Source organism: Acipenser ruthenus, chromosome 20 (assembly GCF_902713425.1).
Source record: "Acipenser ruthenus chromosome 20, fAciRut3.2 maternal haplotype, whole genome shotgun sequence".
Classification (NCBI taxonomy): Eukaryota; Metazoa; Chordata; class Actinopteri; order Acipenseriformes; family Acipenseridae; genus Acipenser; species Acipenser ruthenus.
This window is the reverse complement of record NC_081208.1, coordinates 21,421,963-21,627,412: the sequence shown is the minus strand read 5'-3', so window position 1 is coordinate 21,627,412 and position 205,450 is coordinate 21,421,963. Positions and strand designations below refer to the sequence as shown.

Sequence of the window (205,450 nt, the reverse complement as noted above, 5' to 3'; positions counted from 1 at the left end):
GAAACCACATATATTTTACTGAGACGTATTTACATACATTAGACTGAACTGAATTAAATGGTGTTAACTGAGTGTCAGCTTCTCTCTTATTCCCTTCCAGGAGACCCAGGAGCTGCAGAAGAAGCAGCAGTGGTACCAACAGAACTAGATGCTCAGATACTATGTTCTGCATACACATCCTGGAACCGCGCCTCAACAGGTAGGACAGGAACACAACAGTGTGGAGATCTTATCAACAAGCCCTCTGATACCTGCTGTAGAAAACAGACATTATGAGGACACATGGAGGCTCCTTGGGCATATTGGTTAATAATCTATGTTTACATATGACAATTCTGACTCCATACTGGTTCCAGGCACAAGGAGCAGGCCCCTCAAAAGTACCTGGCTTTGGAGGAGAAACTGAGGAGAGACCCCCGGCTGATTGAGCACCTCCAGATCTGGTGATCAGCTGAGCCCTAATGAAGATCTGTGACATCCACCCCCAAACTAATTCTGTCCAGCTCACGATTGCAGGATTCATTTTCTTTTATACAAATGTATTTTTATTACGTTGGGATTTCCATTACTTTTAGGGTTTACACAACCTCCAAGCTTCAGTTCATTACAGAGTGATACATATAAACGGGAAAGGGGATAGCTGGGGCGTCTGGCTTCGCTCTCTTCATTTTGTGGAGGCACTCACTCCCGTGGAGCACATTATTGGGACATTTACACTGCATCTGTCAGGAGCCTATTTTAAAGACTGGGGACTTACAAACAAAATGCAGTGAAAGAAATAAGAACAGCAATGAAAACAATAAAATGTGTTCTTATATTTATTTTAAATGTAAATATATACTAATTATACATATATTTGGTCTTTTGCATATATATATATATATATATATATATATATATATATATATATATATATATATATACAGATTTTTAAAAAAAAAAATATATAAGACAGTAAGAAATGTCCTCAGATATGAAACTTTACTGTTATGTATCCGATTTTTTTTTAAATAGGAAGAACAAGGGACCTATAATTGAGCATGTTTTTTTTTCTCTTCATATTTATGTTTCCAGCTCTGTAATCAATGCTTCATTGAGCCTGGGAATCAATAAGATGAGACAAATGTGTCTAACTGGTTTTTCCATTGTCAGTAAAATAAAGTGTGTATTCTTTTTTTTATTTTTCTTAATATTGCATGTCATTCTTTTGAAGTCTTTGTACACTATGGGGAACCTATTCACAAATCTTTAATACAGGATTTAGCCTGAATATATGTTTGATATTCATGAAATCTGATTTACACAGCTGTTGACTTCTTTAAAAGATCAAAATGGTGTTCCACATGACCAGAAAAAAGGAAGTAGTGATGCTATGTTCCTGAGAGCTTTGTTATACTATACATCTTTTTGCTCATAACACACAGCATTATTTAAAATCCCACTCCAGGATAAAACCAGGTAAGTCTCAGGGAAATGACTCCACACGCACAGTATCATCATTACCAGTGGCTTTTACTAGCTGGGACTCCCTTTGAATTGACATGGCTGTCCCATGACTCTTCTGTACAAAAGTCATTGCTAATAATTATAATTAAAATACGTCTGGATATATACAATTTTAGTATTCCTATTACGCTTTCTAGAAAAGATGTGCAGCAATTTACTGTAGTTATTACATTTACAGAATTAGGTTTTCTTGCATGAGCCCCACTTTGAAAACACTTTGGTAAAGACTGTAACATTGGTTTTGGTATTTAAAATAATGCAGGGAATCAGAAAAAAAAGGCAATACTTTTTAAAGTAATTTGCTGTTTACATGCATGGATATATAATGGGGTTCCTGCAACACAGCTACCTGTATGCAAAACAGAGTCCTACCAAGTTAAGATAAATACATAAGGAGTGGAGATATACAGAGTTTCCACTCCACTCCAAACTTTAGTCTGCTCTAGTCATATAGGGAAGTTAAAACAACAGAGTACTGAACAAATCCAATGTACTAGTATGTGTATTACTTTCCCTTCTATCTTCAAAGTACAGGGTTATGTGAATGCAAAAATGTTACAAAAACATCCTTAGGGAAACATTGATGGCTAACTTATTCAGGAGACAAACAACAGCCTACACACCTGAACGAGCTTGTATATGGAGTTTTATATTAGAAGATACTAATATGTTTGTTTGCTGTAGTTCTATACATACTGATGCTACAAAATACTGACACCTCTCTTTGGGACATTATGGAGAACAGCACTGCTGTAGCTCCACACCCTCAGCTGTAATCAACCATTTAAACAACTTGTAGAATGGTTGTGGCAGATGTTTCACATTGTGTGGCCATTCCTTAAAAGAGAATAACTACAGTGAATCTGCCTTACAACGATTGTTCATAATATCATCTGTATATGTAATGCATTTTTAACGTAATGAACTTATTTAATTTATATTTTGCTTCCTGATTTAGAATACATCTTGAAGGTGCCCTTATTATTCAACAACTGCTGGCAGATAGTAGCAGGAGCGTATTTTTTGGCATTACTCTGCAGTGCTAAGTAGATGAAATGTTCTTACAACTAATATGTACAAACTATGTTAAGAGATTATAAATAAACTGGACTGTGAATAAGATTGAACTATATATACATGTAGTTTGAATATGGATACACGTAGACACCAATAAATAACATTTTTGTTTAAAACCAACACTTTTATACTTTACTTTTTGGCATTGATGACAATTTAGATGAAATCCCAGCTTCCAAATGCTGAAGTGCTACAAAAACATCCTTGCGGTGCTCTTTTAGATACTTACTGGTACTTTGATGTCAAAATTGACTATTTGACAGCTTGTGATGTTAATTGGTAGGTTGCAGCTGTGTGCCTCCATCGAGTTGATTGTAAAATGATTTGCAGGTTTAAAACCAGAGTTGGAGCAATCTGCCACCGAGGTTGATTTTGTCCAGCGGTTTCTGCAGAGATGGTGCTGGTCGATAGAGTATGTCAGAGGAACACGAAACCAGCGTCTTAAATATTTCTGCAGAGCTCAGTATTGTAAGTAACATGTTTATTAACGTTTAATGGTGTTTGCACGTATTTTGTTTCGAAATAATAACGTATTCCTTTTGCATTGTATTTTAGATACCGATGTTTTAATTAATGCTTGGTTACCAGGAGACGAAAGTAAAATAAACAATTAATGAAGTCCGAATTTTGAGGCTCCATGTGAAGTTTGGGTCTAAACCTAGGATTAGGTTTAATTTGTAATGCACCTGCAGGCTTTATTTTTTAAAAACCGTGCGTTTTTTGTTTTTTTTCTTAAACAATCCATGCGTGTTATAGATTTTTTTTTTTTTTTTTTTTAAAGTTTTGGGCGAATTACCCATGTACTACATAGGCAACATTTTGTTATGACTGCAAATCATATCGGGACATGTTTTCTTATATTGAACAATCGGTTCGGAATAGAAAAAGTGCTTCACGTTATACTTGGATACAATTGCGAAGGATGTAGACAGTGTACAAACAGAATCAACTCGAAGCTCGTAGACGCATACTTCAGAAGAGTAAGCTTTTAAAAAACGTCTTGAGCGAATGCATTTCTCGGGTATACAGCGATGGACGCACCATTTTTTTTAAAAAAAAATTTAGTCGTTGCTAATTAGTTTTTATTATTTTCTCCCCAATTTGAAATGCCCAATTATTTTTAGGCTACTCTGGGCAGCTTATAGGCAAGCCCGCAGGCGCCCGGCCAGACTACAGGGGTCGCTGGTGCGCGGTGAGCCGAGGACACCCTGGCCGACCTAACCCTCCCTCCCCCCGGACGACGCTCGGCCAATTGAGCGCCGCCCCCCTGGGAGCTCCCGTCCACGGTCGGCTGTGGAATAGCCTGGACTCAAACCGACAACATCCATGCTGTAGAGCGCATCCTGCACTCTGAGTGCTTCTACTGGATGTGCCACTCGGGAGCCCCCTAGAAAAACATTTTTTAACATGTATTTATTTACTTGTGTACCTGTCAGTTGACTTTAGACAAGATGACTGAACAATGCATTGAGGAGGAAGCTCGGCACCCACGGAAGAGACCAAGAGTATCGCAGTCTGACAGTGAAGATGACATTCTGAACGAGGCACTGTCCGGTGAGTAACATACAGCACTTGCATGATTTCATCGGGCTGTATTGCTAGGCCATTTCACCTCCACTCTGCTGTTGCTTTGCCTCTTGTGTTGATGCAGAGTTGGGGGACTCTTCAAAGAGGTGTTTTGAGGTAAAGGAGGATGAGAACCAGAATTTGGAAGCCAGTGAACAGATTAAGCCTCCACCCAAACGCTGCCTTCACAAAATGAAGAGAGCGAAGCCAGACACCCCGGCTATCCCCTCTGTCATAAAGCGTGTCCTCCAGATGGTCACGCGGAGACAGAAGCAGTGCGACTTGAAAGGTACATGGGACAACCATTTACATGGTTCCCTGTAATTGAGCTAAATATGGTTAGTACAGTGAGTTCTAAGTCTAGATTGGTTCTGGATATGAAGTGTGTGTTGCTTGTAGATAAGAGGATGGGGTTAACCTAGTCAACCGGAGAAGCAGTTGCAGATTAGTGCTTGACAATATTGATTGTGTGGTGGTTTTTTGTTTCAAAGCATTCTCTCCCCTATAGGAAAATAACAATGCAAACATGTTGAATGCTTATGAGAGGTTCTTTGCTGTGGGTGTTCCATCTCTTCTCCTTTTTTCAGATGACCGTAATGATGCAGACTGCCCCCACCCTGTACAGTGCTCCACCCCTTTGGCCCAGCATGTGAATTCTGGTTCTATACCTGGTGTCTCCCAGGACTGGCAGGCTGACTTGGACTCGGCCCAAGAACTGATCTTCAGCACCCCATCAGCTGAGTGCATTGCTGGAAAGGGCCAGTTGGTGGAGAGAGTGCTGCAGCCTGGGTTGGAGATACCCTCCAAACATGAAGGGGGTGAGGTGAGGTCCTCCTGACAAATGACGTGTTGGTTTCAATCTGGCGCTCGAGCAGAATGGGTTTAGTGGTTTTTGTTCGCATCATACCGTCGCACCAATTTCCACAGGCTTGGCAGGTCAAAGTCTTAATGTCGGGGGGGGGTACGTGGGTCAGGCTTGTGGTACGCTAGCAAAAATGAGCGAACTAGGACTTGTTTCACTTTCATAAGCTCAATTCCTAATAAATTCTCTAACATTAAGTTGTATGATTTAATAACCAAGACGCATGGTACAACTAGAACTCCTTCTGGGTTGTTTCCTGCTACTTTGTGGGTTCGGGTTGCAGTGAGTTTCTCTCTGCTTGTAGGATACAGGAGAAGTTCCAGGTGCCCCTGACTCTGCAGTGGAACTCGGACCTGTAGGGACAGGTGAGAGCTGCTGTTGAATGTCTTTTCCCTGCCAGAGTGAATGTTGATCCAAGTCAGGTTTTAAATCTATTCTGTTAAGCCTCTTTGTGCAGAGGAGATGTCTGTGGTTGGAAAGATTATGACTTTATTTATTTTTTTGATCAATATAAATCCACTTCTCCATACTCAATGTCAGATGACCTAAAATTTCTTGCTCAACGTAAGCTAAAGACAAGGGCTTGGCCTTAGGACCAGTAGTGATGACTGAAGTAAAGTGGGACAAACTCTCCCCAATTAACTTTCTTCCCTAAGCTTCCAGGAGAGGAAAAACCAATACCTGTTCAGTCAATTGCAATGTATTTTCTTATAACTTGGTGCTTTGATTGCAGCATACCATCAGCTGGGACAACTGCTGCCCTAAACTGTTATTGGCATTCTGTCCCTCAGGCTGCTTTTCATTCCGCTCTGTGCTGGAGAAGTTCGAGTTCAGGTCTGAACCGGATACGCCCTCGTCTTGCTCCTTTAGACCCTGTTCCCTTTTCACCTCAACCCGGGCAATCCAGGAGAAACTGCTCAACAACACTTTCCCCAGCACGTTCAAGGAGGGCCTCCTTCGCAAGGTCAGAAACAGAAATCAATTGGGTGCTCCCTGTATTGCACTGCTCAAGCAATTACAGAGGTGGTTATGGGGCTGTTGGGTAATTAACAGTGAACTAGTCCAGAACACCTGGTGTGGAGGGTGGCTTATTTAATTAACTTTAATAGTGTGAACCCTAAAGAGAATTGCCCAGCCTTCAGTAGTGGTTGGTGAATTTGTGTTTTGATTCATGTGGAACCAAGATCCAAGTTAACTTCTGGCTGTCTCTGTCCAGGAGCGGGGGGAGGAGCTCTCTTTGCTGAGGACACAATACAAAAAGGACAATCTCTGGCTCCGAGAGAATGGGGCTGGGTCTGGCTTTTGGGAGACTTCTTGGGTAAGAGGCTGCTACTGGGTACTGACGCAGTGCAACTGATTTTTATTTTTTAGTTTGGTTTGTGAGAACTAGCTGCAGGAGTAGGGCAGGGATGTTTGGGTGGAAAAAATATTGGTACCCTGTTTTAAAATTTCACTAGCTGCCCCCAACAGGTTGTGGAAATGCTAAAAACAGCTTGTTTTCAGGTTATCCCACGGGCAAATCGGGTGACAAAACGGATCAAGAGAAACCTGTGGCCACCTAGTCCCAAAGAAGCTGTGGCAGAGGCAAGTTTATTGCCCTGAATAGGATTCTGTGTTTACGCAGAGCACATTGTTGTGCACCTTTCTCTGATTCTGTAGGTTGGTAATCAAGTGTGTGGGGAGGTTGTATTGCTTTAATTACCTTACCCTCCTGCTCCTTCAGTGGTGAGCTTTTCTCAGTAACATTTATTCAAACTAAATTGATCTCCATGATTTCTGGTAAGTGGTGATCATAAAAGCAACTATTTTGGGGGGGGGGGGGGTTGGTGTGGGGTGTGGTTTCTTTTTTTTTTTTTTTTTTTTTTTTTTTTTTTTTTTTTTAAAAAGCCTTGGTTATTCTGGCTGATATCCCAAATGTTCCTTTTGTAGTCAGATTCTGGGATTGGACAAGAGGAGCAAGAGATGCAGTCCAGCCTGACCTGAGGTGCAGCGTGATGTACCATACAGGTGAGCACATGGTTTAGGCAGTTTTACTGCAACAAGTATTGAGGCAGCACAATGATTTGATTTGGGCATTTGCCTGGTTTACCCCCTGATAACTTTTGGTATCCCTTTTTCAATAGCAAAGTGGTTGCAAAAGATTAGTGTCCCATAACTTCAGTGATGATCTAAATTATTAATTTACTGCCCCCCTCAAAAATAACTGAACAAATGTTGGTCTGCAATATGATTCTGGACCAGTTCTTCTGTAAACTGATCTTTGGAATTGTTTTATGGATTGCCACACTCTGTCTTGAAAGATGAATTTGGAATGGGTACTTGTACAGTGGCATCCTGTCCCTCAGGCTGCTTTTTCATTTCGCTCTGTGCTGGAGAAGTTCAGAGTTCAGGTCTGAACCGGATACGCCCCCATCTTGCTTAGACCCTGTTCCCTTTTCACCTCAACCCGGGCAGTCCAGGACAAACTGCTCAACACTTTCCTCCAGTACATTTCAAGGAGGGGAGGGTTAGGGAGGCAAAATCAGCAAGTATTGTTTCCCCTTATCGTACTACAGCGGGCCCTACTGACTAGGGGTCTTGTGAGCTCAAGCAGACACCTGCAGGGCTGGCCTTTGTTCTCCAGAGGCCGGTAGCAATTGGCTTGGTTGTGGGATCAGACGATGTCCACTAACCTTCAGTTCTCCTGAGCTGTGCTGAGGGGAAAGTAGTTGAATCGGTGGTAAACCATTTGGGTACTCCCTCTTTTTTAATTTTTAAATAAGCAATTGTTTAACCATAAGGGGATACTATTTGATCCTCTAATCAAATCTCTGAAATCTAAATTTCAGAATGTGGTGTTTTGGAATTTTATAATCCTAACATTAAGCCTTGTAACCCAAAGGACTGTTTTCTACTTTCTGGTTCCAGGCACACCGGAGGCAGAGGATAAAATTGGGAAGAACACCTGGCTGTCTGATTACCTCGATTTCAATATAGAGCACTTTTGATATATAGGAGTATTTGTGACTAGATATTGTTAATTTTGTGATCATATCACAATCAATTTCCTGAAATGTTTGTCTATTGGATTTGCTTACTGCGATGTAAATGAACAGTGGTGCACAGTTGTGGAAAATTGACAGAATATGAAAGATTCCCACACTTTTTTTTTTTTTTTTTTTTTTTTTTTCCCCCCCCTGAGTGCAGTGAAACAGAAACAAACAATAAACACCAATTCTAACTTCACTTGTTTTATTGAGTCCAGGTATAATTTGAATTGTCTTGGTGCACTGTGTTCTTAGATCTCTATTTACTACTCCTTGGTACACCATTGCACAAACTCATGCTGGGGGTGGGAGAGACAGATGTGGCTTACAGACAATCCTACTCCTAACACAGCAACAGGCACGTGCTGTTTGTTTCTCTGCTGGACAGTAGGAAACATCAAAGTGCTGCCTTGCATGACTTTAAACTCGGTTATGCATTCCTGGATTATGAGTAAAACTGAGACTTTAACACAGCAGTCAAAGACCTCCGAGCAGCTGCCTGAAAAAGTATTGCATGAAGTGTGTAATGGCTTTTTTTTTTTTTTTTAATTGCATTATGTTTTGGAACATATTCGATTAATTATGAATGAGAAAAGGCCCATTCCTGCCTTGACGATTATCCCTGTCTAGATGAGCAGGGGCCTCAACCCTACAGTACCCTGTTTTATATGGTGCCAATTTGAACAGGGTTAGGCTGATCCTCTTCAGGTATTAAGTGAGTAAGTGCTTTAAGACCTGTCCAGGTGTTTAGTTCATTCAATATAAGGGAACAAAGACCTTGACTGGAAGTGTTATTGCCCAGAACTAGAAGTTACTCCTCTTACAAATTATGTATCTTGGGGCATGTGATACCTTGAATTCTGATTTGTCAGTGAAGTGATCTGCAATGTTTGAGATGCACTGTAATCACAATTGTCCTTCCAAACACAAGAACTTAATTTTGTACGCATCTAACGTTATAGATCATGTCATGAGGATATTCAGACTTTACTTTTCATCCATGTTTCAGGGATAGAATCCTAGCCTTATTGACACCAATCTTGTTGGATTCAATCAACAAACATAGCACCACTTTATTTCCCAGTTCTATGCTGCATCCCAGACTCTGCTCTAACCACTAGTTCACACTGCCTCATTAGGCCACTCTGTCACCTACAGTGAGATGTTTGATTCAGGATTCAAGCTTACTCGCATATTGAATATTTGCCACTTCCCAGCTGTGAAGAAAACATATGGCAAGAATAGAGGGAGCAATCTCATTGTCTAACAAGTGTTCCAACCTGTGCAGATACATCACCACACAAGCACAGCTTGGAGCTGTTCGAACCATTCCATGATTCACTTAACCAATTAACTTTGGGTGGAAGGTGCTGTTTTAAACATGATGGTATAATCAACATAGAGTCTTGTAATAATGCTAGTTAATTTCAGATGTTTGCAGCTGCATTGCTTTGAAGTCGCCTGGATTTTTTTTATTTTTTTTAAGTGTTTTTTGAGGATTTAGTCAGGTTTATAAAAACTATTTTCAAAACCTGACAGCTAGTGTGTTGTTAATCTATTTGTTATAGTCCCTGTAAAGAACCCCCATTTTTAAAACAGAAAATGGCAATACAAACCTCCAATAATTATGAATAAATAATACAGAACGAATAGTCATTGTTTGCCGTTTTTAAAACGCTTTCTAGCCAGCAGGTTGGAGCGTGTACCGTGCGCGTAACTCTCCTGCTTAAAGTGGTGATTTGTCCGCTGCGCAGGAGTAGGTTCGCGCATGCGCGGGGAAGACGCGCAGAATTTAAAATCTCCAGAAAAGTGTTTAGTTAGAGAAGAGGGTCGCGTTGCTTGGTAGGGCGGTTTAATACCTTAAATATTGAGAGGTAAATACTGTATTTTGGTATCCTTTTTAATAAATAGACACTAAACGGAGGATTAGATCAGTGTTGGTTTATTTAGAACAAAATACAATTACGAAAGCTATTTTTTTCGCACTGCAATGGACCCCTTTGTTGAGGTAAGGAATTTTTGTTTGCTGTTTTCAAATGTTTGCGGCTTACTTGTCACCCGAATTAGTTGTAAACAATGTATTCTATGTACTTTTTTGAGGTCTAAGTGGTAAATTACTTCCTCAAAATCAATTCTTAAAAAAAAAATAGAGAGAGATTGAGAGAGTGCCTTATGAATGTTTGTTTTTTCTTTCGTGAAAGAAAAAGCCTTTTTTTATTGACAATGGTATTTTATTTTATTTTTAAATACTGGTTAATTCACTTTCTTAAAATTAAGACAGACAGTTTATTAATTACAATTTAAACTAGACAATGCTCTATAAAATGTAGTGTCATGAAGATAAAACAAACACGTTTACTGCTTGGGTAGCATACATTACGTACTGTACCGTGTATGAAGTTAAAGTTACTTTGTCTGTTGTAATTGGGGGCAAGTTGGCCACACTAACTTTTTAAAAATAAAAACATGTGATAAAAGATTTGAATTTTTGTACCGCCCCCTTTGGGATTTCGAACTGTCACGTTTTACGAGTTTCCCTGTAGCCGCTTCATATCGGCGGTTTCAACTGTTCCACATTCCACAAGAAGACTTCATATTTGAACAGGGGGAGACAATCATGCTTTGTATTGTTTACGCATATTTTGTTATTTAAAAAATACAAATAGTAGGATCCTGCTTTATTAATATGAGTATCCCAAATGCAGTATACACAAAAAAAAGTATTGCATGCCATACAATTATACATTTGTTACACTTGAAGTCATTGATGTTTGTTAGAATAATAGTGAGCCCCCAATATGTGTCAGTCTTGGGCTTTGCTACAAGACTGATGTTGGTGACTTGGCCAATGTAAGAAATATTACATTTTGACTGAATGGCCCAGTATTTAAGACCAGTAGTTTTAAGACCAATGCATATGCTTGACTGCAAGGGTTTTTCATGGAGGGTTTATAATGTGAATGCCATATACCCTATTAAATGCAAGTTCACCAATCCAGAAATGTACAAGTAACATTCATAGTAACACATGCTTCTTTTCTTCCAGAAAATTGTGGAGCGCACACATGCCAGACAGTTGGCTTTAGACAAGAAGATTGTAGAGCAAATTGGACAAGAGAAGATGGGAATGATCCGGCAGCCAATGAAGAGACTGAGAGACCCGCTGTCAGAGAGTGGGGACAGTAAAGAGGAGGTACACTCTGGTGAGTTACAGATACCGGTAGTAGTTTAGCAGTTTGTCTCTAATGACAATATCAGTATATTTGTGGTCAGCAAATGATTGTTATGACTTTAATACTAATGCAGAGTTGGGTAATGGATAATGTTTAATATTTAATATTGTTACATATAACTGGATCTCTGTTAATTTAAGCTAGGTAAGTTGTAAAATAGTCATTAATGCATTACTTATTTTTCCTGTGAGTATCTTACCAGATGTGTTTTTAAGTTCCTACTGTTATCTTTTGGGGGTCCTTCCTTCTAAATGACATACTGGAAGTACTACTACTACTGTATTTCAGACTGCTGTTCTGCATTTTCTTTGTTTTCCTGTTGTGGTATCCCAAGACTCCTCAAAGAGGTGCTGTTGTGAAGTTTTGGGAGATGAGAACCTGAGCCCCAAGGAGAAGATGCTGTCACCCTCCAAGTCCTGTCGCCGCTTTGCAGAGATGGAAGTGAAACCAGACACCCCGGCCTTAACCTCTGTTAAGACACGCATCAACAAACTGGCCACTCAGCGCAGGCAGTGGGACTCTCAAGGTAACTGACCTTTTCAGCCACTGGCTGTTTTCTAGAACAGCTTGCAAAGCCACTGCCAACAAACTGTTAACCCAGCAAGAAGGCAACAAAGGATTTCCTCAAGGAATAACTGGAAGTAAATCCGCTTATAGGGATAGGGATACATCCGTACCAACTTCAATTGTGCTCTTAACTTCTAGAAGCGAAGCTGTTTGTGCTCACATGGGTACCCTTAAAGTAATACCCGGTGGTGGTTTGCTGGGAGTATTGTGCCCTGGCAAAACTAAATGCCAGGGCACATGATGGAAACTTCCAGTACCTTACTAAGGTCAATGCAGCTACTAAGTAATACAATAATTGGAAATTGTCATTTATAACAAAGGTAACCAGACTCTCTAATTCAGATTTAGTGCTTTAATTTAGAATCTCGGTTGACTTAGAATTCAATAATATAAATAAGTAGCCAATCTGAAAAAAGCACAACCCTAATAATGGCATGCAGTAACTTCCTACGTTTTCCAAAACTTCTCAATCACAGATGACTGTCTGGATTTTTCCATTCATAGCTCAATTGTTCTGTTTGTTTCAGATGATGATGATTATGCAGATTACCCCTCCCCTGTATACTCCTCGAGTCACACCCCTGTGGCACTGGAGGTGAAGTTGGTTTCTAAGCCTGGAGTCTCCAAGGGACGAACGGGCCGGCTGGCTGACCTGGCCTCTGCTATTAGCTCATGGGAGGATGACTTTAGCATCCCATCAAAGTGCAGCACTGAAAAGGAACTCCTGGTGGAAAGTGTGGTGCAACCAGTGCTGGAGACTCCCTCCAAACATGAAGTTAGTGACATCTTCACACTAGGAACATTTGTTGTGAGAATCTGGTACTAAGACCTGGAATAAACTAGTCTGAAACATTTTTTTTAAACACCTGGGTTGCTATGGATTTTTAACTAGAACTAGTGTTTTTTTTTTTTTTTTTTTTTCTCTCTCTTAAACGGTACTACCCTTAACCAATGTTTTCTCACGTCTATTATGCGATGTGGTGTCTACTTTTTGGTCATTCAGTGTTTGTTTCTCTTTTGAATGTAAGGATTGTGAGGATATTCAAAGCCTCCCTGATGAGGAGGGAAATGAGGATTCTGAACTCCAACTCGGACATAGTGTGACAGGTGGGCTCTACTATTGGGTTGGACCAGTGTGTCATCTTGCATGTCTTATCAGAGTACATATGTGAATAAGTCTTTGAATGATTTGAGAACGTTTCAATGTAGACCTAAGTGTTGCTATTTGTCTTTTGTTCTTTTAGATAGCAATGCATTTAGTACGGTGCTTGAAAAGTTTGAGTCGTATCCGAGGCAGGGGGAGCCTTCGCCTGCGTTCCACAGACGTCGTTCGCTCTCCTCCTCGACCCGTGCAATCCAAGAGAGACTGCTCAATGACACTACTCCCAGCCTATTCATGGCAAGCCTCCTCCGCAAGGTCAGATGCAGAAATCATGTCTCTGTATAAATATTTTAAGTGTTTCCCGATTGCAGCCTGTGCATTCTGTGTTGTATTAATTGCTTTTTTTTTTTTTTTAATCAAAGTATGTATTTTCTTTAATCCTAACCAATTTGAAATTTCAAACTCCAACCTAAGTTGCTGAAAGTTTCTGGCTTCCCTATTCCGGCAAGCGGCGTATAAGACTTTCTCCAGAGCCACTGTACTGTATAATTGCACAAATAGCTGCATATGCGCTTATATAGTGGGCTTTAATACAGTCTTTTGTCAATGTTACTATTACAATGCACATTTAAACATATGCTGACACAAGCGCTTGAGCTACTATACTGAATGAAACCAAGCTATTTTTATAACCTGAAAACTGCATATACCCAAGTGCACCTGTTAATGTCACTATAAAGCAGGGGTCTCCAACCCTATCCAGCAGGTTTTATCGGTGTCTTTACATCATCAGTGGCTGAAGATCTGGAACACCTGTTAGTCTTGACTAATTAAGCCAATAATTGGTTCAATTAAGTAACAGATTGGTTGAAATGAAAACCAGTAGCCACAGTAGCTCTCCAGGACCAGGGTTGGAGACCACTGCTATAAAGCAGTACTTTAGACTTTGTTTTTCTGGTAGCCATGGTCTTGTGCCATTAACCACAAAGAAATGACAACTCCAAGCTGGAAATTTCAAAACAACCTGTCACAAACAAAACATCAATAAAGACAATAGTGCCAAAATGTAATGTTTATTTTTTGCAAACTGATCTGTAGGGTACTATGAGACTTCACTGAATGTTTTTTTTTTTTTTTTTTTAAGAAAGAATATTCCTTTGAAAAATTAGTTACAAAACATTCACACCATTTGCCTGTCTATGTCCAGGAGCGGGAAGAGGAGCTCTCTTTGGTGAGGATGCAGCCTAACAATGAAAATCTCTGGCTCAGAAAGAATGGTGCTGGGTCTGGCTTCAGGGAGACTATTGGGGTAAGCTTTGAGAGTATGGGCAAAATAATTGACGTCACGATTTAATTGGCAAAAGGAAATAACAGTGGGTGATATGGTACAGTAGTCTCTGGCTAAGAGAGCACCCCTCGGGGAAACAAGCGATAAATAAATATGTGTTTACTTTCATGACACATGCATCAACATATAAAATGAACTGAAGTAAAAGAAAAGCAATAGGCAAGTGTGTGTTAATAAAGTAACAGCCCAACTAACTTTAATAAACTGTCAAACTAAATTAACACTGCACCCCTACACATGTTAAAATGCAGCAGCTCTAGATTAATTATGAATACATGTACAGGAGCAATATTCACTTTATTTAACCGAATGCCGAAGCAACTCTCCAGAATTGAAGATGGGCACAATGTTGTCCCCATAAGATTTGGGGATTGCTAAGAAGAGCTTGTTTCAGGTTGTCTCTGGTGTAACTCGGCTGATAAAACGGATCAAGAGAAACCAATGGCCACCTAATATTCCCTTATATCCAGTCACTGAAGTAAGTTTCACACTGAATGGGAGTCTGTTTAATTAGGAAGGGCAGGTTTAGTGGTTTCCATTCCTTGCCTGTAAGCTAATTGTCCCCAAAATACCAGTTTCACCTTTTCCTCTCTAGACCTTTCCATTCTTTTCTTTCATATTTCACAGGGGGGCACAATTTCACACGCTCCTCTGCTCAGGGAGAATGCTTTCTTCACTTTAACTTGTTGTACTGTACACAGTTATGTTTGACCCAAAAATGAGCTTTTGGTTGCATTTTTGCAATACACATCAATATTGTACAATGGGGGGGGGAGCATCTCTGGAATAAAATTACTAAAGATGGAAAACCTCCTGACAGTGTATTTAAAAAAGCAACAGCTGGAATGTTAAGGGTTGCAAGAATGAAGCATTACAAAGCATTGTACAGATGATTTATGGCACCAAGATTTGCATGGTTTAAGCTAATATAAACCTTAAATGCATGCATACATACTTGCTGAATTAAGGATATTAAATTAATGCTTTCCATGTAACATTGTGGAAAGGTGGTTCTGTGGCATTTTAACATCAACTTTTTGCAGACTGAAGAATCTGAGGTTGGAAAAATGGAAACTCTGGATAGCAGCAGCAAGTACCACTTGAACCAGTCTGTGGACAAGGTGGAGGTGTCCTCCATCGAGGTGAAACTCCGCTCGTTTTCCAGTGAAAGTCTCCTAATTTCAGAAGATGGAGGTAAAATAACTGAGATGGAAAGCAGCTTACATGGAGTTGAAATTAAATGATGCAGACTAGGAAATGTAGTTTCAGCAAGATGCAACTGACACAGCTGGTCATTTGCTTTAGATGTGGCCTTTTAAGCAGTCCATTTTTTATGCTTTCTCATAAATTGCTTGGTTGAAATGGAACAACATTCAATCTGGTGTTCTTTTTAATTCAAAGTATTGGATAATTGCATATGATTAGTCGATGTGGTTTGTATAATAAAGCCATTGACTTTTATTGAAGATTGACATGCTGTTGGTGTTTTTAAATGTTCTGTTTCCGCCCCCTTTATTAAATGTATACCTGTTGTACAAGTTGACTCTGCAGGCGAGGCAGAAAAAGAGGAACTGACTGAAAATGGATCTCGGTCACTCAAGAAAGTGACCTTCGCCCCGGAAACGGTTATACACTTGCCATGTGTTGAGTTGGATTCTCGGGAGAGCGAGATGGAAGAAGTTGACAGAGGTAGGACTTTGCAGGATACAGCAAGAAACATTTTAAGAGCAGCCACCTTTTGCTGTGGATTGTAGCCATCTCTGAGGAGTACAGACCTTGATGAGGGTGAGGAGATTGTGGCATGTCAGATTTGTGGGAAGGATTGTACTGTAGAAAACAAGAGCAAAAAAGACTAAAATAACTTTGTCTGCTTAGTTTCAGGAGCAGAATTATCTTCCCAGGAGGAGGAGATGAACAGTTCTGAGGTGATCGATCAGATTTTTGAGGGACTGTTGGATGACAGCGAGGAAGTGGAGGAAACGGATAAGGATGTTGAGGTGAAGATGAACGAAGTCCCGGAGATTGAGAGTAAAGAGGGCAGCATGGAAACTCCTCCAGAAAGTAAGAAGGAAAGTCTGGAAACAGAGAAGATTGTGATATCCGAGCAAGACGGGAGCATGGTAACAGCAATGAAGGACAGTGAAGAATGGAATAATGTGGATGAGAAAGATGAGCTAACTATTCCTACCTCCATTCTTTCTCCTCTTGCTAAATCTGTGGCGGCTGTAGTCACACCAATGGTAATATTTCAAGTGGCACCACCCACACACCTCCAAATAACTGCACATTATATTCTTTTAGATTATATTAACAATTTGTGTGAAACACTAAGATTTTACTAGATGTAAATGCCGTTTTCTAATGTGGTTCAAGTTTTCATGTATTAGTCCTGTGTTGATCAACAGAAATGTGAAGGGCATGAATTTTCAGTATCAATCCTAAATTCGAAAGCAACTAAGGTTCGTGGGGGTGTAAAGTAATTCCAGGTTTACTTGATCACATTGCACTCAACACCCACATTGTTGGACAGAAATTGAGACAAACTTGTTGTGGTTGACTCAAATGATCAATTCCAGATTTCAGTCCGTGGAAAATCAGAGCCAAGATAAAAAATGCTGCTCCTCCTCCTCCTAAGCTGTTGGTTTGTCTCCCTACCCATCAGAGGCTGGTGCTGCATGACCTGGCTGAACCCATACCATTCTTCCAGGACCTTGGCCAAGAAAGTGATGCCCAGCCAGCAGAGGAGACTGCACCCCTGTACAGGTAAGATCCATCCAGAATGGAAACTGGTACATAGAATATGTGGGCTGGTTCTGAATGAACACTTTAGATACCGTGAAGGTACTTGCATGTAAGTTGCATGCCTGTGCTTGAGTTTGGCCAGTGAAAGTTACATCTCCATCCAGAAATGCTTGCTTGAATTGGATGCAAATGTTCTTGTAGGATCATTTTGTATACAATAAAGCTTGCATGTGTTATGTATACAAATGCATGCCTCCAAGTTGTTTAAATACCTGTGTTTTGAGAGCAACATGGCTTGGTGTCACTATGCTGTTTGAATGTCTAAAACCACAGCTGAAAATGAGATTATACTATTTTTACATGAAAGTATTGATGCCTACCGAACCTTGCGGCGCAGTGCTGCGTACCAGAGCGTGACCCCTGTGAACCGGAGGAAGGCCGCCGAACGGGCCTTGGGCAGTCGGTCTTTGAATGTGAAGGAGAAGATTAAGGTAATGGAATAATCTAATCCAAACTATTCTACTTTCATTGACATGTTGTATGTCAATGACTCTGAATGATCTTCTCCTTGTAGATGCTGAATGGAGAGATTGGCACCCTCCAGACCATCATCCAGCAGGCAAGCCAGGCCCTGAACTGCTGCACTGATGAGGAGCATGGGAAGGGCTCTCTGGAGGAGGCTGAAGCTGAGAAACTGCTGCTGGTGTCCTGTGAGTTGCTGTTCATGTATTTTATATTTAATTGCAAAATATGCTAATTGTAAAAGTTTGATGGCTGGGACATTTTTGGTAATTGGTGCTAAACTGTTTTGAAAGTTTAGCACCAGAGAGCCTACTGGTGCTAAATTATCAACCCCCAGTCTTCAATTATTTGTTCATGTTTTGTGTTGCAGTATATATTTAACAATGTACCCCATCTCTAATCACACCCGTATTTGTAAACATGTTTACCTGTTTTATATTTTAAGGAAATTCTGCCACATCTCTCTCATCCCACAGCAAGACTCATAGCAGCCTGTAATATTTTAATTTAGAAGTAAAATAATTTGTAAACAAACACCCTTAAAAAGAGGGTATTGTAGTTTTAATTGTCATTATTAGTCTATTCAGAATATATATGTTTTGTTAATATGTCGAACGTTTGGGCTACTCGGGTGTGCCGTCTTGGGTTTCTTAACATAGCAATTTTGGTGTAAAATGAATTGTATATAAAATTCACTTTACACCAAAATTGCTATGTTAAGAAACCTAAGACGGCACACCTGAGTAGCCCAAACGTTCGACATATTAGCGAAATAGCTCATGAATTCAGCTAGAAAGAATTATTAATGGATTAGATTTACATTTGCTGCAACATCTGATCTGGGTTTAACATAGATCTGTGATTTATATGCATCTAACCAAAGCATGAGGGTGTGGTGTTTTGTGTGTGGGTTTTTTTTTTTAAATCGACAATGTGTTTTAAACCTAGGTAAGCTTAACTTTCGTGGTAAAGTGAAGAGGCTTGCAAACACTAAACATTCTTTTACAATCTTATCTAAGTCTACTATTGCCCACATACATTTTACTTGCTGAACAAATATTTAATTGATAACTGTAAAAGTGTGATGCAACCATGTTTGCTACCACTTTCCCACACGACACAAACCTTCTCTTCTGTGGATGTGTGGGTGGGTCATGCAAGTAGTCAAGACCCAATGAGAAACTATCATCATCTATGGTTGCTAAGGAATTAAAAAAATCAACTTGTCTACTGGTGCCAGAATTTAATGTTGCTGGCTCTATGAGGTACCCTGGTGCTAGAATATAGTGCCAAAATTGCACCTCCTGAGTTATTTCTACCAACTCTGCTCCAAAGAGCATTCATGATGGGGTTCTTATCAGATTTCAGCACCTATAATTTTACACCAAATATATATATTTGTACTAAACAAAACTTTGAGAAGTCCTTCATCTTCAGTAGATATATAGAAATGCATTTCTTTAGTATGCATGTTGGCCGAGTGTGGAGAGGTCTCAAAACTCAGGAATGTACAGTAACATTCTACGTAGAACATCGAATCGTTTTCTCTTGGAAACTGATGACACACCATTGTATATGTCAGGTGTTTCATGAATTGGCCCTCACTCTCTCTCCTCTCTTTCCACAGCGGAGAAGCGCCTGTCCCTTCTGTCTGAGCTGAGCCGTCTGAAGGGCATGGGCTCGCAGCAGCAAGGGACAGAGCCCAGCACCAAGATGCCCTGCAGAGGAACCCTCTCCATCTCTAACCTGCGTCTGCCCCTGAAGGTGGAGTTTGTCTGCTCTGCACTCGCCAAGACAGGTGCGCTTATTTATAGATTTCCATTTTATCTGACTGGCTACAGTTCAGATGCTACAGGTTGACAACTTATTCCGAACTTCACGTTGAAAAAATGTGATGGTCCAAATTACTTTCTGAACTACAGAACTCATCTGACTAATACTGCATGTAGAAATCAGATAGTACAACCTAAATACTATGGCTTGTAGTCGCTTGATTAATGGGCAATGTGTTGGGTGGCTTTTTTCATTTTTTTTTTTTTTTTGTGTGTGTGTGAACCATGTAAGTGGTTTTCATCTGATATTTTTGTGTATACACAATTGTTTCCTTGCATGCGGCTTTTAATGAAAGAGGAAGTGATGAGCCATTTTAAGCTTTTGTTGCTTGTGACACCTGTTTTAATCCCCATAGACCACTAGCAGATTTATCTATAATGACCCTCACTCTTAACCTGTTTGTTTGCACAGGAAAGCCAAGCCACTATTTCTTTGTTCTGATCCGTTATGGGTCCAGTAACATAGTCTCCACCCCTCTGGCCACAGCTGTTGATGCACAGAAGGGCGACACCATTGCCTTTCCCACTTCCATCACTTTGTGAGTAGAAATGTATCCCTTTCACCAGTTTATTGCCTTTTTTTGCAAGCATATTATCTGTCTGGTATAGTCAGTGTGCCCCCTGCTTCTGATACTATTTGGTATTTAACTTTATCACAAAGGCCATATACAAGTAAACTATAGATCCCAGTTCATGGTCACACAATATCAAGTAGTGATGAACTTGGTACAACATATCTGAGACCACAACTCCTCTGCATGTATATATGCATTTTTAGGTTCAGTAAACATGTTGACATGCCATTTGATTTACCAGTGTTATGCTAAATTCACATCAATACATTGCCTATGAAAATGCATACAGTAAGTAAAATGTGTTGGTTAAAACTGCAAATGCACGTACATTTTAAATTTGAACAGTTTGCATAAAAGATTATTAAAATAAGGGAAATTGCTGAATTGTATCAAGCATGATTTGATAGTGCACGCTATGATGTACAACATCTCTGCATCCCTTTTGAAAACAGGCTTATGGTGCATGAGCTTCCCATCCCGTTTTCAACCATTCTATTTCCAACCTGTTGGATGCAATTACAATTGATATTGGGTTGAAATTTTGTAGTCACATCAACCTTGTTTCTTATTCCTTCCCCCTCCCCATCCAGACAAGACATTCGCTCCAACTTTGAAATTGATGTAGAGGTCTACAGCCTGGTGAGTAAAAAGGTGTTACTTTTTTTTGCATTGCATTCTTGGTATTTTGATCTCTACAGATTGCTTTGCTACTTCAGTTCTGCATGTTTATTGGCATCATACTTGCGTGAACAGACCACTGGTCACATAGTAGGATTGATTTGGGGAATTGGATCTTGCACAAGACCCATTTCATATTGTTTTTCATTTTCTTTTGGGCTTTCAGGCCAAGATGGGCCATTCCCTTACAATTGAAAAAAGACGACCTTCAAGATCCAAGGTGGGCTTCATATTGGTCATCTTGCTGCCAAGCTTCACTCGTTTTGTGAACTTTGATAGGTGGAATTCTACTGTGGCCCCCATAAGGGAGTTGTGGAAGATCCGTTGCGAGTTTACAAATCTGACTTTATAACATCCCTCCTACCTATAAAGAGAAATACATGTCTTTCCCACCCCCAGGTTACCCCCAAGAAGCTGCTCACATCTATGACTGTAAGTTAATTAATTGGTTTTGTTCATCTTTGATTTGTCATTTTGTGTGTGTTTTTTTTTTTAAATGAGATTAACTTTCTTCACCATTTCTTTTACAGAAATCCAGTAATAACTCACCAGGTAAATTGACATTGTTTTTGCAACTTGGAGGGGTGGAAAAGATGACAAAACAGAAGCAGGTTTATTTTTACACATTTTATATAATTTTATAAATGAATGCAGCCTAGTTTGAAGTGTGAGTGATGGGTAAATGTGTCATAGGATTTGTAAACGGGTTGACTTTTGCTGGTTTAAACAGTTTTTTTATTTTATTTATCTGAATCCTGTCAACAAAAGATTATCCTTGATTCTCACCGCTCTCTTTTAATCTCTAGCAGTCAACATCCCTGTGATGACAAACACTGTTCGGACCAGTACCTTCTCATTAGTGGGATCGCACAAAATCACACTGGCCTCCCTGGGCAGGAACAAGTTTCCCCTGGATAAGGTAGGGCTACTCCAGTTTTGTTTTGGGTTGTGTGATCAAAAGGTTGCTTTTGAAGTGGTTTTGTTGGTAATAAAAAAAAAAAAAAAAAGATCCCTGTAAATAAGTGACATTTCTAGCATAGGTAGAGCCCCGTGATTTTATAATTTTTCGTGTTCACAAATTGTTTTTAGACACACATTGGTAAAACAATTCAAACAGATGTATATCAATAATAGTATAGTATACATGTTTTAACTATACATATTAAACTTTTTTTTTTTTTTTTGCCAAACAGACCTCACACAGTTACCACCATAATTTTTCATTAGCAGCAGTAACAGTAACGTACATTCCCCCACTCTTTTCAATGAACTGCCTATTTACAGTAAATACTGCCCATGCCCTCTATAAAAATACAATAAGATAAAATATATATTTACACTGCCCTACTATTGTGAGGCTGTTGTAATACTTGCACATACAATATACCCATTAAAGAATTACAACAAGCTTGCGGTTTCATTGGCAATGGGGTATAGATAAAAGTCAGATAAAGGGAAGGCATACATTTCGACCTGTTGATTGTACAAGCAGATATCTTGCCACATATTGGCATACGAGTGGTTATATCATTAAGATTTAAAGAATAGATTTAAATTTTCTGGAACCCTGCCCTGTGGCTGGGAATGGGTCATACTTGTGAGGGTCTAAATGTTTCTGGTGGTCTAACCTCTATGCGCTCTCTCTCTCTCTCACTCTCTCTCTCTCTCTCTGTCCTTGATGAAGATAAAGTTTGATGGAAAAGTCAGGCAGTTGCTGGGAGATGAGTTTCAAGAAAAGGTTACTAGAGTTTCCAGACATTGCATACTAACCTCTTGTAGAGGATAACCCACACAGCTTTTGTGTTGAAATAGTTACAGGAATAACAGCTGGCTTCCATATTCCTGGCAGGATATTTTTGTAGAAATCAACAAGCCTGTGGATTATTCTTTTTATACCACATGTTTTGTAAATGCATCATTTTACCAGTTCCCATATCGGAACTGGTAAAATGATGCATTTAAGTTAAGAATCGACTCCCATCAATTTGATCCAGCTAAAGCTCAATTGGTTCTCCACATGTGGCATAAAATGGTTAGTTCTTTTAAGCTTGGGACTATGGACTGAGACTAAACTGAAAATTGAATGGGAAATCTCTCAATACTGAATTAGTCAACAGTCTTTAGTCTCATTTCTGCTCTTGTAGTGTAGTCGCTTAAGAATTAGTTCTGTCTGCCCCTTTATGAGCATGGCAATTGGTCTCTTAGAAATCCCTTTGCTTCTTGCTTATTTGTCTGTGTGGGTGCGTGTCCTTTTAGTTAATCTGTCATACTTCTCCAGTGAGCTGTAACTTTGTCTTCTCAGGTTCCATTTCTGTCACCACTCGAAGGAAACATCCACCTGCGTCTGGAATGCCGAATCCACTCAACCAATGAGCACAAGGGCTTCCTGGTGAGAATAGGGACTTGGGAAGGGTGGTTAGTGTTTTACTGGAGAGAGGAGTTAGAGCTGAACTGTACAAAGTAATCCGCTTACCAGAAGCTATGGAATGTATCTGTTTCAGGCAAAGGTTCACAAAAAAAACAGGAGAGCAATAGTTTGTTCCCCTGTAAGGAATCAATCTGTGTTTCTTGGTGATTTCAGAATCCTTTTAGAATGCAGCAACTTGTTTCCTGGGGTTGTAAGTCAGTGAACAAACTGCTGTTCATTTTTTGAATGAAAGGATGCTACTGTGACTCTGCCATCTCTCTCCTAGACCATGTTCGAAGATGTCCATGGATTTGGAGCATGGCACCGCCGCTGGTTCTCTTTCAATGGGAAATGCATTTCCTACTGGAATTACCCTGACGATGAAGGTAGCAAGGTAATGTTGCTGTATACTTCATATTCATTCCTATTTCACACTAAATGCTCTGTGGACAGTAACATTGCATTTTATCTGCTATATTTCACTTTTATTTGTGTCTTAACTCTCACTGGAGAATTAAGCCATGAGTTCCACCCCTTCAAAGATACTACCAAATGTCAAATATGAATGATGGCTATAAATTAATGTCTGTTTTTTCCATTATCGGTTGCAATAATGTCTTTAATAGGAACACCTTTTTCTGTCTCTCTTGAATCTAGGAGGCAAAAGGGTGTATTAACCTGACCAACTGCACCAGCAAGGAGGTGGTGTCTGTGAAAAGAGATTCTTGTGCCAGACCAAATACTTTTGAGCTGATCACAGCAAGACCGCAGCAGAAGGACAACCAAAAGATGGTCAGCCAAGTTCACAACACGGTTTTCTTCAAGTAAGGACTAAGTTGCTTTTTTGATTTTTCGGGAATAATCTTACACACTGGATTGTACTTATTGAGTTTCTATCTATTTATTTATTTATTTATTTACTTATATGTGTAAAGGATTATTCTGAATGTGTTTCATTTTTATCTGGTTAAGTTTTTCATATGATGGTCAAAAATTGCTGTTAAACATATGTTTGTCCTTTTTTGGCTTATGTTTCAGGAGCTGGTTTTCTGCTGACACCAAGGAAGAGCGTGCAGAGTGGATGGAGAAGCTAAACCAAGCCCTGTTGGACCTGAGGACATGGCAACCTATTCTATCAGATCAATGCCCCCAACAACAGGGAGGACAAGACAGCTCCTCCTTAAGCAGCAGCCGGGAGAGTGTTTTATAGGACTAAGGAGGGGCATTATGACATTTGTAAAGATTTATATTCCCCCTTTACTTCAGTGAAGGAGAAAGTTGGTAAAATCCTTGCTTCTATTAAATCTCTTCCCTGCTGTTGCAACAAACCATTTTTTCCCCAACCTATAGACAGGTTTTTATAACTGCAAAGCTGTTTGTTTTAGTGCTCAGGTTTTAATTGCACATTGAGTTTTAAAAGTTGTTCCTGTGGTGGTGTCAAACACTGAAGTATGGAGATGGCTTTCATTCCAAAGCACACTCAGTAGACTTGGGGAAGTAAGTAGTACAATACTAGGAAGTAATAGTGTTAACTAATTGTTTTAATCAAAATTCTCCAAGTAGTTTTAGGTGCTGATTTAAATATAAAATGTACTGTGTGTTTGAAAGAATGTAAACACAAATTTTGGTATTCCACTATTCATAGTTATGTTTAAAATAGCTGTTTGCAGTATATAGCTAATAACTAGTGAGTTAATATTTATATGTTCACACGATTTGTTTACTGGTTTTAAAACTATGCATAAGGAGTCTGGTATAGAAAGACACTGAAATTGATCAGTGTTCCTGTATCATGAGATTATATTGATGCAGCAATTTGTACAAAAAACAGCTTGTTCACTTAGATTCCTAGACCCTAAGGCACTTTAGCATGCTACAACAGTGCTACCTGGGATGTGTCTAATGTCGTAGATACTGAAGATTTGGGTGCAATATAGGCAGGTCTTTTTGGGGCGGGTGGTGGGGCACATCTGCCTGTAATGTGTATTAACATGGACAAGGGGGTATAATAAATGCACTTTCTTGGAGATGAGGGATGATCAGATCTCTCGCAAGATCTATCTCAATTTTCTGTATTTTGGTTGGAAGGTCATTTTATTGGCTATTGTACCTTCCTGTCTTTTAAGGAACACTGAACAGCAGCTGGCATGACTGGCACACAAACAATTAGTGTTTTTATTGTGATAACACTACATTCAAGACAAGGTGAAACAGTTCAGAAATTGGACAACCAAGTGCTCCACAACATCAAATTATAGGATGTAGTGTCGTTTTTGCACAGTCTAGCTGCTTCTAAAGTATACCATCTCGGTGGTCTTGGAGTTGACTGGTTCTAGATCGGTACAGAACACTATGATATTGCTGCACATCTTAACTGTTTGTATATATATTAATGTGTCTTTCTGTTGTATGTCTTGCTCTATAATGATATATGTTCTATATAAAGGTGATATGAACTATTTTTAAAAAAAAATAAATTCACTGTATTTGACAGCATGCTTGCTTCCTTGTGTTGCTTCCCATTTTCCTTCACCTTGGAATGTTTTGCAATAAATCGCATATTATTATTATTATTATTATTTGTGTGTGTGTTCATGGAAAGTAAAGAGGAACGAGGACATGGGTTGAACAGATTGTTGTGTGATAATTCTAAAACATTTATATTAGACATGGTTTTATGAGTTAGTTACCACATTGTAATGATGTTAAATCAATCGGTATTTACGGTCTTTTAAACTATTTTTCACGTCCTAAACAGTTACACTGCTCTCCACGTGTGTTCCATATGAAAGTTTAGCATTTTATTTGTTTTAATCTGGGATCTGGATCCAACTATTAAGCGTTGCACCTACACCCCTCATCCATTTGCACTGCAAATCACTGATGGCTATTAAATTGATATACATAAGACAGCAATCGAGCATTGCAAACACCGAGCCAAACAAACAAAAACACAATCGAAGGACTCGCATGCACTGTTCAGTTGGATTCCAGAGTGGTCTCACTAGCTGTATGGTTGTCGGTGTAACTGATATCGCTTTCACAGTTCTAGAAAAATTGTCTAAATGGGACGGGAGAAAACAGACATAAGCGTCGGTTATTTATGAAGGGGTGGTTACCTGTGCAAGTGTGTAATTTGAAACCTCTATGGTGTAACGTTGTACCTGGAAGTTCAGATGTCAGAGCTGGGAATAGGTGTCAAGATGGAAGGAGCCGTTGTCAAACTCGAGTGACGTCTTAATTAATTTTGGGGGTTGTCATCAGAACGCTGACTGTCTTTTTTTGGTATAGTCAGAAAAACACCTTTTATTGTCCGGATTTTACAAAGAATATAAAACCCTTGGAAATTATGTATTAAAGAAGACCGCTGCTGCATTGGATTATTTTTGCATTGTTTATTTTCTTCCACATTCTAAACCTCTGCAGGATTGGTAAGTGGATTCTGTGAGTTTTAGCACTGACAGTTCGTTATATGTGTGTGTGTGTGTGTTTTAAACATAATTTCGGAGTCTGTTCATGTTTTCATTTAAGACTTTTTTTATATATAAAAAAAAAAAATGGAAAAATTAAATTTCCGTTTACTTTGTGAATTTGCCTGCCTATGTAATATTTGTTAACCATAAATTATAATAATACATAAACCTCAACAACAGTAGTAATATTAATACTAAATAATTAAATTATAATAATATAGATTAATAAACCCCTTCGGCGTACGACTACATGTACATGGTGACTGGATGAATCTAATCTTAAACAGTCCAATGTCCAATGTCTGGTTCACAGTACCTGTAACCTACTACTTCACTGATTTTCTCCCCCCAAGCCCCCCCCCCCAAAGAAAAAAAAAACTGTGCTCTGTGCTGTTGGCATGGACCTAAGTATATGGCACATACGGTGTTCAACTGGCATGGTATAGCCTATGGCTGCATCTCCTTGTTGTCCTTGGTTTCAGTAGCAATGGCCAAGAGGCAGATTTGCCAGAATTGTAGAGGGCTTGCACAAATGACTGATCAGATTACTGATGTTCTAAATACTGTTACGTTAGAGGTAATGGTAACACTATTCTGACAATTCAACAAAGATTGGTTTGTAACTACCATGCACTTTAGCAGTGGAGCCATAAACCAACCAATGTTGCGTGTTTCTCAAAAGCAACACATGACCATACAGTATAGGGTTAAGACAAATAAAAAGGTGTGATGTGTAGGCAATGATAAAGTAGGGTCATCTTCTGCTGCTTTTGAGATTAAATGAGATGTTTGTGTTTAGTTAATACACAATGATTTCAGGTTTTAAGTTTACAAAATAATTAGGTCCTGAGTTAGTAGGAGTTGATACAGAGGAGACATTACCTACCTATATTCCAATTAGTAATTGTTTGTGCTTGTATTTGGGGATTTAGTAGTCTCACTTCTTTGGCAAATCATAAAAATGTGATTTACATTTCAGTTTTTATTTGAAAATGCTGCTGTCTCATGCATCATATTCCTTTTTCTTTAATATATTTCCCTTAAACGCATACCAATAATGTAAAACAACCTTATTACAGGTGTGTTTTCTTGTTGAATGTGACATCTATGGTAAGGAAAAATTGTTTATGGTCAGAATGTGATGAAATGATCACAGCTTGTCAATGACACCTTAACCTCGAAAATCCTAATGGTGCTAAATATGTTTCTTCACAGTTAACTGCAGGTAATCATTGAAAAAGGCTGAATTATGCAATGCTGAACACCATTGCGATTTCATGAGGCAATTGTGGTGAGATGGTGTACAGGGATTGTTCATGCAAGTTCAGTGTAATTATTATCATTGTCATTTTATATCCACGATACAGACCACATGCATGTCTTCACATCTGCAACACAGTTCTGTGACAGTCAAGTTCTGTTACTGATGTCCATTCCAAATACATGTTACAGATCACACATTTCACATACATTTGACTTCATGTATACAAGTGATTCAATGACTGTATGCCCATGGTTGCTTTATTATTTTAGTTTAAACATATGGTAGGATTATATTTAGTTGCTGATTGAGCCCATAACACATTATGGGCTGGCAGATGCTGTCATTTTCACTTTTCTATAGCCTATATCAGTTGATTATGGCATAAAAGCTGCATAAAAGTCAATGTAAGGTGGGCTTTAGGGAGTCTCAGCAGATGAAAGAAATTCTCCACAAATTCAGCTACAAAACCGATGAACTTCATTGCACCATTTGCACTAAGTGAAACTACAAATATAAAGAGGAATGCACACATAGTAGCAGTAATAAGTTAGTAAGAAAAAAAAAAGGCTAGCATAACGTCAGGCTTGCTGTGGCTTATATATCTGACATATGAGTGTTAAATGTTGGTACTGGCACAGACCAAGCAAGGAGGAAACAGTGATGTAAACACCCCCCACCTCCAGTACTAATATCTTCCTTCTGCTCCCAGACGAAAAGCTGAAGGATGGCGAACACAACGCTGTATGCAGGCAGGAAGAGAAGTCGGCCTGTAAGAGGGTGAGTACAGATGCTCATAGAAACTAATGACAGACAACATGAAGGATATCGTGGAAGTGCCTGTCCACACATATCTAGAGAGCCGATTGTGATCAAACTTGGTCTTAAACACAACAATGGTCCTGTCTGCCCACACCAGGCTGTCATAGTAGTATAGTGGCAGGGGATGTGTGACAATTTTGTGCTTATCTGTGCGTGTGATATATAAAACTGTGCTATGTGTTATTGTATGTAAAGTACAGGTAAAGCCAAAAGTTTTGCATCACCTAGAATTTTAGGATTGAGACATTATATATATATATATACAGACGTGCTCAAATTTGTTGGTAACCCTCCACAAAAAATGAAGAATGCACAATTTTCTCTGAAATAACTTGAAACTGACAAAAGTAATTGGCATCCACTATTGTTTATTCCATATTTAATAGAAATCAGACTTTGCTTTTGATTTTTTATTCAACATAATATTGTAAATAATAAAACAAATGAAAATGGCATGGACAAAAATGATGGGACCGCTAACCTAATATTTTGTTGCACAACCTTTAGAGGCGATCACTGCAATCAAATGTTTTCTGTAGCTCTCAATGAGACTTCTGCACCTGTTAACAGGTAGTTTGGCCCACTCTTCCTGAGCAAACTGCTCCAGCTGTCTCAGGTTTGATGGGTGCCTTCTCCAGACTGCAAGTTTCAGCTCTTTCCATAGATGTTCGATAGGATTCAGATTAGGACTCATAGAAGGCCACTTCAAATAGTCCAATGTTTTGTTCTTATCCATTCTTGGGTGCTTTTAGCTGTGTGTTTTGGGTCATTATCCTGTTGGAGGACCCATGACCTGCGACTGAGACAGAGCTTTCTGACACTGGGCAGTACGTTTCGCTCCAGAATGCCTTGATAGTCTTGAGATTTCATTGTGATTTGCACAGATTCAAGGCACCCTGTGCCAGGCGCAGCAAAGCAGCCCCAAAACATAACCGAGCCTCCTCCATGTTTCACTGTAGGTATGGTGTTCTTTTCTTTGAAAGCTTCATTTTTTTGTCTGTGAACATAAAGCTGATGTGACTTGCCATATAGCTCCAGTTGGACTCATCTGTCCAAAGGACATTCTCCCAGAAGGATTGTGGCTTGTCAATATGCATTTTAGCAAATTCCAGTCTGGCTTTTTTATGTTTTTCTGTCAAAAGTGGAGTCCTCCTGGGTCTTCTTCCATGGAGCCCACTTTCGCTCAAAAAGCGACGGATGGTGCGATCAGAAACTGACGTACCTTCACCTTGGAGTTCAGCTTGTATCTCTTTGGCAGTTATCCTTGGTTCTTTTTCTACCATTCGCACTATCCTTTTGTTCAATCTGGGGTCGATTTTCCTCTTGCGGCCGCGCCCAGGGAGGTTGGCTACAGTTCCATGGACCTTAAACTTCTTAATAATATTTGCAACTGTTGTCACAGGAACATCAAGCTGCTTGGAGATGGTCTTGTAGCCTTTACCTTTGCCATGCTTGTCTATTATTTTCTTTCTGATCTCCTCAGACAACTCTCTCCTTTGCTTTCTCTAGTCCATGTTCAGTGTGGTGCACACAATGATACCAAACAGTACAGTGACTACTTTTCTCCATTTAAATAGGCTGAATGACTGATTACAAGATTGGAGACATGTGTGATACTAATTAAAGAAACTAATTAGTTTGAAATATCACTATAATCCAGTTATTTATTATCTTTTCTAAGGGGTACCAACAAATGTGTCCAGGCCATTTTAGAATATCTTTGTAGAATAAGCAATAATTCATCTCTTTTCACAGCTTCTTTGCTTTATTCTATGACATACCAAAGGCATGCAAGTATACATGATAAAATAGCTTTTAATTTCATCACTTTTCAGGAGGAATGAAGCATTATTTCAATGAGCTGTAAGGGTACCAACAAATTTGAGCATGTCTGTATATATATATATATATATATATATATATATATATATATATATATATACAATTTTAAGTACATCAACATGATTTGATCAAAGAAACTACAAAATGATATTACAAAAGTCTACCGGAAGCCATAATAGTAGTATTTCATGTTGATTTAGAAATGTTTTGTACATTTTTGTCAGTTTTTCGTTAAGTATATGGAAAACAACAAAGCAGTATTTAATTCTATATGTTGACGTAACATTATTGAGCAGGGTGATGCAAAACTTTTGTCTAGAGCTGTATTTGTTAATGGTTGACCACCTCCGACCAGCAGTAAGCCGTTGCCTCTAGATAGAGTGAAGATGAACCCTTCAAAGAGACACAGGGACCGGCTAAACACTGAACTGGAGCGCCTGGCCTCGCTGCTGCCTTTCCCAGAGCACATCACCAACAAACTGGACAAACTCTCCATCATGAGGCTTGCTGTCAGCTTCCTGCGAGCCAAGACCTTCTTTGGCAGTAAGACCACCTACCTACCCTGTTTAAATACACTTATGTGTTACTGCCCTTTTTATAAAAATCATAAAACCAGCCAAAGCAGTTCAGTATTCTAAAGTTGCAAAAAACAGGATCGGTGTTGGTAAAACACTATGGTTGCCAGCAATATATAAACAGTTTGCAAGCCACTCAGCACATCCTGTTTTTGGCCCCTGACTGCACTTTTAACCTGCTTTTAGACTAAACTGCTTGCAAAGGGAGGACAATCATTGAAACATCGTTCTCATCAAAAATTATGTCCAGAACAGGGTTTGTGGCTTTGGAAGCATAGCTATATATTTCTCTGTGTCACTCTACCAAATGCAGTTTGCAATTATGGCAGGATATTGTGTGTGTGTGTGTGTGTGTGTGTGTGTGTGTGTGTGTGTGTGTGTGTGTGTGTCTGTGTGTGAACCAGTAAGTATACATCCCTCCCCCAGCACTCCCACTAACCCCTGTCACTACCCCAGGCCATCACGACCAGATCTCGCACAGTCCCTCTCGCGGGGGTTGGTATAGATGAGCAGGTTGAGTGCCCGCTCTCTCAGAAAGCAGAAATTCTAGTTGAGCTGTACAGCCGAGCTGGGCACCTCTTGCACCGGCAAAAGGGCAGGGCTTAGAGTTTCAAACAGGATCTTAATCGGTGGTGAAGTATCTCTCTGCCTTCCAGAGGGCGTTGTGCTGCCAGGAGATGTTTGCACGCACATCTGCCTTGTAATAAGACACAGGGGCGGAGTTCATTCTTGCACAACCAGCTCTTAAGCAGCCTGGGCTGACTTTCTATATTACAAAAACAGTGTAACAGGTTGTGTAATGATAACATTATACAGTACAATAGAGACTGAGCTATTGCAGAAGTGCATGTGCAGGGGTATATGGAGGCTGCCTGTCACACTTGCATTTTTATAGAACATACAATGAACTGCATGTCCAGTTCTGTTGAAACTTTCAAAGGATATTCTTCAGCACCAGTTATATGGGGGTTTTATTCTAATGGTTTGCACAGGTTGAATTATTCTAGCCAGGCGTGTGTTAATTTGGTTAGGCTGGTTTAGATTGTTATTAAGTGGATCTTGTTAGAAATTGCTCCTTAGCCCAGGGCGGTTGGACTTGGGTTTTCTCACAGGTGCTGTTGTGAAGCTGTGTTTAGCTTGGACTGAAATATTGTTTAATGCAGCTGATTTCTCACCTTTCACAGTCATACAAGTGGTAAGGCTATCTGAGTTCTAGATGGTGAGGTATGTCATGTCCGGAAGGTAGAGAATATCATTGTGCGTGTGTGCGTGTGTGAGTGTGCGTGTGTGTGTGTGTGCGTGTGTGTGTGTGTGTGTTGTTGATTATTTTGACAAAGAATAGAATGTGAGCCTCAAGCTCATTGGCTCTGTAAAGTCACGTATCTACTCTCCAACCTTATTACAAACATTATAATATTGTTATAAAAGTGAGGAATAAAGAAACATTTAGAAAAATAAATAGATTTTTTATATATTCAAATGATAGCGTGAGAACTACAAACACACTTTCATATTTTAGTGTGACTACTGGAGAGAACTTGCAGCTACTGATATTTGTTGTATTTTCAAGGTATGTGCATGCATCTATTTACATAGTACATATTTATTCAAGTGTCTGTCTATAGAAATCACAGCGGGATTAAAGGGTCTGAGAGAATGTGATATGTGAGTAGATACTGTAGGGAGAACAAAAGAGACAAGGGGGGGGGGGGGGGGAAATTGTGATTGAATCGGTGCAGAGCGAGACTAGCCTGTCTGGGTTTTCCCCTAAACTGTGCCCCCATGATTACCAAAACTCGCATCTTGAGAGTAGAGAGTGAGGTCCGCTCAATCATCAAGTGGTCTGAATCAGGGTAATCAAGTGAACAGAGTACGCCTGGATACTGTTCAGGTTTCATTCTCCTGTCATGGCTAAACACAACTTCACATCACAGCTATGCAAGTTCTTTAACAGACAGAAATGAAGAATTCAAAGTATGAATCGATTAATAATATGTTGTAAAGAGGCACAAAGTGATGCCTCTTCTGGAACAGCCTATCTGTATGTTCCACGTTGAAGTGTGGTAGTGTCCTGCAATACAGCTTCCTGATTGGTGGATAAACATTCTGAGGTTTCTAATCCAGATATTAAACTACTCTAACTGCAGATTGCATTGCAGACAGGGTAATCCATTCCAATTCAGATATAAGTATTTGACAATGCTGTTAAACGGTGAAGGGGGTGTTTTTATCACTGAAAAATATAATATGCTTTTGTTAAAGGGAACACGTTAAAATAATTCACTTATGTCTTCTTATTATAAAAATTAAACAAAAATACAATCCCTTGCTTTTTCTTATTGTTGTCTTAGCAGAAATAAAGACACAACATGGATTTTCAACTTTACAATTCTTTTAAATAAATGTTTTTGAAGTTCATTGTACTGGAACAAGAAATACTTGAGTGATGAAAAACTTTTGAAGGTCTTTTGTAAGCTCGCAGGCAGTTGCGTGACAAATGTGACCTCCGGGTCAGTCAGTATGCTTTCATAAATTGAGCAACCTGTAAATCAGTTTACCTGTCAGACTGTGTGTCTAGGGGGCGGGCGTGGGTGTGCTTTGCAGAATGGATGGGTGGCGTCTATATGGTTTTATGTAGTCTGAGGATGGGAGGGTGTGTGACCTAGTGGTGGCTTTGGCATTGTTCCATATGTCCCATGTGGTACAAAGCATTCAGGTGTTGTAAGGATATCCGCTGCAGACTCCTTAATCGTTTTCAAAAGAAACAAAGACTTAACAAGTTTAAGAAGTAGAAAACACAAATCATTTATCATCAGCTTTCATGATAGAAGAGCCTTGACACATATTTAAATAAGACAAATTGATGGTGTGTTTGCATTTGTACGATGATAAAGAGTTGAGCATTTAAACAGAAAGGTAATTACTTTTAAGAAGAACTTCAGTGGTTCACAGTGAACCAATCATCCAATTGTAATGAAACTTTTTATGGACATTCAATGTTCCTGAGTTCTGGACTGTGAATGTTTCGACTAAAAGAAAGTTAAAAGGGAAAACAACAATATGCTTTTGTTAAAGGGAACACATAAAACAACAATAGAAATGCGGCATAAACCTTTTTTTTCTGAAACTTTGCATGCATATTTGTTACTCAACAAAGTTGTTCAACATATAGATCTTCTGATTGGAAAACTGGCAACAACCATGCTATGAAACAGCAGCAGGGTAAATTGATTGTCTTACTTTCCTTCTGGGTCCACAAAACCCTTTACCTCTATTTAGGACAGTTACTGGACAGACTCATTTTGGGTAAAAGTGTACACTTGTAAAATGGAATATATGTACAGACAGTAGTGTACACAAAATGACATAACAGCAGTACCCCGATCTAAGAAATACAAAAAGAAAATAAGAACAAAAAGAAAAGTTACATTAACTAGGGCCCTAAACTGCAAAAAAAAAAAAAAAAAAAAGGACACCATTTTTCAGTAAAAACAAACTCATTATGTAAAATAAAATTAGGAAATAAAGCTTACGTAAAAATGGTTCCGATCACAGTTGGAGTAATGTCTTGCTCTTTTCATGCCAAAACAAAATACACATACAGTATCTTGATAAATCCTGCCAATAGTAGTTAGAAGTTTATGGGCCTAGGATCATAAGAGCCTGAAGAGTAACTACATCTGGAAGTTCCTCTTCAGAACCAGTGCTCAGGGACCAAGCCGATAACTTGGTGAAATTCAGCAGCTGGGGTCTGTGTCCTGCAGCTATGGGACAAAACATCAAATCCCTCAATGAAGCCCACCTGTAATCCAAAGGCACTGCAGCTGAAACATCAGGGCACCTAATCCATAATAAACTGAAACATGAGTCAGCACTAGCTGTGGTTCGTCCATAAGGGCAACTGTTCCCCTGAGGACAAGACAACACTCTCATTCCCACTCTGCATGCCCTTCTTTCGGAATGTAAGAACCTGCAAGTTTATTTAATGCAAATTCCTGTCACTTGGCCCAAGCACACCCATTGGAAGAGAACAGGTATTTGGAATACGTACAGACAATGGTAGTTGTTTTCTTTTTGCTATATATATATATATATATATATATATATACACATTTTTAAAAAAGGTGTTCACTTATTCAGCAGACGTGACAGTCAGTTTGGTAAACCATTTAATTCCTTCTATTTTAAGCAATTGCTTTTCATTGTTTGCATCCTGACAACTTTTTACGCATATAACTTTAAAGTCTGTTTCAAAGCTCTTTTCAAAATGTCAGCTCTAGTGCACTGGGGTTTGAGATCTGTTCTCTAAATCGCTGCAGGAAGTGCGAAAAAAACCAAAACATAACAAGTGCTCTGGCTTTTCTGTTCCGTACCACATCGTGGATCGTTATTGCTGTGTTACATGTTTGACAGTGTGCGCCATAATCCTTACACTATCAGTGCACTAGAGCGGACATTTTGAAAAGAGCTTTGAAACAGACTTTAAAGTTATACGTGTAAGAAGTTGTCAGGATGTTAACAATGAAAAGAAAAACTACAGGTTATTTAAACAGATGTGACGCTATATTTTTCAGAACCCTGCTACTCACTCTATGACAACAGCCATTTCTATTGTTTTGCCTCGCCTAAAATTGTACATGCTCAAATAAATCAATAGCTTTAATACAGAACTATTATAGAACTACTGTTAATTACCTTTATTTAACCAGATGAGTCAATTGAGAACAGATTCTCATTTTCAATAACGACCTGGCCAAGAGGCTCACACTATAGCAGCAAAAATACACAACACAATACAATTCATACAAACAAACATACAAAAAAACATAGAGGTATAGAGGTATGTGTGCATACAGCTTGTGCCCACAATTCTTGGTTCTTGTCATACACAGCAGTCAGGGCTGCTGTCAGAAGATGCCGCCCTGAGAGCGCACCTCAGTCCTGACTTGAGCACCCAGTGTTGACCCTTTATTAAGCTGCCAGTTTTGCCGTGTTGGGTGGTGGTTTTGTAATTTGCAGTATGTTTCATTTGATGAATTTCTTTAAAGGTTTCTTTCTTTTGCTATTTTTTTAAATTTTTTTACAGTTAGTTTGGAATGTATTCTCATGTTTCAAAGCTTATAAATAAGTATCTACTGTATATGACAAACAAAAAAAAATCTAGCTATGTTTTTATCAGCACTCATGTGGAAGTATACTGTTTTTGTTTAGAAATCTCTGTCTTTACATCTACAGTATATTTATCTTACAATCGCCTTAGACATTTATCTGCCTCTCTAAAGTCACGTATCTACCTTCCAACCTTATTACAAATAACACCCACCAGCCACCTACCTCCCTACTGGCACAATGGTGCATTCCTCCCTCACATACTCTGTCTTGTAACATGGTTGAGGACTCTCCATAGACATCACCACTGCTATGCATGTTTCCAGAAGGCAGTTTTGTGCCTGCAAATTTGACATTAGCCTAGTTTACAATACCTTACATTTTGTAATATGCTGTTTATAATTGTTTTGTACTAAGGTAATACAAATAGTATAAAACAAAACAAAAAAAACTGCTCACAATTTTGTATTAGGTATGTTAACAACTTTGCAGTTAAGTTCCACAGCCTTGACAAGGTGCAGTAGTAAGATGATTTGCGAGGAAACAATAGGGTTTGCTTGTAGCCCATTTCAAAGACAGCGATAGGGTTACCACCTGTGCCATTCACAGTTTGAATGTAAGCTGTCTTGATATTAACAACCCAAAGGAAAGTGTTTGTGAAACAATTTAAGCATGAAATCCATTGATTCAGTGAAATGTGCAAGGATATGCTTTTCTCCAATGCATTTGGATATCCTGTAATCTGATATATCGTTGGCATGTAGTATCTGCAAGCTTACTGAATGGTTGGTGCGTCTTTTGTTTTCGTTGAAGTTGGAATGAATGAGTAGAGTTTGATTGTTAATGACTAGTATTTTCAAACCCAATTGTACAGGTTTATAATATTGTATAAACATTAAGTACAGTATCTGTTTTGGATTACCAGGTTGAAAAGGCACAGACATGAAGCAATTGTAAAGTGTAGTTTCAAACCTAGTTGCCATGTGGCTAAAAGAACAGCACCACTAGGTAGAACTAGCTGTGATATCTTGTATTGCATAAATTCCATTTTGGTTTGCATTTAGGTTTTGCTGATTTTTAAACTGTAATTCCCTGTTTAGTGCTGCTTGTCTGTGTAAACATAGATCTACCCTGTCTCTTATCTTCTCAGACTCTTTGCAGAAAAAATACCAGGTTCCTGCCCTCACTCCACCGCTGACAGTCAACCAAGCAAGCATAAATAAACAGGAGGTGCCATCCCCTGGTTTCATGGTGCCAGAGGGAGACCTGCTGCTCCAGGTAAATGAGAAGGAGAGGATTTTGACCACATTTAACACCTAACGTTTTAAAAAATAATGAGCTTGAAAGGAGAAAGTCCTGCATTCCTTACCAGTTGTAAGATTAGGTACTTTAAAGGTAATGGATTCATATGATTGTAGTTTTTAAGAAAACCTTAAAAGCATAATGCTTACGAGGAATTAAGAACTAGGAAAATGTTTGTGTCTCTGTTTCTTAAACAATGACCATGGCTTTGTACAACTATTTTCTCACTGTTCTGAGGATGTACTGTGAGGAACCTGTTGGTCCATCAAACGGATTGCATGCAAATTCATACAAATTAATGAATTAGTTTGATTAGTTTGTGTGTTCAGCTTACTGCTTATGTAAAACTATAAGAAATAAAGCAGATAACTATTTAGGCTAATGCCTTCATCTGTGTTACAAGTCTGTAGCTTCTTAGCTTGAACAAATAAATGTATATCCTCTGATTCTGAATATGCATATATCTTTTTTTTTTAAGTATTTGTTATTAAGTTATATGTATTCTTGATCATCATTTATTACTGTTTCAGCGCTCATGAATATTCAGCATGTTTAATAGTCACCAGCCTTTTTGACATCTGGGCAATCTCTGAGAAAGCCTGAGCAAGGTGATATTTCTGTAAATATCTCCTGAAAAAGGGACACCTTGCTCAGGTTTGCTCAGAGACCGAATTGAAAATGTTGCTGATGTTTAATTGAACGTGCTTGTAATAATAGCAGTAATACATGATGAGTAAGAAGACATACAAACAGGTACAATAAATATTACGCAAATTCAGAAACACTGGTAATTCATGACATTCCATCACTCTATGAGATAAAGCATTTTGTCATGTAAATCTTGTCATGTAATTTTGACCTGTATATAGAAATCAGTTTAAGTACAGAGAAGAGACAGGCCTTTGGATTTTCATTCACGTTCCTCAGAGTTACAATTAGTTGACATAACAAATTGTTTATTTAAAGAGAAAACAGTACACACCTCTGTCACTCCTGTAAGATTTATGTCTGTTTCAACCAAGCGCCCCCAGCAATGCCTCTCAATAATGTTTCTTAGCAACAATGTTTCATCCTGTTTCACTTACATTCTTCAGTTTTATACCACCTCCCCCCCCCCCCCCCCCCCCCCACCTCCCCCCTGTGTCACACCTCTAGGATGTAGTACCAGGAGCACCAGCATATCCAGATCCTGTAAAGGAGACACATTTTAGTTCTGTGTAAAATAACAACCCCAGATGTAATCTTGTATTTATTTATCAGAATTGTATCCAAGCCAAGATGATCCAGTAACATTCACTCCACCGTGCCAACTTTGTAGCTGCATGTCCCTACATAACTAACAAAACAATTCATATTGTATTTTAGTAGTATAATTTTGCACTTACTGTAAACTATACTGTATTTAGATATTGATTTTGCATTGTAACCCTGTATTGCCCTGTAACACCTGTAAGTTGCCTTGGATAAAAGGGTCTGCCAAATGAATGAATGAATGAATAAATAATAATAATAATAATAATAATAATAATAATAATAATAATAATAATAATAATAATAATTCAAAGCTGCTGATTTCTGTGATATAACTTGTCATTTATTATTCTTGTGTTACCAGGAGCTAGAAATATTACAGAGAAGAGATACAATATCAGAACATTAACAGCTTCACGTATTTCGATTTCTTTTTTTAAATATATAATTCTCAAATACAAATAACTAATTAGTTATGAAGATCTTAGACTTGTGTGTTGTCCTGTAGCATTCAGTTGAGTTCAGTTTACCAGCTGTCACTCATCATCGCCAACAAGCTGAACCTTCTGTGAGAAAGCTACAGTACAGTGCAAACTGGATCTCCCTGATTCTGGATGTTCACTTGTTTATATATAATGAATGCATTGCAATATATTTTTCTTTCCCCCTTGTCTCACCCTCTGTTTCCCATACTCCCCACCTCCAGGCATTGAATGGTTTTGTGCTGGTCGTGACGGGAGAAGGGACTATCTTCTACACCTCACACACCATTCAGGACCACCTCGGCTTCCACCAGGTAACCATCCCCTCGTGTTCCTATGCAGTTTCATAGCTTGTGTAACGAGCAGGGTTGTGTGAGGCATTGCCGTTCTGGATTCTGGTCAGTGAGATAAGGTTAAAACCTCTATAACCACGAATGCAGACAAGCCTCTTTTGCATAGCATTTAAGACTCCCTGTTACACTTTCATGGGGATAAGGCAGTGATCACTGACTGAATAGACTGAAATCTCACAACACATTAAAGGGTGAATCATTGTTCAACAGCTGGCTTATTCCTTGAGCTGTATGTATAAGTGATGTGTCTCCACCTCAGCATTATCCACAAATCCATTTGTCATCACATTTATTGCCTTTGGTACATATTATTATTATTATTTAGCAGACGCCTTTATCCAAGGCGACTTACAGAGACTAGGGTGTGTGAACTATGCATCAGCTGCAGAGTCACTTACAATTACATCTCACCCGAGAGACGGAGCATAAAGAGGTTAAGTGACTTGCTCAGGGTCACACAATGAGTTAGTGGCTGAGGAGGGATTTGAACTGGGGACCTCCTGGTTACAAGCCCTTTTCTTTAACCACTAGACTACACAGCCTCCTACATACAGTCTCATTGCTTTTTTTTACAGTATAGGGATAGGAGGGGGGCTGCTCTCTTTAAAATGGCCAGTTGATTACTATACTGAGGGTTGTTATTCTCTTGGAGCCTGTGTCTGTCTTCCTGGCTGTCTGATTATCTTGTCTGTCCCCTCCTGTTTTCAGAGTGATGTGATCAATCAGAGTGTCGATGAGCTGATCCACACGGAGGACAGAGAGGAGTTCAACAGGCAGCTGCACTGGGCACTCGACCCACCCAAGAAAGCAGGTACAGTTCAGCTTTCTGACTACACGAAAATACCCATAGAACTTGATTGCAGATAAACAGAATAAATAATGCAACTGCAGTAAGTAAGTGTTGCTCTTTTAAAAAGATATACCCATAATCCTGATTAGTTTAAATCATTTGTGTGCCAACTCTGCTCATCAATTACTGGAAAAACAACTTGACAACAAAAAACAGAAGCACAAAAGAAAACTTACTAATAAGATCAGGCCCTTTTCCATCAATGCTCATCCGGTTCCTAGTAGCTCTCTCAGAACTTTGTCTGCTTGGTTCTTAAAGAGTATGTAGTGAGGTTCCCAAAAATATAGCATTATACATTCCCACATGTTGCTACAACTGTTTAAATAACGTACCTGTCATTTTTCTTTTCATTGTTAACATCCTGGTAACATTTTCCACTTCTAACTTTAAAATCTGTTTCAAAGCTCTTTTCAAAATGGTTGCTCTAGTGCACTGAGGTTTGAGATCAGCCCTCTAAATCACTGCAGGAAGAGCGATTAAAAAAAACAAAACAACAACAAGTGCTGGCACGGATAGTTATTGCTGTGTTACCTGTTTGACAAAGTGGGCAATAATCCTTAAACTATCAGTGCACTAGAATGGACATTTTGAAAAGAGCTTTGAAACATATTTTCAAGTTATAAGTGTAAAAAGTTGTCAGGATGTTGATAATAAAAAGAGAAATGACAGGTACGTTATTTCAACAGTTGTAGCAACACGTGGGCATAACGCTATATTTATCGGAACCCCACTACTTACTCTTTAAAGGATCCCAATGATTAAGCATTGGTGAAATGGCTTAGTAACCGATTCCATACACTGACCACTATGTGTAAAAGTACCTCCTTCTCTCTGTCTGTCTCCACATCATTTCCATATTGAAATATCAGCTAATGTATTCTTCTGCTTGCTGTGTAACCACTAACCTTTCAGCCTGTAATACTGCATTTGTTCTATTTGATATTTCTTACTGATGTATTTTTTATGTCCTCTTAAGTTAATGGTCATTTTCTGGTGTACCAGCTGTACTTGTCTCTGTAGAGGTGACGGGAGTACTTGTAAACTTGATTTAAAAAGCCACCAGGATGTGATGATTCAAAGAGAAAATAATTTACATAATGAAACAAAAACAACAATAATTAAAATAGCTGTTGTGTTTCTTTTACCCTTTCAGTCCTTATCTCTTGTTAACATACTGTATGTCTTTGGAAATCACATTGGAACCTCACAGGACTCCTAGGTCCTAGTCTAGAAATATGTGAAAACATTTTTTTTTGTTCTCTTCACTGTTTTTTATAGATAATTATAATTGTGTTAATCAGTTAAGATTCAGATGTTTAGGGGTTTGAAATATCAACACTTTTAGGGCTTAGACCTCTGATCTGAAACCACAGCTGTCCAGGTTTCATTCATCATAAATATTTCAACAAGTTGATTCTCAAGCAGTTTTACAGGAAAGACCAGTTGGCAGCAGTACAGTTACACAATACATACATTAGTGCTGGGACAACTGTAGGATTATTTGAACCAACATTGCTTGAAATGTTTTTGGGGGCAAAAAAAAAACATGTTTATACAGAGTTTGTATCAAAAACCGAATGCATTAGATTAGAACATTGAAAGAACATATACAAAATAGGTATGTACAGTATGAAGAAACCAATTCAGAAATTGTTTCAGGTCTTGCAATAATAACATAAACAAAACTGTTCACAAGATTCCAGCAGCCGGATGAATGAGACACAAGAGATTGTTCTTTCTCGCATTGTGTTTTTTAATGAAAGAAGATAAACACGCCTACGGAATGCAAGGCCTGGAATTCTGAGAATTTCAAGTCTGGCACATTCCACGATTCTCAAAGTAATCATAAGTTACGTTTTAACTGAAATTTGATAAGAGTAGTATTTTAATGTTCTAAAATAATTTTCAGGCCACTAATACATAAAGAGAATATCATTTTAAGAACCCTGGAGTGTTTATGCCAGTGTCTGTATTTATTTATTTATTTATTTATTTATTTATTTAGCAAGTGATGATTAAATACATATACAGACACTTGCTGTCCTATAAATCTATTCTACCAAGGCACCTCTCAGAATTCCATTTAACTAAAAAAAAGTCCATTCAAAACGGTGACATCACAATCGGCCACGTACCTCAGCCACTTAACAGTATTCTCTTAATCAGCCTTTTCCCTGTTATCAATGAAAATGACAATGGGCTAAAGGATAGAAAACAAATATAGCTGCATTTTTTTTTTTTTTACTTGTATAGTAATAATACCGCAGTATATCAGAGTTATGGGACTGCAAGCATCTGTTTGGGTTCTATCAGCATAAACATTGACTTTTACCCACATACACAGATGTTCGCTGTCCTATAACACTATAATCGTCAGTCATGGCAGTTACTCCTTTCTTGTTTGTCCTGTTAAATGACGGTGGATCTTGTAGAGTTTGAGACAAACTAGGAAAGGCAATGCACTAAATGATTTTAATAATAATAACAGTTACCACCATGGCCACTAAGGGATTGGGATCAAATTAGTCACACAATCCAAGTCTAGTTTAAAACAAACAAAAAAAAGGAAGTCGTGGCTTAGTGGTAACTTTTATAAGTTAGCCCATTTTGTAGCTACGTCATCTTTATGACTGATCCCTTTTTTGTTATGTGGCTATTTTTGTACATATAAAATGTTTTTAGTCATGAATCCTGCAGCAGTTTGCTGGTTAAAGTGGCAGGTTTGTTTCTGGAATGTGAACGATATTCTGGGTGAATGACAGGTCCTTTTTTCCGAATGAGAGTTTGTGTTTCTCTTTGATTGAAGGTTTGCAATTACCTCTCCCTGAGCCCTGGGGCTGAGTTATATAAACTGGAGAGAGAGCGTGCAGAGCTAGTCTTTTCAGAGCAGGTTTCTGTCATGAAGTTTTGACAAGGCAGGTACTGTATAATAAACACTTCTACCACACTAGATGACAAACAAAATTTTTAAACAATGGTTTTGCCATCACAATACAAACAAAAGGCTGATCCATGGCCCTGGTATACTATTTTGATTTATTTTTATTCAGTGATGGTTAAACGAGTGTGATGCATATCTGATTATTTCATTTTGGCCCGTTCAACCCTTGTCCATTTTTCAGGGAACACAAAAAAGATACAATGTCAAAAATACATAGCTGAAAGGACTGTGTATGAAAATAAGTAGGTTTCCATTTAGATGTACTGTAGTTGGTTTTGTTGGTACAGTACTATATTTTCAACAGAATAAGTATTTTAATTCAGAATAATATGATTCTGAAAATATCACTTGCCAAAAGAGACGACATGTGGACTGTAATACAGTACATACTTTTAAATCCGGTACATATTGTAGCAGTATTTAAAATTCCCCATTAACGACCCAACAGCAAAATGAAATCACAATGTTACCCATTCACATGTAGTGTGCGAGTTATATATATATATATATATTTGGACTAGTTTAAGTTGTAATTATATAATACCTTATTTGAATTCAAAATCATGTAGGATCAACCTATATTGAAATAATCAGACTGGACACCGCTTCCCGTGAATACAAAGAAACAGTTTTATTGGAAATAAAACTAAATAAAGAAAAATAAAGGTGCAACAACTAAACTAAAGTAATACTGAAAGGAAAAATTAACTAAACTAAACAAAACAGTACAGAAAGGAAAATTTAAACAACAACACCGTACTCCCAATAGCTGATTAGCGATCCAGAGCAATCTATGGCAGATTCCTTTAAAGGATATAACCACTGAAAGAGCAAATCCTCCACACGATGTGCACTGTTTGTCCGGTTATGTCTGGGATATTCCACTGCAGACTCCGGCACTGCTAGCTTAATAACAGACTGAATATATTTCAATCTCTGCCAACTTCAGATGATATGTCCAACTATCTTCCACCGGTGATCAGTCAGGGCTAAGTTAGAGATTTGATTCCAAGTACTTTTAGGATTTAGACGTCTTACGCGGCGGACTCCCACACCAAGGCAAACACTGGGGTTGTTATCCCGTATCAGAAAACGGTATCTATGTTCAAGCCGATTGCAGGCTGCGGGTCTTCGAATTGTCAAAATTCAGAGCCTTGTTCTGCTTGTCAGGGAGCCCCGATTGAAAGTTGCGCTCGTCCTTTTCGAATCCTCTTTTCATCCCGGTGATTGGATAGTTTGTTTATTTGGGGTTGTGCCCAAGTCCAAGTGGAGTGTTTTCCCATTGGCTGTTCTTGTTCCGAGATGGCCCAATGTTCTCAATTGGTCCGCTGATTTGCCCCTGTCGGCTGGATTTATGAGGTGGACTGCTCGCTGTCCGTGGTGTCAAAGCATTCAAAACCATCTGGTTTTTACCTTTTGGAAGACACCCCTGGCGCCACAGGATTTATTCAACGACGGTGAAGATAAACCACTGGTCCAGTATTTAGTTTACCACTTTTTTAAAAAGCATTCTTTGTCAGTGTTCGTGACAAGAAACCAAGAAGACACAGAGAATGGCTTAGGACCCCCCCCCCCTCCCCCCCCGTATATTCAATTTCTGTTGATTTCATAAACAGAATGATATTATGACCCAACCTGATGCTACACACAGAACTGCGTAAAACGTAAAAGGCAATGTCATTTAGCAAAAGATTTTTAAAAAAAATGACAACACAGTTTCCAGAATTAAAACAATATTCAGTCAGTATTCAAAATTTTAGAATATAGTGCTCAATAAGGCTTTTTTTGCTGCATTTCTGTCAGGTGAAACTGGAGGAAGCGCTGTGTAACTGCACAAATAAAGACAGACTGATTTGCGCATGTGAGAAGAAAAAAATAAAATAAAAGTGGGCTGTGATGGATAATCAAATAAATTGTAACATTGAAGAGATGACTTTGTATCAGCAAACTGGTGACGGAGTCGGAAATATTGCGTGTGACGGGCAAGTGCATTCATTTGTTACATATATATATAAATGGGAATTGATTTGTTTCTTAATACAAGGACAGTAAAATGTGACTGACGTGTATCTGAGTGTCGTATATCCGAGTGCTGACTGTATTAGATCTTTAAGATCTATTAGGTCTTCAGATGATAAGATATATTCTTTAATACATGCTGCTATCCTGCTACACCTACTGTTACCCTTTAAGAGGTAAATTCAAGGCCATAATACAAACCCAAGGTTTGTGGGTAATGCACCACACATTATTTGTATTTTGTCAACATGCCCACAACTCCTTAAAGTGGCTAAACAGAGATGTTGACGTCCTGACACCAACTCTTCCAACCACTGCTTATAGTTCATCTTTCATCTGTATCATCTTATTCATCCAGATCTACTTGTATCCTTTAAAATCAGTGCTTGTAACAAATACTAAGGGATCTAGTTTGATAACATCTTGCATTGAGAAACTAGCCTTAAAAAAGTGCCTTCCTTTTTAAAATAAAATAAGTAGCTGCTATAATGTTCTAACCACCAGGTCTCCATGTCTAAAGCCAAGGTATTATGTAACTCAAGGTTCTGGCAAATTTCTATTAGATTGACTGTCTGTTGTTTGCTAGACTGGGTTGGATATCATTAATAATACAGTAGTAAGAGTCTACAAGCTTAGTTGTCCCTAAAATTTGCTCACAGATTGGACAAACTGAAGACCGCCTGATGTTCCCCAGGGTCCATTTTGTAAGTTGGCAGCTGTGAGAGGGGGTGTGGCGAGAGGAGTCATATGACCACCCTTCAAGGATGGATTGTTTAATTTATTGTTACTGCTCCAAGGCTTTTTCGTGGTCACACACCTTGCGTGAGTGTGATAAATCCAAATTCAGTGCTGGCACGTTAGCTCAGGGCTTGCAGAGAAAGGAAAGGAAAAAACATTTCGAGAGTTGTTTTCAGCTCCTGGAAATAGTAAGCCTGTGTGGTGCATTTCTATTTTCAAAAATAGAATTTTACAAAAAAAAGCTTTTTGGGGGGGGTTTATATCATGTACTTGTCATCATGTACTAATCAACATCCTACTGACATTCATGGAGGGCTTCAGGTCTGGCCCATCCCTAACATAATAAAAAAGGAAGGGATCAGAGCTATACTAAAGGGGTCAGGCTCCATGTGCAGAGCAGACAGATCACTATACTGAGTCAGCTTATTATGAGTCAAGTGGTGCCAGAAATGGTTCACTTACAGTAATTCAAGTAACTATGACTGACATCCCTGTACAGTATATTGTGTATTAAACCTTACCTCAACCTTTCCTTGCAAGTTTTATAAAAAAAATCCATACAAAATAGATTTGGTTCATACAGTTATTTCATATGTATATACAATCAACCGAGTGTAATGAATTACATGAAATATCCTTCATACAAAGGCCCTACACTAGACATTGCTCGCATTAAAGTGAATGTCGATAACAAAATATTTCTATAAATCTTATCTGTTGTGCACTCCTATTTGCAGGTACTGTATGAAAGAAACATAAGTTATAGCAACATCAGTTGTCATTAGGTTAAAGAAAGGGCTCATTTTGCTTGCCTTATTTCTTAGGAAGTCTGCTTCTGTTTCACTTCCTCGATCTTTTCACCTCTACATTGTCTTTGGGGTCAAGCCACTAGTTGGTTAAAGTGACATTAAAGGGGTGGTGAAATGACAGTGGAAGGGCAACACTACCTGATAGCATAACTTGCAAACAGACATTTCTTTAACCAAGTGTCTTTCCAGATTATGTTTATTAAATGAAAACATTGTTTGTGCTATAGTTGCACATTTCATTTTTTTGTCAGTTAAAATAACTTTACAGTCTCTTTACCAGTTGCATCCTCAGTATGCATTGTATAATGTAGTAAGCTCCTGGGCTGTAGCTCTCATGCGTGCCCCCTTGTGGTTTGTGTGCTGCAGGAGGAGAGGGGTACACCAGTGACCCAGCGATGCTGTACCAGCCCGCCCAGCTGCCCCCAAAGAACTCGCCCTTCCTTGACAGGAGCTTTGTCTGCCGAATGCGCTGCCTGCTTGACTCCAGCTCCGGTTTCTTGGTGAGTCATTTTGTCATCATCATTGTAAACTCCACTTGTGGGGAAGAGCAGTGAAAGCCTATATAAACTCAGAGTTAGCTACTGTCTCCAGTTAAACAAATGGAGCCAAACAGCTCTGGAGACAGGTATGACGGCATTGTATTCATAGTCACCCAGCTGAGCTCTTCAGATCTGTTTGAGTCAAGAGCCATTCAGTCTCTGCATTTTAAAAGTCTACTGGACTACAGGTTCAAAGAGATATGAAGAGCTCAGATTGGTGACTGTGAATACAGTGCGGGATGCCTGTCTCCAGAGCTGTTTGGCTCAATCTGTTTAACTGGAGACAGAGTAGCTAACTCTGAGTTTACTTATAAATTGCAAGTATATACACCGATTAGTCTACAAGTTTTACACTCAATTGTTACCACAGGTAATTTTATTCATAAAATATATATATTTTTAAATGTTCATATGAAAGAGCCCTCTAGGCTGCATCCCAGTATTTAAGCCACTGAGATATTTGAATTTGCAGTATTATTATTTTTGTCTCATTTTAACAAGAAAAGCCAAATGATGGACCTGCAAGTATCCAATGCTCATTACAGTTCCCTGCTACCTCCAAGCAAACCCAACCCACAGGAGCCAGGGCCTGACTGAACAATTCAAACTAATTCCCTCAAAGTCTAGTGATATAAATGCTAATAACTAAACTTATTGGTATGTCATGTGGATCACAAAATTCTCCATAAATAGTGGGAAGGGGTCCCTTCAGTGCAGATTAAACCATATTGGTTGGTGTACTTTATCTTTTTTATTGATCTTTTAAGTTTATGCAGGACTGTTTGCTGTCTTTCCCATCAGACCCTGCAATGTCATGGGAAGCTGAAGTTCCTCAACGGTATGAACAGGAAGTCCCAGAGTGTGGACAAGGCCCCATCCAAGCTGGCCCTCTTTGCCATCGCAGTTCCAGTTCAGCCACCTGTCATCATGGAGATCCGGACCAGGAGCCTGGCCTTCCGCAGCAAACACCAGCTGGACTTCTCTCCCATTAGCATTGATGCAAAGTGAGTGCTGTGGACTGGTTCATAGACCAGTAGTGTAACATTGTCCAATCTTAGAAGTCTAAGCTTGAGAGTTTTTCAGACCCACTGACTTCCGCTCATTAATATTATTTGTTTTTTGGACCCACTGCATTTATTCTTGCACCACTGAGCTACGCAAAGCAACCAAACTGACTCCTAACACTTTAACTGTTGTGCTATTCAAATACAATGCAACCTGATGAGAGAATTCCAAAATTTGCGAACAGCAGAAGGCCATTCAGCCCATCAGTGCTTCTCTAGTTCGTAGTATTTGACTGATTCCAAAACTTTGTTATGTCAGTTCTTAAACAATCCCAGTTTTTGCATCAAAATGGCTTGGCCATCCATTCCATCTTCAATCGAGACTCCCCTAACCTTTTATTGTTTGAAACTAAATAGATTAATTTCCGTCATCATATCTTCAGAACTCCTTTAGCCCTGGGAATAGTCTAGTTGCTCCTCACTGGACTTGCACAAAGGCCACAACGTCCTTCTTTTCTGTAGTGCAGGGACCAGGACCTGTCCCCTTAGATAGCAGAGCTATTTGGCTCCATCTTTTTAACTGAAGACAGAGTAGCTAACTCTGAGTTTATATAGACTTGCACTGCTCTTCCCACAAGTGGAGTTTACAATGATGATGACAAAATGACTCACCAAGAAGCTGGAGCTGGAGTCAAGCAGGCACTGCATTCGGCAGACAAAGCTCCTGTCAAGGAAGGGCGAGTTCTCTGGGGGCAGCTGTGTGGGCTGGTACAGCATCGCTGGGTCACTGGTGTACCCCTCTCCTCCTGCAGCACACAAGCCACAAGGGGGCACACATGAGAAGGGAGGGATAGACAGCTACATTATACAGTACATGCTAAGGAAGCAACTGGTAAAGGGATTTTAAAGCTATTTTAGCTGACAAAATAAGCCACTACACAGCTGAATGATCTAATCCCTGAAGTACTCAAATTTGTTTTTCAGGGGGAAACTGCTCCTTGGCTGGACAGAGGCTGAGCTGAAGACTCATTCTGGATATCATTTCATACACTTTGAGGACATTTTGTACTGCGCTGAGAACCACATGAAGAGTGAGTTTGGGGGTGTGGCATTAAATGGTTTATTATGGGGGGGGGGGGGGGGGGATCTGTAGATGTTAATCTAAAAATGTCCCCTGGTATCCTGTCAACTGAAACCTCCTGCACAATCTGTGTGTCGGCTTTAGTAGTTTCAACAGGGTCTGTGTGCAGTATTGCATGATTTCTGATGCAGGCCGTGGTGAATTTCCATTACTGATTACAGTTTACTATACTTGTATTCTATACTGGCATGGTCAACCACATTGTTTTATTTTTTGTTTATTTTTATTTATTTACACTGCTTTTATCATATTTTTATGGGCTTTTATCAAGCTAGACTTTGCTTTGCTGATACCAGTTTATGGTGGTATACCACTGCAGCAGGGCAGGGAGAGAACCCTGCACGCTATAAAAGTGGGCAGGGCAAAGCCCTACTGTAAAGTATATGTTTTGTATTATTATTATTATTATTATTATTATTATTATTATTATTATTATTATTATTATTATTATTATTATTATTATTGTTATTGTTATTATTTGTTTGATTTGAATGTATTTTATATTTATTTAAAATGCAATGTTTTGTTATTGTTTGGCAGCGTGGATGGGAAGCCCCATCCACACAAAGCCCTGTGTGAAGGTGACCATCTCCCGAGTTAATTAATTGATTAATTTGTTGCTAATCGGGAGATGGTCACCAGTATAAAAGCCTGCAGTTTTCTGTGCTCTGGGTGGGTGTTCGAGAGGAGGAACGGGAGCGAGAGAGGAGAAAGAGAAACTCAAAGTAAAACTAAAAACAACTGCTACGAGTGCTGGAAGCCCCAGCACCGTGTTTGTTTCGTTGAGTTTTTGTGTTCGTGATTTGTTTTTATGAAACCTTATTATTTCGCTCTGCGAGCAGTGTTTTTTTTGTGTTTAAATTTTTTTATTTTTTTTGTTTAAAAATAAGAATAGCACCACAGTGCGCTTTGCACCCGAGTGTGTGTTCACTTCCTGCTTCTGACCTGATGTCACTACTGCTCAGCCGTCCTGTCACAAGCACTTTTAAAAGTCGTTGTGGGACTGGGGTATTAGAATTCCTGCACACCCTTCTTCTCTTCTCACAGGCACTGAATCCCACCCTGTGCTGTATTTGCTGCTTATTCCTCAAGTACTAATAATCAAAATGAAAAACAACAGCTGCCCCTTGCAGCTGCCCTTGTTTGTTGGGAAGTGACTGCCCATTACCCTGGAGTGATCCCTGTAAGAATGTCTGGCACAGAACTGACAGGAAATGATCCTGTTGACAGGATCCAAAAATATATTTCCTGTTACCAGCAACCTTCTCTCTGTGTCTGTGGCGGGAGTGGGTGGGATTTCCTTGGGTTGATTGAACAGATAATGACAACAATAGCCCAGGGTACCAACAGAGTTACTGTGGCATCCTCATATGGGATTCTCTACTTAACCCCATAAGAACGAATGATATTGTACAAAAACACGCATCTGACAGTTTCTAGACTGCTACAGTCAACTCTAAATGCTAAACTCACACATAAGACATGTAAGACCCATACCAGGTGTGGGCTAATCAGACTCACTATAGAAGCTTCCCAACATGTGCAACTTCCCCAAATTTAGCAACAGCATCTACCCATACTTAACGTATAACAGCCTCTCAACAGACAATATATTGAAATATTTCTCATGTTAAAATTAAGAAAACACTGCTAAAATCTATTACCATCCTGCCATTGTAATGATCAGTTTTATTTTTAATAGCCATAGGGCTTTTAGCACCCTGACAGTCTAATGTCTAATCTAGTCCAGCAGAGCAGCTTTTTCCTTCCTGTCACTAGGTCAGATTAGGGGTTAAATAATTGAATTCACAAGGGCATTGTTCCTGTTGGAACACTGTACATGTAGTGTGGGGTTAGAGTTGCTGTGATTGCTATATAATCTTCCACAGCAGCTCCTGTAAGTACTGCATGTGCTGATCAGGCACCTGGATTGGTTTTTTATTTTAATTTGAACCCTGGCATGCTCATGTTTTACAGTGATGAAGACAGGGGATAGTGGGGTGACAGTTTTCCGTCTTCTCACAAAGAAGCATACGTGGATCTGGATCACTTCTATCGCCAGAGTGACTTATAAAGATGACAAACCCGACTGCATCATTGCGACTCAGCGGCCGCTGACGTGAGTGTATTATCAGAACTTCAACACTGGACTTTGTTATACTACATAATACATGAATTTGTATTAATTACAGCCCTGTCATTAAAGAGAATTGATAAGCATTTGAAAACCTTTTTTTGTTTTATGAGAAATTCCAATCTGCCTTGATGAAAAGCCATAGCACAGGGTCGTCACTCAAATCTAGCAAAACACCAGGTTCTTAGACCTCTACCAAATCACCTGCTTTCCAAAATTCCAAGATTTCAAATTGTGATAACGCAGGGGTTTTTGGCTATTCTTTCAGACTAACTGCAGTGGAACATTCCAGTAAAATAGTGTACTGACCTGGTTGTGTGTGTGTTTTATTAACAGTATGAGAGGATTAAATCATTTTTAATATTATTGTTGTTCAATGTTAGGAAGTTGCAGTCTTCCAATGTATTTATTATTCTGTTTAGAATGGTCCGCTCCCTAGCCTTGTGACGTAGTCTTTGTTAGAGCTATAATTAGTTCTGATTCTAGTTCAGAGTTCAGTTGTGTGTAAGCAGCTAGTGTTACATGAAAGAATCCAGGAAGACAAGACAGTCATTTTTGGAAAGCAATAAAGCCAGTCAGTATAATCACGATATGTATTTCCAAAGAAAGGGAACCTGCACAGAGAAGCTGTATGTCTGTGGGCCTAGGGTTTATATGTACTCCAATATTAAAGCCAATTGTTGTCAACTTGTATTGGATCAAATGTATTGGATTTTGACGAGTGAGTAAATAAAGCTTGTTTGCTTTGTAAAACAATGAATCCATGTCTATCTGTCATTGAAAATCCCCTCCAATCAGTAAAACCACCTAAAATGTTAATGTACAGTAACAATATTGTATTTACACTAGGTGAATGTGCAGTTTCTGCCATCCATTGGTTCCTTTTGTGATAGGTAATAATTCTGGTTGCCTCTCCCCACAGAGATGCTGAAGGAGAGGAGCACCTCCTGAAGAGAACCAAGCATGACAAGTTCTTGCTGGACAAGCAGTCTGTGCTGTATACCAGTAGCAATCTCTTGAGCCTGCAGGCCAGCAGGTGTCACCAGCATGTGGAGATAGAGGGATGTGCTGCAGAGAGGCACTACGACCCTAGCAGCATCCTGGCAGCTTCTCTTCATCAGGATCAAGCTTCCTATATCTACCATCCCCCCGAGGAGTCTGCACCCTTCCTGTCCCCTTCCACCACCCCCTCCTCTTCCCCAGGCCTGCAGACCGAGAAAGCAACCTGGCCAGAGCTCCCTGCAGACGTGAGCATCTGGGAGATGTTGTGGCGGTACGGGTTGAGTCAAGAGGACCTGGAGCTCATCCAAATGGATGAGACTTTAGCTAGGATGGGCGAGGAGGGGCTTTCTGGAGAGATCCTCAATGCTCTTGCTCAGGTCTCCCATGGATCATCCTCAACCAGCTTGAGCTTCATCCCCTCCCCTCCATCCAGTTCCTCAGGAAGCAACAATGAGACCAGAACCCTTTCTAGCTCCCCAGATTCATCCTGTCTCAGCTGGGAGTGGATACAGGAAAGATCTTCCACAGCCAGGAACAAATCAGAAACCCTGTGGCCGTCTTTTACGCTTGCTAATGGGCTTCCTGTTCCAGTGCCTGCTTCAGCTATGACAAGTCGCAAACTCCAGGAGCACACATGAGTAGCTTATCGCCACCATCTTCCACATCAAACTCTGACCATTCTGCCTTACTTACCATGCTCCTAGCGCAAATCCCAACACAACACAAAATCCAGACCACTCTGTCTAGCCCTCAGCCATCCAATGGTTCAGGTGCACTTCCTTCATGGATTTGTCAAACAGTTGGCTTGAGAAGGCTCCAGCTCCTCCTTGCTAAAGCACAGCTGGCCTTTGACTCCCCCTGAGGAGCCCTGGAATGTCAACGTGGCCCACCCCGGAGAGTTCCTACCACATGGTGTCACAAATGTCTTCCGCCCGATTACAGCCAGAGCCTGCATTGCACAGGACTCTCCTGCGCCAGTGTCCAGTGAAGTAAAATAAAACAGACTAAATATAAACACAAACCTTTTTCTAGGTGTTTTCAGTCTTCCACTCCTCCTTCTCTCTATGACTCTTGATTGTTCATGCCTTTGCTCCACTGTTCATGAATTAGCCCTTGTCTCAAAAGACAAAACTATGAACTATTACATGAAAGGACCTTGAGATTATAATAGACACAATTTAAGTTTCCAGTTCTAGTCATTACCTTACAAAAAATACATTGCACCTAAGAAGGAAGAAAAAGGTGATTGCAGTGTTTTATAAGGACAAGTTAGAGGGAAGTACTTTGAGGTAGGAAATCCTGGCTTTGAATCACAGCTCAGCTATTGACTTGGATTATGACTGAGGAGAAAAAATAATTATGGTTTTAGTGCAACAGTGCTTTAGAAACAGTACCCCACTGATGGAGCATCAAAGCTGGACTGTCTGAGGGAAGTGTGTGCCGTGGTCGGTGTGATTTGCAGGTCAACAGTTTTGGCCAAGCCTCTTTCCCTAAAGACAACTCTCAGACTGGTTTGTTCCACAAGGGCAAGTAAAATAATCTATAATGTGGGGATGAATAAATGATAAGGCTGTAGACACAGATCTAAATTTGCTCTGTCTGGGGTTACCTTTAAATGTTTTCAGTAGACTCTCAAAAAGTAAATAATTAACCCATCCACATACTGCTACATATGTACAGCGGGGAGTTGGCAGAAAAAACATATATTTTCCAGTGCAGCACATTTGTTTCACAGTAGAAGTGATTTGAGGCAGATTCACAGTAGGTGATATTGGTGGGATATCTGGCCCTTTAGGGTAAGCAGCCGTCTGTGCTCAGTTTTCAGAGGTAGTTTGTTTTGTGTGCTGGTAGTGTGGCCCACACTGCAGCTCTTACCCTGTTTAGAGCATTGATACACTAGCCAGGAATTTTGTCTGTATTTGCTGTCTCTCACTGTCGGCCTTGAACACAAGCAGTTTTACCCTAGACAAACTCAGCATGCCTGTCCTATGGAGTTTGTCTGGTAGTCTCTCTTGAGCTTTTTCAATGCAGTCATTCCCTGGCTCCCATCTCTCTGCATGTGCAAGTCAACACTAAATAATTAATGACGTATTGATTTGAGTAATAGGGATGCTTCCAAAGATTCTGTTTGCTCACCCTTTGTGTTTTCAATGAGACAAACGCTTGAGGCTGGCAGATGTTTAACATTGCTATCTAGATGCTGAACTGTTTTGCAAACCGAATGCAGTCACTAAGACTAGGTTAACCATTCACTGAAGAGACCAGTCATTTGTTGCTGCCTCTTATTATTATTACTATTTGTTTATTTAGCAGACACCTTTATCCAAGGCGACTTACAGAGACTAGGGTGTGTGAACTATGCATCAGCTGCAGAGTCACTTACAATTACGTCTCACCCAAAAGACGGAGCACAAGGAGGTTAAGTGACTTGCTCAGGGTCACACAATGAGTCAGTGGCTGAGGTGGGATTTGAACCGGGGACCTCCTGGTTATGAGCCCTTTTCTTTAACCACTGGACCACTGGACCACACAGCCTCCTTTTTCATACTTTATATGTGTATTGACATTCACTTGTATTGGTTTACTGACGGGTAAGAAAAAATGACAGCTTGAAAGACTTTTTTTCTTGTTCCCTCCAAACATACCATGCCAGTTTTAGCTTGAAGTTCACTTTATATGTGTATTTTTTAACTGATTGGAAGGTTTCTCCATACACCACGCAGGCTCCAGGTTAGCAGTGCCTCCTGCTGGAGGAGTTTAGAAAGTGCCTTATTATACATATGTTTATTAATATCCTGTGCAACCATTGTTCAGGTGAAAATATCATTTTAATACTTTATACTGATTAGTTTAATTGTATTTTGTATTGTAATGTTGGGGTAAATATATATATATATATATATATATATATATATATATATATATATATTCTTGAATGTAAGCTATAACATTTTTATCTTTAAAATAGTGTCAAGATCCTGTCTTTCCAGTTAGAAGAATAACTTATGTATTGTCTTTGTGTTAAACCTATTTGATTTGAATTCTGTATAAAAACTATGTCTGCTTTATTCTTAAATTGTGGATTATTTCTTTCTAAAGGTAACATGTAAACCCTTGTAAATTCCTAATAAACTGTTGTATTTACTTTTGTGTTTTGGAAAGACAGGTTGAATATTATAGCTGGTTTCAATAGACCTTGTTAAGCACTAGTCATAGACTGCTTTACCTAAATTAACATTGAGTTATCCAAGTGCTAATCTTGGTATGTGAAACCAGCCATTTGTGTTTGTAAATCTGAGCACTACAATATATATTTTCCAATATTTTCCATTTTAAACACGGGTGTAAAACCCCACTTGTCTTACAGTCAGTCTCCTTTTTTTTAATACCACCATGTGAATATGTTACTAAAATAACCATGTGCCAGCACTAAAGCCCTTGCAAAATCTGCTTTGGACAAGCTAACCATTTTCTCTCCATGGTTACTTGGATATTTTACAGCAGGTAATCAATTAGAGTGACTTGCTGAGACTTACTATTGGGCGAATAATTCCCATAATACGGTTATTCAGATAATTTCTGGGCAGATTTCAATAAGGTTGTTAAATATAAAAACAGATCTGATTGCAGGACAATAGGATTTCACACCCCTGCTTAATAAATACCTAAAGCATTTTTCAACTGTATCTTCTCCAGGATGGGTTAATTTGTGTCTGTGAGAAATTATATGCTAGTGGATCCTACTTGTGCTGCCCTTGCTGCAGAGGATACACCTTTTATATTATCTTGCAAGCCAGCATAATGAACCACTTCTCCTGTGCTAGAGAGCTGAAAGTGATGTAAGAGCTCATGATTGAGGCTGTGTGCTGATCATCCAGAGAGAGAGAGAGAGAGGGAGAGCAGCAGATGGGCAGGGTCCACAGCACTGCATAAGCACCAGGGCTGGCTATACACACACAGAGAGACTGATAGTCATATTGTACACAGCAGAGAAACATGGACAGAGTCACGCACTCATATACACATATTTACACATAGATTTACTCTTACACATCTAAATTCACACACACACATACAAAGACACTTAAACTGAATACAGAAATAACATTCTGAAAAACCATATAAGCCACCGAGCATGCCTTACCAAAAACTTAAGATTATACACATCGAAATTGAAACACGCACATGAACACACTCTCACAGACTAATAAAGCAGAGATACACTTGTAGAACCTCAAAGATGCCTATACATAAAATACAAAAGAAAACTGACTGAACACATAGCCTAAACAATCACAAAGCAATCGCACATATTTTACACACACACTGCAGCATTTGCCTCCTTCCTGCCCTTTAAGTCTTTTCACTCCAGAGGGCTTGATCCCTTTCCTCCTTCCTGCTCAGCTGACTGCTCAGCGCTCTTCTTGGATTGAGTCTCTGGCAGGAACAGCCCTGTCCATGCCGGAGTCTTCCTTGCCACTGCCGCTGGTAGCCACTGTCCCAGCGTCGGAGATGTCTGCTGACGATGACACTCAGAACACTGAAGGTACCAGCAACAGAAAACCTGTTTGTTTGTTTGTTTGTGTCTCATCTTGCCTCTGCTCAAAATTGTTGAACTAGTGGAATAGTTAAACATGTCGCTGCTAGGGAAGCTGCATCACATTCAAGTCCTGTTTTTGTATTCTTAATGCAGTCATTCTGCACCTTTAGTGCGTTTTTTTTTTTTTCATTTCCTGATTATTTTGCTTGTAGAAAACACATTGTGTGGGTTGCAGTGAAAGAGATATTAATACAACCTATTTTCTTAAATTACGTTTATAGTTTTGAAACTATTTTATACCTGAAAAAGAAACCTTTTAAAGGTACTGAATTTCAGGTGGTCTAATCTGTTTCCTTTTACTTAATGAAAATGTCCTGGGGTGATTGGGCACACTATGAAAAAAAGGGGAGGGAGGCTGCAATTGAATAGCTATATAATGTTTATTTTTCCTTGGCACATTAAACTGATCTAAAGCCTTGTTAAAGGTGGAGTGCCCCAAACAGTTTACAATTTGTTGTATATGTCTAACAATGTCCTAAAAACAATGTTAAATAAATATGTATATTTTAGTTCTAAAGATGTAAATATATATATATATATACAGTTTATTTAAACTGCAGTTTTGTTTTGCCGCAGCAGAAATAAACAATAACATGTCTCTTAAGTTCATGGAGGCAAGAAAGCTTGAGAGGAAGCATGTGTGCCTGAAGCTGAAATGACATTTAATGAATGTAAACAAGCTTGTTATCCAAAAAGGTCACAGAAGGGTCAAATATGAAAGACTGTTAAGAAGAGTCACCCAGGAATCATATTTTGCTGTAACACTGCAGTAACTTACTCTCTTTGGTTTTTTTTTTTTTTGTTGTCACTATTTCAAATGGAATTTAGAGTTTGCAGGGTTAAATATAAAATGTTACTGTGTATCTTTTAAAACTCATTCTTCCCTCTCTTCCCATCAACACATAATGATATTTTGAGCATTACTATTTGAGCACGTTGTGGAAGGGTAAACACATGTAGTGCAGGATAGTCACTAGTCCAGACTGACTGCTAATTGAAAACTGCAGTATGAATGCCTTACACAATATGCATTTACATGCAATAGACACAAAGTAATAGTGTGCATTGTGTGTTGAGTGACTTATTCAATAAGAGATGTAATCACATGAAGTTTGGGTGTGAGAACTGGGAAGCAGTTCAAATTGTCTCTTGTGATAAGAGACCGTACAAGCATTGACAGGCCCAATGTCCTGCTCTTGTTTATAATTGTTCTTGTGCTCTTATGAGAGCCTCTCGCCTGTTACCTTTTAAATAACAAAAACAAAGAATTGTTATTGGGACAAGGTACACAGCAAATAAGAAACTTAATTTTATATTCCATTGCTCTGTTCCATCCCATGCAGCCAGCCTGGCAGTGTTGCAGTGTGTGAGCAGGGCAGCAAAGAGGCAGCCATGAGGAGAGCTGTGTATTTGTCAGTGTTGTGCAATTCCTGTTTACAATATGCAGTCCGGGGGAATCGGGCAGGGGTTCCAGTTTCCTGATCTTGGTCCTGCTGGCTGCAGCCTGATAAAGATCTGAGGGGCTGTCTGAGATGCAGCCTGAGGGATTTCCTAATTAAGAGGTTCATCTACAATAAGGAAGCACTGTTTTCAAATGTGAGCTGCTGGCGGTCAAGCATTCTCTCCTTCACTGCAGCTTTACATTAATGATTATTGTCTTCCTCTACATTTCCAAAGCAGAGAAGATTTTCTCCTTACAAAGGGGTGGCAGAATGTGTTATGCTTGTAACATTTTACAGGAAATACCCTTGTTGATCTGATATTTTTAACATAATGTTAATTTCCTTTATTTTGAGTCGCAATATTGATTTTGCTGTTTAATTCTGTTCAAATAAAAAAAGATGTATCTTATAAATATGAATATTAAAGTATTTTAATAAGAATACGGTGCATTTGGGATAGTATATCCCCTCAGGTTTTCCTCCACATTATCTATTCTATTCCCAGAGCCCCAGTAACAGGGGTCAATTCCTAACCATTTGATTGCCAGCCTTCTTCTGAGCAACAGAAAACGATTGCACCCATCTGAGATCAGAAGGATCTTGAAGACTCCTGTGTCTTCATCCTCGCTCACCCTTTCAAGGCAATGTCAGGCTGTTCCTGTTCTACAGATGTTACTTATTTGACTGCACTGGTGCTGGGTCATCACACTCTTCCTCTTTGTTTTGTCAATACTTTGGCACACTGTAGGCTCTGTTTCACTTGGAGCAAGTTGGTGACAGATCAAACCAGCCATGTCCGCATTATATAAAAGTTACCAATTTTTTTTGTGTGTTCACTATTACCTGTCCTTCTTTTTGTGTCCAGAAGACTATATACTGTTACTACACCTTCAAACTAAAAAGTAGCTTCAATTCCCAATGACCAAAAAAAAAAAAAAATTATAAAAAATTGAGAAAGAACTTCCATTTCCACTTTAACTGCTGAAATCAAATCTCCAATATGGAACCCACAGCATTGAAGATCCTGCTGTGAAATTATATAATCTTGTTACATCACTGCTGCTAGTCTGCAGTTTAACAGCGCTGAGGCTCATTTGAACTTGTTTTACGTTCTGTTTAGTGCACCCAGAGAACCAAGCTGCTCTGCTTGTATAAAAAAGCATAAACCGTAATGCAAGTTATCTGCAAATACAATGCAGTTAAAGTGCAATCTAATCTGGTTCTAGCACTTCCCTGCAGCTCTCCATCACATTCTCTGTGCTTTCTCAGCAGCGGACGTGTGGCCTGAGCTGGAGAAGGCAGAGAAGCTGGCCCGGGGAGCAGCGCTGAAATGGGCCTCTGGGGTTTTCTACCGACCGGACCAGCTGGAGAGACTGGGCCAGTACCGGAAGCGCGAGAGCCAACGCACTTCCTCCGTGCAGTCCCGGCTGAAGGTAGGGTCAGTCAGGTTTTTAACACCCCCGCAGACTTTTCTAAACCTTTTCAAGAGACCGTTAATAACAAGGAGAACATCCTCAAACCTGGTGAATTAATTTAGTCTTTAAAAATGAGTAAGTCCAAATACTGAAATTCCTTGATGTCTGATGTCTCACCTTTTATGAATGTGTTACACACTAAAAATAAACTTAATTGAATGGTTTTGATACAATCAAAAATATGGACTTTGTGTCTTTTGCATTACTGTGTCATTGCACATCGCTATAGAAATGTATATTTAAGTAACTGGGACAACTATACAATCCAATACCATTTTTAGATAATGTTTAAGAATTTATTATAAAAATATATATATTATGCAAGGAAATAGGGTGTGAAAGGTTTGATTGTATACAGTGAGTGAAGTCATCCCCTCTTCCCAGTCCGCAGTGCAGTCCTACTTGGAGGGGGTGGGTTCAGGGCTGGAGCAGCTCCGCTCGGCTCTGGCTGAAATCCGGGAGGTGTCCTGCACTCTGGGAGAGGTGCGCAGTGAGTGGAGCGGTAAAGCCAGTGGATTCCAGTCCCTGGAGCATCTTCGGGAAATTGCCTCGGAACATGAGCGACTGGCAGCAGCATTCAACAACCTGCCACACCTCTGCTCTGGTAAGAGAGACATTCTCTGCTTCTAGGTTCACACTGTGATGGTTCCCATGTATGTATGCACTGCTCAATTAAGAGAGTCAGGGAAGAATGTGATGGCAGAGCAATGGCAGCAGGTTCGCTCTGGAGGTATGAAAGCACAGATGTGGGTAATCAATAACAACAGTACTTCACAAAATAAAATACCTCAAGCAACAAAGTTCTCCCACTGCTCTGTCCCTCTTAACACACTGTATCACTTCACAGCACAGTGGGGAACATCTTCATTACAGTGTGAAACATGACTAAAGAGACTGGAGTGGGGTCAAGTGGTTTTACTTGAGCCCTAATTTCCCTTGTGTGCTTCAATTCCAGTGCCAGTAGCAGTCATAGAGACACGGCGCCTGATCGAGTCCAGGCGGCTGTTGGAAGCTCATGCCCGTCTGATGGAGCTTGAGTGCTGGCAGGATGACATCCACAGGCAGCTCCAGCGAACCAGCAGTCCCAGCTCGGAAGGGGCCAGTCTGGTTTTCGATTACTTTGCTGGAGTGCGCCAGCTGGGGGAAGCCTTAGCGAAGGAGCTCTGGGACGTGATTCGCTGCGGACTTGTACTTGTGCGGCAGGACCCTACCCCCTTTGTCTCAGCAGTGCGCATCATCGAGCGCGAGGAAAGGATCGACTGTACCCTCCTCGACACCCACGATGCCAACCCTCACTTAATGCCTCCCGGGAGGCCCAAGAAATGGAGGACCAAGTTCTTCCGGGTCATTGAGGAGGCTATTGCTGTCCGCTTTCGGGCCACCTATCTGGACATCAGAGGCCCTGGGCTAGCGAACCACCTGGTCGCCCTGCAGAACAGCATCATGAACGACCTCACCATTGTCAAGCACTTGCTGGAGCAGTGTTGCCCGCCCCACTACCACATTTCTCGAGCCTACATGCTCATGTGTCACAAGTGCCTCTCTGCTTACCTGCAGCAGGTGATCAGCTGGAACCTGGAGAACAGCGAGATCTTCACTGTTCTCAAATGGGTCTTGCATGTCTACCACAGGTTGGTGCCAAACAATACAAGATGTATGGGAAATGGAAGAGAGCGCAGTATTTAAGCATTTAGACCCAGCACACAGGGGATTGCCAGGGGTCATCCAACAGTTTGTGTTTTGTTGCTCATAAACCTTGAAAACATGTTGTAGTCCCTTGTAAATGCCCAGGTTTCTATTATATGTAATGAAATGGTTAGTTCAGGTTGCTGGGATAACTCTTTCAGACTGTCCTGTTTAAGAAATGTATTGTCAATGTCTGTGGTGTCCTTGGACTAGACTACCTGAAAAGGTTCCCAGTGCTAATAATGCTAAATTGTGTAACATGTAGTGCTGAATAAAGACCACTCATTTAATTTGTGACCCCTGTTCCCCCAAGCCACCCTGCCCCATTACTCATGGCTATCACACAGTAGAGGGCACTGGAGTGAAAATCTGTATTATTTCTACTCAGCCCTGAAATGATGGGCCACCCTGATCTTTGTTCTGAGGTGGACCTTGAGGAATTGGGGCCACTTATATCCCAGGATGCACTGGAACAGATGCAGAATAAATATGTCAACACTGTCCGGGTAAGTAAGTCTCTGTACAATTTAGAAGATTAAGTATTTGTTACCTCTGGTCAGCCTTGCCATTGGCAACATCACTTTTGTTTACCTCCCCCCTCCAGAAACAGGAAGCTGTACCCTTAAATCCCTTCCTGTTTTCCACTGCTGCCCTGCCTGCAAATGCTTAGGCACAACAAACCTGAGATATATAAATGGCTAAACCTCCCTGCTGTGTGTTAGCTGATTGATCAGATATCATTAGAAACTGGAACACAGATTTAGTGGTTGGTTACTCAGCTGGTCTATTTGGAATATTTCCAATTTTTACTTTAAGATATAAATTATTTCCATGAAATCTAACGCTAGCTTTCAAGAATACCAGTATGGTATAGTTTTGGAAATTTGGAATATCTAAATTTTTTGGTCATAGAGACCCGCATAGATTGATTCACTGAACATGCCAAGCTGGGTGATTTGAGAATACTAAAGACTAGAAATACAAAATAGGTGATATTTATTGAATTATTTTGTTAGCTACAAGCACTTTAAGTCTCCTCAGGTTTTTATTCTGATTGAACGGAGGCTTTGTGTGTCTGTGGTGTGCATTGCAGGCCAGCGTGTCCGAGTGGATGCAGAAAGCACTGGAGGTGGAACTTTTAGACTGGCAGAGGGATCAGGAGCCAGACGTTGACCATGAAGGCTTCTACCAGACCAGCCTGCCCACCATCATCATACAGGTACACAAGAACATAAGAAAATGTACAAACTAAAGGAGGTCATTCGGCCCATCTGAGCTCGTCCGGTTCCTAGTAGCTGATTGATCTCAGAAGTTTGTTAAAGGGCACATAAGGACATTTTTATTTTATTGTGTTACATGTTCAATAAAGTTCCATTACAGGAGTGGTCTAGTTAAAAAAACAAACAAACAAAAAAACAAACACCACATTGTTTTAACCTCTGGACAAATCACATGTTTTTCGTATATCCTTTTTACTTCATGTTTACAAACCATTTGATTGGATTCCCCTAAAATGATGCCCCCTGGGGGTTTGTTCGGAAAAGAAAGATTTATAGCAATGAAAATACATGCAGAGAAAGAAAGTGCACACCAGTGACCACAACCTTCCCCTCGGTCTGTAGATGCTGGAGGAGAATGCGCGTGTTGCCTTGGTGATCAGTGAGCCGCTGCGAGACCAGATGATTGTCATGGGCCTCTATGAGTTGGAGACCTTTCTTACCAGGTAAGGATTTCCTCACTCTCACAGAACAGGCTTGGAATGTTCCAGAATGAAGCAGTGATCAGAGCTGAGAACCTAAAGGCAGTGTGTACTAGTGGTTATAACTGAGGGACGGGGAGACAGCCTGGTCTAGTGGTTGGATATATAATCTCAGATTGTACTATAATTTATACTGGCATTACTGGCATTCAGAGAAATATGAGCAGTGCTCTTATTATTTCCAAATACATTGAGGGAGCCAGAAAGCAGAATAGCAGAACAAGACTCCTCTTAACCTTGCACACGACCGACCATTGTGTGTCACTGTTGCTCAACCTAAATACAACTTATTCAGTGGAAGTAATGATCATTCTTTCTGTTGTACTATTATTCAGTTTTAGTTTTAACACTTGCCTAGGCTGTTGGTTTTCATTTTGACATTTAAATAATTGTTTTTTCACATCCCTGCAGATGGTGCAGATGCACCAGAACAAAGACAGGTCTGAATGTTAAAATCTCATTTCCACACCCTACTGTTTTTATCAAAGAGAAAGCAGTGCAAATGACTTGGGTGCCAAGTTCCTCATCTCCACTGGACATGTGATCCCATCTGTTCTCTCCACCTATCTGCAGGCTTCGTGAAGCTCTGGTGGACTATGGGAAGGAGTGGCGGAAGGACCATACAAACCCCAAGTATTACCTGCACTACCTGCTGGCTGCAATCAACAGCTGCATCTCCTTGAGGTGAGGACATGCCTACAAACAGCAGGGGAGAACATGTCAAGGTCCTCTGACACTTACCTGGGCCAGGTTCTTTTTCTATGTAAATTTGGGTTTGGTTTCCCTCCATGCTGTGTTGATCCAAAGTTCTTCCTCTGCCCCTCAAACACTCAGGTATACTATATATTTGATGTTCAAACTATCCTTGTATGCCCTAAATTCTCAGACATCACAAATTCTTTATAGAAAGCTGAGCCACCCATTGTCATTTCCCAGGTCTTACAGTTGCCTGGAACCTCTGCACTTTAATACACCCGGTTAGGGAAAAGAGAGTGCACCTTGGAACACTTTGGGCAGAATGGGAGGGTATTCCTGCACAGGGACATTGAAGGCATACCTGAGCAAGGCTAGTGACAGCACATTGGACAGCATTGTGATTATAGCTCTGCACCGGAACAGTCGAGACACACCAGGGACCGGTGCATGGGGTTAAGGGTTAGTGCCTGAGTGTTTGAGTCTCAGCAGTGCGTTCCTGTGTCTGTGTTTCAGGGGTGCCATTGAGAGTCTGCAGCAGCAGCAGAGCACTGCCCCACAGTACCGTGTCAACAGAGCCCCTCCCTGTCCACAGGTAGTGCTAGAGAGGACAACCAAGAGAGCCTGCAGACTGGTCATTGATGAGCTGCTCTTTGAGGTTCAGGTAAGTCATTGAGAGGTCTTTCTATACAACAGATAGCTTTCCCCAGCTAACCCAGGGTATGTGAGCAAAACATCATCAAATCAATTGTGCTTATGTTGAAAAATATCTTGTTTGTCACATTATTAAACAAAATACAAATTCAATCATCTACAACAAGGCAAAAGAAGAATACCTAGATCTGGTCTAAAGGGAAGTAGGAGGAGTCCAAATCGAGTCCAGAAGGTGGCAACCACAATAAAGTGAATGTTTTAGCTGTACAGCAGTTACTGTAATCACACTGAAAATAATTCTAAAGGTCATGTCTGTCTGCAGCCACAGTTCCTGCACTTACTGTCTCGCTCCTGGCTGTCAGACTGCGAAGGGATTGACAGGATCTGCAACTCCGTGGACCAGCATTGCAGCCACTACAGGCGTGTCCGGGAGCCCTACTTCCAGGTACATCTGACTGTGACGAAACGCCGTCAAAGGCCCCGCACTGGGGTGTGTTTGATTGTGACAGAGCACACTTTTCATTTCCCCTCTGGGAAGGAGCTGTACTTGGGATACCCTGGTGATGAATTTCAGTATTGTTTAGCTTGGAAGGTTTCTTTGGAAATTAGACTTTTTAATAAGATGGCGTGGGATGATAATTATAATAGTGTTGGGTAGGTAGGTACAGTATGTTTTTTTATTTTCTTTTCTTTATTTATTTTACATTTGCCTTTTAGCATTTGACTTGTGTTTCTGTACAGATCTTAATACCAGATGCAATTAGAAGAGAAAACAGGCATTTCTGAAGATGCAAAACATAATTTGAGACAGATTTCCTTGAAACTCATCATACTTACAGAGATATTTATTAACTAGGGAATGTTTTTTTAATGAAATGTTTATTTACCACGATGGCTTCTAGGAGCTTGTACTGTGGCAACATCCAAATTAGTCACTCAAGCCAAATCTGGATAAAATAAAACAGAAAACTGTAAAGTTGGCATGGCTTTGCTGTCTAAAGCACTGTGAACTGTCCAGGTATTTGTCTATGCTGGAGAAATTAGTTCAAATCACAGGATTATTTTCTTAGTTAAAAAGGTGAACAAGAATTGGTTAAAAAATTATATCTGACCAAAAACATTTCACATATGCAACAGCTTATAAATGTGACGTCTACAAAGAGGGTAAGTTATAAAAAGCCCCTAGTTTTGCAACTTTTTTAGACACTTTTTTGTTTGTTTGTGGATATCACAACTTTTATACTACTTTTGATCCCCATGAAATGTTGAATTCAATATACCATACACAAATGGACCTTTATTTTATAATTCTGTCAGTAGATAATATTATATCTGTTATAACACATTTATATAAATGTATATGCATAGCTACTGCAATGTTTTAACTATACAAAAATGTCACGCTCCCAATGTTGTGCTGCTGCAGTTCCTGGTGGTGGAGAGCCAGTGGGCGCTGGTGGTGGAGTATGTGCGCACCCTCATGCAGAAACCAATGGTCTGCCGCAACTCAGAGGAGAGGAGCCATCTCTCAGACAGGATGGCCCAGGATGCACTGCAGCTTGGGGACCTGTTTCACAGGATGGTGAGCAAGAGCCCTGCTTCAATTTACAGCGCAGTCCTCTATTGATTAGATTGCCTTGGCTATGGTGGTATACAATGACAAGGGTTTCGAATAGAAGTCATTTTCAATATCTTCAAAAATACAATGATACAATAGTGCTTGCTATATTCAATATACACAGGTTATTGGTTTGACCCCTGGAGGTCAGTCTTGTTGCGAATCCTTGATCTGCCAGGACTTTATTTTGCCACAGGAGTAGAACAAGGTTCCTAAAACCCTATATATATATAATATAATCAATGGAGAGATGCAGAGCAATGAAAGACAATAACTGCAGTACAATACTATGCAATCCACTCTTACATAGAGCTTTTCATGCCAAGGCATCCTAGAGTGATTCAAAATAAAAATCACTAATGGGCTTGTGGTTATCAGATCCAGCTACAAAAATAAAAAACAAATATATATTAAATTATAAAAGGTTAAATTGTGACAGCTTTTCTGATATCAATTGAGATTGAATTAGGCAGGGAGCGTAACAACTAGCAAATTTGATGCTTTAGAATCTGCAATATAAAGATTTGCATTCTGTGATTCCCAAAGAACATCTAGCAAGACAGGAAACCAACAAGACTTGTACATAAGAAGGCCCGTGTGCACGTAGGGCCTTATCCATTAATCATCAGGTTCAAATCAATTAGCGAGGTTCGTCTTCACACTCAAGTAACCGAGAGAGTCCCAGTTGTCTGAATCTGAATCACTTCATTTCCTTACAGTTACCAGACACTAAAGTAGAGACACCAGAACATAAGAAAGAATATAAGAAAAGTCTGGGAACGAGAAAAGGCTGTTTGACCCATCAGGCTTGTCTCTTGTTAGCACACCATTTCCCCCTACTGGGGAGAACTAATTGTTTTAAACATTTCCTAGAAACAATCTAGGATAAGGTTAAAAAACAACTTCCTCCCAAAGCCATCATGTTTTCTGTTTCGTCCACCACTACTTTGCAGTTTTGTATTAACCTCATTCTTTAACAGCCTTGCTAAATGTAATTACATTCTTATATACTGCGTTCTCATTGAAGAGCAGTGAGTAAAGCTCTCCTCTGTCCATTGTGACAGAGTACAGATCGCTGTCTGTCTACAAGGCAGGAACCCAAAGAGGGTTTAGACTGTAATGAATGCTTTGTTTGTCCACAGAGCAGCAGACAAGATGATGACCACTGTACCTGCAGTCAGGAGCCACAGAGCTGTGAAATGCTGACTGGGGTGCTGTCTGCGCTGGCTGAGATTATCCGGATCAATGACACCTCCATGCTGAGTCTGGAAGTGTCTGGACTCGTCACCAAGTACCCTGACATCAGGTAACGCTCTGCTTTTTCTTTATTTGTATCAATGGTCAATCTTGTCCTAATCTGTTCTGATGTGTCTGGATCATCTGATGCTGTTGGTCAATACCTGCTCCTGGGTCATTAGTATGTCTCAGTTCATTATTTATCTTTTAGCCCATGGGGTGTCAAACTCAGTTCCTGGAGGGCCGCAGTGTCTTCTGGCTTTTGTTTTACCCAAGCTCTCAATTACTTAATTAGTCTAATTATTTGATTAATTGGTCAAATGTAACACTTCCCTCCAGGCCTCAAAGTTGTGTACCTTGAATCAACTGTAAAAGGCCTTGAAAAAATATTAAATATATCCAATTGAACAAATACTTTTGAACAATTAAGTTAATTGAGCACTTAAGACCTTGCGGCCCTTGAGGGTGGAGTTTGACAACCCTGCTCTAGTCCCTATTTGACCCCCATGAACCAGCGTGCTTGTAATATGTAACTCGTTGCCACAACACATTCCAGCCACAAGGTTAAGTAATGAAATTTCAAATACAAATTTAAGTTAAAAAACAAAATTGTCAGCTTATATGACTCTTATTCAATATGATCTTTCGTCTGAATGCTTCTACTTTTAATATTAGTAATGGGCTCTAATATAATCTAGTGTGTCTGCAGTTTCTTACAGTTACAGTTCTCTAAACTTCTGGATACTTTCTTTAGAGTTTCTTTCAAAATCTCCTGTTTCTGAATTTGTTTGTGTGTGCTTTCCCTTAGCGAGGAGCATGTGTTGGTCCTGCTGGACGTGAGAGGGGACGTCCCGAGAGAGGTGCGTGGGACAGTGCTAGACATGCTGGAGCAGAGCGCCCACCCACTTCCCAAAGGGTATCGCCCCATCTTCAACGACATCCTTGTCCCCACTCCCAGCATGCCATTCTGCCTGCCGACTGTTAAGTGTGCCTGAGACAAAGGATAGCAAGCACGGGGGGGTGGAGAGGGAGCGAGAAAATGAAAAACATAATACCCACGATGTGGTGCCAGTTTACATTCAAGACATCAAGTTATGAAACATATATACAGAGGGAGGGGGTGCTGCAGGATAGCAAGTGATAGTGGGCCAGATTCTCAGAGCTATTTACTTCAAATCGTCATTAGCATTTTATTTTAATGTAAATTGTATTTTTTTTACTTTTAAACAACAATTGTGTGAATAATAATGGGAATAAATAGCTTTGAGAATCCAGCCCATTGTAGTGAGGTTAGAAGTTAAATTAATGGATAGTTGTTGGTCCTACTGACCATAAGAAATATGCAATGTGAAAGCCTGACCAAGCCCTGAAGTCTTCATGCCCCCTCTCTGCACATGCTCCTGACTCACTTTCACAAAGTATCTACGGTAGTTTTTTTCCAGAGAAATGGCCCCGCTGTTCAGTGGAATCAGCGTTATTTATTTTAATTCGTGTGACATGAATCGGCAACCCTGAATGTATTTGAATTAATTGAATATTTCATGCTGTATATCATTTATTATTATATAAATAATAAAAGCTTAAAAAAAGAAGTATACTTCATGTGTGGATATTTTCTTTATACTACAGTATTTGAGATAAGTGTTGGAAAAATACTAATTTGAAGGTTTAGAGAACTCTTATCACCTGTGGGTATCAGAATCTAGGCCATGGTCATCTACTTTTTGCATCTATCTTTTGTTTGGTTAACCTTCACCCAGATAAGCTGATATGCACGTGTTAAGTCCTATTGGCAGATGTTTTGAAGGAGACAGATTTTTAGCTTTTGCTGCTTAACTGTAATAGACACGAGTGCAGAAGCACTCAGCTGTGCGCTGCAGGTGCCTGGCCAATGATAACTCATAAGTAGGATATTTTAAGAAGTATATTTAAATGATGCATAGTTTGAATCTTTTGGGTGTTGTTTATTTGTTTTAGCTTCAAATGCTACAGACAGATTTGTTCCTACCCTGTGTGTATGATATTTGTTGAACTAAATACCATATTAAACCTTTAAATAATTTTCTTAACCCGTTGTGAAAAAAAGCTCAACATTTTGGGGCTCTATTTTGACTCAAATGCAAATTCAAGATAACTTTTCAGAGAGGAATTTCAAGAGTTTTTTCATTTAAAAAAGTGATTCTAAATCCCTAGGAGTTTTGGGAAGTGCGTCCTATAACTTAGGGAACATGTGTAAACCAATCTTATCTACTGATCTACTGAGTACTCTGACAGAACTAGACTTGGAACCCAAAGCATGCCCAATGGTTATACAGTAAATTAATGATTTTAAAAAAACAAGTTATTTAGGATTTTACCACAATTTGGAAGTGAAACATTGAACTGCCAGGGCAACAGGTTGGTTGCTATGGTAATAGGTTCAGTTCCTAGCCCTGTATCAGCAGTTCTGAATTAAGGGGTGGTCAGAGGTACCAGGTACTGATAAACATAAAACACTTGGCTGACTCACTGATTCTTTGATACTGAGATTGTATTTATTTATTTATTAATATTTATTAGAAAAAACAGGAAGTGGCTTATTTGAAGCAAAGGCACCATTGTAATATCACCATAAATCTAATACAAACCACTGTGCTACACATACCCACTACCTTCCACACTGCAGCCTAGAACTAATGACCCACTGCCTTTCTCACTGCAAACTAGCACTCCAACCACTGAGCTACTCAAACCACACTGCAGCCTAGTACTCTAACCATTGAGCTATCCAAACACACTGCCTTCTGCACTGCAGCCCAACACTAACCACTGAGCTACTCAAACAACTGCCTCCCACACTGCAGCCCTTATCAAAGCTCTACTCATATATTGTGTTGTTGTTATCAGCAGTGAAACAGTTAAGCAAGCCTTTTTTATGTTGAAAAAATCACATGACTTCCCTGGCACTCCAAGGAAACTTTGCCCCAGGGAGATACGACTTCACAGTGTCCATGCACTTTCAGATATGTGATTCATTTACATGGCTGGGTGTAAAAAAAAATGTTATCCTTTACAACATGCTAAAACGATTTTTTTTATATTTTAAAGAACTTCAGGAGCTTAAATAAACAGGTAAGGTATTTATTTGACTTTTATACAGCTTCTGCTTCACTGAGTTGGCAGTACTTTAGGTCCGGGTGACAGTGCTGGGAATAGGGTGATTTAGAGTTCATTATTAAGGTGCAGCGTGTCAATATTCCTTAAACATAACAGCTTACGCGTAATGAAATTTTAAATACAATACAATACTACAGCACTGTTGGGAAGACCATCTCAAGGATCAGTAGAAATTTGTTATAACCTTTTAAATGTTTACCTATATGCTTAACCATAATTATTACCAGGCTTTGCAGTGTTTCTCACTATAAAACACTGAATAATACAGTATGCAGTAATACTAAAAAAAACAAAACAAGTGTATACCAGAAATGTTTCTCGATGTCAAAATGAATACCAAAGAATTTTACTAAGCCGTTGACTGCCTTCCCTGTTCTTTGACTACACTTTACCACACTATGCTATGGTTTTACCTCGTGTGTTTTATCTGGTGACCTGACGTCCATCCCAGCAGGTTTCTACAGCAGGGATGCCCAGGTTACTGCGTTTCTTCCTGCCTTGCATCACCCTGCTTGTGTGCAGGCTGAGCTCACTGATGTACACTGCCACTGCACTGGAAAAACCTGAATGTCTTTATTCATTAGCGCGGCCTTACTTACATTGCACAGGGCTCTGTCAGGAGGATGTATACAGAGGGAATATTTACAGCAGAGCGCATTATCCAGGAAGCAGAAATTATTCAGTATCTAATTCTGAGTGATTGTAATGTGTTCTGACGGAGCCATTCAGAATGGGATCGGTATTTTATCCATCTATAAGGAGTTTTGTACATAGCATATATATACAGTCCATTGAGCTTGAATGCACAAATGAACTAGTTATGCTATTGTTAAAAAATAATATAAATAACAATAACACTTTGGAATTATTATAAATAAAAAACAAAATATTATTACCCAACAATACCATTACAGAGGATTTGTAGAACATACTGCACTGTGATCCAGATACAGTCACACACTGATACCGTGAGAGCAACACTCTATATTGGTTTATACCATCCTAATACCATTGCTGTGTCAAAATAGGACCATTGTACCACTGTGGTAGTGTTTTAGGTCACAGCATTGTAGCTGCTCTGGAGCGACCCCCAAGAGCAGAACGATTGCACGCAGATTGTGAGTGTAGTGTCACTGTATTGCCATTGATAATCATGTTTCAAGGGTACAGAGTTTACAGACTGTAATAATTAAAAGTAAAGGTTATTATGTGTTGTCATCCCTGTTAACACCCAATAGTTCTAAATTCACAAAAATAAACTTTAGAAACTAATGACAAACGTTTCAGCTGGAAGTCTTTTTCAATTTCTTCAAAGAAGGCATCATTGAAGACACTGAGAAAGACTTTTGTCATTGACTTTATTACGTTTCTTTTAGTTTGATGTATTACAGCAACACCCTTTCAGGTTTTTTTGGATTTTTTTGGTTTTTTTTTAGCCGACTGGTATTATAAATGAAAACTGAAAGAAATCTGTTCATTACAAAATACAATTTGCTGCCTTTCTTACAAAATATAATTCTGTTTTCATCTACCACAAGTAAACAGTCTTGTGCTGTGAATGAAATGATCTGATTGGTCATCCTATTAAACAGATTCCTTGTACTGGTGCAGTCTCCAGTAACTTCCATTCTGCTAGCCACAGCAAATGCAGATTCACTTCAACTCTGTGTTGTCTCCTTGGTGGTTATCTTCAGGCGGACTCTACACAAACTGGAAAATCAACAGCGTCTGATATTTAATACGTAGCTGGGAGAGTAAAAAGTTACTAATATTTTATTAACAGTTTCAATATATATGTTGAGCACTGCAGATTTATGATATGTCCCACCTCAGCCACTGACTCATTGTGTGACTCTGAGCAAGTCACTTAACCTCCTTGTGCTCCGTCTTTCGGGTGAGACGTAGTTGTAAGTGACTCTGCAGCTAATGCATAGTTCACACACCCTAGTCTCTGTGAGTCGCCTTGGATAAAGGCGTCTGCTAAATAAACAAATAATATGTCAGAAAACAATGTCTCATTGAGGTGTTCAGAATTTTTACCCAACCCCTTGATATGACATGTTTTAAAATAATAATAATAATATATAAAGTAATGTTATTTTTTAATAAAACCATGCAGGAACTGAAATAACCCAGATTAAATAACCCAGATTAAATCCCCTAATCCTACATTTTTAGCCTTGAAAACACAAATAATCTCTTTTTAGTTTAAAAGTTACTTAAAAAAAATAAAAATTATAATAATTCCCCATTGTCCTATAGGGGAAGTTACTATGTGTAGGCCAGCTTTACCTAGGGTTAGATAACAGTTGGCCACTTGCCCTCTTCCCTTATAAGGAAAACAATGCAGCATTAAACATCTTGGGAGCATGTCATTTTAAACTAAAGTAAGTTCAAAACTAAAGATAAAGTAACAGTTATATATTTTATTGCATGTTTAAATGTATTAGAAAACATTGCTGCACATGTGTTAATGTATACATTGCTTGTAAGCTTGATAACTTGTATATGTTTAAAGGTTAGAGTACAAAACAGTGTACCTCTGTTGAGACGCAGTGCTTCATACATTTAGGAATTAGTGCTTTTTAACAGTAAATCAATGTATTTTATAAAGATTTTCAGTAAGTCAAGTAAGCAAATATTTTGGCTAATGCCTTCAGTGTACTATACTATTGTTTTATGCTTTAGAGTGCAACATAAATTAGTAAAATACTGTGCATGTTATCTGCTGTGATCTAAATTATATAACAGTATTCTTTTATCACACTGCAGTTCTAAGCCTATGTCAAACTCCTAAAGCAACAGACAAGCAGAGAACATGCTAACTATGTCCTGGAGGAAGTATGATTCAATGTGCATTGATTTAGTAATCTCTCATTTCTCACACTGCACACAGGAATCTAATTAACACACAGACATTATCCCTTTGTAAAATACGAATAACCAATTGTAACAACAGATTTAAACAATAAGTTTAAGGACTCTAATTACTACAACAAACATAACAAGAAATTAGCAAGTCTTTGGGTGCAAGCCATTTTGATATTATTTACAGAATGTCTTAATAGTAATTTTAGTAGGTTGTTTCATTGAGGGAGACAGGTGCAATGTGTGAGCTGTAGACTATGGCATTCTAACTAAATCTTTCAATGGAAGATAACACTCTTGCAAGAATTACAAGTTAAGTTGGTCTTATTGTAACATGGGGACATGACTATCACAGCACTGGACTCCCTCCCTCTCTTTCAGGGTACCAATGGGACAATCCCTGAGCTGCTACAATCCTGGACGCAAGACGTCTCGGCGGCCATTGAAGAACAGGCGCCAGCTGAGTGCAGCATGTAACTTTGCGGACCTTCTTAGGCCAGGTCGCGTGGACCTGAACCGGGCCTCGGAGGAAGAGCTGATGACCCTGCATGGGGTGGGTCGCACCCTGGCCCGGGACATTGTGGCTTACCGGACCCGAATCGGGGGCTTCCGCAAGGTGGAGGACCTGGCACTGGTCACTGGGGTGGGGGCCGCCAGGATGGCGCAAATGAAATCCGAGGTGTTTGTTGGGGAGCCAGGGTCGGCCCCTAACCTGTTCAGCCTGGACCTCCTCTCCTCCACTAGAGTAGACATCAACAGGGCCTCACTGGGACAAATTAAGGGGCTGGCTGGGGTAACTGAGGAGGTTGCCCAGGGGATCTTGTTCTACCGGACCACGCAAGGGCCTTTCAGGAGGGCTGAGGAACTTGGCAACGTCAAGGGGGTTGACTCTGCCTTACTCCCCTGCCTTCTACTCCAAATCACTGTGGGGTGCCCCCGACTTGCCTCTACCTACCCAGACTTGCGGAGTGAGTGCCTGGGCAGGCCCAATGCAGCCTCCTCCTTTCATAGCCTCCGGGAGGTGGATATGGGGCTCCCCCCGGGCTTGGTAGTCCCCATGCGGCCACTCTCCCAGCCCTTCTCTGGGGTGCACAATGGCAGGCCGGTGTTGCGGGTGGCCAGCTGGAACCTGAGAGAGTTCAGCACAGAGAAGGCTCAGAACCCTGGGGTGCGGGAGGTGATATGCAGGACACTGCTGGAGAACGGGTGAGTAGAGTCCACTGAAGGGTTAGCACTGAGATACCTCTGCATTGGGAAGTCGTGTGCTCTGGAATGTACTGTGTTTTTGGGGGATCGGAGATGGAGTAGTAATTTATTTTCTTGGTGTCAGGATCCAGCTGCTGGCTGTGCAAGAGGTTTTACAAGAAGAAGCTCTTGAGAAGGTAAGACATGCTCAAGCTTCAGATTTGACTGACTTTCACTTTCTTTGAATTCCTTCATAGTGGGGCTGGGGATATGCTGGATACTACTTGTCATTGCTCTGCTTCTTCCAGAGATCAAACACAAATAAACATTTCAAATAATCATCGTGGGAGTTTTCTTGGTGGGATAATTGTATAAAAAGGAGGTGATTATCAATTGCTGCTGTTCGGTGAAAAAATATCTAACCAAATTGACAATATCTGTTTATGTAAGTGTTGATGAACATTATCTTAGGTTAAACAATGCTTTGAAAAACAGGAATAAACTTGCAACCCTCTCTCTTACCAATAGCATTGTAAACTTGCCTGTAAACAATCCTTCAACTTAATATACAGTAATTATTGTGCATACTGTGCTGAGGTTTTACTTCCAGCTAGGTATTTAATAAGACCAATAAAACAGTGTTCCAATTCCTTATAAAAGCTTCCTATAATAAAAGCATAGCAAAGTGTAATAAAGCTTAGATAAAGTATAGGTACGCCTTGTAAATCCTAGACAGGTATGATAAAGCATATTAATATACATGGTAAATGCATGGTATAACCATGTGGGAAACCTGGCAGAACAGAGTTTAAACAGGGTTGTTGTTGTTGTTGTTTTTTTTGGCAGGGTAGACGCTGTAACTGATTTTAATTTTGTCAAACCTCAGGTCTGTCTGGAGCTGGAGAAGCCCAGCACTGTGGGTGTGCGCGAGTGGCCGGGGGACAGAGGGACCTGGCGTTACGTTCTGATGGACGCTCCCCCAGGACAGGAGACTCAGGTAAAGCTCTGTAAGGCTCCATGCAACAGGGTATTGTGAAATTGTGGTGGACTGGACTTGTGTATTCACCCTTGGGGGGTGGGGGGGATATAAGACGCAAGGAGACCCTCAATGTTATTCCCTTGAACTACAAATGTATTGCATGCATGAGCCACTGAATCAGCACCTGATCTATGTGTTCATCTACATTGAAGGTGTGAACTACCACAAGGGAATACCACTAATGGGGGTTACTGTATATCTGGTTTATACTGACTGTTTATTCCAGTCTTTTGTCTGTGGTGTTTCGCATTAGGATGAGAGGAATAAACCTAAAACTGATCCTAGACTAGGTTTCCTCAACGGAAGATCAAATCAAAGGATTTGATGGGGTTACTGAAAAATATAGCGTTATACATCCCCACATGTTGCTACAACTGTTTAAATAATGTACCTGTGATGTTTAGTTTCATTGTTAACATACTGACAATTTTTTACACTTAGAACTTTAAGATCTGTTTCAAAGCTCTTTTCAAAATGGCTGCTCTAGTACACTGGGGTTTGAGATCTGTCCTCTAAATCACTGCAGGGTGAGTGATTTAAAAAAAAAAAAAAAGGCCTTTCTTTTCCGTACCACATCATGCATTTATTGCTGTGTTACCTGTTTGACAATGTGGGTGATAATCCTTGTACTAGAGCAGCCATTTTGAAAAGAGCTTTGAAAAAAATTTACAGGTACGTTATTTATAAAGTCTTTTTGGAACCCAGTTACTTTCTCTTTAAAGACCTGCACAAAAGTACCTGACCAACATTCTCCTTACAGGAAGTAGAAAGGGTGGCCTTCCTGTGGGACTGCAGTTCTGGGTTAGAGTTGCTCCAAGCCGTCACCGTGGAGACCCAAAGAGAAGGAGTGAGTGGGCCGCACAGCCAGCCCCTGCTGGGGAGCTTCAAGGTAGGGCTCTGCTGGTTAATTCAGCCAGGAATACAAGTTACTGAGAACTTGATAGCTTTTAGCACTTGAACCCAGACACAATTAACACATATTGCCAATGTCAATAAATCTGTTGGACAATTAACTGTGCTAGCCTGTGTCTTGTATAATTCCTAAGGATGAGCTAGTTATCGAGAAAGTGTTGCTCCAATTGCCCCAGCAATGGCTGGTTTACTGTAATGCTGCTGCTCTTGCGTCCAGATGGGAGCTCTAGAATTCAGCCTCATCAACCTGCATCTGAGGCCTGACTCTCCAGCCAGGACTGGACAGCCTGCAGAAGCCTCCCTGGACCTGCTGAAACTGGAACCTCTGAAGCCCTTCCTTCAAGGTAACGGGTGACAGGGTAGAATCAATACCGCTCAGCTCATTTCAATTGAACCATTTCTATGCCAGGGCTCTGAAGCCAATGGGGACTATTCATGTCATCTAAACAGTGGCGGATCTAAATGCAGACACAGATAGAAATGTGAGAAGCAAGGTTATGAAAAACCCTGCATCTAACAGTGCAGGCGAGTCTTTTTAGTGCTGCTTGTGTAAATATTTATAACACTTTAGTGATTTAAAGGAAGATGGTATTTTGATACGTCACCTTTTAGATCAATTAAATATTCTCCAATCCTTTTCACTTTCTTAAGTGTGTTTCTGTCTTTTAAACACCAGTATCGGTTGCAGTATTTCGTACTGAACTTCACATGCCTGAAAGTATTACTTGTGTGGGCACACTAGCGTAGCTTGCAGAAGGGTAAACAGAGAACCACACCTTTACTGTTACTGCAGCAAAGAATGCTGGTCAGATTAAAAATGTTATCTGTTACCACCCTGTGTACTAAATCATGATCTTTGAAGGATGTGACATGCAAACAGAGCTTTCTTTAACTTACTATAGCAAATACTTGTGCAAAACTATGCATACAGCTAAATGGTATCCCCACATCCTACCACCACTGCTGCTGTACATGTTAATGTCAAAACTGTTGTTTCAGATTTTTTTGAGAAAGCGCTGCTAACTTTGGGTCATTTGGGTCTAAGCCCGGACGCCAGTGAGTTTGCTGTGCTGAGGGAGCAACAGCTGGAGCCCCTGGTCCCTGCCGACTGTTCCACTGAGCTGACGGGACGTGGTGGTGAGGGGGAAGGTTCACTGCAAAACATCTGGGCCAGTCACACAGCACGGGACTCTTACACAGGTACATTCGCCTATATTTGGCAGAGGCAAGAACACATTCACAACCAGACTAAATAACACAAACACAAGCTCACACACTTACTCACAACCAGACACAAAAATACAAGTGCTCTGCAGTTTACAAATCAAAAAGGACAGATATTGTAAAGATTTGGTCATGGCTGGTTCCTAACTGGGGACTAGAATCTCTGGTTGGCCTGCGCTGATGGTGAGCGCATTGACTCACTGTTGTTATTGGGGGACCCCTGTTAAATGAAGATAGTTTGTTAAGTATGTTTGTGTTTGTACTCAGGTCGGTGGGGAGTGATCCGATTGGGTCTGAGCAATCCCTGGATCCCTGACGGATGGTCCTGGGGAGGCATAGTGTCCACTCACTGCCCATTGTGGGTGGAGCTTTACATGAAGTAGCCAATTGGCATCGCTGTTGCTGACCACTCCAGTGTCACCGTGTCTTTTGACTTGCTGAGTATGGGCGGAAAGCAGAAAACACGTCAAATGGCAAAAACTTTGCCCAGGAGATTTCTTGTTTCAATTGCCTTTTCTGTGGGAATTCTTCTATAATCTGGTCTATAGCGGGTGGTTTTCTTTTTTTAAAATTCTGTTTAAGAATTACTGCTAATTCATAGCAACCTAACTGACCAGATCCAAACAGATTATGGCTGATGGAAAGCAGAAATGAATAACAGAATTTTCTGTGCTTGCATGGAATTATTGAAAAAAATGATGAGAGGAGAATGATATGGTAACAATATGATATTTTTCAAGCATTTATTTGAGATAGCAGTACAATAAATGTTTTGTAGTACACCAGCAAGAGGTGGAAACAAGCATGTCCAACTTCTCGGCGAACGGAGTACTTCCATGTGATGTTTTTACAAAAATAACAATAAAAGGAAAGACGTAAATGCAACAAGTTTTCTTTAGGTAATGTTTGCTTTATTAAATAAACTGTAAATGGTACATCGATAACACAATAAGACACGTTAATCTTTCCTGCAGTAATAAATTAAAGTGCTCATCCACAACGGAAAATATGTGAATATCAGACTGCAAATGTGTATTGAGGGGGGAAAAAACAACAACATAAACCCAGAAACTGTGCAGCCAAAAGAAGGTGTTTTAGAGGGAAGCAGGGTCAGCTGAACCAGATACAAATGAAATCCACTGTTATCTTACTGCTGCCATGAACCCCCACAGTGTAAACACACAATATTTATTTATAAGATAGTAATTTTGCATACAACAGTTACAAATGAAATATTGACTAAGGAAGTTGTTTTAGTATTTTTTGGGGGAAATACCATAGTGTAATACTGTTTAAAGATGGTGCTGAATTTAGAAATAGTAAAATATTCTAAAATTCAATGACAGATGATGCAAAGTAAGAAACAACGACCTGTGGTACTTCCATTATAGGTGAAACAATTTCCCTAGCAAATATTTAATTTTTGTCCGTCACTTGTAAGGAAAATCTCCCATCCTACTTTCAGTCGTAAACTACAGTATCACCTCATTCAGTGTTAATGCTGTATGCTTAACCGAGATCCCTTTGACATTTACACCCCCTTCTGCAGCGGTGTCTATTTGTAGTGCATTTGATTGATTGTGAAACTAAAAAAAAAAAAAAAAAAAACACAACAAAGATTAACTTGTCATCTCATATTGTGGACCTTTGTATTAAGGTATTCAAATTCTAGTACAGACATTTTATGTGTGCCTGTTCTACACAGAATGCTTACAGTACTATAGATAAATCTTCACATGCAGTGTGTGCTTGAAAGCAGTATTCATTTACAATGGATATCAAGGGCCGTAGAGCAGTAACGTTGACTGGATCTTTGCTTGTAGCTTGAACATTTCAATCGCGAGAGCTGCTTGAGTTTTCGGGTTATAGTATCTCCCCTGGACAAAACGGGTCGGATAGGACACCTGCAGAACTGTCAGAAATTATGGAAACCGCTTTCATCATTAAATGATATGTATTTAAGAATTGAATTAATTGCAAGACTAGTGATGGTAACACAGCTAAATATGCAAATACATGAATTTATTTTATAAATATTTATTAATTCATGTATTCATTAATTGTTTATATCGTATGCATGACAGAATTCGATCTTTCCTCCGATTACGATTCCATTCTGACATTTTTACAAATCATTTCAGTTGACTTATCAAACCAGTTTTGCTCAACTTGCTTTCATTTTTAAAATAAACCACATTGTTTATATAATAGACAAAATCAAATTAAACTAAGATATTTGTATTGTCTCTCCATGATTTCTGACAGTACTCTACATCACTTGTCATATTATTTATTTCTTAGCATATCACATTATTAAAGATATCACATTATTTTTACATACAATTACCCATTTATACAGTTGGGTTTTTACTGGAGCAATCTAGGTAAAGTACCTTGCTCAAGGGTACAGCAGCAGTGTCCCCCACCTGGGATTGAACCCATGACCCTCCAGTCAAGAGTCCAGAGCCCTAACCACTGCTCCACACTGCTGCCCTGTATCCCCAGGTTCACAAAAACAGGCTCTACCCTGCCGAGATTATAAACCATTTAAAAAGGTGAGGCATGAAATGAATGTTGTGTGTTCAAGTTTCAGGGGGAGAATTGCTCGTTTGGCTTCACAAACCACTCACGTCACATACAGTACAGTAATGCATGCAGAAAGTTGGTAAGTGCTATTTGAATGGCCGTAACAGGAGCAATAGTGACACACACTGGCCAGGCAAGTTCACTACAGATAAGCAATCCCAATGCATTGTTCCCCATAAGTTTGTCAGCCATCCTCCCTGTTTTTAGAGATAGCAATCAATGTATTATGTTTTGTTAATATCTCATCAAGCAGTAATTACATTCTTCAATAATCTGCAATGTTTACAGTAGTGGTTCACATGTGGCTTTTTCAATCCATTCAAGATCAGGACCTTAATCACTGAATTGATCAGTCCAGAGCCATTTTCCAACCAGGCATTCCATTGTTTGATGGACCTCGCTGGAATAAGAATCTGGATGGGGGTGAACTGCAGGAGTCACACATGAGTACCACTGGTCTGAGGGATTGAACTTGCTGTGCAGAAGCTGATAAAATAGCTCTTTCCAGGTACAAATAGAAGGGCTTCTTGTATTCAGACACATAACCACAGTTTGAAACTGTGAGGCCCCTGTCTCATTAAACCAGTAGTTGAGGGCTTTAGATGACAACATTTGCAAGATGACTATCATCCTACCATAGGACAATTTTTATTATTATTGTCAATTGTATTCTATATTAACAACTGGTATTAAACAAGCCTGAAACTGAATGTAACATAGCCAATTTCATAACTGCTGGTGTCTGTAAAGGGGTCAAAGTTACACAGCTTTGATCCCCAATTTCATTTTGTCACAGATCTTGCATGATAACATTAACACGTTTCTAAGTACAAGTTACAATCACTTGGCATTGATTTAGTTCAATTTGTCAGTTGAGGCAAAACAGAACGGAAACCAAGCTCTACAACTTACACTAATCTTTCGGTGTCAGATGCAGCAGCATTGTAATTGCAGGCAGGCAAGCCAGAAAATTCTATAATACAGCTTCTCAAGCAAAGGTAAAGATTACCTTGAACCTGCAACACTGTAGATCCTTACATACTATATAGAGGCTGCAGAACATGCTGGCTGTCATAGTTTGAGAACTGCTGACCCCATTTCACTGACTACTCAACACTAGCTTTACAGGAAACATATGTGATTGGAATCCAGGACCCAGCAATTAGCCAAGCTACTAAGCTCTGACTGAAACTGAAGAATTGAACCCCAGTTTAGCCACTTAAACAGCTGAGCCCATGGGTCCACACTTACTCGTATTCAACTTATTTGTTCTGATGCAGCTAAACACACAGCTGCTTACAGAGGTATTTATTTAACACTGCTAGGGTCACAGCTCACCCCTGCGCTTTTAACACATAGGAGGTGTGAGAGAAAACAGGACTTGGCGTCAGGTGTGTTGTACTGATATACAGTATATGTATTGCAGGTTTAAAATAGATCTCCCCAATTCAAACAGATATCGGCACCCTTCCTGACCCACACACAATCTAAAATAATACTGAAGTAGTTTGGACAAGAGTTTAAAATAACAGCTGGTAATTTATACATAACTTGAGAGAGATCATTGGTAAAACAGATAGACAATGGTCAGGTGTGTCACTTGATTTATCTTCTTCTAATTTAACCTGTGTTTTAATGGGAGGGGAGGGGGAATTACTATTTTCCCCTCATCATTTTTCTATTAGAGCCTGATTGAAAAAACAACTGAAATCTCCCTGCATCTGTACATTCGATTTACAGAGGACAGCACTGTTCTGCAGATCTGTATTTGAAATTCAAATTACAGCAAGTTACAGTACCTGTAATCACAGTCAAAATATAGAATGATTACAGCCAATTATTCCAGGCCCACATCTGACCATCCACTGATCTGATATGTAGTTAATGTAGAATTTCATATTCTGCTCAAGCAACTTCATTGGCAGTTCAACTATTTTAATTGCCCTCCACGCAGAGTCTGATGCCTGTTTGTAGGCAGTGTGAATGCCAGCTGCTTGCTGCAAGGCGAGTAAACATTAACATTTACAGTTAATATTAAACAACAGCATCCCTTCATAAAAATGTACTACAGTAAATGTGCACGATAATTTTACAGTTGTCCCATGCTATTCCATGGTTATACTATGCATTTACCATACTTTGCTATGTTTTTATTAGCTTCTGGGCTTTACAATGCTTAACTACAGTACGCTTTACCATGCTTTCACTGTGCTGTATTACACTTTGCTATGCTTTTAGTAAGCTTTTATAAGGGTCCTATCACAGTGTCCCCTATACACAAGGAACTGCTCTTTTCTCAAAACTAAGTGGCTTCTTTAAAACAACCCTGTATATCGGTTTGTGTAACTTAAACTTCAGAAAAATGTAACTGGAATGTGTGACTTGTAGTGAGAGCGTACGGATCACTGTAGATTACACACCCGGAGACTCTCCTGGTAAATAATAATAATAAACATTACATAAATAATTAGCACATTGTGCAATAAACGTGTGGAAAACAAACAGACACCCAGCAGGGCAAAAAGTATCCCATCACATATTCCTCGTAAGAATCAGGTAGACAAACGTTAAACACTGATAAAGGCACTAGCTGAAACGTTTGTCTTCTGACATTTAGAATATGCGATTCACTATATTCAGAAATATATTTCAGTGACATCATTTTGATACATAATTGATATACTCCTTTTTAATGAAGAAGTCCCTATTGAAAGCATTCTTCCATCAAATAAATTAGTCAAGGAAACTGAGCTATCTAAGCTCTTTGGTTCCACTTGCTCCAAAAAGCACAAATTTTGATTCTGCTCTCAAAGGTATGACTATTAACTATGACTTTGCTTGCATTAACGGACTAGTAAAAGACGTGAATTTTATTTTGCCTAAGCAGGGAGTTAAAAAATAAAAAAAAGTTTTTGACTAAAATATCACTGTACCCATACAGAATCACTACCTGCGTGCTGGAAAGAAATCCACGTTTTAAAAAACAAATTTAATACTAAGTGCAATAACTGCACTTCCAGGATTTCAATCGTCCAATATGCAGTTATTTTGAATTCCTCAATATTTTCCTCCTCCTCACTTATGGAACCAGAGCCAACCAAACCTAAGGTCCTGAAGGGGTTCACATTGAGCCCTCCTCCTTTAAATGTAAATGTCCTCCCCTACCTCCCCGCCCTGTGCCCACAGTGCGAGTGACGCCCGTTTCCTCCCCTGTTGTCCTGCTGGGATAGGGTCACTCTGGAATCAGCTGGCATAGTTCCTCATCATTCAGTTCATTGGCAGAGACGATATGATCCAGCTGCTCCAGATAGCGCTGCTGATCCTTCATGAAGTGCGGGATCCGGGTCTGCGCAAGAACCGCAAACTTCCTCAAGTGCTCCACGTCTTCATAGGACACCTGATGAGAGAGAGCGAGAGAGAGAAAGAGAGAGAGAGCAAGAGAGAGAGAGAGAGAGAGCGCGAGAGAGAGACAGAGCGAGAGGGAGACAGAGCGAGGGAGAGAGAGAGAGAACCTTCAGTCACAAAACTAAACAGAAGAACAACAGTCACCCCGGCACAGCAGGATCAATAAGTATCATAAAGTGAAAAGGATAATAAACTGAAATCTCAACTCTGTTCAGTAACACACACTGCATGGCAATGGCAGAGCGACACTGATGCAATGAGTGAATCCTGTATTTTGCGAATACTATATGCTGTGTAGGGGGGTTAGCAGTCACAGCACTCCATCCAAGCATATCCCTTATAAAGGTTTACCATAGTAAAAGCATAGCAAAGTGTAATAAAGCATAGTGAAATCATTGTAAAGCATAGGCAAGCATTGTAAATTATAGCACTGTATAATTAAAAAACATGGCAAACCATGGGAAACTCTGGTAAATGCATAATATAACCATGGGAAAACCGCAAAAAATACTGTGGTAAACTTGTATATGTGAATTTGGGGAAGCAGCTGGCTTGCTACTGATAAGAAAGAAAGTCCTGGATGGGGTGGGGATAATTTCACTCTCCAGGTGAAATGACCCAGGAAGTACAAGAAAGTCTAAACGCATGGCTTGGAAACAGAGATTTCTTTAACCTTGTGCAGTACCAGATATCATGTTTTAAAATGAAACAAGTTTGCTAAAATATGTGTTTTTTTTTATAACTGCTCATTTGAGACCTACGTAGTGATTGGATGTGCATGGTAGAGAAAATGTATGGAACTATTTTGTTAGCTACAATCACTTTAACAAATTGATTCAACCCCTCAGTTCCAGCCAAAAGACCAGCCTTCTACTGGTCCATTAGTCCCTCCCCCTTGTCTCTATAGACCCACCTTTCCCAGACATGCCAGCATTTTGAAATCAATGTTCCTTCGATGCCTCAAGATCCTCAGAATCCCATCTAGATACACCTGGTCTTTACTGAAACAGCCTGGAATTTAGAAAGGAGAACTACAGCATGAGCAAGACCTACAACCGAGTCACTATTAAGGTAAAAAAGATGTACACAGTATCCACAGCTGTAAATACAACATTAGAGTCGTAAGTATGTACAGTTACAGCAAAAATAACATGAGTGTGGATGAATATTGTGACATAACTTGTTCTAAAGACTGTTGTAAGCACGATTTAAAACAATGTATTGGTTCCAAATAAACATGAACAATGCTCTGTTAGGAATGGAACAGTCTTGACCATTCCTTGTACTGCAGCCCCACCTCCATAGTTCTGTTGTAGCAGCATGGAGATAAATACATGAATAATTACCTGGCTGGGTAGCACCTTAGTTGGTGTATTTGGTCTTTGAAATTATGAGGCAGAAATATCATTTTGCATTTTGTATGTAGCTTTTGGAAGTTACAGTCATCAGGGAAGTGCATCATTTTGTTCTGTTCTTTCCTAATTGATTGACTGCCCACATGATTGTGCCCGATTATGCAATTAAGCATCTTCCAGCTGGTTTGTTAGGAGCGCTTGGCCTAGAGGTTTTAGTTCTGCTGTTTCTTTTTTATGTTGATCAGCTGTTTAAAGAAAGTAAAACGTTGGTGAATCTGCTCTCTAGTTCCAGGCCTCCAGGCAGGACTATCATTGTGGTTGTTTGAGGCTTGTTTCTTTATTTTTCTACTGGATCTGCTTTATTTTCCTTTGCTGCTCATACAAAATTAGCAACTGGTAGGATCTACTTTTTGAATTTACCTGTGTCTATTTTTTTTCTGAGGACAAGAATTGTTTCATTTTTTTTGTTTGACCTGCCTAGGTAAAGTTCCTAGAGTTCCTAGTGATTCAAATCAAAATGAATTAAATTGTTTGACTCTTTCATGCTGAGAGTTGAGAGTATGACCATTGGATTTATGACCGGTTGTAGATGGTCTTCTGAATAGATCAGCTTCAAAGTTTCTTGATTGATTCAGAACTGGAAATAGTCTGGGCTATGGTCCAAGCACATTAAGGTTTTATAACAGGGTTACATCAGTTTTATTTTAGAGATTTAAAAAAAAAAAAAAAGGAAATATGGGTTTTCATAAATGTTAAGCTTGGCGTGCTGAACATACTGTAAATTCTATGCTGGTGGCCAGTCCCGTATACGAATTATTGAGGTTCTGGCACACTCACTCTCTCTGTCCTCAATTAACTCACACAGGCAGGCTAAACAAATAAGTCGCTATGGATGTGTTCAATTGTGGAGGTGCAGACAGGTCTATAACGTAAACAATACTTCCCACCCCGACATGGGAACACCTTTCCAGGTGGCTGTAAACACCACATCAACATGCAATCTTTCTTTCTAAAATAGAAAATAATTTTACCTGTAAATTTTCATTGAATCTTATGAATGTTAGAATCTTCCAATCCCTGTTTCACATTGTTAAAGCCAGGTAGCAACAATCTCTAGCATGTTAGCGTTCTACAGCTCTCCTTCAGTTTGCACTGCCGAGTATTCATTCTGGTTTCTACTGTACGCTTCATGTCCTATTGGCCAGCCCTAATGTCTATTCCAGTTAGACCCACTCTGACTCTGGGTCAGGACTGTGTTATATTTGGTGAGATCACTCCAGTTTACTTTCTATTTTTTCACTCAGATTATATATTATATATGATTTCAAATGTGTGGATTGCTGACTTTACTTATTATTTTCTGCGTTTTATCCTGGGATTTAGTTATTTGGTAAAATCACAAATTTGACCCTCAAGATTATGCGAACATCAAAAAGTCTGGGTGACATATGTATCTCCACTATGTATTCCCAGCAAAGAATAATACAAATGGTTGATTTTTAAATCTCTTTTGTTGTTGTTGTGTGAATGCAGCAGTGATCCTTGACCCCGAGCGGCCCACTCACCTGGACGAGAGGTGTCAGTCTGCCCCCTCTTGGCTCGGACGCAGTACTCCCAGCGCACAGCAGGGTCCTGCACGAACTGGCCGATGTCGCTGAAGAGCTGGCTGAAGCTCATGTGTCCGGCGTGGTACACGGTGTAGTAGAGAAGGGCAGCTCTCCACAGGAAGGGGTTCCGGCGGAACAGCACACTGTGCAGGCTGGCAAGGCCCTCTTCTGTGGGGTTGGCAGGCTTCAGACCGAACTGCTTCCGCCCGGCCGCATTGCTCCACGGCTGCCTGTTGTTGTTCACACCGCGGATGTAGTGTGTCCCTGGAAACAGGAGGAACCACAGCAGTGTGCTTATTCAAGCAGCTTCATCATGTTTATTTATGTTATTTGAAAGGCTTTTTTTGTGGTGTCAATGCGTTGTATAATTTGTTAATGTTTTGATAATACAGTATACATAACATTTTCAGGTGAAGTTGGAGCACTACTGATAAAATGTTTATTACTGTAAATTCAATACAATATTCCCAATTTTCAGGTTTTGCCCCTTAGCTACAGGTATTTGTGTATGTGGTAGTTGCTTAGTGCCTTGTACTACAATATGTGTGTAGTTAAACATGAGTCACACTTGGAATTGTTTGTTATTTAGTTTATTTTTTTAATTTTGTTTATTATAATGCTGACTTTCTTATACATTTTATCTTTAATGTTCAACATTAATTCAACTTTATTAAGGGGCTGTATTTATAAACCGTTCACCATAATGGTTCTGTGTTTACTTTTTTAAAATAAAATGTAAAATGTTGATGTTACAAAGCTTCAAATTACAGGAGGATAATTTAAATAGCTGCTACCTGCACCTTTAGCTGTTTAAGACAGTTTAAGACTTCATGACCATAAATATGGAAGTCTGAGGCCACACTGTGTTTGATTATTAAGAGTCCCCCCTGCCCGTGTTGGAATGTACCGATCTCGTGGCGCAGCATTCCCTCCAGCCAGTGCTGCCGCGCGCCCGCCAGGTTGATAGTGAGAGTCGGACGGCAGCTCTTAACCATCATCACCGCCTGAGACAGCAGCTCTTCCGACAGGCGCACTACCACCTGGCAACCACAGAGGGAGACAGAGAGGCACTGAGGGCTGCATTCAGAAAACACACTTTGTATTTTTTTTGTTCTGGAGCTTGTCCACGTCTCAACCCGGACAGGAACACCCCGTCACTGAATCCTGGGCCTCTACAACTGATTCTTGTATTGAATTGTGCAAATAGTGTGGTCTGGTCATGATCTCTGTACTGTGCTTATTGTCTAAAGTTAAGTATGTCAGTTTTGTCAAAACTTTAAAGAAGTCTCCCCATTCCTTATTTGTTTTAGATTCAATAGATTGGGATTAGTTTGGTTGCTCTTCACGGGACACTCTCCAAGGCCATACAGTTGTGTTGACAGGCACTCCTCACCTCTCCCACACAGCCCTCCTTCTGCAGATACTTGCGGACAGATGCCCACACCTGGCACTTTGGGAGAACATTGCCCCCAGTGGCCACCTCGAAACTCTCATAGGAGCCATACTTCCGCAGGACGCAATGCATGATCCGCACAGCCTGCAGAGAACAAGGGTACAGGGTTAAAACTTTATTACAGATAACAGAATTACAACAGCCAGATATAGGAAACCAAAGCATCACCACTCCACTCTTTAATACACACTCACACATGCATCTGCGTCTGTGTGTCTCAAACCTGACCAAGACAGGCCCTTATTAGGCGATCCCTGAATAGATTCTGTCAGTATGTGGTATTTACTGTACCACTGATAACCACCAGCCTTGGTTGGACTTGAACCACCCAAACCCCACTTGCTGAAGACAAACTGAATTAAAAGTTACCAAAGATAAGAAAACACTTGTATTCAGGAATATATTTTGGGGAATTAACAAAACAACTGTGGGTACAAGAGGGTTCATTTCAGTGATGGACACAATGTAAAACAATGTATTTTTGTAATTTTAAATGCAAAATAAGTGGCTATTGAGACTTTAAATGGTAATGCACTTTACTTGCTCTTATCTGCCCCCTATTTAACTGCATTTAATCCTGTAATTCAGAGTACTGTAATCTGCCAAGTGTTTAATCTGTAGTATTTTGTATTTAATCATATCTTGATGTAACTATCTCTGACACTGTTATCTGCTGTATTATTGAATTGTATTTTGTCACACTTGTACTTGCTTGAACCAAAGTCATTGTATTTATCTTGCTCTTAATTATCTTGCGATTGTAAGTCGCCCTGGATAAGGGCGTCTGCTAAGAAATAAATAATAATAATAATAATAATAAATAATAATGTATTGCAGCCTGCTCTTAAGTATAGTAATTGCCCTCCAGAGGATATCAGTCTTTTGAAACAAAATCTGATAGAAGAATGTCCAAACAGCATGAGACACATTCAGCTTGTGAAAATCTTACCACAAACACATTATATCATATGTAACTTCTAAAATGTCCCTTTGTATATTTAATACAAACGATAAAAAAACTACCATAAAAAATAAACATACAGTAGATAATACAGAATACCTGTGTCAGAAACTGACTAGACCCCTCACGGTATTTCTCTAGGACGTTTGTCGCTTGCTGCTCTCCGTACTCAAACTGTGGCTCGTAGTTGAAGCCAGCCCGGAAGAAGGCTTCCCTCTCCTGGTCGATGTTGGTGGGTCGCAGGGCGACAAGCAGGCAGGTTTTACCTCCTCCCCCTGACGAGGCCCCAGGCTGAGACCCGCGGGCGATGTGAGGGAGCGAGGTGGCAGGGCGCATGCCGCCACGCTCCCCCCCTGCCACCCCATTCATGGCACACGTGCTCTCACTGCGCCGCATCCAGCCACCACGTCCATTAAACACCGGGCTCGTGAGACTGCGGGACGGGGGTCCAGGTGATCGGCCTGATGACCTCTTCACCTCTGACCCCGAAAACCTTTTCACTGCTGATGAAGACGGCTTCTTTACCTCTGACCCCGGCGGCTTCTTCACCTCTGACTCTGGCGTCTTCCGACTTGCTGGTTTAGTCGACCTTTTAACCTCCAGGCCCACTGACCTTTTGACTTCTGATAATGTCAAGTTCTGGACGTCCAATCCCATGGACCTTGTGACCTCTGCCTCAGGTGACACAATCCCCCGGGAGCTAAGGGCTGCTTTTGACCGGCTGAAAGTGGATGATGACTGTGGGCGTGAATGGGGGGTGCGCAGTCCATTACGTGGCACCTCCCTCGTGGCTATCTCTGGCCTTTCACTCCTTGGTGTACCCCGACCTGCTGCCCGCTCCACAGACCCTCTGCCAGGGTCCAGCACCATCTTCCCAGCCTTGACTCTCCTCTCCGTCTGTATCTGAGAACACAGCATACAACCATCAGATACTGGCTAATGCTCTGAAACCCCTGGCTGTTACCATCTGGCAGTTGACAGAGTCAACAAGGTGCGTTGTTGTGATTATAAAGAAGCAAGCAAGGCTATTAATCCTGTTATAAAGCATAGAAATTCAGCCAACCGTACTAACACACATCTTAGCTCCCTTTCTCAGCTCTCTTCCCTCCCTCCTTCCTTCCCTGTGAGCCTACCTCTGCAAAGATGGAGACAGGCAAACAGGAGAGAGAGAGAGAGAGAGAGAGAGAGAGAGAGAGAGAGAGAGAGAGAGAGAGAGAGAGAGAGAGAGAGAGAGAGAGAGAGAGAGAGAGAGAGAGAGAGAGACACGAAGGCCAGCGATAGAAAAGCAGAAAACAACAGCCTCTATTGGCTGATGGTCCTGAATGAAACTGAATCAATAAATAACTCATGCATTTTACTTCTAAACTAGAATGACTCCAAATGAAACCATATCTCTACTGTGTATAAACCCTCAAATGCTGGTTATCACATTCATTCATTGTAGGGTTAAGTCTGCATACAAATAACACTCCATTTTCAAACCAGAAAAGGAATTGGTTAGGAAATTCTGGAAATCAGCATCTCACCCTTTATTTAAGGAATGAAAAAAATGGCATCTTGTTGACAAGAAAGCTTCTTAAAATAAACAAAGGAAACATATCCTTTTTAAAATGATTTAGACTGTAAATCATATTGGCCGACTTTCAATATACTTAGCGCTGTAGGAGAAAAAAAAACATTCAACTGTATGTTAAGCATGTTGTTTTTTTAGTGTAACAGCAGGTTTATATATTTTACGGGTCTCGGCTGCTCTTTGGGTCATTCATATAAACGCCTATCACTTGAATCACTTCCCTAAATGTGTTATGAGAGTTTTAATAACAACACATGTAAGTGAATAGGTACCAGGAAGCAACTGCAGCTTTTCAACAATAGCTCTGTCTTTGACAAATCTGCATATTCCAAACTGAAGTATACAGGAAGAACCAAATGGAAGAAAAGGGGACCAGCGATTAACACATATATATATATATATATATATATATATATATATATATATATATATATATATATATATATATATTAACCTCAAATATTTGGCTCAATTAGTAGTCATTCTGCCCCTACATGATGAATTGTTCATCAGTTAAGTTAACTCAGAAATCATACACACATCATAAATGCTCTTTAATGTACTCAAATGTACTAAAAATGACTAAGTATGTATATAGTGCCTTTCATAACACAGTATCTCAAAGTGCATTACATGTCGGTTAAAACAGAACAGCATGCAAAATTAAGAAGTAGTAAAAGTTACAAAGTAATAATAATAATAATAATAATAATAATAATAATAATAATAATAATAATAATAATAATCCAAAGAAAACTATTGAACACAGGAAATTAATAAGAATGATAAAACACAAAATAAGCAATTATACATAAAAACAATTATATTTGTAAGTCGGGTTAAAAAAAGCTAAACTATAAAAGGAAGTCTTTAATCTTGACTTAAAAATCTTGACAGAAGCAGCATCTAAACTAGGTATTGGTCTTAATATTGAAGAAGACTTGAAATAGCTGTCGATAGTTATAGTAACTGCAAAAATGTGGCCTTATTAAGCGGGCTTTCAGCAAGATTTCCCTGTAGCTGTATTTGCTGACTGTACAGTATGTGAGAACACACACACACACACACACACACACACACACACACACACACACACACACACACACACATATCATCATCAGTTCCTTCTCACTCAGTCAACTAAAATGACAAACCCACTGACATTCCTATGCGTTGTAGTGTGTAATTCTAACAGGAAATTACAAAGGAAATGTGTGCAGCTTTCTGAAGTCATTTCCCTTTAGCTTTACTGTAGGGATTTTAGTTTTCCTATGAGATATTATTAGTACACTATAGGAATCGGAACGTTTTTTTTTGTTTTTTTTTTTGTAAGGATGAGATAAGCATTGTTCAGCAGTGCTCAATAGTAGCTGTGTATTTGTGGTGGGGCTGCAGCACACACATACACGGTTCACTGATGACTCATAGATATGAGACTCCCTAAAATATATTGAATGATAAATGAAGGCAGCTCTGTAGACATGACTTCATCGGCCAAATCTCTTATTACAGGGATAGCTGAAAGCTATGACTATCAAACATCAATACACAGGCAGTCTGGTGACCCCATCATTAACCTGCAGTAGGAGAGTATATGCACACATGTGGTTGTCTTCACTTCGAGATGGGAATTAAATCCTTAAAGTCTCATAAAATACTTTTACAGTATATTGTCTACAGTATCCCATGGCAGATCATAATGTATTTTAATATGGTTAAGGATTACAATTAAGGTATTATATAGCATGAAAAATACTATTATAGTAAATATATTGTCATCTTGAAGAAATAGATTAGAAAACAGTTTTGGATGAACAGAACCCTTTGCCAACAGAAGTGGATCTTCTTCTCTTCACTCTAAACAAAGTAAGAAATATGCATACTTCTCATCGGATTTAAAAAAAAAAAATCTCGGGTAACCTTCTGATGTTTTTATTGGAAAACTACAGATCTTTAGTTTGTGGAAAATATTTCTGTTGCATAGTTTTTACTGTAATAAAAAGCATGTATGTCAGTAACTGACATCCCCCGCCACAGCTGTAAATTCAATATTAAAGCTATCAGTAGGATGAAAAAGTGAATGACCATGACATATCAACAGTTCTTCAGATATATGAAAAGGGTGAAGTGTGACAGAAGCATGTCAGACCGCCTCCACTATATCTCCTTTGATTCACTACAATAAAAATAATGTTACAATTGTCATATTTGTGTCTGCATTCTACTTACTTAGTACTCAATAGCTAATGAACTAACTGATAGACTGTAATGTGCTTTTTCATGTGCTTGGATGTGCTAGTCCCGAGTATAAAACCAGGGCAGTGGTGTACCTTTCAAACAATTCATTATCATAATTGAATTTAGACGGCGGTGGTACCGCAGCAAGTTGTGACACGACGCTATCCGCGCTCACAATCACGACTCCAGTTCAATTTCTGCGACTATGGAGAAAGACGCAGTTGGAAGAACACACGACATTTTCTATTTCAGAATTGGTTAGACCATTTTCATGACCGCCCCTATGTAGATGCAGGATTTTAAGCAGAGATGATCTGGGACTTCAACAGACCCTCGTTACTGTTATTAGATATCTGCTTGGGGTGAATGGGGCGTTCGGAGTCTCAGAATCATGGAAGTGTGTGTGTGTGTGTGTGTCAGTTTTTGAAGCGAACCTTTCAGTCCCTCCACCACCCCTGCTTTCCTGTATCATTATAGCGGTTAGGGTTACAGAGTATGGGATCTCGACTCCATAGGCGTTCATTCAAGTCATTCAAGAAGGGAATCGGTTTTGTCCTAGAAATGACACCGGGTTTATATTTTTCAGCACAAATTAGCTTCCCTCCTTGCACAGCATAACACCACGCACCAGAAAAAAAGAACTTTAGATAGACGCAATAAATAAATACAGTCATGCAATCCAGGCTTTATCGGGGAGTGATATCAATCGGGCTTTGTGTCCATATCTCTGTGAATCTGCTTGTGAAAACCCCTAAACAGGCCTGCCATGATGCAGACTGTTCTGCTCGGCGATCGGCAGTTTATTACACTAGCCCAAGCGCAGAATAGCTAATCTGTCGCATTTTTAAAACAATGAAATAAAGAAAAGCACAAACGCTCTGATCACAGACAACATGTGCTCATTTGCTTCTCTCCAAAGACTTATGGGAAACGTTCATTAAATTATCTGCAGCGTTCACACAGTGATAGGCATTGAAAAGACATTAATTGCAAAAAAAGAAAAATACTTACTTGGCTGTAATCGGCGGATTTGTGTTGCTTTTAAAGCATGGCACATCTGTAATTTTTTATCAGAGGTGTGACAGTTACAAATATCCAGTGCAAGAACCCGTTGATATAAAGCGGTAGTTTTGTAGCAAACCCTTGAAATTGACACACGGGAGCAGCTGATAGATCACATTGTTGCAACGTTGTACCTCTGTCCCGCCCATCGCTTTTCGAAACCACACCTCTTAGATTCTGATCCAAGCAACGCCGTTCTACAATCTCTTTCAACTCTTTGGCCGCATCCACTTGAGGTTCCCACTGCAAATCTGCATCCCATCCATTCGTGAGGCCATAATAGTACATAATTCATTCAATACACTTCCAAACAGCAAGTGTCCTCAAATTGGGGTACAACTGCACTCATTAAACCGACTAGCTTTCTTATTCTTTATATATATATATATATATAGAATAAGAAAGCTATTCGGAAAGAAAGCTATATATATGTGTATATGTGAACAATCTATCAAATGCATTTGCATTTGTAAAGTCTCAGTTGCATTTGTGTTTAAATAAAACTGAAGTGTACACATTTGTATTTTCATTTGTAAGATTTACAGGCATTTGCATTTAAATGCACTTGAACCAAACTTTGTTTCACAACTGTAGTCTTCTGCTTTTACACAAAGCTCCTATACAGCAGGATTTCTGCCTTGGTTTCAGGCTGGGAGCGCTCCTCTCTGCACAGGTGCATTCACTCTGTATTTTATGTCTGTAACAGGCTGAATGAGTGTCAGTTAACACCAGGCAACTTTTCGCTTGTGCCGATTGACACAGCAGGCTGATCTGCCATGACATAATTACACAGGATGGTGGTAGCTCCCTGTTAATAATACCCTGATCTGCCATGACATAATTACACGGGATGCTGGTAACTGCCTGTTATTAATATTATTATATTATTATAATTATTATTATTTATTTCTTAGCAGACGCCCTTATCCAGGACGACTTACAATTGTTACAAGATATCACATTCTTTTTACATACAATTACCCATTTATACCCAGTTGGGTTTTTACTGGAGCAATCTAGGTAAAGTACCTTGCTCAAGGGTACAGCAGCAGTGGTCCCCCACCTGGGATTGAACCCACAACCCTCCGGTCAAGAGTCCAGAGCCCTAACTACTACTCCACACTGCTGCCCTATCCACACAAAAATAATGCATGATCATCCCATGTTGAAAACATGATTGTGAATGAAGTGACTAACAATGAAGTGATTTTGATGCATGTTGATTGTATATTACGTAGGTACTATAGTTTGAATAGTGTACAGTATAAACCCTTTTGTTATTTAATATTACAAGAACATACATAATTATAGTATAACTGTCATAAAATATTAGGAACTGTCAGATCCAACAGTAACAATATAAATGTTTTGTGTGTGTGTGTGTGTGTGTGTGTGTGTGTGTGTGTGTGTGTGTGTGCCAAGCTCTGAATTTTTTTCTTTAACATATACTGTATGAGCAATAAAGTACCAAATAAAATTATAAGTACAATGTATAAAGGTTTGTAACCAGTACAGTGTTTCTTTAAATATACTGTGTATATATATATATATATATATATATATATATATATATATATATATATATATATACAAAAAAATTGTGTAATAATATAGAACAACAAAAAAAAAATCCCCCAGATGATTTATTGTACAATACAGAATAAAATGCATTAATATACATTTTTCAAATACAGTTGTGTACAGATATCTTTCCACCACCATAATACTAGGATGAAAATATATATATATATATATATATATATATATATATATATATATATATATATATATATATATTAAATTATACCAGTTTCTTGTATAGCACTATAGCCAAAACATTTTTTTTTCTAAACTAATTTAAGCCCACAAAAATGAACATTTGCAAAAGTTACACATTTTACAGTATGTGCAAAGCTACTCAAAAAACAAGTCTTCTCTTCCAGTGGAATTGGCTTATTTCAGTAAATTCAGATTGCTTCCATAACATGTGGTTATACTTTAAGCTGTGAGCACAACCTAAATACAAATGCTAAATATGTGGATTTGTAAAATGTAAAATGAAAACATGCCTAGTAAAACTTTCAAATCTAACTGAACTCCCCAGAGCAATCAGAAGAACTCACATTCTAAAGAAGTGCACCCCACTGCTCTCCCTGTTTAATTTGTATTGCTGTGTAGCTCGGGGCTGCAGTTCAATGTTTGTGCTTCTAGTGGGGATCATCTTGTGTTGTCTTTTTTCTCTCAAAAGATTTAATAAGACCAGCAGGAAGATAAATAATCCTGGAAAAGAAAGACACACATTTATCATTCAGACATCTTGGGGTACATTTCACAAAGCCATTTCATCCAAATGTGAATTACCCTCTAGTAAATGAATGGTTAAATATATTTCCTTTTTAACGTTATTTTTATTTAGAGATGCAATCAGACTCCAGTTTCCTAATTAAAAAATGGAACCGGTATTAATCAGAAACTATCGATGCATTAAGAACACTTCATTATTAGAAAGCAAGACAGGAAAACAAATGTTTACACTTTACAAAATACAACTGAAGATATGCATGTTATTATACATATTAATGTAATCTGAGCATTGAGAAAACTGTATTATTAAAAATCAAGAAGATATTCGTTTCTCAACACAAAACAAATAGATACAGAAGAGCTTTAGTTTTGCAGCACGCAAGGAAAGCACAGGTTTCTGGGTAGCTGGCGATTTTATTCCATGTTTAATTGAGACTCACAAAATAAAAGCCATGGACGTTAGATTTTTTGTTCTTCATTTGCTTTTTATGTTAGTTCAAATGGTCACTCTTGGTCAACACATTTGCAGTCTCAAGAACTACACAAGTGGTTTAGTTAGTCTAGCTCAAAGCTTCCACGCTAGTGCCGATTTAGTTTAGCCTAGCTTAGCTGTTGTTTAGTTTAGCTATAAGAATCCACACATTTTTATCTAGTTTGGTCACGATGCTAGTATCTCTCATTGTATTTGCTGGTCTGCTGTGCAGTCTTGGTAAAACACATAAAGGACACAAAGGACCTGTTCATGTTTGATAATGTTTCACTGAAGTGACTGTAGCATTACAGCTGCAGACACTACAGATCCACACAATTTATATAAAATGATAATTCAACCTTTAGTACAATATGTTGATATACATTAATTTGCATTGGACTTTTTATAAATCATTTGAAAGTCATAAAAGTCTGGGCTGTTGGATAATAAACAGTAGGTATTACAAATAAACCACACAAAATAATGTGGTTAAATTAAAGCTATACTTTGCATAGGTTTATGTATATGTGCATAGATTCATATATATGCACATGTTTAGTTTTTGATTTTCTATACGTGTGAAAACCTCAAAATGAATAAACAGAATTGTAAAAAAAATAAATAATAATAATTAGAGCCGTATTCAAGACTACCTTTGAAGGTGGTTTCAAGTTCGGTTCTCAAGTACGGTTTTAAATTCCTGTTCATATTTTAAATATCATTTTAAAGCAGTAAGGACTGAATCATACCTTTTCTATAGCTGACATGGTCAACACAGTAGAGTGTTTTCCACTTAATAAATGATTTGTGATGTTTGCTGTAAATATTATTTGATCTCTAAAACACATTGGTAAAAATTCTCAAACTGTTATTAGAATTTTTTACTGCATTTAATCCTGTACTTTATAGTACTGTAATCTGTCAAGTGTTATTTAATCTGTAGTATTTTGTATTTAATTATATCCTGATGTAACTATCACTGACACTGCTCTCTGCTCTGTTATTGAATCGTATTTTGTCATATACTTGTACTTGCTAGAACCAAAGTCATTGTATTTTATCTTGCTCTTAATTGTATTAATACTTGTACTGTGATTCTTTGAAATGTATTTTTGTTTACGACTGTAAGTCGCCCTGGATAAGGGTGTCTGCTAAGAAGTAAATAATAATAATAATAAAATTCCAAAACTAATAAGAAACAACTTAATGTTACTTGCTAGCCCCTAAATCGTCTGTGGTAATGATTATTTGGAGTACAAAGCTGCCTTCGTTATTTTAGTTTGTTGGTTTCTTACAGTCTCTAACTCACCTTGCAAGGAGTTCAATACACTGAAGACTATGAAGACAGGAAGTGACATGGGTCCATAGCCCCAGAAGGTAAACCCCCAGGAGGTGCCCAGCAGGCAGGTCAGCCCCAGAATGTTGACGATATCCCTGCAACCCAAGCATCTTCCCTGCACTCCAGGCTGCAATCTCCTCAAAGAGTACATTCTCCAGCAGATCAGGGCCAGCACAACTGCTGAAAACAGGAATGTCACTGCGAAGTAGCTCAGGTTTACCAGGTAAACATCATTGGCCTTCAGCCAGCAGCTGTTGACAGGGGGAAAGGCAATAAGGCTCAAAAGAAAAATACATATATATGACATATTTTGTTCCTTTTTTTATTTTTAATACTGCATTTGAAAATGTCAGGCCACCCACCAGTTCAGTAAATATTTATATAGATATATTTCACTGAGTATCTGTGAAACATGTATAGAGAGTGATTTCTTATTTACACCGAGAGTGAGTTATAGCAGGCTCAATGAGCGCTATTTACTTGAAGGGGAAAAAGTGGATAGGAAAGCAAGTCTCAGTCTCATGATCGGGAACCTTGGTGACTGAAGGCTGATCGGATGACCCCCGAGACCTGGAAAACATAAAGTGTTAGTCCCCTACTCAGAGGAGAGCCGCAGTGGCGGCTTGGATGCGGATGCAAACCCACAGGGGGGAGGAGAATGGCTGAATGGCTGAACATACTTGTTTATTTAGCAGACGCCTTTATCCAAGGCGACTTACAGAGACTCAGGTGTGTGAACTATGCATCAGCTGCAGAGTCACTTACAATTACGTCTCACCCGAAAGACGGAGCACAAGGAGGTTAAGTGACTTGCTCAGGGTCACACAATGAGTCAGTGGCTGAGCCGGGATTTGAACCGGGGATCTTCTGGTTACAAGCCCTTTTCTTTAACCACTGGACCACACAACCTTGTGATCAAGTCCTTGAAGGAAGAAAATAAGATAGAGAGGCCCATTACGCAGCAATGGCAGAGGGGGCTCTAAGGAAACAGATGTCAGTATAATTACAGTTTGAGAGAGTAGAGGAACTAAAGGTCCAGTATAGATGGAAACATAGCAGAATAGCGCAGATAATGTGAAAGGTACGATGAGTGTGGCCGGGGGTCCCGCTGGCTAGAGAGCTTGAATGGCGGATGCCTGAGAAGCTAGGGGAAGTGATCAATATCCCCTCAGAAAGTCCCACACCTGTGAGGGGGGAAAGAAGACTGCGCCCTGCACAACACTATAGAAGACAAACAGGACATAGCAAGATTAGTAAGACAACCTAGAAGAAAGCCATCCACGCAGCGGAGAGGAAAAAACACCTTTCTTTTTTCTTTTTACTTTTTTTAAGGTGGAAACCTCTGGTAGTCCTGGCAGAGAGGGCACCCCTGCTCCGAACAAGCTAGCTAGGGATTGCTGGGCTGAAATAATGTCTGATGCTGACGTTCGAATGTAGGTCTCAACTGCTGATGAAGTCCAGCGACCTAGAGTTTTAATAATATGTTGATTTAGTCGTGCTCTGGCAGCTGAAGTCGCAGCTCCGATTCTAAAGGAGTGAGGAGTGAAGAATTGCTGTGGCAGACCTGCTTTAGTTATGAGAGAGGACAGGAGATGAAAGCCAGTTCCCTGAGCAGTCGGTAAACAGTGGATCTGAGTGACTGGGTTCCTTGAGAGCGATGAGTTTTGCCATACAACTGTAAGGGCAAAGGGGAAAGTTAATCTTTGATAATTGAATACAATGTCCAGAATGAAGTTGATTGGTTTTTGATGTCCTGAAAAAAAAAAAAAACTGGTCTTTATTGAAGGAGAGGTCACTTGCTCTGATTCCTGAAGCTGGGAAGCTGGAAAAGAATGTGACCATGAACTCCACGCATCTTAGAAACCTGAAGGCGGCAGTTATACAGATTGCTTCCATTACAATGTCGTCTGCTGGATTGAAATTCAAACTAAAGGTTAACGCTTAATTTTTTTATTACATTTGGATTACACTGTTGGTACCATCTTGTGTGGAGGAACTGATAAAACCACTCTACCATGCTGGCCTACTACTGGAAAAAAAACAAACAAACATGAATTGCAATAAAATACTTTTTGTTTTGCTTTTAACAGCTCTGTCAAAATATTAAAATATAAGAAGATCTGTATACTATAAATAGAAGTGTGCCTACTGAATTGAAACACATGTACTAAACTTACAATTCTCCATAGGTTTTGTTCCCAGTAGTAATGATATCCTGTTTATCGTACTGATCTACAGAAGCAAAGATGATGATAACCAGAACTGGAAGCCCTGAAACACACAAGCCAGACATGAAGACAGTGGCAGAAGTGGGGACAGGAGTGCACTGAGGGGAGAAGCGACAATTTATATAAAACATAATTAATAAAACGTCCCTCTTACTGTAGTGATAAGGCATGATTTCTCGCAATCAGTAAAGTCACAAAAACTATGGCTGTGCTGGCTGACCCCATTCATAATGCAGAGCTAAAGGATTGACTAGGGGCCTTGTGCTGAATGCAATTCCAGCCCCATCGGGCTCCTGGTTGGTTCTATCACTTTTAAATTTTCTGAAAGACGTTTTCCACCTGTAATATATAGTATTAGGTCTCAGTCTTCTTTGTCAGAGGTTAACCTGCACTTAACGTCACAAGTTTTTTGTAAACACATGTCAGCAATAAAAGCCCTACTACTGTTGCGTTCTACCTCTATTTTTGTGGTAAACATAGCCTTTGTGGACTAGTTTCTCAAAGCTCAAACTGTTTGTCTATTTAAAATGCCATTAGATGGAACTCCATCATCTTTTTCTATTACAGTTCAACAGGAAGCTACACTTTCCTGTGTTTTTGATAAAGAGTTCTACTTCTTGCAGCAATGTTCTGATGGAGACTTCATACACCAGGTAGCATCTGATAACATGCAATTACCTGCAGTAAGTGCAGTGCAATATGACATTTAAATGATGTCAGAACAGATTTTCCAGTAAACCCAAGATTATAAAGTCTTACCCAAATGAAACAATCGAATTAAAAAGAAAGTCTTACCCCAGCCGACCAAGCTCAGCTTTAGCAGGTAGCGCCTCACATAGGTGTTGTAGACCTTGATAATCATTATGTACATATGAAAGGCTTCGACCCCCATCCAGTTGAAGCTGCTGAGGAGGGAGTAATGCATGCAGCCTGCAATGGTTTTACACAGAGTCATGTTCCTCAGGGAGGACAGCTTGTCATTGACAAGGAAGAAAAAGTATAAGAGGAGCAGAGATGCGCTGAGATTCACATGGATTACAATGGAGTTGTCAATGTTAACCTTCCTGTGAGAGAAATCAAACACAATTTAAAGTGAAACCACGTCAATGTGACCTATTCATCACAAGAACCTCTCAGACAGGCTAGAATTGTAACTGTCTGCAAAATGTTGTGAGCATTCACAGTTTCTTAAAGATGTGGTGCATTTTCCATCATTTCCAAAGGTGGATTAATTTAGGGTATTGTAAATGTATCACATATGGTATAATATGTTGCTACCATTTGTAGCATATTTAGTTTACTGTCCAGCCTTGACTCAAAAGCCATCATTTGCAGTTACAGTACAGTGCGTTGTCAGCTAGATCTTTAATTTGTGTTTGGTACATTTTCACATATCTGGGTCTAGTTACAAAAATATAATAGGTTTTCTTGTTCCTCCATACAGAAATATATGGACATTCCTGTGTTAAAACCTTAGAGTCCTGTCATATGGGCTGGGATAACTCTTATCTAGTGATTTGGTGTGTTTTCAAGCTCTGTCTGAAATAAAATGTAAAAGTGTTTCACTTACTTCAATTTAAAAAAGCTAAGTATTGTCATTGCACTGAAAACAGCAGAAATCCCACAGCCAACGTAAGAGATGTACTTCAGGGCATCTAAAGCTTCCGCATTCAGACTAGGAACTTTATTTTGCTAACATAAGATAAAGGCAGAGGGATTCATTAATGATTGAGTTATACTTTGGCAAATCATAGAAATACATGCTTAAATGTTAAAGCATAAAACTGGGAATCTCAAGGAATCTCACCAGTAGCACTGCGAAGAACGTCAGGTGTGTGGATTTACAGACAATTTGTTCATTTACAGTATCTGTTTGTAATCCAGAGTTATCCCATATTCCGCTACCTGAAAAAGTGCAAATAAACTTAGTGTGTTGGATTACAGGGAAAATAGAGGATTTGAGAGCTGGGCCATTACAATGGCAAAGGAAGAGTATTCTAGCATCTCAGATTACAATGAGTGAGTGCACTGACAGCTACAGAGATTGAAAAAAATGATCATATCACTGTCAATAGGGTGTAGCGCCACCATGGGCACAGGATTGCATTTATTTAATCTGAATTTGTTCCAGTAGTGATAGATGACCCTTTCTCAATCTTTAAAACCTTCATGTAACTTCTGATGAAACTCTGCTATGAAGTCTGCTCTCTTGAATACCCATTGTCAGAGTAATCACCATTGATATTGTCAGATCTGCTGGAGATTTCACTTGTATATATTTAGGAATTCACATCTGCATTCCATTTGGATTACAGTGAATCAGTCATGTGGGGGACCATGCAGTACACAACAGTGTGTGCTATGAAAGGCACTGTGTTCAAGCAGCTATGTTAAGGGCTGATATATGAACACAAATAAGGGCCAAGTATCACTCCACTCCAGTGTGGAAGTAGTGGGTTGGAATCTCTCACTGGTTAGAGTACTAGGATGGAGTTAATGAATCTACAGTAATAACTGAAGTCATATTTACCATTTTTTCCTGAGTTCCAAAAAGAACATGTTCCATTATCCTGCAATACAAAGAGTATTTTGTGTATAGTTGTTTACCATTTAAAACTGTGTAGTGTATTTAATGGTGAAACGCACTGATGGGTTTAAATAATTTAAAAAGTAGAACTAAACTGTTTCAGAGAAAAATTGTGAACCATCGACAGACACTAGAGCCCAAGTGAAGATATTGAACAAAAAGAATAGCTGATCAAAAAATTAAACAAAAATAAAATTAGCAAATTCAAAAGTTTCTGTCCAAAGAACAGTGAGACAAGTGGGAGTCCAATGTGAACTAACTCAAACCATTCAAAGACAAGCTAATGCAGAAGTGAGGGAAAGCCATGCAGTGGGGCTCCTGTTTTTAATAGTTTTGCAGTTAGGGTTGGACTGAGGGATTACTTACAGATGTTCCCAACAAGCTTGCTTTATTTCATATCTCCAGTACAATCACTGGACTAAAATGCCTCTAGTCTGGAGAATGTTTAATCATAAATGGTTGTTACCTGTAGCGCCTCTTGGGGTTGGAAGGTGATGTTCAGAGGGTTCTGGAGATTGGAAATGCTTGCGTTTCCCAAGTCAATCACGATTATCAGACCCTGTAGAAGCTGACTCTCCTACAACAAATTCTTACACTGTTAGAAAAATACCCCAGCCCTGTAGACGGCAGCTCTGACAGCAGGATGGGTTCATTAAACTAATGATCCCCTGCTGCAGATTACATTCCCTACAAAGAGAATATAGTGGAGGCGGTCGTACAGAAGGACTGGTACTAACATATTTTTTAGCAGAATTTATTGAGACTATCAGATTCTGGGGCTATGGAGGTATCTGTTGGTCCATATATCCATCTAGCTGTATGTCACCTTTACATTTTGCAATGTATCCAATTGACATGAAACTTTGGTATTCACATTATTTCATTTGTTATTGAGTATCAGATTCTGCACGGGTGTGTCTGACTGCATGTCACACTTACATTTCTGTATACATCTGGAGACTGGCTTATCTAATTGTGATTAAACATTTAATTGCTAATTATTATTCTATTCTATTCTGTACATACTGTTGACATACGTCATGGTTATCAACTTCTTAATCATACAGATAGCTCTAATTGTAAATTTACAGCCAGGACGGAGGGATGTACAGTAGGTTACTGACATACTTGTTTTATATATATATATATATATATATATATATATATATATATATATATATATATATAATTTCCTGCTTACGCTAAATTGAGTGTTATTTATCAACACTGAAAAGGCCGCTTTCAGATGGTTGTTTTGCTGCACTGCCTTTTCCAAAGCTTCCTGAGGTAGTTCGATTGTAATGTTTCCCTTAATCTGAAAACAAAAAAAAAGTAAATTCACATTCTTTAATAGTAGACACAATTGCATCTGTACCCCTTGCCTAGAGATCAAGGGGGGCAATTGAACATGAACATGGGTCTTGCACCGGTTTATGTGTAATGTTAATGTCAGTTTCAGATCAGTCATTCCATGATTTGGAACAGCTGTGGCAATTTATTTAGTAAAGGTCACATCCTGGGTGGCTGCTCTGAAAGGGAGTTGCTGATCATTGGGAAATAACAGCAACCAGCCTCAGGTCCCGTATGGAGATTCTCTTTATTTTATTTACTAGGTCTGTATGCTCAACAACCTGAGAATTTAAACTTTGTATTGGTTTTAATATTGGAACAATATGAGGATTAAGTTTGATATTCAAGTTTTGTGGTTAAGGTGTAAACTTCACAATGATTGTATCTTGTAACTTTCTCCACTATCAGCACACTTACATTTTTGTGGTGGATGTTAAGTTGCATGTCCTTCAGGTCACTGTTATTGACTTTGTTCACTTGTAGGAATTGATCCTTAGTAATAACAGTTTGCTTGTTTCCTGGGAAATCTGTCCTTTGAATTAACTCAAAAAGAAGCCTGTGAAAGCAGAGATTTAAAAAAAAAAAAAATTAGTTCACAAACACATTTTACCCTACCATTACACAAATCCTATAGAATCTGAAGTCAATACATTCTACCTATTTATTAAAGAATTCATAATATTGGAGTTCACAATACTTATTACAATCCAAACATTTCTATAATATTTAATTAGTCTATACAGTAAAATAACATTAAAATATTATAAAAAAAAATAAAATAGAATAAAAAAACCTACAGTACCACTCTTGCAGCTGAGGTAATTGAATCACATTTTGTTGATGAACTCTGGTTTTTGAACAATTTAACAGCCAACCAATCAAAAATCACTCCCAGGTTAGCTGTCTCAGGAAGCTACAGAAATTAATGTATATTTCAATAGCTGGTGTATACCCACCTTTGATCAAGAGATCCCAAGTAACAGAGATCACACACATCTAATTTGTTTCCACATGTGTTGTATATCTTTAGAAGATGTTCCAAATTCTTAGCATCCTGGGGACTCTTCAGAGTGACTGTCAAATTCTCAATCTCTTCATGACAAGGACAGGGGTGTACTTGAGCTCCAGTCGTCGAGGGGGGCTCAGTTGAAGGCTTACTGGATGGTTTTGTAGGAGTAGTTCTACTGGGAGTAGTAGGCTTCAGTGGAGTAGTAGGCTCCAGAGTTCTCGGTTTTGGTGTTGCAACACTTGTTTTATTGGTTTCGGTCATATCTTCTGGGGTACATGCATGAATAAAGACTGCACCACGCAGCCCTGTATTTGGAGAAAAAAAAGATGGATAGTTGTAGTATCCATGTAAAGCTGCCTGCTACAGCATGCTCGTGGGAACAATCCTTCCACTGGCTTAGTTTTGTACAAAGCCTGTTTGAACTTTGCGAAGACTGCTTTTAATGTACAGTGGTCTCCAGCTAAGAGAGCACCCCTTGGCAAGCAAGCAAAGTGTTCTTATAGCCTAAGTGTTCTCTAAGACAGAGTTAGCCACCAGACACAATATGAATCAATAAATAAATAAATACGTATTACTTGTGCATCAACATATGAAATTAAGTATGTGCATGTTAATAAACTATAATAATAAAGTAACAAACTAACATTAATAAACTGTCAAACTAAATTAACACAGCTCCCTGTGACAGAGACAGAATGATTCTTGGTGATAGATCTCTCTCCTGACTTGTGAGTGCGCTGTGTAAAGAGTCCAGAGTGCCCTGGATGGCCAGACAATTAATTCCCAGGGTTAGGCGGAAGTCGGCCATCTAGAAGGGGGGCGGAGCTACGGTACACTAAATCATCGACCCGGAAGGGAAACAGTGTGGCAGCCGCGGATTGGAGGAGTGGTTGCAATCGTTAACCAAGGGGACGTGACTGAAGGTACAAAAGGGGACGTAGCGAGGTGATCTGTTCCTTTGTTTATTGTGAATCGTGAGTGTTTTGTTTGTTTTGTCGTGTCTAATTATACTTGTTTGTTGTTATTAGACGGCTAACACGATCCAGACATACACTCGGTATCATGATTAATTGTATCGCACCACGAGCACTACAGTACTGGAAAGGTTTAATAAACTAACCAGTCTGTCTCAAGTCACTCTCGCGATGACGCTTTTCAAAAGACTGAATAAACTATTTGAATTTAAGTTTGATGATGATGAGTTATCAGGTTACAAAACAGTACTGTATCCGTTGTGAACGAATCGCTATCGGTGCCAAGAAGGTGTTCTTTTAAGCAAAGTTCCTGTTCAATTAAAAGGAACATTTACAATTGGAAAAATCAGTTTCACAAGGGTGTTCCCTTGGGCGAAGTGTTCTGTTAGGAGGTGTTCCTATACACGGAGACTACTGTATTATTACATTTTACCAATCAGTATTTTTGCATAAATGTTCCTGTTACTTTTAGTGTGTTTGGTAGTGCTAGTACTGGCAACATGTACTGCTTATGTAAATAGTTTTGCTTTAAAGAAAGGATTGTGTCTGCAATGGTTCAAATGGTCACTTAAAAATATGAGATTGTTGGCATTGACCTGTTTCCCAAATGAACCCCTTCAACACCCACAACACAGTGCTCTATAAAACTTCACCTTTGCTTCGCAGAAAAATGTGTTTACTAAAATGTGAATACTTACTTAAAAAAGGGATTGTTATACAACTGCCTTTTGTGATTCCCTGACACTTGGTAATGTTACAGAGATTGTTTGATACGGTTTCTGGGAGATGAAAACATGTTGATGTGTTCCCATTAAAGACTGAGATGTTGCAGGAATGAGGCTGGAATTTAGTTGGATTCATCCAGCAGACTGTGATGTCATGGTGCAGCATTGTGACATTTTTAGTAATGGATGGACTCTGTGTAGAAGTAGATATCTCAGTCTGATTGTTTGAGCTGGTCAAGCTCGCACCTGAAAGAGAATTCAATATTTCTAAATTTAACACTTTTGGGTTTAATAGTTATGGATGATTGATGTCAGCACTGCAAACCCAATTTCATAAAAACATTTTCCGTTTCATGTCCCTAAGGAAGACATTAGCTATCTATATGTTCTGCTCCAAATTAAGATTTGTATGCAGCAATTAAGAATGTGTGGTCTTCTTTGATTTCAAATCGAATAAGCAAACGTTCTCTGAATTTTCCAATTGTAACTAGACAACTGTGAATAAGTTTAAAAGTTGCACAATTAATAGAAATTTTTTTTTTTTTTTTTTTTTTTTAGAATTTACCTTTTATCAGTGAGACCTGCAAAAACAGGCAATAGATGAATCCCCACATTCTCAAGATAACAGAGGATATTTCCTAAAGTGAAGTAACAGAAAAGGACCTTCACTATAATTCAATATTTGAAATTAGCCAGACTCTGCTCAACACAATGAAAACACCCAGAAGTAGACAATAACACAGCATATCAGCATCCTTCTGATTAAGATGCATGTGTTCCAGTAATGAACCCAAAACCCTCCTATATGCAACGCTTTTCTAGCCATATATTAATACCCATTATGACACAGAGAGTGGTATGGAATAGGCTACCTAGTAACTTGGATCCTTTAAGACCCAACTTGAGAGATCAATCAGCAACTAGGACCTGGACGATCTTAGATGTGCCAAATGACCTCTTGTTCATACATTTTCTTATGATGTGTTTAATCAAATTACGCTATAATAAAATATCCTCTTCAAACCCCTGCCCCCCCCCCCCTTCTCCCCCTCCCTAAAGAAACTGAATGCCAGTAATTGAACCTACGTTGTGGCAAATACAGAGAAATGGTCAAATATTTGGGCAAAAATGTCCTGTTTACAGTAGAGTTTGAATTTGTAAAGAGCATTTTCATAAAAAAATAAAATATCTAAGGAATAAAGAAAGCCTACCTTGATGTGCTCTTTAGTCTGTTTAGGAGCCTGTTTTATGGCGAGTCCAGTTCGAATTTCACTAAAGGACACCCAAAATCCAGTGGAAAAATTCTCTCAGCCCTCTGGGAATCCTTATCAAATATAACAGAGTGACTGTCTGTAACATATTTTTTGTCTACGTACAAACAGGAATTAGGAGGAACATCCCAACGAACCATTTCATAATAAACATTACAGCTGTCTATGGAAATATTTCTGTATAACAAAGAATGCTAGCATTCAACACAGCAGACAAACAAGATTAAGCAAATCAGTTATTTTACTAAGCATGGCTAGTTCCCTTTCATCCAGTTTTGGTGTTCCAGTAGCCTCTTTGCACTTCCTAGGTTTTACAACTGTACTGTTATCAGAGTCTAACATAACATTGGTTTTATGTAATGCATGTTAGTCAATTAGACAAATTACTGGTTGGTTATAGATAGGGTGTCTGATTTTCAGGTGACATTTTTCAGGTGAATGCTTTTTTAAAAATCGGGTAGAATTATTTAATGAAAAAATCGGTTGAAATCAGGTGGATTCTTTTTTATATATAATCAAGAAAGAATAAATATTCAGGTAGAAATCGGGTTTTATTTAGAAAGAAATAAACAAATGCTTAAGCACAAAGTGTTGACAACACAGCTGTCGCCAACAGTTTAAATCCCCAACATATGTATGTTTCCACACATTGGGGTATGCAAACTTTTGACAACATCTCTCTTCCCCTCTCTCTCTCTCTTTCTCTTTCTCTAACACACACACACACATACTGTATATGGAGGCATTTCTCCATTCCAATCAAGTTTTATTTTGTAGTGGAGTTGTAAGTATAATTGCACAGTATATATATATATATATATATATATATATATATATATATATATATATATATATATATATATATATTACCCTAAAAAGCCAAATTTTTCTAATAGGTAAATCAGCTTACTGTCATTGGCGCCAGTTCTGCTATTGCATTTGAATCACAGACAACTGTGCATACGTTTATTCATATACAGTATGTGCCTATTTGGAATCGGGTTAAATCAGGTAAAACTCGAAAATCAGACCGCCTAGTTATAGACAGAGGAAAAAAGGGTTTAGCGAGAAATTCACTCTCCTGGTGACCTAGGAAGTGAATTAAGATTACCTTAAAGTAAGACTTTCTTTAACCTACAGTAGTATGGTGGTATCAGATTATTATTATTATTTTTAAAATGAAAATACAAGTTTGCTATAAACAAATGCCACATGTGAGACCTACATAGTGAATGGAAGAGCACAGCAGGTAAGAATTATGGAAATATTGAATTTGTTATAACTTTGAGTGAGTTAATGTGGCTTGCTACAAAGAGACAGTGTTGCGGAAGGTCATGTTTAGTACACTTGAGAAAAGTTAAAGACGCACTAAAGTCACTGTATAGAAGTCATTCAGATGAAATACTTTATTTTATGAGTATTTTACAGAGAATCCAGCTGGATTATATTAACTACAGATAGGTTGTTGATGCAGTTGGTATACCCCTAGTCTTGTTAAAAGCTCTAAAAAGAAACAGTAGAGGCTTATTCTGTCTGGGTACAAATCAAATCAACCCTTCCAATTCTATACATTTCAAGGTTTCATTTCGCAGTTAAGCATTTTCTACTGCCGAGTAGTGACAACTACTTTCCAGAAGTACACATCAGACAAACACTCACAATACAGTAACCAGTAATAACCTTGTTTTACATTTGATCATGCTAGAGCCATGTCATTCCCAGCAACTCATTTATACAAAGCAAAACGTTTTCACAATTGTTTCAAAATAAAAGAAACAAACTTCAACAGAGATCAAATTAAATCCTACCAACTATTTAAAAAATAACATTAGTTGACAAGATCACATTTCCAGACCCCACTTTCTCGATAAGCTTGTACAAAGAACCAAAAACACTGAAGGATCACCACTGAAAGAAATCCCACCTTGAGGGTTTTCATTCACCGAGTTTAAAGTCAGTATCTGTTTCAGTAAGATCACATCTTAACAAGGAGCTACGTCACTGCTAATGAGGCTGTATGATGATGTCACTAACCTCCAGGAGCAAGACCACCTGCTCTAAAAGTGTACAAAGCTGTAAATCTGTCAGTCTAGGTGACAATTTGGAATCCAAAGTGGATGTCCAGATAACATAAAAAGTTGTCAGTACACTGATGTTACTAGGGATCACGTGTTAGAGCAGGCAGTTCAGTGGAGTAGGTAGTTTAATTAATTCTGGGTAGTTTAATTAATAGTGAGGACATCGCTCTGTATCTCATGGCTCAGCTGGGTCTGCAGGTCACTCAGTTTTTTCTTTAACCCGGCCAGAGCAGACAAGACGATGGTTTCGGGCTGCAGCGAGCCGCATGACTCCACGTTGTAGTAAAACCTGAAAAAAAAAACAGACAATAACACCGTGTAACAAATTTTTTTTTGGTTCCTGGATAGTAAGTGTTATTTCCTAATTGATAGCCTCAAAAGTATAGAAAATGGCTATTATTCCCCACAAACTTTGCTTTTGTGACCAGGACAGTGATATTTTGAAATTTACCTATTTTCCAGAACATTCCAGATAGATTCAGTGCTGGGTGAAATAAATGTATTTTTGTAGGATGGTACAGAGGGGAAAAGAGAGCCATGAAGTTCGCTATCCCAAGAATTTGGCAGGAACCCACTGACCACTCAAGCAACTGCTACTTCTGCATGGTGGACCCTTCCAAACGTCGGACTGGCAAGAATGCACCTGCTCTCACGTATCCGGACCTTCCTTCATCCATCGCCCCGGTGCCACACTGCCATGAGCTCCCCGTACCCACTCCTCTGGAGAGAGAGCAGCCGTCTTTAGAAGAGAGCAGCAAGTCAGAGAGCGAGGAAGACGTTGTAGATCCAGATGACAATTTCAGAGGTGGAGCTGAGGAGAGAAACCCATACTACCCCAACCAAAAAGACCTCAACGACTTGATTAGAGATCTTGATCTCACCAAGTCCAGTGCCGAGCTTTTGACGTCTAGGCTCAAGCAGTGGAACTTGTTGGATGAAAGTGTGCAAGTCGCAGATCAGAGGAAGCATCACCAACCTTTTTCCAGCTTCTTCACCCGTCAAGATGGGCTCTGCTTCTGCCACAATGTGACCAGTCTGTTTGAGGCAATCGGAATCGCCTGTAACCAGAATGAGTGGCGCCTCTTCATTGACAGCTCATCCAGGAGCCTCAAAGCCGTGATACTCCATAATGGTAACAAGTACCCGTCTCTTCCCCTGGCTCACTCGGTGCACCTCAAAGAGGATTAAAACAGCATCAAGACCTTGCTGGATGCCTTGAAGTATGATGAGTACGGCTGGCAGGTCATAGGAGACTTCAAAATGGTGGCATTCCTGATGGGTCTCCAAGGTGGTTTTACCAAGTTTCCCTGCTATCTTTGCCTTTGGGACAGCAGGGACACCAAGGCGCACTACCACAGGCGGGACTGGCCACAGCGGACCGAGTTCTCTGTGGGGAGGAACAACGTCAAGTGGGAGCCACTGGTGGACCCCCGGAAGGTGCTGATGCCACCACGCACATCAAATTGGGCCTTATGAAACAATTTGTCAGAGCTCTAGATAAGGAGTCGGCAGCCTTCAAGTACCTTCAAGATTTCTTCCCTAAGCTGTCTGAGGCAAAGGTCAAAGCCGGTGTCTTCGTCAGACCACAGATAAAGAAGATCCTGGAGTGCAATGAATTCCCCAAGAAGCTCACTAGTAAGGAGAAAGCGGCTTGGAACAGCTTTGTCGCAGTGGTTCAGGGCTTCCTGGGCAATCACAAGGCCAAAAACTATGTGGAGCTAGTTGAGACTCTGGTGAAGAACTACGGCACAATGGGCTGTAGGATGTCCCTCATAGTCCATATCCTTGATGCTCATCTTGATAAATTCAAAGAGAACATGGGAGCGTACTCGGAGGAGCAAGGCGAGCGCTTCCACCAGGATATACTGGACTTTGAACGCCGCTACCAAGGACAGTATAACGAGAACATGATGGGAGACTACATTTGGGGGCTGATTCGTGAAAGTGATTTACAGTATAATCGTAAATCTCGAAAAACTACTCACTTCTAAATCTTTTGTAGTCATTTTTGTATTACTTTAGTATAAATACATGTTAATTTGGATTCATATGTTGTTTTTTTCTGACTTTATGTGAACGAAAAGACACAAATTCGCTCGTTTTCTCATTGGAAATAGGTAAATTTCAAAATATCACTGTCCTGGTCACACAAGCAAAGTTTGTGGGGAATAATAGCCATTTTCTATACTTTTGAGGCATAAGCAATTAGGAAATAACACTTACTACCCAGGAACAAAAATTGTGTTACATAGTGTATCAACGGCAGCCAAGCCTCTTTGGAAAAGTTCTCCTTATGTCAGGAAAGCAGCGTGTTCCACATTTGTTTTCTAACAGCTGCATACAAGGTGTGGTTGATGGAAGTAATTGGGGATCTTATTCATATTAGTGAGTCTGATTAGCATAAGTCAACTTGAGCACAATGCTTCCTTGAGTGTAGGGAGAAAAAAAAAAAATAATACACCAGTAGCTGCTTACCTTTCAGGTTTCCCATTGGGGTCGTAGGGAGCCTGCACCTCATCTTCATCAATCTCTGAGTATTCACTTTTGGGCCTGAGGAAATGCAGAAAAACAATAAGGATCACTATCTACTGTTACCTTTTCTCCATATTCATACGATAATTAAAGGGTTTGCTCAACTGGACACATTTGAAAGTTATGATTCGCCCATTGGACAGGTGGACATTGTTTTGCTGGACATTGGGCATTCTATAACATAATACAAAAGCATGACAGTTAAAACATTTATTTTGTTTCTTAAAATGAAATACAAATAATTTGACCTGAGCATTTCCATTAGGACCACTTTAATACTGCATGGCTATTAGTTAAACAACAATTGCATCTTGTTTAACTGGATCATTCAGTGTTTACTTATTTTTGTAACTTTACCATTTTTGTAGATGGAATTGCCAGAGTTGGCAATACAATTCTGTGTGCATTTTAAAAATTATTAAAATTGACTTCCATTTCAATGAATGCCAAATCCATTCTTTATTACCGCTCCCCATCACAAAGATGTATGCAAAACCCATACCACATGCAAACATAAAATGTGACTTGTGTCTACAAAACCCCTATTTATTACTCATAACGTACAAACAATGAAACAGTGGTATCTACTGGAAATAAACAACCCGATTTTAACTTTACATAAGTCACATTAGAGCTAATTCCACGGGCAATGTCTAGTTTATCATTTGCAAATGCATAGCACTAAAACCTAATGTATACAACTCCCACCACATTTGATCTTTTGAAGTTTTCCTCCTCACAGATTTACAGTACATTCCTGCCCAAGGTAGACCCTGCTAGACATACCATTCCACTGGACGAGGGAAGACAGTGTGTCTGAGTGCATTGTCCGGGTCATACTCGAAACACACCCCTGCAGTGGGGTTCCACTTGGCGTGTTCCTTCCCAAAGCCCTTTTTGGCGTAGGCTCTGAGGTGCAGTTCCTGGCCCTTTCGCAGCTTCACAAGCAGGATATCTGACACAATCAGAGAGAGATGGCTGGGATTAGTTCATGAGACATTGGGTGTCACAGCAGAAAACAAAAAGCTTTTAACCAAAAATATGTCTGTGTAAATTAAATAAATACTTTGTATAACTCATTGTAAAACAACATTTTTGAGTGCCAAAACATATTTGTCCCTGAAGGTTTTCCGGCTATATATGAACACTCTCGTTCAGGCGATCTGCAAAAAGAGAGCATAACAGGTACTGTTTTTATCTGCGGTTTGTGCAACATGAAGAAAAGTGACACAAGCAACCCTGATTTGTGATTTTATTTTCTGAAATGGCCTTCAATATACTATAGTGACTGTAAAATACAAACAATAACTAGCACTTGAATGCCCAACAAGGACAACATAAAAATAAATCTTATATTACCGGTTTCCTCTTTGTGGGTAAAGCTAAAGCAGTTAAGATTTAATTAGAATGAGACAAAGTCCATGTTGGAAGAGATGTGGGACGTACAGTACAATCTCATTCATCCCTTTGGAAGAGATGAAGAGATGTGGGACATACGTACAATCTCATTTATCCCTTTGGAAGAGATGAAGAGATGTGGGATTGAACTTGACCTAGAAAATAATAGAATACAGTTGCATACAGAGTATGAAACCAGTATCTCAAAGCGTTACGTGTTCATCATCCAGAAACCAAAAAGTCACATGAACACAATATGCTGTTTTAGGTCAAAGTGAAGATGCCGTTTGATTTTCCATTAACACTGAAAATATGAAGTGGTTATCTCAAATGGATTATGGGATATAAGCAGTGGAAGTAGAGGCAGTTGAATTACAATTACGTATCAGCTTCTTTACAGGAATTCTTAAATATTTGGCAGACACATTCTAAATACATCCCTCAATGCTTACTGTCTTGCTCAACGTAATCATTAGGATCATTATCCCGGCTCCATGAAGTAACCTAGAAATTTTAAAATTGAGTTTAATTCACAAAAGGGGTGTAAAAGGGCCATTAATAATTACTTTGGCTTCTAAACAGGAAATGGTCCAAGTCCCTCAATTAAACAGAGTTAAGTTCTACCTCTGTCAGTACATCACATTGTTCACTGAAATGAGCCGTATACAGTAAGGCTGTAAAAGTTTTAGCACGTAAAAACATACTAAACAGAAAATGTACTAAATTTGACAAGCCTTCGTGTTCAAAGTAAAGCATAGAGTGTGGTCACGAGTAAGTGCTGGCGTCCACAATCTGCTCAGATCATTTGGCTTGAGAATCCACAGGTTTAAACAGTAAAACTGTTTGCAGAGAAGGCTTAACCCTTTACTCTGCAATTAAAGGTAGACTTACAGTTTCTATAACACACTCCCGGGATGACCCTGGGGTTGTTGGAGAGAAGATCGTGGGAGGTCACATGCCGCTTCTGGTCCTCTGTGCACCTGACGTCAAGGGTGAGCTCCACGGAGCATTCTGGACAGAACTCGTCACATGTGCAGTCCTGCAGTGGGAAAGGGAGGAGGAACTGATCTTAGGAAGAGAGCAGAGGGAAGCTAAGCTATTATTATTACCAGTTAACTGTATACAAGTTACTTTTATCAAAGATTGAAAAAGAATCCTCTTCTATATCACTGACAATAGGGTTTAGGGCATCAGGTCACAGGCAGCATATATGGAACTGATTCAACGTTACAAGTCTGCGTTCCTGATACATGACCATTCATTAATAACAACTTCATCTAATTCCTTCAAGGAAATCATATAGGAGGTTGATATCTGCTATTCACAATGATCCAGGGCCAGCAATTGAAATATCATATAATTTGTGCAGTGTTGGATACGGAAGCATACCCAGCACAGTTGCTGTCACCCCTCTATATGCAACTAGTTTTGTTGTCTTGCCAACTTTTAATGAAACTAATTTTTCTTTGAATAAACTCTGCAAGTGTACAGTATGGCAAATAGGTGTTTCTAATGTACCACCCAACCCCTGTATTGTAGGGTAGAAGCACAAATACAATGGAACTGCTAATTTAAAACCATGCAGATTTTAAAAGCACATTTTAATTATATGGCCCCATTATTTGGAGATAAAAAGCAACCTTGTATGTATATAAAGTTTACACTGCGCTGATTTCTTGGCAGATGAAGAACGACAGCCCTACCCTGGAGTACTGCATTTTGTCTACAATATCGTCACTGGTCAGAGGGATCAAACCTGAAAACAATCACAAGAAACAGGAATTTTAACCTAGCGCTAGAGTAGCCTTACTCAGCCTGGCCCGGAGTATTTACTTAGTTGATATTGCAATTGGTGCAATTCCTGCATCTACAGCATGTAGCACATCATACCCCAACAAATGTCCATTCAATGTCCACCCCACCTGATGGTGTGGATATACTATACACCTACCCACTCTGTGTGCGACAAATTCATCATGGTGGACAGAGGAGTTTGCATCGATCTGGATCCAATCAATAGCTGGAACAGAACAGTGAGAACAGTTATTTAAAATGTTCAACTAAAAAGACCATGATATTTATAAAGTGCGCCATCATTGTGTATCTGTTTTTCCAATATTAGGAGCCTGCCTAGTCCCGTTTAGCCGCCCCTCATACTTGATATTAATCCACAATGAAAAGAAATCCAGTCATTCCATCCATGACAAATGCACATTTGGCTGCAAGCCCATGCTCTCAGAATATGATCAAATTATCAAGGCTTGTCAATTAGTCCTTATATGGAGTCTTGCTGAACCTATGCAAGTGCATATATGATCAAAAATGGTCTTGAGACTTTAGACTGAGCACTGGCTGATCAAACTAAGTAAATTAGAAAAAAAAAAAACACTTTTCTGCAGTATATGCGCATTTATGTGGTCATGTGAGCCTCTAGATTTTTATAAGCTATGTGAGAGCTGTGTGCACTTAGTCATCAACATCCTATGGAAAGCAGAAGGATCTCAGTAATTTTATATTGGGCATTACAGTGGGTGCTACAAAACGTCTGGCAATAGGTATAAAACCACTGTGATTTTTCACATATCTTACAGAGGCAAGTATGGTGTACAGGGATTGTATTTGTAAATTACACACATTGTATAATAGAGAAACTTGATGTCTTAGGCTGTAGTAGCATCCTACTCCATTTCATTGTTAATTGTGCAACAACGGTCCAGATGTTTAACACCATTCCCATTATTGCCAATTATACCTGTCTTTTTCATTATACAGTATATGCACTTGCAGTTAATTGCAATTTTGATTCATAATTTTGAGATGGACCTTGTGAAATGTGTTTGGATGTTCTGATTTAGCATGGAATAACGCAATTTACACATCAAGTAAGTGAACTCTGACAGCTCTTTTGTTTTTTAAACTGGTACAGTTTCCACTGGAAATTCTACAAGGAATCTTAATGGTCCATATTCTGTAAACAGAACAGCACAGGAAAGGTTATTGTATAAAAAATTTACCTATTGTTGGAACTTCTGCCATGAAGACACTGCGGATTGAGTTAGCCACCCTGGAGAATTAAAATTAAAAAGAAAAAGTTCAGGGTTAATTTGTGGCCCTACAAAGCTTTAACTAGTGAGTTTTCAAAACCTGTTTTCAGATAGCACTGCTATCTGTACTGTGGTTAAAGAAGTCCCTAAGTTTATCACTTTTAAGCTTAAAAAAAATTTTAAAAAAATCTACACAGCATTGAGTGGAGTTTGCCACCCTGGACGAGGAGGAGGAAGATCCAACAAACGATCTGAAAGACATGGTAAGGACAGGAACGTGTATTTAATGTTTTGGGTTAGAGATGGCCAATTATCACGGGTTGTCAAAAATGACAAGTAACGTGGACATGAGATATAGCGGCTTAATTAAAAAGTGATGTTAGTTAAACCCGGATAGGTCTTATTTTTTTCTTGACTTGGTTATATATATACAATGCAGGTAATGTTTATGACTCATGCTAAATCTGTGTTCTCGATGACAAACTTCACATTCTCGTCTGTCAGTTCAGTGATTTTTACCGTCGGCTGGTTGGCGTATGGCATATTCAAAAGCGTATTAAAACCGGGTGAAATTAGCATTTATTAATACATAAATGTGATTTTAACTCCTGCAGAATCACAAAACAGTTCCGCTCCACTGGCACATACAAACCAAACCTGCCGGAACATCCGGTCTCTTGTGCATTCTGGAAGCTGAGCGCAGAGTTGACAATGTGTTCTTGTTCGTGTTGTCCCGGTTATGATTGTTTCAAGACAGCTTCTCGGCTTACTGACAACTACTGGTCATTTACAATATATTAATACAGTACTTATAACAGAACAAGATTCATATGGTCCAACTGTTTGAATATGATACCTAATACAGTAAGTACAACAATAGTAGGCCTATCTGCCATCTTCAAACATGAGATAAATGCAATCTTGAACCCCCTAGTTCAGGTACAGCACAAGTCATCATTTTTATACATACTGGTGTTGGAATTTGATGTTTGAAATGACTGGTTCCCTAGCACATTACTTGGTGTCCAACAGCATCTCAGACAGGCTGCCATTACAACCTGACTTAAATCTCACCATGTAATGTTGCAAATGTATTTTTAAAACATATGCAACTTTTTGTTTCATTGCTTTCTATAGTCCTATACACATGTAATTGTGTCATTGCTCAGTAGTACAATGTTACAAAAGGCAAAGGATGTTAACTAACTCTTCAAATGTTAATTTACTCATCTTCATTGTCAAAAACATTTCCAGCAACCACAAGCCTGTTGTTTTTTTATGTTTTGTTTGTTTCCTGTGAATGGTGTCCTTTGTTTAGGCTGGCTTCACTAAATGATAAGGAGTAGCTAATAGTTGCATTTGCAATTGTGTACACTGGTGTGCTAAAGCAAAATTGGTTACCTAACACAATTAAGCTAGATATAATATATGTATGTATGTATGTATGTACTTAATTTACAAATTATATAATCAAAGTTAGACGTGAGTTACAGTTTGCAAAATACATTTATTGAAATCAAGTACCTGACAAAATAAAACAAACCATGAGACTTAGGTACAGATAGATACATTTATTTATTTTACATAATCCAGCAGAAGCCGGCAGAAAATATATATTTGTTGCTTTACTAGATTCTATATAGAGAGAGAGAGAGAGAGAGAGAGAGAGAGAGAGAGAGAGAGAGAGAGAGAGAGATTCACCCTGTGTGACAGTATTCCATATGACATAAATCAGTCTATATTTAGCAAAAGTAGATGGGCATCATAGATCCATACAGCATGTGGCACAGTTTCACATGCAGATCTCATTAAAACAGAGGAAACTTACAGTACAAGGAAGTATGATGTTCAGACAGAATGTAGCGAGCTTTTAATTACACAGGAAACTGACAAAGGGACAAGTCTACCTGCCATTGGATTAGAATTATATCCGTGGGGTATCCAGCCATACTGATGCAATGCACTGAGGAATCACCAAAGCAAACAGCTGATATAGTTGCCTGTGAAGTCTAGTTTCTTTCAATTGTAATCTGTCCTTTCCTACACAGGATTATTTCATAAAACTTTATTTTAATCCAACTAATCACCACTAATGGTAGATGTCTTCTGATTTAGCCTTATCTATCCTTACAGATCACTGTGAGAGAATATAACAGGCAGACAGGTGCAGCAAGGGCACCAAAGCACAGAAATGCAGCATATACCACGGCTTATGCTAACATTATTTTGAGTGTGCCTTGGTGGATATGCGAGCATCACAATGTGAGGAGTCACTTATACAGACACGGTATGTTTTTTAGAAGGGGAGAAGGCTGCTATACAGAATATGGCAGGAGATCCATTTCATCGCCTCTGGTTTACTCCAGTAAGGTTCTTCAACTGAAATGATAGAACAAACAAAATATTTACTTCTTGAATTTTAAGATCAGTCAAGAGATTAATTTCTATTTTAGTGTAAACTTCCAGAAATATTGACAAAGCAGCAGCCTAAAATAATGAGCACTTGTCTATCGAAAGTAAAGTCACTTTCCAAGCAACAAGTACAGTAACTTACAGTGATGGCAGCCCCCATGATTCCTTGCACTACTGCCTCTCCTGTTGATTTAACCTGGAAATAAAGAGAGACAGTTGAAGAGTTCTATACTGAGAATTATTGTTCTTATGCACCTATTAAAATAGTAATATGCCTGTGTAAATCTAGATGCAATCCTTCAATGTTTGAACATCATAAGAAAATGTACAAAGAGAGGCCATTTGGCCCATCAATGCCTGACTGATTCCTAGTAGCAGATTGATCACAAAATTAGGTCTGAAAGGATCCCAATGATTCAGCATTAACACTGTGGTTTGGTAACCCATTTTATACCTTCACCAGTGTCTAACATCAGTCCTCAGTATGACTCTACTTAATTTCTAGCCGGTGTCCTCTGGTCCTGGTTTATGTACTGTGCTTAAGGTATTGGCTGTGAGTTACCTTTGTCAACTCCTTTTAAGATTTAAAAAATTGTAATTAAGTGCCCCCTCCCCACACCTAATCCTTAAACCCAATCTTATTAAAGCATTTAAGCCCTGAACTTTGACTATTGGCAGAGCATTACATCTACATTATAAATTATTATAACAAAACTGTTTTAAACTGAATGACTTGACTCACTAAATTGCTTTGCATTTATCACAACACACAGCTGCTGTGCTGAGCTGTTTCCTCAGTAGGCGGTAAAAGGGAAAGTTGTGGCACATTTTCTTCATACCTGTTTGGCGGTGTTCGCCATGTTCATGACGTCCTTGACTCTGTTCTCTAGGAACTTCCAGGTCTCTTCAAAGTCTGGAGATGAATCCTGCACCATCACCAGCTCTGTAGTGTTATAGATCCCAGTCAGGGCAGCTCTCCGCGTGTACCAGTTTAACTGCAGAGACACAACCGGAGCAGAGCTGTTAACATGTTGGGGACATTTAAATAACCTCTAGTGGTATGTGACGAAACTAAAAAGTAAAAACAGGACCGACTGTTGTTTTTGTTTTTTTTTTACATTTATAATGCACATTTTTTAAAAGGAAAAATAGCTGGTTGAAAGAGCTGTTCTGTTTTAAATAGTTTTACAGCATTAAATATTTTATTTAAATTATTTTATTAATGGTACTTCAAATTTTCAAACTTACCGTTATTATATATATATATATTTTTTTTTTAATAAAACTGGCAAGTTATTGGAATTATCTTTTAAGTGCATACATGAATAAGGAACACAAGTGTAACAAACTACTACTGTTTTCCTTAATTTCATACTGTAAATAAACTGAACCCAGACCACAAAGTGAGAATAGGCTAACCACTGGTCCTAAGTTTAAAAACGCATGTTGTAACTGTCTATGTAAATACATGATTTTAGTTACCACAAAGCTTAACAGTTCTAACCATCAAACACCTTTGAATTTATTTAATTTTGTAATATAAGAGGTAAATTATATTTGACATTGTTACAATGCTTAAAAAGCATAGCTGATCTGAGCTATTATTTCACTTGAATAATGTGTTCCGTCAAAACCACCAGTTTGCATGGCAGCAACAGGAAATAGTGAAGATATTCCAAAAGTTCCTGGGTATTCTGGATTTCTAGCCCAGTTCATCTTCAATTATGGGCTAGTACATATGAGACCTTTTTTTTTTTTTTTTTTTTTAATTATTTTTTAGTTACATTTTTAAAGAGAAAGATTTCAGTAAACCTTCAGTTCCTATATTCATGACGGCTGATCAAAGTTGTTTAGGAATATTCATTCAAATAACCCTGTAGTAGAAACTATCAGGATAATTGATGAATATAAAACAGTGTTTAGGATCAAAGGCTCTGGCTTTGCTGCTTACATCAGTAGATCTGTCGCCGGCGTAATACCAGATGTCATCCACTAGGGTGGAGAGGTGTTTGAGGCTCTCAGGGATGTTATGTGGCAGCAACAGGATACTCATAGCCTGGGATAGAGGGACACAAATAGGAGAAGGGACACTAATGTAACTATGGATCCATACCATGATTTTATAATATTATGCACACTGGCAAGATTCACAGAGCCTGTCACAATAGGAATATTTGCCTGTGGTTTGCAAAACTGTGGAAACACACTGTATTTACCCGACTGATGTATTTTGGAGCAGGCAATGTTGATATTTGTATGAATACAAAATGATGAGCTCTATTTTAAAGAGTAAGTAGCGGGGTTCTGAAAAATATAGCGTTACACGTCCCTACTGTTAACACAGCATACCTGTAACTTATTTTCATCGTTCACATCCTGACAACTTTTCACACTTATAACTTTAAAGTATGTTTCAAAGCTCTTTTCAAAATGTCCGCTCTAGTGCACTGATAGTGTAAGGATTATTGCCCACATTTTCAAACAGGTAACACAGCAATAACGATCCATGATGTAGTATGGAACAGAAAAGCCTGAGCACCTTTGTTAGTGATTTAGAACACTGAAACAGACTGTAACAAGTTGTCAGGATGTTAACAATGAAAAGAAAAATGACAGGTACGTTATAGTGTTGTAAATCGAACCCTGACATTGACATTGAGTATCGTGCAAATTCTAACGACAATTATCGAGTTAAAATGCTTTACATAAAAAAAAAATGTTTAAAGGAACAATAAGTCCTCTTTTTATAGAGCATGGTATAAAAAAAACTAATTCAAACAAATCCCGATGTTTTAAGACACGTTTGATAAATACATTGGCATTTAAATATAGCACTATCCAATTTTCATATTCCTGCCGTCACTAGCCTTTGCCTTGTTGCGTGTAAAATCTGTCAAATTTCCCAGTGTAAACATAATGGTAAATTAAGAAAAAAAACAAGGTTTGAAAACTACATTAACATTATGGCCTATTCACATGGAAATAATTAGATCTCTCATTTTTTTAATTTGCAGTTGGTTACAATTGATGAATTACGTGGGACAGCTTCTGCAGTGCTGGCGAAAGCAGCAGTCCCTTCTAGTGTGCATTGATGCAGTTCACTTTTTGCTATCATGTTTTTAATCAAAACTTTACATGACTTTGCATAGCCACTTAGATTTGCATTATCTTCAGTGAATACAACTATATTGGCATTTTTCCAAACAGTACATTAGATGCAGCCTACCCTTTCTTGCAACGGAAACTGTCTATTTTGTGTACTTTCACCCTGCACTTAAATCCAATGAAGTTATGTGTATCGGTCCAGGTTCCTGATGTGAGTATAAGCTTGTTTCAATTTTAAAAAGAAAACTGGACAGGATTTATTGATTTACACTTAAAAGCAGCCAATAACCACTCTGGGCTCTCCTCACTGATTGGTAGATATAGGCATCTGGGGCGGGTTTAGTATCCTAGGAGATCTCAACTGATATTGTTAAGCGAGTGAACATTTTAAGTGTCCAAAATGAATTAAAAATAAATAAATTAATAAATAAGTACCTACAAAAATCACTGCAGCGGATCATGTACAATAATTTTGCATTCTACTGGTGGCAAACTATTTTGTACAACCTGCAATGTTTCATTGGATCACATACGTCGAGCTACGGTCCAGCGGCATTCAGACAGCAATCAAGAAAGAAAAAGGTTGCGGGTAAGTGCACTGCTTCAAAACGAAAAGGTAAAAACATATATATATATATATATATATATATATCTGTAACAGCAGCACGTGACAGCGTAGTAATGTTAAATATTATTAGTTTCGCTCAAGACAGACGGCTACACTTGGGACTGATTTAAAACAAAATAATATGTATAAAATACATTAACAAAGCAGGTTACTCTTGATCTCTGCATCATCATCATCCCGTATTTGTTCACAGACGCATATTCTCAGTAACTTTTAGAAGCAACAACACAGATTACGTTCTTGACAGTAAATTAATATATACAAGACACATTTTTATTTTCATGGAATATTTCATTAAAATATTATCGATTTGTTATCGTGGGGTCCCAATCGATAAATAATTTGATTATTATCGTTATCGTTACACGCCTAGTATGTTACTTAAACAGTTGTAGCAACATACAGGGATGTGTAACGTTATATTTTTTGGAACCCCGCTGCTTACTCTTTTTAAAGTAATTGCTAAAATTTGAAAATCATAAATCAAGGTTGCTGAACAATATAATCCAGAGTTGAATGTTGTAAATATTAAAATAATGCCAGAAAGGGTTGTGAACCGTCACATAACACAAAAGACCATAAAAAAAAAGAAAAGAAAAAAAGGCAAATAAAAATACTTTTTTTTAATTTTTTACCTTAGTTAAACCCTGTTCTTGGGACTGGCCAAATAAAATATTGGAGCCTAGTTGTTTTTTTTGTTTATGGTATTACATAGTGTTGAGCGAAAATGTTAATGATTGCTAATTTATATACATTTTTCCTTACGCTTTTTAGATTATATTCATTAAATAAAATAGTGGGAAACTTTACATTCCGTTGAAATTTGTGGGTTTTTTTTTTACATTTTGCCTTTTTGGAATTCGGTCTTAATTGTGTTTAGCAGTGTTCCAGAGGATATTTTTAAAATTGTATTTAGCATTACCATTAAAACATACATGCTTTATTAATATGTTATTTTAATATGATTGTTTTGAAGCTACAGTATGGGTGTACCTGCGGCCAGATCTCTATGTAGGGGATCAGCATCCTGAGCCTGGCCTCCACCGCATCTCTGAGAAACTCATCCGTCTTCTTGGGCCTGCCACAGACACCATTTTTAATTAAAATTACCACCCGGAGCAGCTTAGTGACTGGGATTTACATACAATATCATCTGCTCTTCCTAAAGAGTATCTTTGAATAGTTATAGGTTGTTTTTTTGTTTTTTAAATCCATATAATAATCCATTGCATGACAATCTTTATATAATTATTTTGTATGCAGTATTTTTTTTTTTCTTTGTCAAATCAAACCAACTATCTTGATCTATTGCCCTAGTTTATAGTTTCATTGTGGCATAGCGCCTGTTGCCTGGTTACTTGCTTACAGTAAATATTTTCCTTTAGGTTTGAGAAAATAAAAACACACTCCTCACAACCATTTTAACATTAGCTGATTTCATAACGTACTGTAAAAGAAAAGTCTGGGTCTTCTGGTTCTAGACCACTTCACCTGATCATCTTAGGATTTGATTCAATTTGTCCCACAATAGAAATAAAAACAATGTGAATGTCTTCTACATGTATGGGACTCACTCTGTCTGCCCGAGTTGGACTAGCTTGTGCTGCTCAGCGAGATTCTCGGAGAAGTTGCTATTACACTGCGCTATGAAGTGCAGAATCAGGTCACCGGCACCGTTATTGAACATTCCTGCTGCAGCTGGAGAGAGACCCAGCGTCTGGGAGAGAATACAGAGAGGAGACGCTACATGTGTGGCTGTAAAACATGACCTTGTTTCTGTGAACAAGGTGGAGACATCAGAATCATACAGGGCAAAGGCTGGGGTAAACTGTAGCAATATTTGTATAGACATTCAGTGAAGCTACACAGAGAATTGTGAGGGTCTGGAACCAACTCCCCAGTAATGTTGTTGAAACTGACACCCTGGGATCCTTCAAGAAGCTGCTTGATGAGATTCTGGGATCAATAAGCTTCTAACAACCAAACGAGCAAGGTGGGCTGAATGGCCTCCTCTCATCAGTAAACTTTCTTATGTACTAAGACAAGATCTCTAGTTAATTTTGAAAAATAAAGGAATTCAACAATACATGTACTTTCTTTTAGTTCATCCAAGTGCATTTTAATGTAAGAACTCTCTTTGAAAAAGCATACTGATGAGAGGTCTTAGTCTCACAGGTGTTTTTAATTGAACTAGTTTTTCATAACAATTTTTTGATAGCATTATAAATATATGGAATAATAAGGTCTTGTGGGTAATTTGGGTGGGCAAGAGGACTCAAAAGCCTCAGCTAAAAGCTCCAAAGAAGAATACAATAAGACAAAGGTTCAATTTTACATTCTTAAAAACCACTTCAAGTAAAACACATTCTGAAAACAAACCAGCTTGTTTGATAAAAACCAAACATGAACATTTCTACCGAGACTCACTCTCACATACCTGTGCACCTTCTGCAATGGCCTCCACAGACCAGCCATGTTTTGGCACAAACTCTAAAGCAGCAGTGAGGATTCTGATCTGCAACTGCTCCTCTGTCTCATAGTCCTCTGCTTGTTCCCCACCTTGGTCTGCATAACTGGAAGAAAAGAGCAGTGTCAGACGCGGTATAGATTCAGAACTCATTACTTTAAAATACAGCAATAAAACTATGCAAGTAACATGGATACACCCAGCCATTGCTACAAATACAAAATTTAAATTACATTGCATTCACAATATAGCCAAGTTAAAACTGGCTATATATGTATATCCCCAGATGTTGTTACTCTTAATAACTTAACAAGTGGTTCTCTATATATATACCGATTTGTAAAAATGTAAGTGTGACGTATGTACACAGGGACTAAACACAACAAAAACATAGGTTTGGGTTTGTGTGTGTGTGTGTGTGTGTGTGTTGGACCCTCTAAATTAACATTAAGAGTTGTTTATTTCTAGTTTTGGAACTTCCTGGACAAATGCCCACATTTTGCACTGAAAAAAGATAAGCAAATTGTGCCCTCCAGTCCAGGATTAGCTTCCAGATCTGGGCGGGGTCACAGACCTGGTGTTGGGGCGTGAAGACTCTGATTCAGGAGGTGTGGATTGGTAATGCTGATGAAAAGAAGAGGAAGAAGGTGGGACTTGCTCCTGTTTTGGATCGTCTGTGACTCTCCTCAACACTGCAGCTGTCTGAAAGGTCCGCTTTACTTCATCACACTGACTTCTTTGTGCTGGGAAATAGACAGTAAACCACCTAGTAAATACAATACTGTACAGTTTAACTTGTGTTAAGGTCTACCTTCCTATGCAAATCGTTTACATTTTTGTGTCTTCGTGTTTCTAGTTGGAGATGCCTATTAAAACATTCAGGTGATTTTCTCCGTGGATAGAGTCATGTCACGCCTAGCTATCTTGAACCAATAACAAATCCAAACAAAATCCAAAAGTCACTTTGAAAGTCTGTTAACTCACTCACACTGTCACAAATCCTTGGGCTTAAATATTTCAAAAGATACAGTGTGAATATTTCATTTGAAACTGACTTGCAATAATATAGCGGGGAGTGATACGTGCAGAACAAATACATGGCTGCAGGGCTTAGTGTTGGATCTTCATACAAGTTAAGAAACAATGTTTTTATCTTGTGTCGGTAAATATAATTCTTTAACAGCTAGAAACATTTTTGTGACAATGCAAACAGAGTTTAAGAACAGACGGCGGGGTAAAGTGCTGGGTCTCAAAATGAATCCCACCTACCGGGCGGCACTAACCTAATCTCGCAACCACAGTGTTTGAAACTACCATACTGCTACTGCTGCCCTTCAGCTCACCTTCCTCCGAACTTGCCCTTCTCCCCTGTATTCATGCGAGCACAAGACTACAATTCAGCAGTGACCCCACTACGCGGTCTTACTGGCCTCTGACCCCGGCCATTTCACCCCGCTTACCAGCTCTCAAGCCCCGTAGAGCTTGCCCGACTCTCAGCACCCTCAGTAGCGCCGCCATATCCAGCAACCACTGCACCGCCTATCCTGCACGTCAATACACAGCGACTCATTCAGGCAGTGCTACGTCACTGCCGATCACCCGTAGGCGTGCAGGAACACTATTCAAAAGTAAGATGTACACGAAATAAACACGTTATTAATGTTGATAAATATTATTATGAAGTTGTAACTGAAAGCCTGAATTCAGATATCATCATCTAACCCAGCCGGCTTCGGACTCGTATTTTCATTTTTTTGGACCAAGGACACATTTTTTGATATATTTACGATTCATTTTCCAGGTAATGGAATACATTAAACAAGTGACACTCAAATATATCTAAATCTACAACAAATATATGAATTCTCTGTTTTAATCGTTTACGAAAGTACATTGATATAGCTACATAATGTGTTGTTTGTATTGCACAGTATAACCTTTGAAAGTATTGTTTTGATTGTGTATTTACTGTCATTATACAGTACAGTGTTAAAAATATGTTTTTCATTTTAATTGTAACCGCATAGCGTAAACCGTCTGCGGTATGTTACGTAAATATACTGATAGTGCTATTGAGTTAGGACTGTTATGCAATTACACGGCTGAATGTGACGTGCGTAGAGGTACGAACACAGGTAAATTATTGGTCGTCTATTAATATGGGCTGAAAGAATGAGTGAGGGGGAGAGACCGATAGATAAGGGAATATGATAACAAGCCCCCAGTTTACAATTATTCCCCTGTGGTCATTTCATCTTTAACAGCATTGATGCCACTGACAGCCTTAACATATTATTGTACCCGTGCTACATTATTTGAGGAGCGGAAGTGTATGAGACCTAGATAAGTGTGACATGGTGCACTGCTGTTTAACTGTCCAAGGTATATACAAACAGACAGGACAGCTATTACAGACCTAGCTGGAGGAATACAGTGGCGAGACCGTGAACGACTAATATGGAACAAAGCAAATGCAAACTCGAGGAGGAAGTATTTAGGAAGGCACCTGTAGTAGAAACAGAAATATTGAGCGCTCATGCAGGAATTAAAGAAATGGCCACCTGTAAACAGTGACATCCATGTTATGTGTTGGTTCTCAACAGCCTGCTCTCCTCTGTCTGTCTCTCAGGATGTCGGGGTTGGGAGTGCATGCAGGTGAACGCGTAGTGCTGGTGTGGGGTCTCCCCTCCTCTCTTGAGGCCCTGAAGGAGCTGGCGCAGAGTGTGGAGGCAGCGGGTTCAGGGGTGCGTGTGTCTCTTGAAAATGTCGACCGGCTGCTGCTGTGTGAGTACACCTTCTTTGACTTTCTCTGCTTAGTCCAGAGGCTGTTTAAGGGATAATGGCATTGCTGTGGTTTGTTGCAAGGCAATAATGGGACTTCCAAACTCAATAAACCCAGAGGCTGGACGTTGAGGTTGTTATTTGAAGGAGGGCGTTCCATTATTACAGAGGGACATGCCACAGCAATGGCATTATCACAAGTATACTATCATTTTTTTTTTTCTTTTTGATTTACTTTTGTCTAAAATAATCATTGTAGTCCACTGAAACAGTTAACTTTTTGAGAAAAGGGCTCAAGCTAGGTTTATGTAACCAAGAGGAAAACTCTTCAGCCAGTGATTCCAGCCTGAGCACAACATACAGGCTGCTGCTAGTAACCAGCACCTAGTTTTGCAGTTGTCAAGTCAAATGAATGATAGAAGCTCACACTTGTCCCAATACTGGGTGGCAAATGGCCTCTTTTGTTAAGAAGATGGAGATGCACACAAACCTGTCATTATTGTTTTTTTCTGCTTTTCTTTGTTTGAGGCCTAACACAGACAATGAACTGATTTGGAATTTTAGCAGTACTTGCAAAACCAGAAGTCTCTAATTAAAGTATTTTAAAAGGGTAATTTACTTTAGTACAATATATACTTTACATTATTCAAGTTTATACAAGTTGTATCCAATATGTGTTGATTTTTTTTATTTTTATAAAATGTATTCTTTTTAGCCACTGTTGAAAATATGAGCTCTGAAAATGCTTCCCTACAAAATATAATTTGCAGTAAAAAAGTAAACCACAATATGTTTTTTACACACTTAAAAAAACATTTAGATATTATAAAAAATAACTTATTTTCAATACTGTTACTGTATATGAGTGACACCTACCTGTAAGTGTTAGCTGGAGCATGCCTATTTGAATCACAGAATAGCATTGTTGCCAGCAGGTTTTAAAGAGGTTTGATATATATTTTAGTTATACTGTAATTAAACATGGGATAACTGTAAACACGACTACAACTCTTTCATTATTAACACTGTGTTATGTAGCACACACACCAACATTATGATGATATTGATTTTCAATTAATGTATTGTTACTGTTAGAACATGGACAAACAATAAGTTGCTTTGATGTCATGCAAGTCCTATGAGTGTGTAAAAGCTGTGTATTGTACATCAGTCTCTTTTGGTGTCAGTTGCTTACCATCCCTCAAACCATCTACTTACCTAGCTAAATGAGTATGTGTTAGAACACTTTTGGTTTCCTGATATCTCCCCCTTGTTCTCCCAGCCTCCCATGCCCCGTCCAGCTGTGACCTGGTCCTATCAGGACTAGTGCCGGGCAGTGCACTCATTCACAGCTCTGAGATACTGGCTGAGATCGCTCGCATCATGAAACCTGGGGGCAGGCTGATCCTGGCAGAGCCTGTTAGTACCACTGGTGAGATGGGATTTTCATTTGCAATCAATGAATAGTAACGTGGGCTATTGGTTAAAGGACTGAGGCAATGTGAACTACTTATTAGAACTAACGGTCTGAGAAATAGTGGGAAGCATAGTGACTGGAATTCAAGGCAGGGTGGTAGTGGTTAGAGCTGAGGGACTGGGAGGTAGTGTGGTAAAGGCTAGTGGTTAGAGCTGTGGGACTGGGAGGTGGTGTGGTCTAGTTGTTAGCTAACTACTGAGTGGCAGCATGGTCTAGTGGCTGGAAGTGCTTCATATTTGTATTGATTGATCCTAGGTGACGACAGCAAACTGAAAACAGCTGGCAAGCTGTTGTCCGCTCTGAAACTCTCTGGATTGGTGGATGTGTCGGAGGTACAGTATGATTTTCTAATCATTTGAGATTTTAAGAGATCTTAACATGTCTTGTCATTTTAAAAATACATTTAACCATTTGAAATGTATAAACACATTTTAAAAATAATCTATCATAATAGCAATATATATATATATATATATACATATATACATATATATATATATATATATATATATATATATATATATATATATATATATATATATATATAAAATATACAGTTGTAGTCAAAAGTTTACATACCCCAATGGAAATTTATAATTTTTAGAAATTTCTTGAAAACAAAGAATTTTAGGAAAAATCTTCTGTAGCAAAAGTTTTGATTTTGTCTGAGGGAAAAAAAGTTATAAGAGATAGTCTACAATTATTTATTATTTATTTCAGCAATTGTTTGGCGAAACTCAAAAAATGCTAATTCAAAAGTATTCATACCCTTTGATGCTTAATTTGTACTGTGGCGCACCAGGGGGAATAGTGTGTATTTACTGACTCGAGGAAGAAGGTTCACCACTTCGTATCTCAAACCATTAATAATAAAACGCTGTTCATCACCAAAATATGTTTGCTTTTACAAGTATGGCCTAAGCCAAGTGGAATTGTGTAATGCAGCACTGAGACAATTGGTTAAATAGGAGTGGGTGTACCAACAGAAGGCTTGTGTGTGTATAGCTTATATAATTTTTTTGTTTGTTTCAAAGGTCAAAAATGAGCCACTGAACCCAGAAGAGACTGTGTCTGTGAAGGAGGTTACTGGATACCAGGGCAACAGCATGTCAAGAGTTCAAATGTCAGCAAGCAAACCGAACTTCGAAGTGGGGTCATCAACACAGTTAAAACTGTCCTTTGGCAAGAAGGCTGCACAGTCAGGTATGGACCAGCTGCTCCCGTGTGTCTAAAACAATCCACCTAGTGATTCTGTCTGTAACATCCTCTCACCGCCTCCCACAGAGAAGCCTGCCCTGGACCCCAACGCTGCAAAGATGTGGACGCTGTCAGCAAACGACATCGACGATGATGATGTGGTGAGTCTCCATCACAAAGTAACATCTCGGGACCAGTTTAGATCACATTGCTAGGATGTACAGTAATTGGCATCTGTTCTTGCATGATTTTGTAAATCTGCTACTTTTTCAACAGCTTGATGATGGCTTTCCAGTGTTACGGAACCTGGATCTAATAAGGCTGCCATATTGTTGTCCTATACCTTTTTGTTTTCTGTATCATGAAGATCAACTGCTGTGAAATACTGGCTTTCTATTTTTTACATAATTGTATTCTATGATTCTCAAGGTCAAGTTCCAAAACAGGTATTGTACCATAAAAATGTACCCTTGTGTGGCAGTGCACTGTCAAAGCCATTTATCTGAGATTGTCTGAGTTAGTGAGATACATAAACACTAGACTTTTTACTTTCCTGTATGATACGGATAGCACCATTTTATATATTGTTATTGTTTTTTGTACACCCAGTATTCTGTCATTGGAGTGCCATTACGACTTTGGTAGTATGCAACATTTGTTAACAACTGCGTTGTTGGAGCCTTTTTTAGCTGCCACCTACCCTTCACACTGTGATCTCGATCCTTGTCCCGCCACTTTAATAAAAGGCGCTAAATCTGTGTTGCTCCCAATTTTGACGGATTTAATTAACATGTCCATTATGGAAGGATTATTTTCAACTCCATTCAAGAAGGCATTGATATCCCCTGCTGTAAAAAAGCCAGGACTTAATAAATTGGAATTGTCTAACCTTCGCCCTATCTCACATCTACCTTTTATTGCTGAAGTTCTTGAGCGTGTGATAGGGTCCCAGCTTCAACGAGACAACCTTGCTATGTGTTGTTGGCGACCTCCTGAAGATCATGGATGGTGGTGGGGCTGCTGTTCTCATGCTTGATCTATCAGCGGCTTTCGATGCTGTTGATCATGGCATCCTACTTGATCGCCTGGAAAACTGATTTGGTATCTCTGGTCCTGCGTTATCATTACTTAACTCTATAAAGCCCTAAATGGAAATCTGACTATCTTAAAGCTGTTCTTAATGTCAGAAATACTACAAGGGGTGCTGTGCTCAAGCGGTTCTTTCCGTATTTCACCTCCTAGATTAGTTAATTTTGGAGGCTAGAGCAGCGTTTTTATGGAATGTGTTGCCTGTAGAAATTAGTCTGGCCTCTAGTCTATTGAAATTTAGGAAGCAACTCAAAACCTGGCTATAAAAAATAAGCTAAGAGAGAACTACAGTTTACTTATGACTGGACAATCGTGTAACAATGAGATGTATTTTATCTCTATTATTTCGTTTTGTTTTTAATTGTATTATTGGTCTAGAGTTTTTAGTCTTAATGTTTTGTACAGCGCTCTGATGCCTGGTGGCGAGTGTCGCTATAAAAAATTCCTGAATAAATAAAAGTAAATGCATGTTGTTGCTATGGTTTAAAAATGTGTACTTCCTCTTCCTTCCTCCAATAGGATCTCTTGGACTCTGATGCTCTCCTGGATGCAGAGGACCTGAGGAAGCCAGACCCGGCCTCGCTCAAAGCTGCCAGCTGTGGGGATGGGGCCGGCCAGAAGAAAAAGGCCTGCAAGAACTGGTGAGTGTCTTGGGAGGCATATTATACCATCATCTTCACAGTGAATCGATACTCACTACTGTAATTTCTTTAGCCAGAAGCACATAGAAGAGTGAATATCACTGTGACAGTTATTTATTACTTTTTGTCACGCAGTGGTGAACTACTCCACTCTAGTGCTCTGCTCCTACTGTGTGTGGTTGGCTTAGATCCTACCCAAATAGTACTGAATTCATTTCATGAAAATGGAGAGAATAAAAAAGGGGCTGCAATACATGAAGGTCTTTAATAATGTCAATGGCGTTCACATACCATGTTCATGTATTCATGATGGACAATGTGGATCCCTTTCCCAGAAATGAACTGATATTTGCATATTATCATCATCTGATAACCGTTTTGCTAAATTCACTATGAAGGGGCATTGGCCATTATTTCAATACAGGGTTTATAACGCCTAAAATAGACAGCTATAAATCACCCCTAATTATTTGGAGCAGTGTACTTTCCTGAAACCTTACTGGTTATACCCTTTACTATAGTTACATTTTACCCCCCAAACCCTACCCTTTGTATCCTGAGTTGAAAAACATACTACCACAACTTCTTACTTTACAGCTGTGCTGAGCCACAGTGTTCTCAAGTGTGCTCACAGTATGTTTAACCTTTGTTGACCTAACAGTTGTACATACTTTCTTTCATTCTCTTTTTTTCCCAGCTCATGTGGTCTGGCTGAAGAGCTAGAGCAGGAGAGCAAGAGCTCCAAGAAGAACATCAAGAAGGACACCCAGCCCAAGTCAGCCTGCGGGAGTGTAAGTGTCTCCACAACTTATGCAGCCTTCCTGCTCCTTTTAATTTTGAACAAGCAGATTGAAGACAAAGCTACAGCTGAAGTAGCTGGTGCCTAATCACTTACTATTTTGTAGTTAAAACTCCACAATGTTTTATCAGCAATCAAACCACATGACCTACAAGAGAGGCACCAGGATGCTGTAGTTTTTAGCATTTAATTTTAAATGTTTGCATGCCCGGAATTAATGTTAAAGAAAAAAAAACAGTAGAGAAAATATGTTTAATACAACACAGGGATAATAAATATAATAACACAAAGGACTGTAAATTATTTGTTGGTTAAACTCTTTTTTAAAACCTATCAAGCATTTTTCTTTCACCAGTGTCTGTCATTACAGAACTGGAAAGAGAACTGTTTTTTCAACCAGTTTCTGGAAATAAATTGTAAGAAAGGTTCATCTTACCTATTATATGTAGCAAACTCCCCTATTCATTCTAAATGCACCTTTGATGAATATACAGCTTTAGCTACATATTGAAATATTTACACTAACATCCTAATTAATATTTCCTGGGTTGTTGTGACTGGTCTAAATCCAGTTTGTTCTATTAAAAAAAAAAAAAAAAAAAAAAAAAAAAAAATGGAGAGATACAGGACCAGCTAGGATGAAAATGTTCATCCCAGTTTCCAGTAATAGTAAATCTAAGTTGTTTTAAAGTGTGGTGGCTGTCAAGACTATACCTTACTCCCTCTGCCTCTCTCTCTCTTTCGCTGGCAGTGCTACCTCGGGGATGCCTTCCGCTGTGCCAGCTGTCCCTACATGGGAATGCCTGCCTTCAAACCAGGAGAGAAGATCCTGCTGCAGGAGAACCAGCTCAACGATGCATAGATGTATCCATATGAAAATACACAAAACCCCTCAAGAACGCTCCACCATTCTGTGCACTAGCCGACTGTCAAAGCAGTCAATCTAGCCCCAAGAACACAAGAAGGAGCTTTCATTCCACCCGTAACCGAGAGGACACGGCATTGCATTTAACACAAAACCACTGAGCCTAGGTTTCATTAGCTCTTCATTGGGGGATCTTCCCAAAACTATCCTTCATTGAGTGAATCTGACTGTATTCTCTGGCAATTTATGTTTTGCAGGTATGTACCACAAGTCATTCATAGGCAATGTGTCTTCAACTTGGAAACTGCTATTAAAGTTTGGACAGGAGTCTGAATTAAAAGTATTCAAGTTACTTGGTATCAGACCATTTTAAAGAAAATTATACAACTAGTAATAATGATATGAGAGTTTAGTTTAACCAAAATACTTCCCTGGTTTTATGTAGAATAGCAGATAAAAAAAACAAGTCAATCAGTATGTATGTGGTATCAGTTTGTATACAATTAATAATGATTAAAGGTGAATGATTACAAAATTCAGGACAGTTAATTTATTTAATACACAACTGCTAAAATGTCTTTGTTAAAATATTAGGCCGATGTTGCATGCCTGCTCGGTCCAGGTATAAACTCCATAATGATGTCGCCTGTTGCTGGCTGAAAAGTGAGCGAGTATGTGATGGATGAAGCGTTGTCTCCTGCACTCTCCCAGGGGGAACTAAAGAAATATACTGCCTGCTTGCGGTGGGGACTCCATTCACAGTCGCCCTGTATGGGAGTGAAAAACAACTAAGAAATTAAGTTGCTTCAAATCCACAAAGTTTAATTTTACATTCCAAACTTGTTTTGGCTGTTTCTATTTCTGACTATCCTTAAATATTACAGGTCACATGTGTACCTGAAAACTGATCAAGTACCCCACAATGCAGACTGTCTACATTGACAGACAAGGCACCTTTCAAGATGATCCACCATGCTGATTCTAAGCACGAGACAGAATTATGTTATCTTCCCTAGCTAGCACAATCACTGGATCTTAATCCAATTGAGCATCTTTGGAATGATTTTGAATGTGGCCTTAATTCTCTGTCTGCCACATTGACCCAATGTCCTGAAATTGGCCACACCCACAGTACTGAACCATATTCAACACAAGACTACCTGTATTCTGCTTTATTATGAGCAGCTCTGAATACACACCTGTTGGTTGGGTGGCTGTGTCAGTCCTGTGCTCACTGAGATATCATCAGTCAGGTGATAATCCATCCAAAGCGCCACCCCATGACACCGCCCCTTCCTAAAACACACAGCAGTGTTACCCATGCATGAGCTGCTATCATTAAAACGTGGCACTTAGAACACCAATGTATTAAAAATGTAAAATATTCTCTTTTTTGTAAAAACACCAGGAAAGGTCCTTTCTTGTTTATTTAAACTATAGCACTATTTAGAGCCACCACTGTTAAGATTAGTTTAATCGTCACTTCTCTTGAGTGTTGTTTGATTTTTTTTTACTAGATCTTGGCTGACTAACTGAATTCCCTCCCTCCACCCTATATATTTGTTTCCCCTTTTTGTACCGGGACAGTGTCACAGATCCCTCACTCTTCAGCGCCTCCTCTGGGACTCTCTGGCGGAAGTCAAAGGTCATGACCTCTCGTGGTTCGGAGAGTGCCCGACAGGGGTACTCCCAGAGGGGGTGGGGCTCGGCCTCGCGTGACTCACTGAAATCCAGCGAGCTCTGGGCAGAGAAGAAACAGCAGAGAATTCATCACATAATTGATGCATTTGAAGGTCACCAGTACATTTATACTGGAGCTTTCATATAACCCTGCAACAATGAAGTCTGCATCTCTAATAGTATCTTGGATATATAGATGTGTACAGTGCAGTTGAAGCAGCTTTAAACTGCCACCACAAAAGGTTACATCCTTATTGTACAATACCCACCATTCAACTTGGGGTTTACCATCTGGAAAACTCATGTGACCTGACTGCAAAATGGCAGACTACACAAGCCCCAGAATAAAATTACATTATGATGCCATAATCCTTTTAGCTTTTAAAAGGGTACCAAAAAAAAAAAAAAAAACTTAAAAAAACTACTGCAATAAAGTTTCAATATCCAGGGACTGTAGGAAAGGAAAGGCACCCACCTGGATCATCTCATCCATGACACTGACATCAAACCCTTCACAGGAACCACAGGGAGCCCTGATCCGCCACAGATCCTGAAGAGAGGCTCAAATTAAAGCTTGAAGAACCCGGATTACAGTTTGTTTGATATTTAAAAATATGTGAATTAAAAATAAAAAAAACATTTCACCCCAGTTTTCCCATATACGATTGAGAAACGGGTTAAGCATCCACCTCCCCTATATTTTGTCCACTGTTATCATTTCTTAAAAAAAACATTTAATGTACCTTAAACTCCATGGGTGCCATGCAGAGTGATGCAGATTGTGGCAGGATGGTGACATCATCGCGGAGTTGCCCAGCCAGCACAGTGCGAGAATACCAGAAGTACAGGCTGTGCCAGGGCAGGAGGCTGGTGGTGAAGTGGGGCTCTCCGATCAACACGGATACCTGCGGGGGCACACACACACACACACACACACACACACACACACACATACACACACACAGTTACTTCGGAAGCCTGCATTGAGGCGGTGTGTAAATCACTCAGGTTAGGCAAGGAAAGGTTCTACAGCAACCCAGAGGCATCGTCTGGACAAAGTCACTAGAATTCTATACCTGCTCGTCGCCGAGGCTGTTCGAGGTCAGCTGTTGAGGATGGCTTTCCAGAACCTGAATTATACCGGTCAGGTCATTGGCAGCAAGAACCTGAGAGAATACGAGAAATAGTAATGCAAGACTACAGCAACAAACCTCAAATACTACCAGTCACAGGCAGTGGTTAAAGTGGGATGGTATATGCCGGTATGCATACTGGTAAGAAAAAAAAAAAAATGATGGTATGGCATACCTGCAAAAGAAAAAAAAAAAAAAGGAGGGGGGGGGGGGGGGAAGAGTTCTACTACTGAAAAAACACCATACCGGACCTTTAGTTTCGAACAAAAAAATGTTTGACTTTAATGTCTCTACATAGCACGAGTATGTTTCAGCTCAGGTCATGCCCTTGTTCTCCAGAAGCACTTCCCCTGTAGTCACAGTGTACCCGCAAATTGTATGCATTATTATGTGTGCTGGAAATCATACCAGTCAAATCCTACTAATACGTTTCGTGTTGAATTTCATCTGTTTTATTTTTGTGCAATAGTTTTATTTTGACGTCAAAATGTAAAGAGCAATCTAGTCCAGCCAAAGCAATCTAGGACAGTTTGGACAACACAAAAACATCAGAAGTCGGTAACAAGCCCAAACTAAAATCAGCAAACTTCTCATCAGCCAGGATCTTCAATATCTGTACAAGAGCAAAGAAACTCTCCCGCAAGTATTAATTCTGTTGATTACCCTGATTGTTGGAGTAAACAACAAAATCTGTAATACAAAGAGAAATATATATATATAGATTTTTTTTTTTTCAAAAGGTTCTGTCTTGATGCAAATAAATTAAATACGGTCTATTCAAGGTGTTACATGAGCCCCCCAGTGGGTAGCATGTAGTATATTCCCATTTGGAAGCACCCCAAAACTTCAACAGCAGTCACTAAAAAAATATATATATATTTTAATACTGAATTTATATAGACCTTTTATGATGCGTAATCTAAAAATAATTGACAGTAAAACATGTTTTCATTATATATGCATGGCATTTAAAAACGATACATAATCCGTAGCTCTAGCTGAATGTGGTAAAGCGCAAACTCTTAGGTGATGGTGGTGTATATACAAACAAATATATAGCTGTACAAGGTTCACACCAGCATGCTTACACACACTTTCTCTTAATCCCACATCTCCAAGGTTAGTGCATAAAGTATTTTATATTGTCTCCTACACAGTTCCACAAGCCTTTTATGGTCATTTCTAAAGTGAACTCACCCGCTCCATCACTTTCTTTGACATTCTTGAGTTTTCCAATGTGTAAACCTGCAGAATGGGACAGATTCAGAGATAGAATTTGACAAACCCATTTACTGGAGAGCTTTATGGGAATCTTAGGGGAAGGAAGCATCAGTGACAGATGTGGGGGAGAGACACAGACAAAAAGATGGTTGTGTAGAGTTGGAACCATCACACTTTGCACGATGGTGTACATTTTCAAATACCTCTTTTTATTTGTAATGTTGCTTTTTACTTGAGCTTATTTTAATTTTGGACAGAAAACAATATCAAAGCTGGCTGGAGAAGAAGTGGTTAATGGCCTTTCCTGGGGTTATATTTGAATAATAAACACAACCTTGTGAGCTCCGAGGATGTGTGCGAAGATAGGCAGCAGGCTCCCGTCACTGACACTCAGACACACGCTGTCCGGCCGCACAATCTGAAAGAGTAAAACACAGTGAATGGAGCAAGTTAACCAGTTAGCCAGTGCTCTGGATCAGTATGTGACATCACTACTCCGATACTTGGTGACTGGCAGTGAATGAAGCTAATAGTTTCCTTCAGTGACCAACTGCTTTACAGACATACATTGCTTTATAGACTTCTGTTCTGCCAAAGCCCATTATATCAAGAAATACAACTTAGTAGGTATATCTTGAAGGTATATTACTCTAAAGCCCATGCAAAACTGGGAGGGCAAACAAAGAAAAAGAACACGCCAGATTGTATTGCCAATCCCATTACAATAAAACACTAGCCACGGCCAAGGAGGATATAGCCTCACCAGATGTCTTGTAGAAACAATCAGGTCTCTCAGAATGGAAAAATCTGAAAACGTCCTTTTACTTTATTTACATTTTCTGTTGGTGAAACTCGTGTTAATGTAAGTTCAAAAGCACTAGCCCTATATTTACAGACTTGTGTATGAATTTTTTGTGGTTTTGTCGTTTCGAATAATGTCCACAAGGGGCAGGGTTAAGATCAACAAACTCTAATTCAAAGAAGTTAGAGACATAAGAGGCCAGTGAATAAGGCAGCAATACATGTACTCACGGTCTTCAGTGCTTCGACGTATCGGTCCGTCCTCTTGGGGTCGTTGAGCTCTCCGAATCGCGGTCGGGTCCACACCATGTGAGCCTGGCAGGTGCAGAGGGGGCGGGATATCAGGGACTCACTGTCGCCACCCTCCTGGCTGCAAGGTAGTGGTGCAGGTCAGATTCCAACAGGAAAGACACTGGTTTAGCTAAAAGACCAATATGCCAAGAAATATTAAAAAATGAAACCCTGGCTACCTGTCTGGCTGGATGTTGTACCAGAGGCTGTAGTCATCATGGCACAGAGTCAGACACACCATCTCTCCCTCAGTCACTTGCATTTCCACAGGGAGGAAATACACACACTGCATCCAGTGATCACGCCACTGCAACACAGAGACAGAGCCTTCAACCCCACTGGTGCAAGAGCGAACCAGCAAACAAGACACTTTGTAATCCAGCATCACCCCTCCACAGAAATTGTGTTAGGATTTTATAAAACTTGCATTCAGTATGTCCCTAGAACCTCATATTTAACTTCCTTAATGTTTGGTGTGAATAATATTCATAAAATATAGGCACATAAGCCTTTATTTTTTTGTAGTGTGATCTTGAAATAATTATATTTATATAGTGTATTTATATTACATGTATGTATTTATATCACTTTTAATATTGCCACCAAATTATTGTATACTGTATTTTAATAAGAATGGATGTGTAATTGTGAATTTGAGCCACAGGAACTGGCTGAGAAATATAATAGCAAAGTATTTCTCTGTGAATACATAAATCTAATCTAATGAAGTCAAACACTGCCACCCTCCCAGTCCATCAGTTATAGCCACAAGACCTCCCAGCTACTCACCGGAAAGTTCTCTGGGTTGGGGAGAGTCCAGCTTGGTGCCATGGAGCAGATGATGGTTCCCTCGGGGTCCATGTCCATGTCCCACCAGGACAGGACCACCTGAGCAGACCCTGATGCGAGAGCAGGAAAGCTGGCAGTGAGGCGTTCTGGAGAGCTGCTAACGGGTCGGCTGAAATCCACCCTGGAGGAGAGGAGAGCACAGGGACCGATACATACAGATAGAAAGAAAGAAAGAAAGAAAGAAACTGCCAATACAGTGACCTTGTACCAGGAAAGTCACTGCACTGACTTTAGTTGAAATGTATTTTTTCTAAACATGTATTAGAGTTGTGCTTTACCAGAAGCAAAGTGAAATAGCAGGAACTGTAAAGAAAGATCTTGTTGAACCAGAAATAAACACGATTCATCTGGCAGATCTTTCTAACTGTGCAAGTCCCTTACTGAGTGGTGTTTATCACTCACATTAACAGTTCTCAAGGCGGTACAATATAAACTACAGACCACACCAGTTCACACCGAGTCACTGAATCATTTTGAATCTTAGTTTGATTTTACCGCAGAGTGTTTACAGTGATCAGATCACCCAACTAACAGCCCTCTAACAGCCCTCTACCTGTACATGGGGAGAACCTCACTGAGCGGGTGGAAGTGTGTGGGAGGGATCTGGCTGAGCTGGATGTCGCAGACGATGGGAGCCCCTGCACAGCTCGTCTCCTCTGGGTTCGGCACGACCTCGCGCCCCCCAACCCGCAGCGGGAGCAGCCTGGCCCAGCTCCACAGCCGCTCCGACTCCACCAGCTGGGCATACACTGTGGCTCTGTGGGGTACTGCCTCACAGCCCGTCTAGAGAGAGGCAGAGAAAAGACTAGTGAATCACAAAGAAACTGATGCATGCACTAACACAGTCACGCATACACTGACACAGTCACGCATACAGGGGTCTATTTTAAAGACCAATTAACTTCAGATGAGTATGTCCACTGACCCCTCAATGTTGTTGTTCTAAAAATAGAGAACAATCCGATTCTGTCAATTATTTTCAAAGCTGATATAGCAAGTATAATATAAGTATAATTAGAGTGTATTAACACTAGTTAAATAGACACATCTAGGTATTCCTCTTTTGAAAAACAAAGCGCATTCAGTAAGGGGTCAAACTAAAGAGAAGCCATGGAGAGAGCATCTGCGCTACTTAACGACAGAGAAATTAAATTCTGGCCACTTTAATAAGAAGCAGGGCTTATCAAAAAAGTTCAAAGCACTTCCCTCCATTTACAGGCAAACACACAATCATGTGCATTTACACAGACACACACACACACACACACACACAGACAGTAGGGACTATTCCACTGATTAGATTAGGTACATATTTTTAAAAACAAAAAAAGACCTGTGTGTCTCTCAGCCATTCCTTTTTTAGCTAGCGGTGTTCTTCACTATTAAATAGCTTCACAACGCTCTGCTTCCCAGTCTCCCCTCACCTGAACAAGATTCTTGTGAGCATGCTCGTAGCTGGGCAGTGCCCCCTCTCCAATCAGCTCTGTGTCAAACAGCTCTGTGACCAGGATGTTGGCGCGGCTCTGCATGTCACCCTCTGAGATTCAGCACAGGAAACAAACATTTCTCGTTAAATTACCAAGGATGTCACATTTAAACATTTAGTTAATTATCAATACAACTAGCATTAGCTGGCTCTGACATACGGGCACAACTGCTGTTAAATAGGTCAAATTTCAGGCTGTTTTGTGAAAACTTACTGCAGTTATTTCAGTAAAGTCATCGACAGTAAAAGACTGGACATAGTCAAGACAGTACTTCTTGTTTACTACTTCTTGTTTAATGCTTTACAAAAAGTATTATGAGTTTTTCTGTCTTCAAAAAAGTCATCCTCACTATTTCAACCCTAGTATGCAGTGTTTAAAAAAAATGTGTTTGGCATCACTTTTCTGTTTAACCCAGCAAAGAAATAACTGTTCCATCTAGGCATTACATCTGAGACGGCATATGTTTCAAGTGCAGATCATTCAGGTCAGACCTGTGTGTGCAGTGTGATCCGTTACAGAACAAAGCTGTAATAATTCCTCTCCTGTGTCCCTGTATCGGAGCGCAGTGCTCACCTGGCCCCACAGTCACCTCGGTGGAGTGCTTGTTGATGATTTTGATTTTGTCACTGAAGCCGTTCTTCTCCACTATTCTGACGGCAGCATCGGCCATCGGTTTGAACACCTGAGGGAAGGAGTGGGGGCCGTTTAATTAATTAATAAAACGGTGACCAAAACATTGGAATCAGATTCAGCTCTTACTAAAACAGCAATGCATTCTGCACACCGTACGGAAAATTATCTATCCAGGGGAAAAGATTTGGAATAGGGTGTTTTTGTGAACAAAAAAGAAAACACCTAGTAGGCATAATGTAATGGGAAAAAACTGATCTGTTGGTTAGAATTAATATATGAAGAATGTACCATTAACTGTTTCTGACTATGAGGAGAGGTTAAAACAAATGTATTTTATTTGCATGGTATTTAAACAGTGAGCATCCAGCTTTGATTATCTCATCCTGTTGTCCAAGAATAATTTATATTCCAATGTGTTTTTTCCCCTCTGTTGTGGATGTTTTGTACAGAAAGACACCAAGACCCCACTGGTATATTCATATTCTCTCTCTCTCACCTCCACTGCATAGCAGTAATCTGCTCCAGCGCTGACTGCCATCATTGACAGCAGGCCTGTCCCTGTACCGATATCCAGAACCACCGCCTGCTGCCCGCGAGACTTCACCCTGCGCACTGCAGCGCGGATACCCAGGAAATACTTCTCATTCTGAGCAGAGGGACAGGAAGGACATGGCTGGTGAGAGCCAGGAGGCAAGGGAAGCCTGGCACTGGAAAGGTTACTGATAATTGGCATGTGTTGAGTTGGGAGTTGTTTATCACACACTTGGAGCACTTGCACACACTAAGTTTTAGTCATACAGACTCCCGAGCACAGGGAGCAAGCGTGGGTGTGAAGGGTTTACAAGTTCCTTCAGGTAAAAAGTCTAGACCATGTAAGGCCTTAAGCCCAGCATTCACGTGGAAACATGTTTTTAAGTCGGGGAAACTTTTTCAAGCAACACGTCATCACTCCTGCTGCACGCTCCAAAAATGGAGGAAAGCCTTATTGTACTGAGTGGTGCTGCACTTACAATTGCAGTAACACTTTGTTAAAAAAAAAAAAAAAAAAGGAAAGCCCAGGAACAGAGTCGTGTGGACAAGGTAGTGGATCCTATATCACTGATTGCGAGCCACTTCTTAGAAATTAAACTGTATTTGTAGTAACAATGGAATAAAAACTGCAATTGAAAAATTGGAAAATAAATTACTGGGGGTAAAATATGGGATGTAACTTGGCCATTAATGTATTTCCCATTTATACACGAGTTACACTATCTAAGGTCTCAATGTATTTCAGTTGTAGACTTGGGTCCAGGTCACCCCTGGTGTTAAAGCACCCTGTTCAATCTGTTTCATAACTCACCCTGTCCTTGTCATGCAGCATATCTGCATAAGACGACCTAAAACCAAAGAAAAAAAGAAAATAAATGAAAACAGGCTACTTCAATTCCATTTTAAATTATACACGGTTAACATAAGAATAACATAACAATACCAGTCTGTATAGTTTTCCAGTCAGAAACCATACTGAACAAACACAGTGGTTCCAGCACAATATTGCTCTGCATCACACCTCTTCTACTAGCTAAAGGGCATGGATTCTTAGTATCTCCGATTGCTATCCCATCTACTTACATTTTAAGGAACTTAACTGGCAACTGATCAAGACTCCATACATCATTATACAGTACAACGTCAAAAACAAATATATCAGTAATACATGAAAAATACACGCACGTTATTTTTATTATCAATAATTTCAAATACAATGGTGAGAGAATCCACTGTTCTGTTTATGCAATTCAAATAAATAAATAAATAAATAAATAAATAAATAAGAGACAAACTGTATGAAATTGACGAAATAATTTTGAAACGTAGTGCTGTGTGGCATTCATTGCTGGTGAAGGATGGCGGCGTACTACGGTTTATTGCAAAGGTATGCACTAAATAATCTTTATTCATTTGGAAAAAGCAGTTTCTTATATTTGCGTAATTTGCCACATATTCTAAAATTTATTTTTGCAAACAATTACCATAAGGAAAGGCATCACCAAGGCACTGTGTCTAAAAAAAATGGATGCTGCATAGTCACGGCCAATTCTATACTCTAGAATTATTATTATTATTTTTTTTAAAGAAAACTGTTAACCCCGTACAATGTTGAGCACATTTATCAACTAGTAGGACACGCAGCTAAATTTAACCTTATTGTGATTTAAATCCGCATACATCCCAACTTTATTAAACATAAAGGACAATCGATTTTATTACAAATATGAATTAAATTACACAGTTATCCGTTTACTAAAACCTTCATTTCACAGCGCAATAAACCGCTTTTGTACAATGTTGTTGTTGCTGCTGTCATTTATTTACTGAACTGTAACTTAGTTACTGTACCGTGCGATTTCCTGGTGATAATCATATTCCTCGCTTTCTTCCACCCAGCCCAAGCCCCCCGTGGTTGGGTTAGCTCGACCACAGAATGTCTTCATTGTTTGTCTTGTCTTGTCTTGGTTTGGTTTGGTCTGGTCTGGTCTGAACGGTAAAACACTTTTCTGCTACGAGAAGGCTGACAGATACAAATGAATTAAAGCAGCATTTTATGCCATGGGGGCAGCCATGTTATAATCCGCCCAAACCGATGCAACACTCTCCCCTGTCACCTGACACGGGTGTTGTGTTCCACAATAGTGGCAGACATACTGCATTCATTCCACTGTCCAAAAATGTGCTCATTTATCAACCTATTGCTATGTAAATGGGAGTCCACTAGAACTAATCTACTCATCATGTAAAATAGTTATATTTGTATAATAAATTATAATTGGGTTGTATATAAATACAATGTAAATATCTGCAAACTGTGATAAGTGTTTCTACTAACTTTAAAAACATCTTCACATTTTCTTGATGGACGTTATAAACATTACTAGAAATATACAGAAATGCCAGCACATAGTTAAAATCCCATTGTGAGCGTTGGTACTGCGCAATAAAATATATTATATAGTATCAATAAAGGATACACTTATTAGTTTAATTTCAAACATTCCAAAGCAAATACAGTATTTCTATTTCCTTTCTTGAAACGTGTTACTCATTGTAGAGGATATGTTATGCCAAAATTAAAAAATAAAATAATACATGTCGAAAAAAAAAAGTGACAGATGTTTATTTATTTATTTCGACATTTGTTTATTTAAAATGTTGACATAAAATATCTTCTATAATGTATAGCTTGCAGCATAAGCAGCGCGCTCCCAAGACTACCCCTTCGGGAGAAACAGTGATCGCACGCGACGGCCCTTCTTTGGCATGTAACCTGAAAACGAGGCTTGCTGTGTAACGGTGTTTTCCGTTATGCAACGACGATGTAGTTACAAACCCAATGCGTAAATGAACAATGAAACACGTCATTAGTTAGTAAGGTGAAATATGTAACTTTTACAGTCACTTGACACTTCTCCGTGACTGGTATCCAGGTATGGCGCTTTAAGACACTGCTTCGACTATAGTAAGACTTGTTATGATAAGTTGACGTACATAATGACGTTCTGATATTTCTGTTTCTGGGACAGTAATTTATGTAAAAATAAAGATTCGTTATTTATTCCCGTTATTATATCGGATACATAGCAAAATGTATTATACAAACATGCAAATCTGACAAGCCACATACCACAAATTGTTCTTGTTTCCTTATGATATTTAATTCCATTTTATTTTTAGAGAAAACAATATTTTCAGAGTTTTCATTGTCTAATAGCATTTCAATGGCGATTTTATCAATCGTTGTTCTACTATTTTTGTTCTGTTTGAAAAATCAGTATGTTCCATCTTCTTGTAGGCACAGTACCAGGCAAGCTAGTGTGCGCTGTAAACAGATCGTCCCAGGTACTCCAGTAACACAAGCAGCGAAGGGGACTGAGTTTTAGGGTAGGAAAAGTTACAGTATTTTGCTAATATGTGTATTTATGAAAGATTCAAACACTACTTCCCATTGCTGGGTGTTTTTCCCTTTTTTTATTTTTTATTTTTTTTTTATTTAATTCTTGGCTGGATGTCATAAATAAAGATATGGTGCACAGCTGCACTTTCTTTGAAATGATTGTACACAATAAAATATCTGTGTATTATAATCGTTAGGTAATTAACATTTTCAAGTTTTTGTTGTATGACAGAAATTCCCAACCTTAAAACCTGCTTGCCACAATAGCTACCAGATAGGTATTATTCTACAACTAGCAATATATATATATATATATATATATATATATATATATATATATATATATATATATATATATATATGTGTGTGTGTGTGTGTGTGTGTGTATAAAGGGTATTATTACCTTTTAAGAGAAAAAAATACATCTCTAAACTTAATATTTAAAAATATATATGTACAGCCATATGTATAGCCAGAAGTTTTGCATCACCTAGAAAAAAAATATATATATATTTATATATATTTTATTTAACATCATGTAATCAAATAAACTACAAAATAATTTCGTAAAGTCAACCAGAAGGCATAATAGTAGTACAGTATTTCATGTTAGCTTTCGAAATGTCCCATATTAAAATTGTCAGTTTTTCATTAAGTAAATGGAAAACTACAAAGCGGTGTGTAATTCAGTACGTTAACTTAACAATATTCAGCAGGTTTCATTCTACTTTATGAAGCTAAATGAGTTCATTCTATAGAGTGATGCAAAACTGTCGGCCAGGGCAGTGCAAACAGTTCAAATGTAAGAAATCAACTTGAAAGTGGTAACTCTGTTTGAAACAAGTTCTCCTCGTTTCATGGGCTCGTTCCTTGTCAGCCCCCAGACATTTTCCCTACCCCCTAACCTTTGTTTTAGGTACAGTACCCTCATCAGAGGATATCAATGAATGTATTTTTCCTTTAGTAGAGAATGTCAGGAAGACCCAGAGGCAGAGCTTCTCGTCGTTCTCCAGGTCCAAGCAGCTCCAGAAATCGGACAGTAGCTGGGCTAGACAGAGCTAAAGATACCTTCAACACCAAGATGGATATTGATCCAGACATGTTAAGGTACATAAACAATACTTACAGGCATTTTTGTCTTAGTATTTAGTGCCTAATTGAAATGCTAAAGTTCAACTGAATTTAACGTGTGTAGTCTGGATAAACAGCCTTTTTCCTGTCTCTGATGTTTCTGTTTTGTTTTTATAGCTCTTTAATAACTCCCTGATCATTGGTAAGGCTCTTTTAGCCAAAAACAGCTCTAAATTAGCCAATGCTTCCACTATGCTTTATTACACTTTGCTATTCTTTTACTATGGTAAACTTAAAAGGGGGTGCTAGGATTGACCAATAAAATCATGGTGCTTATTGAGGTGCTGGGGTTTCAATTTTGTTTGCATCCCAGTGCAAAGTGAAGTCCAAAGACATGAAAACTGGCATTTTTGGAAATGTAAGAAACATTCTCACCATGAGTTACACAGCTGTAATGCACATTGCATCCCTGCTAATATTCTGTAATATATAAAAATTGTCATTTAGAAACCTTGCAGACCTGTCAGGTCAAAGCATCGTTGTTTGTGTTATGGCAGATGTTTCTGTGTTTCATTTTCTTTGATTCAGTTCCTGTACATCTATGGCCAAACGTTTTTGCATCACCTAGAATTTTAGGATTGAAACATAATAAAAAATAAAAAAAATAAAAACTATTGATATCGCAAACGTCCACAGGATGCCAAAATAGTAGTACTGTATTTCATGTTAGATTTCGAAATGTCATGTTAACATAACATTATTCAGCAGGTTTCATTCGACTTTATGAAGCAAAATGTGTTAATTCTATGGGTGATGCAAAACATTTGGTCACAGCTGTAGACTGCTTTTACAACCAAAAAAAAGTATTGCATTTGATTGTTCAGTAACAGTCTAAATTAAAAGGTTTCATTTGTCTTTAGCACTCACAAAATTCAGGATTCTCTATTGAGCTCTAACAATAGATTCTCTGACTATCGCGGCATTTTCAACTGGTGCATCATCATGCTGGTAGGTTTTACTTTATCTAACTAGCTTCTCGTCTGTTTATTTCCACCATCAGCAAATAGAAAGCCTGTTTTACCCTAAAAGGAGCATACCATAGTTCCTTTTAGGGTAAATATATATATATTTTTAGGTATTTCTTATGAGCAGATCTAAAAACAAATATATAATACAAAGTTAAATGAAAATAATGTCCAGTGAAAAGACAACTGTCGAATTGAATTGATATGTCATCTCTACATTCTGTTATTATTCATAGTGGTGTACAATATTCATATCTTCAGCGTGAACTAAAAATGTGAGATGTGAGATCTTCATAAACAGTACTGTTAAAAATAAGGTTTTGCTTGCCTACACGCTTGTTTTCCGTTTAGGTAAATTTAATTGGGGCCTGTTACTGGCTAGTTTAATATTACGTTGTAGAGTGTATTAGTATATTAATGCTATATTTCTGATTCTTTTCCAGGTGCTTACTAATTTGCACATGTTCCTGGATAACTACATAGAGTAGGTGTTACTCTCACTATTTTTCTCAGTGTACAGTCATGTAAAGTCTATAACTGTATTTGTTGAGTAAACCGCTATTGAGCAAACACTCAGTAGTGCTAAATGAACTATAACACAAGTAACACATTCAGTGACAAACTCCTTTGTCAATTTCAGAAAAATTTATCGTCGACATGTTTTACATCGAAATTTCTGGTGTCTTTTGGTAGTTATGTAACACAGTTGAACTCATTCTTGATGACCCCATCCTATAGTGAACAGGATTACATTGCAACCTCTCATCTCCCAAACACAGTCACTTTATTGGGTGTGGTAGGATGGGGTCTACATTATTTACATTATTTGTCCATTAATGGAATGAGATAGTAATACTTGTGCCCAGTTGCATAAACCACATTACATTAAATGTAGTGTTCCCCTTAGTGTTGCCCTCAATGATATGTTTCATTTTTTTTTACACTAAAACTAACATTTGTACTTGGGTGAGAGACCTCACTTGAGTCTGTGGTTTACCAGAGCATGCTCATTTTTGACACACTTTATAAATCAGGGGTGCAGAACTCAAAAGCTATACAGAGCATGACATTGACAGTTCTAATTATTTTTTGTAAGTTTTCATAGGGCATCCTATTATAGTCGGTAAAGACATAATGATGTGGTCTGGTCAGCTGCTGACCACTATAAAATTAAAATCTGTTCTCAGTTGTGGTCAAATAAGATAGCAAGATTGGTGTCCTGCAAGACGTATAAGTTGCAGAATTGTTTGTCTTCATGTATTTGTGATTCCCTCCTTACAGGTATGGCTTCGTGGTGGACCTGGGTCAGGTGTTGTACCATTTCCTGAAGGACCCCTATAGCTGGCCGGCCACCTACCTGATTCTCGGTAAGCAAACAAAGATGCTGTCTTATCTTTTCTGTCCCCGCTTTCTTTTTAATCAGCCGCTAAACTAGAAAGTCTAAAATAGGATAGTAATAGCTGGTAAGAATGTTCATTTAGGGGTTGAAAAATGTATTCCAGAAAATGATGGTAATATACTGTACTAATATGATGATAATATACTATACTTAGTTTTCATGGTTGTGATGGTTAGAATTAAGCAACATAGGAGCATGGTGTTGTATCGGATATGTTTTTAAATGTAGTGTACAAGGGGATACACATTATGAATTATAAGTAACACGACTGGGGTGTTGTTTGTTTTAGAATCTGGAATGTTTGTATCTGAATTATCTGTTACAGTTGAGAAAATAAGGTTTTAAAATGTCCTTTTTTCAACTAGTTTGCTTCAGAAAAGACTCCTACATACTGCAAAGTGATGTGGTTTGGAAAATGACCACTAGGGGTGTGCAGATGTTAATCCTGACCCTGGTGTAATTTAGATTTTGTATAGATATTTCCATTAACTAACTGTTGCAGTGGGATCAGAAATTATATTAACATACTGTACCCCTAATGGTGAAACTTTTTTTGTATAAAGACCTTTTATGTCCAATGGCTGCTAATACAGAATGGCTCACTATTGGAAAAAGTCTGGGTCATTCTTTTTTCTTTTGTGTTTTCTAACAGCTTCCAACGTGTTTGTGGTGGCCGCTCTGTTCTTCGAGAGATGGCAGGAATGGGTAAGACACAGTTATTGAAATGTATTCTGTAAAACACGACTAAAGGATCAGAAGTATATCGTAATCTAATCTAAACAATAAAGTAGTCTGTTATTCTCCGTACCGTTGCCTTAAACATGTGTTAAGTATCTGAGTGTTCAGAGTAAGAATGAGGGGGAATGACAACACTTTGCTACACAAGAACACTATGGAATCAAGCATGGAGATATTATAAACAGGTTAGTGTTGTACCTTCTGGGAATTGAAAACTCTATAACAATGAATATGGTACCCCTGAAGCTTATGAATGGTTTAAAATTAGTACTACAGTCAGTCAATCAAGTAAAAAAGAAAAAAAAGTTTAGTTGTATGTTTAGTTGTCCATTTTGTTTGTTTCCCTTTGAATGTATTTCAGGACTATATAACCGAGTCAACAGGAAAAGTTCTAGAGATTGGAAATCTGGCTGCTATGTTGCTTTTTCCTGCAGCAGTAATACTGCACGAGTCAACTTCCTTATCTGTTGGTGAGAGACTTTTTTTTAAAGCATCCCCCGTAGGTTACTAAATTGAAAGGGTGTTCACAGAAAAATTGATTTAGGTTGGTTTGTTATCCCCCCCTCCCCCCTCCACATGACAGAAATAGAGGACATACCCTCTATTTAGACTCAAGCAAGGCTCTGTAATTAGTATTAGTTAAACCCAGATTATTAACAAACTTATTTGACATGATTGATTCACATGCATACTATTTTAATGGGCCCTGATCACATATATAGCTATAGCTTGAAACGTATGTTTATCATTAATCATTTAATCTGAATTATACTGTGAAGTATAAGTAAACTTCAGGCAGGTTGTAATTATATTTTGTAAGCAAATCATTTTGTAGAAATGTTATCATTATTAGGTATTTCATGGGTCTAATAAAATTAATCCCATTTGACAATCCCATAAAACAGTAACAGTAATAATAATAATAATAATAAAAACATTCCTGTCCATTGTCCACTCAGTTCTACTGCTTTATATTGTAATATTATAGTGCTTTATAGTGCTTTCTATCTTTTTTCAGCTGTTTCATTTCCTTTGGAATGAAATTTCTTTTTCAATGTACAAACTTATTGCAGGGTTTGATTCCACATTAATCAGAGTTGTACATTAGTTATCCATTTTTCAAAATGTCATTGAAAGTTTTAACCCACTCTTAATTCTGGATTCAAGGTGCTTCTCTTGTGACAGTGCTTGGTATTATTCATGTATTATTTGATGTTTGATGAAGTATAGTTTTGCTGCTTTTATTCGGCTGTATCAGATCAATGAGCTTTGTAGCACTTTTAATGACCATTGGCTATAGTGGCTATAGTGCAAACTATAATCTGTCACATGATGGTGTTTTAACAAATCACAAGACGGATTTTAAATCCAGGGTTTAGTAATATATACAGTGCCTTGCGAAAGTATTCGGCCCCCTTGAACTTTGCGACCTTTTGCCACATTTCAGGCTTCAAACATAAAGATATGAAACTGTAATTTTTTGTGAAGAATCAACAACAAGTGGGACACAATCATGAAGTGGAACAAAATTTATTGGATATTTCAAACTTTTTTAACAAATAAAAAACTGAAAAATTGGGCGTGCAAAATTATTCAGCCCCCTTAAGTTAATACTTTGTAGCGCCACCTTTTGCTGCGATTACAGCTGTAAGTCGCTTGGGGTATGTCTCTATCAGTTTTGCACATCGAGAGACTGAAATTTTTGCCCATTCCTCCTTGCAAAACAGCTCGAGCTCAGTGAGGTTGGATGGAGAGCATTTGTGAACAGCAGTTTTCAGTTCTTTCCACAGATTCTCGATTGGATTCAGGTCTGGACTTTGACTTGGCCATTCTAACACCTGGATATGTTTATTTGTGAACCATTCCATTGTAGATTTTGCTTTATGTTTTGGATCATTGTCTTGTTGGAAGACAAATCTCCGTCCCAGTCTCAGGTCTTTTGCAGACTCCATCAGGTTTTCTTCCAGAATGGTCCTGTATTTGGCTCCATCCATCTTCCCATCAATTTTAACCATCTTCCCTGTCCCTGCTGAAGAAAAGCAGGCCCAAACCATGATGCTGCCACCACCATGTTTGACAGTGGGGATGGTGTGTTCAGGGTGATGAGCTGTGTTGCTTTTACGCCAAACATAACGTTTTGCATTGTTGCCAAAAAGTTCGATTTTGGTTTCATCTGACCAGAGCACCTTCTTCCACATGTTTGGTGTGTCTCCCAGGTGGCTTGTGGCAAACTGTAAATGACACTTTTTATGGATATCTTTAAGAAATGGCTTTCTTCTTGCCACTCTTCCATAAAGGCCAGATTTGTGCAGTATACGACTGATTGTTGTCCTATGGACAGAGTCTCCCACCTCAGCTGTAGATCTCTGCAGTTCATCCAGAGTGATCATGGGCCTCTTGGCTGCATCTCTGATCAGTCTTCTCCTTGTATGAGCTGAAAGTTTAGAGGGACGGCCAGGTCTTGGTAGATTTGCAGTGGTCTGATACTCCTTCCATTTCAATATTATCGCTTGCACAGTGCTCCTTGGGATGTTTAAAGCTTGGGAAATCTTTTTGTATCCAAATCCGGCTTTAAACTTCTCCACAACAGTATCTCGGACCTGCCTGGTGTGTTCCTTGTTCTTCATGATGCTCTCTGCGCTTTAAACGGACCTCTGAGACTATCACAGTGCAGGTGCATTTATACGGAGACTTGATTACACACAGGTGGATTCTATTTATCATCATTAGTCATTTAGGTCAACATTGGATCATTCAGAGATCCTCACTGAACTTCTGGAGAGAGTTTGCTGCACTGAAAGTAAAGGGGCTGAATAATTTTGCACGCCCAATTTTTCTGTTTTTTATTTGTTAAAAAAGTTTGAAATATCCAATAAATTTCGTTCCACTTCATGATTGTGTCCCACTTGTTGTTGATTCTTCACAAAAAATTACAGTTTCATATCTTTATGTTTGAAGCCTGAAATGTGGCAAAAGGTCGCAAAGTTCAAGGGGCCGAATACTTTCGCAAGGCACTGTAATATAAAACCCCATGACATTGTTAAAGCCTACTTTGTATGCATTTAAATATGTTGCTGTGCTTTACAGTGGGGCATATCTTCCTGTAAATGATGACTGGTTCATTCCAATGCCTCTCTGTGAATACCCTCAATGGGTTGTTATGGTGTACTCCAGGAACATGAGGATCTGAACAGATGTCTTTCTCTCTCTGGTCCTCAGGTGGATCAATGCTGGCTCTCATAGTTTACACTGTCACTGCACTCAAGATCTATTCCTACCATGAAGTCAACAGCTGGTTTCGTCAGGGGATACAAACCAGTTCAGGTCGGCACTCAAGAATTAAGCATCCCCACCCGCTTTTGAATTTTAGCACAGACAGAGTTACTTACTCACTTGGCACACAGCTGTATTCTATTATTCTCCTGGAGAAGTTTGATTGTTGATATGGTCCTCCAGCCATAACTCAGAATTCATTAGTATTTTTTTTTTAACATTAAACACTTTAAAAGTTAAAGTGAACTTGACCTCTGACCTTTGACCTAATATGGCAGGTCATTTAACTATTTAATAGAGGTGGCCTTTAAATTCACAGCTGCCGTATTCCGGGATTATCTTGATCACATTTGATTTTGGTAATCTTCCAGTAAAAATTACAGTAATCGCTAACTTGACATATTAGTTTTTTTTAACCTCCAGTACAGCAGTTCATATTTTCACTGGTATATAAAAATCTTGGCCGTGTGACTTTTTCATTTTCTGATGAATAAGACCATACATTATGAGCTCGATTCTCAAACTATTGCAGGGGTATGTTTGCAGAGACACATTAAATGTATCCACAGGACTGTATCACAGGACTACCTAACTCTCAAATCTTCAGCAAGGGAGTGTTGTTCGAACAAGATAAGAGACTGGATAATGCAGTTTTCTTTCTTCTCATGCGTTTAAGATTACATTTTCTCTAATTAGGACTATATTGTATTATCTAATCTCTAACCATCTTGTATCCTATAATAGTATCCTGTGTATGTGATGAAAATATTAGTACAGTATATCTAATCATAACATTATTTCGTTTCGCTGTGATACTACTGAATCTCTTTTTTTCCCCAAATTGAGATTTTGTTATACTGAAGCTGAGATGATAAACAACCCACGTAACAGGTTATTTAACAGGAAAATAAATGGAATATTAGGAGATAGATGGCAAATAAAATAAATTGGAAAAACAATCTCAAACTACACCTTTAAGGTATGTTGTACGGTTTTATCCGGTGATAATTATCTCTGTAGAAATAATTTCCCTTTTTTATATTTAATATTTCCATACAGGTACTGGGGTAAAAAATGAATCCGAGCAGGAATGGGTGTTGTATCCAAAAAATTTAACAACAGGAAGTAAGGAGACCCCACTTATAGTATGCCTTATGTTAAATTATGAATTGTGCTTTGATGTTCACATTCCCGTACACTATTTGCAGTGCTTCTTTGAGCTGAAAGGGTACTTCTACTTTCTGTAAGCACCAACTTCTAATTTCTACAGTACCTATTTCCTGAGTACTAAGCACTAAAACCACACTGCCTCAAATACTTAGATCAACCTGCCTTTTCAACCTAACAACACTGATGTTTTCTGATCTTTTCTTACAGATCTCTATTACTTCTTACTGGCACCCACTCTCTGCTACCAGCTCAACTTCCCTCGCAATGTAATCATTCGCAAATGGTTTTTAGCCCGTAGGGCCCTGGAAATTGTGAGAATGGTTTATTTTGGGGTCCTTAGATCAGGGATATGAGATGTACGGGGGGGACGGAGGACGGGATGGGACGGGGAATGACACAGTTCATGACATGCCAAGAGTTTTGCACACATCTAGATAATCCAATTGCAATTAAGGAGCTCAAGTCATCGAGTTTATGATAATCTGGGGGTGTAGAAGACAGTCTGTTTGTCTTGTTGACTGTCTGTTACACTTATATTTTAATTCTGTAAGTAGGTTTTCTTATATGTGTGAACAAATACTAAAAGAATTCAACTGAACAGTGCTAAAATTGGATTCTAGCCATAATTCATGAATTCCGAGCAGACTAAGATTTCTGCAGTGTACCAAGTAAATGCCGGTAGTATATATAAATGCTGCTAGTATAAATGCATTTTTCCTTGGTCCCAGATTGATCCTCTACTGTATGGGATCTTGCAATTAGGTTACATAAATGTTTTGTAATTAAAAGAATAAAAATATGGATAAATGATCATCCACTACCTATGCAACCCATGCTGCTTGCATCTTTCTGTGTGCACTCTCTCTCTCTCTCTCTATCTCTCTCTCTCTCTCTCTCCCTCTCTCTCTCTCTCTCACTCTCACTCTCCCTCACATACTGTTGTCTTAAAGGTACAATGTGTGTCAAGCATTTTGTCACAGATATGAATCAATGATTGTTTGTTTAAATGTTTTTAAATTTACTGCACTGGTCTCCCCCTCAATTATTGTGGATGATTGAAGTCCTTCAGAGAACTAAAGACATTATTTAGCAGAAATGATTGATAGTGTTAGAATCTGGGGGTAAACAGAAAAGTTAAGCTATAAGTTGTTGGATAAATATTGGCTGTAAAGTGGGGAATTCTACTCACCCATTTCGGTGGTAAAAACATCTTTATATGGAGCTACTTCCCCAGTACATCTCCTGTCCCAAACTTCAAACTTATTTTGTAAAATATGGGTGGGGGGGGGGGCAATTTTAAATAGCCCTGCCACTTAATATGCATGTGTTTCAGCAACAATCTTGTTTTTGCAGATCTTACTCAGTCAGCTCATGATAGCAATGATTCAGCAGGTGAGTTTGAGTTTTGTACCTTTCCTTATAACTTCACAAACAAAGGAGGGGTTTGTCATCCACCGAGTAAACGCATTTCTGCTTGGAGTGGCAGGGTGTGCCATACAAACGTAGTTCGAATCCCACTCAAGCCCACTTATGCAGGGTTAGAAAGAAAGATCAACTGGGGATAGTTCTTCACCTAGCGATTCATGGACCCTTACTGGTCAGGCACCTAACAAGTCCAGGCGGAGAACTCAAGGTTTGCCTTGGGTTTGACAGGGGAAAAGAGGGCATTGGGTTGGCAACAGGAACAGAGGTTGTCCATTGATCTTCAGTCCTCCTATTGTGAAAGGGGGTTGCAGCCAGTGGCGGAGGAAGAGTAAGATGGGCCCCACTGCAGGACCTTACTGTGGGCCCCCCTCCCCAAACGTTAATTTAACCCTTATTTATAAACATCAAACATACCAAATCAAGTGTTCAATATTTAACTATATTTAATTGTCTGAATGTTAGCATGTATGAAACAGTACGTAATAACAATGTTTTCTGAGTGCCTGGGCCCGTGTGCAGTTGCACCTGCTGCACCTGCTATTGCTCCGCCACTGGTTGCAGCCATGAGGCAATGTTTGAATTGGGCATTACAATCTGTGTACAAATCAGGGAAAAATTAATCTTTCCAGGTGGCAACAAGACGATCTTTAAAAAAGCAATCTGTAAACTATGTGAAAAAATGTTATGTGAAATTATATATTTTTTAATTGGTTACAGTTTGTTGGTACTATTTTATTCATTTTTGGTTTGTATTTATTTTATCTCCTAGTTAATTTTCCCACTCATACGGAAGTCATCGCGTTTATTTACAGTAAGTTTTCTGTTTGCTGCTATTCATTCACTTACTCTTCATGCTGTGAATTGGTATCATAGTGCCTTTCATGGTGCTGACCTTTGTAATGTGTAACATCGTCAGCAGGTAATGTGTATGTTATGGACAAATATACCTTATAGTTCACATTCTGGCTTTTAATTGTGCACTGAATCCAAAGTGTGCCTCTGCACTAGGCTAACTTCTGTAAAGGTGGGCATAGTCACTATCTGATTTAATTCCAAAACTCTGTTAACTCCAATCAGCACAGTTAGTCAGAAATGTCAGCTACCTGCATGTATAAAGGTAATTGACCTTGTTATTAATGATCAGTTATTTTACAGGGGTTTTTTAATGTAAAAACATTATGATTAATGCCAGTCAGCTTGAAACACCGTTGGGGAGGAGTAGCAACTCCAGATAGGACGGAAATAACATGGGCCATGTTTTGAATGAATCTACTCCTTATTCTTTCTCTTGGTTTCTTTAGGAAATGGATATGACCGCAAAAATTAAGCATGTTATGGAGTTAGTGGTGAGTTTATCGCTGTTAGTGTAGAGATACTTTTCATGCACAAGCAAGGAATAGCTTAACTGATGGAATTGGAATTGGACATAAAAGTATTCCATTGGGGATGTCCACAGTTAAAAGGATTTCTTCCTTGTAACGGTAATTAAGAAATTAATACCTTAAAACCAAAGTCAAATTATTGTAAACTTGTATTTTAATCTAATTAGTGTCTGATCAATACATTAATAAATATGCCATTCTTTTGGAAATGGTGATCAACTCTTTATTTTACCAGTAATTGCTTTTGTATCTACAAAAAAGGAGGAAGGGGGTTTAAGAAATTGAAGATTTTTTTGCATAAATCCTTCAAAAGAAGACCCCTTTTTTCTAGGCTCCAAATAATTTTATCTGGATCATTTTGTTCTACTGGTTCTGTCACTCTGTCCTCAACTTCATGGCTGAGTTGCTAAAGTTTGGAGACCGGGAGTTCTATGCAGACTGGTGGTAAGTAAGCTGATGGAGTATAGTACTGACTAGTGGAGCCCCAATTTCACCCTAAATTGTATTCATTTGTGATTTAGACACAGATGACAATGAGTAGATGTTGTTCTTTTAGTTTAAAAAGGTACCATGCTGTATATTAAAATGGTACCGAAGCATTTCCTGCCCTTGGTTACCAGAAAGAGTAATCTGCAGTTTTTAATCTACATTTAGGATTAGAAAACTTCTAATCAGATATAAATATAAAAAAGGGTTTCTGCAAAAGCCTTCTTCAGTGATTTCAGTGATTTGTGGGGTAGAGAACTGAAATAACTGCATGATAATGCTGGGAAAAATGTAATAAGACTGCAGAAGGTCTTGCAGGAATGTATTTGGGTACAAATGTGCCTGTTTGCAAGTTGCAGTAGATGTGTTTACATACAGTTTGGTACAGCTGTCAATCTGGTCATTAAGAATCCTTTGGTTTTAACAGCATCCCCTCAATGGCCAGTTCAGTTTTTGAGTGGAGAAAATCTACCTGGCATACAGTGGTCATAACCAAACTATTCTGCCGTACTCTGTGTTTGAATGACCCCTATTGCCCTTCTTATTGTTCTGTGCTGTTGATATGCAATCTTGATGTGCACTGTTGGGATGCACTGCAATTAAGCTAAAGTACATTACAGTGTAGCCTTTGTAGTGACTAACAGCAATGTATCTTGAATGCAGGAACTCTGATAACCTTAACAGGTTCTGGACTACCTTGAATCTCCCATTCCACAAGTGGAGTATGAGGTAGGTGCTGTGAAGGGAGGCTCTGTCACAGAGTTTATTAATGAAACCAGCAAGGTAACCTAAAAACATGTCCCAATACATAGCTCAAGGTACTGTTGTCAATTAGGACTACTGTTCATAAAGATAATTAGCACTGCTGGATGTTAGCCAAGTTGATTTTGCTAACCGTGTATTTCTTTTTTTCATAACACCCAATTATTAAAACTCACAGTTTTTCTGTAGCAGTTCTTGGTAGTCGAATATCCAGCTACCCAATGTGTAAGAAGCTGCAGTCTGACTGGCTTCTTGCTGTTTCTGCAGGCATGTCTATAGGCCCCTTCTCATGCAAGGGTTTCCTCAATGGCAAGCTCAGGTCATTGTCTACATGGTATCTGCAGCTCTCTGTGAGGTATGCCTATTTGGGGGTTATAGATTTGTGAGTTTCAGTATTTTTAATATTACTGACCCCAATTTGTTCTGGGGCAAGGATCTAGACCTTCATGAAGTGAACTTGTTGTGTTCAAAACAAGGGGTCTCACAGTGACTGAAGGATAGACACTAAATAGCTGGGCATCTTAAACAACATAATTCCAGTATATTATCAGGCAGTCAATAGGGTAGAGGTAGACAGTACATGTTCTGAAACATTCAACAACACTGCTGGAAAAAGAGCATTAACAAATACTGTTAATACTGTTACAATTGATCTGTAAAAGATTAGTTGTAACACAGTGGAAATATTAAAGTATTCAAGGACAATCATTGGCTGTAATACAGTAAAACAAGAAAGCTTGCTTGTGTATTCTATGTCGAGTCAAGGCTGCTTCTGATTCACCTGCTTGAGTGTTAATAAAGTGCATCTGTCTGTGGGAGAATGCAACAGAAATTCAAGAAAATTCAGCATTCAGGAAAAATTCTTTACTTCGCCATCAGCATTTGTTTTTCCTATGTGTTGTATTATAAATGACTACACGTGAATACGTGTTCAGTTTTATTTACAACAGCTGTGTAAAAACCACCAGCAGAACAAATCAAGTGCACAGTCGTATATTATCTGGTACCAACCAATTAAAAATATGGCATATTTTAGGGTTTGGGTTTTCTTTCCTCCCATCTACGTATATGAATTTCCAATTAGAATGTTGAGGAGCAACCTTAACCCTATAGTATTTTCTGTCAGAAAAGAGAGCTTTTAAATATAAATCTACCTAAACACTAACACCCAAGTTAAGAGAGTCTAGATGTAGTGCTTGTATCTCACTGAATGTGTGCATTATGGTATAAAAGAACCAGCTCTTGATGCTGGTCTTAACTCTGTCCAACTGTCACTGTCTCCTCAGTATGTCATTGCCATTCCACTGGAGATGTTCCGTTTCTGGATCTTTGCGACAATTGTTCTACAGGTAAGGTAGTCTTTTCTATTACCTTAATGAGCTACCAAAATAATGTTTTTTGTTTTTGTTATTGTTATTTTGTTATTATTAAAGCCAGTTTATAAAATCACATGTATAAATGAGTGAGAGTTAATTTCATCCTTTAAAATAATGTTGCATTAACATGATTATGAAACCTAGTCTCTAAAATAACATGACGACAGCATGACAATGATTTGTTCTTGTGCGTAAACACGCTATTTATGTAGTATCTATTTAGTCTAATGTAGTCTCTATTTGTATGTATTTTCCAGGCCAAAATGACTTTGCTGCTGGGCCGTTTCTCCAGTGGTAACTACGGGAACTGCTTGGTGTGGCTGTGTGTGCTCGTGGGCCCCCCAATAGCAGTACTGACCTATTTGCACGATTACTACATGCTAAATAGAGAAAGCAATGCCTGGAGTTTATACTAACTGCCTGTTAACATATAAAGAGCAAAGCAACATTTCCAGGGTATTAAACACAACCCTCTAGCAGAAACCTGGCTGCTTGTGTGTAGTGCATTCAGCTGTGCTGACTAGACATCAGTTAAGACTGTCGATTATGTGTAATGATCTGCCCTCTTTATACATATTTGAACTCTTTCTGATCCATACCTCTACATCTGTTCCTTATATATCTGTCCATGTTTATCTGTCTACTCTTATTAATGTTGTCTTGCCTGTGGAGCTCTATCAACTTGTATGCCTAACCTGCCTCTTGGTATCTAGATCTGTATACTCAATTAGTGTATATACAGTGATTCCCATAAATATGAACCCCCTGTGGTTTCAGATAATAAAACAATTAATCACTTTGCTGTCTGGCTGTGCTGCTAATCAGACAGCTGACAAATGACCACATTTTCAACTACAAAGCAAGTTAAGAATAACAAGCCCTAATCTAAATCTTGTCCAAGTCTAAACATGCTTAGACTAGTCTTTGTGGACTGGATAAGTCTTTCCATAAGTACTAACACCCATTTCCTGTATGTACAGTACAGTATTTTTGCATATGTCTAGAGGAGGGATATCTTTTACTACCAGTCAATACCAACCTCATATTGGGTTCAGAACAGGATATGAACATTGATGTTTCCATCCAAGTATCAAAATATTGAAATAAAATAATACAGGTTTATTATATTTATGCTATTATAAAATCATAGTGTGAATATTTTAGGTCAAAATTACTTTCTACAAAAGATGTTATAGGTAGTGGAGCATTTAACAACAAAATCAGTGTTTACAAACCGATCACATATTGTCAGTATCTGGACCCGTCACTAGGTTGTGAAGCCAAGTAAGACAGTATCGAAGTCGTGACTTTAATCAGTATATTATTCCAGATTTGAAAAAGGGTGCAGCAAGATGCTGTATTAATGTCTCAGAATACAATTCGAACTCCACCATTGTGTTGGCTGGTTGACAAAAGAGACAACTTACTAGTATACATTTTGTGGCTCTACAAGTTCATTCTTTTTGCAGTCCCTGAACTATTTAAAATAATGCTTTTTCAGAAGTTGCATACAGAATCAACATTCAGAGAGTACTGTAGTTATTCCACGATTGAGAATTGGAGGAATCACAACCGAGTCCTCAAACGATTCCAAAATGAAATCCGGTAAACAAATAATATTCACTCTGTAATGCTGAATACAAAAAGCGTATTCAACACTAGAACTATCAACACTTGTTGTATAAACCACCATATTGCATTATTAAAAGATTGCCATTTATTATACATAACAGTCTTTTAAAATGTTTCCTTTATAAAAACTCTCAAAGAAATTACATATTTAAAAAGCAAGGTGCATACTGGTACAATAATTGCAAAGCACGATAAATGTTTAACAATCTGGAGAAATTCTAGCTATAGCAAACTAAAAAAAATTTAAGTGAATTAGGTAATGTTTTTAAAAGTATATGGGACACTTTTTACAAAATTTCAGTTTTGAGCATTATGTCCAATGTGACAATGAATAAAAAAATTAGCTGTTAACAATTATATTAACAACTTTTATCTGGTCTGTCAAGAAAGTTAAGAAAAAATAAATCAATCAAACTGGTGTCCTACAAACTGTGAAAGGCTGTGTACATATATATATATATATATATATATATATATATATATATATATATATATATATATGGGTACTGTATAAATGGGTAATTGTATGTAAAAAATAATGTGATATCTTGTAACAATTGTCACCCTGGATAAGGGCGTCTGCTAAGAAAAAAAAAAAAATATATATATATATATATATATATATATATATATATATATATATATATATATATATATTCACTGATTAAGGTAAGATGAATATATATATATATATATATATATATATATATATATATAGTTTGAGAAAAAGGAAAACTGCTGTGTACCAAAATGATCAATAAGAAAAAAGAAAAAAGAGAAAAGGATATTGCAGGTACTTAAAAATGTAGAATAATTGATTACAAATCAATTATCAGTACATTTCGGACTACAAGTTCTTCATCGGCTGAATACAAAAAAACAGTATATATATATTTTCACTGATTAAGGTAAGATGAATGGCCTATTAAGTGTGTCCTAGTATTCAAGGGGTGGGGGGAACACAATGAGCTTCCACTTCTCCAACCCACTGCATTTTAAACACATTTTCAAAAGGAAACAGCAAAAATAATACATTCTCCAGCGACACAGACTTCCAACAAATGAAAAATAATTTCCAATTTTTTTAATGTTTTATTTTTTTTTGTACACACATATTAAATAAAGTTAACATTAACAGATGTATATTAAATAAAGTTAATGTTAACAGATATATATATATATTAAATAAAGTTAACATTTACAGATAAACCCAATAGTCCTCTTTTTTTTAGTCCTGGCTTTTTGTTCTTCATTCTTAAGGCCTTTGCTGGTCAAGAGATACATGCTGATATTTATTGCTGGGGATGAAAGGAGATTTAATTAGAAAATATGAGCAGCTGAGCTACAACTACAATCTCATACAATAAAAAAAAAAAAAAACATTATAAAATAAGAAAACCTGGGACTCCCCTCTGCTCCTCTCCAGCCAGATTCAAAGCTGTGCCACCAGAGGTACAAGAGGCTTGTGAACATGACCTTAACTAAGTTGATCAGCAGAACACGCTAATAATAAACACTTAGCATATCTTGATGTGCACCAACACAGACAACAGTTCTTGGTTGTAACACTGGAAAGTGCATTACCTTCACCTTGTTCTGCACTGGGAGGTAGAGTTTGAACTCTGCAGGGAGCTCATCCTCAGAGTACAGTCTGTCTGAGAAATAAACCCTTCTGATCCGACAGTTTGCATGAATCTGAAAATCAATGAAGTATGAAACAAATTACACAAATAGGAAAGCCTGATGTTTAACTCTGAAGAGTCAGTATAGATTTTGTTTTTTGGCTGAGGACTGGCAGGAGAGCTTAGGGACTGGGAGACAATGTGAGCTAGTTGATCAAACTGAGGAGCGGGGGCACTTTAGCCTACTGGTTAGAGCTGAGGGACAGGGAGACTGTGTGAGTTAGTTGATAGAACTGAAGGACTGGGGGGCCAGGCTAGCCTAGGGGTTACAGGTAAGGGGTTAGCAGGCAGTCAGGCCTAGAGACTAGAGCTGTAAGACGGAATGGAACACCAGCATACTTGTACACGTAGTGTCTCAATGTAGTTGGTTCCGTATGCACGCCTGGTGAAGTCAGACAGGTTGAACTGGATCTGGTTCCAGCCGTCATCAAGCCTCATGGGCATGGTGCAGATAAAGGGCTTGACCCGCGTGGTGCTCTGGTAGTTACTGGCACGGAAGCGCCGCCGCACATTCTTGTCATCCAGGACCTGCAGCACACAGAAGGAAGGCACAGTAGTTCGCTTTAACATAAGGCTGGAGTATTCTGCTGTGCTGTGTGTGTTGCTAATATGTACATCACAGAACACAACACCACACCACTGATGGAAGATTCTACGATTTCACTTGGTTAGAAAGGCCCAGTCTGTGTTTCATAGAAGTCTCATTCTATCATTCAAAGAATACATCCCCACTTTGAATTTGATAACACCTGTTAACCAGGTGCACTCAAATTTCAAAATTTAGGCAATAACTGATAGAATATTCAACAGATGTAATAATTGATTCATGCAGCACTACTTCATACATAATTAACATGAAACATAAGACTTGGAACCTGTTACGCTTGATAAACTTGGATGGTCAACATTAAGAATTTAAAAATTTCAACTTCATATCTTATTGACAATTCTAGGGACCAACTGGGCTTGAGTGAAGCATGTAGACACATGGATTCCATACAACTGAGATATTTCAGATTTGTGGTTCCACGTATCTCATAGTGGGGCTCATCGAAACAAGCTATTAATGTATGTTCATGGATGTATTTCAGTAGGTCTATAAATGATAAACAAGCTTCCCCTAATAAATAAATCATTCGCATTTATAGTGATTATGTTTTACTGTGAACAAGGTTTCCAAAATACACTGTTTGAACACACTGTGTAAAAAGAGTTTGAGCGTTATGACTTCTGATTAAACTTTGTAAAATGATGCAAAACTCTTCTCCTGTTATGTGAGTACATCTATGGGAAATGTACAAAGTGGTACAAGAGACCAGTCCTTGATCTCCTGTCTCCAGGGGATCAACCCATTTCCAAAGACTTTTTAAAGCTTTTAATCTCATTCTTACATTAGAAACTTTACATTAGAAAATTGCTTTAAAATAAAAATAAACCTGATCATCAAGGTAGGTCTCTGTGATACTTTGTTACACTCATTAATGTCCATAAGAGGTTTCATGACAATTAAATAAGCTGTTCTCAAAATCTAAAAATGGAAGTGTAACAAACTACACCTCCAGTATACTCCCATTGCTACCTGTGTTCAGAGGTCCTGCACTATGAGTACTAGTAAATTCTGAGTGAGGGAGGTCACTTACCTGAACCTCAAAGGTGAAGTACTTCTTTAAGTTCTTTATGATCATCACCAGGAATGGAAGTTTTATGCCCAGGGTTTTCTTTGGATCTGCAGGGCAGGTGATGTATGTAGTACTGTTGAGAGAAAGAGAAGCACACAAAGTGAACCTGTAGCTCACATCTCACTTAAATAACTAGGAACCTTGTCATCAAAACATGGGCAAACAGCCTACCATACCTTACATTGGTACCCTCGATCTCTAGCACCAGGGACTGGATGTCGTTGTCTGTGATTCTTTTGATGTGGCCATTTCGGACCTGACAACAGACAGACAGATAATGCAAAATATAAATTTACATACCCCAATGGAAATGTATAGTTTCTAGAAATTTCTCGAAAACAAAAAAATTTAGGAAAAATCTTTTGTAGCAAAAGTTTTGCTTTTGTGGATGAGGAAAAAAAAGTTACAAGAAATAGATGTCTACAATTATTTATTTCAGCAATTTTTTTTGCAAAACTCGAAAAATGATAATTCAGAAGTATTCATACCCTTTGATGCTATGATAGTATTGTCTACAAGGTGTTAGAAATTTCAATATGGTAATGCAGAACCGTATTCTAGAAATGTCTAGAAAATGCTGGATTGATTGCTGTCATTACCAATAAGTCAATATGGGAAAAAGGAAAGAGCTCAGGCAGAACATTATTTATTGTCATAATGCTGGAGAAGGACACAAGAAGATTTTCAAGCATTTGAGTATCCCAATTGCAACTATTGTTTCTATTATCAAGAAGTACAAGACTCATGGTACTGTCACAACGCTCCCTCAGTCTGAAAGAAAGAAGGTTCTTTCACCAAGAACAAGTAGAAGAATTGTTAGGAAGGTTATTAACAATCTAAGATTGACTGCAAAAGATATTCAAAGTGAATTGGCTGCAAGTGGGACTGGAGTTTCCATTTCAACCATAGGTCAAGTATTACATGGTGAAGGTCTCAATGGTCGCAGGCCAAGGAAAAAGCCACTCTTAATAAAACGTCATAAGGACAATTGCTTAAAGTTTGCAAAACGGCATTTTAATGATGGATATGAGTTCTGGTCAAAGGTTTTGTGGAGTGATGAAACAAAAATTGAGCTATTTGGTCACGCTGATAGTCGTTAATCTTGGAGAAAGTCTGGAGAGGCGTACAAAGAAAAGAACACCATACCTACTCTCAAACATGGAGGTGGTAATATCCTTCTATGGGTCTGTTTTTCCTCTAATGGCACAGAAATGTAGTTCCAATACATGATTAAATGGATTCCATAGCATACCAAACGATATTGGCCAATCACCTGAAACTCTCTGCTACAAAACCTGGTTTAAAGCGCAACTATATGTTCCAACGTGATAACGATCCAAAGCACACATCAAAATGTACTTCACAATGGTTAAAGAAGAATAAAATCAGAATCTTTGGTATGAGTTGAAGAAGGCTGTGCACAAGAGAAGTCCTCGGAATTTGAATGAACTGAAACAATTTTGCGTTGAAGAATGGTCAAAAATTGCTAATGAATCATGCCAAAAGCTCATTGACAAATATCCTAATCGTTTAAAAGAGGATATTATTGCTAAAGGTACCTCAACTAGCTATTAGACCTGGGACAAATATAGTTGTATTTTGATATTTTATTTGTAAACACCAACTATTTTAAATAGTTGAAATATTTAAATATATATGCTTGAATAAATGAATTTTGTTTTTAAATATTCAAATATGAATTGCAAGTGAATTTAATGAATAATAATAACGTAAATTAAGTCAATATTAAATAATCTTAAATATAATTTTCTTTTTGATAATTCAAAAACGGTGATGTCGAGCGATTTGAAACGATACATTTTGTGTTTTAAAGTGGTCTCGGGTGCACAGGAGTCAATATGGTTCAAAGGTCAAGTATAATCTTTCAGACGAATATGGCATTTTGACGTCTCTTATGCCTTTTTCTGGAATTGCTCAGGATATAGCCTTCAGCCCTTTATATATATATATATATATATATATATATATATATATATATATATATATATATATATATATATATATATATATATATATTAATAAGAGTACACATACAGGCACTCTGGACAACTCCCACAACTGTTGGAAAGGTGTGTATTACCAATACATTTTGGGAAATGGGGGCTTTAAAACAACAGCAAAGTATGGGGGGTGATATCCTGTATTCAGAGAGAATATCTATCCATTGTATTTTTATTTCAATACCCCCTATATCTCGGGAACCATTGAAGATATTATTTTCGTTTAAAGGTCGATGTTTATCTTAAATGTCATCTTAGATCTACAAATATACAACATGTGGTGCGCTTGAGAAAAGCGAGGTACACAAAACCCCATTTAAACTATTGTGTTGGTTTCACTAAATGTATTGCACAGCGGAATAGATAAATGAAAGCTGAGCACAGGAGTGGTTGCTGGACAGAGGCACATTTTGCAGCATCTGGTGGGTGGATGCCACAGACACCCCGTAGAATGACAGATGAAAGTTATCTCTACAAACAGAAGAGTTATATGACAGGCAACAATTACAGACGCAGCAACAATCTTACCTTCTTGTCCCAAATCTGAAGGGGTTTGCTGCCGATGCTGTACAGAATGGAAAGAAAGCCGCTTTGAAACGTGTTTTTAAACATGGTCTGGACAAGACGTCTCAGGCAACACTATGTTGCATACAACTCCTATTTCCTCAGTATTTCCTCAGTTTCTTGTCTTTTGCAAACACTGGTCTGTTTCAGAAAGTAAACCACTAGAAAAAACGCAATTTGTACCAGATCACCAAAGAAAATAAGTTTGAAGGTAAAATGTTCCAAGTATTTTTGCTTGTAGTTAAAAATAGCAGAAATTCTTATGAATTGTCTACAAGTTAATTTCCTTTTAATTTAGAAAATGCTGTGCTCTTTATCGCCTGTAACCCCTCTTACAGACCAGTGATGCTTGTCTTTCAGTGTGCCTTCGTTACAGAAACATCAAACTCAACCCAGATTCACTGGCGATGGGCTCATCACAACGTTTCAGAATTCCTCCGCCAGATACTTTTCAAAAGCAAGTAGCTGCATGGAACTGCCGGCTAGCGGGTTTAATAATCACCTTTTTTTAAAGAAAAACAAATGACTGACAATTGAGTTATACAGTACCAACCTGTTTTATTAAATATACAAGTGTTACTAAGGAACTATTTTCGGGAACACTTTTCACGGCGGAGGGCTACTATGCCGAATATGTGGGAGACGCCAAGGACATTGCTTTGTTGACAACGTGATGAGCTGTCATGGCAACCGTGAGACGCGAAGACTATGGCTGTCCCCGCCCCCCCGTAGCCACGTGATTATACTAACACGTGTTTAGTTGACAGGAACTACAACAAAGATTTGGAAACAGGTCACAAAACATTCAGTAGTACCTACTGTCGTTTTGAGTGTTGGCTTTTGTGCACCAGTTTTTTTTTTTTTGTTTTTTTTTCAAATGCTTGGAAATCTTCCTGTATCCTTCTCCAGCATTATGACAATAAATAATGTTCTGCCTAAAGTCATCTTCAATTTATTTAACAAAAATTAAAACCTTTGGGTTACTTTTGTTTTAAAAGTATATCAGTATCCTGTAAAGCTGCAGAAGCAATTATTATTTTATGGCTATCTAGGATGAGCAACACAATACCAAAAGGAAGGATGTCACCCATGCCAGATTAAACCTTTATTGTATATTGAACATACAAATTAATAACCTCCAATAGCAACGTAGAAAGGTAATTTAAAGGGGACAGGGTTAGTGAATACCACAATGGATGATTGTAACAAAAGAATATTGGTCCATGCATACTATTTCATTGAAGATTGTTAAATGTTACAAGGATTTAATTAAAAGATCCGTATGTCAAGAACAAGTCATCTAACATTTTATTTTATCAATTTTATAGATGGTAATTTACTGGCAAACAATAAAAAAATGTTGACAGTACCTAAGATTTAAGATAAGTAAGCTTCATGATATGACTCATGAAGCTTTATTTTTAATAATAATGTAAGGTAGTGTCACAAATTATGTTATAGTGAGAGACCTTTCAGACCTTATTGATTGGGGAACCCCATCCTTATTCTACCGACAAAAACAAAACACGTCACATTGGCTCTGATGCTCCCGGGGTGGGGGATGGGAAACCAGCAGGGGTTGCTTCTCCTCATTGTGCAAAGGTGTGGATGGGAGCGTTGAGGTCGAAGACACTCAACAGGAGCAGGCTGTTCTCCTGGCGCAGCTGCAGGACCATCACTGCCACTGGCCGCTAGAGAAAGGTTGGGGACAAAGATGACAGTAACCAACCCACTGAAATAGAGTCCCACAATATTCCTCAGCATAAAGACTGGGACGGGCACAGTAATTTGATCCAATATAAGGCAACAAACATTGTTCTATAAATGTAACACTTACCGTATACCGGGCCTTCCAGACAGGTACCTGGGAGGACAGGATGTTGAGGTATTTACGGGGTTGATGGTAATCCCAGAACTGCAGAGACAAAATCAGTCAGACAGAGGGATATTTTTATGTAGGGATCTGAAATGTCGTAAGTTTTAATGTATGTCAGCAACCTACATCCTCTGCCATAGGGATATAAATAACATATAACAGGAATCAGTGGGTTATTTGTTAACGCCAGTCTTTAATTAATTCTGTGGTACAGTAATTCTACAAAAAGCTCCTTGAGTGACCTTGAATTATTATGTATTTGTTATGTGGCTCTGGCTTTGTAATTAAAGAATGTAGAAGCTTTAAGAATATGCCCCAGTTTTTTTGATGCAATATGTGGTTACCAGTTAGGATAATCTTGTACTAAGAAATGTTCCAATCAAATGTCCACAGGATTCAATGTACGATTCTTAAGATACATATAACAATAGGCATGGGGTGAAGGGGAAAGGGAAAATAAACCATTTTCAGTGCAGGATTTCCTGAACATGTATAAATCTACCCTAAAGCTGCTGACTGCCCACAGTGACCGATTTCACAAGCAGGAGTTTTATCATTCTTTACAAATGTAATTACTGAAGTGAATCTCCTCACCCAGACAGAGTTGTCCTGGCTGGAAGTTGGCAGTATGAACTCGTTGTCGGGGTGCCAGTCCAACCCATGGATTTTAGAGAGATGGGAAGCTACGTATTCCACTGCTGTGTTGGATTTCTGTGGAAATCAAAACCAGATCAGTCAGATGTGAGATGCTTGTTCATCAAAACTGTTTCTTAGTTTTTGTATTAGGACTCGCCCTTTTGTCCCAGATGCGTACATCCCCATCATGGCTGCTGGACAGCCAGTGCTGGTTTTTCTTGTTCCACTTCACCTGTAGTCTAGTGCCTCTCTGATTGAAGATCACATTACTAGAAGGACGGTTGCCTTGCATCCAAACAAACAAGAAAACATATGAAATGTGCTCTGCGCTAGGCCCAAGAAACTTCTCAATATGACAGCAATGTTAGATCAGAGGTTAAAGTCAAAGCCATGCCACATTAGCATACTGTCTTTTAAGCCTACGAACATGGAGTCTCTAGCACAAATGGTGCCTGAGATATGAGGTCTTGACACTGTGGCTGCAGAAGATTTGTAAAATGACTGACACAAAATGGTTAATTGTTCTTGTACACTACCCGAGATCAGCCTAGAGACAGTTGTGTACTTAGTATGAAGCCAAGGTTAAAGGTTAAAAACACTGGTTTGATCAGTATTATCTGGAAATGAAGAAATCACAGGACCACAAGAAATATGAAGTTGGTTCAGTTTATGAGATGTGAGATGTGGAGGAAGCAGTAGTGGTTTTGGAAAAACATGTAAACTGCCACTATGGAGATGCTTAAATATCTCTAAAGCCAGTACAAAGCATTTAATCCTGTACTTTAGAGTACTGTAATCTGTCAAGTGTTATTTAATCTGTAGTATTTGTATTTAATTATATCCTGATGTAACTATCACTGACACTGTTATCTGCTCCATTATTTAATCATATTTTGTCATACACTTGTACTTGCTAGAACCAAAGTCATTGTATTTTATCTTGCTCTTAATTGTATTAATACTTATACTGTGATTCTTGAAATGTATTTTTGTTTACGACTGTAAATCGCCCTGGATAAGGGCGTCTGCTAAGAAATAAATAAATAAATAAATAAATAATAATAATAATAATAATAATAATAATAATAATAATAATAATAATAATATATGCAATGAGAAAACATTATTATTAAAAAGCCTTCAAATATATGTGCAAGTAATATAATATATAGGTGTGGCTCCATACATGGCACCTGATTAATAGACTATTGAATGTTTATTTGGGTGTTGGTGATCAATAATCAATAAATCGATTCATTTTTTCATTTTTAGTTTTGAAAAAAAATTGTATTCCTTTAAGAAAAAAGTGGTTGTCTTTGCAATGAAGTAAAAAGGTTGGTACATCTGTAAGTATAGTGTGGTGCAGGAGAGCATTTCAAAGTTGTTGATAGCTAAGAGGATTTACCCCAGAAGTTAAATGAAATTCACCAAAACATGAAATGAGGGAAGTGCAAAGTCACACGAAAAACAGAGGAAGTTTTCACTCTGACTTAACTTCTTAATGTATGCAATTATTTAGTCATTATCTTTTGAAATGTTTAACTTATTACAGAAACAGAGAAGTTTGATTTCCCTGATTGATGAAGAGATTGGAAATAAATTACACAACAAGATATCTTACTGTAGGCTCTTTTCATGACAGTAAGTATTTCCAAAAATAGCCTTATTGCACATTTAAAAAAACAGAATGCTGCAATCTTCAACAATTACATTCAGTATGATTCCTAAATTACATTTCACTACATTCGTCAGTTGTATTATGTTACAACTTTCTTAAAGTTGTAATTAATTTAATTAAGAAACAATTATCTAAAATAAATTGTATCATGCATAAAATATATTATTGTTTGTTTGCCAAAGTATTTTTAAACTTAATATTCCTCTAATTAGTGACTGGTCGATAAAGGTATTGATTTCACCAGTTGTGACAGGTTGCAGCAGTCAAAAACGGTCCCCCACCTACATTTTTGTGCTGCCTGTTCAACTTTCTTATGCAAGAAGTTAGTCCCCAATTAGATGAAAGATCAGGTTTGAAAAATACTTGAAACAAACGCTCATATATTGGACTTTATATTGGACTTTACAGACTAAATCCTTTAACTTCAGTTGGACTGAGCATGTATTGTTACTTTATCAGGATTTCACATGATCATGAGTTCAACAACAACCTGGCAAAATAAGTATTAAAACACAGAAAATGTTCATTGAACAAAGATCCCTGTTTTGCAGTGGAAAATAAAGCTATTGCATTGATTAAGAACATTATTGTTACTTAAAGAAAAATGTATTACACAGTACATGTATGTATGTGGTACTGTGGAACTCATCTGTACATTAACTCTTTTGATTGTTAGATTTAAGTGATATTAAACAGTATGATAGTAACTGATGAACCTGCCCCCATTACTGTATCTTGTAAAGGCGCTCTATAAAATAATGATTGATTGATTGATTGACTCCCCCAATATATTCTGTCCGGGGCTGTGTTGATAGAAGACAATGGTTGGCTTTAAAGGGAGAGATATTAAGCAGGTTTGACAGTACTGGGAATAAATCCTTCAACAGGTAAAATGTTTAAAGCAATTTACCTTTTAAAGGCTATTATAGCTATTTATGGGTAAGATGACCAAATGGTTCCGTGTTCAGCGGGACAGTTTGGGATAGTTCAGGCTTTTCAACTCACAACCCAATGCATTCTGGTAAGTGAAGTTCTGCTTCTCTTAAAGGTAAGAATGGTACCTGAGACAGGTAAAACAGACCAGAATACATTGGGTTGCGAGTTGAAAAGCCTGAACTATTGCAAACTGTCCTGCTGAACACCTTGCCATATGGTCACCTTATGTATGGGGAGGGAAATCAGCTCATGTGTGTGTTTAACAGTCAGACGTGAACCACGGGGCAGTCAGAACACAAGCGTAAAATGGAGTTACTGGAGTGACAGCTGAAGTTATATGGGATAGGTGTTAAATTGGTACAGAAAAATAAAAACAGGACAGGCGATTCTACACAAAATTTATAAAATGTAGTTCTGTTCACTGTTTTTGAAGAGCTATAAAAAAAATCCCTTTAGTTCAAGTGCCACCACCCTATCCCTATCCCCCGGTGTCGTCTACCCTTCCCCGGTGCCCAGGGCCCGGTCTCCCGGTCCCTGAACTCCACCACAACATTCTCGCTACTCCAGCAGGCGGCCATCTTCCGTGTCTCTGCACCATAACCACAACAAGGTGTATGACGTCATTGCGTACAGCATGCGAGGAGTCGACATGATACCAGGTCGCTAGGGATACTGGGAGTTGTCGTTCTTTGAGGGGGAAAAGCATCCTTTCAAGCTGTGATGTCTGGAAATGTGTCATGAAAAGTGAGTTACAGTCTAAATTCCAGCAAGACATTTTAATTACATTATATTTTGCAAACTCTGTAGTCAAATAACATAACCATAAGAAATTAAGTTGTCTAAAGTTGTCAAACTTAATTTAATAACTCAAACAGACTAATAAATCTACAAAAACAGTTAGAGATTTGTGAATATTTCAGATATATAGCTAATATAGCTAATGTTTTTATTTTATTTTATATAGTCTTGCTATACATGACATATATCTTCTGGAATATAGTCTTTCCACATATTACATACTGTAGTATGTGTTTAAAATGTATCAACATGTTCAAAAATACATGTTTTAGATATTGAATTTTAAAATATAAAGTTTGAAGGTATGGTTTCATCATGTTGATAGTTTATATATATATATATATATATATATATATATATATATATATATATATAGTTCAATTAAAGTCATTTTAAAGGCATTCCTGTCAATGGTCATTGTCCATTGCTAAAAAATACACATCTTGCATTACAAATCGACAGATAATTAATTCTAGTTGACTTTGACAGTGATTTAGGTGTGCCATCTAAACTGTGAGTACTTTTTTGATCTCGTAAATAGCATTAAAAGACCAACTCCCTTAAGAGCCTCAAGTGACTTTAAATACAATATAGTAACGTGGAAGCAGGAGCACTATATCTAGAGAACCTCATGTCTAATGGTCACAAAACTTGCTAAAGTTAAAAATGCATGATTATTCTGGGGTATATATGGACGCTGTCGTTCTGTTCATCCGACCGTCTTCCCCCAGTCATTTTAGAGTTATATACTGTATATATATTTAGATATTAGGGTGACCGGACGTGGTTTTTATATAACTTGCATTGATATTTTGTGGTTGGCTATCTGCAACTGTGAATCTGCTAAAACAGGTCCTGCCTGAACCAAGAATGAAACAACCGAAGGCTTTTCTTGTGTGTCCATCTGACTGTCTTTCAGTATATGGAGAAGATAACCTAGGTCACAGTGATCAACGTTTTCTGTTAACAGATGTATTTTGAATTTACAGATGGGTGAAGAATTTCAATGTCAAATATATTTAACTATGGAATTATGGGATTGCACCATAGAAATGCATGACTGCGTTACCAAGCAGGGCAGTAAACAAGCTTACAGAAACAGCTTAACAAACAGAAATAGCTTTGTATTTGTATTTCAAAATGAAGAGCACATGTTTTTTATGAAACAAAGATCACCTGTTTCCACGTCTTCAAGAATCATGGTGTGTGTGTGTGTGTGTGTGTGTCTATATATATATATATATATATATATATATATATATATATATATATATATATATATATATATCAAGAAAATGTTTTTGAAAAGTCATTTGTAAGGGAATTCATATTGTATTCGTTATATTACTTCCTCAATAGTGGTGAAATGCCTTTACAGTGAACTTTATTTACAGAATCAAACTGAACCGTATATAAACTAAGGGTAACTTTGGGTACCTGTCTAAATAATTTTTGGATCACTACAGTTCTTTATCGTAAGTGATCACAAAGTAGGCACATGCCGTAAAATACATGTGCCTGTGTCATCGTGTGGGCTCTATCATTAATCCTATGGGGCTGTAAGAAGTGGCAGACACTAGGGCCCCGAGGAAAAAGGGCTGGATACGGGGAGGCGTGGGACGAGTGGGTGGGGTGGTTGTGACCTGCAGTACAATAAAGGTTTGAGGAAGGTAGAGAAATTTCATTTTGAACCTAAATTGCACAAGACGAAAGAACTGAAAAGCCGAGTTTCTTGCAGAGCAGAGGGGAATTCCTGTAGAGGTTAGTACCAACAGGCTGTTCACTATAACTGCGGATGAAGGGGTTGAATTGGCAGACTCACTGAAAGCAGCTTCATTCAAATTAATGAACTTAGTGGTGCCTTCTTTACTTTTATGAAAAATATATACATGGGATGTGTTAATTATGTATCCAAATGAAATCTGTGAAGTGTAGACTATACAACAGGGGTACACAGTGCCGAGTCAAGGTCTGGAGCCATCCTGGTCTCAGTTATGTCTGTACCTGAAATAACTTTATTGAACAAATTAAACCTTCCCAGGTCTAAATCTATTCATTATGTAATTTGAAAAAAATATAAATACATGGTTTCTGTATTTCTATAAAACAGTTCAATTGTACATTATCTTCTTTGTTAGCAAACTTGTGTTCACTGTTGTACATGTACCAGTTTTTTTATTTATTTTTTAGTGCATGTGCTGGACATAGCTCAAGACCCTCAAGTTCTGTGCATGGGCAGGTATGCACAGACCCCTGTGTGTATGTACTTTCCCATACTCACGTCTCTCGACCTCGTTTTTATAGACATTGTTTTTCAAGCAAGGGACAAATAGTTTTCAGTTTCCCTCGGCACTGACAGGATTTGGAAATAAACATGTTTCCATAAGCAGAAAGTACACAAGAGAAACAGGTTTCACTTCCTGATGTTGCAGCAAAGAATACAGTGTCAGCAGATCATGTCAGTGCACGTGGGGGGATGTTCTCAGTCAGTACTAGTCTGTTGTAATGTGTTTCAAAAAGTTTGATATTGTTACAATGTTACCAGAAAAAAAAAGTTTGTAAATTCTATTTGTATACAAAACTTTATTTAATCCAGCAGAACAGATTTAAGAAAAAAAAAAAAAAAAAAAAAACCTTTGTTATTAGCGGTCACTCTTTTAATTGTAAAGCTGCTCTTATGGTACACACTATTGTAAATTAAGATACATTGTGCAAAACACCTATTAAAGAATTGACAGCATGTCCATATATTGCAAAATAGGTTCATATATCTTGATAAATATATCACCTAATTTATCACACTGTTCTAGATTGATGTTGGCTTGGATCAAAGCCTGGAATAATTGTCTGGTTACCGAGGGAGTACTTACACGCGTTCAGCATTAGTAAAAAACAGCTTAAGATATCTGTGGTCTGACTGGCTGAAACGATCTTAAGCGTTGTGTAATTAATATCTACCTTTTTTGTAATTTAAAACAGATTTTAAATAAGCTTTGTGAATAGGGGACCACTATATTTCTCAATAAAAAATATACTCGTGACTCATCATATATGTGTGCCAATTTATTAATAAATATATTGTTTTGTTCAGTGAGAGAGGCTCATTGGGCTGTCAATGTTCTCATATAAAAGTGGTTTCCCTTATTTCCAAACCACAGTACAGGGTTTTCCGACAATACTGGTACTGTATTTTGTTCTATATCAGAGCTTGTTTTGGGTTGCTTATTCATAGGCTGCTTGGTTTTATGTTAGACTAGGAGGTGTGGCACATGGATTACTGTACCAGAAAGATCAGGGGAATTCTCAAGTCTAACAGCCATGTGTTCTTATTTCACCATCTGAGCTCATGGAAAATCCTGGAGTATTGAAACAGAATGAAAGACACTTGAGGCTGGAGCAGTCATCAATAACAGCGAGCAGCTGGCCGAAAACAACACTCCCTGTCTGCTTCGCACACAAAAGGGAACACTTGTGACTGGTGATATTGTGGAAACTCCTGTATGTACATACTGTGACTCCAAAAAGTATTAATTTGACCACAATATATAGGCTTCTACAATAGTGAATGCAAAGACAGGTATCACATTACATTATCACAGTACTTATTGGAGGTAAAATGGTTAACTAGATGGTCTTTTCATGTTAAGTGTTTAGTAGGTATGTTACCCTCATGGTGTCTGGCTTTCTGTTCATTGAAAGATGCATTTGTCAATAGAAGCAACATGTAGGTATTGTAATAATAATAATATAGTACCTGGTTGGTTTAAATGTGCATATAGGCTATGATAAATATAAAGGGAAAGTGTTTTAACTTATGTTTTTAATTTAAACCACATGCATAGTCAAGTATCCACTGCCATCCATTTTGTGTAACTAAATACAGGTAGTATGTGTTTTGTTGTGAACTTTAAATGGAGACTGAATTGGGCTCTTTTTTCAAATAGTTGAGAAATCTTACATGTTTGAGTTAATTCGTTGAATTTGAGATTTTAAAAAGTTTAAAGTACTTTGTCCCCTGCAAGGGTTGATAAGGACACAAAGATATATGAATCCTGCCCACTTGCTTGTTAGATTTAGTATTTGTATGTTCTGTGCAGCAGTTGTTTGTTGTATGCTATATTTTTATAAAGCTCACTTAGTTTCTTCAGTGGATAATTGTATGATATGGTATTGTGCTCTATTAACCCTTTCAGTCCTGGCAAGAAAATCAAGGTCCAGCCTTATTTTATGTTAGGAAATCACGTTAGAACCTCATGGGACTCCTAGGTCCCAGGCTGAGGTAGTGTATAAATAGATGTAAAACATAAGTTTTGTTCTGTTCTCATGTTTACTCAATTAAAGAGTTTCTTCTTCAGCGCAAAAAAATAATTCAGGACTGAAATGGTTAAAACAAAAAGGGTGGGGGTGGGGGGGGGGGGGGGAATGTAAGAAAACAGAACAAATAATCCAAACAAAAGGCAGAGCTTCTTGTGTCCCCTCCATGATATCATCCCTCTGGTATCCTAGCTGTAGAAGAGTATTGTTTCCATGTGTGTTTGTAGATTACTGGAACGGCAGTATTGCATGCTTAGTTTCTAACCTCCATTGTCCTTTTGCATTGCAGTTTTTGTTGACAGGCCCATTGCGTAAGAGAGGGAAATCAGGATTCCAAAGGAAATGGGAACTGAGGGAATGGCATTATCTGGAGGGAGGGTTGGCTGGGACAAGGGTTCAGTGCCACACTGACAGAATCAGTGGTCTGTATCCAATATGTGCTTTTAATAAGGGATAAGGGCGTCTGCTAAGAAATAATAATAATAATAATAATCAACCTGCTCCAATTGGCAATGAACAGATGGTGTGTAAAAAAGGTACATATACTGGCTTTAATAAGCCTTACCCAACACACTCTTTCACTGTTGTGAACAAATGGAAAGGAAAACCTTAGTTTTATTATACATTTAGCTGGTTTCACAACCATACCTAAGGTAACAATAGTTAGTCCAAGATTAGTGTTCACTCTCAAATCTGGCCTTTCAGTGGCACTAAGAAATAACTTCTAGACAAATCTACATCAATGTACTTTGTGTTATATTGTATGATCTTAGAGACTAGCATAGAGGCTAGGTAATGCAGTTACCTTGTATGCCTTTAACCTCTGAGAGTTCTGCTAGTAAACCGGATGTAACCAAATCAGGCAATTGATTGATTCTAGAGTGATTTCATAATATTTCAAAATCGATGGATAGGCTATATAGCAACCAGGATCTTGTTCAGAAACTCAGAGCTTGTTTGTTGAGATGGATTGAGCAGTGATTTTCAGTTTGGGTGTGAGATATGTTTTGTAAGAATTCTGTGGTGACTTCAGTGAATTCTGAGATGAGTTGAAACTGCTAAACTCACCCTGTAATCTTTGGAACAGATGCGTAAACAGCAACAAGGATGTTGAAAGGAAAGACTTTGTTGCTGTGTGTTCTCCAATGTAGTTGTTTATACTTTAAACTAGTTGATCTTTAATACTATTTGTTTAGACAAGCTCATAAATCAGAATGTTCCAATTATTTATTTTCTGGTTTAGTAACCCTAGTGTTGGTGTTTCTCTTTTCTGAAAAATTTGTGCTGATAAAAAGTGATGGGCCCCTGGACTTCTGGAGGCGCCCGGGGCAGAACGCAGAGGGAATGTGAAACTAGCTGAAACAAGCCTGTTTGAATTCAGTTTCAGCACCTCTGTATCTCAAGGGCACGATGTAGAGCAGTCACAACATGTGCACAGCTGTAGTGTAAGAACAGGTTTTCCATGTTGTATTTTTGCAGACCCCATTCCACTGTATTGTTACGTAGTAATGTTATTAAATCAAGGCTGGAAGTTAAAGGGTAGCAGTATTTACAACAGATGTTTTTTTTTTTTTTTTTTTAAATACCCCATTATCTTGTGATCTGCACATCTCGATAATTATTTATTTGTAATTCCCAAACCTATTATTCTAAATGTACAGCTTTCACCCTGTAGAATTAACTAATTGTGTTTCATAAAGTCAAATGAAACCTGCTGAATAATGTTACATTAACATATTGAACTACATACCGCTTTGTAGTTTTACATATACTTAATGAAAAACTGACAAATGAAAAAATGTAATTTTAAAATCCAACATGGAATACTGTACTATTATGGCTTCCGCTAGACTTTTGCAATATCATTTTGTTAACAATTACTGTACCTTTTAATAATGTATAGAATAAAGTTAACATACACAAGTACAGATTAACCCTTTTTATATCCCCCTTTATTATCTTTTTTTTTTTTCAAAAACCATTCACCATCTCACAAACCCGCTTATTGTCACATTTTGTGCAGCCTGTCAAAATGCTGCGTGACTGGGCTTTACTAAGGGTGCGTTCACAGAGATCATTGTACGCAGATTCAGTACAGAATCTGACCAGTTTAGCCTATTAACTTCTAAGAATGATCTCTGTGAATGCACCCAAAGTAACCACAGGCTAGAATTAATTTCCAACGCAACTAACAACCAATAATCGTCTTGGCTGATAAACTGACATTTTGTGCAGCCTGTCAAATGCTACGTGGGCGGTTTTATATATATATATATTATATATATATATATATATATATATATATATATATATATATATATATATATATATATATATATAAATAGAAATTAGTGATAGGCAATGATATGAAAATGTTATATTGATATCATGCATGTATTTCGATAGATAATATCAAAGTCTTCTAGTGGTACTTTGCTTCATAAATATCCACGGAGAAAAACAATTCCATCATCATCCACCTCAAACCCGAAATATTTCCATACTTCACTGCGCACAGACTTTGAAGTTTTTAATTTTCCAGCCATTTTGGAAGTAATTGAATTGTAAGCTGCTCTGCATATGAACGCTGACTCACGACACCAATAAAAGTATTACGTATGGTGCTGAATTTTGCATTATTTTGAGATGTGTTTTGATGGTTTTTTTTTTTTTTAATTATGCCTGATGTGATGCAAAACATTTGTCCACAGCTGTCCTTTATCTAGGCCTGAGTATGTGGAATTATGTCACTTCCTCTGCTTTCCCGCTCTTTCAGACATGGATTTCATTGAGCCTATCCTAGGCGTTGCTCAGGAGCTGTACTCTCTGTGCTGTGAGGTGAAGGCTAACCGCAGTCGCTGCAGGCGGCTGGCCTCCCGGGTCCAGGCTCTGATGGGTACAGTGAAGACTATCCAGACTCAGGGGCCTGAGGGTCAGCCGGCAGCAGTGCGCAGGGGCCTGCGGGAGCTGAAGGGCACCCTGGAGTCGGCGCGGGAGGTGGTGAAGAAGTATTGCTTCATGAATAAAGTGCAGAGGTTCATTGAGGGGCACGGCCTGGGTGAAGCCTTTAACCTGCTGAACGAGCGGCTGAACGACGCCGTCAATGACCTCTCACTCGCCCTGCACTCCGACGAGAAGGAGCGGCTCCAGAGGATCTTCAGAGTGCTGACCCGGGCACAAGAGGACAGGGAAGACAGCGAGCAGGACAGGAGGGACATGGAGACACGTAAGAGCCATTCTGTCTGCTCTAAACAAGACTGCAAAAATACTTACCACAGCACAATGAAACAGGCTATTGCAGAGGAAATGATAGGCAGTCGAATATAGATATATGACGGTCAACTTAAGAAACTGGTAGTCGACTTCTCTCACGTCATGTGATTGTGAAGTAATTGTGAAGCGGTTTCAGATGGACAGAAGTGCAGTTGCAGTCACAATCCCATAACATATAAATGACATTTTTGAACAACAATAAAATAATTAAAAAAATGACAACCAGATTTAAACTACAGTGCACAAAACAGCAGTGTCACAAAACAGTAAGTGAACAAATAAAGCATTAAACATTATCAATTTAGTTTTCAACTGCTGACTAGTTGACCTATTCTACTATTTTTTACCTCCACTATTGGACTCAAATAAATAGTCGTTCAACCCCAACGATGAACACATTTTATCTCACAATCATCTGTCGAAAGGGGGTAGTGATCCAGAACCACAAGTTTTAATTCAGTTTTTCTTTTTAATGTGTTGCTTTTATTACTTAAAGATTGTAACCGAGACTGTGACACCCTTTGTTCCCTCCTAGTACTCTCTCAGCAGCTTAAGACAAAGGAGAAGGTGGATACTATGAGTGAGACCGTGGACTCCACCTTGGAGGATGTGAGGGAAATCAAGAGCATCCTGAAGTCCAGTAAGTAGACCCGAACAGAACAAGAAGTATACCACCTGGATTGGATCCATGCAGAACATTTAGCAAAGAACGACTGGGGCTTTTATTGCCCTTTGTACCCCAGTCATAGCCCAAATCAGGCTTGCTTCCACCTGGCCTCATCATTGACCAGCAGGGGTCGTATGGGCTCTTCATCGCTCCCTGTGGCCCACCAGACAGTTTGATATACAGTTGCAGATTGTATTCCACAGATGGAAGGAGATGAGATTGAGTTTTCAGACTGGCTTTCTATTACAGATTGGAAAATGGAGCAGAGCCCCCAGCTGACAGACATCAGGGAGATCAAGATTGAGGAGCTAAAGTACAACAGCGAGCCCTTTATGAAGACCAACAACTCGGAGGTGTACAAGGGAGAATACAACAAGTTCACTGTCGCCATCAAAAGATTCACCTACCAAATGAGCACTACCGCAGTGTAAGACCCCTTCTCTCTCTCTCTCTCTCTCAGGATTTCACACTTCTGTGCATCTGAAGAATTGAGGAACGCTCACGGTTTCTCTAGAACAATTTGAACACAAATCGGTACCTCTCAGGTTTTTCTCAATGCTGTGTCAGCTGTTTGTAATGTTTTATCCAATAACTAAAATAACCTAAAATATCATTCTCTCTCTTACAGTGAGGTCCGGAGAGTTTTCAAAAAGGAGGTTGAAACAATGAGACGATTCGAGTCCCCTAACATTCTGAGGATGTATGGAATCTGTGTTCTGAACGAGAATAGTGAGTGCTGACAATTCCACTAGGATCCAATTGCAGGGGTACTTTCTACCAATTCTGGAACATTTCTTATCTTACCTTCCTACCCACTGTATGTATTTTTGAGGTGAGGTGGTTTTAGAAGTGATCACTAGGGATGTATAACTAAATGGGAACTCTCCTACACAAAATCATAGTTGCTGAAGGGGCAGAAATTAAAGCCCTGGGTTTTAAAACAATTTAAAATAAATTATTAGGTACAGTACTATATTACTAAATCTGCATGTAACTGATCACTTATAATAGCATGAATAAGTCTATCTTCAGCCTGTACACTTGTTCTACTTTTTTGTTTAGCTCTGACTCCTGTGTCCTCTCTCTCCCAGGCCTTGTCCCAGATTTCCTGATCGTGATGGAGTACTGTAAGCACGGCTGTCTGCGGCAGGTTCTGGATGGGAAGCAGGAGCTGCCGTGGCAGACCAGGATACAGATCTGCTTGGATGCGGCACAGGGACTGTACAGGTACCACACTGCGGACCAAGAGAATGGAAAACACTCGTCGGTCATTTTTAGTAGGATGCCATAGCATTTTTATATGACATTGCACTACACTGTAAGGGTACCTCCCTTATAGCCTGAGTTTCCCTTTTTTAAAGCTTGTTTTCTTACCTCTTATTAACATAATACAAGTCCTCTTAACCACCCATTTATTTTGGCAATTTCCATGTTAATTCTATTTATTTACTTATTTTTTTTTGCAGATTTTTCATTCTTAGCCCTCAAATAAGCAATTTGGACAGTTTTCAAAACAATGTTTGCTATATTTTTTTAATACACACGCTGTTATTATGCATTATTATCTCTGAAGTGTAGGTAGAATAAATAAATAGGTCGTTACGACCAGTACCAACCCTGACAACCTGTAACACCAACAAATAAAGAAAGCAATCTTATTTTATTCTTTGTAGATACACAGGCATCACTCTCAGCTGTGTGTATACAGATGACCCGGTCTGTCAAACAAAACTGCGTACAATTTTTCAGTACAGTTTTCTTATTTTTTCATTGAAGCATGTTAAAAAGACGTGTTAAACTTTGCAGATGCACATATAAGCGCCTGCATGCTATTCTCATGGGAGTGACTAATTTGGACTTGCTTGAGCTCCATGTGGAAATCACAGGATAAGCAGCTGGGTGGTTCATATTACAGTAGAGCAGTTTGTTTTACAGAAGTTTTTTTTTGCTTTGTTACAATTTCCTGTGGGCAGCTTGACAGGGATGACAATTGAAAAATAGAGAAGGGCTTTGTATTACACTTGAAGTGCATGCGTATTCATTGCAATGTGCTTGGTTTATTTTTTTTTTCAGACTGCACCAGTCAGAGGAACAGTTTAAAGTCCATGGCTGTATTAACAGCAACAAGTTCCTTGTTGATTCTGGATTCAGGGTAAAGGTAAGATGCTTTTACTCTTTTAGCTGGTTTCATAGGGACTTCTCACCACACATGGGATTTATTTTGGTCACAGTGGAAGATCTTATTACTGTACCGCCACCCTTGAACTACATTAAAGACCAGGAGGCGGTTTATTAACCTTACTAACTAGACTAGAAGGAGAGTGCTGGCTATAGACCCATAACCCCTCTCTTCTGAGCTCTCCTTAGGCAAGCTGCGACCAGAAGTGGTTGAGTCTAATGAAAACATTGACAGTTTTACTAAACTGATTCCCAACTTAGGACCTGACTCTGTGCTTGTCTTGTCCCTGTGCAGCTGGGAGGGTTTGAACTGGCGAAGACCGAGACCTCTCTGAGGAAGAACAAAGACAAGAAGAACCACACGCTGTGCTACTGCTCCCCTCAGCAGCTGGATAACATCAACCATCAATATGACAAAGCCTGCGAGGTCTACAGGTAGACACGGCACTGTGATGCCCCACCGCACCACACCGTTTATTTGTTGAGTAAATGTACTCTGCCCACTGATGATCTGTACTGTGTACTGGGTTGAGTGCATCTCTGATGTCATCAGGGCTGGTGTAACCATATAGGCAGAACAGGCGGCCGCCTAGGACGGCAAATTGAAGAGGGTGGCAAAAATGGTACATAATTACATTTTATACTTCACATTTCTTTAGTCGTAAAATGTTCAACATCTTGGATCACTGTTTCTTGTTCTGCAAAACTTATTGCTGATGTTATGGAACCATATCATGAGCAGTGGTGTAGTCCTAAATCTGGAAGTACGGGAACGCTGGGTAGGAGGGCGGGGTGAGCATGCCGGCGCGGTGTCAAGAGAAATCTGGTCTCCCCTGGGAATAGGCTCGTGGTGGTTGAGCCCGTTGCTAAGCAAAGGTCGCATTGAAGTTCCTTGCGTATTCAAATGGGGCAGGGCATTATTGGATTTCATTTAATTACCCTGGCAATGATTCTTATAAAAGGATGTTGCTAATACAGGATAATCAAAATGTTTTACCAATTTTATGTCTCTGAAATTCTTTGATAACCCTCCTGGAAATTGCTGGATTTGTAGCTAGTTGCATTTGACAACAAATCTTGCCAAGTCAGCCATTAAAGTCACTAGATTTGGCGAGAAATTTGCTAAATTGGCAACACTGCTTGAAGGCACAGAAAAAAATATTTGATTTCCACACAGCTTATTATTGCCTTGACCCAACAAGGAAAAGAGATCGCTTCATCGGTGCCCAGGCACTGAAATTAGAGCGGTTGTGTGCCATTTAAGCATTTTCATAACACATTGGTAAAGATTCTTTAACGTTAATTATTAAATAAAGGATCTGCCTAAAAAAGTACTGGAGGATTTGCTGTGCACGATTATATGATCACTAGCCTATACGTTAGATACCAGTTTTATAGTAGTTAAGAAACGCAATACGATACAATACGATAAATAAGGTACAAAGAAAATACGATGTGTTTGAAGTAACCTCTATCAATTGTTATTTATAACTCTAAGCTCATGCATGGTGGTAGAATCCATTGATCATAAATATTGTCACTGTAGCTGTAGAGCTGATGTCACTACTGGCAAAAATCCTTGTGCCGGACCTGGTTGTCATGTATTCTGGTATGCAGAATGTGAGAGTAAAATTGCCTGCACCCTTTTTCCCTTGCAGTTTTGGTATTGTCCTGTGGGAAGTGGCCACCAGGAAGATCCCTTTTGAAGGTAGGTGTTGGAGTCGACCTTTTTGCAGTTAAGGCATTACGGGCAGGTTTGTTTTTGAATAAATGCCTGGTTTTAATGGTTTAACAATATTTCCTGAGTATCGGAGCAAAAAAAAGCTGTTTTACACACCATTTTTTAATCTGATACATATGTTGATTTTTGGTCCCCGAACAGTAGTTGGTTTGACGTAATTATGGGCAGCGAAATCCCAAATTCCACGTCCGTACAGAGGCACTGGTGTCACAGCTGATTTACACTTGAAGGGTAGAAGCTCTCATATAACCTACATAACTTGTATCTGTTGTTGGCTATGGTCACAATCTGTTTAATTTGCCACTACAGCTCTGTCTGTCACGGTTTCCTAATAACTGTAATAAAATAAATACTACTGAAACCAATGGGGGTGTAATAAATACAAAATGTATTTTATACTTGGCTTTCTATCAGAACATCTGTCCAAATGTGTTGGTTGCTAGGTGCCCAGATATAAATATCCAGCATTGCATTGAATAGCACCATACAACAGGGCTGCATCGCAGGCATTCAGCAGCACTGCATTCTTTTTATTGAATGTACCTCTTAGTGGGATATTATAAAAGTCTACATAGTATAAAGCACTACACCCATTCAATTGAAGGCAGTTGAAAAAATATATATATTTTTTGTGTGTCGTTCTCCTCTCTTCAGGCTTGACACCCAAACAGATTCATCAGCAGGTCTGCATAGAGAAGTACAAAGAGCCCCTCCCCCAGGACTGCCCCCCTGAACTGGCCAAGGTGATTGACGCCTGCCGCTCTTTCGATCCCTTCCAGCGGCCCACTGCGGGAGGTACGGTAACCACGACGACAGCAATACATGCTCACCCCATAATCTTGCATGCTAGTTTTATTTAAGGCCAATATATTTACCATTTATACAACAAGCATTGAAAGAGCATTGAATTGGTTTTATTTATGTTTTATATATTTTTGACCTGGTTTCATTTTGAAATCTTCTTGCAATCATTGAAATTCAACAACAGGATGACTGCACAAATGACGCCACGCCAATCTAAAAAAAATAATTCACATTTTTTTTGTAATACTGAATAATGGGGAATCATGTCAAAATATAATATGGTTTGTGCGATTGTTGTTGTTATATTATAATATAATGTGTTCTGTTCTGTGGTATCAATCTCTCTGTCCTCTCTTACCCTGTCACCAACTTTCTCTCACTCACTCCCTAGCACCTCCCTTTTCTTCTGTTGTTCCCTCTTGTCCTCACGCCCTCTCTCTTTGCTCTCCGGCAGCGCTGGTGGATGATCTACGGAAGACTGTGGAGGAGGACTGCTCCCCCATATCATAGAGGCCAGCTTGTGGGAATCCCATGATAGTGTGAATCCAATCCTTCATAAAAACAGAACATAACAAAACCAGGTGCTGAAAACAAGAGTTGAGCTGAAGCATGTCTGTTACCAGCACTACTTCCACTTCCCTAAACTATTTTTATTGTCGAAATGGAAAACAGGAAAGCAATATGCTGCAATGAACTGCCATCACCACCCATTAGATTGAATAGAAAGGCAAGGGTTAGACACAAACCGAAAACCATAGAGTTCAAAGGCGAATGTCTTGGCATGTAACTGAAGAGCAAGCTCTGTATGCTGATGTCAGTATTAACCCCTTACCCTATAGATCTATTCTCTCTCTCTTCCCCCCCCCCCCCCCCCCCCCCCCCACTTAATCAAAGCTCCTCCTTGAACGTAAACACCAGTGGGTGTCCACCTCGACTCAGCGAATTTCACCATTGAAGGGGAGGGGCCAATTCAGAAATGACGAATGAAGTGAACCCTATCTACTCATTCGCCCTACCCCAGTATCTGGAGCGACTCAGAATCATGTGTCTCGCTAGCCAGCATACATGCTATAGCTTATATAATCATCCAATAAACATGGATATTAAATCCCTGTTTCAACAACAGGGGTCACGATTTGCATATCAGTGAGCAGGAGCAGTTTGGGAGGAGCGTGTAAAAATTCCATGCAGGCAGCTATTGACATTGTGAAAACTGATCAAAAAATATATTTAGTGACTATTGGGCTCTCACTCAGTTTTGCTGCATTTGGTCTGTACCTTTTACTAGAGACTGCTGCCTTTGCAGGACTTCTGAACTTGTTTACGTCAAATCAAAGCTATTTAGGAGCTCACTCAGCCATATTCTATATAGCTCAAATGCCATCAGGTGGGCAATCTTGTTCAATTTATTGGAGGGTAGTGTACGCTGATATACCTTTTGCAAACTCTTAGTGTGTCAAACCCTGCTTGACTGATGCCAGTAACAAAAAACACTAACTGCAATGTTGCCCCATTAAAGTCATTGTAGCGAACATTCGTACATGTTTTCTACTTCCAGTAGCTACGTAGATCTCAACTGTGGTGTTTTCAAAGAAACACATGGTGCAGCAAACATGTATTTGAATTTTAAAACATGAGATCTGATGCTACATCAGGTTAAAGAAAGTTCTCATTTTCCATGCCTTACTCTCAAGATTTCTTTACAAATATGTTACACTTCCCAGGTTATTTCACCACCTGGGTCAAAGCCAAAGTTACTGGCTGAAAGCATTAGTCGATGGGGGAAGCAGCTGGTAGGATAATGAAAGGAAAGAAGCTAGATAGTATATTTATATAAAATGACAATCAGGTTGTTTTTATAGAGCTTACATGGAAACTTTTTATACGATTATTTTTATTGATAATAGTACTCATTTATTAATCTTTCGTTCTTGCTAAACAAAGGTGTTTGAGTAACATCAAAATCAAGGAAAGTTGGTGTATTGGTGACCACAATTATTAGGTACTGTTTTAGCGTGTTCGTTATCAAGGAACAAGAGTGGCATTGTGTTTTGAAGAGAAGACATTGATAAGATTTAACCAAACTCTTACTATTTCTACATATCTTACGACTGTGTGTCATATTAACTTTCTGTGAATGTGAAAATAAATATTTTGTTCTTTTAAAAAAAATCTGTGTATTTGATTATAATGATCTATATTGACTACTCTTATAAAAATGCTAGTTTGCCATACATATGCATCCATAAACCCTCAGATGCTGATACTCTCAATAGCTTGTGCTTAAGAAGGTTTTTAAGTTTCCTCATAACTGGGTAAGCAGTTCTCTTGGTCTACAGACAAACTTTCACAGACAGAAAACATCCACATACCCCCAGATTAGATTAGATAACACCTTTTGCTAAGAAATGTCCTTAGCAGATTTAAAGAGAATTTGACAAGGGGATTCTTAATTGTTTTTTAAAAAAACCTTCCCTTGATCCCTCCTCCCTCCAGAACTACCATCCTGTCTTCCTTCTACTTTTCCTCTCTAAAACCCTCGAGTGAGCGGTACATCACCAGATCTCTGCTTTCCTGTCAAAACATTCTCTGCTTGACCCCCTCCAATCAGGTTTTCGCCCGGCACACTCCAACTGAAACTGCTCTTTGTCACTAACTCCCTACTCTCTGCTCATGCCACCTCTTTCTCCTCTGTCCTAATTCTCCTCGAACTCTCTGCTGTCTTTGACACAGTCGACCACTCTATTCTCCTGTCCTCCCTCACTGACCTGGGACTCTTCGGCACTGCTCTTGCCTGGTTCTCAACCTACCTCTCTGATCGCATGTACCGGTTGTCCTGGCGTGGCTCACTCTCTGCCTCTTGCTCTCTTTCGACAGGTGTCCCCCAAGGCTCAGTCCTGGGACCCCTCCTGTTTTCCCTCTACACCCGCTCCCTGGGTCCCCTCATCTCCTCCCATGGCTTCTTGTACCATTTCTACACTGATGATGCCCAGATCTTCCTCTTCTTTCCCCCCTCTCTTATCTCTATCTGTCTCTTGTCCACCTCCTACTGGATGCACGCGCATCATCTTAAACTCGACCTCCAAATCAGTCCTCCTTTTCTTCTCTCTCTTTCTCTTGAATCCACAACCCTCTCTCCCACCACATCCAGAACCTCAGTGTCACCCTCGAACCCTCCCTCTCCAACTCTCAGCACATCTGTACTCTGGCACGCTCCTGTCGCTTCTTCCTCAGCAACATACGCAGAATTTGCCCCTTCCTCACCAACTACTCCATGCAGCTCCTAGTTCAGGCCCTGGTACTGTCCTGCCTTGACTACTGCAACTCCCTCCTGGTCGGCCTCCCTGCCTCTATTAAACCGTTTTGTTTTCCCTGTAGCTATATTGGCTACTCTTATTGATCCAGCATAGTATCCCATGTGACCCCCACCATTCCATAAATTCGTATTATTATTAGAAACACTATATAACTTACATGCAACAGCGAAAACAATACCAAATTAGACCTACAAACTGCCTTGCTTGGAAGTGATTGGACTGTAAACTTGTAATATACGAGGAAGGGCGGGGCTTTAAAACGTTCTTTCCAAAAGAAATGCTCAGCGCCGAGGGGGCGGGATCTTTTAGCTGGCGGGGAGATTCGTTTGAAATCAGAAAAACCGAGATCTCTGGAGTCGAACCACCGGTCGGGTTCTTCTGAAGAGATTAAAAAATAACAATCGCACGAAGAAAAATAAAATAAAATGAAGATACACATTTTAATTGTTTGTCAGAGACAAAGTGCTGAAACGCGATCGTCATCCAAAACACTTCTTTAAGTGAGTATAAACTTTATTCACTATTTTAAATGTTATTTATGGTTTTGCTTTGGCTACATCAACAAACAGTAAATATCGCTGTTACTGGTACAAAAAAAAAATCCATTTCGATTCCAGTATGTACAGATCTTACTCCCTACCACATTCTTGCACGGCCTCTCCTTGCAGCAGAAGATCATCCCTGGGCTTGCGTAGCTGAGACTTCGGTGCTAAAATCCTGAGAAACGGGAAGACTGAGCTGTTTGTTATTGTCGTGTTGTCTTTATGTGCATTGGTGGACTGAGACGCTTTTCATCAACTTTGAGATAATCGTTTGAGGTAGGTAGTAAGTTGATTGATTGACATTTTGAGCTGTTTTACAATACGCGAGGTAAAGCTCCAGTTATCCTAGTTGGTTTGTTTAACTTTTAGTCTTGGGGAGCAGTATAGTTATTTGCAGCAGTGTGGAGTAGTGGTTAGGGCTCTGGACTCTTGACCAGAGGGTCGTGGGTTCAATCCCTGGTGGGGGACACTGCTGCTGTACCGTTGAGCAAGGTACTTTACCTAGATTGCTCCAGTAAAAACCCAAACTGTATAAATGGGTAATTGTATGTAAAAAATAATGTGATATCTTGTAACAATTGTAAGTCGCCCTGGATAAGGGCGTCTGCTAAGAAATAAATAATAATAATAATAATAATAATTAATGCATGTATTGAATGGCTACAGTAGAATACATCAATTCTGCACGGTCGGCATCAAACAACGTAATTTAAGAAAAGATTGAATATATTTGACTTTTTGTGAGTTTTGTCCAGTTTGACTTGGATTTTGGTGTTTGATAAATTTCTGTCTATAAAGAGCTTCAGTTTATCTAAAGCTTCAGTTTATCCCACTGTCCAGAAATTCTGCAGTGAAAAACTGGGCCTTTTTTCTTTCAATTCACTGACGCCGTAGCAACTCGTGAAGCCGTTAAAATAACAGTATATAAATAACACTGTGAATTTATTGTAGCTCGTAACAACTGTATTTTTTTATATTGCAATCTAGTCAACACATGTTAAATGTACAAAAAGACAGATTTAAAAAATAGACCAGCTATTGCAATTTAAACATATGGTATAATTAGAATAATTTAAACAAGTAATCCATATCATTGTTTATTGTATATTTGAATGACACTGGCACAACCTAAAACACATTACTCTGCTGTTAACTTGTATAGCGCACTGATGCAGTTTTGTACTTCATACAAAAAATAAATACAACCCTAATATATTTGCCAGACACTTTCAGTTTTTTTTTTTTTGCTCTACTTGTTTCCAGTATGAGCTAAACTACGCGCGAAATGTTTACTTCCGAGTCAGGTTACCTTATATAGTTCGTTTCCTATGTGCAAAAGGACCGAGTCGAGCAGTTGTTCACGTTGGCGTTTTGCAAACGAACCAGACTGTGCGTTTGCGAAAAGTACCGAGACCACCTCTTTAGGTGGAATCGGTCGGTACGGTTCGCTTCCCAGGCGGACTTTGTTGTTCACACTGCGTACCGAACCGTACCGAGTGCGGACCAAACCCTCTAAACGGACCCATTGTGAACACACCTTTTGATACCGTTTTCAGTTTAACGCAATACAGTTTGTTAATCTGCGTTAACAAATAAACAACGAATTTATCACGGAATTAAACCTTTTTGTGCCTATGCAGTCGTATAGGCATCTTAAATGCAAGTATATGATCCGCCAGTTTGAAACGTGCACAAAAATACGATGAAAAAACAAAATGGGTACATTTTTGTGGGGATTATTTTGCAAGCCGCAATCACTTGAAGTGAATTGTTACTGTGCTTTTAACCCTTTCCATCCTGAATTCGCAATTAAGTTATACAATTCAAAAAGGAACTCCCTTTCATTGAGTATACATGAGAACAGAACAAAAAAGATATTTTGTACATATATTTTGGTAAATGCGACTTTAAAGTCCTGTCGGTACTTTAAGAACTCTTAAACAGCGCTAAGATAAGGCAGCACCTTGAGGTCCCACCAGGACTGAAAGGTTAAAGACTCCTTGTTTTTGTATTTATCCTTAGTTGCTACAATGGAGATAGACCTGCAGCTGGGGGTAACAGAGACGGTGTCGCACCAAGTGGAGCAGGGTGGCTGGAACGCTGTGTTCCCGATAATCATTCCTGAATCGGAGAGCGACACAGAGGAAGAGGAGCGGACCGTGCCCATTCTGAGGGGCCTGCTGCAGGGGGTCACCAGCTCAGTGGTCGAGCCAGCACGACAGGGGACTGTAACGAGGAGGAGGCGGGCAACGCGGACGCAAAGCCAGGCCACTCGCACCTCCGCAAGGTCCAGGTGGCCCCTCACAGCAGGAAGTGCCAGGTACAGTCACTGTGTGTGTTGATTAAAGGCTCACTGTTCACAAAGCTTCCTTGTGAACTTGAACCAGTATTGTGCTGCACTGGGAGATACAAACGTTTTGAAATCTGTTCGGTTGGTGTTTGTTCGCAGAATGGAAGGCGGTCAATTTAATTGTATTACAAGGGAAATACTGAAGGGAAGTAAAGGAAAGCATGTTAAATAGTCTTTTTACCTTTGAGGACCTGGTTGCAAATTGAATTGCAATCTGCAGATAGTCGAGAGAGGAGGGGGGGGGGAAGAGGACCAATAAGGCTGCAAATCTGTTTAGTAGATTAAACGTTTAACCTTTAGTGTAAACTGTTTACAGTTGGAATTATCATACACCTTTTCAGTGAAGTGATTTAGTATTTATAGTAATTGATATCGTACTGTGGTATTTTATTTTAAATTTGACATTGCTTTTCATGTACAATATTCTGTTAAAAGGGCTTACAATGCATGAGGATTAGGGAAGTTAGTAGTTTTGAGATGGAATGAAACGTTTAAACATTGTGAATATGCATGTCAAATAGAGGTCAGCTGTAGAATGTGTACAGTGTAAGGTTATTTATTCAAAGTGTTTTCCATATGAACATAAATGTTGTGCACGTGTAGTCTCATCCACATTAATGATCTAGTATATCATAAAAAATAACAGCGTTTTTGATTGTTTACAAAAATTCCCAGTCTAAACATTTTAAATGTGTTTGAATGTTTAGGGAATTAAATGGAATCGAGATACGAGAAGACCAAATACTTTTGACTGCTAATAAACAGTTCTGTTCTGTGGCGCAGGCAGGCCTCCGCGATGGACAGCTTCTTCCAGCCGAGACGCAGCCAGACTGTGCAGCTGCCTTACACCGGCTCACTGGTGCACATTGTGGGGGACTCGGCCACAGTGAGCGTCACTGACCCGGGTTCAGGGAACACCACGGAGCAGAGTGACTCCGAGGAGAGCCTGACTGACCTGGAGGAGACTGCAGCACCCGCGGCCCCCATCATGCCCACTGTCTCTCTCGCGACAGGTACTAGCCCTTCACTGTCTGCTTTTTAAAGCTGGCACCCAGTCCTGGGTTTTTAAAATGCCTTCACTTAACTGTATTATTTAAATCAGGAGCCAGGAGTTTGCTGATAAATGAATCATCCCTCCCTTATAGCTGCATGAACAACTCCTATTAATAAACCTGAAAATGTATACATGTTGCAGTTCGGTGTAGGTTTACCAGAGCTCCTACCTAAACTAGCCCTGGTACTGGAACAGGATTGTCCAACTGTTTTCCCTGGCATCAACCGTAGTATAAATGCGGTAATGTTTTTTTTTTTTTTTTTTACATGCAACTGTGCAGGGGTAACATGCTTTTCAATCACAACGATGTTTCAAATGTTTCTGCTATTTATACAAGCACTGCCCCCAATGAAATATTATACATTAAAAAAAACTTGAATCTTAATACTCCCCTTGCATATTACTGTGGGTAAAAGATTTGGCTTCACCTGTAACTGGATTTGTGTGTGTAGGTCTTGCAGTGCCAGTAGAGGGCAGTGCTGAGACTGTAGGGTCTGTGCAGAGGGATGTAGATGGTCCTCTCCAAGACTTGGAGGTAAGGGAGGCCTGGTATATATTTCTACCATTCATTTTATTAAATATCTGTTTGCATCATGTTAACAAGATATTCAGTAAGAGGTGCCATTACCCTTAAACTATGACCCTGGGAACCATGTGGCTTTTTATTCACAAAATGTTTAGTTTTAAATATCTGTATAATAGACCACTTAATTGACTTCTCTTTGAGAGAGTGGAAATAATCGCATATATTTCGAGATATATAGCTGCTGAACATTCAATGATAGCTTTTGATTTTGTTGGGGTTTCATATCTCTCCCTCTTTCTGTCCAGTCAAGCTCTCCTGTGAAAATTTCTGGGCCAAAAGAGGTGTCCAGTGCCCCCATAGCACCCCCCAATGATCCTGGGGAGGAAGAGGGAGATACCTGTTCAATCTGTTTCGAACCCTGGACCAATGCAGGGGAGCACCGCCTCTCCACCCTGCGCTGTGGGCATCTCTTCGGGTTCATCTGCATTGACCGCTGGCTCCGGGGGCACGGAGGCAAGTGTCCGCAGGTTAGTCACTGCTGCAAGGTATGCCAGCTTTTAATAGCAATACTGCTGGCAGTATTACCAGCAACTCTATGGAAATGGAATATGGCTCTGTCCAAGTATTTATGATGGTCATCGGAACGAGAAATTGCCAGCAATCTTCTGAAGAGCAGGACTTCTCCAGTAGCAGCAATATACTATTTGTAAAACCATATTAAATATTACACCTTTAAAATGCTGTGCCATTGCTGTACATTTTAAAAAGGCCTTTACGAAACAGATTTTCTATAGTCCCCAAAGTACACCTACTGTCCGTGGACCATGTTGAGTAATGGAAAATTATTTGAGTAATGGAAAATTACTTCAGTATTGCTTTATTTGCAAATAATCGATATAATTAAATAAATAATTGCCATAGATTTCCATCCTCTTTGTATTTATGCTCTTGATGTACCTTGGTGGGCACATTGTTAATAAACTAATACATTCAGCAACATTACACTGACTTGTATAAAGGGAAGTACTTCACATGACTGATCAATTCGTTATGCAGTGTAATTTGACATGACAACACAACTGATGTGACTGACTCTGGTGTTTCTGATTGTTTCTCCTGTGCATGCTAATGCTGTAGCACTAACCAGCTGGGTTCCTCTCCCCACAGTGCAATAAGAAGGCGAAGCGCACGGATATTGTGGTGCTGTACGCTCGCACGTTGAAGGCCCTCGATACCAGTGAGCAGGAGAGGATGAAAAGGTACAGGACTGAGCGTGGTGCCTGTGGATAATTCTTACTGTGTGAAGTTGTAAGCTGCTATGAATTGACTGGTGCTCCTCTTCTCCCACAGCCTTCTGGTGCGCGAGCAAGCCTTGCGGAGGAAGTCTGAGCTGGAGTCGGCGCAGTGCAGGCTGCAGCTCCAGGTGTTGACAGACGAGTGCGGCCGACTGCGCAAGCAACTCCAGGTACTAACGACTCTCTCACTGCGCACATTACCTCTCACTCCAATTCCTCTCTGTTCTGAAAACTGCTCCATGATTTGCTCCGCCTGTCATCCTTCTCTTCTGTTGTCCACTGTGTTTCAGGAGTTGAAGGTGTTGATGTCCCAGCAGGGCTGTAGCTCCTCTCAATCGAGAGGCTCCCGCACCGCCCTCTCGCAGGGCTCCAGCCAGGCTCCGGTGGGGCGCTACACTTTCAACGAAGCTGTGATGGTGTCCCAGACAGGGAACTGCCGTGTGCTGTCCTACTGCGAGCCTCTCAGCTGCCTGCTGGCCTCCCAGCCCTCCCCACAAGCAACACTGGTACCAGGTGAGGAGCAAAGCAGCATTCAGCCTGGCAAAGAGTTACTGCAGCCCTCGTCAAAAAAACACCACAACCAGCTTTACATAACATACTCCTCAAAGTCGTGGGAGTCATTTGTGGCTCTTTTCAATCCATTCCAATCCAGGATTTTAATTGATGAAATCAGAAGTCCAGAGCTTTGTTCCAATTAGGTCATTGATTATTTAATTGAAGCAAGGTGTTCAGTTATTAATTCATACAATTTTACACCTACAGCTATAGCCAAAGGTTTTGCATCACCTATGATTTTAGGATTGAGACATAAATAAAAAAAAAAAAAAACTATGAACATAATTTAGATATTCTACAGGGTGATGCAAAACCTTTGGCCATAGCTGTAGATAAAAACACAGTAATTTAATTGACTGAGATTGGGCTTTAACTTTAAGTGAACTTTTGTTACAGAGCTGTGCTTGATTGTTTCAATGCCAGCAAAAAAACAAAGCAAAGGGCTGCCTAAAATCTTAGTGTAGCCTGTGGTTGATTTATTCCTCTAAGGTGACCGCAGGGCTTTATGTTCCCAAGGGCAGCTGAGTTGTTTTAACCAGAATAGGCATGCATTCTGGTACCTTTTACTTAACACTATGTAGAACTACAAGTACCAGAATGAACTGTGATATTAAACAGCCTAAACTGTCACAATGGAGTTGTATAGTTTTTTATATGAATGTGCCTCTGTGTCTCAGGCTACGGTTTTAAGAAGATCAGTGCAGTCAGCATGAAGGCGTGTCAGTACGTACCCATCCACGCCAAGCAGATCCGTGGACTGGCCTTCAGCAACCAGGCAGACAGTCTAATGCTCTCTGCAGCGCTGGACAACACCATCAAACTGACCAGGTACAGTGAAACCTACATTATCAAATCAGTCAATGTCAATACAATCCCCAAACCTTTTTTAAAATGTACAATAAATGTCTAATCCAATTAGAATATGTTAGCTAGACTGATAATGATCCTTATATTTTGGGTAATTCTGCTGTCATTATAAAATTCTGAAAAACTCAACTGCAAGGTTTGGTCTAAGTTAAAAGTGGTTTGGATCGCACAGTCGAAATCCGGATCAAAGTTATCCTGATCACATTTTGAAAAACCCAGTTTCAAAATATAGAATATGTAACGCACAAAGATTCTTAATCTGAGTTGCCAAAGGTTGTGGTTTCTTACACCTATAAAAGAATGGCACTGTTCACAAGTCTGGCTCTGTAAATACTGCACAAGCTTGGATATGTGCAGGTTGGCATGCATGTGGGAAAGACAAAGCGTTTGTCATTGAATTTCTTAAGTATTTCTGAATTCAGTGCTATTGAGTGTTTACTAGTTATGGATGTTGCCTGTGGCAACACAAGATGTGACTCTTCTCTTTCCACTTTCTCTTTCTCAGCCTCCTGACCAACACGGTAGTGCAGACCTACAACACAGGCCGTCCTGTGTGGAGCTGCTGCTGGTGTCTGGATGATCCGCATTGCATCTACGCTGGGCTGAACAACGGCTCAATCCTGGTGTACGACACGCGGGACACCAGCACATACGTGCAAGAGCTCGCTCCCCTTGGATCCAGGTAACCACAGGGGGGTGGAGGGTAGGAACTGTGTGTCAGGTGAATGGAGTGATAATTAATACTAGTGGGAGCGAGGGGACTTTATGCTACAATTTTGTCAATGATCAGCAGTAAGTAGTGTATTTTTACAAGGTCTTGCAATTGTATTGAAGACAAATTCAATCTATTCTGGTATTTAATGTGCATAAAAATGATCTCATGTGAGCCTCGCACTCCTTTTTTAGAATGTTATATTTGCAGTCAAATAGGATCTTTAGCGCTACACAGGATGTAAACTATAACCGTAAAACCGTAGCGTTGTCAGGATAATGGTCTTCAGAGTGAGTGACTGAGGGGTAAAAACCATGGTTATGACACTTTTTTAAATTAAATGCATTTTAAACTGATCATAATTACTGGTTCTGTAAAATCTCAAGTGGATTCTGACATGCAAGGTGAGAGTAAAGCAATATTTAAAAAATCATTTTAGAAACAACAGATCACAATTGAATTGAGTGCAGCTATTCCTCATGTACTCCGTTTCCTGTCTGTTCCTAGGTGCCCGGTGGCCTCCCTATCCTATCTCCCCCGCGCCGCCTCGGCTGCTTTCCCCTGTGGGGGGCTGATCGCTGGGACCCTGGAGGGGGGCAGCTTCTGGGAGCGGAAGGACGGGACGACCTACAGAGCCCACCGCCTCCCGCTGGAGACGGGTGGCTGCACAGACATCCAGGTGGAACCAGCCAGCCGGCACTGTCTCGTCACCTACAGGCCAGGTGAGTAAGAGAGCGAACCCCTCTCCCAGCCCAGAGGGATGCTAAAGCAATGGATTTCTTCTTGGTGGCAGAGATGCCAAATGCTACTATTTTGGAGGTTCTGCTACGGCACTACGTTGAAGGGGTATAATACTACAATTTTTATTAAATAAATGAATGATGGATACTCGTTGGACGTTTATGAAATATTATTTCAATACCATGTGTGTTTTCCTGTTTACATTTTTTTAATGAATTAATGATTCTTAAATAATACTGTATATCACTGACAGTTTATTGTGGCATTTTAACTGACATACTAAAAGCTCTGAGCCAGGGTGTTTAGTAACCGATTTAGGGGTCCTTCAGAAACAGCTGCGCAAATGTTGCCTTGCTTGCTTTTTAGTCTGGGATTAAGTCATGGTGGGCACGGGTTCTGTGATTTTAGTAGAGAATATTGAACTTTACCAACACAACTTGAAATTCCACCTTAACCAAAAACAATGTTGAATCCCAAAAGAGCCCTATCAAGCAGCTGAAGGTGTTGGTTGGTGTACTGGTTTCAGAACACTCAAGAGACTATTCTGCCCATCAAGGCTCATCCCTTGCTAACACCGCTGGAAAGGTCAACGTCATATTGTTTTAGCTGTTAACACTATTCCATGCATTATTTTCTTCCTGTCTTTTAAAACTTGCCCCTTTTTGTCTCCCCCAGGCAAGTCAAACCCCTCCCTGCGATGTGTGCTAATGGAGCTCAGCAGGGGGCGCCAGATAGACTCATCCGAGGACCCTCCATGTACCTGCCACCCCGTCCAATCCTTCAATGCCGGCTCCTCCTGCAAGCTGCTCACCAAGAACGCTGTGTTTGAGAGCCCGGCACGCAACGGGGCCATGCTGGTGTGTGCAGGAGACGAGGCTTCCAACTCTGCTATGGTAAGAGCCCTTTGACTGAAGGGAGGGTGCTATAGGGCCTTGAGGTTAGAGCTGATGGACTAACAGGGAGGCATTGTGAAAGGTGGCTGTGAATGTTAGGCAGGCAGTGTCCTGGTGGTTAGAGCTCACAACTGATAGGCTGTGTCTAGTCTTTGGTCCAGGTGACTGAAAGGGAGATTGTGTGGTCTAATGTATGGGCTAAGGGATTGGAAGGTACTCTGTAGTTTAATCTTTGGGCTGAGGGACTGAGAGAGAGAGGCCGGGTGATCTTGGGCTAAGCTGTGTACTGGGCTAGGCTTGGCGAGAGTATACAGTAAATCAGTGTTCTGTAAATCCTTACTTGTGATGTCTTGGCAGCTGTGGGATGCCAGCCGTGGTTCTCTGCTTCAGAAACTGCAGGCTGACCAGCCAGTGCTGGACATCAGCCCCTTCGAGGTGAACCAGAACAGCTACCTGGCCTTGCTCACGGAGAAGATGGTGAAGATCTACAAGTGGGATTGAGATAAAGAACTGCAGCAAGAACCAGTGTGCGTGCAGCATGTCTGGAGTAGAGTGAGGGAATGTGGGAGCCCTTTAACACGAAGTGCTTGAGACAAGGCACCGGTTCCTGTCACATGATTTGAGGGGAGGGGCATTTTAGCTGACTGGGAGCACTCCTTCCATTTGGGGTTCCCATAGAAATAAACTAGAGACCCAACGAGAATTGAGAAAAGCGGCAAACCAAATACGCCATGGAGTTATGGGTTCCCACTTTTTATGACTTTGTGATCTTCAGAATAAATAGGGTCTTGGTATTACCCTAGTTTTAACTGGAGTAGAGTCCCCACGGCGAATTGGGACAAATGAGGGGAATGCCTATCAGGCTGAAGGTCCAATGCTGGATTGTGTTGAGTGCATCATACACAGGATGGTGAGGCACGGGTCTCTGCATGAATACGGACCACTGGTGACCAGTGTACAGGCAGCAGTGAAGATTTTAAAAGGGTTTTTTCGAAATTATTCCAAATGGCTCACAGAGCAGCAACATCTCATTTCCAGTAGGCACTCTTTCTTCCCATTGTTTCTTTTACAACTCTATTGCTTTTATTTAATACAATATTTGTGCACTTGGATTTGTCTGAGGCCTTAGCAGCTGCCCCAGATGTGCCCACTCAATCTCACAATACAGTTTTCAATATTCATCTGTGTTCAGTGCCTGCAAAATGAAACTGAAATCAATTCACATGGAAAGAGGAAGACTGGATTACTATTTGCCTGAGCACAAAATTGGGCACAAAAGGCTGAATTTATCAAGATATTTACATAATGCATTTTGCAACATTAAAGAAAAAAAAAAAGATAATACAGTAAACTAATTGGGGCTAGGGGACGTTCTGATAATCCAATTACAACTGAAATGTTAATGACTTTCCCAATCAAGAAACCTGAAGACAGGGCAGGACAGCACTGCACACAAACCAGGTTAACAAGTGTCTATTCGGAAAGCAGAGGTGTTCTGATAAACAAAGTTTGAAATTTGAGATTTTACTGGAATGCTGTCAGTGTTTCCCCACTAATAACAATTAGCCTAGGCATGCTTTCTAGTGACTTTAGTATTCCATTAAGTTTGTTTAGGTACTTCAGTTTTATTTTCCTGTCACTAAAAGATGCAAATTGCATTTTGGCATAAAGACCTAGATCAATCTGGCCCAATATTCAGGTTAAGTCGCTAGTAACTTAACCTTAAACACAAGCCTAGTTTTAAAAACTTGAGATTGTCTTTGCTTTTGTATTTCAATTTTAATCTGCAATGCCCTGCATTTGTGTTCAGTTTTCTACTGAATGATTCCTTGTTGACTGACGACATTCTTCCACAATTCTTGCTAAATTACTTAATTGGACCAAAGAAGTGCTTATTAGAAGCTTAATTGGTCCAATTGATTAATTAATTTAGTGCACAGTTAGAACAAAAACCAGGAGGGACACCAGCCCTCCAGGACCAGGGTTGGAGACTCCTGCTTTAAAGTGCTCCTGCAGGCGTACAAGCTGCAACTGTCTGAACTAAACAAGGTCATTCACATCACGGAGCTCAGAAAGAAATGCAAACACATTTTTATAGGGAAAAAGCGTGTGGTTAATATTTTCAACATGGTCTTGTAAGCATTGGTTTGTTCAACACTAGTTACAAAGCTTTGTGCCAAAGATTAAATAAAATTGAACCTGGTCCACTAACCTCAAACTTCCACTATTTAAATGAATAATGTTAAACTAGAAAATAGAGGTTGCTTTTGTTTTTTAAACAGAGTATACATACATAGTCAGTGTGTTTACATGCTAAACTGTGCAGAGGGAGAATTACATATGTGTGTCTGTATGCTTTATATGTTTTTCTCTATTTATGGTTTTGTTTCATTTTGTAATAAAAGAGATTATATAATCCAGTTGATTCTGTGTTCTGTTTCCCATAGCTGCCTTACCAGGAATGTTTTTTTTTTTTTTTATTATATATAAATATGGTACATCTCCTAAATAATTACAAGGTTGTGTGTTTTAAAAGTGGTGTTTACAGTCGAATTACAACAACATGCTGTACTTATACAATATTTAACTAGTAATTGTATCCAGCGAATAATTAAGACGGAACCTATCTGTCCCAGCTGTGTCGGGGGGAAAAGCCAGAACTCATCAAGTAGAAATATGGTTATTGCTCACGCTAACTACAAGAGAAACAAGTGATTTTGTGACTTTTCTGCCCACCAGGGGCCCCTGTTACACTATGAAATATGTACAAAACAGTGTAATGAATTGGCACATTATGTGCTTATATATTTTAATCTAAAAGTTGCTGAAGTTGAAAAGTAGACCTTGAAGTAAGCAAAAATGATTCCATTCACATAATTTTTTTGTTTTTTTGCAACAGATAAGTTAATTTCTGCAAATCTACCCTAAGGTAGTTTCATTAAAGGTTAAACAAAATATTAAAGGCATCCTAAGAACTCAAATCAAATGGCATCTCAGTCTGGAATAATAGTGTGTGCTGTGGTATAATTGCAGCATAGCAAAATGTTGTTATTAACAATCAATCATAATCCTAATAATACTAAATGACTGGTAAGTACTGGTATGTACAGCATCTGTGTTGCAGTTGTGTGTCAATTATCTGGTTTCATAGACCCCCTTTAGCACTGTTCGTGTGCTTTAGAAGATGTTTACATCTTTAAATGCCTTGCTCACAGCCTTAAAAATACAAACACATAATCCGAGAACTCGGATATCTTTTTAGATGTTCTTGGTAGGCAAATACACCTAGCTGATGTTTACATATTTAACACATGAGGTTATCTTAGTATATATTTGAATATTGTGCTGTGTGGAGCTGAGGGAAGGTGGTTACATAAGTACTTTGCATATAAATGCTTATCTTATTGATCTAGTTTTGAATTTAGTTAACAAACTACCCAGGAATTATTAGCATGTGGCCAAAAAACAAACCAAACACATTCTGTGGAATAGACAGATGTCCTAATACTTTATAAAAGATGCTATGACAGCAGTGCAATAATTCAAGAATCTTAGGGTTTGTGTATAATATAGTACAGGACGTAGCAAAAAGTCAAATTATCACTTGGCTAAGAGGAAGACAGTTTATCCTGTACTGTGTTTGTCCCGTGTGTTTTTATTCTTTTTTTTTTGTATTCTGATATGTCCACACCTCACTTGGTGTGTGTTTTTTTTTTTTTTTTTGCTGTAGCCCCTGGTCAAAGCTACAACCACACCAAGGCCTTTGCTGGCTTGAGTCTGCTTGGTTGAAGCTAGCCTTTCTCTCTAAAGGTTTACTCCCCTTTCGCTGCTCTCTGTCTCTGTATTTCCAGTACACATATTTGGTTAACTCACTGGTAAACATGTTGACAGTAAATTGTCCTATGTTTTCCCTTTACAAGAGCCCTTCACTAGTTCACTGTTTTCAATATTTCATGTTTTTTTCAAGTCAGATAGAAGAATAAAAAGGGAGCACTATCTTTTTTTTCTAGTAAATTAAATACATGAAAGTCAATTCTGCCCAACACCCAATCCAGTATATTGACAGCCATGCAAAGGCAAATTAAAACTTTCATTTTAATCTAATCAGTTGATCAGTACAGCAAATGATTTCGCATTATAAATCTAGTATGAGAAACATTCCTGTTTCTAAAGAACAAAGCACATCCTGTCCACTGTTTGGCACCATTCTTCCTGCAAAACAATATGCTTTTGCAGGTGTTTAACTCTGTTTCAACCCGACCTTCGTTTGAGCTCCTGCAAGCTTTGCAAAATTATACTATACCTGCTTCTCTCTTGCTATGTTTCCAGCTAATGCTCATCTCCAAAGTCTGCACAACTGACTGAACATGATTATGAACCATAAAACTTGCAGTAAATGCTGTTACAGAAATTCCTCGTTTTACTATGGATTTAAATAAACTACACCAGAAGGGGCAGGGTTAACATTATATTTGTGGATTTGTTTGCATAAAGCGAAACACTGCTGTGTTGGAGCTATTATGCATGTGTGGAAGGCTGAAAGCTGCAGTGAGCACCTGCACTGTTCCCTGCAGTCACAGTGTAATATAATAAAGTACTGCAAGCCTCTGGAAAGCCTCCAATCCACCATTTCCTATTAAGTTATAAAAGTTATATATATATATATATATATATATATATATATATATATATATTAAGGACTGGTATTATGGAGATTGACACTGGAAAGAATTG

The 205,450-nt window shown here is 39.0% G+C and overlaps 15 protein-coding genes across 27 annotated transcripts; 9 read left to right on the top strand and 6 right to left on the bottom strand.

Moving 5' to 3' along the window:
• The first annotated feature begins 2,931 nt into the window (after positions 1–2,931).
• Positions 2,932–8,419, top strand: LOC117425848 (uncharacterized). Of its 3 annotated transcripts, none has more exons than XM_058993648.1 (10): positions 2,932–3,051; positions 4,020–4,137; positions 4,235–4,438; positions 4,737–4,972; positions 5,316–5,376; positions 5,803–5,975; positions 6,228–6,329; positions 6,515–6,595; positions 6,945–7,018; positions 7,919–8,419. In XM_058993648.1, exons 1-9 carry the CDS (start codon positions 2,998–3,000, stop codon positions 6,987–6,989), a joined length of 1,074 nt encoding a protein of 357 aa, XP_058849631.1. In that variant the 5' UTR covers positions 2,932–2,997; the 3' UTR covers positions 6,990–7,018; positions 7,919–8,419. The 3 variants fall into 3 exon arrangements, with proteins under 3 accessions (XP_058849631.1, XP_058849629.1, XP_058849630.1); XM_058993646.1 differs by having other exon boundaries at positions 6,941–7,018; XM_058993647.1 differs by having other exon boundaries at positions 6,515–6,599.
• Positions 8,420–9,739: 1,320 nt separating this feature from the next.
• On the top strand, positions 9,740–25,539 carry LOC117425847 (anillin-like). Of its 4 annotated transcripts, none has more exons than XM_058993643.1 (26): positions 9,740–10,045; positions 11,084–11,240; positions 11,605–11,796; positions 12,365–12,612; positions 12,866–12,944; positions 13,082–13,254; positions 14,147–14,248; positions 14,682–14,765; positions 15,331–15,481; positions 15,827–15,976; positions 16,163–16,527; positions 16,950–17,050; positions 17,397–17,520; positions 17,604–17,739; positions 19,179–19,349; positions 19,796–19,922; positions 20,549–20,597; positions 20,803–20,856; positions 21,036–21,068; positions 21,167–21,188; positions 21,446–21,555; positions 22,321–22,374; positions 22,939–23,025; positions 23,330–23,437; positions 23,701–23,867; positions 24,082–25,539. In XM_058993643.1, exons 1-26 carry the CDS (start codon positions 10,028–10,030, stop codon positions 24,251–24,253), a joined length of 3,234 nt encoding a protein of 1,077 aa, XP_058849626.1. In that variant the 5' UTR covers positions 9,740–10,027; the 3' UTR covers positions 24,254–25,539. The 4 variants fall into 4 exon arrangements, with proteins under 4 accessions (XP_058849626.1, XP_058849625.1, XP_058849628.1 ...); XM_058993642.1 differs by having other exon boundaries at positions 21,443–21,555; XM_058993645.1 differs by lacking the exon at positions 14,682–14,765 and having other exon boundaries at positions 21,443–21,555.
• Positions 25,540–26,157: 618 nt separating this feature from the next.
• LOC117425406 (aryl hydrocarbon receptor-like) lies at positions 26,158–56,056 on the top strand. The gene is made up of 11 exons (XM_034042318.3): positions 26,158–26,474; positions 28,490–28,557; positions 30,800–30,984; positions 37,276–37,403; positions 39,385–39,474; positions 40,222–40,324; positions 47,237–47,370; positions 48,211–48,413; positions 49,398–49,504; positions 51,532–51,673; positions 52,611–56,056. The coding sequence occupies exons 2-11, from the start codon at positions 28,505–28,507 to the stop codon at positions 53,326–53,328; spliced, it is 1,863 nt and encodes a 620-aa protein (XP_033898209.1). The 5' UTR covers positions 26,158–26,474; positions 28,490–28,504; the 3' UTR covers positions 53,329–56,056.
• A 100-nt stretch (positions 56,057–56,156) lies between these two features.
• Positions 56,157–69,491, top strand: LOC117425317 (exocyst complex component 3-like protein). Of its 2 annotated transcripts, XM_034042159.3 has the most exons (13): positions 56,157–57,236; positions 60,002–60,165; positions 60,592–60,811; positions 61,163–61,838; positions 62,282–62,399; positions 62,987–63,112; positions 63,516–63,616; positions 64,226–64,336; positions 64,862–65,009; positions 65,322–65,444; positions 66,426–66,581; positions 67,760–67,923; positions 68,662–69,491. In XM_034042159.3, the coding sequence occupies exons 1-13, from the start codon at positions 57,149–57,151 to the stop codon at positions 68,846–68,848; spliced, it is 2,382 nt and encodes a 793-aa protein (XP_033898050.1). In that variant the 5' UTR covers positions 56,157–57,148; the 3' UTR covers positions 68,849–69,491. The 2 variants fall into 2 exon arrangements, with proteins under 2 accessions (XP_033898050.1, XP_033898051.1); XM_034042160.3 differs by lacking the exon at positions 68,662–69,491 and having other exon boundaries at positions 67,765–67,917.
• Positions 69,492–73,296: 3,805 nt separating this feature from the next.
• LOC117425902 (endonuclease/exonuclease/phosphatase family domain-containing protein 1-like) lies at positions 73,297–79,125 on the top strand. Its single transcript, XM_058993641.1, has 8 exons — positions 73,297–73,396; positions 74,259–75,083; positions 75,208–75,259; positions 75,949–76,059; positions 76,862–76,990; positions 77,231–77,357; positions 78,013–78,213; positions 78,505–79,125. The coding sequence occupies exons 2-8, from the start codon at positions 74,266–74,268 to the stop codon at positions 78,618–78,620; spliced, it is 1,554 nt and encodes a 517-aa protein (XP_058849624.1). The 5' UTR covers positions 73,297–73,396; positions 74,259–74,265; the 3' UTR covers positions 78,621–79,125.
• Positions 78,967–94,638, bottom strand: kiaa0895l. Its single transcript, XM_034043211.3, has 7 exons — positions 94,427–94,638; positions 89,704–90,507; positions 88,584–88,727; positions 88,098–88,230; positions 87,149–87,454; positions 85,142–85,239; positions 78,967–84,220 (listed from the first exon to the last, which is right to left on the bottom strand). Exons 2-7 carry the CDS (start codon positions 90,472–90,474, stop codon positions 84,056–84,058), a joined length of 1,617 nt encoding a protein of 538 aa, XP_033899102.1. The 5' UTR covers positions 90,475–90,507; positions 94,427–94,638; the 3' UTR covers positions 78,967–84,055.
• Positions 94,639–96,290: 1,652 nt separating this feature from the next.
• LOC117425100 (adhesion G-protein coupled receptor G5-like) lies at positions 96,291–107,703 on the bottom strand. The gene is made up of 12 exons (XM_034041770.3): positions 107,439–107,703; positions 105,714–106,071; positions 105,175–105,313; positions 104,609–104,722; positions 103,874–103,984; positions 103,351–103,390; positions 102,628–102,725; positions 102,391–102,512; positions 101,616–101,884; positions 100,770–100,863; positions 98,563–98,843; positions 96,291–96,757 (listed from the first exon to the last, which is right to left on the bottom strand). Exons 1-12 carry the CDS (start codon positions 107,629–107,631, stop codon positions 96,597–96,599), a joined length of 1,980 nt encoding a protein of 659 aa, XP_033897661.3. The 5' UTR covers positions 107,632–107,703; the 3' UTR covers positions 96,291–96,596.
• Positions 107,704–110,955: 3,252 nt separating this feature from the next.
• LOC117425080 (DNA-directed RNA polymerase II subunit RPB3-like) lies at positions 110,956–118,394 on the bottom strand. The gene is made up of 9 exons (XM_034041742.2): positions 118,246–118,394; positions 117,759–117,808; positions 116,696–116,764; positions 116,448–116,500; positions 115,652–115,783; positions 115,197–115,248; positions 114,133–114,301; positions 113,290–113,364; positions 110,956–111,103 (listed from the first exon to the last, which is right to left on the bottom strand). The coding sequence occupies exons 1-9, from the start codon at positions 118,365–118,367 to the stop codon at positions 110,959–110,961; spliced, it is 867 nt and encodes a 288-aa protein (XP_033897633.2). The 5' UTR covers positions 118,368–118,394; the 3' UTR covers positions 110,956–110,958.
• A 950-nt stretch (positions 118,395–119,344) lies between these two features.
• LOC117425630 (ubiquinone biosynthesis protein COQ9, mitochondrial-like) lies at positions 119,345–127,958 on the bottom strand. Its single transcript, XM_034042722.3, has 9 exons — positions 127,861–127,958; positions 126,975–127,143; positions 126,371–126,506; positions 125,508–125,650; positions 124,927–125,011; positions 122,152–122,256; positions 121,040–121,195; positions 120,343–120,396; positions 119,345–120,167 (listed from the first exon to the last, which is right to left on the bottom strand). The coding sequence occupies exons 1-9, from the start codon at positions 127,916–127,918 to the stop codon at positions 120,132–120,134; spliced, it is 942 nt and encodes a 313-aa protein (XP_033898613.1). The 5' UTR covers positions 127,919–127,958; the 3' UTR covers positions 119,345–120,131.
• LOC117425629 (anamorsin-A-like) lies at positions 127,939–135,784 on the top strand. Of its 3 annotated transcripts, none has more exons than XM_034042721.3 (9): positions 127,939–128,028; positions 129,030–129,184; positions 130,464–130,613; positions 130,914–130,990; positions 131,693–131,861; positions 131,943–132,016; positions 133,464–133,585; positions 134,283–134,376; positions 135,136–135,784. In XM_034042721.3, the coding sequence occupies exons 2-9, from the start codon at positions 129,031–129,033 to the stop codon at positions 135,244–135,246; spliced, it is 951 nt and encodes a 316-aa protein (XP_033898612.2). In that variant the 5' UTR covers positions 127,939–128,028; position 129,030; the 3' UTR covers positions 135,247–135,784. The 3 variants fall into 3 exon arrangements, with proteins under 3 accessions (XP_033898612.2, XP_033898609.2, XP_033898611.2); XM_034042718.3 differs by lacking the exon at positions 127,939–128,028 and adding an exon at positions 128,062–128,201; XM_034042720.3 differs by lacking the exon at positions 127,939–128,028 and adding an exon at positions 128,070–128,201 and having other exon boundaries at positions 129,004–129,184.
• Positions 134,622–146,026, bottom strand: LOC117425627 (protein arginine N-methyltransferase 7-like). Its single transcript, XM_034042715.3, has 17 exons — positions 145,727–146,026; positions 144,687–144,723; positions 143,841–143,990; positions 143,285–143,393; positions 142,649–142,761; positions 141,778–142,007; positions 141,165–141,345; positions 140,555–140,682; positions 140,316–140,454; positions 139,618–139,701; positions 139,260–139,307; positions 138,006–138,095; positions 137,673–137,834; positions 137,405–137,479; positions 136,829–136,989; positions 136,449–136,545; positions 134,622–136,016 (listed from the first exon to the last, which is right to left on the bottom strand). Exons 1-17 carry the CDS (start codon positions 145,819–145,821, stop codon positions 135,840–135,842), a joined length of 2,076 nt encoding a protein of 691 aa, XP_033898606.3. The 5' UTR covers positions 145,822–146,026; the 3' UTR covers positions 134,622–135,839.
• LOC117425628 (diacylglycerol O-acyltransferase 1-like) lies at positions 145,173–163,317 on the top strand. Its single transcript, XM_058994091.1, has 18 exons — positions 145,173–145,262; positions 148,243–148,385; positions 149,270–149,357; positions 149,818–149,858; positions 150,656–150,741; positions 151,426–151,478; positions 151,873–151,981; positions 154,731–154,835; positions 155,844–155,909; positions 156,162–156,265; positions 157,308–157,346; positions 158,149–158,190; positions 158,681–158,725; positions 159,093–159,205; positions 159,911–159,976; positions 160,277–160,364; positions 161,296–161,358; positions 161,643–163,317. The coding sequence occupies exons 2-18, from the start codon at positions 148,249–148,251 to the stop codon at positions 161,799–161,801; spliced, it is 1,404 nt and encodes a 467-aa protein (XP_058850074.1). The 5' UTR covers positions 145,173–145,262; positions 148,243–148,248; the 3' UTR covers positions 161,802–163,317.
• A 769-nt stretch (positions 163,318–164,086) lies between these two features.
• LOC117425961 (cilia- and flagella-associated protein 20-like) lies at positions 164,087–169,359 on the bottom strand. Of its 2 annotated transcripts, none has more exons than XM_034043305.3 (6): positions 168,928–169,359; positions 166,555–166,634; positions 166,340–166,451; positions 165,039–165,227; positions 164,608–164,712; positions 164,087–164,315 (listed from the first exon to the last, which is right to left on the bottom strand). In XM_034043305.3, the coding sequence occupies exons 1-6, from the start codon at positions 169,009–169,011 to the stop codon at positions 164,310–164,312; spliced, it is 576 nt and encodes a 191-aa protein (XP_033899196.1). In that variant the 5' UTR covers positions 169,012–169,359; the 3' UTR covers positions 164,087–164,309. The 2 variants fall into 2 exon arrangements, with proteins under 2 accessions (XP_033899196.1, XP_033899195.1); XM_034043304.3 differs by having other exon boundaries at positions 164,602–164,712; positions 168,928–169,358.
• A 7,139-nt stretch (positions 169,360–176,498) lies between these two features.
• Positions 176,499–190,036, top strand: LOC117425429 (mixed lineage kinase domain-like protein). Its single transcript, XM_034042364.3, has 11 exons — positions 176,499–176,648; positions 181,978–182,427; positions 183,010–183,114; positions 183,391–183,568; positions 183,770–183,870; positions 184,233–184,368; positions 185,215–185,299; positions 185,615–185,754; positions 186,978–187,027; positions 187,715–187,855; positions 188,319–190,036. Exons 2-11 carry the CDS (start codon positions 181,980–181,982, stop codon positions 188,372–188,374), a joined length of 1,440 nt encoding a protein of 479 aa, XP_033898255.3. The 5' UTR covers positions 176,499–176,648; positions 181,978–181,979; the 3' UTR covers positions 188,375–190,036.
• A 1,422-nt stretch (positions 190,037–191,458) lies between these two features.
• LOC117425393 (E3 ubiquitin-protein ligase RFWD3) lies at positions 191,459–203,136 on the top strand. Of its 4 annotated transcripts, none has more exons than XM_058993636.1 (14): positions 191,460–191,681; positions 191,853–191,999; positions 193,746–194,043; positions 194,857–195,086; positions 195,580–195,662; positions 195,959–196,180; positions 196,821–196,912; positions 197,004–197,118; positions 197,239–197,461; positions 198,181–198,331; positions 198,876–199,052; positions 199,590–199,804; positions 200,499–200,716; positions 201,074–203,136. In XM_058993636.1, the coding sequence occupies exons 3-14, from the start codon at positions 193,754–193,756 to the stop codon at positions 201,215–201,217; spliced, it is 2,160 nt and encodes a 719-aa protein (XP_058849619.1). In that variant the 5' UTR covers positions 191,460–191,681; positions 191,853–191,999; positions 193,746–193,753; the 3' UTR covers positions 201,218–203,136. The 4 variants fall into 4 exon arrangements, with proteins under 4 accessions (XP_033898179.3, XP_058849619.1, XP_058849618.1 ...); XM_058993635.1 differs by having other exon boundaries at positions 191,850–191,999; XM_058993637.1 differs by having other exon boundaries at positions 191,799–191,999.
• The last annotated feature ends 2,314 nt before the right edge of the window (positions 203,137–205,450 follow it).

Excerpts from the sequence above, each read along its gene's own strand:
- LOC117425848 (XM_058993646.1), top strand. The coding sequence starts at position 2,998 with ATGTCAGAGGAACACGAAACCAGCGTCTTAAATATTTCTGCAGAGCTC. Across the intron at positions 4,439-4,736 it reads GAAGCAGTGCGACTTGAAAG|ATGACCGTAATGATGCAGAC; the intron begins GTACATGGGACA and ends TCCTTTTTTCAG. Across the intron at positions 6,330-6,514 it reads GCTTTTGGGAGACTTCTTGG|GTTATCCCACGGGCAAATCG; the intron begins GTAAGAGGCTGC and ends GCTTGTTTTCAG.
- LOC117425100 (XM_034041770.3), bottom strand. The coding sequence starts at position 107,631 with ATGCTGCACCATGACATCACAGTCTGCTGGATGAATCCAACTAAATTC. Across the intron at positions 103,985-104,608 it reads TAAATAACACTCAATTTAGC|GAGAGTCAGCTTCTACAGGG; the intron begins GTAAGCAGGAAA and ends AATTTGTTGTAG. Across the intron at positions 100,864-101,615 it reads GCTGAGCTTGGTCGGCTGGG|GGCTTCCAGTTCTGGTTATC; the intron begins GTAAGACTTTCT and ends TGTGTGTTTCAG.
- LOC117425902 (XM_058993641.1), top strand. The coding sequence starts at position 74,266 with ATGGGACAATCCCTGAGCTGCTACAATCCTGGACGCAAGACGTCTCGG. Across the intron at positions 75,084-75,207 it reads AGGACACTGCTGGAGAACGG|GATCCAGCTGCTGGCTGTGC; the intron begins GTGAGTAGAGTC and ends TCTTGGTGTCAG. Across the intron at positions 77,358-78,012 it reads TCTGAAGCCCTTCCTTCAAG|ATTTTTTTGAGAAAGCGCTG; the intron begins GTAACGGGTGAC and ends CTGTTGTTTCAG.
- LOC117425393 (XM_034042288.3), top strand. The coding sequence starts at position 193,754 with ATGGAGATAGACCTGCAGCTGGGGGTAACAGAGACGGTGTCGCACCAA. Across the intron at positions 195,663-195,958 it reads GTCCTCTCCAAGACTTGGAG|TCAAGCTCTCCTGTGAAAAT; the intron begins GTAAGGGAGGCC and ends CTTTCTGTCCAG. Across the intron at positions 199,805-200,498 it reads TCTCGTCACCTACAGGCCAG|GCAAGTCAAACCCCTCCCTG; the intron begins GTGAGTAAGAGA and ends TGTCTCCCCCAG.
- kiaa0895l (XM_034043211.3), bottom strand. The coding sequence starts at position 90,474 with ATGGTGCTGGACCCTGGCAGAGGGTCTGTGGAGCGGGCAGCAGGTCGG. Across the intron at positions 88,728-89,703 it reads CTAGTCAGTTTCTGACACAG|GCTGTGCGGATCATGCATTG; the intron begins GTATTCTGTATT and ends TGTTCTCTGCAG. Across the intron at positions 87,455-88,097 it reads AATGCTGCGCCACGAGATCG|GGACACACTACATCCGCGGT; the intron begins GTACATTCCAAC and ends TCCTGTTTCCAG.
- LOC117425080 (XM_034041742.2), bottom strand. The coding sequence starts at position 118,367 with ATGCTAATTTCACCCGGTTTTAATACGCTTTTGAATATGCCATACGCC. Across the intron at positions 115,784-116,447 it reads ACAAAATGCAGTACTCCAGG|GACTGCACATGTGACGAGTT; the intron begins GTAGGGCTGTCG and ends TTCCCACTGCAG. Across the intron at positions 115,249-115,651 it reads ACCCCAGGGTCATCCCGGGA|GTTACTTCATGGAGCCGGGA; the intron begins GTGTGTTATAGA and ends TAAAATTTCTAG.
- LOC117425628 (XM_058994091.1), top strand. The coding sequence starts at position 148,249 with ATGTCAGGAAGACCCAGAGGCAGAGCTTCTCGTCGTTCTCCAGGTCCA. Across the intron at positions 159,977-160,276 it reads TTCCACAAGTGGAGTATGAG|GCATGTCTATAGGCCCCTTC; the intron begins GTAGGTGCTGTG and ends CTGTTTCTGCAG. Across the intron at positions 161,359-161,642 it reads TTGCGACAATTGTTCTACAG|GCCAAAATGACTTTGCTGCT; the intron begins GTAAGGTAGTCT and ends TGTATTTTCCAG.
- LOC117425630 (XM_034042722.3), bottom strand. The coding sequence starts at position 127,918 with ATGGCGGCGCTACTGAGGGTGCTGAGAGTCGGGCAAGCTCTACGGGGC. Across the intron at positions 120,397-121,039 it reads TGGCGAACACCGCCAAACAG|GTTAAATCAACAGGAGAGGC; the intron begins GTATGAAGAAAA and ends CTTTATTTCCAG. Across the intron at positions 120,168-120,342 it reads TCATGGGGGCTGCCATCACT|TTGAAGAACCTTACTGGAGT; the intron begins GTAAGTTACTGT and ends CTATCATTTCAG.
- LOC117425847 (XM_058993642.1), top strand. Across the intron at positions 11,797-12,364 it reads CAGGCAGTGGGACTCTCAAG|ATGATGATGATTATGCAGAT; the intron begins GTAACTGACCTT and ends TGTTTGTTTCAG. Across the intron at positions 13,255-14,146 it reads TGGCAAGCCTCCTCCGCAAG|GAGCGGGAAGAGGAGCTCTC; the intron begins GTCAGATGCAGA and ends GTCTATGTCCAG.
- LOC117425317 (XM_034042159.3), top strand. The coding sequence starts at position 57,149 with ATGCCGGAGTCTTCCTTGCCACTGCCGCTGGTAGCCACTGTCCCAGCG. Across the intron at positions 63,113-63,515 it reads TGCCCACCATCATCATACAG|ATGCTGGAGGAGAATGCGCG; the intron begins GTACACAAGAAC and ends CTCGGTCTGTAG. Across the intron at positions 66,582-67,759 it reads GGGACCTGTTTCACAGGATG|AGCAGCAGACAAGATGATGA; the intron begins GTGAGCAAGAGC and ends GTTTGTCCACAG.
- LOC117425406 (XM_034042318.3), top strand. The coding sequence starts at position 28,505 with ATGGCGAACACAACGCTGTATGCAGGCAGGAAGAGAAGTCGGCCTGTA. Across the intron at positions 39,475-40,221 it reads ACCACCTCGGCTTCCACCAG|AGTGATGTGATCAATCAGAG; the intron begins GTAACCATCCCC and ends TCCTGTTTTCAG. Across the intron at positions 47,371-48,210 it reads ACTCCAGCTCCGGTTTCTTG|ACCCTGCAATGTCATGGGAA; the intron begins GTGAGTCATTTT and ends CTTTCCCATCAG.
- LOC117425961 (XM_034043304.3), bottom strand. The coding sequence starts at position 169,011 with ATGTTTAAAAACACGTTTCAAAGCGGCTTTCTTTCCATTCTGTACAGC. Across the intron at positions 166,635-168,927 it reads TTCAGATTTGGGACAAGAAG|GTCCGAAATGGCCACATCAA; the intron begins GTAAGATTGTTG and ends GTCTGTTGTCAG. Across the intron at positions 166,452-166,554 it reads ATCGAGGGTACCAATGTAAG|TACTACATACATCACCTGCC; the intron begins GTATGGTAGGCT and ends TTCTCTCAACAG.
- LOC117425629 (XM_034042721.3), top strand. The coding sequence starts at position 129,031 with ATGTCGGGGTTGGGAGTGCATGCAGGTGAACGCGTAGTGCTGGTGTGG. Across the intron at positions 129,185-130,463 it reads TGTCGACCGGCTGCTGCTGT|CCTCCCATGCCCCGTCCAGC; the intron begins GTGAGTACACCT and ends TTGTTCTCCCAG. Across the intron at positions 131,862-131,942 it reads CAAGAAGGCTGCACAGTCAG|AGAAGCCTGCCCTGGACCCC; the intron begins GTATGGACCAGC and ends CGCCTCCCACAG.
- LOC117425429 (XM_034042364.3), top strand. The coding sequence starts at position 181,980 with ATGGATTTCATTGAGCCTATCCTAGGCGTTGCTCAGGAGCTGTACTCT. Across the intron at positions 182,428-183,009 it reads CAGGAGGGACATGGAGACAC|TACTCTCTCAGCAGCTTAAG; the intron begins GTAAGAGCCATT and ends GTTCCCTCCTAG. Across the intron at positions 185,755-186,977 it reads AAAGCCTGCGAGGTCTACAG|TTTTGGTATTGTCCTGTGGG; the intron begins GTAGACACGGCA and ends TTTCCCTTGCAG.
- LOC117425627 (XM_034042715.3), bottom strand. The coding sequence starts at position 145,821 with ATGAAGACATTCTGTGGTCGAGCTAACCCAACCACGGGGGGCTTGGGC. Across the intron at positions 142,008-142,648 it reads CTCACAAGAATCTTGTTCAG|ACGGGCTGTGAGGCAGTACC; the intron begins GTGAGGGGAGAC and ends GCCTCTCTCTAG. Across the intron at positions 136,546-136,828 it reads GGATCTGTGACACTGTCCCG|GAAGGGGCGGTGTCATGGGG; the intron begins GTACAAAAAGGG and ends TGTGTGTTTTAG.